Source organism: Megascapheus bottae, chromosome 37, assembly GCF_031878675.1.
Source record: "Megascapheus bottae isolate mThoBot1 chromosome 37, mThoBot2.hap1, whole genome shotgun sequence".
Taxonomy (NCBI): domain Eukaryota; kingdom Metazoa; phylum Chordata; class Mammalia; order Rodentia; family Geomyidae; genus Megascapheus; species Megascapheus bottae.
In genome coordinates this window covers 4,745,017-5,033,374 of record NC_143545.1, presented here as the reverse complement: position 1 = coordinate 5,033,374, position 288,358 = coordinate 4,745,017, and the positions used below count along the sequence as shown (strand labels likewise).

General features: G+C 43.8%; 9 protein-coding genes and 1 pseudogene across 9 annotated transcripts in view; 4 read left to right on the top strand and 6 right to left on the bottom strand.

The window, feature by feature from the left end:
• Nucleotides 1-2,730, top strand: part of LOC150042136 (PRAME family member 8-like) — an 11,814-nt gene extending 9,084 nt beyond the window's left edge. Inside the window, exon 2 of the mRNA XM_090325219.1 lies at nt 2,584-2,730. Within this exon, the coding sequence (XP_090181345.1) occupies nt 2,584-2,730 (147 nt within the window). The remainder of the gene's footprint in view (nt 1-2,583) is intronic.
• Nucleotides 2,731-3,082: 352 nt separating this feature from the next.
• On the top strand, nt 3,083-3,859 carry LOC150042135 (PRAME family member 20-like). Its single transcript, XM_090325218.1, has one exon. It carries the CDS (start codon nt 3,083-3,085, stop codon nt 3,857-3,859), a length of 777 nt encoding a protein of 258 aa, XP_090181344.1.
• Nucleotides 3,860-31,515: 27,656 nt separating this feature from the next.
• Nucleotides 31,516-32,991, bottom strand: LOC150042134 (PRAME family member 8-like). The gene has a single exon (XM_090325216.1). It carries the CDS (start codon nt 32,989-32,991, stop codon nt 31,516-31,518), a length of 1,476 nt encoding a protein of 491 aa, XP_090181342.1.
• A 3,167-nt stretch (nt 32,992-36,158) lies between these two features.
• LOC150042133 (PRAME family member 8-like) lies at nt 36,159-41,818 on the bottom strand. Its single transcript, XM_090325215.1, has 3 exons — nt 40,295-41,818; nt 36,421-36,520; nt 36,159-36,328 (listed from the first exon to the last, which is right to left on the bottom strand). Exons 1-3 carry the CDS (start codon nt 41,816-41,818, stop codon nt 36,159-36,161), a joined length of 1,794 nt encoding a protein of 597 aa, XP_090181341.1.
• A 6,412-nt stretch (nt 41,819-48,230) lies between these two features.
• On the bottom strand, nt 48,231-49,856 carry LOC150042132 (PRAME family member 8-like). The gene has a single exon (XM_090325214.1). It carries the CDS (start codon nt 49,854-49,856, stop codon nt 48,231-48,233), a length of 1,626 nt encoding a protein of 541 aa, XP_090181340.1.
• A 14,149-nt stretch (nt 49,857-64,005) lies between these two features.
• LOC150042131 (PRAME family member 8-like) lies at nt 64,006-65,625 on the bottom strand. The gene has a single exon (XM_090325213.1). It carries the CDS (start codon nt 65,623-65,625, stop codon nt 64,006-64,008), a length of 1,620 nt encoding a protein of 539 aa, XP_090181339.1.
• Nucleotides 65,626-70,725: 5,100 nt separating this feature from the next.
• On the bottom strand, nt 70,726-72,207 carry LOC150042130 (PRAME family member 8 pseudogene; annotated as a pseudogene).
• Nucleotides 72,208-76,932: 4,725 nt separating this feature from the next.
• LOC150042129 (PRAME family member 8-like) lies at nt 76,933-78,411 on the top strand. Its single transcript, XM_090325212.1, has one exon. The coding sequence runs from the start codon at nt 76,933-76,935 to the stop codon at nt 78,409-78,411; it is 1,479 nt and encodes a 492-aa protein (XP_090181338.1).
• Nucleotides 78,412-83,507: 5,096 nt separating this feature from the next.
• Nucleotides 83,508-84,385, top strand: LOC150042128 (PRAME family member 8-like). The gene is made up of 2 exons (XM_090325211.1): nt 83,508-83,838; nt 83,961-84,385. Exons 1-2 carry the CDS (start codon nt 83,508-83,510, stop codon nt 84,383-84,385), a joined length of 756 nt encoding a protein of 251 aa, XP_090181337.1.
• Nucleotides 84,386-92,504: 8,119 nt separating this feature from the next.
• Itpr2 (inositol 1,4,5-trisphosphate receptor type 2) lies at nt 92,505-277,646 on the bottom strand. The gene is made up of 57 exons (XM_090325301.1): nt 277,327-277,646; nt 259,990-260,060; nt 236,679-236,794; nt 235,459-235,545; nt 233,482-233,640; nt 229,136-229,234; nt 227,446-227,529; nt 227,005-227,151; nt 226,260-226,355; nt 220,612-220,656; nt 213,922-214,073; nt 212,223-212,322; nt 210,642-210,802; nt 208,991-209,132; nt 208,360-208,521; nt 206,311-206,483; nt 205,451-205,570; nt 204,887-205,072; nt 203,240-203,491; nt 202,438-202,582; nt 199,779-199,929; nt 195,395-195,588; nt 194,372-194,495; nt 191,612-191,669; nt 189,163-189,328; nt 187,053-187,226; nt 184,257-184,346; nt 183,518-183,643; nt 182,481-182,603; nt 180,797-180,997; nt 179,597-179,848; nt 176,839-176,964; nt 171,319-171,447; nt 170,157-170,277; nt 160,884-161,074; nt 158,378-158,520; nt 156,525-156,633; nt 146,259-146,367; nt 144,170-144,357; nt 142,150-142,333; nt 140,229-140,485; nt 139,340-139,540; nt 137,692-137,802; nt 137,068-137,163; nt 134,460-134,582; nt 128,628-128,735; nt 124,381-124,573; nt 122,730-122,855; nt 121,484-121,659; nt 118,636-118,800; nt 115,614-115,809; nt 114,166-114,258; nt 107,600-107,730; nt 106,375-106,540; nt 103,909-104,069; nt 94,341-94,502; nt 92,505-93,922 (listed from the first exon to the last, which is right to left on the bottom strand). Exons 1-57 carry the CDS (start codon nt 277,416-277,418, stop codon nt 93,836-93,838), a joined length of 8,100 nt encoding a protein of 2,699 aa, XP_090181427.1. The 5' UTR covers nt 277,419-277,646; the 3' UTR covers nt 92,505-93,835.
• Between the last annotated feature and the right edge of the window lie 10,712 nt (nt 277,647-288,358).

The window sequence follows — 288,358 nt, the reverse complement described above, 5'->3', positions numbered from 1 at the left end:
TCCAGAGGTAACAGTGGTGCATTAAAGTCAACAAGAAACATTATGTTTGGATCTATGTGTGTATTTAGGGTAAGTAGTTTTTGTTTGACGGCGTTGAGTACTTTAGCATTTGGTGTGCAGATACTCAGAATTGCTATATCCTCCTGTAGGAGAGATCCGTTTGTTAGTTTGTACTATGCTTTCTCGGGTCCACTTTTAATTAGACTGTGCACAAGATGCTTTCCAAGCTTATCTGCTACAGTGGGCCAGGAAATGGAAAAATTTAGTCCACCTATGCTCCAGAAAGATACAGACTCTATCAGGCTCTATCTACATAATCCAAAAGGCTCTGCTTGCAGTGCCGTTTGATTCCATCCAGGAGCTGAAGGTGAATACATTCTGACATCGAGAAACCATGAAAAAATTTGCTCCATACCAGACCCAGATGAAGAAGCCTCACGTCCTTCACTTCTCCAAGCCCAAGAATTTCTGGTATTCGTGCAAGTATGTTGAACACCTTAGTGCAACTGCAGAATCTGCAGGTGCTTTGTGTACCCTACATCTAATCCCCTTATGGAAAGTTACCTGCCATCTTCAGCAGTCAGACACTTCTTTTGAAGATCTCGTCTCTGAGTTCCTGTACATTGAAAGAAGTAGACTTGAAGTTTTGGTCCCAGTGTCTCTGCACTGAGCAGCTCAAGCACCTGCATCTGAGGGGTATTTTCATGGACTGCTTCAGTCCTGAGTCTGCATCTCTAGAGAGCTAATGGCATCCTGGCTTTTCTGCTCTGCCATATTAGTCATGCCCTATTTCCTGGGTTTGTTCTGAGCACTCAGATATAAAAGCCAGTGAAGATTTGCTTTCTACAGGGGGCATATCTCTAAAGTTTGGTGTGGGTGTACAAGGCAGTGTGTCTGGTTCTGATGTTTTCAGATGAATCATAGCCCTGAAACCTGAGGAGTTTCTGAGAGCATTTAGGGTACCTTTTGTCCTGTGTCCACGTCATCAGGAAACTGTACTGTATTCATCCTGGAATGAACTGGAGCACCATCTTGTTTTCTTAATGGTTGTAACCCAACCCCAAGTTGTATAAAAATTCCTTACTATCTGTATTTTATCAGTAAATCAAAACATTTTTAAATGGAAAAGAATGAGTAAAAAGATACCATTTTGGGGTACGAGTGTGGTCTGATGGTAGAGTGTCTGCCTCACGTTCACATTACCCCAAGTTTGATTCCTCGGTACCAAATACAGTAAAAGGCAGAAGTGGTACCGTGGCTCAAGTGGTAGAGCTTGAGAAAGCTCAAGCTCTGCACTCAGGCCCTTGTTCAAGTCCCAGGACTGGCAAAAAAAAAGAGAGAGAGAGAGAAAGGTATCTTTTCTTGGCACTAAAGAATGAGAGTATTGCTCGAATCCTACCCACTCAACAAGCCTAAGATCTGAGATGACAGTTCAAAGCCAGCCTAGACAGGAAAATCCTTGGCCTCTCACCTCTAGTGCACCTCTAAACAAGCCAGAAGTGGACCTGTTGCTCAAGTTGTCATTGCACACAATAGTTCAGGTACAGCACCTAGGTGCAAAACTGGCATAAGCAAACACATATACATATGTTTATAAACCCCTGAACCAAGGTCAAACAGACCTATATCAGCCAGAGAAAAGGTATAAGGGAAAATTACACATCAAATACCAAATGATAACCTATGAAAGCAATAGCTCTCTTTCTACTTCTCCAATACATCTGGGAATGAGAATTCTCCAGCAACAGCTATGGTGGTTGAGATTTGATCAAATGTGCCTTGACAAAGCACAGCCTAGATCCTTTCTTTTCCATCAGAAAGCAGGACATTGCCCATTCATAAGGAATGAAAAGACTTGGGGGAAGTAAGCCAGACCCAAAGAAACACAACCTCCATAGTTTTCCTCATTTGCAATAACGAGTACATATCCAGGATTCTCTTAGCAGTTGACCACTATAGCTCAATAGTTATGGGCATATGGCCATATAGGATGAAGATAAGTGAAATGAACACACAGATAAGGAAACAAGATTTGTTTATCTTTGTTTTTTCATCTCCTTTCGTTCTTCCTGGTCATTTTTTGTTGGCTTCCACTTGGTGTGTTCCATCTTGCATGGACTTCTCTCTCTAATTTGATGAGTAGCTGTACTTTTATTGATCTTTTATTGAAGTTCATTCTGCTTTCTGTTTGTGGGTTCTGTGAATTTGTCTGTTAGTCTTTGATTAGCTCCATCACATTCATGTATAGCTTCATTCATGCTTTTAAACTTTTCATTCATTGTGTTTACAAGAATCATCTGTAAAGCATTTTGAGGACTGTCTTCTAGGTTTTTCATTGTCTGTTCTGGTGCTTGTTTATTTTGAGTAGGATCTGAAAGTCAGTCTACTACTCCCACACAAGATTATTTTGAGTTTATTTTGGGAAAGTTTTTTTTTTTCTCCCTGATGGTCAGATTCCAGTCTCTTGATGGAAACTCTGATTTCCTTGTGGTAAACAGTTTTCCTTTGGCAGAGTTCGTTTTTCCAATCAGATTGTTTAAACAGGCTACCGTCAACTCTCGGGCCACCACTACTGGACTGTAGTCGCCACCCAGATCAGGGTGGAAGCCACCAGTTGGAGTTGCTCATGAAGCCCCAACTTCCACAGCCACCAAAGCAGGGGTTCTGATGCTGGAGCCAGAACCAGAACTGCTGGAATTCAAGCTGCTGCTAAAGTCAAAACCTCCATGACCACTAGAGCCTATGAGTCAATGCTGGAAACAAAGCCACCAGAAGCTGAAGCTGGAGTTGAGGACCTTGAACCTGGAGCTGTCACAAAAACTGGAACCACCATAGCCACCACCACAGCCAGAAGCATGGGAGGTCTTTTCATTTCCTTCAATCTGTTTGAATGTCCTTTTTCAGGCTTTTCAATTCTCTTCCTATAATTCTTTCACATCTTCAGTTCATTCCTAGGTCACGCCTTTAGTCCTGTTTCTTCTGGTCAAAACCACTGGCTGAATTGACCTCAAGCACAGCAGCTCATGAAGGGATAATGGGTGTGGCTCAGAAATCTCATCATAAGCTGCCCTTGGATTGGTAGATGTTAGGGATTGGATTGGGTTATAAAGATGCCAAGAGGCCAGAGAAGAACAGCAGATTCCTGGAGCCTGCAGTTAGAGCCTGCTCCTTCCTGCTGGGATTCAGAGAGGCCTGCACAGCTGTCCACATCTGGTCCATCGAGATGGACCTCAGCACCCCACCATCGCTCCAGCGTCTGGCCATGCAGAGTCTGCTGAGCAACCAGTCCCTGGCCATTTCTGCCCTAGAGGATCTACCAGCGCTGCTGTTTCCTTCCCTCTTCCTGGAGGCATATGCCACAGGACTCACAGAGGGGCTGAAAGCCATGGTTCAGGCCTGGCCCTTCTACTGCCTTCCCCTGGGGGCCCTAGAAGAGCCACCTGACCTGAACACCTTCAAGGCTGTCTTGGATGGACTTGATCTGCTACTGGCCAAGAAGGAGCGCTGCAGTGGCTGCAAACTACAAGTGCTCAATATGCAGAAGGAGCACCCAGATATCTGGACATTGGGGTACCCCTCCATGGACAGAATCTCTTATCCAACCATCCTGACTGACAGCCTAACAACTAGTTGCCATTCATGGATGATGGAAAAACATCCCTTGATCATTGCCTTTGACCTGACCATCAGAGAGAACTCCCAGGATGAACTTCAAACCTACCTGCTCCAGTGGGCCAGGGACAGGAAAGAACGAGTCCAGCTCTACTCAAGGAAGCTGCAGATTAGTTCTGACTGCCTCTCTAATATCCTGAACGCACTGCTTGCAGACCTTGGCCCTGGAAGACTGTGGCATCACTGATGGCCAGCTCTTGGCCCTCCTGCCCATTCTCAGCCAGTGTTCCCAGCTCAGTTACTTCCATTTCTATGGAAACTACATCACCATAGCTGCCCTGCAGAACCTTCTTAGGCACACAGCACAGATGAGTCATTTGAGACAAGCAATCTATCCTGTCCCTCTGGAGAGCTATCTCTATGAATGGTGGGGCCCAGTAAACATCAACCTTTAGAGATTTGCCCAGAAATGCCCTGGGTTAAAAGAGGCATGGAGAGACATGCGGATAGCCCAGAAGGTCCAAATGTGTACCAAATTCAGTTATGTCTCGAACAAGTGTCAATTGTATAGCCTGGGGCTTGATGGTTCCTGGGTGTTCTCAGAGGAGAATCTTCCTGACTTTTCTGCTCTGCCTCTGTAGTAGCGCCTCTCTCCTAGAAGCTCTTCTCAGCATCCGAAATGAAAGTTAAGAAATAAGTGCATTCTTCAGGGGACCAGCTCCAAAGTTCACCATGGAAGGAAGAGACAGGACATCTGATGCTGAGCTTTGCAGGTCAATTGTATCTCTGGGGCCCTAGGAGTTTGAGTGCTTTTGGGGGTACAGGTGTTTTCTCTACACCCCATCAGGAATATAGAGTGAAATCAGCCTGGAAAAAACTGGAGCAAACTTTTGTTTTTCTAAATGCTTGTGTGCAAACCCCTAGGCTGGGGGAAAACTTCTATCTATACTGTACTGTAGTCACCAATCAAAAATATAAACAAAATAAAAGCATGTGTAGAAAAGGTAACATTTCCTGGTGGTTAAGGATGAGAGTGTTGATGGTGGCTAGAATCTTAGCCAATCAAGAAGTTCAAGTTCTGAGTGTCTCTGATTAACTCTCAGCTTGACCAAAATTCCATCTGACTTCCTAGAAGTCAATGATTTGTGTGTGGAGTCTCTAATGGTACAGTACTATCCTTGAGAAAAAGCAGCTCAGCTATAGCTCCCTGGCCCTGAGTTCAAGTCTCAGTTCAACACAAAATAAAAAAGAAAGGGTGGAAGATAAGAAGGGAGGCAAGGCTTCCAGAAAAGAAAGGATAGGATGGAGGGTAGGATGAAGGGAAGAATGGGAGAGATTGATAAAAATTTCCTGGTGTCTTGGTGGATGCTGTAAGTTCGGCTGGCTGTTCTTCTTGGCTCCTTTTCAGGGCCACCTTGAGAAATTAAGGTATATGGGTGAGAAATCATCTGTGGTGCTTTCGGCTTTGGTGGCCCAGTTCCAGCTCCAGCAGCTTGGGGAGGGGGCTGGCTTAGACTCCCCGGGGCAGTGGCTCCAGTGCTTCTCTGGTTCCAGCAGTGGCAGCTCAGGCTCTGGAGCCTGTGGTGGCTCCCGGTCAGCTCCTCTGCATCATTCCTGGGTTTTTTGATGGCTTTATTGATGGCTCCTGGGACAGCAGTTCCAATGGCTCAGGTTCCAGGAGCAGCTGCTCTGGAGAACAGTACTTAGGAAGGGAGCCCCCCTCCTTAACAGCCAAGAACAGTGCCAACTTGGGTACTGGCAAAGAACCTGCCACACCAGCTATCAGAAACCTGGAGCTTGAGAAGCAGGCTCCACAGTTCTGCTTCTCAAAAGAGCAGAGGAACTTGAGCATGAATGCTTCAAGGTGACGTGAAACGTTGAGAGAATTGTGAAGGTGGAATTCCTTGCCTTTTTATAAACGTGGAATAAACATGGTTTGACTGTTGATCTCTGTGCTTAATTGACTGTTTTCATTTATAATCTTTTTTTTTCTTTTATTTTTTTATAATTTTTTATTGTAATTAGTAAAAGGGTTACATGATATTTGCCAGATAGAAGGTACATTAATTCACATACATTGATACCCTTTCACATGTCTTGGTACCCATTTCCCTCCCCCCCCACACCCCCTACCCATCTTGGTTTTCCCCCCTTCCCTATCAAATTTCAAATATCCAAATACAAATAAATTCAATATATCAGATAACAAAGTGAGATACTATACCAATATGAGATAACCAAGGGACAGCAAAGGAGATGAGAGACAACATAGTACATTAAGGACAACAATCATTCATTATATGGCTTTTGTTTCAATATCCTGGAGGTCCTTTCAATTAGCTTCACATTATATGTCCTTATGTATCAAGATTTTGCTCTATTGCAGATCTCTGCTATTAGAGCCCAACGTTTCTACTGATTATGACAAATGAGGGAAATCATTGAGCCTAAGTTCCTTTGAGTCTGGCTTACTTCACTTAATATGATTTTTTCTAAGTCTTTCCATTTCCTAACAAATGGAGCGATGTCATTCTTTCTGACAGCAGCATAGAATTCCATTGTGTACAAATACCACAACTTGTTGATCCACTCATCAACTGAGGGACATCTAGGTTGGTTCCATATCTTTGCTATGGTGAATAGTGCTGCAATGAACATTGTTGTGCTAGTGGGTTTAGTATTTCCTTGTTTCTGGGTGGTTGGGTAAATGCCAAGTAGTGGGATTGCTGGGTCATAGGGGAGTTCTATGTTTCACCTTTTGAGGCACTGCCACACTGCTTTCCATAGTGGTTGAACGAGTTTGCACTCCCACCAACAGTGTAGTAGTGATCCCTCCTGGCCACATCCCCTCCAGCATCTGTTGTCATTCGTTTTCCTAATCCTGGCCATTCTAACTGGAGTGAGGTGGAATCTTAGAGTTGTTTTGATTTGCATTTCTTTTATGACCAGAGATGTTGAGCATTTCTTCATGTGTCTATAGGCCATTTTTGTTTCTTCTTCAGAGAAGACTCTCTTTAAGTCTTTGGCCCATTTTTTAATGGGATGGTTGTTACTTTGGAGGTTAGTTTTGGAGTGATTCAATTTTTTGAGTTGTTGATATATTTTAGCTGTGAGGCCTTTGTCCTTTGTTTGGTTGGTGAAGATCTTCTCCAACTCTGTAGGCTTCCTGATTAGTTTACTAGCTATGTCCTTTGCCATACAAAAGCTTTGCAGTTTAATGCAGTCCCACTTATCCAGCCTTTCTCTGATTTGTTGTGATTCTTGGTCCTTATTAAGAAAGTTTCGACCTGTGCCAAGGAGGCCTAGTGTATCTCCTATTCCTTCCTGTAAAGTTTTCAGTGTGTCAGCTTTTACCTCCAGGTCTTTGATCCATTTGGAGTTAATTCTAGTGCAAGGTGACAACGAAGGATCCAGCTTTAGTTTTCTGCAGGTGCTTAACCAGTTCTGCCAGCACAACTTGTTGAAGAGGCTATCTTTCTTTCATTCTATTTTTTTGGCTCCCTTGTCAAAGATTAGGTGGCCATAGGTCTGTGGTTTAATATCTGGGTCCTCAGTTCTATTCCATTGGTCTTCAGGCCTGTTCCTGTGCCAGTACCAAGCTGTTTTGAGGATTATAGCTCTGTAATAGAGTCTAAAGTTTGGAATTGAAATTCCACCTGCGCTGTTCTTTCTGCTAAGAAGTGTTTTTGCTATACGGGGTCTTTCATTATTCCATATGAAATTTTGGATTGCCTCTTCTCTTTCTTTAAAGAATGACATTGGGATGTTGATGGGTATTGCATTGAATTTGTAGATAGCTCTTGGCAAGATTGTCATTTTCACAATGTTGATTCTTCCAATCCAGGAGCATGGGAGGTTTTTCCATTTCCTTAGTTCTGCTTTAATTTCCTTTTTCAGGGTTTTAAAGTTTTCATCAAGAAGGTCCTTTACATTCTTAGTTAAGCTAATTCCTAGGTACTTTATTTTCTTTGAGGCTATTGTGAAAGGAGTTTCTTTCCTGATTATTGCCTCGTTCCTCTCACTGTTGGCGTAAAGGAAGGCAGTTGATTTTTGAGGGTTGATTTTATAGCCTGCTACTCTTCCAAAGCTTTGAATCAGCTCAAGGAGCTTGGGAGTAGAATCTATAGGATTCTTTAAATACAGAATCATGTCATCTGCAAAGAGGGATAGTTTTATTTCCTCTTTCCCTACTTGGATCCCCTGTATGCTTGCTTCTTGCCTTATTGCACTGGCTAGGAATTCTAGTACTATGTTAAAGAGTAGTGGAGAGAGTGGGCATCCTTGTCTCGTTCCTGATTTTAGCGGGAATGGCTTTAGATTTTCACCATTAAGTGTAATACTAGCAGTGGGTTTCTCATACACAGCCTTTATTACATTGAGGAATGTTCCATGGATTCCTACTTTCTCCAGAGCTTTTAACATAAATGGGTGTTGGATCTTGTCAAATGCCTTTTCCGCGTCTACTGAGACAATCATGTGATTTTTGTCCTTGCTCCTGTTGATGTGTTGAATTATATTGATTGATTTGCGTATGTTGAACCAGCTTTGCCTCCCTGTGATGAATCCAGTTTGATCATAGTGTATAATTTTTTTGATGAGTTGTTGTAGACGGTTGGCCAGTATTTTGTTGAGAAGTTTTGCATCGATGTTCATCAAAGATATAAGTCTATAGTTCTCTTTCTTTGATGAATCTCTGTCTGGTTTGGGGATGAGGGTTATACTGGCTTCATAGAATGAGTTTGGTAAGGAACCTTCATTTTCAATTTCATTGAAGAGCTTGAGGAGTATTGGTGTGAGCTCTGCTTTGAAGACCTTGTAGAATTCAGCTGTGAATCCATCTGGCCCTGGGCTTTTTTAGGTGGAAGTTCTCTAATTGCCATTTCTATTTCAGAGCTTGAAATAGGCCTGTTTAGTTGGGTCAGTTCTTCTTGGTTCAGTGTGGGTATGTTAATATTGGCTAGGAATTCATCCATTTCACCTAGATTCTCAAATTTGTTGGCGTAAAGGTTTGAGAAGTATTCCCTCATGATATTCTGGATCTTGGTCATTTCTGTCGTGATATTACCATTTTCATCTGCGATTTTGTTTATTTCGATATGCTCTCTTCTTTTTTTGGTAAGATTTGCTAAGGGTTTGTCAATTTTGTTAATTCTTTCAAAGAACCAACTCCTTGTTTTGTTGATTCTTTCTACAGTTTTTTTGGATTCCAAATCATTTAATTCTGCTTTGATTTTAATTATTTGCTTTCTTCTACTGGGATTAGGGTTGGTTTGTTGCTCTTTTTCCAGGAGCTTAAGGTGAGACATTAACTTGTTGGTTTGCAATTTTTCCAACTTGTTGTTGTAGGCACTGAACGCTATAAATTTTCCTCTGAGTACTGCCTTTGCTGTGTCCCAAAGGAGTTGGTATTTTGTGTGCTCTTAGTGTTAAATTTCATAAACTGTTGGATTTCTGTTCTGATCTCTTCGATGACCCATTGGTGATTCAACAATGTGTTGTTCAGTCTCCATGAGTTACAGGGTTTTCGTTGGTGGAGATGTGTGTTCAGTTCCAGTTTGATGCCTTCGTGGTCTGAGAGTGTGCATGGAATAATTTCAGTGTTTCTGAATCTGTCCAGGTTTGTTTTATGGCCTAAGATGTGATCTATTTTGGAAAATGTTCCATGTGCTGCTGAGAAAAACGTATACTGTGTTGTTGCTGGGTGGAATATTCTGCAGATGTCTGTTAGATCTAGTTGGTCTATATAGTTGTTCAGTTCTAAGGTTTCTCTGTTGAGTTTTTGCCTTGTTGATCTGTCCATAGGTGAGAGTGCTGTGTTAAAGTCACCGACAATCACTGTATTTCGATCTATGTATGGATTCAGTGTAAGTAAAGTTTGCTTGATGAAGTTTGGAGCTCGGGGATTGGGTGTGTAAATATTTAGGATCGTTATGTCTTCCTGGAGGAAAGATCCCTTTAGTAGTATGTAGTAACCTTCTTTGTCTTTTCTTACTAATTTTAGTTTGAAGTCTATTTTATCTGATATGAGGATGGCAACTCCAGCCTGTTTATGGGGGCCGTTAGCTTGATAGAGTTTATTCTAACCTCTCACTTTCAAAAGATGATTGTTTTTTTGGGTAAGATGTGTCTCTTGAAGACAGCAGAACGATGGCTCTTGCTTTTTGATCCAACTAGACAGCCTATGTCGTTTAATTGGAGAGTTAAGTCCATTGATATTGAGAGTTAGGATTGAGAGATATTTATAAGTGCCTACCATTTTTAAAAGCTTTTATTAGGGCCTGTGTCTTGACAATTCTTGTGGTCCTTAGATGGTATGCTGTTTAGGTGCCATTTCTTTCCCTATATTGCATTTATTTTGGTTTTCTATGTATAGAACATCTTTGAGAATTCTCTGTAGTGTTGGTTTTGTTGCGACATATTGTTGCAGCTTTTCCCTGGAATGGAATGTTTTTATTGTTCCCTCAGTTATGAATGAGAGTTTAGCAGGGTACAGTATTCTTGGTTGGTAGTTATTTGACTTAAGGGCATGACATATATGCTTCCAGTCACTTCTTGCTTGCATGGTCTCTGCTGAGTAATCTGGGGTGATTCTGATTGGTTTTCCTTTATAGGTTACTGAACCCTTTTCCCTGGCTGCCTTTAGGATCCTTTTTTTGGTTTCTATTGATCCAGTTCGGATTACGATGTGGCGGTGAGATGTTCTTTTCTGGTCAGGTCTGTTTGGGGTTCTAAAAGCTTCTTGTATCTGGATGGGTCTGCCCTTCTGGATATTTGGGAAATTCTCTGAGATGATTCCCTGAAGTATATTTCCAATACCATTGACCTCTTTCTCCATGCCCTCCTCAATACCAATTAGCCTTAAATTAGGCTTCCTAATTGTATCTTGGACCTCCTGAAGCGCTCTCTCATTTTTCCTAGATTTGGATTGACTCATTTTCTGTTCTTTCTCTATAATAACTAAATTATCTTCAGCCCCGGAAATTCTCTCCTCTGCATTGTCTAACCTGCTATCAAAGCTATCTACTTTATTTTTCATCTCCCTTGCTACTAATTGCTCATTTTTGATGCCTTGCATCTCTTCTTTTAGATCATGTATGGATTTCTTTAGCTCCTTGATTTCCATTTGAGTGGTTAGCTCAGTAGCTTTATTTTCTTTGAACATTTGCTGGAGTTCGGTCACCTTTTTATTTGTGGATTCTATGAATTCATCCATCTTTCTTTGAAAAACCTTTATTATGGCCTCCTTTATGGCTTCTTCTTTTTCACTTATCACCTTGTTTATGGTTTCCTCTTGTTCAGCTATGGCTTCCTCCCTTATCTCTTTCTTTATATTTTCACATTTTTCATTAATGATGTTTATCAATTGCATTTGTACAGCACTTGGAAGACTCTCCTCTAGGTTTGCCAGTGACTGTTCCATTGTCTGTTTACATTGGGTGGGGGGTGGGGGATGTTGTTTCTTGATTTGACATTTTTCTTGAGTTTCTTGTTCTGCCCATTTGAAAATGGGAGCAAGATTAATACTAAACATGATTATAGTTTTTCAGATATAACCAACCTAGACCTCTGTAGTTGGCAGACTCTAGATGTTCACAAGTTTTGATTGGTGTTATCACTCTTTCTTTTTGTGCAGTTACCGACTAGTCTAATAATCCACTGATAAGCGATTTATATCCAAAACAATAAGCCTCTCAATCCAATCTCTATTGTCTTTAAGTCCCTCTGAGCCTAGAGAATAAACACCTAGATATACAGTGTTGCTCAACAGCCATCAAGTGTAGATCCACGCAGTATAAGGGTTGAAAGACGAGCAGAGGTCCAGAGATAGAAAAATAGAATGAGAGAGGTCAGGGGGTAAGTAGGTATCGTATTTGAGTACAAAGTTTGGAAAGTATTAGAATAAAACTTATGTGTTGCTGCACGACTAGCTCTTAGCCCAACCAGTGGCCTCACAGTGGACCATGGGATGGATCTGCGAGCTTCTGTCTGAGCGCGGTTGGCGGATGTTTTCCTGTGCTGCTTCCAGGGGGGCCCCAAGCCAAGGGTCTGGGGATTGAGAGTTTCAGGGGCTCTCAGCAGGACCAGCAGGAGACCCCTCTGTTCCCAGGGGCGGGGCCCAGCTGGGAGCGTGGGCTCCAAGGGCGGAGAACCTTTTTGGTTCTCAGAAGGGGAGCTTGGCTGCTGGTCGGCCCTTCAGATCCCTGCTGTGTTTCCCCGGCTTTGTCAGAGTCTGTGACTGGGGGGGGGGCCCTAGGTGGTGTCTTGCTCAGGATTCCCAGCTGGAGGATGCCCTGCTCAAGAATTGAGGGGGGCAGATGCTGGCTCCTATTTACCCGCACCCCCTACCCACTGTTGTAAGGCAGGGTTCCAGCGCCCTCCACTCTCCAGATCCAGTGGCCTGGGAGAGGAGCCTGGTGGGCGGGTGGGAGCTGGGACAGCTCCGCCTCCCCTGGTGGGGTGCTGGGTCTTAGGTAGCCCGCCTGTCAATCTCCAGTCGATGGCCTGAGGGAGGCGGCTGTTGAGGGGAGGGACAGGATTCTAAATTCCTTGCCCCCCTGCTCCCGCCAGTCTTTCTCGGGCGGGGTGTTGGGGTCTGAGTTAAGTTCTATTGCTTGGCACCCGCTCCGCTTTCCCGATGTGTTTGGGGATGCGCTGTATTACTCACGCCTCTGCGTCCGTCTGCGGGAGCTCCACGGTGGTGGGGAGTCTTTCACTCCCCTCGGGTCTCCGCCGCCGCCTGTGTTCTGCGTCTGGGCTCCGCTGCTTGCTGTTCTGGTTCCGCGTCTGGGTTCCGCTGCTTCCGCCATTCGCTGGCCGGGTTCTGTGCTGGTTTCTGCAGCAGTCGGGCTCCCAGCCTGGTGCCCTCCACTGCCGCCGCTTTTCGTGGATTAGAGCCCGTGCCAGCCCCCGCTTTCCCCGCGTGGAGCCGGTGCCCGCTCAAGCCGCTTTTCGCAGCTTGGTCTGGCGCGGCTTTCTGCGGCTTTGGGCGAGAGGTGGGGGAGGGGTCCTCGCGTTCCGAATTCTTTGAGAAAGTTGGATGTGAGCTTTATCTGGATTTCTTTTCCGGTTTGAGTCCTTCTCCGTTGCTTTTTGAGTTTGTTGTCATGGATTTCTTTAGAAAGTTGGCTCGTGGGACTCCCTGGTTCTCTCCTTTTGTCAGAGAAAGCTAGGCAGCGTCCCTATTGTCTCAGCACCATCTTCCTTCCTCCTCATTTATAATCTTTTGTGGTTTGGGAGACCAATAAATTCACACAATGCAGGCTGGGAGTTTGGCGTAGTGGTAGGATGCTTGCCTAGTATGCACCAAGATCCAGGTTCGATTCCTCGGTAGCACATACATAGAAAAAAGCCAGAATTGGTGCTGAGGCTCAATTGGTAGAGCTCTAGCCTTGAGAAAGTCCAAGGACAGGGCTCAGGCCCTGAGCTCAAGCCCAGGACTGGCAAAAAAAAAATCTCAAAGTGCACAACAAAAAAACAGCATTTCAATTGCATACCGAAAAACTTTCAAAATGGCTACTTATGGCTCATACTGGTAAAACTAGCTACTCAGAAGTCTTAGACCTGTGGTTCATCACAGCCCTAGGGGTGAAAAGTTTGTATCTGCAGCAAACCACCAAAAGCTATAAGATAGCATTAAGCTGTGGTGCAAAAAATGATGGGACAACATCTAAGCCCAGACCCTGAGTTCAATTTTCAGCATACACACACACACACACACACACACACACACACTATGCAGTTTGAGATTGAGTCAGGCAATGAGAGCTAGGTAAAGAAGTCATAATTGAATTATTTTTTAGAGACTAACGATTTGAATCAAGAGCACATACTCTAATAGTGAGAGGCTTTGTGAGCGAAAGGATTTGTGAGCAGAGGCCATGATTGTTGACCCTCAGACCCCAGAATCACCACATTCCTTGTTTTTGTCCCTGAGTGCCAAGAAGATTTTATTGTGAAAATCTTTCAAGCATTTGGATTGTTCAAATGTAGTCTCTAGCTACTCAGGAAGCTGAGATCTGAGGATGTTGGTATGAAGTCAATGCTGTTAGGAAAGTTTCCTTTTTCTATATTAAATTAGCTTTTATTGTCTTGTGTAAATTGTATTTTATGCATTGATATCCCTTACAATGTTTTTCTGCCAGTTTCCCTCCCCCCTCAACCCATTCCTGACCATCTTGCTTTCCCCCACCCCTTACTTTGTTCAAATAAACAAAGCAATATGTGTATAATATACCAGGTACCAATGTCAGATACCCTAGAGATAAGCCATAAAGAGAGAAACCAAAGAAAACAAAAACAACAGCAAAAACCAATAAAGAGAGAGCGAGAGAGAACTAACTTCACACAGTAGGTTGAGAGCCAACATACACAATAATCAAGCTATTGTTTCCATATCCTCCAGTTCATTTCACTTATGCTCATTTTATATAAACATATGTACAAAGCATTTGAGCTATTATGGTCTTCAGCCAGGAGAATTAGGGAAACCAGACGGGCATAGTGGCTCATGCCTGTAATCCTAGCTACTTAGGAGGCTGAGGTCTAAGGATCCAGGTTCAAAGACAGCCCAGGCATAAACAGACCTGAGACTCTTATCTCCAATTAACTTCTAAAACAGGAAGTGGGACTTGGCTCAAGGGTGGGGTGATAGCCTGGAGCTGAAGAGTTCAGGGACAACTCCCAGGCCCAGAGTTCAAGTCCTACAACCATGGGAAAAAAAAGAATTCCATTGTGTATAAATACTACATCTTCTAGATTCCTTCATCTATTGAGGGGCATCTGGGTTGGTTCCATATCTGAGTAATGGTAAATAATGCTACAATGGACATTGTTCTGCTAGTAGCTTTAGTATATCCTTATGTATGGACAGTTGGGTAAATGCCCAAGAACATTTCATTCCAAAGAGAAGCCCACTTAACTGGCATTACAAAAAATATTAAATAATCAAGAACAAACTGCAGAACAGCAAGAACTCCCATCAAGAAGCTATCAACTATAAATCAGTAAACACAAGGGTGGGGAGAGAGAAAGAAACTCAGAAGTAAAAATAAATAATGACAAAGGACACGAACCACTTCTCCATAATTTCCTTAAAGGTGAACGGACTGAGCAATCCAATCAAAAGACACAGACCAGGAGATTGAATTAAGAAACAAGACCCATCCATATGCTGTCTCCAAGAGACCCCCGCTCACTGCCAAAGACAGAAACAAACTCCCAGTGAAAGGATGGAAAAGAATTTTCCACTGCAATGCACCATGCAAAAAAGCAGGAGTAGCAATCTTAATCTCCGACAAAATTAATTTCTCAGTAAAATCAGTACATAAAGATAAAGATGGCCACTACATATTAGTAAAGGGAACATCTTGCTTCCTTCTGAATTTTTATTTTTAACCCATCTCAACTCCAAGCTGTGAGACCCCAAAATGACTGGGAATGTGAAAGGTTTTCTCTCATCATTCTCTCAGAAAACTGAGTTCCTGGAAAGGTCATTCTATCCTGGCTTAAGTGGAATACAGATTTCTATCTTAAGTAAAGGATAACTCCACCTTAAACTGCAAGGGAGTCTAAGGGAGAGGAAGGTTTAATGCAAATTTTAAATTGTTTACTGTTTAGCTCTCAGGCCCAAGGCAAGAAGATTATCTACCAAAATATTTGTGTATATAAATTTCTGTCTTGTGTTCAAGTTTATGCCTTACTTTCTTTTTTTACCTTACTTTCTTTTTTTTTTTTTTGCCAGTCCTGGGCTTGAGCTCAGGACCTGAGCACTGTCCTTGGGCTTTCCTCAAGGCTAGTATTCTACCCTGAGCCACCGCACCACTTCTGGCTTTTTTCTAGCTATGTGGAATTCTACAGAGCCAACAGACAAGATAAAATCATGGCATTCGCAGGGAAGTGGATGAATCTAGAGCGAATCATGTTGAGTGAGACAAGTCAAGACCTAAGGAACAAAAGGCACATGATATCCTTAATATGTGGCTATTAAATCCAAAGAGTACAAGAGCGAGGACTCAATATTTAGCTACCCAAAGCTATGGACATGGTCCTGGAGATATAAACATAACTACATAGACATAAAAATCGATAATAGGCTAGATGCTCTATACACGTTTTACTACAGAGATTGATATGTATCTATGACATACAAACCCTCAGCTTAAGTGCCAGTGATTTTATATAGAGATTCCCTTCTTTTTAATAGTTGTTTATTAAACAGGACATTTGAAATATGATGTAAAAATCAATGTTCATAAAATCTTTTTTTTAAAAAAACCATTGAGCCTTATTACAAAAACAGAAAAGTGTAGCAGAAGGCTGTAGATTTGATTACTAGCAAAAGATATGTGCTTATTGTATATTTTTTTAATATCTACTTTATAATACGGGCCGGAAGTTTAGCCTAGTGGTAAAGTGCTTGCCTAGCATGCACGAAGACCGGGGTACAATTCCTCGGTACTACATACATAGAAAACAGCCAGGAATGGTGCTGTGGGCTCAAGTGGTAGAGCTCTAGCCTTGAGAAAGCCCAAGGACAGTGCCCACGCCCTTAGTTCAAGGCCCAAGACTGGCTATATATATATATATATATATATATATATATATATATATATATATATATTTATTGTCCATAGAATCACAGAGCTCTCCTAAGAGCTTAGAGGAGCACAAGGTTGGCATAGGCAAGGGTGTAAAAAGGTGGAATGGGACAGTGAGTATTGTGCCCAGAAACTTGAAGCCCCTCCCTGATAGCCAGAGACCAAAGATCAATGCAAATTGCAATCAGTCGTTTATTGACGAGCTCGAGCACGGGGTCTCTGCGCACTGATAGTCGAGTGCAGACCAGAGGCCCCGAGCACAAGATTACAGCCCCTTTTATACATTTTTTGGTAGGGGGAAGGCCCCAGCAAGTAATAGCAACAAATCAATATGCCACGCGGGAAATTTATACTATAATTCCATTAAATGATGGGTGCAATACAAAGCAGGAAAGGGGTCGTGGCTAATCACTGGTCAGTCTAGCTGGCTGTCATTTTAGGAGGATGGTTTTATGCTAGATATGAGTCTAGGGGGATCTCCATGGTAACGGACTTGTGATTATTGGTTGACATCTGCCCTAGTTTGCTGGCCCTTACAAGTCCAGCCTTGTAGGTACCAGATGGCTACTATCTCTAGCTCCCAGCTTGGAATGTGTATACTCCTTACTACAGTGTAGCTCAGTCTGGGAACCAAGGACAAATGGGTGGTTGTAGATTAGCCACAAGGACAGCAGTTGCATTTCTCAGGCTTTTAGCAAGCAGATGTACAGAAGCAGAAAGGCAAGTTAAGGAAATACAAGTATAACCATCCAAATGAATACAAGTATGAAAATACAGATGGCTAACATAGGTTTATAGAAAATATATAGATATTTTCTATGCTCCTCATGAGGAGATATTAGGGACAGGAAAAGTGGCTATCATTTCTGCCATCCCCTTCTCAATCTCCTAGCCCTGACCTGTCTGCAAGCATGGCTCTACATACTGAAACAAAGCCACACTTACTTGTAAATGGGGATCCACATCCAAACTCAGTGAATTTGGCTCCATGAAGGCTACCAATTGCAGTTTGGCAAGTCAGGGGACTCTGAGGCTGAGCTGGCTTGCAAGGCACCATGGCCCAATGTCAGTTGAGGCAAAGAGATGACCTCTCCCTTCCCTCTTTGTCCCCCTCCCCCCTGCATCATTTTTAGCATCACCAAGGCCCCTGGGGCCTGCCCCTGTTTCTGCCACCACCTCCCAAGGGACTGTGGACAGTGATGTCACCAAGTAGCTCTTGGACACCTGTTCCTCTATGACTCTACCAGGGATGAGGTTTGAATGGATGTGGTCAGTTCTCACTGGGGTTCAGGCTCACAGCAGAGGAAGCATCTCACTTCCCCCTCATGCCAGCAGAGTCCACTGTGAGTATGGCAAGTACCCTTCTTCCGACTTCCCTTCTCCTCAGCTTCCCTGATGATTGGAAGACTTTGCTTTCTTGAGGCTTCAGCCACAGGTCCCTTTTTTGTGTCTTCACCATCAGATCTGGTCCAAGGCTGCACTTGCTGGTGGCATGGGCTTTGAGTGCCAGCCTGATGGCAGCTAAATTGCCAGCCCATATTAAGTATATTTTTAAAAAAATATTGATTAAGCCCATTTTAACCCCTTCCTGCAGTTTCTGAGAGGCTGAAGATTTGTCAAGACTCAAAAACCCTTGGGGTTGCATTATGCTGTGGCAAAAGCTGCTTCTCTGTGCTTCTTCTGGATTGGTCCTTGAGATCCATCTTGGCTACTAGAATCTGCCAGCCATTGGGGAAGCTCTCAACAATGGAGGAGTCGTGGGACAAGCAGAAAGAGAGACAGGGATGAGAGAGGAGTGCCATGAGGAGTTGTGAGAGTGGAGTTGTGTAGAGAGGCCTGCAGAGGGTGGGAAGCCTGCAGAGAAAGAAAGAGCATGAAGATTTCAGGGCACTGGGGCCAGAACCACAGTGGGGAGACCAGCCTGTGGAAAGGACACTTTAGAAACTCACCCCTTCAGAAGTTGTAGCTGCTTTTAGTTGTAAGGCAGCTGCACATTGAATAATCAATTTCTTTTGTCATTATATTAGTACCTGGAAGAATAAGAAATAAGAAGGCACAGCCTATAAGAAGGTAGATAACATGACAGGAATTACCAAACATTTCTCTTTAGGTTTATAACTGTAACCCCTCTAAATGTTACCCAGACAATAAAATACAATAAAAATATTTTTTAAATAGAAGAAAGGAAAATAATCCTATATACCATATACCAGATAACAAAGTCAAATACAGCAACAACATGGGATAAACTATAAAGGGGAGAAACAAGAGAAAAGAAATAATTTCACATAGTACACTAATAAAGCAATGACAAAGACCAGCCTCTTCTTTCCATATCCTAGAGTTCATTTCACTTAACCTCATTCTATATGACCATATGTACATAGATTTTGAGCTATTGTGATCCTCTGCTAGGAGAATCCTAGATGTGTACTAATTTTTACAAATGAGGGAAACCTTGGAGTCTAGGTTCTTTTGGGTCTGGCTTATTTCACTTTATATGATTTTTTTCCAAGCCTTTCCATTTTTCTACGAATGGGATGATGTCATTCTTTCTGATGGCAGCATAGAATTTATTGTGTACAAATGCCACAACTTCTTGAGCCACTCATCTACTGAGGGACATCTGGGTTGGTTCCATATCTGAACAATGGTAAATAGTGCTGCAATGAACATTGTTGTGCTAGTAGCTTTAATATGAACTTGTTTCTGGGCATTTTTGTAAATGCCCAAGAGTGGGATTGCTGGGTCATAGGGAAGCTCTATGTTTAGTCTTTTGAGGAATCTCCATACTGTTTTTCAGAGTGATTGAAACAGCTTATATTCCCACCGACAGTGTAGGAGTCTTCCCTTATGGCAAACATCTGTTATTAGATTTATTGATCATGGCATTCTAACTGGATTGAGGCGGAATCTCACAGTTATTTTTATTTGCATTTCTTTTATGGCCAGTGATTTCAAGAATTTTGTCGTGTTTCTATTGGCCATTCTTATTTTCTCTTTAGAGAAATCTCTCATTGAGTCTTTTGCCCACCTAAAGAATTCATCCCAAGCACAAATTAGGGAAAAAATTATATATATATATATATATATGTGTGTATATTCACATATATAAAGTCTTGGAAAGAAAAATGCATGAAACAAAAGTTGGTTTTCTATAAATGAGAAAAGGATTGGGGGCATAAGAATTGATTGACTAGGCCGGGAGTTTGGACTAGTGGTAAAAGTGCTTGTGTAGCATGCACAAAGAACTGGGTTCAATTCCTTGGTACCATATACATAGAAAAAAGCCAGAAGTGGTGCTGAGGCTCAAGTGGTAGAGCTCTAGCTTTGAGAAAATCCAAGGACATTGCTCAGGCCCTGAGCTCAAGCCCAGGACTGGCAAAAAAAAAAAGTTGATTTAAATGTTTGTTTGAAAAATAAAGAAGAGAGAGAGAGAGAGAGAGAGAGAGAGAGAGAGAGAGAGAGAGAGAGAGAGAGAGAAAGAGAGAAAGAGAGTCTACTGACTGAAGGTCCAGTACGTGGCTGATGTCTTAAATGTAAAGAAAAACCTTTTTAGTAAAAGTAGTAATGTTAGTGTGTAATAAGTTGGCTGTGATTGACATAAGATCAAGATCAATGTACTATAAAATCAACATCTCATCTTTTAGGACCATTTCTTTTTTCCCTCCTCATTGATTGACATGAACAGCCTCGCAATAATACGACACAGGTATTAATAGTCGACAAAACTGCCTTTTGTTGATATATTTAAAAATTAAAAATTTTTCAAAGGAGGAATTTGAAATAAAAAGGTTAATCTGTATGATATCATCGGGTTCCATTTTAATCTACTATTAGATACAGTTTGGGAGGAGTAAAATTCTTCTGAGATTCTAAGTCTATTAAGCCTGGATTCTTGGAATCGTGATTCTTACACATACACAAAATCAATGCCAGTTTAGGCGGCTTCACCTTTAATCCTAGTTACTCAGGAGGCTGAGATCTGAGGATCATTGTTCAAAGTCAGCCCAGTACAAAAGTCCAAGAGATTCTTATCTCCTGGCGGGAGTTTGGCCTACTGGTAGAGTACTTGCCTAGCATGCACAAAGACACAGCTTTGATTCCTTGGTACCACATACATAGAAAAAAAAGCCAGAAGTGGTGCCAAGGCTCAAGTGGTAGAGCTCTAGTCTTGAGAAAGCCCAAGGACAGTGCACAGGCCCTGAGTTCAAGCCCAGGACTGGCAAAACAAAACAAAAAAACATTCTTATCTCCAACTAACCACCAGAAAACAGGAAGTGACCATGTGGCTGAAGGATTAGGGTGGTAGCTTTGAGCTGAAGAGCTCAGGGACAGCACCCAAGGCCAGAGTTCAAGTCTCACCACAACAAAAGAAAAAAAGTATGCTATTTGACTTAAAAGGTGCTAACTCAGACTGTAAAATAAACTGGCAGCATAACATTCCAGGCCATCTACAAAGAAATGAATGGAGAATACAATTGTTCCTAAACAAAGAAAGCATACCGAAGTCAGGATAAAATTACTTGGCAAGATGATGTAATCTCAGAGAATGAAAGAACTTGGGCCTTGAATTCATATTCCAACATGAGTGCTTGCATTTCAGCTTCATAGAGGATCTTTGTATTTATTCGTCCTTAACCAAGACTGGATTTGTCTAAGCAAAATGATTTGGCATTGGCTGGTCTTTATGGAGGAAAGCCATATGAAGTTGTGGCGTACTGAGAGAATGGGACGTTTCTTACTTAGTAATTTGTCCCAACAGAATACAAAAAGGAGGAAATGTTATCTACACACACAGGACAGCCTTCTGCTGTAAACTACTACTGATATGGCTGTAGTAGCACCTTTTATTCGGCACTCATAGTAGGAGAGAACGTAGTAGCCTTGTTTGTATTTTCAACAAAATGAAAAATGACACAGCTGTGATTTGGATAGAAATAAATCAGGAAATGAAGCTGTTAAGAAAAGCTGCCATAGGCTGTTTGCTATTTAATCATTTGAGAATGTGAACAAATTAAAATGATTGTGCTGCTGCCTTAATAGAATTGACAGTTCTCAAAAAAAACCTTCAGAACCAGTTAGATCGGCTCAAAAGAAGAGTTGGATAAATTAAAATACAGTCCAAACTGGGTGATCCCCGAATGGCTTTGCTCAATTTTAGTCTCTTCTGGTCCCAACTTTCCATCTGGGGCATCATTCTGGTATTTGTTCCTATTTCAGTATATAGTTTTTAGTGTCCAGTGCATGCTGGCTCAAACAGAAATAAAAATTATGCTTTCTCCAATAACATGAAAGGGGGAAATCGTGAGAGCACAAAAAACGCAGTCTTTGAGACACCCAAAGAATTGGGAGTTCGAATAGCCCTCTTGCCAATAGCTCTCAGAACTCAGTTTCCCAGGAAGGTGAATCACTACTGGCTTAAGGGGAATTTAGATTTCTATCTTGAGTGTAAACTACATGATATACTGTATGGAAGCCTGAGGGTAGACTGAGGTTTATGCAAATTTTAAGCTGTTTACAGTTCAGCTCTAGTTTCAGAAAGGATGGTATCTATCGATTGTATACAAAATCTCAGCTCATTTTGAAGTCTATACCTTATTTTTGCTCATAGTTCCCTATGCGATTGAATGAATGAATGAATGAATGATTGAATGAATGAATGCATTCCTTGGTGAATGGAACCTTGAGCTCTGAAGATGGTGCAAAACTAGAAACAGGTACCCCGGTATCCAAAACCTCATTTCCACTGTCTAATCTTCATTAGTACATGGCTTGCAGGTGAAGCAGGTAAAGGGAAATGAGGAGGTTGCAATATGTACTTTCCTTCCTGCTTCTCTCCCTCTCTCCCTTACTCCCTCCCACATTTCCTCCCTGTATAACTTCCTTCCTTCTTTAATTCCATCCAAATTTTGATTTTATGCTAAATCGGCACTGGTATTCTGAGATGTGTACCTGCAATGTTTTTTTTCAAGGCCAGAATTCTACCACCCAAGCCACAAACTAAATTACCAAATCCTAGATAGTCACACAGATTTCTTTTTTTTGCTTGTTTGGTTTTCACTGAGACCCTCAGATTTCGAACTTCATGAATGGCTAGGTTTCAGGGAATCCTAGAAGTTTTTCTTGAAGGTAATTCTCTTACATATATTCTTGCCTGCATGGCTTTTAACAGAGATCCTCAGATCTAAGACTCCAGACAAAATTTACAGGCATGGGGCGCTGGAATCAGGTGTGAGTATTTCTCACTTGCTTTTTGTCTTGGATTTTTCTGGCGGACTTGGAAGGGGCCTGAAGTGAATAAATCTTTCAGAAGTATAAGGAGTCTGTTATCTTCATTTTGAAGGCACATTTGATCAAATGTGGGCTTTCTAATTCCATATGAATGTGACATGCCATTGTCATTGATGGAGGATAGAATTCCAGTTTGTGTAATCACTATAATTCTTTCATCCACTGAGGGGTATCAGGGTTGATTCCATATCCTTGTAATGGTAAACGATGCTGCAATAAGTACAGCTGTCCTGTGTCTTCAATGTGGCCTAGTGTTTGCCAGGACCTTTTGGTAAAAAAATTGTCTTTCTTCCATCTGTGTTTCTAGCTCCCTTATGAAATGTCAGCTCAAGTCCTGTGCATTGATTTCTGATTCTGTTATTTTATTCCAGTAGTCCTCTGGTCTATTTTTGTGCCAATACCAAGCTGATTTTATTACTGTAGCTTTGAAACAGAGTTTGAGACTTAGTATTGATATTGCACCATCACTGACTTTTCTCTAAGGAATATTTTTTGCTATGCTGACTCTCTGATTATTTCCTATGAGTTTTGGGATGGCTTCTATATTATTGAAGAATACTGATGAGATTTTGATGGAATTGAATGAATGTATACATTGCTTTTTTGCAATAAAGCCATTTTGATGATGTTAATCCTTCTAACTCTGAAGCATGAGAGCCCTTCCATTTCCTTCAATCTGCTTTAATTTCCTTTTTTAGGCTTTTAAATTGTCATCCTATAATTCCTCCATATCTTCGGTTAATTCCTAGGTCACTTCTGGTCAAAACCACTGTTTGAATTCATCTCAAGGTTAGCAGCTCATGAAGGGATAATGGGTGTGGCTCAGAAATCTCATCATAAGCTGCCCTTGGATTGGTAGATACGCCATGGTAGGGATAGGGTTGGGTTATAAAGATGCCAAGAGGCCAGAGAAGAACAGCAGATTCCTGGAGCCTGCAGTTAGAAGCTGTTCCTTCCTGCTGGGATTCAGAGAGGCCCGCACAGCTGTCCACATCTGGTCCATCGAGATGGACCTCAGCACCCCACCATCGCTCCAGCGTCTGGCCATGCAGAGTCTGCTGAGCAACCAGTCCCTGGCCATCTCTGCCCTAGAGGATCTACCAGTGCTGCTGTTTCCTCCCCTCTTCCTGGAGGCATATGCCACAGGACTTACAGAGGGGCTGAAAGCCATGGTTCAGGCCTGGCCCTTCTACTGCCTTCCCCTGGGGGACCTAGAAGAGCCACCTGACCTGAACACCTTCAAGGCTGTCTTGGATGGACTTGATCTGCTACTGGCCAAGAAGGAGCGCTGCAGTGGCTGCAAACTACAAGTGCTTGATCTGCGGAGTGAGCACCCAGATATCTGGACATTGGGGTACCCCTCCATGGACAGAATCTTCTGTGTAAACAACCTGGCTGACAGCCATTCATGGATGATGGAAAAACATCCCTTGACCATTGCCTTTGACCTGATCATCGAAGAGAACTCCCAGGATGAACTTCAAACCTACCTGCTCCAGTGGGCCAGGGACAGGAAAGAACGAGTCCAACTCTGCCCGGAGAAGCTGCAGATCGAATCTAACCGCAGCTGGGAAGTCATTAATACTCTGTGTTCCGTGAGGCTGGACTCTATCCAGGAACTGATCCTGAGTCAATTGTTGCATCAAGGAACCATAAATGAGTTTGCTCCTCTCCTGAGTGTCATGAAGAACCTTCACATTGTCCACGTCTCCGTTACAAAGGCCACCTTCTTGATTTCCAGTCGCAGGTATTTACAGTATTGGCACAAATTTGGGACATATCTAGGGCAGGTCCATCATCTCCAGGAACTACATGTACAAGAAGTGTTCTTTGTTCGTGGACAGCTTCCTGCCATACTCAGGAGTCTGAAACCATTAAAAACCTTGTCTCTGAGTTCATGTAGGCTGGAGGAAAGAGATCTGAGGTTTTTGTCCAGGTGTCTCTGTACCAAGCAGCTCAAACACCTGCGTCTGAGCCAAATACGCCTGAGACTCTTCAGTCAGGAATCCCTGAGCGACCTCCTGGAACATATGGCTGGCACCCTGCAGAGCCTGGTTCTGGAGGGCTGTCTTATCACGGATGCCCAGATCTTGGCCCTCCTGCCCACTCTGAGCCAGTGCTCCCAGCTCAGCTTCTTCAGTTTGTATGGAAACCCAGTCTGCATGGATACCCTGAAGAATCTTTTTAGCCACACAGGTCGGATGATGCATTTGAAGCGAGTGATCTATCCTCTTCCTGTAGGCATCTATCACAATGAAGAATGGGACCAAGAAAACATCGACCCTGAGAGATTGGCCCAGAATTGGCCTGGCTTAAAAGAGGTATTGACAGACATGGGGATAGCCCGGAAGGTCCAGATCTGTACCAAATTCTGTTTTGCCTGTCAAAGGTGTCTATTGTATAGCCTAGGGCCTGATGGTTGCTGGAAAGCTACAGAAGAGAATCTTCTTGCTCTTTCTGCTTTGCCTATGTAGTCAAAGCACCTTTCTTGGAAACTCTTCTCAGCATCAGAAATGAAAGTGGGGAAATAAGTGCATTTTGGGGGACAATCTCCAAAGTTCACTGTAGAAGGAAAGCATGGGACATCTGGTCCTGAACTTTACAGTTCAATTGTATCTATGGAGCCCCAGGACTTTGAATATTCTTCTAATATAGGTATTCTCTATATACACCATCAGAAATATGGAGAGGAATCAGCCTCGAAAGAATTGGAACATTATCTTGTTCTTGTTGTTGTTTTAAATGCTCGTGTGCAAACCCCTAATTTGTGAGAATACTCCTTACTATCTATACTGTACTGTCTCAACCAATAAAAATAAAAACAAAAGAAAATCATGTGTAGACACTTATCATTTCCCCACAATAAAGAATGATGAGCATTGGCGATGGCTAGACTCCTACCTACTCAAGAAGTACAAGTCTGAGCACCACTGACCAGACTTGAACTTGACCCTAAATCCATGGGCCTTCCTAGAATCCAATGATTTGTGTGTTGTGTCTCAAGTGGTAGAGTCCTATCCTTGAGAAAATGCAGCTCGCCTCCAGCCCCCCAGGCCAGGATTTCAAGGTTAAGTTCTTTAGGAAAGAAAAAGGAAAGGGTGGGGAAAAAAATGAAGGGAGGAAAGGCATCCAGGAAAGAAAGGATATAGGGTAGGATGGAGGGAGAAATGGGAAAGGGAGGGAAGAAAGAGAAGGAGGGAGGGAGAAAGGAGGGAGAGATAATTTCCTGATGTCTCAGTAGATTCTGTCAGTTGGGCTGGCTGTTCTTGGGCCATATCCAGGCTCAGTCAGGTGGGCTATCTGATGGAATATCTTAACCATGACACCTCTGACTTGTGCTCCAGAGCAGAGTTCTGGTGACTTGGATTCTACCAGCAGTGGCTCTGGTGGCTCCAGCTCCACTGAGTCTGGCTCCCGCAGTGGCAGCTCCAGCTGATGTGTCCACGATGTTCTGGACTTTGCTGGCAGCTCTGGTGACCACTGGGACAAAGATGACAGAGCCTGAACATCCAGCTCTCCTCTTACCTGATCACACTAGATGTGTGACTATGAGAAGAAATCTCCATCCTTTCTGAGAATTATCTGTTCAACTTTTGCTGTATCCAGAGGTGACTTTGATAAGTTAAAGTCACCAGCAGTCAAAGTGTTTGGCTCTATCTGTGTTCTAGGTTAAGTAGTGTCTGTTTGATAAAGATGGGTGCTCCAGCATTTGTTGTATATGTAGAATTGTTATATCCTTGTTGTAAAGATGCTTTTATTACTATGTCATGTCCTTCTTAGGCTCTGCTCACTAACTTTTATTATAAGTCTATTTTGTGTGCTAGTCTGGCCTTTTCATGGGAGCTGTTTGCTTGAGAGATTTTATTCCAGCCTTTCACATTCAAAATATGTTTCTGTGGGTAATGTGTGTCTCCTGAAGACAGAAGATAAATTCACCTATTATTTAAGTGGGAGTTAAGTCTCATTATTGACAGGTCTGAGAAGATTTTGATAATCTTTGCCACATTAGTCACCTAGTTATGGATAATGCCTTGTTTCTTCTTATACTTGGTTCGGTGGTAAACGGCCACTTCTCTGCAGGCTTCAAGACTCCTATCTGCTTAGAATACACTGCTTAGAATAAGTCAGAAGTAGTGTTGTGGCTCAAATGGCAGACCAGCATAACAATCAGAAGCTAAACAACAGTGCCCAGACTCAGATTTAAAGTTCAGGGACAAAAAAGAATGATGGAAGGAAGAAAGAAGGAAAGGAAGAAGGAAGGAAGGGAGGGAGAGAGGGCTGGGAGCTTGGCCTAGTGGTAGAGTGCTTGCCAAGCATGAATGAAGAATCAGATTTTATTTCTCTGTACCACAGGTAGCAAAAAGCTGGAGGTGGTGCTGTGGCTCAAGTGGTAAAGCAATAATACCCTTGAGGAAAGTCCAAAGACGGTGCTCAGGCCCTGAGTTCAAGTCTCAGGACTGGCACAAAAATGTAAAAGAAAGCGAGGGTGGGAAAGAATTATAAAGAATTTCCAGATGTCTTCTGGAGGGTGTAATGTTGCCACCTTAGAGCAGTGGAATAACGGAGGAGAGGTGGGAGGGATTAAATTAGTAGAGTGGAAGTCTTTAATCTAGTGTTTTACATTGTAAAGAGATGCAGCAGGGTTGTGTGGGGCTCTCTTCGACTCTTATCACCCTTCAAGTTAAAACTACAGATTAAATAAACCTCAAGGGCCCAACCTCTTGGAAGGTATAATTGGGGAGGCTTAGAAATCTGATCCTAAACTGTCCTGTGGTTGGTAGATATGCCACACTCAGGGTGTGAGCTGGGGTTATGTTATCTAGAAGCCAAGGGGCAAAAGAACTGCAGGAGATTCCTTGATTGCCTGGCCCTGTTGGGATTCGAGAGTTCTGCAGAGCTAGTCAACACCTGATCCTTCAAGATGAGCCCCAGAGCCCCACCCTACCTCCACCATCTTGCCATGGAAAGTCTGCTGAGCAACCAGTCCCAGGCCACACGTCTATACCAGAGGCACTGGAGCTCTTGGTACAGGCCTGGCCCTTCTCATTTCCTCCTGGGGATATCTGGCAAAATCACCAGACCTGGAAATCTTCAACCTTGTCCTAGATGGACTTGATCTGCTACTTGACAAGAAGAAACACCCCAGTCAGTGGAAACTACAATTTCTGGATCTTCAGAATGAGCACCTGGTATCTGGACTGGGTGGTACCACTCCATGGCCCAAATCTCTTATCCAGACATTATTGGCAGGCCTACAGCCAATCGCTGTTCAGCAATGACTGAGGTTCAGCCAATGGTGATCAGATATGGCATCCAGTGTCATCTACCAACCTCCCTGCTGCATTGGGCCAGCCAGAGGAAAGAAAGAGTCCAGCTGTGCTGGAGAAAGCTGCAGATTATGTCTGATTCCCTCTCTAAAATCCAGAAAGTGCTGCTTGTGAACAGCTGGACTTCATCCAGTGAGTGAAATCAGGCAACCTGAAATGTAAAACTATTTGCTCCTTGCCAGGGCCATCATGGATGGCTTCCAGAAATTCTCAGCAGTCCAGGTCCCATAAAGTCTTTGTCTCTGAGTTTTATGTATGTTCCAGGAACGTGACCTGTGGATTCTTTCCCAGTGTCCCTATATCAGGCACCTCAAGTACCTGAGTTGGAGGATTTTGTTCATGGAGGGATTCAGCATTGAGCCCTTGAGAGCCATTCTGGAGCCAAGAACTTAGAGGCACTGGCCCTGGAGAAATGTTCTAAAGACGATGACCGGTTCTCCGTCATCCTGCCTTCCCTGAACCAGATTCTTCAGTTTCTGTGGAAACTCTTATCTCCATGGCCACCCTGCAAAGCCTCCTGAGACATATGGCCAGGCTGGGCTACTTGAGAGGAGGGTTCTATTTGCCCCCTGTGGAGAGCTGTGTGCATGAAGAGTGGTGGCTAGACCTTATCCATCCTCAGAGATTTGTCCGGGTCTGTCCAGGCTTGGCACAGGATCTAGAAACAGGGGGACAACACAGAAGGTGCAGATCTCCACCCAAATATCTAATCACCAGAACAAGTGCCAGTTCTATGGCCTGGGCTAGGAGAGTTCCTGGGTGGTCACAGAGGTAGGACGTCCTGCCCTTTCTGCTCTGCCTCTGCAGAATCTCTCCTAGAATCTCTCCTCAGCATCAGAAATGAGACTCAAGCTATAAGTGCATTCTCCAGAGTTCAGAGACCCCACGTTTCAGTTTGGATTGGAGAGACCGGGTGCCTGGTAATGAGCATTTCAGTCAAACATAGCTCTAATACCCCCAGAAATTCCCGAGTGCTTTGAAGGTATATGAGCCCTGTGCACACACAATGAAGTATGTAGAGTCAATGAAGCCTGAAAAGAATCGGAACACATCTTATTTCTCTTAACGTTTGTAAACAAATGGTATGGTGGCATGCATTACCTTGCTATGTATAATTTCCTCTATCCAGCAATCCAAAATAAAAAAGAAAGAAACAGCACAAATAGGAAGAGTTTGTTTTGTTTTTGTGTGTGGCTGGATGATGAGCTGGAGTGGTGGGGATGGTGGGCCTAGGGGCAGGTGGTCTAGAAGAACCTAGAAGCATGGGTGAGCAGGTCTTTCTTGCCTAGTGCAGGAAGGAGGCCTTTATAGGCCTGTGGGCCCGACTAAAGTGCTGAAGACTTCCCGTAAGACATCGAAGACCTGGTCAGCGAGCTTACCCTAGAACTTACTGCCCCAGTGGTGGGCCTTGTGCCTGAAGGATGCAGAAAGGGTTTGCCTCTCCCCAGGAAACAAAGTCCCAATGACCCAGGGTAGGAGAGTTCTGGAGCAGAAAGAAAGTGGGTGGCTGGAGGGGCACACGGTAAGAAAGGTCTCGAAAATGTTCTAGATGAGCATGGACGAAGAAATCAGCAGCTCAGACTCGGGCCAGAACACAGCCTCCATTCCAGGGACTGAGCAGAGCCTTTCCTTGTCTGTGTAGATGAGCCAGGACTGGAAATCTACTAGCAATCTCATGGAAAAGATCTTTCACATTAATATCACCAACAACCTCCTGGTGAATGGGTCCCCCACAAATGTGGGCTTCTTCACCTTGAGGCGTTACTGTGAGCCAGGAATTCATTTGGACAGAAACACCAGCCCATCTCTGCTTTGGCCTGGACTATGCCATCTGAAAGTGTAGCCTCTGTCAAAGGGAAGTCCCAGGGAGACATCAGAGCCCTTTGGAACAGGAGGTAGCTCCTGTGCCAGCCATCTCACCCTGGGCACTAAACTAGAGGGCTTCTGCCTCTGGCATAGACCTGAGCCTCAGTGAATACTGAGCACGGTGGCCCAGACTTTTGGGCAAGTGTAGATGGTGGCTTGGTTGCCCACCCTGCCTGGCCAATGGGCTGTTCGAATCAGTGTCCTTCACAATCCTCCCACCCCCCACGTCTGAATGCTCCATGTTCTGCCCAGTTAATCAGTATCCTTGTGCCACTTGGAATGTGGAGCCAGGAACAGCCATAGCGAGCCTGAGGCCCAGACAGTCTCCATCTGCCGGCCTTCAACTTGGGGCCATCCATTCCTCCATCCTGTGGGATACTCAAGTGTCTGAAGGCCCTGCCAGCTTCCTTCTGGACCTGGCATCTCAGGTAGCTGACTGGAAGAGTGGCCATTGTCTTTGGGTAGGTGGTAGAAGAAACAGAAGCAGGCCCCAGGAGTCTTTGTCATGACCTTGATGCTGATATTAGGGTCAAAAGATCTACTCCTTGAGGGGGCTTGCTGCTTGATTTCCAATCCTGGCTGGTCTGCACACACAGGGACAGACTCTGCCCAGTCCCTGGAAGGGAGGCTAAGTCCCTGTCTGAGTCGGAGCTGCTAATCTCTTTGCCTCTGCTCTTCTAGGACAATGGAGGCCTTTCTGCCACTGTGGCCATCCATTTCCCTTCTGCTCCAAATCTCCAGTGTCCTTGGTCATTATGACTTTATTTCCTGGGGGCGTGGGGAGGATCAGTGCCAATCTCCTTATCACCATTCTCAATTTCAGGTCTAGAACTACACTGATTGGCTAATTATAAAGTAAATTATACATAGCGATGGATTGCCCACCATCCTATGGAGAAACAAGATCATGTCACAGCACTTGCAGATTCTGTACACTGCAGATGACTTACAGCATGGGCTCAGGTCACATGTACCTCTAAAATCTCACCTACACAGGCCAGTGTTTAACACACTGAACACAAGTGCTTTCCCAGCCACATCCCCTCATTCCTGAAGAAAATCCAACAGATGACCCACTGAGCTAGGTGTGACAAGGAGCCAAAAAGAACAGCCAGCCCAACTTACAGTAGACACCAAGACAGCAGGAAATTTGACCTTCCCTTTTGACCTTCCCTCCCCAGTCCTCTCTCCATCCCACCCTGTATGTTGTTCTCCTGGCTGCATTCCTCCTTTTTCTTCCAGCCATTCTTTTGTGCTGAAGTAAGACTTGAACTCAGGCCCTGGCGGCTGTACCCGAGCTGCATTTTCTCAAGGATTGAACTCTACCACTTGAGACACAACACACAAATCATGAAATTCGAGGATATCACATGGATTTTTCTTCAAGTGGAGATCTGAGCATGAAGTCAGATCTAGAACTTCTAGAGTAGCTAGGATTGTACCCACAGCCAACCCTCTCATTCTTGATTCTCAGGAAATGACACCATTCTGCACATGCTTTTCTTTGGTTTTTATTTTTGATTGGTTGATACAGTACACTTTAGATAGGTTTGCACACAAGCATATAGAAAACCAAGAGTTCCAGTTCTTTCCAGGCTGACTTAACTCCATATTTCTGATGATGTGTACAAAGAATACGTGTACCCCAAGAACACTCAAACTCCCGGGGCTCCAGAGATACAATTGACCTGCAAAGCTCAGGAACCCATGTCCTGTCTCTTTCTTCCACAGTGAACTTTGAAGTCTGTCCCCTGAAGAATGCCCTTAATTCCAACCGTTCATTTCTGAAGCTGAGAAGAGTTCAAGCAGAAAGCACTTGACTACAATGCCAGGGCAAAAAGCTCAGGAAGACGCTCCTCTGTGACCACCCAGGACCCATGGGGAAACAGTCTATACAAGTGGCATATTTCCCGTGCACTAGAGTGGTAGGCACAGATCTGGACCTTCTGGGTTATCCCCATGTCTTTCATTACCAGTGTCAACAGAGTACAAACCCGTGCAAACCTCTCAGGAATAACGTTCCAAAAAAAATAATCTTCATCGTCATAGCTCTCCAGAGGTGCAGGATAGATCCCTAGTCTCAAATGGCTCAACTTGGCTGTGTGGCAAAGAAGCATCTTCAGGGCAGCCATGGAAATGCGGTTTGCGTAGAAACTAAACCCTCTGAGCTTAGAGCACTGGATCAGGGCAGGCAGGATGACCAAGAGGTAGCAATCGCTGATGGCACAGTCCTCCAGGGCCAGAGTCTGCAGGCTGCCTGCCATTTGTTCCAGCAGGCTTCTCAGGGGCTCAGGACTAAATTTGCCCATTAAAATATTTCTCAGTCTCAGGTTCTTGAGCTTCTTGCTACAATTACACTGGATCAGAAGCTTCAGATCTTCTTCCGCCAGCGAACAGGAGCTCAAAGACAAGGTTTGCAATGTTGTCAGGCTCCTGACCATAGCAATGAATTTCCCACGCATAAAGAAGACAGAATGAACATGCAGTTCCTGCAGATGTTGCAGCTGCCCTAGAAAGGCCCCAAATTGGGAGAAATACCAGGTATTGTGAGTAGCGGTGGATAATCTGGGATCTAACTTGATGTGGAAGATCTGAAGTTTATTCATCTGACCAAGGAAAAAACCCAATTTTCGCATGGTTCCTTCATAAATTAATTCGCTCACGTTCAGTTCCTGGATGGAATCCAGCTTCACCACGTTCAGAGCCGTGATGATATCAAAGATGCAGTCAGAACGGATCTGCAGCTTCCTTGAGCAGAGCTGGACTCGTTCTTTCCTAGCCCCGGCCCACTGGAGCAGGTAGGTTTGGAGTTCATTCTGGGAGTGCACGTTGATGGTCAGGTCAAAGGCAATGGTCAAGGGATGTTCTTCCATCTTCCATGAATGGCAGCTAGCACTTAGGCTGTCAGTCAGGTCATTTAGATAGGAGATCTTGGCCATGGAGGGGTACCCCAATGTCCAGACACCTGGGTGCTCATTCCGCAGATCGAGCACTTGTAGTTTGCAGTGACTGGAGCGCTCCTTCCTGGCCAGAAGCAGATCAAGTCCACCCAAGACAGCCTTGAAGGTGTTCAGGTCAGGTGGCTCTTCTATGTCCCCCAGGGGAAGGCAGTAGAAGGGCCAGGCCTGAACTATGGCTTTCAGCCCCTCTGTGAGTCCTGTGGCATATGCCTCCAGGAAGAGGGAAGGAAACAGCAGCACTGGTAGATCCTCTAGGGCAGAGATGGCCAGGGACTGGTTGCTCAGCAGACTCTGCATGGCCAGACGCTGGAGCGATGGTGGGGTGCTGAGGTCCATCTCGATGGACCAGATGTGGACAGCTGTGCAGGCCTCTCTGAATCCCAGCAGGAAGGAACAGCCTCTCTAACTGCAGGCTCCAGGAATCTGTTGTTCTTCTCTGGCCTCTTGGCATCTTCATAACCCAACCCTATCCCTACCATGGCGTATCTACCAATCCAAGGGCAGCTTTTGATGGGACTTCTGAGCCACACCCATTATCCCTTCATGAGCTGCTGCACTTCAGATGAATTCAAACAGTGGTTTTGACCAGAAGTGATAGGATCAAGGCGTGACCTAGGAATTAAATGAAGATGATGACAATTTAAAAGCCTGAAAAAGGATATTGAAACAGATTGAAGGAAATGGAAAGGCCTGCATCCACCTCATGATAATGGCAATATGGAAAAAAAACTATGTGTACATTCATGCAATACTATCAAAATCTCAACAATATTCTACAATAATATAGAAGAAGCCATCCCAAAATTCATATGAAATGCCCAAAGATGCAGAATAGCAAGAATATTCCTTAGAGGAAGATCAGTGCTGGAGGATTATCAATACCAAGTTTCAAAACCTATTTCAAAGCTACAGTGATAAAATCAGTTTGGTATTGGCACAAAAATAGACCGGAGGACTACTGGAATAAAATAACAGAATCAGAAATCAATGCACAGGACTTGAGCTAACATTTGATAAGGGAGCCAGAAACACAGATGGAAGAAAGACAATTTTTTTACCAAAAGGTCCTGGCAAACACTAGGCCACATTGAAGACACAGGACAGCTGTACTTATTGCAGCATCATTTACCATTACAAGGATATGGAATCAACCCTGATACCCCTCAGTGGATGAAAGAATTATGGTGATTACACAAACTGGAATTCTATCCTCCATCAACGACAATGGCATGTCACATTCATATGGAATTAGAAAGCCTTTGAAAAAGGCATCCTGAACCAAGTAAGCCAAGCCCCAAAGAACTGACATGCACGGTTTCCCTCATTTCTAATAACTACGACATGCCTATAAATCTGCAGTAAATATAAAGGCAAATAATTGCACTTAGACAAGATTAACTAAACACAGTGAGAACAAAGAATGATTTTTTGGACAATTTCCCAGGGCCTCATGACAATATAAAATGACAAATATTGAACTGGTGGCTGGTGTCTCTTGCCTGGAACCCTAGCTACTCACATGGCTGGTGTCTGTTGTAAGCATGCTTGAGTAGAAAAATCCCCAGGAGATTCTTATTTCCATTTAACCTCTCAAACCCCAGCAGGGGTATAATGGCACCAAATAATAGCGAGGTAGCCAAGAGAAAAAGGAGCTCAGTGACAGCACCCAGGCTGTCATTCAAGCACAACAATAAACCAAATTAAAGACTCAATTCTTGAAATGAACGCCAAACATCGCAAAGAAAAGGGTTGTTTTCTTTTGTGCCATTTACATTTCCTCGCCCCCACCCCGCGGTTTATTCATTTTGCCACTGTTTTTTATTTCTCTACCCTTTGTCTGATAAATGTTTGTTTCAGGAAGGGAAGGGAAGCACAGAATCAATGAGAAAAAAGAGGAGATCCAGTTCATCAATGATTCTGTTTTGGAAATGAACCTCATACTTTGGTGGAGAGGGGAATCTGTAAGGGGAAAATGGGAAGAGAGTCCAGGAGGGGGTGATACCGTGCAAAAAGAAATGCTTTCATCACTTGAATCGTGAAACTCCAGTTACTCTGGACATCGCTTTCACAACAACAAAAAAAACACAAATAAAAAACATTTCCAAACTTTCAAAGACAGCAACTCACAGCTGTCCCTGCTAGACTAGCTTCAGACTTCCCTCCTCTGCACTCAGCCTGTTGTCTGGTATAATTAAAGGAAGGATCTACCAGATCTCTGTGAGACTCTTTCTTTCTTTTGGGGGGAAGACGGGGAAGCAGTACCTCAGTGCTCTGGAAGTCAGTATTTCTTCTAGAACAGGAAGGGAAATGTGGCCTCGAGTCGCAGTTGTTTGTGTTGTGCCCTGAGACGGGGTCCGCAAAGAAAACCACCAAGATAGAGATGTCCGAAATGCAAAAGCAAGGTTTATTGCGGGTTACATGCCAGGCAGGGAACTCTGTCCACGCGCACCCCAAGGCAGTTAGGCAGTGAGGTGGGGAGAGAAGTTGACAGTCAGGGTTTACAGTCTTTTAAAGGCAAAAATCACAGGTTTACACCCATCAGGTGGTCCAGTGAGATAAGATAGGGATTAGAGAGCTTCCCAGGCAGGTGGAAACTGAGGGCAAGTTCTCACTCCAGCTGGGTCCCATTCAACTCTCAGAGAGTAGTTTTATGGTTTGGGAAACAAATGCTATACAATGCTATATGTGCAGTATAATTTTGACACAAAATAGGTTAGTTCCTGGAGCTTATGGACACCTGTGTGGACAATGGCGGACTAAGGTCTAGAAGTTCCTGTTTATTCAGCCTTTGGGTCCTTGGAGATTTTTCGAATCGGAGGTTTTTTTTTTAAATTATTATTCTTTTATTCTGCTTTCTGAAGGGGAATAATTTTGGGTCTGGGGGTAGTTATTTTTCATCTCCACATTCCCCCCTGCCTTTGTTCCATAGGAGCCAACCTTGGCTCCTATTCTATGAAATCATTTTCCTGAGTTGTTTCACCTGCAGGGAAGTAGCATCTCTGGACCATTAACTGAATGGTTCCTAGTCTCTCTTTCATAAATTGCACAAGCTTATTAAGAATACAAGTTCCAAAAGTTAGTAAAAGTAAAAATATCACTAGGGGTCTAGACTAGACGTGAGAGTGGTGAATCAGGGAGATTTACTATACCAAGCTTTAAACCAGCTTTGGTGGGCTTCTAGTTCTTTTTTCCATTTCTGCAAACCTTCCCTAACCTTGGTCATTGTTTGTTTAACTACCCCTGAGTGATCTGCATAAAAACAGTGTTCTTTACCAAGGACTGCACAGAGGCCCTTCTGCTGTAGAAATAATCAATTTAGTCCTCTCCTGTTTTGCGTAACTACTTCAGCCAAGGAACTAAGGGAGTTTTGGAGGTGGGAAATAGAAGATTATGAACTAGGCTTTAAGTGGGCTAGAGACAAACACACAACAGGTAACAACCAACAGATTCAAAGAGACAAATTTCACAGAAAGTTCCCGGGACCAAACGGCACCCCCTTACTCTCACTCTGGAGCTGCCAAACAGACTCCACTCAGTGTGTCAAACCAGATGGACACCTCTTCGGTGCCCCCACAGGGCTTGGGGTCCAAAGACCCTTTGCCCAGAGTGGGGATCGGGATGTCTCCTGTTTCCTCCAGGATCACTGTCTGGACACGTCTATCCCAGTGAGAGCCTGCAAAGACAAATGCGACCCATCGACCGCTACAAGGTGGAAGTGAAAACAGCAACAACACACACACACAGACAAACAGCGAGCGCTCTTACCGGTTAATGAGCAACAAACCTTCCAGGCTTCAGAGGGTCCCGATGGGGTTCCTGGGGGATCCCGGACATGGCCCCACGTTGGGCGCCAAAATGTTGTGCCCTGAGACAGGGTCCGCAAAGAAAACCACCAAGATAGAGACATCCGAAATGCAAAAGCAAGGTTTATTGCGGGTTACATGCCAGGCAGGGAACCCATCCACGCGCACCCCAAGGCAGTGAGGCACTGAGGTGGGGGGAGAAGTTGACAGTCAGGGTTTACAGTCTTTTTAAAGGCAAAAATCACAGGTTCACACCCATCAGGTGGTCCAGTGAGATAAGATAGGGATTAGAGAGCTTCCCAGGCAGGTGGAAACTGAGGGCAAGTTCTCACTCCAGTTGGGTCCCATTCAACTGTCAAAGAGGAGTTTTATGGTTTGGGAAACAAATGCTATACAATGCTATACGTGCAGTCTAATTTTGACACAAAATAGGTTAGTTCCTGGAGCTTATGGACGCCTGTGTGGACAATGGCTGACTAAGGTCCAGAAGTTCCTGTTTATTCAGCCTTTGGGTCCTTGGAGATTTTTCAAAGCAGAGGGTTTTTTTATTCTTTTATTCTGCTTACTGAAGGGGAATAATTTTGGGTCTGGGGGTAGTACTTTTTCATCTCTACACTTTGATTGCATTTGAACAGGCTTTAGATATTGAGGTTGGTTATCCCGAAAACTTGGAGAAGCAAAAAGAATATTCTTGCTCTCAGGAAATGTCAAAAAGACCAGATCCACCCTCTGGGAGATGTGTGGGTCACATCTGCCCAGATTATACTCTGAACTTTTCAGATACCCGCAATAGCATTTGATTTTATGTCTCAATCGAGATTATTTCCTACATTGGAATCTACTTCCTCTTCTCTATCCCTTCCTGTCAACACTTTCTGATGGAAAGATATTTTTCTCTCTTTTTTTGTAGATTGTGGGACTGGAATTCTAGGGCTGCGCGCTGTCCCTGAGCTCTTTAGCGCACGGCTACCACCCTATCCCTGGAACCACAGCAATATTTCTAGTTTTCTGGTTTTTAATGGAGGAAAGGGTCTCACTGACTTTAGTGCCTGGGCTGGCTTGGAACCATGATCCACAGATCTCAGCCTCCTGATTACCTGGAATTACAGGTATTCCTTTGTTTTCTTCTGGTTGTGTTTGTTTGTTTGGTTTGCTCTTTCTCCTTATGATATATATCATATGGTCAGTGTAGCTGAATTTGTGCCTGGTATACTGCATATAAGCTAATTTATTTGAAATAGGGAAATTAAGGGGGAAAACTAGATGACTGGGAGGGGGTGTGAGGAGAAAAACTGGGAGGGAAAAAAAACCCATCAGAATGAGTATGTGTATAAGAAGTAATGTAGCCAGGAACCAGTGGCTCGTGACAGTAATTCTAGCTAATCAGGAGGCTGAGATGTGTGAATCATGGTTGAAAGCTAGCCCAAGACTTAATTCAGTGAGACTCTTATCTCCAACTAACCACCAGAAAACCACATGCGGCTTGGTGACTCAATGGTAGATCCCTAGCCTTGAGCTTGTGAGCTCAGGGATAGAGGCCAGGCCCAGAGTTCAAGCCTCACCACCGCGCTCAGGGATAGAGGCCAGGCTCAGAGTTCAAGCCCCACCACCGCCACCAACAATAGAAAACAAGTACCTACTACCTCACAATGACAACTGTCACACCTTTACATCACCTGGCAATTAAATACAAATGAAAAGAAAGAACACAATTAAAGCTAACTACAAATAAGGAAAGGAATGTTTCCTCACAGGGCAGGCTTCAAATCAAGATCCTTAGGTCTCAGCTTACTGAGTTGCTACGTGTTAACCAATGTGAGCCACTCAAAATGGATTTTTGCCAGGCAAATGAGGAGGGTGAGATCTGAGGATCCAGGTTCAAAACAGCCCAGGCAGGTATATCCATGAGATGCTTTATTATTATTATTATTATTATTTATTGTAATTAATAAAAGGGTTACGTGATATTTGCCACATAGAAGGTGCATTAATTCACATACATTGATACCCTTTCACATGTCTTGGTACCCATTACCCTCCCCCCACCCCACCCTCCACCCCCCGTCTTGGTTTTCCCACTTCCCTATCAAATTTCAAATAACCAAATACAAATAAATTCAATATATCATATAGCAAAGTGAGATACTGTATCAATATGAGATACCCAAGGGACAGCAAAGGAGATGAGAGATAACATAGTACATTAAGGACAACAATCATTCATTATATGGCTTTTGTTTCAATATCCTAGAGGAGGGTGAGATCTGAGGATCAAGGTTCAAAACAGCCCAGGCAGGTATATCCATGAGATTCTTATCACCAAGGTGCCACCAGAAACCCACAAGGTGTGCTGTGGCTCAAGTGGTACAGTGCTAGCCTTGAGCTGATGACCTCAGGGACAACGACCAGGTCTTCAATTCAAGCCTCATGTCCATAAATACATAAATATGTACACATATAAATAATAAAAAGATCTTATGTGATGATTAAGCAAGAACTGAGATTCCAAGATGAATGAATTTTTTATCTGATCCACGACTTCTAGTTTAATGCCTCGCGAGTCTGTAGTGTTCCTGGATCATAAAAACCAGATTTCCTTCAACAACTGTTGGGAACAATCATGTCACATGACCCAGAGCCTCTATTTTTTTTGCATTGAGTGTTTTTGGTGTGGGGTCTTGAGCGTTGTCCCTGTCCTATTTCACTCAAAGCTAGCACTCTACCACTTGAGCCACAGCTCCACTTGTTGAGAGAATCTCATGGACTTTATAGACCTTGCTGGCTTTGACCCTCAATCCTCACTTGTCAGCCTTTAGAGCAGGGAGAATTACAAGTGAGAGCGCCCAGCCCATGACCACATTAATCTAGTCTTAGTTTAGGATGGCCTTGTGTATGTTTGTTCAGGGCTTTCGGTCATAGTGGTTTCACTGTAGAAATTCATTCTTCTGCATTCCAAGTCTGTATTTGCAATCAGAGTGGGAGAAATAGTTCAGATTTTCCTATCGATTGCATATTCTGTAGATGGCCTTTAATACTGATTTCCAGACTACACTTGAGCAACCCCCAAATCTTGAATGATTTCCACAACACAATCTTCTTGGCACTCAGCGACCAAAACAAGAAGTGTGGAGATTCTGGGGTCTGAGGGTCAACACAAATGCTTTCCCAGCTACATCCCCTCATTCCTGAAGAAATTCCAATAGATGACCCATTGGGCTAGGCATGAAAAAGAGTCAAAAAGAACAGCCAGCCCAACTTACAGCAGACACCAAGACAGCAGGAAATTTTACCTTCCCTTTTGACCTTCCCTACCCAGTCCTCTCTCCATCCCACCCTGTATGTTGTTCTCCTGGCTGCATTCCTCCCTTTTCTTCCAGCCATTCTTTTGTGCTGAAGTGAGACTTGAACTCAGGCACTGGCGGCTGTACCCGAGCTGCATTTTCTCAAGGATAGTATTCTACCACTTGAGACACAACACAGAAATCATGGAGTTCTAGGATATCACATGGATTTTTCTTCAAGTGGAGACCTGAGCATTAACTCAGATCTTGACCTTCTTGAGTAGCTAGGATTGTACCCACAGCCAACACTCTCATTCTGGACTCTTGGGAAATGACACCATTCTGCACATGCTTTTCTTTGGTTTTTATTTTTGATTGGTTCATACAGTACAGTTTAGATAGCAAGGAGTTATCCCACAACTTACAGGTTTGCACACAAGCATGCAGAAAGGCACTTGACTACAATGCCAGGGCAGAAAGCTCAGGAAGACACTCCTCTGTGACCACCCAGGAATCATGGGGCAACAGCCTATAAAAGTGGCATATATCCCTCACATCACAGTAGTGGGCACAGATCTGGACCTTCTGGGTTATCCCCATGTCTTTCAGTACCGGTATCAACAGAGTACAAACCCGTGCAAACCTCTCAGGATTAATGTTCCAAAAAAAACAATCTTCATCGTTATAACTCTCCTGAGGCGCAGGATAGATCCCTAGTCTCAAATGGCTCATCTTGGCTGTGTGGCAAAGAAGCATCTTCAGGGCAGCCATGGAAATGTGGTTTCCATAGAAACTAAAACCTCTGAGCTTAGAGCACTGGATCAGGGCAGGCAGGATGACCAAGAGGTCACCATCATTGATGGCACAGTCCTCCAGGGCCAGAGTCTGCAGGCTGCCTGCCAAGTGCTCCAGCAGGCTTCTCAGGGGCTCAGGACTGAATTTGCCCATTAAAATATTTCTCAGTCTCAGGTTCTTGAGCTTCTTGCTACAATTACACCGGATCAGAAGACTCAGATCTCCTTCCTCCAGGAAACAGGAGCTCAAAGACAGGGTTTGCAATGTTGTCAGGCTCCTGACCATAGCAATGAATGTTCCACGTATAAAGAAGACAGAATGAACGTGCAGTTCCTGCAGATGTTGCAGCTGCCCTAGAAAGGCCCCAAATTGGGAGAAATACCAGGTATTGTGAGTAGCTTTGGCTAATCTGACAGCTACTTTGCAGATGTGGAAGATCTGAAGGTTCTTCATCTGACCCAGGAAAGGACCCAATTTTTGCATGGTTCCGTCATAAATTAATTCACTCACGATCAGTTCCTGGATGGAATCCAGCTTCACCACGTTCAGAGCCATGAGGATACTACAGGTGCAGTCAGAACGAATCTGCAGCTTCCTTGAGCAGAGCTGGACTCGTTCTTTCCTAGCCCAGGCCCACTGGAGCAGGTAGGTTTGGAGTTCATTCTGGGAGTGCACGTTGATGGTCAGGTCGAAGGCAATGGTCAAGGGATGTTCTTCCATCTTCCATGAATGGCAGCTAGCTCTTACGTTGTCAGTCAGGTCATTTAGATAGGAGATCTTGGCCATGGTGGGGTACCCCAATGTCCAGATACCTGGGTGCTCTTTCCGCAGATTGAGTACTTGTAGTTTGCAGTGACTGGAGCGCTCCTTCTTGGCCAGAAGCAGATCAAGTCCACCCAAGACAGCCTTGAAGGTGTTCAGGTCTGGTGACTTTTTTACGTCTCCCAGGGGAAGGCAGTAAAAGGGCCAGGCCTGAACTATGGCTTTCAGCCCCTCTGTGAGTCCTGTGGCATATGCCTCCAGGAAGAGGGAAGGAAACAGCAGCACTGGTAGATCCTCTAGGGCAGAGATGGCCAGGGACTGGTTGCTCAGCAGACTCTGCATGGCCAGATGCTGGAGCGATGGTGGGGTGCTGAGGTCCATCTCGATGGACCAGATGTGGACAGCTGTGCAGGCCTCTCTGAATCCCAGCAGGAAGGAACAGGCTCTAACTGCAGGCTCCAGGAATCTGTTGTTCTTCTCTGGCCTCTTGGCATCTTTATAACCCAACCCTATCCCTACCATGGCGTATCTACCAATCCAAGGGCAGCTTTTGATGGGATTTCTGAGCCACACCCATTATCTCTTCATGAGCTGCTGCGCTTGGGGTCAATTCAAACAGTGGTTTTGAGCAGAAGAGACAGGACTAAAGGTGTGACCTAGGAATTAAATGAAGATGATGACAATTTAAAAGCCTGAAAAAGGATATTGAAACAGATTGAAGGAAATGGAAAGGCCTGCATCCACCTCATGATAATGGCAATATGGAAAAAAAACTATGTGTACATTCATGCAATACTATCAAAATCTCAACAATATTCTACAATAATATAGAAGAAGCCATCCCAAAATTCATATGAAATACCCAAAGATGCAGAATAGCAAGAATATTCCTTAGAGGAAGATCAGTGCTGGAGGATTATCAATACCAAGTTTCAAAGCCTATTTCAAAGCTACAGTGATAAAATCAGTTTGGTATTGGCACAAAAATAGGCCAGAGGACTACTGGAATAAAATAACAGAATCAGAAATCAATGCACAGGACTTGAGCTAACATTTGATAAGGGAGCCAGAAACACAGATGGAAGAAAGACAATTTCTTTAACAAAAGGTCCTGGCAAACACCCTAGTGCTGCACCACAATGCAGACACAGGACAGCTGTGCTTATGACAGCATCCTTTACTGAGGATCGAAGAAAAATAGGTATCTATATTTTGATGAACCATTTGCATTTTTGAATTTGTATTGAATTTGTATTTTCTTTAACTTGCTTTTGTGCTTCTATATACTTGCTTGCTATAACCTTGAGGAAGGTAACAGCAGTTCTCATGACTAATCTACAACCATCCACTCGCCCTTGGGCCCTAGACACTCCCGGATCTGGAGCACGAGTTACCCTCTGGTAGGGAGATTACACATTCCAGACCCTCCACCTAGGCCTGGGGTTTCAAGGGCCATCTGGAACCTACAAGGTCGGACTTGCAGGGGTCAGCAAACTAGGGCAATCGCAAGCCCTTTACCATGGAGATAAAACCATCCTCCTAGAATCACCATAGGGGCTCTGTCCAATCAGTTCAAAGCATGACAGCCCACTAGCCTGACCAATGATTAGCCTCGGCCCCTTTCCCACTTTGTGTCGCACCAATCATTGCTAGAACTTTGGTATGAATTTTCCCGCCTGGTGTATCGATTTGTTACTAATGCTTGCTGGGGCCTTCCCTCTACCAATGAATGTACAAAAGGTGCTGTAATTTTGTGCTCGGGGCCTTTGGTCTGCATTCGATTATCAGTGCACAAGGACCCGTGCTCGAGCTCGTCAATAAACGACTCATTGCAGTTTGCATTGATCTCTGGCCTCCGGTGATCCTTCCCGGGGGCTTCAAGTTTCTGGGCAGTCTATTACCATTACAAGGATATGGAATCAACCCTGGTACCCATCAGTGGATGAAAGAATTATGGTGATTGCACAAACTGGAATTCTATCCTCCATCCATGACAATGGCATGTCACAGTCATATGGAATTAGAAAGCCTTTAAAAAAGGCACCCTGAACCATTTTGTGCCATTTACATATCATTTCCTCCCACCCATGGTTTCTTCATTTTGCCACTGTTTTTTATTTCTCTACCCTTTGTCTGATAAATGTTTGTTTCGGGAAGGGAAGGGAAGCACAGAAACAATGAGGAAAAAAGGTGACCCAGTTCATCAATGATTCTGTTTTGGAAATGAACCTCATACTTCGGTGGAGAGGGGAATCTGTAAGGGGAAAATGGGAAGAGAGTCCAGGAGGGGGTGATACCGTGCAAAAAGAAATGCTTTCATCACTTGAATCGTGAAACTCTAGTTACTCTGGACATCGCTTTCACAACAACAAAAAAAACACAAACAAAAAACATTTCCAAACTTTCAAAGACAGCAACTCACAGCTGTCCCTGCTAGACTAGCTTCAGACTTCCCTCCTCTGCACTCAGCCTGTTGTCTGGTATAATTAAAGGAAGGATCTACCAGATCTCTGTGAGACTCTTTCTTTATTTTCTTTTTTTTTTTTGGAGTGGGGTGGGGTGGGGAAGCAGTACCTCAGTGCTCTGGAAGTCAGTATTTCTTCTAGAAGAGGAAGGGAAATGTGGCCTTGAGTGGCAGTTGTTTGATTGCATTTGAACTGGCTTTAGATATTGAGGTTGGTTATCCCGAACACTTGGACAAGAAGAAAGAATTTTCTTGCTCTCAGGAAATATCAAAAAGACCAGATCCACCCTCTGGGAGATGAGTGGGTCACATCTGCCCAGATTATACTCTGAACTTTTCAGATACCAGCAATAGCATTTGATTTTATGTCTCAATCGAGATTAATTCCTACATTGGAATCTACTTCCTCTTCTGTATCCCTTCCCGTCAACACTTTCTGATGGAAAGATATTTTTCTCTCTTTTTTTGTAGAATGTGGGACTGGAATTCTAGGGCTGGGCGCTGTCCCTGAGCTCTTTAGCTCACAGCTACCACCCTATCCCTGGAACCACAGCAATATTTCTAGTTTTCTGGTTTTTAATGGAGGAAAGGGTCTCACCGACTTTAGTGCCCGGTGAGCCACTCAAAATGGATTTTTGCCAGGCAACTGGGAAGGGTGAGATCTGAGGATCAAGGTTCAAAACAGCCCAGGCAGGTATATCCATGAGATTCTTATCACCAAGGTGCCACCAGAAACCCACAAGGTGTGCTGTGGCTCAATTCAAGCCTCATGTCCATAAATACATAAATATGTACACATATAAATAATAAAAAGATCTTATGTGATGATTAAGCAAGGACTGAGATTCCAAGATGAATGAATTTTTTATCTGATCCACAACTTCTAGTTTAATGCCTCGCGAGTTTGTAGTGTTCCTGGATCATAAAAACCAGATTTCCTTCAACAACTGTTGGGAACAATCATGTCACATGACCCAGAGCCTCTATTTTTTTTGCATTGAGTGTTTTTGGTGTGGGGTCTTGAGCGTTGTCCCTGTCCTATTTCACTCAAAGCTAGCGCTCTACCACTTGAGCCACAGCTCCACTTGTTGAGAGAATCTCATGGACTTTATGGACCTGGCTGGCTTTGACCCTCAGTCCTCACTTGTCAGCCTTTAGAGCAGGGAGAATTACAGGTGAGGGCGCCCAGCCCCTGACCACATTAATCTAGTCTTAGTTTAGGATGGCCTTGTGTATGTTTGTTCAGGGCTTTGGGTCATAGTGGTTTCACTGTAGAAATTCATTCTTCTGCATTCCAAGTCTATATTGGAATACAGAGTGGGTGAAATAGTTTGGATTTTCCTAATGATTGCATTTTCTGTAGATGGCCTTTAATACTGATTTCCAGACTACACTTGAGCAAGTCTTGAATGATTTCCACAACACAATCTTCTTGGCACTCAGGGACCAAAACAAGAAGTGTGGAGATTCTGGGGTCTGAGGATTAACATCACAAAATCTTTTGTCTCACAGACCATTTCTTCTACTGTTGTCACAGAAGGGTGGCCTATGTAGACAGGGCCCCAGGCCGGATGTGCAACTCCAATTGACACAAGGATATTGTTTAACCAGGAAGAACATGGAGCCCTCAAAGATGGGGGTGGAGGTTGTGAGGGACACTGAGACCCAAAGAACAGCACTTCTAACTGGCAGAGTTGGCAACCCAACTACTATCTACATTAGCTTAGAAGCTGGGCCAGAGAAGGGGCAGCAGGCTCCACCAGGCTGTCTGAGCCACCAAATGCCTGTCCCTCCTTGATCTCCATTGGGAAGGGACATGGTCAGTATTTACTGAGACTCAGGACCATACTAAAGGCAGAGGCACTAACACACTTTAGTGGTCAAGCAGGGCTGGCTGGCCCAGGAGATACCACCAGCTCTGAAGGGCTCTGAAGGGTCTCTGCAGCTCTCCTTTGCCACAGGCAACACTTTTTTATCATTTTTTTAAATTGTACTTAGTGGAAGGGTTACATGATATTTGCCAGATAGACAGTGCATTAATTCACATACATTGATACCCTTTCACATGTCTTGGTCCCCATTTCCCTCCCCCCTCACCCCCACCCGTCATCTTGTTTTCCCCCCTTCCCTATCCAATTTCAAATAGTCAGATACAAATATATCCTATATATCAGATAAAAAGGTGAGATAGTGTAACAGTATGAGATAACCAAGGGACAGCAAAAGAGATGAGAGATAACAGAGTACATTAAGGACAACAATCACTCATTATATGGCTTCTGTTTCTATATCCTAGAGGTCCTTTCATTTAGCTTCATACTATATGGCTTTATGTATCTAGATTTTGTTCTATTGTGAATCTCTGCTAGGTGAGCTCAAGGTTTCTACTGATTATGACAAATGAGGGGAACCATTGAGCCTAAGTTCCTTTGAGTCTGGCTTACTTCACTTAATATGGTTTTTTCTAAGTCTTTCCATTTCCTAACAAATGGGGCGATGTCATTCTTTCTGACAGCAGCATCGAATTCCACTGTGTACAAATACCACAACTTGTTGATCCACTCATCAACTGAGGGACATCTGGGTTGGTTCCATATCTTTGCTATGGTAAATAGTGCTGCAGTGAACATTGTTGTGCTAGTGGATTTAGTATGCCCTAGTTTCTGGACGATTGGGTAAATGCCAACTGGTGGAATTGCTGCATCATAGGGGAGCTCTATGTTTAGTTTTTTGAGGCACTGACAGACTACTCTTTCACATGGCCTAGTCACAGCTAAGGCAGAGATGGGCTGGTGGGTGGGACTGAATAATGGCTGGCTCTCAGTTATGCCTCAGGTTGAAGAGGGCCGCATTGGAGGGGAAGTCCTTTACCACGACGATGATGAGATTGATGGTGATAGTTCTGTCAAACATCTGCTCCATTAGTCTGCTGGTTGATTTCCAGTCCTGGCTGGTCTGCACACACAGGGACAGACTCTGCCCTTTCCCTGGAAGGGAGGCTAAGTCCCTGTCTGAGTCAGAGCTGCTAATCTCTTTGCCTCTGCTCTTCTAGGACAATGGAGGCCTTTCTGCCATTGTGGCCATCCATTTCTCTTCTGCTCCAGATCTCCAGTGTCTTGGGTCATTATGACTTTATTTTCTGGGGGCGTGGGGAGGATCAGCGCCAATCTCCTTATCACCATTCTCAATTTCAGGTCTAGAACTACACTGACTGGCTAATTGTATAGTAAATTATACACAGGAATGGGCTGCCCCCGGAATTGAGGGCTTGCACACAATATGTGGAGAAACAAGATCATGTCACAGCACTTGCAGATTCAGTGCACTGCAGATGACTTACAGCGTGGCCTCAGGTCACATGTACCCCTCAAATCTCACCTACACAGCCCAGTGTTTACTGAACACAAATGCTTTCCCATCCATGTACCCTCATTCCTGAAGAAATTCCAACCGACGGCCCACTGGCTCCTACAAAGGAACCAAAAGAACAGCCAGCCCAACTTATAGCGTCCATCAAGACACCAGGAAAATTTATCTCTGTCTTTCCTTCCCTCTCCCTCCTTTACTCCCTATCCTCCTGACTTCCCCATTTCTCCCTTTGATTCACCCTATATGCTTTTTTCCTGGCTGCCTTCCTCTCTTTTCTTCCATTCATTCTTTTATGCCAAACGGAGACTTGATCTGTGGGCCTGCAGGCTGTACCTGGGCACTTTTTCTCAAGGATACTCAAATGTCACTTGAGACACAACACAAACCACTGAAGAGGAGTAAGTCATATGGACATTTGGTCAAGTGGCCATCTCATCAGTCACTCTCAGATCTCCAACTCTTTGAGTAGCTATCACCAAGATTATCATTGTTTTCTCTTTCTTTCCTTTCTTTTATTTTTCCTGTCCTAGATACTGACCTCAGGGACCAGGCACTGTCCTCGACAGGCCAGTTCTCTACCACTTGAGCCAAATCACCACTTTGGGCTTTTCCGTGTATATGGAACCAAGCAATTTAACCCAGAGCTTCATGCATATTAGACAAGCGTTCTACCACAAAACCACACTCTGGGCGCCCAATGGTCTCATTCTTTATTGTAGGGAAATGATACCATTCTACTCAGGCTTTTCTTTGGTTTTTATTTTTGATTGGTTCATACAGTACAGTTTCGATAGGGAAGAAGTATTTCCACCAACTTAGAGTTTTGCACACAAGCATTTAGAAAAATAAGATTTTGTTCCAGTTCTTTCCAGGCTGATTTCACACCATATTCCTGGTGATGTGTACAAAGGACACCTGTAACCAAGAACACTCAAACCCTTGGGGCTCCAGAGATACAACTGACCTGCGAAGCTCAGGACCCGATGCCCTGTCTTTCTTCCACAGTGAACTTTGGAGTTGGTCCCCTGAAAAAAGCACTTACTTCCCAACGTTCATTTCTGAAGCTGAGAAGAGCTTCTAGGAGAAAAAAGAGTTGCTCAACTACAAAGGCAGAGCAGAAAGGTCAGGAAGACTCTTTTCTGTGAACATCCAGGAACCATTGGACCGCAGTCTATATAACTGGCACGTGTTCCAGACATGAAAGAATTTGGTACAGATCAGGACTTTCTGGGCTATTCCCAGGTCTTTCAATACCTGTGTCAATACAGTCTGAACCTGAGCAAATCTCTCAGGGTTAATATTCCCTAGGAACCAATCTTCGTGGCGATAGCTCTCCAGAGGAGCAGGATAGATCCCACGTCTCAAATGGCTCATCTGGGCTGTGTGGCTAAGAAGAATCTGCAGGGTAGCCATGGAGATTTGATTTCCAAAGAAACTGAAGAAGCTGAGCTGGGAGCACTGGCTCAGAATGGGCAGGATGGCCAAGAGCTGGGCGTCAGTGACGCCACACTCTTCCAGGGCCAGAGTCTGCAGGCTGCCTGCCACTTGTTCCAGCAGGCTTCTCAGAGTCTCAATACTAAAGCACCCCATGAAAAAACTTCTCAGACTCAGGTGCTTGAGCTTCTTGGTACAGGTGGCCTGGAACAAAAACCTCAGATCTTCTTCCTTCAGCAAACAGGAACTCAAAGACAAGGTTTGCAATGTGGTCAGGCTTCTGAAGAGAGCGGTAAACTTTCCATATAGAAAGAAGACTCCATGCACATGCAGCTCCTGCAGATGTCGGAGCTGCCCTAGATATGTCCCAAATTTGGAGGAATACCAGGAATTCTTCCGATTGGAGGTGGATAATCTGATATTCACCTTGCAAATGTGAAGGACCTGAAGGTTTCTCATCTTACCCAGGAAAGGTGCAAATTTACGCATCGTTCCTCGCCGACTGAATTCACTTACGATCAGTTCCTGGATGGAATCCAGTCTCACAACCTGCAGAGCCATGAGGATATTAGAGATGCAGTCAGAACTAATCTTCAGCTTCCTTGAGCAGAGCTGGACTCGTTCTTTCCTAGCCCCTACCCACTGGACCAGGTAGGTTTGGAGCTCGTTCTGAGGGCTCTTTTTGAAGGTCAGGTCAAAGGCAATGGTCAAGGAATGTTCTTCCATCTTCCACGAATGGCGACGAGCTCTTAAGCGGTCAGTCAGGTTGTTTAGACAGGAGATTTTGTCCATGAAAGGGTTCCCCAATGTCCAGATATCTGGACAGTGCTCACTCCGCAGATCGAGCACTTGGAGTTTGCAGTGACTGCAGCGCTCCTTCTTGGCCAGAAGCAGATCAAGTCCATCCAAGACAGCCTTGAAGGTGTTCAGGTCAGGTGACTCTTCTAGGGCCCCCAGGGGAAGGCAGTAGAAGGGCCAGGCCTGAACCATGGCTTTCAGCACCTCTGTGAGTCCTGTGGCATATGCCTCCAGGAAGAGGGAAGGAAACAGCAGCACTGGTAGATCCTCTAGGGCAGAGATGGCCAGGGACGGGTTGCTCAGCAGACTCTGCATGGCCAGACGCTGGAGCGATGGTGGGGTGCTGAGGTCCATCTCGATGGACCAGATGTGGACAGCTGTGCGGGCCTCTCTGAATCCCAGCAGGAAGGAACAGCTTCTAACTGCAGGCTCCAGGAATCTGCTGTTCTTCTCTGGCCTCTTGGCATCTTTATAACCCAACCCAATCCCTACCATGGCGTATCTACCAATCCAAGGGCAGCTTTTGATGGGATTTCTGAGCCACACCCATTATCTCTTCATGAGCTGCTGCGCTTGGGGTCAATTCAGCCAGTGGTTTTGACCAGAGGAGACAGGACCCGAGGTGTGGCCTAGGAATTAACTGAAGATGTGAAGGAATCATATGAAGAGAATTGAAAAGCCTGAAAAAGGACATTAAATACATTGAAGGAAATGGAAAGACCTCCCACGCTTCAGGATTGGAAGGATTCATCTCATGAAAATGGCAATACGGAACAAGGTATGTGTACATTCATGCAATACCAAGAAAATCTCAATATTCTACAATAATATAGAAGGAGCGATCCCAAAATTCATATGAAATACTCAGAGATTCGGCATAGCCAAAATGTTTCTTAGGAAACATTACTGATGAAGGATTATCAATACCAAGTTTCAAAATGTATTTCAAGGCTAGAGTAATAAAATCTGTTGGGCATTGGCACAAAAATAGGCCTGAGGACTACTGGAATAAAATAGCAAAACCAGAAATCAATGCCCAGTATTTGACAGCACCAGGTTGTTGTTTAAATATAACAGTGAAAAAAGAAAGGTCATTTCCTGTCACGAACTCCAATAAATACAAAGAAGAGGTTTTTTTTTCTTGTGTACCATTTATATATCCTTTCTACCAACCGCCTCCCCCATTCATTAATTGTGTCACAATTTTAGTTATTTCTCTACCCGTTGTCTAACAAATGTTTGTCCATTTCAGGAAGGGAAGGGAAACCTAGAAAGAATGGGACAAAAGATGACCCAGTTCATTCGGGACAGTACTCACTATTTTGGAAATAATCTTCACATTGATGGGGAAGGAAATCCAGAAGGAACAAATTGCAACAGAAGGTTAGGAGGGGGTGGTACTGTGCAAAAGGAAATGTAATCATCTCTTGAATTGTGAAACTGTAATCATCCTTTACATCCCATTCACAATAAAATTTTAAAACTTTCGAAGAAAGTATCTCACAGATAATCTTGCTAGACTGGCTTCAAACTTCCCTCCTCTGTACTCAGCCTGTTGGTTAGTATAATTAAAGGAAGGACCCACCAGATCTCTGTGAGAATCTTCCTTTTTGATTTTTTTATTTCTTTTTTTTTTTTTGGCGGGGGGGGGGGTGTATTCCTCAGTGGTGTGGAATTGAATATTTCTTGTAGAAGAGGAAATGATGCATGGCCTCAGATCTCAAAGCGTGTTTGTTTACATCTGAACTGGCTTTAGATACTGAGATTTGTTATCTAAAAGTTGGAAAAGCAGAAAGACTTCTCCTGATCTCATGAAATGTCAGCAAAGACCAGATCTACCATCTGGGAGGTGGATGGATCACTTCTGTCTGGATTAGTTTATACACTGAGTTTTTCAGATATCTGCAATCACATTTGATTTTGTTTTTCAATAGAGATTATTTCCTACATTGGAATCTACTAACTCTCAATGTCACTCCCCACCATAACTTTCTGATAGATTTTTTTCTCACTTTTGTAGATTGTGGGACTTAAATTATAGGGCTGGGCGCTGTCCCTGAGCTCTTCAGCTCAAGGCTACCCTTGAGCCACAGCACCACTTCCAAATTTCTCATCATTAATTGGAGATAAGGGTCTCACAGACTTTAGTGCCAAGGATGGCTTTGAACTGCCATTCTCAGATCTCAGCTTCCTGACTAGCTAGAATCACAGGCTTGAGCCACCTAGGACAGCTGAAAAGGTTATTTTTTAATATTATTTTTTCATATATTTTTATTGTAATTAATGAAAGGGTTATATTATATTCACCAGATGGAAGGTACATTATTTTACCCTTTCTCATGTCATGGTTCCCACTTCGCTCCCTTTCTCCCCCCCACCAGCGCCCATCTTGATTTCCCCCCTTCCCTATCCTATTTCAAATATCCAATTAAGCATATATAAAATAGATAACAAGGTGAAATATTGTAACAATATCAGATAACCAAGGGATAGCAAAAGAGATGAGAGATAACAGAGTACATTAAGGACAACAATCACTCATTATATGGCTTTTGTTTCTATATCCTAGAGGTCCTTTCATTTAGCTTCGTACTGTATGGCCTTATGTATCTAAGTTTTGTTCTAGAGTAAATCTCTGCTAGGAGAGACCAAGGTTTCTACTGATTGTGACAAATGAAGGAAACCATTGAGCCTATGTTCCTTTGAGTCTGGCTTACTTCACTTAATATGATTTTTTCTAAGTCTTTCCATTTCCTTACAAATGGGGCGATGTCATTCTTTCTGACAGCAACACAGAATTCCATTGTGTATAAATACCACATCTTGTTGATCCACTCATCAACTGAGGGACATCTGGGTTGGTTCCATATCTTTGCTATGGTAAATAGTGCTGCAATGAACATCATTGTGTTAGTGGATTTAGTATGTCCTTGTTTCTGGACAATTGGGTAAATGCCAAGTAGTGGAATTGCTGGGTCATAAGGGAGCTCCATATTTAGTCTTTTGAGGAACTGCCATAGTGCTTTCCATAGTGGTTGAATGAGTTTGCACTCCCACCAACAGTGTAGGAGTGATCCCTCCTGGCCACATCCCCTCCAGCATCTGTTGTTATTAGTTTTCCTGATCCTGGCCATTCTGAGTGAGGTGGAATCTTAGACTTGTTTTGATTTGCATTTCTTTTATGACCAGAGATGTTGAGCATTTCTTCATGTGTCTATAGGCCATTTTTATTTCTTCTTCAGAGAAGACTCTCTAAGTCTTTGGCCCATCTTTTAATGGGATGGTTGTTACTTTGGAGGTTAGTTTTGGAGTGTTTCAATTTTTTGAGTTGTTGATATATTTTAGATATGAGGCCTTTGTCTGCTGTGTGGTTAGTGAAGATCTTCTCCCACTCTGTGGGCTTCCTAATTAATTTACTAGCTATGTCCTTTGCAGAAGCTCTGCAGTTTAAAAGAGTCCCACTTATCCAGCCTTTCTCTGATTTGTTGTGATTCTTGGTCCTTATTAAGAAAGTTTTGACCTGTGCCAAGGAGGCCTGGTGTATCTCCTATTCCTTCCTGTAAAGTTTTCAGTGTGTCAGCTTTTACCTCGAGGTCTTTGATCCATTTGGAGTTAATTCTAGTGCAGGGTGACAAGGATCCAACTGTAGTTTTCTGCAGGTGCTTAACTAGTTCTGCCAGCACAACTTGTTGAAGAGGCTGTCTTTCTTCCACTCTATTTTTTGGGGTCCCTTGTCAAAGATTAGGTGGCCATAGGTCTGCGGTTTAATATCTGGGTCCTCAGTTCTATTCCATTGATCTTCATGCCTGTTCTTGTGCCAGTACCAAGCTGTTTTGGTCACTATAGCTCTGTAATAGAGTCTAAATTTTGGTATTGAAATTCCTCCAGCGCTGTTCTTCCTGCTAAGAAGTGTTTTTGCTATACGGGGTCTTTTATTATTCCATATGAAATTTTGGATTGCCTCTTCTATTTCTTTAAAGAATGACATTGGGATGTTGATGGGTATTGCGTTGAATTTGTAGATAGCCCTTGGCAAGATTGCCATTTTCACGATGTTGATTCTTCCAGTCCAGGAACATGGGAGATGTTTCCATTTCCTCAGATCTGCTTTAATTTCCTTTTTCAGGGTTTTAAAGTTTTCATCAAAAAGGTCCTTTACATTCTTAGTTAAGCTAATTCCTAGGTACTTTATTTTCTTTGAGGCTATTGTGAAAGGAGTTTCTTTCCTGATTATTGCCTCGTTCCTCTCACTGTTGGCATAGAGGAAGGCAGTTGATTTTTGAGGGTTAATTTTATACCCTGCAAGCTTGCCAAAGTTTTGGATCGGCTCAAGGAACTTGGGAGTAGAGTCTATAGGATTCTTTAAATACAGAATCATGTCATCTGCAAAGAGGGATCGTTTTACCTCCTCTTTCCCTATTTGGATCCCCTTTATGCTTGCTTCTTGTCTTATTGCACTGGCTAGGAATTCTAGTACTATGTTAAAGAGGAGTGGAGAGAGTGGGCATCCTTGTCTCGTTCCTGATTTTAGAGGGAATGGCTTTAGCTTTTTGCCATTAAGTATAATACTAGCTGTGGGTTTGTCATACACAGCCTTTATTATATTGAGGAATGTTCCTTGGATTCCTAGTTTCTCCAGAGCTTTTAGCATAAAGTGGTGTTAGATCTTGTCAAATGCCTTTTCTGCATCTATTGAGACGATTATGTGATTTTTGTCCTTGCTCCTGTTGATGTGTTGAATTATATTAATTGATTTGTGTATGTTGAACCAGGTTTGCCTCCCTGTGATGAATCCTGTTTGATCATAGTGTATAATTTTTTTGATGAGTTGTAGACAGTTGGCCAGTATTTTGTTGAGAAGTTTTGCATCAATATTCATCAAAAAATGGGTCTATAGTTCTCTTTCTTTGATGAATCTCTGTCTGGTTGGGGGATGAGGGTTATACTGGCTTCGTAGAATGAGTTTGGCAAAGACACTTTGTTTTCAACTTTGTTGAAGAGCTTGAGGAGTATTGGTGTGAGCTCTGCTTTGAAGACCTTATAAAATTCAGCTGTGAATCCATCTGGCCCTGGGCTTTTCTTAGGTGGAAGGTCTCTTATTGCCATTTCTATTTCAGTGCTTGAAATAAGCCTGTTTAGTTGGGTTAGGTCTTCTTGGTTCAGTGTGGGTATGTTAATATTGGCTAGGAATTCATCCATTTCTTCTAGATTCTCAAATTTGTTGGCGTAAAGGTTTGAAAATATTCCCTTATGATGCTCTGGATCTTGGTAATTTCTGTTGTGATTATTTTTGACCTGGCCTGGGGTTTGAACTTTTGGATTGGACTCTGCCCCACGAGCTTCTTTGACTTGAGCTTAGCACTCTACCACTCAATTCTGACTTTTCTATCTAGTTTATTGGGTGTAAGAGACTTTTCTTTCATGATGTTAAATCCTGCCAATCCAGGATCATGGGAGATCTTTCCATTTCTTTAGTTCTGCTTTAATTTCCTTATTCAGGTTTTTAAATTTTTCATCAGAGAGGTCCTTTACTTCTTTGGTTAAATTAATTCTGAAGTACTTTTTGAGGCTATCACAAAAGCAGTTGCTTAACTGATTTTAGACCCAGTCTTCTAATTATTGGCATATAGGCAAGCAATGGATTTTGGGGGGTTAATTTTATACCTTGCTACTTTTCAAAAATTTCATGTCAACAAATTAACTTGGAAGTAGAGACAATTGGGTTCCTTAAATACAGAATCATGTCCTCTGCAAAGAGGTGAAGTTTTATTTCCTCTTTCCCAATTTGAATCCCCTTTATGTTTGTTTCTTGACTTATTGCTCTAGCTAGGAATTATAATGCTATATTGAAGAGGAGTGGAGAGAGTGGGCATCCTTATCTCATTCCTGATTTTATAGGGAGTGGCTTTAACTTTTCCCCATTAAATATAATGCTAGCTGTTGGTTTGTCATACCCAGTCTTTATTATACTGAGGAAGGTACCATGAATTCCTAGTTTCTCCAGAGCACTTATTATAAAGGGGTGTTGGGTTTTATCAAATGCTTTATCTGCATTGATTGTGATGACCTTGTATCCTTGACCTGTTGGTGTGATGAATTATACGTATTGATTACACATATTGAATCAGCTTTACATACTTGCGATGACAAATCTGGCCTGAAAAGAAATGCAAATCAAACATCTCCAAGATTTCATTTCACCCCACTTAGAAAGGCCATTATCAAGAACAAGAGGTGCTGGCAGGCTCGTGAGCAAAAGGAAATGGTAATACACTGTAGCTGAGAGTTCAAACTCATTTAGCCACACTGGATAGCAGTATGGTGATTCCCCAAAAGACTAAACACGGAAATTCATAATTACCCAGCATTCCTACTCCTTGCCATTTAACCAAATGTCCACAAGCCAAGGCACTAAAGCTACCAGCACAATGACTTTCATTGCAGCCTTATTTCCCATAACTAAGATTATGGATCCAACCCAGATTCACCTCAATGTATGAACGGATCAAGAAGATGAGGTATTTATACACAATAGAATTCTCTGTTGCCATCAGAAAGAATGACATCAAACCATTTGTAAGGAAATGGAAAGATTTGCAAAAAAATAATATTAAGTGAAGTAAGCCAGACCCAAAGAAGCAGAGTCTCTATAGTTTCTTTCATTTGAAATAAGTAGTACACATCCAAGATTTTCCTGGCAGAGGACCAAAATAGCTCACTAGCTATGTGCATACAGCCATACAGGATGTGGATAAGGGAAATGACATGGGGATATTGAAACAATAACTTGAATTTTGTGGTTGTTGCTCTGAACCTACTTGCTATGGTTTGTTTGGGTTTTTTCTGTCTCTCTCGCCTTTCTCTCACTCTCTCCTTGTTGTCCCTGAGCGATTCAGCTCAAGGCTACAGCTTTAGCTCTTGAATCACATAGCCACTTCTGGTTTTCTAGTGGTTAATTGAAGATAAAAGTCTCACCGACTTTAGTGCCCATGCTGGCTTTGAACCTTGATCCTCAGATTTCAGCCTTCTGATTAGCTAGGATTACAGGCGTGAGCCACCATGCTAATTCTCCTTTGTTTTCTTCTGGTTATTTTTTGTTTTCATTTGTTTGGTTGCTTTATATCCTCATTGTATATCTCATTTGGTCAGTGTATCTGAATTTGGTACCTCGTATATTGTCTATACATTAATTTGTTATATGAAATAGGGAAAGGGGAAAATAAGATGACTGGGCGTGGTGGGAGAAAAGAAAGTAGGAAAAGAAACATCAGAATGGGTCTCTGTATAAGAAGTAATATAACTGAGAGCTTGTGGCTCACAACTGTAATCCTAGCTACTCAGGAGGCGGAAATCTATGAATCATGGTTGAAAGCCAGCCCTGGCACTTAATTCAACGAGACTCTTATCTCCAATTAACCAACAGAAAACCACAAACAGCACTGTGGCTCAAGGGATAGATCACTAGCCTTGAGTTGGTGAGCCCGAGGACAGTGCCCAGGCCCAGAGTTCAAGTCCCACGACCACCCACAACAACAGAACACCAAGTACTCACTAACTCACGATGGTAAATGTAACCCTTTTTCACATAGCCCAGAAAGAAAATAAAATGAAAAGAAAGAACATAAGAAAATCTGACTACATATAAAACCAGAATCTTTCCTAATGAGCTTGGCTTCGAACCATGATCCTCAGATCTCAGCTTCCTCAGAAGCTAGGTTGACCAAGGTAAACAACTGAAAATGGATTTTTGCCAGGCAACTGAGGAAGGTGAGATCTAAGGATCCAGGTTCAAAACAGCCCAGGCAGGTATATCCATGAGATTCTTATCATCAACGTACCACCAGAAAACCACAAGTGGTGCTGTGGCTCAAGTGGTACAGTGCTAGCCTTGAGCTGATAACATCAGGGACAACGACCAGGTCTTCAAGCTTCATGTCCATACATAAATAAATAAGCACATATATAAATAATAAAAAGATCCTGTGACATGATTCATCAAGACCTGAGATTCGAAGATGGATGGATGTTTCATCTGTTCCATGACTCCTAATTTTATGCCATGTGAGTCTGTAGTATTCCTAGATCAGGAAGATGAGGTTTCCTTCAACAACCAGTAAAAGCAATGGTGTCAGAGGACCCAGAGCCTCTACTTTTGGCATTAAGTATTGATAAAAAGGCAAGGAAGTGTGCCTGCAAAATTTGCTCCCTATTTCCTATCACGTGGAAGCATGCTCACTCAACTTCCTTTGCTCTTTTGAGAAGTGGCACTACAGAGCCTATTTGTCAGGCTCCAGGTTTCTGCTAGCTGGTGTGGCAGGGGTTTTGTTTTGCCAGTACCTAAGGTGGTACTGTCCTTGGCTGCTGGGGGAGAGTGGTCCTTTCCTGGTACTATTCTGTGAGAAGAAGTGAGCATGCCTTTTGTAAGAAACTCACACTTTCCCTTGGCTTTTTGGATCGTCCACGATCTATGCCTTTCTATACCAGGCAGGATGAAGATTTCTGCTGGTGAGACTGGTGCCAGTGTTGTTGGTAAGAGGAGAGCTGTGCATTCAGGTTCTGGTGCTTTTGTCCCATTGGTATTGTGCTGGGGATACCTGCTGTCCCCTTTTGCCACTGATGCCCCCATCACAGAAACCATGAGCATCTCTGGTGCCACTGCCTCTGGATCTAAAGCTGCTGGAACCACAATCATCGCCAGTGTCAGGGCAGGGGCTTGCAGAGCTGCAAAGGCCCTGGTGCTACAGCCAGAGCCAGAGTCACTGGGGATGAAGCCAATGCCAGAGTGGAAACAGACACATCCACCTGGCTTGTAGCCACTGCTGCTGAAACCACTGGACCTAGAACCAGTAAAGCTGCTGTTTGAAAGCCTAAGCTAGAGCCGACCCCAAAGCAGGAACCACCACAGCCTGTACCCAGATGGTGGAAACAGAGGCACTGGTGTCGCCTCCCTGGGAGATGAAGCTGTCCCTGCTGGATGTGAGAAATAGTCACTTCATTCCCAATCAGGCGTGCTCAAAAAAAAAAATCACAAACAGAAGCAACAAGGAAATAGTCACTCCATTTCCATTGTCTAATACCTGTCTTTGTATTCAGGAGACCGACAGAGTGAGGATCTCAGTTAGAAGCCAGCCAGGCTGGAATTGATGTGGAAATATTATCTCTAAGAAGTTCCTCAGAAAATATTCCAGGAAGCCTAGACTCTTAGTTTCTCTACCTGTCTGAGATCTGAGGGTCAAAGTTCAAACCCACAAATGGGCCCCATTAGGTAATTACCCATTGGGTAATTAGTGTTGTAGATCCAATGTTAAAGCATTAACATGACAATAAAACAGCCTCGAGCCAGCTTCCACACCCTGAGTTCAAGACCCAGAGAGGAAAGAAGAAAGAAAGGGAGGAAAGAAGAAATGGAAGAAAGAAGGAAAGAAGAAAGGAAATGGAAGAAAGAAGGAAAAGAAGAAAGGAAAGAATGAAGGAAGGAGGCAAGAAAGGAAGGGAGGAAAAGTAAGACTAGGATATAACTTCCTGATATCTTGGTGGATGCTATAACATTTATCAGATGCTATAACATTTATTAGATGCTATTTACTAGATGCTATAACATTGATTAGACAGAGTGTAGAGAAACAGTGACAAAATGAAAAAAAAACACGGAGGTAGCGGGGTGGGAAGGATATATAAATGGTACATAAGAACAACAACCCTCTTCGAATTTCTTTGAGTTCATTATAAGAAATGAGCCTTTCATTTTGTTCACCATTGTACTTGAACCACAGCCTGGGTGCTGTCACTGAGCTCTTTTTACTCATGGCTCCCTCTCTATTATTTGGTGCCATGGCACAACTTCTGGGGTTTGAGAGGTTAAATGGAGATAAGAGTCTCCTGGGGACTTTTCTACTCAAGCATCCTTAGAACACATCAGCCGTGTGAGTAGCTAGGATTCTAGGCATCAGCCATCAGCAACCAGCTCAATATATGTCATTTTAGGCCATCATAAGCTCAGAGTTCTTGAGCCCCTGGGAAATTCTCCTTTAAAAAAAATCCTTCCTTGATCTCACTGTGTGCATATTTACAATGTGGTTTAGTGAATCTTGTCCAAGTGCAATTATTTGTCCTTTATTACCCATTAGGTTTACTTGCAGATGTATAGGCATGTTCTAGTTATTAGCCATGAGGGAAATGATACATCCCAGGTTTTTTGGGCCTGGCTTACTTTGTTCAAGATAACTTTGTATGTGGCCATGCCATTTTTTGATGGAAGCATAGAATTCCATTTTGTATGATCACCAGATTTCTTTCATTCAATCATCCACTGATGGGTATCAGGGTTGATTCCATCTCCTTGTAATCATAAACTGTGCTGCAATGAACATGGTTGTCCTGGTGGCTTTAGTGTAGCCTCGCTTGTGCCAGGACCATTTGTTAAAGAAGCAATCTTTCTTCCATCCTGTACTTTGGGCTCCCTTATCAATTATTAGTTCCAGATCTGTGCATTGATTTCTGATTCTGCTATTTTATTCCAGTAGCTCTCAGGCCTATGTTTGTGCCAATACCAAACTGATTTTATACTGTAGCATTGAAATCGATTTTGAAGCTTGGTATCAATGTTTTTCCATCACTGAAATTTTTTTTTGCAAGTCCTGGGCTTGAGCTCAGGGCCTGAGCACTGTCCTTAAACTTTCTCAAGGCTAGAGCTCTACCACTTGAACCTCAGCACCACTTCTGGCTTTTTTCTATATATGTGGTACCGAGGAATCGAACCCGGGTCTTCATGCATGCTAGGCAAGCACTTTAACCACTAGGCCAAACTCCCGGCCTCATTGAAATTTTTCTAGGGAATATTTTTGCTCTTCTGGGTCTCTGGGTATTTCATATGAATTTTGGGATTGCTTCTATATTATTGTAGAATATTGTTGAGATTTGATGGTATTGCATGAATGTGTACATACCTTTTTGCATTATTGCCATTTTCGTGAGGTTAATCATTCTAATGCACTTTTTTATATTTATTTTTTTATTGTAATTAGTAAAAGGGTTACATGATATTTGCCAGATAGAAGGTGCATTAATTCACATACATTGATACCCTTTCACATGTCTTGGTACCCGTTTCCCTCCCCCCCCCCACACCCCCCACCCGTCTTGGTTTTCCCCCCTTCCGTATCAAATTTCAAATATCCAAATACAAATAAATTCAATATATCAGATAACAAAGTGAGATACTATACCAATATGAAATAACCAAGGGACAGCAAAGGAGATGAGAGACAACATAGTACATTAAGGACAACAATCATTCATTATATGGCTTTTGTTTCACTATCCTGGAGGTCCTTTCAATTAGCTTCACATTATATGGCCTTATGTATCAAGATTTTGCTCTATTGCAAATCTCTGCTAGTAGAGCCCAAGGTTTCTACTGATTATGACGAATGAGGGAAACCATTGAGCCTAAGTTCTAATGCACTTTTTATAAGCATTTTGAATTTATGCTCAACTGGCATTAGTATTCAGGGCCTGAGATGGGTACCTGACATGTTTTTTTTTTCAAGGCTCATGCTCTGCCACTTCAGCCAAAAAATAAAATACCAAATCTGAGATAGTCACACAGATTTTTTGCTTGTTTGGTTTTCATTGTGACCCTCAGATTTTAGACTTCTTGAATGGCTAGGATTCTGGGAATCCTAAAAGATTTTTCAGAAGCTTATTGAAGATAATTCTCCCCTATTTCTACCTGGATGGCTTCTTTTTTTTTTTTTTTTTTGCCAGTCCTGGGCTTAAGCTCAGGGCCTGAGCACTGTCGTTGGATTTTTCTCAAGGCTAGAGCTCTACCACTTGAGCCTCAGCACCATTTCCGGCGTTTTTCTATGTATGTGGTACCGAGGAATCGAACCCGGGTCTTCATGTGTACTAGGCAAGCACTCCACCACTAGGCCAAATTCCCGGCTGGATGGTTTTTAACTGAGATCCTCAGATCTCAGACCCCAGACTAGAATTACAGGTATGTGACACTGGCACCAGGTGTGAACATTTCTTACTTGCTTTTTGTTTTGAGTTGTTCTGGTGAACTTGGATGGGCTCAAGGTGAATGCATTTTGTAAAAGTGCAAAGTGTTTGTGGTCTTCATTTTGAAGGTACATTTGATCAAATCTTGATGGAGAATTCTTATTGCCAAATATGCTGAAGAAGTAGAAAGAGCCCTTTTTGGCTTAAAGGGATGTAGTTTATATATTAGATGTTAAATTTCACTTATAGCATTTCCCCAGGTGATGAACTAGGACTGTTGCCCCTTGCTCATGGGTTTATGTGTTCCTTTGTGCCCATTCTGGCATCTAGCTGCTGTCCCTGAGCTTTTGTGCTCAATGCCAGCACTCTATGACTGGAACCATGGGTTGATCTTGGCCCTTTTGAAGTTTCACTGGAAGTGAGGTTCCTTCCCAAGCTTGAATTCAACTGTGATCCTCACATCTCAGACTTACTGTGTAGGTAGCATTTTATCTGCACCCATACTCTTACCATTGATGCGTCAAAATAACCATTTTTTTAAAAGCAAAAGGTCTATTTTATATATATATTGGTACATATAAAGACAACCTGAAACAACATACACTTCTCCAGCTGGGTCTGGGGCCAGCACACAGGTTTTTTTTGTAACACAATCTGCTGGGATCACCAAATCACCGGGAAAAGACACAACACAGCAAGAAAGGTCCAAGTGGCTGGGAGAGGAAAGTACTCACAGATTTCAACTTTGGGATTGATTTAGCTTGTCAAAAAGAAAGGCACTGACTCAGGGTTTGGAGACTTGAGAGTTTGGAGGAAAAGGGTTTTGAATTCACGTGCAGGGAATAGATGGCCCATGGCTGGTAGTCAAGGGGCAGGAGATGGTTGGAAACCTCTCCACAGGCAACAGGTAGAAACTTTAAAGGGCAGAAAGGGGACGGGGCTGTCATTCATCCTATCCCTTTCCAAGCCATTAGCCTCTGAGGTAAGCACTGACCAGATTCCTGGCAAAGATGATGCACAGTGAAGCAAGTTGTAGATGGGACTCCTTCAACAAAGGCACACTGTTGAAGTCAGTTGATTTGGCTACATGAATGCCCTCTCTTCCTATTTGATGTGGGGCTTCTGCTGGACCCTGAACTCAGGTAGACATCCAGACACCACTATCTGTGTGAACGGGAGCTAAGAGATGACCTTTCTACGCCCCCCCCCACCATCCACTATGGATATTGACACCAAAGAATGGGACTTCAACCTTTCCCTCATTTTTGTCATCACAAAGACTTCTGGGGCCTGCTTCTGTTTCTTCCACCATGGAAGGCACTGGCCAATGACTTGACCAGGCAGCTCCTGCACTCCGCTCCCTGGGATGTTAGGTCCAGAAGGAAGCAGAAGGGCACTCAAGAGCCTTGAGAATCTCGCAGCATGGAGGAGTGGATGGCCCCAAGGGAAAGGTGACAGATGGAGACTGTCTAGGCCCCAGGCTTGGTGTGGCTACTCTTGGTCTGACCATCCACTTGGCGCAAGGAAGAATGTGGACCCTCAAAGGGGGGGAGGGATGGGAATTGTGAGCGACACTGATCCCCAAAGAACAGACAGACAGGGTTGGCAAGTACCACCTATACCAGCCTAGCAATGTGGATCAGAGAGAGGGTAGCCTTGACCTCACCTTTGGGGGCATAGTAAGGTCATGGCTGCTTCCTCATGACAAGAACAATTCCAGCCTTACAAAGTTATCTCCACTCCCTACATGCCTGGCCCTCGTTGGACTCTGGTGAGCTCTGGCAGGGGGTGTGCTCAGTATTCACTGAGGCCCACACCAGAGGCAGAAGCCCTCGTGGAGTTTAGTGTTCCAGTGGGGTTGGCTGGCCCAGTAGCTAGCTCCAGCTGCGAATGGCACCAGTGGGTCTCTGCAGATGGCGTAGTCCAGGCCAAGGCAGAGATGGGCTGTAGTGTCTGGCGGAAGGATTGCCTGGCTCTCAGTAATGCCTCAGGTCACATTCACATCTAAAACATCACCTACACAGCCCAAGTTCTCTTACAAATGTATAAATACCTTCCCACCTGTACAGCCTCATCCCTGGGGAAATTCTAGCAGATGACCCACTAGGCTTAGCCTGAAAAGGAGCCAAGAAGAACAGCCAGCCCAACTTCTTTTTTTCCCTGCTTCCTTTCATCTCACCCTACCTCTGTTCTTCTCTTTTCTCCTTCCTTCCCAATTGCTCCCTTCACCCAACCCTCTATGCTTTCTTTCTGGCTACCTTGCACTCCATTCTTCTACCCATCCTTTAGTGTTGAACTGACACTTGAACTCAGAGGCTGGCCACTGTACCTGAGCTGCTTTTTCTCATAGTACTCTTACCACTAGAGACACAACACACAAGCATTTAGAAAACCAAGATTTTGTTCCAGTTCTTTCCAGGCTGATTTCACTCCATAGGACTGATGATGTGTATAAAGAACACCTGCACCCCAAGAACAAACTCCTGGGGATCCAGAGATACAACTGAACCGGAAACTCTGAACCAGATACCCTTTCTCTAGCTTGCACAGTGAACTTTGAACTTCGTTCCCTGAATTATGCACTTATTTCCCAACTTTCATTTCTGATGCTGAGAAGAGCTCCCAGTAGACAAGTGCTCAACTACAGTGCTGGAGCAGAAAGTTCAGGAACAGCTTCTTCTGTGACCACCCAGGAACCATCGGGCCCCAGGCTATACAATAGGCACGAGTCCCTGACATAAAAAGAGTGGGTACAGAGCTGGACGTTCTGAGCTATCCCCGTGTCTTTCAATACCTGTGTCAACACAGTCTGAACCTGTGCAAATCTCTCAGGGTCAAACTTCCCTGAGAACAAACCTTCAGACAAATAGCTCTCCAAAGGGGCAGGATAGATTCCTCGTTTCAAATGGCTCATCTGGGCTGTGTGGCTAAGAAGCATCTGCAGGGCAGCCATGGAGATGCAGTTTCCATAGAAACTGAAGAAGCTGAGCTGGGAGCACTGGTTCAGAATGGGCAGGAGGGCCAAGAGCTGGGCGTCAGTGACGCCACAGTCCTCCAGGGCCAGAGTCTGCAGGCTGCCTGCCACTTGCTCCAGCAGGCTTCTCAGAGTCTCAATACTAAAGCACCCCATGAAGAAACTTCTCAGACTCAGGTGTTTGAGCTGCTCGGTACAGGTAGACTGGATCAGAACCCTCAGATCTTCTTCCTCCAGCGAGCAGGAACTCAAAGACAAGGTTTGCAATGTGGTCAGACTTCTGAAGAGAGCGGTAAACTTTCCACTTAGAAAGAAGACTCCATGCACATGCAGCTCCTGCAGATGTCGGAGCTGTCCTAGACATGTCCCAAATTTGGAGGAATACGGGGAATTGTGAGTGGAGGTGAATAATCTGATACCCACACTGGAGAGGTGGAGGCTGTGAAGGTTCGTCATCTGACCCAGGTAAGGTGCAAGTTCACCCAGAGTTTTCTCGTGACCAAATTCACTTATACTTAACTCCTGGATGGAGTCCAGCCTCACCACGTGCAGAGCTTGCAAGATATAGGAGATGTAGTCAAAACTAATTGTCAGCTTCCTTGAGCAGAGCTGGACTCGTTCTTTCCTATTCCCGACCCACTGGAGCAGGTAGGTTTGGTGAACAGATTGGGAGTTTTCTTGGATGGTCAGGTCAAAGGCAATGGTCAACGAATGTTCTTCCATCTTCCATGAATAGCTACCAGCTCTTAGGCTGCAGGATAGAATTGTTAGAGAAGAGATTCTGCCCATGAAAGGGTACCCCAATGTGCAGATCTCTGGGTACTGATTCCCCAGATCGAGCACTTGGAGTTTGCAACCACTGGAGCGCTCCTTCTTGGCCAGTAGCAGATCAAGTCCATCCAAGACAGCCTTGAAGACGCTCAGGTCAGGTGACTCTTCTAGAGCCCCCAGGGGAAGGCAGTAGAAGGGCCAGGCCTGAACTATGGCTTTCAGCCCCTCTGTGAGTCCTGTGGCATATGCCTCCAGGAAGAGGGGAGGAAACAGCAGCGCTGGTAGATCCTCTAGGGCAGAGATGGCCAGGGACGGGTTGCTCAGCAGACTCTGCATGGCCAGACGCTGGAGCGATGGTGGGGTGCTGAGGTCCATCTCGATGGACCAGATGTGGACAGCTGTGCAGGCCTCTCTGAATCCCAGCAGGAAGGAACAGCTTCTAACTGCAGGCTCCAGGAATCTGCTGTTCTTCTCTGGCCTCTTGGCATCTTTATAACCCAACCCAATCCCTACCATGGCGTATCTACCAATCCAAGGGCAGCTTTTGATGGGATTTCTGAGCCACACCCATGATCTCTTCATGAGCTGCTGCGCTTGGGGTCAATTCAAACAGTGGTTTTTGAGCAGAAGAGACAGGACTAAAGGCGTGACCTAGGAATGAACTGAAGATGTGAAAGAATCATATGAAGAGAATTGAAAGCCTGAAAAAGGGCATTAAACAGATTGAAGGAAATGAAAAGACCTCCCATGCTTCAGGATTGGAAGGATTCACCTCATGAAAATGGCAATACGGAACAAGGTATGTGTACATTCATGCAATGCCATCAAAATCTCAATATTCTACTATAATATAGAAGAAGCAATCCCGAAATTCATATGAAATACTCAGGATAGCAAAAATATTCCTTAAAAGGCTAAACATACAGATTCATTATTATCCAGGAATCCCATGCCTCCGCATTTACCCAAAAGTCCATAAACCAAGGCATACTAAAGCTACCAGGACAATGAGTATCACTGAGTTTCATTGCAGCCTTATTTACCATAACTAAGGTATGGTATGAATGGATCAAAGAAGATGAGGTATTTCTACACAGTGAAATTCTGTTGCCATCAGAAAGAATGACATCAAACCATTAATAAAGAAAAGATTTGGGGAAAAAATCATATTAAGTGATCCAAAGAAACATAGGTTCCTTGGTTTTCTTCATTTGTAATAAATAGAACTCATCCAGGTTTTTCCCGGCAGAGGACCAAAATAGTTCAGTAGCTATGTGCAGACAGCCATATAAGATGTGGAGAAGGGAAAAGATTTGAAGAGATAGAAACAAAAGCTGGATTTTGGGGTTCATTGCTCTGAAGCTATTGGCTGTAGTTAGTTTCTCTCTCTCTCTCTCTTTCTTTCTCATTCTCTCCTTCTTTTCTTTTTCCTTTTCTTTTTTTGTGTGTTGTTGGAATTTCTAAATTGAAGCCAGCAATTCTCCAATCCCCCAACAAGTATGAGAAGGACCATCCAAAAATAAGAGTTTCTTAGGCCAGGTACTCGGGGTTTCCACCTGTAATTCTACCTCCTCTGGAGGCTGAGAACTCAGGATTGAGGGTCAAAGCCAGCCAGGTCAGTAAAGTCCATGAGATTCTCACAACACACATTAAAAAAAAAGCCACAAATGGAGCTCTGGCTCAAGTGGTAGAACGCTAGCTTTGAGTAAAATAGGTCAGGGACAATGCTCAAGACCCAATACCAACAATACTTAATGCAAAAGAAATAGAGGCTCTGGGTCATCTGACATAATGGTTCCCAACAGTTGTTAAGGAAAACCTGATCTTCATGAACCAGGAATACTACAGACTCCCGTGGAGACATGGAACAGATAAAAACAATTCATCCATCCTGGAATCTCAAGTCCTGATTAATCATTTCCCATGATCTTTTAATTATTTATGTATGTACTTATTTATTTATTGACATGAGGCTTGAATTGAAGTCCTGGTTGTTGTCTCTGAGCCCATCAGCTGAAGGCTAGCACTGTACCACTTGAACCACAGCACCACTTGTGGTTTTCTGCTGGTATCATGTTGATAAGAATCTCATGGATTCTCATGGTTGGGCTGTTTTGCACCAGGATCTTCAGCTCTCAGCCTCCTTAGTAGCTTAGCAAAAAATCTATTTTTCGGTTGCTCACATTGATCAACCTTTGCTACTCAGGAAGGTAAGACCTGAAGATCTTTGTGTGAAGCCAGCCGTGTCAGGAAAGATTCTTCTTTGTATATGTAGTTAGCTTTTAGTGTGCTCTTTTTTTAAAGTGAATTCTATTGCTAGGTGTTGTAAAAAGGGATACACTTTTGTTCATGAGGTAGCGGTACTTTACTTTGTTGGTTGGTGGTGTTGGTCTTGGGACTTGAACCCTGGACCTGGAGGCTATTCCTGAGCTTGTCAGCTCAAGGCTAGTGATCTACCCCTTGAGCCACAGCATTTCTTGCAGATTTTTGATGGTTAATGGCAGATAAAAGTCTAAGCAACTTAAGTAGCTTAAGTACCAGAGCTGGCATTCAACCACGATCCACACATCTCAGCCTCCTGATTAGCTGGGATTACACGTATGAGCCACTGACTCCCAGCTACATGTTTTTTTTATACAGATGTCCCTTCTGATATTTCTCTCCTCCCACCCCCTCTCAATCATCTTGTTTCCTCCCTTTCCCTATTTCAAATACACTACTTAAGGCACATATAACATGGTAGGTAGCCAATTCAGAGGCACTGATCACATGAGCTAAACCATTTGGAGAGAAAGGAAACAACACGAACAAAAACAACCAGAAGGGAAAAAAAGAAGAAATAGCCTGGTTTGGTGGCTCACACCTGTAATCCTAGCTAATCAGGAGGCTGAGATCTGAAGATCATGGTTCAAATCCAAAGTCTAGGACAGTCTTATCTTCAATTAACCTCCAGAAAACTGGAAGTAGCTCTGTGGCTCAAGATGTAAGTAAGTCAGTAGTCTTAAGCTGAAAAGCTCAGTGTCAACACCCTGGCAAGAGACCAAGTCCCACAACAGAAAAAAAGAAAGAAAGAAAGAAAGAAAAGAAAATGGAGAAAGTGAGAAAGAGAGGGAGGGAGGGAGGGAGGGAGAGAGAGAGAAAGAGAGGGAGAGAACTGACATCAGACAGTAGATTCAGAGCAACAAACACAAAAATCAACCTATTGTTTCCATATCTTCAAGTCATTTCATTATCCACATCCTCTACAGTCATATGCACATAGCTATTGAGCTATTTTGTCCTCTGCCAGGAGAAACCTGGATGAATTCTACTTACTACAAATAGGGAAACCATGGAGCCTGTGTTTCTTTGGGTCTGGCTTATTTCACTTCATATGATTTTTTTCCCAAATCTTTCTATTTCCTTACCAATGGTTTGATGTCATTCTTTCTGATGGCAATTTAGAATTCCATGAGTATAAATACCTCATTTTCTTCATCTATTCACACATGGAGATAAATCTGGGTTGGTACCATATCTTAGCTCTGGTAAACTAGGCTGCAATGAAAACCGTTGTGCTGGTAGCTTTAGTATGTCTTGGTTTATGGACATCTGGGTAAAAGCTGAGAAGTGGGATTGGTGGCTATTAAGGAATCGGTATGTTTAGGCTTCTAAGGAATCACTATACTACCTTCCAGGGTGTTTAATAAGTTTCCATCCCAACACCAGTGCATTGCCGTTTCCTTTTCCTCACATGCCCTCCAGCATCGGTTGCTCTTAGCTCTCTCTCTATTTTCTATTTTATTGTTGGGAGAATGAATAGTAGGGTTACACTTACATTCATAAGCAGCATTACTGCTCCCACAGAAATCCCCCTTCTCATGTTTTTGCCCCTCTTTCCTTCCCTTTACCCCCACCCCAAATCTTGGTTTCCCCCTTCACCTCCCTAGTTCAAATAAACAAATAAATGTCTATATACTATTCCAGGTAGCAAAGTCAGATACAGTAACAACATGAGATTAACCACAAGGGCAATAAAAGAGAGGAGAAATAACAAAGTACATTAAGCACAACAATCACACAAGGTACAGCTCTTGTTTCCATATCCCAGAGCTCCTTTCATTTAGTCTCATCCTATATGACCTTATGAATCTAGGTTTTGCATTATTGGAATCCTCTGCTAGGAGAATCCTAGGTGCTTTATTGTTACAAATGGAGGAAACCACAGAATGTATGTTCCTTTGGGTCTGGCTTACTTCACTTGTTGTTTCTCCAAGTCTTCTCATTTCCTATGAATGGGGCGATTCCATTATTTCTGAGGGCAGCATAGAATTCCATTGTGCATAATGACCACATCTTCATGATCCAATCTGGAGTCACCGTGAGGGGGAGGGGCAGAGCCACCGGAGCCACAGCAGCCACAGCTGTGGTGTCCACTGCTGCTTGATCAGGAGCTGCTGGAGCCGCTGTCCCAGCAGGAGCCACCACCAAAGCCCCAACTGCCTTGGCCAGCTAAGCCTGGATCCCCATGCTGGAGCTGCTGGGAATAAGTACCATGGCCACCTGAGCTGGAGCCACCTCTGCTGATGCCACCAGACTTGGAACCACTGGACCAGGTCGAATCCACCATGGTGATTGGAGCTCTTTCTGCTGGAACCAGGGGTCCTGGAGCTGCCACCAAGGAGTCTCAGTTCACAGCATCAACCAAGATACTGGGACATTTTTGCTTGCCAGTCATGAACAGGGCCTGAGCTCTGTCCTTGGGCTTTCTCAAGGCTAGTACTCTACCACTTGAGCCACAGCACCACTTCCGGCTTTTTTTGTGGTACCAAAGAACTGAACCCAGATCTTCGTGCATGCTAGGCAAGCACTCTACCACTAGGCCAAACTCCCAGCCCAGTACCAGGAAATTTTATCTCTGTTTTCTTTCTTTCCCTCCCTCCTTTCTCCCTTTCCTCCTGCCCTCCTTTCCTCCCTTCCTTCTCCATTCCTCCCCACATCCCACCCTATATCCTTTTTTCCTGGCTACCTTCCACCCTTTTCTTCCAATGTTTCTTTTTGTATTTTGTGAACTGAGACTTGAACTCAGGGCCTCGGGCCTGTACCTGAGCTGCTTTGGCTGAAGGATATAAAGTGCCATTGAGACCCCAACACAAATCACTGCATTCTTGGAAGTCACAGGGATTTTTGTTCAAGATGAAAGTTGTTCCGTGAGACTCAGACCTTGAACTTCAAGGATTCTAACAACCATCAATACTCTCTAATTTTTATTGCTAGGAAATGATACCTTTCTACGCATGCTTTTCTTTTCCTTTATTTTGCTTAGTTGACATAATAAAACACAGATAGCAAAGGGATGGCCCACAACACATAACCGTTTAGAAAAAGAAGATTCTGTTCCAGTTCTTTCCAGACTGATTTCACTCCATATTTCTGATGATGTGTCCAGATAACACCTGTACCCCACGAGCGCTCAAACTCCCGGGGCTCCAGAACTACAATTGAACTGCAAAATGGAGGACCAGATACCCCATCTCCTCCTTCCACAGTGAACTTTGGGGTGTGGCCCCTGACAATGCACTTATTTCCTGACTTTCATATCTGAAGCTGAGAAGAGCTTCCAGGGTAGAGACTCAACTACAAAGGCAGAGCAGAAAGGTCAGGAAGATTCTCCTCTGTGAACACCCAGCAACCATCAGGTGCCAGCCTATACAATTGGCACATGTTCCAGACATGACAGAATTTGGTACAGATCTGAACCTTCTGGGCCAACCCCATGTCTCTCCATAGCTGTGTCAATACAGTCTGTACCCGAGCAAATCTCTCAGGGTTAATATTCCCTAGGAACCAATCTTTATGGCGATAGCTCTCCAGAGGGGCAGGATAGATCCCTCGTTTCAAATGGCTCATCTGGGCTGTGTGGCTGAGAAGCATCTGCAGGGAAGCCATGGATATTTGGTTTCCATAGAAAGTGAAGAAGCTGAGCTGGGAGCACTGGCTGAGAATGGGCAAGAGGGCCAAGAGCTGGGGGTCAGTGATGCCACAGTCTTCCAGGGCCAGGGTCTGCAGGCTACCTGCCACTTGCTCCAGCACTGCTCTCAGGGGCCCAGGACTGAAGCTCCCTATTAACAAACTTCTCAGCCTCAGGTGTTTGAGCTGCTTGGTACAGGAACACTGGGACAAAAACCTCAGATCATCTTCCTCCAGCACACAGGAACTGAGAGACAAAGTTTTCAATGATGACAGGCTCCTGAAGACGGCGGGAAGCTTTCCATATAGAAAGAAGACTCCATGCACATGCAGCTCCTGCAGAAGTTGTAGCTGCCCTAGATATGTCCCAAATGTGGAAGAATAACAGGAATTCATGTCACTGGAGGTGGAGAAGTCGAGACCCATCTTGGAGATGTGGAGAACGTGAAGGTTCTTCATCTGACCCAGGAAAGGAGCAAATTGGCGCATGGTTCCATGCTGACCAAATTCACTTACGATCAGGTCCTGGATGGAGTCCAGCCTCACCACATCCAGAGCCTTCAGGATATTAGAGATGCAGTCAGATTGAATCTTCAGCTTCCTTGAGTAGAGCTGGACTCGTTCTTTCCTGTCCCTGGCCCACTGGAGCAGGGAAGATTGGATATCTTCCTGGCTGCCATGTTTGATGGTCAAGTCAACAGTGATTATCAAGGGCTGTTCCTTAGTTGACTCTGGATCAAGAATCACTCTGGTTCTGTCAGTCAGGATGTGTGGGGAAGCAATTTGGGCTACGGAGTGGGGTCTCTGTATCCACATCTCCTTGTCTTTATTCTGCAGATCAAGAACTTTCAGTTTCCCCTGACTGGGGGAGTCCTTCTTGGAAAGTACCAGATCGAGCCCATCCAGGACAGCCTTGAAGGTTTCTAGGTCTGGTGACTGTGTCAGATCCCCCAAAGGGAGGCATGGAAAAGGCCAGGACTGCACCAAGGCCTTCAGCATCTCGGTGTGGCCCCCAGCATAAACCTCCATGAAGAGTGAAATTACCACCACCGGCGGTAGCACCTCCAGGGCAGAGATGGCCTGGGACTGGTTGCTCAGCTGACACTGCAGGGCGAGATGCTGGAGCGATGGTGGGGCCCTGGTACTCATCTTGAGTTATCAGACGTGGTCCAGGGGAGCAGGGCTCACTGAATCCCCAAAGGGTCAGGCACTGGCTGCAGGTCTCAGGCATCTGCTGCTCTATCCTGGCTTCTTCCCATATTCATAAGCCCACTCCACCTTACCCTTACACCCCTACCATTCACAATGCAGCTTTTGATTGGATTTCTAAGCCGCCCATTATACCCTCAAGAGGTATGGCCCTTCAAAGAGAGAGGGTGGTTTGAGCCAAAGTGTGGTAAGAGTAAAAATGACATAATCCCACTTCATTTTGTCTTTGGAATGTAAAACAGAGTAGACTCCAAAGACTTCCCAGTCTTACATCTTAATTTCTCCAGACTTTTCCACAAATGTTCTCATGCCCTGAATCTGCAAAGGATCCAAGAAGAGGCCCCCAGCATAACATCATAGGGGCCATAGATTCTGGAAATTCTTTCTCTGTATTTCTTTACCTCCATATCCTTCCTTCCTTCTTTCCTTCCTTCCTTCCTTCCTTCCTTCCTTCCTTCCTTCCTTCCTTCCTTCCACAAACATACATCGATGGTGATATAAACACATAATTAGCCTTAGAATACATCATTCTAGCACAAGTTAAATAAAGTTATCTCAGAACTATAGAATGCATTGACCAAACCGACTTCACACATATCTAAAGAATATCTCACCTAGAAGTATCACAATACATATTCTTTATAGAACTTCCAAAATGGTGGTATTTTAGCTTGCAAAGGAAATATGTGCAAATTCAGATTTATTGAAATGATTCATTTCCTTTTCTTCAGAACTCTTTGGAATAAAATTGCTCCCCCACACCAACCATCATAGAAATGTGTCTACATCTGCAATCCTGGAGAATCCTGTTGAAGGACCAGGGTGTCCCTGAAGAGATCAGAATCTATATTTCAAATCCTTAGGCAATTTGACTAAAATTAGCATACAAAATACCAGGTCCTATGAGACAGAGCAAAGCCAGTGTTCAGAGGAAAAATCAACCTTACAATTCATTCAACCAAAGATATAAAGAAATCTACCTTTACTAGTATAAAAACCTGAAAATAACATTTCAAACAGATTGAAGAAATGGAAAATCTCACTTTGCTCCTGAATTTGATGAACTGATCATGGGAAAATGTAATCATTTGTTGCCTAGTGTTGCCCAAAAGCCATGGACAAATTCAGTGCAACACTAAGTTATTCCAAAAGCAATCCAAATATTCCTATATACAGTGCAGACTATGGGCAGAAATCATTCTGCTGCTGGCTACAGATGGATACAGATTGAGGATGGTCCTGAAATCCAAGGGAAAGCATAAGTAATTGGCCAAGAGACATTCTCACTCCTTGTCACTGAACAACGTTTGGAAGGAAGCCTGTGCTCTGCCAGTCAAGAAGAATGCCATCTTCAATAGTGGCAGAGAACCTGCCAGAGCAGCTAGCAGATAATCCCGACCCCCAAGAAGCAGTGACTAAAGTGTAATTTCCCCACTGGTAAAGTTATCAGACCAAGGTCCACTGGGCCTCAGGGAATGGTTCCCTGCCCTGGATGGCAAAACACCACTCAGGGTGAGGCAGCTTTCCTCACCAGGTGAACACAGCCAGAGGTGGTACCTCACCATGGTAGCTCTCAGTAAACCTGGCTCTAAGGGTCTATAAACAGTAATGGCTCCAGACTGGGCCTTAAGAGTGTTTCAGGAGCTAGCCACTCTGGGAAAAGCCACTGGCTCCTGTTAGAATACAACTCTACTCACACTTAAGCAACTCCCTGCAGGAACACATAAGGAACATCTCTTTTCCACAAAATTAGACTTGGAGGAGAGCCAAAATACCCCAAAGCCTGGGAAGCAGAATTTTTTTTCCTGATCAAATAAGTTGATTGGAGAAACCAAATAAACCAAAGGAAAATGTCATCAGAAGGAAATCAGAGAGGGTGTATCAAAAGACTTAATAAGGGACCAAGAGGAGAGACAAGGTCTCCAAAGCACTTTTTCTAAAACTTTTTCTAATCCAAAAAGTGTTGGTTTTTTTCTTGCCTTTTTTTGTTGTTGTTTCTTTGCTGCTGTTATTGTTTTTGTCAGTCATGGTGCTTGAACTCTGGGCCTGGGCACTGTCCTTGAGCTCTTCAGCTCAAGGTTACTGCCCTACTTCTGGGCCTGGGTGTTGTGCCTAAGCTCTTCAGCTCATGGGTTCCGCCCTCCCCCTAGATCCACAGGCCTACTTCCGGTTTTCTAGTGGTTAACTGGAGCTAAAAATCTCAAGGACTTTAGTGTCCAAGCTGGCTTTGAACCAAGATCCTCAGATCTCAACCTCCTGAGTTGCTGGGATTACAGGATTTAAGGCACTCTAGACCTGTAGTATAATTCAGCAAATATGTGTATAATATGGGTGAACATCAATTAATTGTAGATACACGAACTGTGGAAGTTGAAGAAGGAGCAAATCTAGCACCACCATGGAACACAATTTGATGACCCAAAACTCCACAATCCAATCTCTATGGTATTTAAATCGCTCTGGATTTACAGTATAGTTGAACAAACATATACAGTCTTGGTCAACAACAATCAACTGTAGACCATGCATTATGGAAATTGAAGAAAGAATAAAGGACCAGAGATAGAAAGATACTATGAAAGACAAGAGGGGAAATAAGGAAAGTGTAATGCTGGTGTATAAGAGTAATGTAGTCATGAAATAAAGGGATACAGTGAAGATAACTATAACCTAAAGTGATAGGAAGGAAAAATAAATGAATAAAAATTAAGAAATATCAAACTTTTAAAAATACAAAGGTAATAGAAAAATACATAAACAAAAAAGAGGCAAAGATATATAAAAAGAGCTCAATGATTAAAAAAAGATACCTCACAATTATGAGTCAACCAAGAATACTGTCCCCAGATAAGCTCTCATCCATAGCTGAAGGAACAATAAAAACCTTCCATAGCAAGGAAAGGTTCAAATATTGTATAATGACCAAACCAGCATTACAGAAAATTCTCAAAGATGATCCACACATTGGAAATCAACACAAACATGCTACTGATAGAGAAAAGGCCTCTAAAATTGTATCAGCTTATTATAGCAAGAATTGATAAGTCACAGTATAACAAGGCCTCAGTATAATAAAGGCTGTGTGGCAAACCTACAGCTAGAAAGATATTTAATCACGAAAAGGTGAAGCCATTTCCTCTAAAATCAGGAAGGAGACAAGGTTGCCCACTCTCTCCACTCCTCTTTAATATAATATTAGAATTCCTAGCCAGAGCAATGGGACAAAAGCAAGCATAAAGGGGAAATAAATAGGGAAAGAGGAAATGAACCTTTCCCTCTCTGCAGATGACATGAGTCTGTATTTAAAGAACCCTATAAACTCCACTACCGAGTTGCTTGAGCTGATTTGAAACTTTGGCAAAGTAGCATAGTATATAATTAATCCTCAAAAATCAGCTGCTTTCCTGTATGCCAATAAAGGGAGGAGCAAGGCAGCAATCAGGAAAACAACTCCTTTTGCAATAGCCTCAAAGAAAATAAAGTACTGAGGAATTAACTTAATTAGTAATGTAAAGGACCTTTATGATGAAAACTTTAAAACCCTGAAAAAGGAAATTAACACACAACTGAGGAAGTGGAAAATCCTCCCATGCTCCTGAATTGGAAGAATTAACATCATGAAAATGGCAATCCAACCACTGGCTATCTACAAATTCAGTGTAATACCCATCAATATCCCAATGTCATTAATTAGAGAAACAGAGGAAGCAATCCAAAAATTCATATAGAATAGCCGTAGACGACCGATAGCAAAAATATTCCTCAGTAGAAAGAAGAGCGTGGGAGGAAAATCAATATAAAACTTTACACCACATTCCAGTACTTGGTACTGGCACAAGAAGATACCTGAGGACTAGTGGAATGAAACAAGTGGACTAGTGGAAGACCCAGATATCAACCCACAGACATATGACATATGGCTAATCTTTGACAAGGGAGTCAAAAAAATAGGATGGAAGAAATCCAGCCTCTTCAACAAGTGGTGCTGTCAGAAATGGTTAGAAACCTGCAGAAAATTAACTTGGCTCTTTCTATGCCACCCTGCACCAGGATTAACTCCAAATGGATCAAAGACCTTGCTCCAAAAACAGATACCCTGAAAATTTTAAAAGAAGGAACAGGAAATACATAAGGTTTTGTTGACACAGGTCAAAACTTATTATTATTATTATTATTATTGTGGGTCATGGGGCTTGAATTCAGCCTGGGCACTGTCTCTGAGCTCTTCAGCTCAAGGCTACCATATTACCCTTGAGCCAAGCCCATTTCCCATTATCTATAGGTTAATTGGAGATAAGAGACTCCATTTCCCTCAATGTTTTAATGTCCTTTTTCAGGCTTTTAAATTGTCCTCATATAATTCCTTCACATTTTTAGTTAATGCCTAGGTCACGCCTTTAGTCCTTTCACTTCTGGTCAAAACCACTGACTGAATTGACCTCAAGTTCAGCAGCTCATGAAGGGATAATGGGTGTGGCTCAGAAATCCCATCAATAGCTGCCCTTGGATTGGTAGATACGCCATGGTAGGGATAGGGTTGGGTTATAAAGATGCCAAGAGGCCAGAGAAGAACAACAGATTCCTGGAGCCTGCAGTTAGAGAGGCTGTTCCTTCCTGCTGGGATTCAGAGAGGCCTGCACAGCTGTCCACATCTGGTCCATCGAGATGGACCTCAGCACCGCACCATCGCTCCAGCGTCTGGCCATGCAGAGTCTGCTGAGCAACCAGTCCCTGGCCATCTCTGCCCTAGAGGATCTACCAGCGCTGCTGTTTCCTTCCCTCTTCCTGGAGGCATATGCCACAGGACTCACAGAGGGGCTGAAAGCCATGGTTCAGGCCTGGCCCTTCTACTGCCTTCCCCTGGGGGACCTAGAAACGTCACCTGACCTGAACATCTTCAAGGCTGTCTTGGATGGACTTGATCTGCTTCTGGCCAAGAAGGAGCGCTGCAGTCACTGCAAACTACAAGTGCTCAATATGCGGAAGGAGCACCCAGATATCTGGACATTGGGGTACCCCTCCATGGCCAAAATCTCTTATCCAACCATCCTGATGGACGGCCTAACAACTAGTTGCCATTCATGGATGATGGAAAAACATCCCTTCACTATTGCCTTTGACCTGACCATCAGAGAGAACTCCCAGGATGAACTTCAAACCTACCTGCTCCAGTGGGCCAGGGCTAGGAAAGAACGAATCCAGCTCTGCTCAAGGAAGCTGCAGATTCGTTCTGACTGCCTCTCTAATATCCTGAAGGCTCTGCACGTGGTGAGGCTGGACTCCATCCAGGAACTGATCGTGAGTAATTTAAGTCAGGAGAGAACCATGCGTCAATTTGCACCTTACCTGGGTCAGATGAAAAACCTTCACTTCTTCTGCATCTCCAAGGTGGTTATCAGACTATCCACCTCCAGGCAGCTTGCCTGGTATTCCTCCAAATTTGGGGCATTTCTAGGGCAGCTCCGACATCTGCAGGAGCTGCATGTGCATGGAGTCTTCTTTGCATTTGCAAAGTTAAGCCCCATCTTCAGCAGCCTGACCACATTGCAAACTTTGTCTTGGAGTTCTTTTCCACTGCAAGAAGAAGATCTGAGGTTTCTGATCCAGTGTAGCTGTACCAAGCAGCTCAAACACCTGAGATTGAGAAGGTTGTTCATGGAGAATTTCAGTCCTGAGCCCCTGAGAAGCCTGCTGGAGCAAGTGGCAGGCACCCTGCAGACTCTGGCCCTGGAAGACTGCCATATCACTGACCCCCAGCTCTTGGCCATCCTGCCCATTCTCAGCCAGTGCTCCCAGCTCAGTTTCTTTAGTTTCTTTGGAAATCGAATCTCCATGGCTTCCCTGCAGGTGCTTCTCAGCCACACAGCCCAGATGAGCCATTTGAAACGAGGGATCTATCCTGCCCCTCTGGAGAGCTATCGCCCTGGAGATTGGTTCCTAAGGAATATTAACCCTGAGAGATTTGCTCAGGTTCGAACTGGGTTGGCATGGCTATTAAGAGACATGGGGTTGGCCCAGAAGATCCAGATCTGTACCCAATTCTGTCATGTCTGGAACAAGTGCCAATTATATAGACTGGCACCTGATGGTTTCTGGGTGTTCACAGTGGAGAATCTTCCTGACCTTTCTGCTCTGCCATCGTAATCGAGTCTCTACCCTGGAAGCTCTCCACAGCTTTACATATGAAAGTTGGGAAATAAGTGCATTCTCAGGGGACCAACCCCAAAGTTCACTGTGGAAGGAGGAGATGGGGTATCTGGTCCTCCATTTTGCAGTTCAGTTGTAGCTCTAGAGCCCCAGGAGTTTGAGCGCTCTTGGGGTACAGGTGTTATCTGGACACATCATCAGAAATATGGAGTGAAATCAGTCTGGAAAGAACTGGAACAGAATCTTGTTTTTCTAAACGTTTATGTGAAAACACCTAGGTTGTGGGCCATCCCTTTGGTATCTATATTTTACTATATCAACCAAGCAAAATAAAGGAAAAGAAAAGCATGCGTAGAAAGGTATACTTTCCCAGCAATAAAAAAGTAGAGTATTGGTGGTTGTTGGAATCCTTGAAGTTCAAGGTCTGAGTTTCACCGATCAACTCTCATCTTGACCAAAAATCCATGTGACTTCCAAGAATGCAGTGATTTGTGTTGGGTCTCAAGTGGTACTTTACTATTCCTGAGCCAAAGCAGCCCCAGGCCCTGAGTTCAAGTCTCAGTTCACAAAATAAAGATACATTGGGAGAAAAAGGTGGAAGGTAGCCAGGAAAAAAGGATATAGGGTGGGATGTAGGGAGGAGTGGAGAAGGAAGGGAGGGGAGGAGGGAGGGAGGAAAGGGAGAAAGAAGGGAGGGAAAGAAAGAAAACAGATAAAATTTCCTGGTACTGGGCTGGGAGTTTGGCCTAGTGGTAGAGTGCTTGCCTTCCATGCATGAAGAACTGGGTTCAGTTCTTTGGTACCACAAACATAGAAAAAAGCCGGAAGTGGTGCTGTGGTTCAAGTGGTAGAGCTCTGGCCTTGAGAAAGCCGAAGGACAGAGCTCAGGCCCTGTTCCATGACTGGCAAGCAAAAATGTCCTGGTATCTTGGTTGATGCTGTAAGTTGGACTGGCTGTTCTTGGATGTTTGGCTGGCTGTGTCCCGTGGGCCCTCTGTTGGCATATCTTGAGGAATTAGCGTATATGGATGGGAGACATTTGTGTTCAGTGCACCATATATTTGTAAGAGAATAAGGGCTGTGAAGGTCATGTGAGCCTAAGTAATCCAGGGGGAATTGAACCTGCAACTGCTGTGACATGATCCTGTTTCTCTCAATGATTGTATGCCAACCTTCTATGCCTGGGACAGCTCATCCCTGTCTACAATTTCTTGTACAATTAGTCAATTTATTTTCAAATGAAAGCAAAGAAAACCACTGGTAGAAAGACATCTTTTCTCAGTATCATAGAATGTGTGTGTGCTGTTTCTGCCTGGCTACTCAGGAAATTGGGTTCCAAGGTTCTTAGGTGAAATTCACTCTGTGCATTTAAAAAATGTCCTTTGTTCTCTCATTTCAGCTGAATCTCCAGAATAGTCAGAAGTGAAGTTGTGGCTCGAGTAGGGCTGACATTGAACAGGAAAGCTCCAGGACAGCAGCCAGGACATGAGCTCAAGCACCGTATTTGCAACGAAAGAAGAGAAAACCCCATTTCCAACATATATAGAGAAGTTTGGTAGAAAGGTAGGGGAAGATTTTGGAACTATAGGTAGAACCTAGCTGAGCGAGCTACTGACAAGAAAGCAGATTTAACACTCCAGGGAAAAGTTCGAGGCTAAAGAATCGTACCAAGTGAGCATTCACAGAACAGGGTTTTCGAGCAGAGAGGCAAAAGCTGGCAGAGAGCCTGAAGGAGGCAGTTTGGAGGACAGCTTGCTCTGGTGAGGGTGGGTGTGATGGTTGTGCCTTTGGACACAGCTCTGGGTCCAGCAGTCCTGGCCAGGGTTCCAGCAGTGGAGCAGAAGCTGAGACTCCTTGGTGGCAGCTCTGGTTCCAGCAGAAACAGCTACAACCACCATAGTGGATCTGACCTGGTCATCCACTGTGGCTCCTGAGACAGCAGCTCCCGTGGTTCCAAGTCTGGTGGCATCAGCAGAGGTGGCTCCAGCTCAGGTGGCCATGGTACTTATTCCCAGCAGCTCCAGCATGGGGACCCAGGCTTAGCTGGCCAAGGCAGTTGGGGCTTTGGTGGTGGCTCCTGCTGGGACAGCGGCTCCAGCAGCTCCTGATCAAGCAGCAGTGGACACCACAGCTGTGGCTGCTGTGGCTTGGGTGGCTCTGCCCCTCCCCCTCACGGTGACTCCAGATTGGATCATGAAGATGTGGTCATTATGCACAATGGAATTCTATGCTGCCCTCAGAAATAATGGAATCGCCCCATTCATAGGAAATGAGAAGACTTGGAGAAACAACAAGTGAAGTAAGCCAGACCCAAAGGAACATACATTCTGTGGTTTCCTCCATTTGTAACAATAAAGCACCTAGGATTCTCCTAGCAGAGGATTCCAATAATGCAAAACCTAGATTCATAAGGTCATATAGGATGAGACTAAATGAAAGGAGCTCTGGGATATGGAAACAAGAGCTGCACCTTGTGTGATTGTTGTGCTTAATGTACTTTGTTATTTCTCCTCTCTTTCATTGCCCTTGTGGTTAATCTCATGTTGTTACTGTATCTGACTTTGCTACCTGGAATAGTATATAGACATTTATTTGTCTATTTGAACTAGGGAAGTCGAGGGGGAAACCAAGATTTGGGGTGGGGGTAAAGGGAAGGAAAGAGGGGCAAAAACATGAGAAGGGGGATTTCTGTGGGAGCAGTAATGCTGCTTATGAATGCAAGTGTAACCCTACTATTCATTCTCCCAACAGTAAAATAAAAAATAGAGAGAAAGCTAAGAACAACCGATGCTGGAGGGCATGTGAGGAAAAGGAAAGGGCAATGCACTGGTGTTGGGATGGAAACTCATTAAACACCCTGGAAGGTAGTATAGTGATTCCTTAGAAGCCTAAACATACCGATCCCAATTCTCAGCTTTTACCCAGGTGTCCATAAACCAAGACATACTAAAGCTACCAGCACAACGGTTTTCATTGCAGCCTAGTTTACCAGAGCTAAGGTATGGAACCAACCCAGATTTATCTCCATGTGTGAATGGATGAAGAAAATGAGGTATTTATACTCACGGAATTCTAAATTGCCATCAGAAAGAATGACATCAAACCATTGGTAAGGAAATAGAAAGATTTGGGAAAAAAATCATATGAAGTGAAATAAGCCAGACCCAAAGAAACACGGGCTCCATGGTTTCCCTCATTTGTAGTAAGTAGAATTCATCCAGGTTTCTCCTGGCAGAGGACAAAATAGCTCAATAGCTACGTGCGTATGACTGTAGAGGATTTGGATAATGAAATGACTTGAAGATATGGAAACAATAGGTTGATTTTTGGGTTTGTTGCTCTGAATCTACTGTCTGAGGTCAGTTCTCTCCCTCTCTTTCTCTCTCTCTCCCTCCCTCCCTCCCTCTCTTTCTCACTTTCTCCATTTTCTTTTCTTTCTTTCTTTCTTTCTTTCTTTCTTTCTTTCTTTCTTTCTTTCTTTCTTTTTTTCTATTGTGCGACTTGGTCTCTTGCCAGGGTGTTGACACTGAGCTTTTCAGCTTAAGACTACTGACTTACTTACATCTTGAGCCACAGAGCTACTTCCAGTTTTCTGGAGGTTAACTGAAGATAAGACTGTCCTGGACTTTGGATTTGAACCATGATCTTCAGATCTCAGCCTCCTGATTAGCTAGGATTACAGGTGTGAGCCACCAAACCAGGCTATTTCTCCTTTTTTTCCCCTTCTGGTTGTTTTTGTTTGTGTTGTTTCCTTTCTCTCCAAATGGTTTAGCTCATGTGATCAGTGCCTCTGAATTGGCTACCTACCATGTTGTATGTGCCTTAATTTGTTTATTTGAAATAGGGAAAGGAAGGGGGGAACAAGATGATTGAGAGGGGGTGGGAGAAGAGAAATATCAGAAGGGACATCTGTATAAAAAAACCATGTAGCTGGGAGTCAGTGGCTCATACCTGTAATCCCAGCTAATCAGGAGGCTAACGTATGAGGATCCTGGTTGAAAGCCAGCCTCCAGCCTCTGTACTTAACTAGGTAAGACTTTTGTTTTTTTGCCAGTCCTGGGCTTGAGCTCAGGGCCTGAGCACTGTCCTTGAACTTTCTCAAGGCGAGAGCTCTACTACTTGAATCTCAGCACCACTTCCAGTTTTTTTTTGGGGGGGGGGGGGTTGTATGTGGTACCAAGGAATCAAACCCAGGTCTTTGTGTATGCTAGGCAAGCACTCTACCACTAAGCCAAACCAGTTGGTGAGACTTTTATCTCCAATTAATCATCAAAATGCTGGGGCTCAAGGGGTAGATCAGTATCGTTGAGCTGACAACCTCTGGAATACCCCCAGGCCCAGAGATCAAGCCCTATGACCAACACCACCAACCAACAAAGTAAAGTACCCGCTACCTCATGAACAAAAGTGTAACCCCTTTTTACAACACCCAGAAAAATAATAAAAAACATTTTTTTAAAAAGCAATAAAAGCTAACTACATATACAAAGAAGCATCTTTCCTAACAGGGCTCGTTTCGAAGATCCTCAGATCTCAGCTTCCTGAGTAGCAAGCTTGACCTATGTGAGCCACTGAAAATGGATTTTGCCAGGCTACTAAGGAGGCTGAGATCTGAAGAGCCTGGTGCAACGCAGCCAAGCAGGAAAATCCATGAGATTCTTATCACCAAGGAGCCCCCAGAAAACCAAAAGTTGTGCTATGGCTCAAGTGGTACAGTGCCTAATGAGCTCAAGGAGGGCTTTCCATTTCCTTCAATCTGTTTTAATGTCCTCTTTGAGGACACCATATAATTCCTTTACATCTTCAGTTCATTCCTACGTCATGCCTTTAATCCTTTCACTTCCAGTCAAAACCACAGTATGAATTCATCTCAAGGTCAGCAGCTCATGAAGAGATAATGGGTGTGGCTCAGAAATCCCATCAAAAGCTGCCCTTGGATTGGTAGATACGCCATGGTAGGGATAGGGTTGGGTTATGAAGATGCCAAGAGATCAGAGTAGAGCTTCAGATTCCTGGAGCCTGCAGTTAGAAGCTGTTCCTTCCTGCTGGGATTCAGAGAGGCCTGCACAGCTGTCCACATCTGGTCCATCGAGATGGACCTCAGCACCCCACCATCGCTCCAGTGTCTGGCCATGCAGAGTCTGCTGAGCAACCAGTCCCTGGCCATCTCTGCCCTAGAGGATCTACCAGCGCTGCTGTTTCCTTCCCTCTTCCTGGAGGCATATGCCACAGGACTCACAGAGGTGCTGAAAGCCATGGTTCAGGCCTGGCCCTTCTACTGCCTTCCCCTGGGGGACCTAGAAGAGCCACCTGACCTGAACACCTTCAAGGCTGTCTTGGATGGACTTGATCTGCTACTGGCCAAGAAGGAGCGCTGCAGTCACTGCAAACTACAAGTACTCAATCTGCGGAAAGAGCACCCAGGTATCTGCACACTGGGGTACCCCTCCATGGACAGAATCTCTTCTCTAACAATTTTTCCCTACAGCCTAAAGGCTGTACATGGAAAAGCATCCCTTCACTATTGCCTTTGACCTGACCATCAGAGAACCCCCAGGATGAACTTCAAACTTACCTGCTCCAGTGGGCCAGGGACAGGAAAGAACGAGTCCAGCTCTGCTCAGTGAAGTTGAGGATTCGTTCTGACTGCCTCTCCAGTATCCTGAAGGCTCTGCACATGGTGAGGCTGGACTCCATCCAGGAACTGATCGTAAGTAATTTAAGTCAGGAGAGAACCATGCGTCGATTTGCACCCTACCTGGGTCAGATGAAAAACCTTCACTTCTTCTGCATCTCCAAGGTGGATATCAGACTATCCACCTCCAGGCAGCTTGCCTGGTATTCCTCCAAATTTGGGGCATTTCTAGGGCAGCTCCGACTTCTGCAGGAACTGCCATCCCTGACGCCCAGCTCTTGGCCCTCTGCCCATGCTGAGCCAGTGCTCCCAAGTCAAAATGCAGAATGGAATTGAGGAAGGGAGGAAGGCATCCTGGGAGGAATTGCGAGAGGAAAAGAGGGAGAGAAAGGAAGATAGAAAGGTAGGTGTGTTGCATCCCACCCCTTTCCTTTAACCTGCTTCAATGAGAAGTGAGGTGCTAATGAAGACTGGGTAATCGCTGAGGCTTGGGGTAACAAGATACCTGTTTCTAACCTTCTGCCAGTCTCAGATCCCAAAGTTCCATTCAGCAAGGTATTTATTTATTTATTTATTTTATTTGCAAAGGGAAATATGATCCAAAATAAGGTCTAAAGTTCAATAGGAGACCAGATGTTGTATACAATTGATAGTCGATATCCCCATTTCTGAAACTGAAGCTAAACTGTAAACATTAAAATTTGCATAAACCTCAGTCTACCTCCAGGCTCTCACACAGTACAGGATGGAGTTAGCATGCACCGAAATCTAAGTTTTCCTTAAGCCAGGACTGATTCACCTTTCCAGGAAACTATGTTCTGAGAGCTTTTGGGAGAAGAGTATAGAAACTGAGGGTTATAGAAAATCCCAATCATATGGGGGTCTCACAGACTGGGGTTTTGTGCTGGGAAGGAGGTAAGGAAAAAAGGCTTTGTGTCTTAAGAGGGTGAGGTGAGAATGTGGAGAGGGCTGTAAAGGGAAATCTTTTGGACTTCTAGGGCTATGAATGAATGCATGGGCTTCCAGAATCTGGAAACAAGGGGACCAATTGTTTGGCTGGGTATACCAAGGAGGGAAAGCTTTCTCCTCCTTTTTGACAGAGAATAGCTAAGCCCTGCCCATTGTGTGTAAGAAAAAAACCAAAATGTTTGTTAAGGTCAGGGAGGGAGACGGTGGAGGCCTTGGTGATGGATAGTTGAGAGAGTTGGGGGAAAGAAGCTTTTAGGGATCCCTTACTTGGCAGAGTATAGAGGATGGGATGCGAGAGAGAAGTTGGGGATCCATACATGGAAATTGAAAAGGACAAGGAGGTCCAGGCGCTCTCTTTTGGATTGGAGTAATTCATTGAGGACCCTCTGTGGGAGTATTGCTAGACTGTTGGGAAATGGTTAATCCCAAATATGTAACTGATTTTGGGCATATCTGGGCTTTGTCCTTGAATGCCCTGTAACCCCAAGAGGTGGGGGAGTTAAGGAGAGTAGATTGTTTGACATTTATTTCAATGGAAGGGCTGCAGAGGAGAAGGTCATCTATACACTGAAGGAGGAAACTTGGGGTGCAGACCCCTAACCAGAGGGAAGCCATTTTGACTAGTCACCAGGTGATAAAGTCAGAACCCCGGATGGAAGAGAGCATTGAAACTGTTTAAACTTGTGCCTAGACCTGACTTTGTATAAAAACCATGCTGACAGGAAGGTCGGGGTGTTTTTCTCTCAACTCAGACCTGCTGTGTGGGTGTCAGTTCTGAGTCTAGTCCGGGGTATCCAGGTTTTCCCAGGTAAAGGCCAAAAGTGGCCTAAAAGAGGGGAGTTTCAGGATGGTGAAGAAAGCATCTCTTAGGCCAAAGACTGAAAAGAATGAGGAATCAGGGTCTGTGGGAGAGAAGGATGTAAGGATTGGATACTAAAGGGTGTGTTGGAACAGTTGCTTGATGAATTTTACAGAGGTCTTGAACTAAGGGACGATAGGAGCTATGTGGCTTTTTGATTTCTAGGTTTGGGGTGTTATGGGGAGATATAAATAAGAGATAAGAGAGGCAGAGAGATGATGGAGAATAATCGATTTTAGCCCTCGGTGGGTGGTGGGCAGAAGTGGGTTTTTGGCCATAAAAGTCTTGGGATCTTGGGGGCCGGGAGTTTGGCTTAGTGGTAGGGGCCATTTTTACTTACAGAAACATGGATAGGAATAATATTTGAAGGAATCTGGCAGACCAGAGTTTGTAATGCCTCCTTTAGTTGTGTCCTTCCTTCTGCCCTTCTAGAGAAGAAACCACTTCTGAAGTAAGACGATTCTCCTATTAAAGACAAACTTTACAAAGATGGGATCAAGAAAAAGGCTAACAAGATCCAGGACCGGTTAAGATCAATGTCATAAGGGAACGCGACATGACCACAAGCCAGAGAGTTCCTTTAGGAGCCTGGCTGGGTAGGATTGGTTAAGGCCTGGTAAAAGGCCTTGATTATTTCCTGGAAATAGCAGCTAACACAGGCAAGAATGTAAGTTCCTGCCCAGATAGAAGACAGACAGGAATGGATATTAGTTGGGACTTGGACATTAGCTATTGTCTTTTGATCTCCCTCCTCTGGTTAATTTTGAAAGGGCAAGTCCATTTAGGATGTAGCACTGTCTGTAACACCATCTCCTCTCTTTGGTTCCAGGGGTCTAGGTGCTTGTTGCTGGGATGGCTTTTCCCAGTTGGCAGACAGGATTTGAACTCAAGGCCTGAGCACTTGTCCCTGAGCACTTCTGCTCAAGTGTAGCACTCTACCATTTTGAGCCACAGTGCCATTTCCAGAATTCTGCTACAACACCACTTCCAGAATCCCGCTGGTTATTTAACCATACTTATACTCTGGCTGGTTAATGGAGAGATGGAATGTCAAGGATTTTTTTTTTTTGCCCGGGCTGGCTTTGAACTGCAATCTTTGTCATAAAAACCCTATTTATTTCAATTAAAGTAACAAGGAGATCATACAGAAATGTGATTATTCTTAATTGCACTTTAGGATACTGAGGTTATGACACTGTAAGTGTCAGAAGGTCTTAGTGGTTACAACAAAGAATGCAGGAGTAGGTCCACCTTAGCTCTGTATTCACGAGAGCTTACATATTAAGCAGAACGAGATGGCATTTGTGTTAAAAAGGTGTTCATTTAAAGGACCTTGGCATAAACATTTAAGTGAACTTTGGTTTACCCAAACGATTACTTTTTCAGGTGAATATAAAAAATGAGATGCTAGTTTTCAATATAAGCCAACTGAATTACCTACCAACTTTATTCATAACCTCTTTTAAGATACACTCATACCATTCTCTACATAGTCAAAGCTTCTGGGGTTTGTCCAAAGTGCAGCACATACCTGAGAAAGTCCCAGAGCACAGAGCAAAGGGACACTGGGCCTTTAGGCCTGTGGGGCTGGGATATCTCCAGAACTGCCTCAAAATGATTAGCTGTGACTCTTCGGTTATTCTTTCTACTTCCAGTGATAAAGATTTCCTTTTAACAATTGTAGTCAAATGCATACAGCAAAACTTCAGGCAACAACAAAGAGAGTTGGGCAGATTTTCTCTGCTTAAATGAACACTGATAACAAGAGCAGAAAACCTTTCAGAATAATTTTGGCAAAGCTTGGAGGGAGAGTGGAGGTCACATGAAATCATACCATGTGGCTTCTGTATCTCCCTAGGTAGGGATAAATCCTCAGGACCTGCAGAAAACTGGAAGATGGGTTGCTAAACAGGCTTCTAAGAGGAAGATGGCACTTTTAACCTGTAGATATTTTAAGGGGAGGATGCGGACCAAGGAAGGTAACTGAAACTGTCTGAGCAATTGGCTAGAGGTGAGAGGGCAGGATTTTTCCTACAGCTTCCTAGGAGTTTGCCTTCGGGGAAAATGAAGAATCCAGATTTTTGTAAGGAGAAGGCTCAGGAAAGAGTAAAGCAAAAGGTTTGAATTAGAGAAGCCAGATTGCCTGCAGACAAAAGGAACGTAATTATAAGAGTAGGGATGGAGAAAAGACTTGGGTTTATGGAACCACAGATCCAATACAGCGAGGTTCTCTCTGGAAGATGAAGGAACTTAGAGGGGTCCTGGAACCCTGCCTGTATCGTGCTCTCAGGGTGCAGTCAAAGGGCTGTCAGTGAGAACGGAGGTGAGATGATGGTAAATGATCTCTCTGATGGAGACCATCAGAGAGGGAAAGGAAAGTGGAGAAAAGAGATTCCTACAAGGCAAGGAAGGTTGCCTTCCTAGAGGAGATAGCTGGGAGGTTTAGGGCCAGGAGTTGGCAGGAGAACAGGAGGAGCTTCTGCAGTGCAGATAGTGAGAAGGACTTGATGGACAGACACACTGGGCTGAGCAGAGAAGGGTCTCTGGGGACCGTTATCCAGCTGTGACCAGATTCCAGTAGCCAAGTGAGTGAATCTTCTTGGCGGTAAATTAGTTAGCCCTGGGCACTTAAGGTTAGATGGCAAACAAGCCAAGGGAATGTCTCTGGAATGGAAAATTCAGAGCTTTTGGGGGAAAACTTTTTGGGAAGACTACAGAGCTCTCCTTCTGTTTTAGGCTTCCCCAAACCTTTTGGGAAAGCAGATGGACAGATCCTGATAATCAGGAGAGGGTGCGCCCCCCCCCCAAGTCCTATGTAAAGGTGTCAGGGGTCAGCAAATGTGAGAGACTCTTGAAGTCTCCAGGAACCCCACAGACCGGAAGGGAGGGAGGGAAAGGAAGGAACGAAGGAAGAAAGGAAGAAAGGACTCCTGGAGTCCTGGGGTATCAGGGCATCTCCACCACAGATCTTAAAGGTTTTTGGGTGGTGAATAGAGTCGATCAAATGGCAAAGAGCCTCCTGCCTGGAGAGCAAGAGTCTGGGGACAAGGAGAGTTAGACTAAAAAACGGATAAGACTTTCTGTGGGTTTCCACAGATGACCAATAATACAAGACACGTAAGGTGGCCTTCCACGAGGCATGGACCACTTATGGAGACAGAGGCCACGAGGTCGGTCCATGAAAGTAATCTTGGCAGGGTCAGCGCTCTGATGGAGGAAGGCCTGGGAAAGGGAAGGGAAATGGCTCAATGACAAGCAGCCAGGAGGTGGTTGGAGGGGACCCAGTTACTCCGGGATCATTTCCTCTCCCGGGTTTCAACATCAAATGGGTTTCGACACCAAATGTGAGGAAAACGGAGAATGGAAAAGGAAGAGGCTGGATTCGATCTTCACCGAGTTTATTGCTAGGGACTGGGTTTGGGGGTAGGTTTATATAGGGCTTAAAAAGGAGCAAGATTAAAAGGTAGATGGTAGGCTCTTGGAGGCCCCGGTCACATTCTTGGCCTGGCCCACAGTGGAATGCTTCATCTTTGGTGTGGGGGGGGCTCCTATCCCCTGGGGACCAAGGTCAGAATAAGCTACCTGCAGACAAGCACCTAGTGTTTGCTTGGCCTTGGGGAATAAGACCGAACTCAATCCTCCATGCCAAGTTTGGTTTCTTGGCACAGTGTAATTCATGGATTAAATCAGGCAAGAGGCATACTGAGTGCTTCATGTTTTTATCAGAAATGGGTTTCTGAAAAAAAAAAAATGAGCCTAGCTGGGTATGGTGGTTCACACCTGTAATGCTAGGTACTCTGAGATCTGAGGATCATGGTTCAAATCCAGCACAGGCATAAAGTCTGTGAGATTCTTATCTCCAGTTAACCACAAGAAAACCTGAAGTGGGGCTGTGACTCAAGGGATAGGGTGGTAGCCTTGAGCTGAAGAACTTAGGGACAATGCCTAGACCTAGAGTTCAAGACCCACGACCGACAAAAATGCAAAAGAGATTAAATATTGTTCACATCACCAGAAACCCCAGGTTTTCCATGCAGCCAGGATACCACATCACCAGAAATCCCAGGTTTTCCATGCAGCCAGGATACCACACCCTAAGAAATCCTATAGCTCTAATCAGTTGCTGTTTAAAGGCTCTCGTCACATCTAGTGAATTTTGTCATTGCAGAACTCTGGCAAGTATTTGTTGACAATTTGTAAGTATGCCCTATTACTATTCATCACGTTGCTTTATTTGGAATAAAAATAAGATTTTAATATACTTCATTATATATGGTTTTATGCACTATGCATTTGGGTTTATGGATTACTGGGATTCCCCTGTTAAGAATATCATGGACATATTCTGTTTCTTACAAATGAGGAAAACTATGCACCCAATTTTGTGGGGGGGGGGTCTGGCTTGCTTTGCTTAAAATACTTTTTTTCAAGTCTTCCCACTTCCTAACAAAATGAGTCAATATCATTCTTCCTGATAGAAGCATAAAACCACATCTTCATGATCCATCCATCTACTGAGGAGCAGGTATTAAGTCTAGTTGGTCTATGCCCTCAAGTTTTTCTCTTCAGCTTTTGTTGTGTTGATTTATCCAGAGGGGAAAGTGGTATGCCAAAATCACCAATAATCACTATGTCTTTATCTATGTGTGTTTTTAGTGTACGTAGTGTTTGCTTGATGCAAGTAGGTGCTCCAGAATTTGGTGTATAAATCTTTAGGATTGTCATATCCTCCATAGAGAGATATTTTCATTAGTAGGTAATAGGCTTCTGTGTCTTTTCTTAATACATTTAATTTGAAGTCTATTTTATCTGATATAAGCATTGCAATTGCAGACTGTTTGTGGAAGCCATTTGCTTCATAGTTTCTATTCCAACCTTTCATTTTCAGACCATAATTGTTTTTTGGGGGGAAGATATGTCTCTTGAAGACAGCACGAAGATGGACCTTATTTTTTATCCAATTAGTCATTCCATGTCATAGAATTGGAGAGTTAAGTTCATTATTTGGTGAGTTAGGCTTCAGAGGTGTTTGTTAGTCCCTCCCATTTTATCTGATGGGGTTTCTAAGCCACACCCAACACAACTGGACAGCATGCCCCCGCCAGATTAATTCACATTAATTCTGGATTAATGAATTCTCATCTCCAGTGAAACTGTGAAAGATCCAGAAGTGGAACTGTGGCTGAGGTAGTGGAGGATTGGCATGGAGGACAAAAGCTCAGGGACAGCACCTAGGTCAGACAATTGACACAAACAGCCCATAAGCAAGGGCAAACCCACATACACCAAAATTAGGGATAAAGGTAAGAAAACAATTCCTGCACGCCAAGGAACAGAAAGAGAGAGAGAGAGAGAGAGAGAGAGAGAGAGAGAGAGAGAGAGAGAGAGAGAGAGAGAGAGAGAGAGAGAGACACAGAGACAGAGACAGAGACAGAGAGAGACAGAGAGAGACAGAGAGAGACAGAGAGGGAGGGAGGGAGGGAGGGAGGGAGGGAGGGAGGGAGGGAGGGAGGGAGGGAGGGAAGGAAGTGCCTGGCTAGATGTCTGTTTAAAAAAAATGAGTTGTTGAAGACAGTTGGCCAGTATTTTGTTGAGAAGTTTTGCATCAATATTCAATAAAGAAATGGGTCTATGGTGGAGAATCTGGGGCCAGACATTCTGATTGTCAAGATTATGGGCTTGTGTTACAGATGGACTCTCTCTCTCTCCTCTCTCTCTCTCTCTCTCTCTCTCTCTCTCTCTCTCTCTCTCTCTCTCTCTCTCTCGCTCTCTCTCTCTCTCTCTCCTCTCTCTCTCTCTCCTCTCTCTCTCCCCTCTCTCTCTCTCTCTCTCCCTCTCTCTCTCTCTCCTCTCTCTCTCTCTCTCTCTCTCTCTCTCTCTCTCTCTCTCTCTCTCTCTCTCTCTCTCTCTCTCTCTCTCTCTCTCTCTCTCTCTCTCTCTCTCTCCAGTCCTAAGCTTGAACTCAGGGCCTGAGCACTGTCCTTGGGCTTTCTCAAGGCTAGAGCTCTACCACTTGAGCCTCAGCACCGCTTCCGGCTTTTTTCTATGTATGTGGTACCAAGGAATCAAACCCGGATCTTCGTGCATGCTAGGCATTTTCTAAAATTAACCCCACTATGCCAGGGTATTTTCTCCCTAACCAAACATTAATTACCTGACTCAATGTAAAAACAATTTGAGGCTAAGACTATGAGGTTTCTTGTGTGTGTGTGTGTATGTGTGTGTGTGTGTGTGTGTGTGTGTGTGTGTGTGTGTGGTCAGGGTTTTTGTGTGTGTGTGTGTGTGTGTTCTGGGACTTGAACTAAGGGCCTTTGGTGCAGCCCCTTGGCTTTTTGTGCTAAAGCCCGATGCTCTTAACACTTGAGCCACAACTCTACTTTTGGACTTTGGCAGTTAATTGGAGGTAAGGGTCTCATGGACTTTTCTGCTCAGGTTGGTTTTCAACCACAGTCCTCGGATCTCAGCCTTCTGAGCAGCTAGGATTAAAAATGTGAACTATTTTGATCCTTTTTGGGGATTCAAATTGAAATGCAGCTTTTTCTTGTGAATTTAATGAATTTATTGGTTCTCCGCCCCCCCCAAAGCACAGGAAGATGAGAAATAAAACCAGTTACAAAAGCACAATAATCATGAGTCAAATTGTGTTTATTCTACATTTATTAAAGGAAAGGAAGTCTATCTTCATAACTTTCTCAGTATAATATACAATTTTGTGTGTGGGCTAGTATTGAAGCCTGAACAACGGGCCTGGGTGTTGTCTTTGAGCTTTTTCACTCAAGACTGGCCCTCTACTACTTGAGCCACTGCTCTACTTCAAGTATTTTTCTGGTTCCCTGAACATAATCTCATGATATTCTCTTCTCATGCTGGCACATAGCAGTGATCTATAGAACTCACTCTCCTGAGAAGCTGGTGTTATAGACATGAGCCACCAGGCCCGATTTCAGTATATATGAACAGATAAATACCCTCTTAAAGAATTCATGCCTGGGAATTATTAGCAGGCTCTTGCCTGCAAGTCTTTTACAAACTTCACCTGTACCCACGTTAAAACCTATTCTTAACAACTTTTACGAAAATCACCTTTGACGAGGAGCAAACACAGAATTCGTTTCTGATGAGGCAAATGCAATCACATTCCAGTTAGGCCGGCTTGAGAATCTATGTGCCAAAGTGCTCAATTCTCACAGCTGTGTTTCAGTTTATAAATAAATACCAGTAAAAGCCATGGCTTCAAAACACTGACTCTGTGTATGTGTGTGTGAGGGGGAGAGGGGGTCTGTATATGCATGCGAAAGCCCACATGCACCAGTACTGAGTCTTGAACTCAGGGCCTGATTGGTGTCCCTTATTTAGAATTTACACTTAAGGTTGGTTTTCTACCACTTGAGCCACGACTCTAGTACCACCTTTGTGCTTGTTAGTTGGAGGTAAGAAAGTGTCTAATGGGTTTGCTATCCAGGTTGGCTTTGAACCTCAGTCCTCACATCTCAGTCTCCTGAGTGGCTGAGATTATAATCCAGAGCCACCAGAGCTTGCCTAACATGAACACGTCCTCTGCAAGTCTCACATGGAATCTATATAGTTATTTGCCTTAGCAAAATGTAGCCACCAGAGTTTCCTTTCCTGAAAAGAAAAGAAACTGCACCCATGCAGAGCAATCTGTATTGAAGACAAGACTTAGTCCCCCGGATTTAGCAGAGAGTATTTCTGCCAGTACTGAGCCAATGGCTCTATGAGTAGGTTGCAGCCATTTGCAATGAGAGCAGGAGCTGGGTTCAAGTCACCTGTCTTTTTTTTAGCTGCTTCTTCTCGCCCATGAAAAACCAGTTACCAAATTGTTCCAGGATCTCCGTCACTTTTTAAATAGGAAACGTTCACTTCCTCATCTCAAGTCTTCTTTGCAGGAAGCAGAGAGGACCCCAATGAGAACAGCTGGTCTCACTGCCCCCTTGCTTTCAGTGTGGGGGTACGTGATGGTTCACATGGGGGGTATTGGATCCCAGAAAGCCGAGCCTCTGCTTGTTCTTCCTTTGTTCTGTCATCTGGGGAGGAAAAGACACAGGGACTTCAGGTCCTGTGCAGTCACTGAGCTGTGGTGCTATACCACTCGAGCCACAGCTTCACTTGTCCCTTATTTTTTTTTTCTTTTTGTTTAATTGGAGATGAGAGTGTCACAGACTTTCCTGCCCGGTCTGGCTGAGAACTCTGATCTTAAGTCCTGAGTTTACAGGCTGAACCACTGGTACCCGGCAGCTCCTTTACTGGTACTCAGAATCCTCAGAGATGACACAGCCTCCTGGCTTCTCCATAGACGGAATACAAGGTGGCAGAGGCTCCTCCCTGAGCGCCCCACTGTAGAGCTCCGCCCTCTGCACAACCTTCTCCCCTGTTTAAGTGCCTCTATTTCTGCACAAGCACCACCACTCACCGGTGGTCTAAAGCCCCTCCCCCACTCCGCACCTGCTCCTTGAGCTCGGCCAGCTGGCTGGACAGCTGCTTTGCCAGGTTCATGGTGGCCTCCAGCTTGTCCTGCAAGTTCCGAATCTCATTTTGCTCACTGTCACCTTCATTGCTGACGAGAGACATGGCTCGCATCCGGGGAAACCAGTCTAAATTTTTCTCCTGAAAGGAACCAAACCAGAGCAAACCACATATGAGCAGAAATGTCAGAAGCAAACTTGAGATGCTGTGGCTGGGCCCTGTGAATGAATTCAACCACCTCTACATCTAGAAGGCAAGCTAGGCACCAGTGATTCCTATCTGTAATCCCAGCTACTCAGGAGGCTAAGCTTTGGGGATCGTGGTTCAAAGCCAGCCCACACAACCCACATTTAAAAGCATGGAGGTTCTATTCCATTCTCTTCAATTGTTTCTTGGCAAAAGTACTGGGTGGTATAAGCTTTTATTGTTCTAGCACTGACCATGTAGCCATATCATACAGTGGGGTAAAAATGTCTTTGTCACTGAAAGTCCAGAAAACTTATGGCCAACTTGAATTTTAAAAAGCTAACTGTACCTGAAAACTTTCATGCACAAGTGCAGATGTGTGTGGGTATACTGCTCAAAACAATCTCATTTTAAGGCATAAAACATTCGTCGTGGTGGAAGAAGTCTTTTCTACCAAACAAAAATGTTTCTGTCTTGTATTTGCTTTTTGGCTTTGACTGTAACTAGTTAACTGGCTCCACAGGACAAAGGAAAAATGGGCAGTTGTTTAGACTAGAACTACAAAAAAATCTCATCAGATTGTCTCCTTACCATTGTGCCTTCAGGTTCATTGCTCCTATAATACTAAGCTTGGAAAGTGTTACTTCTACTTTACAATTCACTCAAGTGTTTCTTTAGGTCAAGGTCCTTTAAAATGAACAACTTTTAACTCAAATGTTATTTTTCACTGTCCAATGTCTGTTTCCCAGGTATGAAAGCTGCCACAGATACATTGCTGACAATGTTTTCAATCTTAATTGAAAGTGCTATATTCAGCTAAAAATCCTAAAGTGCTATATTCAGCTAAAAACTACCTAGATTATTTAATCAGCTGAAGTATCAAAAGTCTCAATATGACCACTATAGAGTTTTGTTATCTCGGATTTGATCCTCTGTAGCATTTACAGTCAGACCCACACAGGGATCAATAAATCATACAAATATTTAGTGGTCCTATTTAACTTGCATGAGTAATAAATTCCAGATTAGCCCAGCTTAAAAATGGGAACTATTAATCTTCTTGTTACTCCTGTTGGAAATGAAAAGGCTCTTAGTACCAATTTCAGCTTCAACCCCCACCCAGCCAGCATGAGACATGTCACCAGTCAAGTGAGCCAAGCCATCCCAGGGAATCTGCCAGGGATGTAAAGAAAAATAATGCTTTTTTTTTTTGCCAGTCCTGGGCTTGAACTCAGGGCCTGGGTACTGTCCTTGGGCTTTTCTTCAAGGCCAGCGCTCTTGAGCCACAACACCACTTGCAGCTTTTTCTATATATGTGGTCCCGGGGAATCGAACCCAGGTCTTTGTGCATGCTAGGCAAGCACTCTTCCACTAGCCTAACCCTCCTGGCCACGAAATAATGCTTTTCAATACATAAACACAACCAGTGACAAGAACCACAAGGTCATCTCCATAGATGCAGAACCTTTTATGATAACAGCTCTGGACAAGCTAGGAATTCATAGACTATCTCTCAATATAATAAAGGCTGTATAAGAACAACCTATAGCCAGCAGTAGATTTAGTGGCAAAAGGCAAAAAGCATTACCCTTAAAATGAGGAATGAGACAAAGACCCTCTCTCTCTCCACTCCTTATCAATATAGGTACTGGAATTCATAGCAAGAGCAGTAACATGAAAAGAGAAACATAAAGGGAATACAAACAGGGAAATAAAACTCTTCCACTTTGGTTATAACATTACCCTATCTGTAAGAACCCCTAAGAAGTCGTCCACGTGATCTGAAAATTTGACAAATTGGCAAGGTGAAAAATTAATCAGCAACCATTAGCATTACTAAAACTACACCCCAGCCTGCTAACATGCTCAAACATTAACTCAAAGTAGATCAAAGACCTCAATATCAGACCTGAAACCCTGAAACTGCAAGGAGAGACACTGGAACTCATAGGCACAGGCAAAAACTTCTTGAGCAGAGTCTCAGGGTCACAACAGATTGGAGAGAGACTTGACAAATGGGACTACATAAAAATAAAAAAAGTTTCTGCACAGCAAAAACATAGCTACTAAAGTAGAAAGACAGCCAAACAACTAGGAAAAGATATTACCAATAATATATCAGACAAATGGTTAATATCCAATATCTACAGGGAACTCAAGAAACTAATCCCCCCCCCAAACCCAACAAACCAATCACTAAATGGGCAAGGAAACTAAAGAGAGATCTATCAAAAGAAGAGGTTAAAATGGCAAAGGAACATATGAGAAAATGTTCATCATTCATGGTCATAAAGGAAATGGAAATAAAAACAACCCTAAGAAACCACCTTACTCCAATCAGAATGGCCAACGTTCTGAACTCAGACAACAACAAACACTGGCGGAGATGTGAAGAAAGAGGAATCCTACTGCACTGCTGGTGGGAATGCAAACTAGTTCATCAATTCTGGAAGGCAGTTTGGAGGTTTCTCAAAAAACTAAAAATAGACCTTCCCTATGATCCCGCCCTACCACAGATGAATGCATTAGCCTGGGCACCAGTGAATCCCAGCTACTCAAGGTCTGAGATATGATGATTGTTTTTTTAAGGCAGCCTGAGACACTTTTATATCGAATTAACCAGTCAAAAACCAGAAGTGCTACTATGGTTAACACACAGACAGCTAGCCTTCAGCAAAAAGAACTCAGGGACAAGGCTTGGACCCTGAGTTCAGGTATAACAAGTGAAAGAAGTCCTTGAAGAAAATCCCAGAAATGGAAAGAAGAGGGTATTTTTTGGTTGTTTCTATCTTTTCAAACTGTCTTCAGTTATTACCACCCATTTGGTATATTTATTTATATAACCCTGATTTTTTTTTTGGGGGGGTGGGGAGTTGGCTGTGTGGCTTGGGCTCTGGGCCTGGGCGCTGTCCCTGAGCTCTTCAGCTCAAGGCTACCAGCCTACCCCTGAAGCCATAACTCCTCTTCTGATTTTCTAGTGGTTGACTGGAGATAAAGAGTCTCACAGACTTTAGTGCCCAGGCTGCTTTGAACCGTGATCCTCAGATCTCAGCCTCCTGAGTAGTTAAGATTACAAAGATTACAGGCAGAAGCCCCCCCCCAACCATTCTGATACTTGAATCCTTTTTCTTACATATAGTTTATCTGATTTTGGGAGGGGGAGGGAGAAAAGGAATCAATACAACGTTTCCTAGGGGGATAATAATAGGTTGTTTGTCATATTCTTCTGGGTGACAACATTGCCAGATCCAAGAATATCATTAAATAAGAAAAACTGCCCTGCTTTACGTTTCTTTCTGCACAACTTAGTCAATACTCCTTCTCCAGTGAGAACCCATCCAGGTGTAATTGACCAGCTGTTCCAAAATTTCCATTACACTTACACATCTAGTATTTGCTTCACTGCTTGCCAAACCATCCACCATCTTTTGCTGATAGCTTTGGATGTCTGAGTCAGCACACTTTTCTTTTTGGAGGCGACTGTTTGTTTTCCTAATGCCCACACCCAGTTAGCCAGCAAGCAGCCAACCAGAGCCGCCCACCCTTTCTTCCTCTGCAGTGTGCATTTGGAAGGCATATTTGCTCAAATCTCAGCCACTATGTTTTAACTACTGAGAATTTGCATCCCCAGCCAGGCTGGAGAAGTAGAAAGACTCCTCTTGGCTTTCATTGTTATGTGAGTTCCAATTTCCCTCAGACCATTTCCATAGAAGACTATATCTCTTTTGACTTTGCCCATGGGTTAATTAGTTTGTTCATACCATCTCTGGTAATTAAGGGCTGTCTCTGAACGTTGGGGCTCAATGCCAGCCATCTACATAAGAGATTTGTGCAATAGAGGGGTACCCCTATATCCAGATCTCTGGGTGCTCATTCCACAGACTGAGTACATGCAGTTTCTAGATTGGGGCGCTCCTTCTTGGCCACTAGCAGATCGAGCCCATCCAGGACAGCCTCGAAGGTTTCCAGGTCTGGGGATTCAGCAAGGTCACCCAGCGGAAGGCAGGGAAGGGTCAGGCCTGCACCACAGCTTTCAGCAACTCTGAGTGGCCCTGGGCACAGACCTTCACAACAGCGGAATAGGCAGGTCCTCCAGGACAGATGTGGACAGCAGACTCCACAGCGCTCTGCTCTTCTCTGGACACTCCCCATGTTTATTCCCCAAATGAATCCTCCCCTTCACAAATCTACCAATCAGAGAGCAGATTCGGATGGGATTTGTGAGTCACCAGTTATACTTTGATTTGGCTTTTGAACTGTAGATTCATTCAAATGTTAGTTTTAACCCAAAAATGATAGATTAGAGGTTTGACCCCCAAAGCCCATCTGGTCTTTGGAAGACAAAACACAGTGGCTTAGAAAAGGATTTCCCAGTATTGTTTTTAACTAGGCCTGGGGCTTTCCAAAATGGATTATATTTTAGGCTACAAAGCAATGGTGTAAATTCAGAATTATTGAAATTATTCTGTGACTTCTTTCAGATCAGTTTTCTACTGGTTAATTGGAGATAAAGAGTATTACGGAATTTAGTGCCCAGGATGGTTTTGAACAGTGATCCTCAGGTCTCAGCCTCCTGAGTAGCTAGGATTACAGGCGTGAGCCACAGCACCCAGCTAAATTAGAGGGGTTTTGTTGCATTGTTTGTCCATTTTTTTTTCATTTTGTTGTGCCCTTTATAATATATATATACATTGATTTGTAGAGGAGTTCAAAATGTACAGAAATGTTGTGACAAAAGGTGAATTGTTTCATCAGTGATATTCACTAGAAATTATTTTAGGAGTTGGAACAGGAAAAACTGGAAGGGAAGAATGAAGGAGGGGTGACACAGTGCGAAAGGAAATGTACTCACTACCTGAAACATGTAACTTTAATCCACGTGTATGGCACCTGTACAATAAAACTTGTAAAGTTTAACGAAGAGTCTCACAGACTTTTTTTTTTTGCAAGACTGGCTTTGAACTGCCATCCTTAATTTTCAGTCCCCTGACTTGTAAAATCACAAGCATGAGCCATCCTTTCTTTCTTCCTTCCTTCCTTTCTTCCTTTCTTTCTTCCTCTCTCTCTCTTTCTTTCCATCTGTCTCTCTTTATCCCTTTATTTTGTTTTCTTTTTCTGGTGTGCTTGGGTAGACAGGAAATGAATATTTCTTATAGAAGACCTAATGAAGGGGCCGGGAGTTTGGCCTAGTGGTAGAGTGCTTGCCTAGCATGCACAAAGGCCCGGGTTCAATTCCTCGGTACCACATACATAGAAAAAAGCCGGAGCAGTGCTGAGGCTCAAGTGGTAGAGCTCTAGCCTTGAGAAAGTCCAACAACAGTGCTCAGGCCCTGAGCTCAAGCCCAGGACTGGCAAAAAAAAAAAAAAAGAAGAAGACCTAATGAAGTGTTACCTGCATTCTCAAAGCATGTTTCATCAAATCTCAACCACTATGATTTCAATTACTGAGAATTCTCATCCCAAAACATGTGGGAGACAAAGAAATAGCTCTCGTGCTCTCCTGGGATTTCATTTGGTATTGAATGTTGCATTCCCCACCTACCTTAGCCTTTTCTCAAAAATCTGACCTATGTATGTCTGACTTTGGTCATGGATTGTTTTATTGTGTGTGCCAGTTCTGGGGCTTGAACTCAGGTACTGTGTGCCACCCAGGGCTTCTGTACTTCATGTCAGCATTCTACTACTTGAGCTATAGCCCCATTTTGGGTAGGAAATCAGAAGGGAGGGAGGGAGGAAGGGAGGAAGGGAGGGAGGGAGGGAGGGAAGGGAGGAGGAAGGGAGGGAGAGGAGCGAAGGATGGAGGAAGGAAGGGAGGAAGGAAGGAGAAAGAGAGAAGAAGGGAAGAGGAGTGGAGTGTGTAGAGACCCCCAGACCCACCCCCTTCAGGACAAACAGGAACTTCTGAAAACTCTGACAGCTGAATGGGACCCAGCTGGCATGAGAACTTTCTGTCAGTTTCCACCAGCCTGGGAAGCTCCCTATCTCACTCGACCACCTGATGGATGTAATTTTTGCCTTTAAAAAGGCTGTATAAACCCTGACTATCAACTCCTCCCAGGCTCGCTGCCGAGTGCCTGCGGAAGAGTTCCCTGCCTGGCTTGTATCCTGCAATAAACCCTTGCTGTTGCATTTCGGACACCTCGATCTCATCGGTGGTCTTCTTTGGGGGACCCCTCCTCTGGGCACAACAAGTGAGAGAAGGGAGAGAATGGAAGTAAGGAAATGAAAGGAGAAGAAATAAAAGGAAAGAAAGAAATGAAGGACAAGCAAAGAAGGAAGGAAGGAAACAAGCAAGATAGGAAGCAAGGAAAGGAGACAGAATATCCAAGTATTTTTCTGGATGTTATAAAGTTAGGCTGACTGATTTTTCTGGATCTTTGCAGGCTCAGGGAAGTAGAATATCAGTGGGAATGTCTGGAGGGATTATGTTATAAAGGAAGAAAATCTTTGTCTACAGTTTGTTTCAGATTTAAAAGAGAACCCAAGCTGCCTGGCTCACATCTACAGTCTTATCACTTTTGTTTTGGAACCACAATTTAAATTAATTCAGGGAGTGACATGCTATCCAGGAGTGCTGAGTGTGGTTCAAAATCCCGTCAGATAAAATAACTGGAACTGACAAACACCTCTCAATCCTAACTCTTAAAACGAATGGAGTTAACGCTCCAATTAAACAACACAGACTAGCTGGATCAAAAAAAAAAAAAAAAAAAGAGAGATGCATCTTGCCCACAAAAGACACATCTTTAGCTCCTGGTGAAAAAAAAGCAACAAACCAAACTCCAATCTAGTTGACAAAAACAAATTATTTAAATTAAATCGGAATTAAATGAATCTGAGTCCAAAAAAAAATCCATAGAAAGAATCAACAAAACAAAGAATTGGTTCTTTGAAAAAAATTAACAAAACTGACAGAATCTTAGTACATCTTACCCAAAAAAGTAAAGAACACACCCAAATAAATATAATGAACAATGAGGATGGACAGATCATGACAGAAACAACCAAGATTCAGAACATCATCGGGGAATCCTTTTCAAACCTTATGCTAAGAAATTTGAGAATCTGGAAGAAATGGAAGAATTAAATCTACCCAAAGTTGGATAAATTAATATGAGGTCACATTGCAAATGCAATGCTTATAAAGCTTTTTTTTTTCTCTGCAGATGGACAGAAATAAAATCTTTTTTCCCCCCGAAAGGAGACCAAGAATGTGTGACAAAGAAGATATTCACATCTATGATGCTAGGTAATCAGGAGGCTAGATCTGAGGATTCTGGTTCAAAGCCAGTCCAGGCCAAAAAAAGTCTGTGTAAAGCTGTGGATCAGTGGTAGAGTGCCAGCCTTGACTAAAATAAATAAATAAAAACATGTGAGTGTAAGGACCCCAATTCAAGTCCCGTTACTGCCCCTGCCCAACAAAAATGAGTGACTGATAATTATGTTAAAATGGTAACTTTTTTCTGGCTTAGAAAGTGGAAGAGAGAAACCATGTTAGTTCTGTCTATGGTCAAATGAAGAATATAGAGATAGAAACTTACAGTCAGATAAAAGTCAGTAACACAAATGCACGAGAAATGCTGAATTATGAGTACCCATTTTACCTGTAGCTCTCCTGTGACTTCACCAGTGCAATGTGTTCGGAATGTGAACTATTACTGGACTAGGCTATGCTTATTAATTATGCCCACCATCCAAAGATCTTCCTTTGCCATTTCCTATACTATCTATATTTCCCTAAGAAACATTTACTGCCAGGCACAGTGGCTCACACCTGTAATCCTAGCTATTCAGGAGGCTGAGATATGAGGATCAAGGTTCAAAGCCAGCCCGGGCACAAAAGGATCTGAGACTCTTATCTCCAATTAACCTTTAGAAAATGGGAAGTGGGGCTGGGCTCAAGGGTAGGGTGGTAGCCTTGAGCTGAAGAGCTCAGAGACAGTGCCCAGGCTGAATTCAAGCTCCATGACCCACAAAAAATAAATAAAGGAAGGAAGGAAGGAAGGAAGGAAGGAAGGAAGGAAGGAAGGAAGGAAGGAAGGAAGGAAGGAAGAAAACATTTACTTACACAGACAATATGTTGAAAATGAATTGTACAACTTGGAGGGGCTAGGGGGACAAGGCAATTGGGAGAAAAATGAGGAAGAGGATAACAAGTTCAACAAAAATGTACTCACTACCTTAAAAGGTAACTGTAACCCCTCTGTACATCACCTTAACAATAAAACTAAGGTGTTTTTTTTAAAATAATAATACATTTACTTAGACTAAGTAGAGCACAAGCTCCCAGAAGGAAAGATCTAGAATTTCTGTTACCTAGCTATCTCACCTTTCAGCACAGGTACTGAGTTTATGTTAGGCTGAGAAGCCAACCAGCAAAAAGGATCAGAAATCATTTAAGGCCTCATTCTCAAACAAGGAACATAGTTCTGTCAGATGAATTCTTAAGAAAAGCATGCAATAAATACGTGTATTATGAGAATGCAAACGTTCATAAAGAGGCAAGTCTACTGTGCTAGATATGCTAAAGTATACACTCTAACTTTTCCATAGACCCAGTTTTAATTTTCTACAAGACAGAAGACGCTCTGAGTGATCAACAACTATATTTTCTATTGTTTATCTTAATGAGCAACTAAACATGGCAAATGTCTTACCAATATTGGAAAATCAACAGAGTATGCAGTGCCAAGAAACCAGTGTTCTCCAATTAGTATTAAACATTATAGTCTTCTCCTTACACAACTGAGTCTTTATTTCTGTGCCAGTTATAGGACTAGAACTCAAGGCCTCTCACTTGCTTGCCTTTTTCTTTTTCTATTTGGCCAGTCTTGGGCTTGAACTCAGGGCCTGGGCATTGTCCTTGGGCTTTCTCAAGGTTCTTTCAAGGCTAGCACTCTACCACTTGAGTCACAGGTCCACATCTGCCCTTTTCTGTGTCTGTGGTACTGAGGAATCGAACCCAGGCCTTTGTGCATGCTAGGTGAGCACTCTACCACTAGGCCACACTCTCAAAGTTAGCATTCTACCACTTGAGCCACATGTCCACATTGTTTGTTTTTTTGTTTTTTTGAGGGTTAGTTAGAGATAAGCGTCTTTCAGATTTGTCTGCCAAGGCTGGCTTTGAACTGTGATCCTCGGATCTCAGCATAGAAGCCAGGGAATGGAAATCCACTGATTTTCTACAATGTAGGGCTTCTTCAGTGATTGGGAGGCCTATTTAAACGTTAGTAAGAACAACAATAACAATAATAATAATAACAACCATTGCTATTTTTTCATCTGGGAACAGGGTTGAGAAGAGAAAATGATGTCCTACAAAATGCAGTTTGCTTGCAGATTCGAACTTCTGATCACTCACCAAAATCATCTGAGCCACATAGCTCTCAGGGCCAGTGTATTCAGTGGGGTCCTTTACTTTCACAAGGACAACGAAGTATAGGTAATGCCACATGTTGTGCTCCGATTTAATGTGTTCCTCAAAGGATACGGTCTTATTATCAAACTTGTCCCTCTCCAGTCCTGCAAGACACAGGAAACATAGCCGATGGGATCTGTCAACTCTTAGCTTCCACGAGAATGTGGTAAACTGGGTGCCAGTAGCTCAACCTGTGTCCTCTCAGCTTCTCAGGAGGCTGAGATCTGTGGATCACAGTTCAAAGCCCGACCAGGCAGGAAAATGTGAGACTCTTTGTTCTGATTAATCACAAAGCTGAGAATGGAGCTGTGGGACTTGAGTTCGAGTGCCAGCCTGGAATGAAAAATCTAAAAGATCTTTTATTATAATAAAAGGTAATATAGTATGCAAAGTAAAAAAAAAGACTATTATTTAGAGTTCTTTTTTTGTCAGTCTTGGGGCTTGAACTCTGGGCCTGGGTGCTCTTTAGCTCAAAGCTAGCACTCTACCACTTTGGGACACAGCACTTACTTTTGGTTTCCTGGTGGTTCACTGGAGATAAGAGTCTCATGGACTTTGGTAAAACGACTGTGCAAGAATCAGAATACTACTCTGGAAAGAAAAAAACCATTCTTTAAAAAAAAAATTTGTCTAGGATTTGGATTCAGTGAGGGAAGGCAGGCGAGAGTCATCTCTTTAAAATTTCTTGCAGCCGGGGGCCGGTGGCTCATGCCTGTAATCCTAGCTACTTAGGAGGGTGAGATCTGAGGATCATGGTTCAAAGCCAGCCTAGGCAGGAAAATCCATGAGACTCTTATCTCCAATGAACCATCAGAAAACCTGAAGTGGTGCTGTAGCTCAACTTATAGAGCATTAGCCTTAATATGAAGAGCTCAGGGAAAGTAGCCAGGCCCAGAGTTCAAGCTCACGACCAACAAGAAATCAAAGGACAAGTACAGAGAGGAAGCATAGGTTACTCCATACTCAGAGCTGGGAAAGGCAGTGGAAAGGAGCCCCTGGAATTCCCAGAGCCACTTCCAACCCACGAAAGGACATGGGTAGGAAGGATCTAAGTAGGTACTAACATTCTTTTTTCTCATTTGTGTTCCATCTAATTGTATATCCCTTCTCTTCCCAGAAATCTAGGCTCACAGTTGCCTGATGAACGAGTTACCCTTTAAATACAATATTTCTGATCCTAAAGTTCAGGTTCTTTAGCAAAGGCAGCAAAGACTGCTGTAGTGAGGGGCAGTCTTTCTCTTCTAGCCAGCAGGGCATATGTCAAAATAAAGACAAAATCCTATGTTTGTCATGCCAAGAACAATCAACGCTGTGCCACCCACACTCAATCTGAAAACTTCTGAACACAGAAAGACATGTTCAGATTTTTATTACAGACCACCCAAAATTTAAGACTGTGGGAGAAAGAGTTGTGGGAGGGAACCAGGCAGCCAGGCCAGAGTATAGGGAGGTGGGTGACCTTCAGAGGTCAGTCCTTCATCCATGCTGGCTTGATATAACATCTAATCTTCACCTCTAATAACTAACTGGCCGGCCGGCCGGCCTGCCTGCCTGCCTTCCTTCCTTTCTTTCTTTCTCTCTCTCTTTCATCAGTCATGGGGCTTGAACTCTGGGCCTGGGTGCTGTCCCTGAGATTCTTTTGCTCAAAGTTAGCACGCTACCACTTGAGCCACAGCTCCAATTCCAAGTTTCTGGGATTAACTGGAGATAAGAGTCTCATGGACTTCCCTGCCCTGGCTGGCTTTGAACTGCAATCCTCAAGATCTCATCTTCCTGAGTAGCTGGGATGACAGGTGTGAGCTGCCAGCATCCAGCTGGATTTATTCTTCTTCTTTTTTTTTTTTTTTTGCCAGTCCTGGGCTTGAGCTCAGGGCCTGAGCACTGTCCTTGAGTTTTCTCAAGGCTAGAGCTCTACCACTTGAGCCTCAGCACCACTTCCGGCTTTTTTCTATGTATGTGGTACCCAGGAATCGAACCCGGGTCTTCATGCATGCTAGGCAAGCACTTTAACCACTAGGCCAAACTCCCAGCCCTGGATTTATTGTTCTTAAAGAAGGGAAAGTACCATAGTCATTCTAGAAACTGAGATTCTATAATCTGAACTTTATCCAACATTCATTTTGAAAAATGGTTCCCAAAAGCATGACAAATAAGAATCATCCAGGTCTAGGAATATGACTTAGTGGTAGAGTGCTTGCCTAGCATGCATGAAGCCCTGGGTTCAATTCCTCAGTACCACATACACAGAAAAAGTCGGACATGGTACTGTGGCTCCAGTGGTAGAGTGCTGGCCTTGAGCAAAAGAAGCTCGGGGACAGTTCCCAGGCTCTGAATTCAAGCCCCAGAACCAGCAAAAAGAAAAAAAAAATTGAGAAATATAGGACAGAACTGCTTACACCTGGCACTTACCACAGATAAAGCAAGTTGTCTTGAGGATCTCCTCCTTTTTCTGCTTTTCACTTCTGAGATCAGCGAATGTATCGATGATAACGCCAAAAATCAAGTTCAGCACAATAATGATCACGATGAAAAAGAAAAGAAGGTCATATACCACTCGAGCAGCAAACAGAGGCTCCTGAAATAAACATAAAAATATGTGCAAAGCATGTCAACTGAACACAGGACTCAGCATAAAACAGCCAATCTGTGTTGACTCCACAAAAAGAAACAATAGGATATTATTCAGATATTACAGAAAAACATACTATAGAGTTGACACTTATTTCTATTTGGGAAATCTTAGAATACATACATAATTCAGTCGTTTAACAGATGAGGAATCTGAACCTGTAAGAGTGAATGACTTATAAATGAATGACTTATAAGTCATTTTAAATTATACGCAGAATTAAGGGTTCTCTAAACTCCCACTGGTTGAGATTCTACCGTGACTGAAAACATTCCGAACTGCCATTTTAACATAAGAACTGCTGTCATCATTTTCTCAATGCTTATACCCATTGTGGATAAATCACCGAGGGTATTTGTGTGCAGAGGCAGAGAAAATGGACATGTTTGGAAAGTCTAGGAAAGAAGAGTAAACCGACCCATAAGTCAACTCCTACATAAACCTCACAGCCAGGATTTTGTTGCTTTAATAATAAATCCAGCTCAGATATGCAAACATTCCCCTGAACTACACACATTCGTAGATTTCTAGTGTATATGCAAGAAATCTTAGTGTACAATTAATTATATGAAAACCAATGTATTGATCTGTATACCACAGGGATCATTCAAAAAGCCAACAATACAATATATTATCCTGGAAAACAAACTCATTATATACATTAAGATAGGTAGCAAATCCAGACACTAAGTGGCTCAGGTGTGTGAAACCCTAGCTGCTCAGGAAGCTGAGATCTGGAGGATCATGGTTCCAAGTCAGCCTGGGCAGAAAAGTCTTTGCAATTCTATCTCTGATTACCCAGCAAAATGCTGGACTGCAGCCATGGCTCAAGTGGTAGAGCACCCAACTATGAGCATGAAAGCTGAGTGAGAGCCAAGAGGCCTTGAGTTTCAGCCCTGGAAAACACACACACACACACACACACACACACACACACACACACACACACACGCACACACACACACGTGGGGAAGCAATCTTTTTAATCTTTTTCCTCTGACTTACATCCTTTGATGGCCTTCTCAGCACGTCTCCCACGCCGCCACCATTCCGGAGACCCTGGTTCAGCACTGTGACAATGCACATGAGTAGAGTGTCACACGCCCTTTCAATGCCGTCTTCATACTCCTCTCCCACTGCAGAACACGAATCACACACAACAGCAAACTTGGGTTTAGAAAATACACGATTACCTGGACCAACCATCTCTAATTAACCACATGTTTTCTTTTCCCTTTCCTTCTTCCCCTCTTCTTTCATATTTTTCTTTCCCCTTTTGTCCTCTCCCCTGCCTTCTCTCCTCTTCGTCATCTCTTTTCCTCTTCTCTTGCCTGTACCATGGTTTTTGGTGGTGGTGGCGGTAGTCCTGGGACTTGAACTCTGAGCCTGGGTGCTGTCCCTCCAGCTCAAGGCTGGTGCTCTACCACTTGAACCACAGCACCACTTCCAGTTTTTGGTAGTTAAGTGGTAGTAAAAAACCTCACAGACTTTCATGTTCGAGCTGGCTTTGAACGTGATCTTCCTATCCCAGCCTCCTGAGTAGTTAGGGTTACAGATGTGAGCCACCAGTGCCAGCCTTACCACAGTTATAATTCAGGGCTTTGCTCTTATGTAGCTTGCGCAGCTGGTACCATACCACTGGTCCTGCTTTTTGCTGGTGATTTTGGAAGTGGAGTCTTAGGGACTTTTCTACCCAGGCTGATTTCTGTGCTCCTCACATCTCAACCCCCATAATTGGCCAGATGTGAGTCGCTGGTACCCAGAGCCAACCACCTGTATTAAGTGTACCTTGATACAATGTTGTACGCTCTATCAGACTTGATTAATTTCTCTCATGTGGACAGCATGGCCTGATACTAGGAAAGGCACATATTTAATGTCCTGAAATATCTTTTCTTTTTCCACAGGAGGAAATGGTAAAATGCAAAGGACAAAACCTAAGAAGCTTAGTGTCCACTATGCCTTCTTGTAGAGAAGGGAGATGGGGCTAAACTTCTAGAAACACAGCCCCGTCCCACAGGAGGCAGTAGTAGCCTTGCAGGCGGAAGACTACATCAAAGAATTTCAAATTCTGTTCTGTTCTGGAATGGGCACCAGTGTGCATTACTGAACCCAACACTCTCATCTACAGAATGGAGACAATCAGGACAGCCGCTTCTGCTTCTTTATCTTGGCTCAGATGTAGGAAGCTCTTTGAAAGCTGCTGTGGACTTATGTGAAAATTCTACGTATAGAGAAATGAGGGCTGGGTACCAGTGGCTAACATCTGTAATCCTAGCTACTCAGGACACAGAGATCTGAGGATCATGGTTCAAAGCCAACCTGGGCAGGAAAGTTCCTAAGACTCGGATCTCCAATAAACTGCTCAGAAAAAGTCTGACATGGTTCTGTGGCTCAAGTGGTAGAAGGCTAGCCTGGAGCTCAGGGATATTACCCAGGCCCCGGTTCAAGTCCCAGGGCTGGCACCAAAAATAAAGCCAGAGAAATGAAGAGAAAATGATATATGACAGGGAACACTGGACTTGATTTTGTTTTCATGTAGAATTAACACATATTTGCCAGTGTGTGTGTACTTGGTGACTCACGCCTGTAATCCCAGCTACTCAGGAAGCTAAAATTTGAGGATCACAGTTCAAGGCCGGCGAGCCACACTTTCATTACTGAGACAGTGAAAATTATATATAAAAAGTATGAGAAGTCAGGTATGGTGGCTCACACCTGTCATCCTAGCAACTCAGGAGGCTGAGATCTGAGGATCAAGGTTCAAAGCCAGCCTGGGCACAAAAGGACCTGAGACTCTTATCTCCAATTAACCTCTAGAAAATAGGAAGTGGGGCTTGATTCAGGGGTAGGGTGGTAACCTTGAGCTGAAGAGCTCAGGGACAGCTCCCAGAGTGAGTTCAAGCCCCATGACCCACAAAGAAAAAAAAAATGAGAATTAGAATCACAACTTTGTATTAGTAGAAAATTACAACGATAAAGAACTTCTCGTGTGCTGAATTTGGGGATCATGCAGTCCTGAGGTATGAGGCAAGATGAAAATTTAAAAACAATAATGAGAAAAAGAAAAGGGAACGTGAAATCTCATTTCAATGACCTGTGCAGCATTTTTGTGAAATATGATTTTTTTCAGTTGTGGGGCTTGAACTCTGGGTCTGGGCGCTGTCCCTGAACTCTTCAGCTCAAGGCTACCACCCTACCCAGGTGCCACAGCACCACTTCTGTTTTCTAGTGGTTAATTGGAGATAATGCCCAGGCTGGCTTTGAACTGCGGTCCTCAGATCTCAGCCTCCTGAGTAGCTAGGATGACAGGCGTGAGCCACCCCGCCTGGTGAAATATGACATTTCTACTTTCTCATCACATGACAGAGGTAGCCTGGCATTTTTACGTTAGTTGACTGGGTAAATTGTAGAGGTACTGGAGGGCTACAGGCAGAGACAGGCAAACACCAGATATGGCAGCAAAGCCTCTAGCAATGTGCGCATGCTCATTCACTTACCATGAAGTCCAAGGCACATGGAGGGTTAGATAAGCAGGAGAGCTCAGATGCCTTTTGGAAGAAGGGAGACAGGCAGGCGGAGTCAGAACGCCAGGACAGACAGGACAGGCAGATAAAGCAGCGGATAGCTCGGTCCAGAATGTGCTAGTTAGGTACACAGGGCAGACGTGGATACGGTGGCTAAGAATGAAAAGAAAGACTTAGGAACATGGGAGAGGCTGAAAGGGACTGTCACAGAGAAATGTGGTTTATCAAATATGGATGCCATATGCAATCTGTCTGCATGCTACTTTGTCAGAATTCAGCATGCTGTCAACATAAGTTTGTATTTAATGGCGGGCTCTGCTCCCTTTTGTTCCTTCAGGAACTGTCTGATCAGGCCACCTTAAGTTCACTGAAGTCTTAAGAAGTGTCAGCTGGATGCTGGTGGCTCACGCCTGTCATCCCAGCTATTCAAGAGGCTGAGATCAGAGGATCACAGTTTAAAGCCAGCACGGGTAGGAAAGTCCATGAGACTTATCTCAAATTAGCAGCCAAAAGTGAGAAGTAGAGCTGTAGCTAAAGTGGTAGAGTGCTGGCTTTGAACACAAAAAGTTCAGGGACACTGTCCAAGCCTTGAGTTCAAGCCCCAGAATCACACAAAAAGAAAAAAAAAAAACAGAAATAAGAGACTGAATATAATTAAAGTATATTATAAGCCTGTACAGAAATGTAATATATTACTTTGTACAAGTAAAATGCACTAATAAAAAAGAGCTAAGCTACATGATAGAGCTGCTTTCTTCTTTTGAAATTAATATGTGGGAGAATCGTGGTTCCAATCAAAAGCTTTAGGGAGACTTTTATCTCAGGAAACCGAATCAGATGTGGTGGAATATGTCTGAATCCACATGGGGCAGGAGGCAGAGGTGGGAGGATTGTGGTTTGAGACTGGCCAAGAGTGAACATGTGAAACACTATTCATGAAGCTAATGGAGGCAAAAAGAACTGGGGGGGCTGGCTTATATGGTAGAGTGCCTTGCCTAGCAAGCACAAGGCTGAGTTTCAGACCCCAGAGCCAATCACTAAACCAAACCAAACTCAAAAGTTATGTGGACAGTCAGGTCTATTCAATGAGAGAAATGACTTGGTGCGTGGTGGGCAATCTGGGAGAGGACGCCTGGACTGAATCCAATCCACACGGACCTGAGCCATGCATTCAGCCATATTACAACAGCAGTACAAAAACAGTCAATAATAGTTCATGCACTGACTGACTGACCAAAAGCAAAAATTAAGTTAAAATACCAAAACACACTAAATATGAAGTGGTAATACATTTTAAATTTCTATGAATTTTCTCTTTTATTTTCCTTCCTATTTATCAAATGACTTTCACATACAAAATGATTGTGTGATTTAGTTTGTTTGTGTGTTTGGTATTAGAACTAGGGCTTGTGCAGGGCCTGGCAGCTCTCCTAAATTTAGCTTTTCCAATTAAAGTTCATGCTCTATCATTTGAAACCAGAGTACCACTTCTGACTTTATATATAGATAGACTGATTTTTTTTTTTTTGCTGGTTAATTCAAGGTGTCTCTCAAGTTTTTTGCTTGGGCTAGCTTTGAACTACAATCCCCATATCTCAGCCTCCTGAGTAGCTGGGATTACAGATGCAGTCAGCTAATTTTTTATTTTGTTTTATACAAGATCTTAAAAATACTTTGCTTTTTCTAGAAAAGTGAGTTTTACATGGATATATTTAAAGCGACTATTTTTGTCGAGGGATCAGAATGAAACCATAGAGGTTTTTTATTTTTATTTTTCTCCCAACCACAGGTGACTGCCAGTTACCATGAGGATTTCCTGTTACGTGGCAGGAACCTCTGTGGGTTGGTTACTCTGCCTCCCTATCATCAGGACATTTGTGATTAGATCTCTGGATGTACCTGGGTCTTCTGTAATGCCCTCACAAGTGCTCCCTAGGTGGTGTGCAAATTAAAATCTCACCCGGGTCTTTCACACAGATGTGTTATTTTTTTAATTCAGAGTGGTAAACGCTGCCCAACATACACCATGCTTTACCATTCCATCTGCTTTCATAGTTAATGTAGACAGCCAACATGTTAATGGGAAATGGTCCTGGAAGATCAAATTTAATGTGAAAGTTTGCTGTATCAAGGGCAGAATAGGAATGGCAGTTTCATAAGGGAATTTCTATATTTTCAATACCAATTTGGGAATAATCCATAGTTGAGATGGCTGTTAGCTCCATTTCCAGGTTTTCATAGCATCTCTGTTTTGTGTGTGTGTGTGTGGTGCTGGTACTGGAGCTTGAACTTAGGACTCAAACATTCTTCCTTAGCTTTTTTTTTTTTTTTTGCCAGTCCTGGGGCTTGAACTCAGGGCCTAAGCACTGTCCTTAGGTTTTCTCAAAGCTAGAGCTCTACCTCTTAAGCCACAGCACCATTTCTGTTTTGTTTTGTTTTGTTTGTATGAATGTGACACTGAGGAATCAAACCCAGGTCTTTGTGCATGCTAGGCAAGCACTCCACCACTATGCCACACTCCTGGCCCTGTCCCTTTGCTTTTTCACTAAGGCTTGGTGAGTTCCACCACTTGAGCCACATCTGCACTGCTAGCTTTCCCCTGGTGAGCTGGAGATAAGAGTCTCACGGAATTTCCTGGCTCCAGCCTCAATCTTCAGACCTCAGCCTCCTGAGTAGCTGATAATCAAGAGCCACCATTCTGGGCTGGTTGACACTTTGGTATAGGTAGCATTCCACATGGTAGGATGCTTCACAGTGTCTCTGGTCTTTACTCACGAGATGCCACCCACCCCAGTCTCCTAGTGCCGGCCAAAAGTGTCTCTCCATACTGATAAATGCCCGTGGGGATAAAGGAAGCAAAACCAAGCCCAGCTGATGACTATATAATACAGAATATTTACATTCAAGAAGCTGCCTTCAGGGGACAACAGGCTGAAGGAAAATCTACCCAAACATCAGTGAAAAGCAACAACAGAAAGATTTCTTGTTCCATTTCTTCCCTTCTTTCCTTTTTTTTTTGGGGGGGGGTGTTGTTTGCTAGTTTGGGGGCTTGAACTCGGGGCCTGACACTGTCCCTGAGTTCTTTTCTCAAGGCTAACACCACTTCCAGCTTTTTCTGTTGATGTGATACTGAGGGATCGAACCCTGGGCTTCATATGTGCTAGGCATTCTACCACTAAGCCACACTCCCCGCCCTATTGAGAGATATCTCACAATTTGTAATTTTTTAGGGAAGAAATGCTTCCTAGGTACTAATCCTTTCCCTAGGAGGCACAGAACTTATAAAGCTGGAGCCTGTCTCTTATCCAGTTGCTTGCTGATTTTTGCGGCTGTACTCAGGTCTTCTCCTCTCACTTGGCTTTTTCAGTCAAGTCTGACTCTCTCCTACTTGAGCCACAGTGCCACTTGTGTGTTCTGGGTGGTTCACTGGAGATAAGAGTCCTATGGACCTTCCTGCCTAGGTTGACTTTCCACTGTGATCCTCAGATCTCAGCCTCCTGAGTAGCTCGAATGGCAGATGTGAGCCCCTAGCATCTTGGCTCCTAAAGAGAACCATTTTAGAGTTCAAAAAGTTATTTTTGACATGCGTGTTTCCATTTGCTCATGGAGAAAGGAGGAACATCCTATTTTTCATTCACTTTTTCCCTTTGCAAATCACCTGGACAAAAAAATCCAGAAAGTTTTGCTGTAAATCATCTATGATATCTAGCCCTGAATTCCACCCATGCCTTCGGGCTCCTGAGCGTCTGGTTTTCCAGATCCTTGGGGATAGGCCACGTAGAAGAAAGGGCTTCTAGGATGTCTTTGCCATATGGGAATAGATTTTTTAAGGACAAATCACAGGATACATTTCCTCAATCACCATATATAGGATATCATGGCAGTTCCACGCAGTCTCCTTCACTCGTCCACACTTGATTCTTCTATTCTAACCCCTCCCCTGACATGAATTCCTTACAGTAACTTTCCTAGATGTCCCAACTTTGGCCCAATAAGGCTTCAGGGGGATCAAGTTTTCACTGGCCCTGACTTCTCCATGCAGACCTGCACTGGATGCTGGGACTGAAGGTGAACAGTTCTCCTTGTCACAAGTCTCCAAAGTGAAAGGCAAGGTCATGGTGGGAATTTCCTGACTTCCTGGGAACAGAGAAGCAGACAGAAGACAGGTCAGAGGCGATGACGACATGACAGGAGGCACAATGCCATCAAAAGCCACGCAAGACCTAGGCCCTGAGTTCAATCCCCAACACCAGCCCACCCACTCACCCTCCCACACACACACCCCCCTACACACACACACATACACTAGCATGGAAAGGGACATATTTTTTTCTTTCATTGTCTACAGGAATCCATTTCCCAGCTGGCTCAACATCTGTTTTCCTGCCCCATACAGAACAGAAAATTTGAAGTGAGGAGGGGATTTTCAGAGGAAAAGGAGGACTGGGAAGGAGGGCAGGGCCACGCCACATAGGAATTGTGGGAGCTGGGTCCATGGTGAGAAGGTGGCCTCAGCCCCTCCCTGCTCTCCATAGCAGGCACAGCACTGTAAAAGCATCATTGTGGGGGTAGTGGTTCAAGACTGGGGGTCACACCGGAAAAGATGTGAGTTCTAGTGGCCATACTTTTATGAATGATCCTTTAAGCCCCACATCCACTCCTTTTTTTTGCTTTAGGTTTTTATTATTATTTTTTGATTGTGTCTCATATTTTTGCTTGGGGCTGGTCTCTCACCTATAGCCTCTCACTTTGCTGGAATGACTTGTACATACACTACCACTCGTGATTTATAAGTTGAGATAGGGTGTGTCTCTAACTTTTTGCCCAGCCAAACATCAAACCAAGGTGTTTCCAATCCCTTCCTCCTGAGTAGCTAGGATTATAAGTGTGAGTCACCGTACCCAGCCAAATGAGAATATTTTAAGCATGTCTTTTATGCTAAATTTCTAATTAGCTGATGGTTTCCTCATCAAAGCAGTTATCGTTTTCTTATTTGTGTATACTGATGATATACAGTGATCAGACACATATGGATATAGCTGTTAATTATGTTAGATGTTGTTCTCTAGGGAGAAGGAGGGAATAAAAAAAGAAGAGAATTCCAAAGATGTTTTTTTTTTTACATGGAAATAGCTGACTGACAGAGAAATTGAATCTTTCTTTTTGAGACTTAGCTGATATTTCATTTGTTGTCATTCTACCTATATTGGGGCTTGAACTGGGGCCTTGTATTCCCAACTCAGCTTTCTTGCTTAAAGTGGCATTCTAAAACTTCAGCCCAGCTTTTTTTTTTTTTTTTTTTGCTGATTAGTTGGAAATAAGAGACTCTTGGATTTGTTTGCCTGGGCTGGCCCCAAACTGTAATCTTCAGATCTCAGCCTCCTTAGCAGCCAGGATAAGCCACAGGTTCGTAGCTGAATGATGATTCTTGTCTAAACATTTCCCTAGTCACGTGTACTCAGCCGAAAGCTCCTCAGGGGCAGCGGAAGTACCTGCAGTAGGGGTTTTGTTTCTCAGTCTATCCACCCCCATGGTGAAATCATCCTTCAGGAAGAGGAAGCCGACAATGGAGAAGAGGTAGACCAGGATGAGGGCCAGGACAGCCGTCAGGATGATAGAACGACCATTTCGGGTGACACTTTTGATGACATTGAGCAGCGTCTCTTCTCTGTACACCAAGTCAAAGAGCTATGACAGAAGGCAAGCAACAGGGTTATCATGATAATGACAAACATCATTGTTTTTTGTTGAGAAAAAAAGCTAAATGAAACCACTGTCTCTAGACCGAAATGTCCACTTCTTGTCCAGCTGCAATGTAGTAAGCTAAACAAGTTTTTCCTAAAGATGAATCATTCATCATAGGAGTGTGTGTGTGTGTGTGTGTGTGTGTGCGTGTGCGTGTGCCAGTCCTGAGGCTTGAACCAGGAGCTGTGCACTGTTTCTGAGCTTTTTAGTTCAAGGTTGGTGTTTTACCACTTGAGCCACCACTCTGCTTCCAGCTTTCTTGGAGGTTCACTGGAGATAAAAGTCTCATGGCCTTTCCTGTCTGGACTGGCTTCATCAGATCTCAGTCTTCTGAGCAGCTAAGATTACAGGTGTGAGCCACCAATGTCCACCTGCATATGTTGGTTTTATAAGTAATAAGATATGAATCTTCTACAGATACTTGGGTTTGAACCAGGCAGCTTACACCTGTAAACTATTCAGGAGGCTGAAATCGGAGGATCATGGCTAGAAGCCAGCCCAGATAAGAACAAACAAACAAACAAACAAATCTGGAAGTGGAGGTGTTGTTCCAATGGTCAATGGCCAGATTTTGAGTAAAATAGCTAAGGGGCAGTCCCTAAGGCCCTGAGTTCAAGTCCTGATACAAACAAATACACAAAAGAATACTTGCATTTGAATTTAGGAAAATTCACACACGTGTATGCCAGAATTCTGGGCCTCATGATCTCACTTAGCTAATTTGATTAAGGCGAGTGCTCTACCACTTGAACCACAGCTCCTCTTTGCTGGTGAAGATAAGAATCTCTCAGATTAGTTTGTCTGGGCTGGCTCTGAAATGTGATCCTCAGATCTCAGCCTCTTGAGAACCTAAGGTTGTTATAGGCACAAGACTCCAGGGTCCAGCAAAATACCCACTTTTGTGGTCACTTTCGAAAACCTGTAGGAGTGTATTCATTTTGCTATCTGCCTTCTGGAAGACGTGATTACTGTTAGAAATAAAGTCAATATTCTTCAAAAAATTTAACTAGTGCCTCACTCCATTTCAGCATTATATCGACATAAAGGAAATTTCTTTGATTTTTAAGGAAAGGGTCTCACAATACACTCTACATTAGTTCTAGAGAAAGTTTTAAAAACTTTTAGAAACTTTTAAAACCTTTAAAAAATTGTTAGAGACCTCCGGGTACTTGCTAATAATGCAGATCCATAGGTCTTTTTCCGTGATGATAGAGCCAAAGTCCTACAAATTCAAAGGGCATTGACATTGACTAGACTTAATGTTATTTCCTTTTACATCCAGTAATGGGGCTTGAACTCAGCCCCTCTCACTCTCACTTGGCTTTTTCTTTTTTACTTGAGGCTGGCCTCTACCATTTGAGCTACAACCCTACTTATCTGCCCCGGTGAGTTTTGAACCTTCATTGTCACATTTCAACTTCTTGACTAGCTGGGATTATAGGCATGAAGCCACTAAGCTCTGCCAGTTTTTCTTTTTTCTTTCTTTTGTATTAAAGAATTTATTAACATTGATTCTTACATCATATTTCAAATGACGTGTTTAACAAACAAGTATTCAAGAAGGGAGTCTATATACAATCACTGACACTTAGATCAGGTTTTGATTTATTTTCTTTCTGCTCCTGGACTTGAACTTAGGGAATAGGTGCTGTCACTAAACTTTTTCAGCTTAAAGCTAGTGCTCTACCACTTGAGCCACACCTCCCCTATCTGCATTTTTGGTCATCAATTGGAGTTAAGAGTCTCAAATGGATTTTCCTTTCTGGGCTGTCTTTGAACAGTGATCTTCAGTTCTCAGTCTCCTGAGTAGCTGGGATTACAGGCATGAGTCACTGGTGTCTGGTTCTGTAGCTTTTTATATATCCATGACGCCTCAATAAAGAACTTGGGGAAAAATAGAGTATCACATGTCATACTCAAGTAAAACAGCTGGAAATAATAGGATTTATGGGCCAGGAGTGTGGCATAGTGATAGAGTGCTTGCCTAAGCATGCATGAAGCCCTGGATTAGATTCCTCAGTACCACATACACCTTCCAAAAAGCCAGAAGTAGTGCTGTGGCTCAAGTGGTAGAGTGCTAGCCTTGAGCAAAAGGAGCTCAGGGACGGCGCCCAGACCCTGAGTTCCAGCCCTAAGACTGGCCAAAAGAAAAAAAAATGATGCATCACAGGCATAAAAAACTATCGAGTGTGTGTGTGTGGGGGGGTAGGTGTGTGTGTGTAAGAGAGGGGGAGGAGGAGAAAGAGAGAGAATGAAAGAGATGGGGTTCGAGGAAAGGAGAAACAGAAAAGAAAGATTTCATTTGGATTACTGGGACATTAAAAAAAAAAAAACCTACTGGGTGATCTAACTTACCTACCAGAAAGGTAAGTTTATATTAAATAAACCACTTTGGCTGTCATTCTTCTGGGGTCACGGGAAAGTATGGCTACATTTTTTTAGCTCAGCTCTTTCACTCAAGGCTAGTCCTCTACCATTTGAGCCACAGAGCTACTTCCAGTTTTCTGGTGGTTCATTGGGGATAAGAGTTTCGTGGACTTTCCTAGCCGTGCTGCTTTTGAACTGTGATCCTCATATCTCAGCCTATGGAGTAGCTGGTATTACAGGTATGAGCCACAATGCCTGGCTTTAAAAAAATTTTTTTAATAAAATAAAATAAAAATAAAAGCCCAGGGGTGAGGCACCAGCAGGGGCCAGGATGAGCTTGAGACAGCAACTCACCCCCCCTCCATCCCTCTCCCCCTCCTCCCACCCCCCTGCCTTACTCACCAGGAAGCTGTAGAAGAACTCATGCACAAAAAGGCCCAGCATACAGACCAGCACGTATGCCACGTGGTAGAGGAAGGCCATATCCAGAACCACTGCCCGGTACCCACGAGTGAACGTGCCACGATTTCCCACGAAGCTCACCAGGAAGACAATCTTGTTACAAAGCTGAAGGAAGGACAAGGCATGGTGGATGTAAATGCACACACAGGGCAGGTCTTGGGAAAACACCCTCTGCAAAAATCTCGGATGTTTTCTTTCCTGATTTCTCCTGGATAGATGTCTACACAACAGTGTCACTGGCAGAGCTCACGTCAATGTCACACTGGCAGCCAGGTGGCTCATGCCAGCCACTCAGGAGGCGGAGATCTCAGATCAAAGGTTTGTTGGTGTGGTTGCTTTGTGTGTTTGTTTTGCTGGTTCTGGAGCTTGAACTCAGGACCTGAGCTTTTGTTCCTGAGCTTGACTAGTGCTCTACCACTTGAGCCACAGCTCCACTTCGGAATTTTATTTTTAAATTTGGGAGCTAAGATAGATTTAAAAAAAAAAAACAAAAACCTGGGCTATCTTAGAACTGTGATCCTCAGATCTCAACCTCCTGAGTAGCTAGGATTACAGGCATAAGCCACCAATGTCCAGTTTAAGGATTGATATATATATATATATATACATATATATATACATATATACATATATATATACATATATACATATATATATGTATATATATATTAGTGGAAAGCATGAGTCACCTCCATTTAATTTTACCTTACAACCTCATCTTTTTTCCATAGTATAAACATGTAGGTATAATTTAAATGAACACATAATAATGAATATACAATAGCCCTGATTTCTGTTTTCATTTATCTCTACCTTCTGAGGAGCAACAAACTAGGATAATTATACAATAAGCATATCTTACAATTAAACAATTATTGAATAAACTATTTTTATTAACCCACATAATATTAACATTATGCACACAACTGCTAAGTATTCTATCAAATTTGTTCCAAATTGACAATGATTATTTGGTCAAAGTAACCTAGACCATTGAATCTTATAAAGTACTACTAAGCTAAACAAATACATTTTTTTCAATGTCCAAGCTATTAAAACTACTGACAGAATGGCACTTGTGGCTCAGGCCTATAATCCCAGCTACTCAGGAGGCTGAGATCTGAGGATCGCAGTTCAAAGCCAGCCAGGGCAGGAAAATCCCTGACACTCTTATCTCCAATGAACCACCAGGAAACCAGAAGTGGTACTGTGGCTCAAAGTGGTAGAGCAAAAACAACTCAGGAACAGTGCCTAGGCTCTGAGTTCAAGGCCAGGCTTGGAATTTAAAAAAGTTAAAAACTCCATGAAAGATATAGAAAATGCTATAGGAATGTTTAGTAGATGAAGAATATTTAAGAACTGCCCATTTATTTTTTTTTATCAATTTACGTTTTCTTCATCTCAGAATGTCCCAGTTTTAAATAAAGGATCTCTTTACACTTTAATTTCTTAGGTGAGGTTATTTCTGGAAATATCCTTCTTTGTTTTGTCATTTTTGTGACAGTCCTGGACTTGAAATCAGGGCCTGGACACTATCCCTAAGCTTCTTTCGCTTCAGGCTAGCACCCTACCACTTGAGCCACAACACCACTTCCAGCTTTTTCTGAGTACCTTATTGGAGATAAGCATCTCACAGACATTCCTGCCTGTGCTGGCAGCAAGCCACAATCCTCAGATCTCAGCTTCCTGAGTAGCTAGGATGACGCATGAGCCTGAACACCAGGCCCTACTTGTATTTTGAAATAATACTCTAGCTCAAGTTATTATAAACTTACCTACAGAAAGTTTCAAAACATTCATCCTTATTCTCATATTACAACACTTGGTTAAAATAAAACTTCCCTCTGTCTTTTATATATTTATAGAATTTGCTCATGCAAAAAGGAGCCCAGGGCCAGAGTCTGGCCTAGTGGTAGACTGCTTGCCTAGCATGCATGAAGACCCAGGTTCAATTCCTCAGTACCACATACATAGAAAAAACTGGAAGTGGTGCTGTGGCTCAAGTGGTAGAGCTCTAGCCTTGAGAAAGCTCAAGGACAGGGCCTCCAGGCTCTGAGTTCAAGCCCCAAGATTGGAAAAAAGGGAGTGGGGCAATTTCAGAGTTTCTTTTTGTAATATAGCAGCTTTTTCTCTTAGGTTACTTGATGAGAGGCACTCAATTCTATAATCCTACTAAGTATAATGTAATCTTTCTTAGATAATTTTGAAGCCACTTTAGGATGTGAGTGGTAGCTCGCTGTAATTTTGTTTATCAATAGCTGTGAGCATGAGATGCAGAAGCCATGAAAATTGAGTTAGATTAACTTAATGACTGAACTAGGTCATGGTGTAAATGCCAATTTGGTGGGTGAATCAACCTTTTTCTTTTTCTTTTTTTTTTTTTTTTTGCCAGTCCTGGGGCTTGTGAACACTGTCCTTGGGCTTTCTCAGGGCTAGAGCTCTACCACTTTAGCCCCAGCACCATTTCTGGCTTTTTTTCTATGTATGTGGTACCAAGGAATTGAACCCAGGTCTTCATGCATGCTAGGCAAACACTCTACCACTAGGCTAAACTCCCGGCCCTCAACTTTATTTAAAAAAACAAACAAACAAACAAAAAAAACCCTTTCCTTCCTTCTCTTCCCTCTAAATGAAATAAAGAAATGTACAGATGCTATGTGCTGGTGAAGTAAAATTCCCCTAAATGAGAATTCACTTTGAAGCCATGAAGGAAAGCTGTAGCACGCTGCATACTGAATACACCTGTCATTAAATGCCGTACCAATACAAAGCCATGCAAAGTACGTACGTTTGCAGCACCCAGAAGGATTAAGGTAGGGCCCAGACCTATTGTGTAGATGGATCTGAGCATGACGGACACAAGAAATGGCCGGATCCCCACAGGCTTCGAGAGGAAGAAGAGCATCAAGGTACAGATGGCAACTGCCACCCAGAGAAGGGCCGAGAACAACGGAGAAAGTGTGCCTGTGGCGAGGAGGAGAAGGGAGTGTTTACTGAGAACAAAACTGCAAAGTGAGCCAGCTACAGGTGACTCACACCTGTCATCCCAGCTACTCAGGAGGCTGAGGTTTGAGGATCACAGTTCAAAGCCAGCCTGGGCAGGAAAGTCCATGAGACTCTTATCTCCAATGAACCACTGGAAACTGGAAGTGAAGCTGTGGCTCAAAGTGGTAGAGCAATATAGCCTTGAGCAAAATTGCTCAGAGATGGCACCCATGCCGAGTTCAAACCCCAGGACCAACCAAAAACAAAAAGGTGCAAAATGATCTATACTTCCCAGGATATTGCAAGTCAAGCTGTAAAGCAAAACAACCCATTCCCTTTTATGCATTTTTGTGGGTGTGAGAGCCTTATGCTCTCACTTGGCTTTGCTGTTCAAGATCGGTGCTTTACCACTTGAGCCAAAGCTCCACTTCCGGCTCTTTGCTGATTCATTGGAGATAAGAGCCCTATGGATTTTTCTGCCTAAGCTGGCTTTGAACTCTGATCCTCAGATTTCAGCCTCATGAGTAGCTAGAATTACAAGAATGAACCACCAACAAGCATCTAACAAAACCACACCTTCTATACTGTGCAGTTTCTAAGGAAATGTCTTTGAACACAATACTTGCAGTTATATTTCTAGAAAAGTTCATGACTAATTTCAAGGCAAATTAAATACTAGATGGTAAGCCAAGCATTGGTGTTTCACATGTGCAATCCTGATTCTCAAGATGCTGAAATAGAAGGACAGAGGTTCAAAGCCAGCCTGGATAGTGGAGATCCTCATCTCTAATTAATCAGTAGAAGGCCAGAGTGAGGACTGGCTCAAGTGGTAGAATCAGTTTGAGGCATAAAAGCCAAGGGCATATTGAAGCCCTTTTCTTTAATCCCAATTACTGGCGCGCGCACGCGCACACACCCACACACACACATACACACACACACACACACAGAAGGAAGTTCCTCAGTTTCTCTAGTTTAGAAGCGCTATGTCACTTCAGGATTTCTTTGGAACCTGGATTCGCATCCTATGAGGAAAGATGAGCTCTTACCTTCGTCTCCATCATCTCCGAATGGGTAGAACAGGGCGACCGCGAGATTGATGAACACAGCCAGGTTAAAAGAAATGCTTCCCCACAGAGAGATGTGCCTCGAGAACCAGAACAGCACGGGGTTACCTGGGGAACAGCCAGGGCACGTGGCCAGGATGGAAAAGAACCATCAATTTCAACTCATCCTGTACTGAGGGCAGGTTGGTGCACTAGCAGAATCCACCAGCACCTGGCTGTGGATTTATCTGAAAAAGTTTCTTTAAAAAAATAATCCTTCTAGCCAGGTGCTGGTGGTTCACATCTGTTATCCTAGCTACTCAGGAGGCTGAGATCTGAGGATCATCATTTGAAGCCAGCGCAGGCAGGAAAGTCTGTGAGACTCTTATCTCCAATGCATCACCAGAAAGGCCCACACCTGACAATAATAATAATAATAATAATAATAATAATAATAATAGTAATAATAATCATCACTAACAGCTTTTCTATTTGACTCCTTCTTAATCTTTCTTTTTTTGGTTTTTTGCCAGTTCTGGTACTTGAACTCAGGGCTTGAGCACTGTTCTTGGGCTTTTTCCTCAAGGCTAGAACTCTACCACTTGAGCCATAGCACCACTTCTGTCTTTTTTCTATGTATGTGGTACCAAGGAATCGAACCCAGGTCTTCATGCATGCTAGGCAAGCACTCTACCACTAGTCTAACCTCCTGGCCCTCCTTCTTAATCTTATAGCCTGCTTTTCCGGTAGCTATTATTTAGTTCTATTTATTTTTGGGAGTGGGGGGGATTGGATAGTAAGACGTGAACTCAGGGCTTGCTTGGGCTTTGCTTTATTGCTCAACCACTCTACCACTTGAGCTATAACTCCACTTCCAACTTTTTGTTAATGAATTGGAGATAGGAGTCTCCTGAAGTTTTCTACCAAGGCTGGTTTTGAACCATGACCCTTAGGTCTCAGACTCCTGAGTATCTGGGATTACAAATGTGATCCACCATTCACCAATACTAGACTCAGAGAAGATACATGAGTAGTAATTTCCTCCTATGTGATCCCCCACTTATCCCTGTATCCATGGTAACATGAACTCTAGACTGGTGACGCTCCCACACTCTAAAGACAGAAATCCCTAGTGGAGGTGAGCCGCTCATAAAAATTCCTACAACACCAAGTTTCGTGGAAATCGCAGTCTCAGCACTGCAGCACAGTTACTGCTCTCTGGAAACTACCGATTTATGACATTTTAAATGGTAATGTATCCTGATAAGCTGGTGGGTTTGGAAGAATTTACATCCGGCCACGCCTGTAATCCCAGCCACTCAGGAGGCTGAGATCTGAGGGTCACAGGTTGAAACCAGTCTGGTAAAAAAAAAAAAATAATAATAACAAACACAAAAAAAAAACGTCTAAAAGACTCTTGGCTCCAATGAGCCAGCTAAAAGCTGGAAGTGGAGCTGTGGCTCAAGTGGCAGAGCACTAGCCTTGAACACAAAAAGCTCAGGGACAGTGCCCAGATCCAGGGTTCAAGCTCCATGACTGGCGCCCGCGCGCGAGCGCGCGCGTGCACACACACACACACACACACACACACACACACACACACTGCACCATTTATGCACAAATTTAGTGGCTTCAGTTAAATGAGTACACTCACTCCTGATTTTCTTCTGCCACTTCATTTCATTGTAGAGATCTTCTGTTTGCTGGAAAAAGTCGTTCACCTTGCTTCCTTGCTCGTCTCTCTCGGTGGTGTTGAACACACGGTATTTGGATTCTCGGGTGAGGAATTCACAGATGCTGGGGACAGGAAAAACGATCTGTTCCATGGTTCTGTCATGACGAACAATCTGAAAGCATGAAGAAACGAATGGGCATTTGTTCCCGCCTGTGCACAGACTGGTGTTAAATGGGTTTGGTTTGGTTTTGCCAGGTGTGAAACTTGATTGAGCTCTTGAACTCGGGGCCTGGGTGTTGTCCCTGAGCTCTTCAGCTCAAGGCCACCGCCCTACCCCTTGAACCACAACAACACTTCTGGTTTTCTGGTGGTTAACTGGAGATGAGTCTCATGGACTTTAGTGCCAGGCTGGCTTTGAACCATGATCCTCAGATCTCAGCTTCCTGAGTAGCTAGGATTACAGGTGTGAGCCACCGTGCCTGGCTTAAACAGTGTTTTGTTTTGTGTTGGTGGTGGTAAGTGTGTGTGCTGGTACTAGGACTTGAACTCTGAGCCTTTTACTCTTAGCTTTTTCCACTTGAGGCTGGTGTTCCACAACTTGAGAGCCACAGTGCTACTTCTGGCTTTTTGTTCTTTAATTGGAGATGAGAATCTCCACAGTTTGGCTGCAGGCAGGCTTCAAACTGCAATCCTCAGATCTCAGCCTCCTGAGTAGCTGGGATTATAGATGTGAGGCACCAGTGCCTGGCAGATAGATTTATTTTTATAAATGCAATGTCATTTAAGCATTTTCCTGTATGTAAATATTTACTATTTCGAAACTCTCTTGCTTGGCATTTGTGACCATTTAACTTTAGGCAGAACCCAAGTTGACAATTATGGATAGTAATGGTTTGTAAATCACAAATGGCTCTCTGTCTGTCTGTCTGTCTGTCTGTCTGTCCCCCCCTCCCCATCCCCGCTTTTCTTTCATTCTTTCTTTTTCTTGGTGCTAGTACAGGGTCTTGCTAAGCAGTGTGGTTTATTCTTATAATCCTTAGCTACTCAAGAGGCTGAGATTGGAGAATCCTGATTCAATGGCAAACAAATCCAAGAGACTCTTACCTCCATTTGATAAGCAAAAGGCCAGAAACGAGCCATGTGGCTCAAATGGCAAAGCATTAGCCTTTAACAAAAAAGCCAAGGAACAGCTGAGCACTGGTGGCTCACGCCTGTGATCCTAGCTACTCAGGACGCTCCGAGCTGAGGATCGAGGTTCAAAGCCAGCCTGGTTGGAAAAAATACCTGAGACTCTTATCTCCAATTAAGTACCAGAAAACCAGAAGTAAGAGTTACTGCTCAAAGTGGTAGCCTTAAACAAAAGAGCGTAGGGACAATGCCTAGGCCCTGAGTTCAAGCCCTACAACTGGCAAAAAAAGGGGAGGGGGGAAAGGGGAGAGGGAAGTGGGGACAAAAACATGAGAAGGGGTATCAATGGGTGAGAAGTAATGCACCTCCTACCTCACGAATGTAACTGTAACCCCTTTATACATTACCCCAACAATAAAATATAAAAATAAATAAATAAGCAAGCCAAGGGACAGTATGAGGCCCTGAGTGCCTCATACAAAATATACAAAATACAAGAAAATAAAGTAATAAAAAAATCCTGTACATAAGTTAAACAATTATGTAAAACAACTGATATGGTAGGGGACTATAAGAAAAACAGCTGGGCACTTGTGGTTCATGCCTATAATCCTAGCTACTCAGGAGGCTGAGAAGAGAGGATCACAGTTCAAAACCAGCCTGGGCCTAAAGGCCTGTGAGATTCTTATCTCCAATTAACTATCAGAAAACCAGAAGTGGTGCTGTAGCTTAAGTGATAAGAGTGTTAACCTTGAGCTGAAGAGCTCAGGGACAGTGCCCAGGTCCAGAGTTCTAGCCCCATGACAGACCCAAAAAAAGTTTATATCATCAACAGTGTCATTTAATTTACAAAAGATAAAAAATGTAATGAAGAAATTGAATCAGCTCTGTAGGTCAAGCTATTCTATCCAGTCAGGAAATGTTGTGTTTAATTCTGGCAGTCATGTTTTCACAACCATACTCCAAGATGAGAGGTGATTGGACAGAATTGGACATGGGTTCATGCGAGTTCAAATATGTCTATTTTTTCCCACATATGACTCAACAAAGGTTTATTTGATTTCTTTGGTGAATTGACGTGGGAGAAAATCGAAGTGAAAAGGAAGCCTTGAACCCCCAAAGTCTAAGTGCCCAGATGTTAGTAATGACAAAGGCTCTTTAGGTGGCAGGAATAATTATATCTGCTCTCTCCCCAAGTGGAACCTGTATCTTAGACTTAAAATCAAGCTGTAAGGTGGCTCATATCTGTCATCCTAGCTACTCAGGTGGCTAAGATCTGAGGATCAACGTTCAAAGCCAGCCCGGGCACAAAAGGACCTGAGACTCTTACCTCCAATGAACCTCTAGAAAACAGGGAAGTGGGGCTTGGCTCAAGGGTAGGGTGGTAGCCTTGAGCTGAAGAGCTCAGGGACAACGCCCAGGCCGAGTTCAAGCCCCATGACCCACCAAAAAAAGAAAAAAAGAAAGAAAGAAAGAATTAAAATCAGAAACAGGATGTTTACAGGGTGATAGTAGGTCTGAGACTCTTCCTACATAACAAGTCATACGTTTATGGCAGATAAACTGACCTTCAATAGTATCAATTGGCATAATTATGTTCTACTCACCTTGTGTAGTAGGGTTTTATTTTTGGGTGGAGGAGGCTGGCCCTGAGGCTTGAACTCAGAGCCTGGGCACTGTCCCTTATTTACAATCAACTAACACTCTGCCATTTGAAATACAGCTCCGTTTGTGGCTTTTTTTTTGGTCAGTTGTGGGGCGTGAACTAAGGGCTTGGGGGAAATCCCTGAGTCTCGTTCTGCTCAAGGCTTCCACTCTTATCACTTGAGCCACAGCACCACTTAGGGTTTTTGAGTGGTTCATTGGAGATAAGAGAATCTCAGGGACTTTGTTCCCCAGGCTGGCTTTGAACCATAATCCTCAGATCTCAGCCTCCTAAGTAGCTAGGATTATAGGCGTGAGCCACTGGTGCCAGTTCACTCCCAGCTTTTTGATGATTACTTAGAGATGGGAGTCTCCAAAGTCTTTCCTGCCTGGGCTGGATTCGAACCATGATCCTCAGATCTCTGCCTCTTGAGTAGCTAGGATTACAGGTGTGAATCACCAGTACGTGGCTTCACCCTGTTTAGTTTTATAAACACAAACATATAAAGGATATAAATACAAATACCTGATCCTGTGTCAAGTTGGAGAGAGTTGAGATATACGTGCAGCTAAAAATATTCCTTTATGATCAATACTGGTTAAATCAATGAAGACTGGAAGTAAGAAGGGGAGATTCATTGAAAAGGGCCTGGGTGCTACGTTGTGTGTGAACATGAGAACTAGTGTGTCTGTGGAGAACTGAGTGTCAAAACTCTAATGTTCAATAACGTCTGTTTAGAAGATAATTATGGCAGGTAATCTGTTATAATACTGTAAGAGCTGACTAATAAAACTGTAGAATTTAGTGGGGCATAAGTGACTCACACCTGTAATCCTAACTGCACAGGAGGCTGAGATCTGAGGATCACAGTCTGAAGCCAGCCAGGGCAGGAAAGTCTGTGAGACTCCTATTTCCAATGAACCACCAGAAAACTGGATGTGGAACTGGGACTCAGAGTGGTAGAGCACTGGCCTTGAGCAGAAAAGTAAATGCTTCTGTGTGTGTGTGTGTGTGTGTGTGTGTGTGAGAGAGAGAGAGAGAGAGAGAGAGAGAGAGAGAGAGAGAGAGAGAGAGAGAGAGAGGCAGAGAGAGACAGAGAGAGAGAGAGACAGAGAGAGAGACAGAGAGAGAGAGAGACAGAGAGAGAACACTGAGGCGAGAGCTCAGGGCTTCGCCCTCTCTTCATTTTTACACTCAAGGCTGGCACTCTACCACTAGAACCACAGCTCCACATCCAGCTTTTTGGTAATCAACTGGAGATTAGTCTCAAGGCCTTTCCCACCCAGGCTGGCTTCGAACCTTGATCCTCACATATCTCAGCCTCCTGAGTAGCTGGAATTATAGGTGTGAGCACAGCACCTGGCTTAGACACCATCTATTCATATATATTTTTCAGTTCAGCTCACTCAACGTGGCTCCATCTCTCCAGAAATAAAACTACAAGAGTGGCTACCTCGATCTGGGCGGTGTGATTGGCGTAATGCTTCAAGGCTTCGTCTCCTTCATCCGGTTCAGATCCTGGTTTCAGCATGTGTTGTAGCAGTTTATTGTGGCGAGCCAACTGTGGAGGGGGGAGTGGGAAGAATTTCTAAAAATTAGGTTTTGTTTGTAAAGGTTCTAAGGAGGTCCAAAAGAGAATGATTAATGCGTAGGACTTATATAGGGCTTGATTATTAAGGAAGTATCAGAAAGTGGCATTTCGAATTGAAAATGCTAACAGATATAATAAGCCAAGTTCTGATGGTTAAGATCTGTAATCCCAGCTATTCAAGAGGCTGAGATCTGAGGATTATGGATCAAAGCCAGCAGGAAAGTCCTCTGCTATCCAATGAACCATCAGGAGGCCAGAAGTGGAGCTGTGGCTTAACTGGTAGAGCTCCAGCTCTGAGCACAAAAGCTCTGGGACTATGGTCCTGAGTTCAAGCCCCTGGGCACCAACCTTGTGCAATCTAGGGACAAAACCCAGGCCCTGAGTTCAAGCCCCAGAACCAATGCATGTGTGCGTGCATGCATGTCTGAATACACTCACACATACACACACACACACACACACACACACACACACACACACACACACACACACACAGAGAATTTTAAACAGAATTAAGAAATGTCCCAATGATTCTGAAGTATGTGAAAATGGTACAACACAGGGATTTTTTTTGTTTTTGTTTTTTTTGTCCAAATTTGCAAAATGTTCAACCCAACTTCATAGAAATCAATAAATATATAAAGCCAATATCTTTCAAAATATTTAAATCCATGTCTATGCAAGCCTATTAAAAAGATCCTGAACAATAACCACTGTGAACCAGACTTTCAGTTCTTAGCGAGGGGTTCTCTCCAAAGTATGTTTTGTTTAGACAAATTAGTGTATTGCACACTTGGCCATGTACACACTCTTTCATATGACATTTTTTTAAAAGAAGGAAACAAGAAAAAAAGAAGCAAGAGAAACAGCTCCCAAAATAGGGATAGTGATTTTACTGCTGCATTTAAAAAAAAAAAACTTGTATGTGTGGTGTGTGTGTGTGCATGCACGCATGCACACGTAAACATACGTATGCTAGTACTGCGGCTTGAACTCAAGGCCTCATGCTTTTTGCTTGGCTTTTTCTCTAAAGGTTGGCGTTCTATCATTTGAGCCCCAGCTCCACTTTGAACTTTTTCTGGTTAACTGGAGATAAGAATCTCATGGACTTTTCTGTCTAGCCTGGCTTCAAACCTTTGTTCTTGGATCTTAGCTTTCTGGGTAGCTAAGATTGCAGGTATGAGCCACCAGCACCTAAACTACTGTTTAGGGGAAAAAAAAATTATATGAAAATACAAAAGAGCCAATGAATGAGGCAGCTGTAATAATATGACGGACAAAGGCTTCTTAATTAAAATCCATGAGAAAAAAAAAGATTCATTCAAGTACTTCATTTTCAAGTAATTCCCATAAGAAATATCAGTGACAGAAGGACACATGAAAAGACAGTCATTCGTCTGGGATACAATAATTTATTCAGCAAACATTCATTGCATGATTACAAAGTCCCCAAACACGATCAGTTTGGCAAAGAATTTTCTGAATGGCAGTCATTTTTATGTCCAGTAGGACATGTTGGAAATTATCTTATAATAGGCATTAAGAACTATAAATGATTACCATCCTGTAACCCAGTAATTATACTTGCTGAAATTTATCCCAAGAATATAATCAGAGTAGCCAATAAAAGATGAATGCAACAGGATGTTAATTAGAGACTAATTTATACTATCAAGTACATCAGAAATCTAAATGTATAACAATGAGGAGTGATTAAATCAATTATGGCAGATTCAAAAGATGCACAATTAGGCAGACATAAAAATTCTGTTTTGGAAAGTCCATTTGTTGGGCTGGGGAAATGCTCAGGAAAGGAAAGAAAAGGCTTAAATTTTCATATAATCATCTGGGAGCCCATGGCTCATGCCTGTATACTAGCCAGTCAGGAGGCTGAGAACAGAAGATCAAGATTGAAAGCCAGCCTGGTAGCAAAGTCTGTGAATCTCTTATATCCCATTAAAAAGCACAAAGTGGAGATGTGGCTCAAACGGTAGAATGCAACCTTGAGTTAAAAAGCTAAAGGACAGCACTCAGGCTCTGAGTTCAAACCCCAATACTGGCACACATACAGAGAGAAACAGAGAGGGGGGTGGAATTTCATGTAAGTAATATAATCTCTCTTACAGTATGCATTCCATACTGTAATACTTTTCCATATACTTCCAAGTTCAAGTTGGCACTCATTAGAGACATAGCAACAAAATCAACAGGGAAAAGAAAAAACAGAAAGTGCTAGCTATGTGGAATCAAATAAACAATGAGGTTTAATAGATGTCACACATATACAAAGTACAGAAGTTGGCTTTGGATGATGAGAAATGACTTTCAGTAGAAAGCAACAATAAAAAAAAAATAGGAAAGCCCCGGAGCTTGTGATGCACATCTGTCATCTCAGCTACTCAGGAGTCTGAGATGTGAGGATCACAGTTCAAAGCCAGCCCAGAAGGAAAGTCCATAAGACTTTTATCTCCAGTGAAACACCAGAAAACCAGAAGTGCCACTGTGGCTCAAAGTGGTAGAGCATAAAAGCTCAAGGAAAGCACTCAGGCCATGAATTCAAGTCCTATGACTGATCAAAGGCAAGGGGGTGGAGAGGAAGGAAACAGGCTAGAAAAGATAGAGTAGACACATATAAGGAAAGCAGAAACCAGAAGTCCAAAAGACTGACAGTGCTAAGGAAGCATTTTACATGCCACCTTATTATATGAAAGTCCCTTTTTTGATGTATTTATAGTTTTATGTAAATCTAGACAAGTTGCTTCCAAAAGACATTGCTTTTTCATCATGTCAGGTGCAGGAAAGACCAAAAGCAGAACCATCTCACTTCTTTGAAAAGCATAACAACAAACACTGAAAGTGGAACAAGCATCAAAATAAACTTTATGAAAGACAATTTGAGTAACACAAGGAGGAGGAGGAGGAGGAGGAGGAGGAGGAGGAGGAGGAGGAGGAGGAGGAGGAGGAGGAGGAGGTGAGGAAAGGGAGAAGGGAGGAGGAGGAGGAGGGGGAACTGAGGGGGAGAAGGAAGGGGGGGAGGAAGAAGGGGAGGGAAGGAGAAGGGGAGGAGGAGGGGGAAGAGAGGGGAAGGAGGAGGAGAGAAGAGGAGAAACAGCAGAGGAGGAAAAGGAGGGGGAAAGGAGGAAGAGGAGGGGGAGGGGAGGGGGAAGGAGGCGAAGAAGGGGGAAGAGGAGGAAGAGGAGGAAGAGGAGGAAAAAGAGGAGGAGGAGAAGGAAGAGGAAGTGGAGCTGTGGCTCAAGTGAGCAAAAGAGTTCAGGGACAGCACCAGGCCCTGAGTTCAAGCTCCAGGACCACCACCACCAACAACAACAAAAAGAATATCTTTATAAGACAGTCTCCTTTATCACTACCACCCGCCCTGCCTCCCTGAACAATTTCAACAGCTTTCATTCTTTTCTTTTCAATTGTGCCAGCCTCAGGAGAACTGAAACTTAGAACGTTGCCTTATGGCTTATTTACTGGTGACTGGTGCTCTACCACTTGAGCCTTGCCCCCTTGCTTGGCCTTTTGCTGGTTGAGTGAATGGAGCCCTCTCCCCCCAGCCCTCCTACCGTCATCTACCCTCCACAACAGAGCCTGCCCTAATTTCCTGGTTTGCCCTTCAAAGCTTCTTAAAGTCTGTAGGGAGAGCCTGGCTCTGATGTCCCCCAGCCCACTGGATGCAAGGCTAGCCAGTTTGAACAGCTGCACAGACAAGCCTGGTTTATGAAGCCACTGATTCGTGCAATATGCAGGCATGGCGTGATGAGCTCTCAAGACAGCACCCATTAAATATCATTTGAATAAGAATAAAATAAACCTCAACAAAAGCCGAGCGCAGTGGCTCACGTCTGTCATCCTAGCTACTCAGGAGGCTGAGGTCTGAGGATCATGTGCCAGCCCAGGTACTAAAATTCATGAGACTCTTATCTCCAAATAACCACCAGAAAACCAGAAGTGGTGCTGTAGCTCAAGTGGTAGGGCGGCGGCCTTAACCTGAAGAGCTCAGGAACAACACACCCAGGCCCAGAGTTCAAGTCCCACAACTGACAAAAAAACAACAACAACAACAAAAAAAAAAACCCTCAACAAAATATACAACATCATATGGCTATATACCCATTTACTTCCCAATAAGTCTGTCTTAGAAACTTGAAAGTGCTGGTGAAATTAAAATTTATCAAGTAATATTTACCACTAATGGTAAATAGTTGGTCCGGGGGCTTGAACTCAGAGCCTTGGTGCTGCCCCTGAGCCTCTTTGTGCTCAAGGCTAGCGCTCTACCACTTGAGCCACAGTACCACTTCGGCCTTTTTCTGAGTAGTTTATTGGAGATCAGAGTCTCATGGGCTTTCCTGCCTGGGCTGGCCTCAAACCTCAATCCTCGGATCTCAGCCTCCCGACTACTTCGGATGACAGGCATGAGCCATCAGTGCTCGGCTACAAATGGGATTTTATGAGCCACAAAATGGAAATAATTCCTCCCCAAGAACTGAGAATTGAGCCTCCAAACATCTAAGGAAAAGCAATCAACTGCTTCTGTTCCATGGCGCTGTGAAGTGGAAAGTTCCAGTTCAAAGAGAAGACAGCTCCCACGCGGGGAATCCTAACCAGGTCAAAGCGTACCCCTACATCACTGGACTGCGCTCTCTGATCTTTTCTTTGTCCTCTAGCACTTCAGGGTCCTTATTTTTATTTTTTATTATTATGATAAAGATAATATACATAGGGTTTGCAGTTACATAAATCAGGTACAGGATACATTTGGGGGGGCGGGACATCGTCACCCCTTTTCTCACTCTTTCCCAGTTTTTTTTCCTCCCATCACCACCCACAAGTTGTAGAGGTCCTTTTCCACACAGTGTGCAGTGAGGACACTGCATTTGTCCACCTTTGTCCCTCCATTTCTGTGTCCCCCTCATCCTTGCAAAGGCAGATCAATGAACAAATAAGACAAAAAAAAAAAGAAAAAAGAAAATAACAATGCCAACAAAGAAAAAGCCTGTGTTTCTATTTCCTGAAGTTCACTTGGATAAATATTAATGTTTTTGCCAGGTTTGGGGCTTGAACTCAGGGCCTAGGCACTGTCCTTGGGCTTTCTCAAGGCTAGCGCTCTACCACTTGAGCCACAGTGAGCTTAAATTCAAGAGTTTTCCATGTATGTGTTACTAAGGAATCAAATCCAGGGTTCAGGCAAGCAGTCTACCACTCGGCCAAACTTCTGGCCCATAAATATGATTGTATATAATCAGATACACACAGGCATTGTGCCTTTGGTCTCGTTGTATGGGAATACCTAGGTAGCCCTGTATCATTCAACATTTCCCAGGGTATTTTAGATCTAGCTTCTGCATATGAGAAAAAACAAAACAAAAAACATGTTGTTTGTGGCTCTGAGCTTCCCTTACCTCACTTAAAACAATTTGTTCTAGGTCTATCCATTTCCCTGCATATCTGGGGGGTTTGGTTAGTTTGGTTTCTATGTTTTGCCTATTCCATAGGTTTTGACTGCGGACTGTCCCTTCCCTCTTAGTCCAACAAGTTTTTTTGGGGGGGAAAAAAAAGTAGTTTTCTGTGGCACATGCCTTGGCAGCCCCTGAAGCAGATAATCAGGTATCAGGGTTTACAACCCAAACTTCACAGGCATATGCCGAACCAGTGAAGAGACCAGATAATATAAAGATATAAAATGCATACCTGGTGGGCCAGAATGTATATGTTGTGACCAACATCTTTCGGGGAAACGCCTTCCTCTCGGCCCTCTTCCTCTCCTCGGTCACTCTCCAAGCCCTGGTAATAGGCATTCTTCATCACGTCCACCTAGAGAGAAAATGAAAACAAACACAGGAGCAGTGAGTGGGCTTACAAACACAACAGCACACACGTGATTGTGTTTACAAGTTAAAAAGCAGCGTGTCATCCCAGCTACTCAGGAGGCTGAGATCTGACGACTGCCAGTTCAAAGCCAACTCAGGCAGGAAAGTCTGTGAGCCTCTCATCTCCAATAAACCAGCAAAAAGCTAGAAGTGGAGCTGTGGCTTGAGCCAGCCTTGAGCAAAAAGTTCAGGAAGAACACTTGTACCTTGAGATCAAACCCTGGGAGGACTTCAAAAAAAAAAAAAAAAGCAGAAAGCTTCTTGATACTTAAATGCTTAGATGTTCTTGAAATATAAATATTCTCAGAAATTATATCTATTTGTCTATATATCAATCAACCTATCTATCTATCTATCTATCTATCTATCTATCTATCTATCTATCTACTGGGCTTTGAACTCAGGGCCTGTGAGTCCTCTTAGGTTTTCACACAAGGCTGGCACTCTACATTTAAGTCACAGCTCTAGTTCTGGATTTTTTTCTTATTTAACTGGAGATGAGGCTCATGGACTTTTCTACTCAGGCTAGCTTTGAACTTCCATCCTCAGATCTCTACCTTCTGTTATTTTTTTCCCAGAGCCTCTAAATCCTGCATGTAAATTGGTCAGCAAAATAGCCACGTGGATTCTCCCAGGAACTTCAGCCTTCAGATGACTTATAATTCTTGAGATTGTGTAAGAGAAATACTGCTAGACGACATCATTTTGTGAATTATGAGCCCCCCCAAGAAAGTCTCTAGATGTTCAGCACTTAAATTTAATGTTTCCTTTAGCAAACGCTTTTGCACTAAAATTTGTTGAATCTATGATGTGGAACCTATAAATATCGACGGAATGCTGTACTCACTATTACCCAAAAGCCATCTATTAATTTTTCTGGAAAATGCATTTGAATACAGTTCAGGAGAATGAGATGATTTTCTTGAGGAAAGTGCTTAGGGTGAATGAAAGTCAGTGTTTCCATAGGAGGTTTTGCAAACGGCTATAAAATACATGAAGACATGTTCAGCACCCTTAACCATAACAGAAATGCACATCAAAAACATCATTAAGCTGGGTGCCAGGTACCTGTAATCCTGGCTACTCAGGAGGCTGAGATCTGAGGATCCCGGTTCAAAGCCAGCCTGGGCATGAAAATCCGTTCTTAAAGACTCTTATCTCCAATTAACTACCAGAAAATGTGAAGTGGTGCTGTGGCTCAAATGGTAGAGCATTAGCCGTGAGCTAAAGAGCTCAGGGACAGCACCCAGGCCCAGAGTTCAAGCCCCACAACCAACACACACACACACACACACACACAAAAAACAACCATTGAGCTTCCTCTACCTCACCAGTCAGAATGGTGTCATCATCAAGAAAGCAAATAAATGACACAAGCTGGAGAGGATTGTAGGGGAAAAGGACAAAAAAAAACAACTAACAAAAGTGTGATCTGGTAGGTCACACTTGTAATCCCAGCTACTCAGTAGGCTAAGATCTGAGAATCGTGGTGCAGAGGCAGCCTGGGAAACAAAGGAAAGTTAATGAGATTGCAATGAACCACCAGAAAACCAGAAGTAGAGCTGTGGGTCAAAGTGGTAGAGTGCTAGCCTTGAGCTCACAGACAAGTGCTCAGACCCTGAGTTGAAGCCCCACAAACAGCAGAAATAAATCAATCAATCCTGAAGACGGACAGATTTACTAACAGGATACATCCCTCTTGGGACATATAGCTGAAGGGATGGAAGTGAACACACAGGTGAGATACCTGCACACCCACATTTGGAATCACAATTGTTTAAACACAGCCCATCAGTCAGCAAATGATAAAGGAAATGTGGTGCTTGGACCCAATCGAGTCTTATTTCACCATAGAAAGGAATGAAACGGTGTCATCTGTAAGAAAATGGGTAGAATGAGAGAGACTGGGCTAAGTGAAAGAAACCAGACTGAGAAAAGCCAATACCATATGTCCTCTCTCAAATGGGGAATCGGATCCCTAAATATGAAGACAGGAATGTAAAGCAGCTCTGTACCAGCTGGAGGAGTGGGAAAAGAAGAGGTTATGGAAGGAGGTAAATCCAGTAGATGAACATTTTACACATGTACAGACAGGAGGCAATGAAATCTGTTGTCCTGAGACATGGGAAGGGGGAGAGGGATTAGAGAGGGGATGGGTTTGATCAGTGCACGTGCTATATGGGACAAGAAAATAAGGACATGCAAATGATATGCTAATGAGTGGCATCTGCAAATGTCATGCAAATACACACGTGGAAACAAAGATAAAAAATCCCATTGAAAACATAAGCCCCATTGTCTGGCTGGTTCTGCTACACATCTGTAAAGGTGGATCATGATGCTAGACTTTTTTTTTTTTCCTGACACCGGCACTGTAAACTCATTTCTCTAAAGGCTACACATCTTCAACACTGTTTTAGAAATCTTACCAGTTCCCTGGGTCTCATGTTGAAAAGAATTCTCTCTGCATTCTCACTGTCATGCCTGCTTTCCATAATGGCCAGCAAAAGCTTGGAGGCGTTGTTCTGGAAATAAGAATTAAGGCACAGGTGAAAAACTGTTTGTGAAGGCACAAACTCCTACAGGGGTTTTCTTTTGTTTGTTTTGTTGGTTTTTTGTGCCAGTCCTGGGACTTGAACTCAGGGTGCTGTCCCTGATCTCCTCAGCTCCAGGCTACCACCCTATCTCTGGAACCACAGCCCACTTTCCCTTTTCTACTGATTAATTGAACATAAGAGTCTCAAGATCTTTAGTGCCCGGGCTGGCTTTGAACCCCAATCCTCAGATCTCAGCCTCCTGAGTAGCTAGGATTACAGGCATGAACCACTGTGCTCAGCCAATTTCACTTCTGATTGGGAATTTAGTAAGCCTGTTAACTTTACTATCCCATTCTGTCAATTCATTACTTGAAAACACACACACACACACACACACACACATCTGATTCACTGCTATTTACAACAGCTACTTGAAGCCGTGGAATCAATCACCTCTGAAAGCGAGGTTGATGAAGAGAACACAGCTTTTCCCCCTTGTGGGCGTGGTCATCTTACCTTGAGCTGAAGAACCAAATCCATCCGGTATTTCCCCAGAGGGTTGATGTCATTCAAGATCAAAGCAATGATAATGTCGATGCCATTCGACTCGTGAGTAGCAATACAGGTCTAGAAATAACCAAACAGGTGTAAAATCACATCTTATGGCTGACATTGCACTAGATATTAAAGGACATAAAATAATAAAGTGGCTTTAGTCTTTGGACTTTGGAAAGATGAGATTTAAGAAATGGAATTAGGCCAAGGGCTGGTGGTTCATGCCTTGCAATGCTGGCTGGTCAGGAGGCTGAGATCTGAGGATCAAGGTTCAAAACCAGCCTAGGCAGAAGAGTGGAGGAAATTCTCTTTTCTTCTTTCGTTTCTTTTTTTTTTTTTTTTTTTTTTTGGTGGTCTTGGGCCTTGAACTTAAGAGCCTGGGAACTGTCCCCTGAGCTTCTTTTCCTCAAGGCTAGTACTCTACCACTTAAGCCACAGCACCCCTCCAGGCTTTTTCCGTATATGTCGTACTGAGGAATCGAACCCAGGACTTAATGCATGCAAGGCAAGCTCTCTACCACTAGGCCACACTCCTAGCCCCCAGTCTTATCCTTAATTAATCAGCAAAAAGTCAGAAGTGCACCTAGCTGAAGTTCATGTGGTAGAGACTCATGAGAAAAAGCCAAAGGAGAGTAAGAGGCCCTGAGTTCAAGGTCCAGTGCTGGTACAAAAATAAGGGGGAGTGTCATTTGTTCAAAATGCATTGTACTCTGATGTGTGGAATTGAAACCACTTACTTGAGGAAGAGGAGGAGGAGGAGGAGGAAGAGGAAGAGGAGGAGGAGGAAGAGGGGGAGGAGGAGGAGATGGAATCAGAGTCTCACATTCTAAAAGAACAGAATTAAACTTTGTGCCTTTCTTCAGCCTAAAATCCTCAGTTTGAAGGCGAGATCTGCAATTTACTGAATCTTGGGCAGGTTGAGATACTTAATTCCTGTGTCTGATCTGTTCCGTGGCAAAATAAAAGCAATAAATCTGTAGCCCCTACATTTCCTGTGCTAGTGACAGAACTCACATGTATTTCCCACCCCAGTGCAAGCAAAGGAAATTTATTCCAGAAGACCTGGAGAGATTCACTTATAGATAAAAACTGAGCATCGGCTAAGAAACGTAATTTACCCTTCCTTAAAAAAATAAAATTCTTTTTCAGAAACTGACTTTAAACATTTTCCTGGGAATTTTCTTTTATGATGAAATTGAAAAAAAAAAAAAAAGGACAACGGCAGATTTTTGTTTTATTTTGGGGAGTACAGACTTGAACTCAAGGCCTCATGGTCTTCCCTGAGCTTCTGCACCTGAGCCTGGCGACCTACCACCTGGAGTGACACAGCTCCACTCCTGACTTTTTGCTGGTTCATTGGAGGGTCTCACAGACTCTCCTTCCTGGGCTGGCCTCAAACCTGGATCCTCAGACCTCAGCCTCCTGAGTAGAACAATCCAGTCTTTGTATGTCTAGGGGAGCCGGTGGGGGTAAGCCAAAAATGTCTGGCAAAGGAAAAAGAGGCGTGAGTATACAAGAAGTTGGGCACCCTCCTTCTGCCGCCCTCCCCTCCCCTCCCTCCTCTCTGCACTACTTGGAAAGCATGCCCTGCCGGCATTGTGCTGGTTACCTGGTTTTCATGGCACGGGCCCTGGCAATACTCGGTTAGAGTCTCCAGGGTCTGGTTGACCAGTGCTACGTTCTTCTCATTGATATACAGCCCCAAAAGGCCCAGGCCACCCGTAGTGCTCCCACAGATGCAGTCCAGAAACTGCAGCGTCTGGCAGACCAGGTTATAATTCGTCTTGTTTTTCTGATTCCTCAAGAAGTTCTGCGGAGTGCAAAGACAACATATCCAAGGAGTTGAAAATAAAACAAAACCACCAACAACCACTGGGGGGGTTATGATTTGGAATTCTGTGTGTGTGTGTGCGTGTGTGTGTGTGTGTGTGTGTTGTAACTCAAAAAGATTCCCATAATAGAGTACCACCTGGACATCATATATGAAGAATATATATTTATTAGGAATAAATATTCATATGCTGGCATTGTGGAGAAAGGGGAAAGCTGTCTCAACTAAGGCTTTTCCTGGTTTTACAATCCGGTCCATGTATTATTATTATTATTATTATTACTATTATTTGATGCCTCCTATCCTTTTTCATTCTAGTTGCTTTTGGGACATAGGATCTTGCTGTTTTTTTCTAAGTCTACCTTGGACTGCGATCCCCCTCTTTGCAACACAGTCAGGCACTGGACCACTTGAGCTGTGCCTCCCACCCTTTTTCCTATATTTTATATTTTTTAAAAAAATAAAAAGTTATTATAAAGGTGATATACAAAGGGGCCTAGGTACTTTTCAGATATTTGGTCTTCCTTTTTCCCCTGCCTCCAGAATCAGCTTATTCTTCATCTATGATATCCTTGGAGCTCTTGGGACTCGTGTGCATGAGCGGGGCTCACTGTGACTACAACAGACTGTCCTCAGGTGCTCACACCCAGTGCAGCCATTCTCGTACCTGTAGCTCCCGGTTGTGATTTTCGCATAGCAGCTGCAGGAACCTCAGGATGGGCTGCACCATGGCCACTGTGGGGCTCATGCTGATTTCCTCCGTGGACTTTTCCTCTGCGTTGCCTGGCTCCAGTCCAGCTCCTATGAGATCCATTTCGGGATCCATCTCTCTTCGGTACACGCAGTAGGCTTTGGAGGTGGCAGAGGATGCCTCACTTAACTGTCCTTTCATCCCCTCTTTTAAATGGAGCCCTGGATCTCTGACTGAAAATAAAGTCAGAAAAACAGTCATATTTCTTTTTCTTTTTGGCCAAATCTCTGACTTGAACTCAGGGCCTGGGCGCTGTCCCTGAGCTGCTTTTGTTCAAGGCTGGCGTTCTACCACTTGAGCCACAGCACCACTTGTTGCTGGTTGGTTGGAAAGGCTGGCCTCAAATTGGGATCCTCAGATCTCAGCCTCCTGAGTAGCAAGGATAATGGGCATGAGCTACCAGCACCCCATCCAAGTGAACCAGGGACCCACATTCTCAAACAACATCCTCACACTTGTAATCCTAGCTACTCAGGAGGCTGATATGTGAGGATCAAGGTTCAAAGCCAGCCCCAGCATGAGAGTCTGTGAAATTCTTATCTCTAATGAACCAACAGAAAACCAGAAGTGGTGCTGTGGCTCGAGAGGTAGAGTACTAGCCTTGAGCTGAATTGCACAGGGACAGTGCCCAGGCCCAGAGTTCAAGCCCCAAGATCTACCTCCCCCCCCATCATCTGACAAGAATTACAACATGGTAGCTGAGGGCTGGTGACTCATGCGTGTAATTCTAGCTACTCAGGAGGCTGAGATATGAAAATCATGGTTCAAAGCCAACCCAGGCAAATCTCAAGAGATTCTTATCTCCAATGAACCAGCAAAAAGCCAGAAGAAGAGCTGTAGTTCAAATGGTAGACTGCCAGCCTTGAGTGGAAAGGCTAATCAAGAGTAATAGGCTCTGAGTTCAAACCCCAGTACTGGCACAAAAACATGGTTTCAAGGACTTGTACCTCCCAGTTCACGCCACCAAGAAATCAAGTGTGTTTCATGTTACTGTATGATTTATGTGAGTCTTGAACTCAGGGCCTGGGCACTCTTCCTTGGCTTTTTTTTTTCTTTTCTTTTTCTTTTTTTTATTTTTCCTAAAGCTGATGCTTTACCACTTGAACCATAGCTCTATTTTTTTTTGGCTTTTTGGCGGTTCACTGGAAATAAAAGTCTCGCAGACATTTCTGCCCAGGCTGGCTTTGATCCATGATCCACATATCTCAGCCTCCTGATTTGCTGGGGTGACAGGCATGACACCAGTGCCTGCCTAATTTGTCTTTCATTTTGGCATCTCTTTCAGATTTCATTCTCCAACTACACATGGATTATTTACTCTCTCTCTGTCTCTCTGTCTGGGGCTTTCAGGGATAATTTCTCCCAGGCACACTTCTAGATGGATAAAGCCACTGTGCAGATCTCAGCTTTGACATCAATGACCAAGTCTGGGAAGTGACTTTAGGCTCACCACTCCACTCCCCAGTGTCCCAACCACGAATCTTCAAGCTCCAGTCTCCAAATCCCTCCTCCTCTGTCTGTGAGTTTTGGATGGCAGATTCGAGCCAGCCCTATTCCTCGCTACCCTTATTTCAAAGATGGTTCCCCTACACAAGATGAATTTAACACATGAATTCACCGATGATCAAAGCATGACTTCCACAGAGACCCTGTGTACTTCCCACCATAGAAGATTCACCAAACAGTGATTAGTGAAGATTTAGCCACTGACAGCTCTCTACCTAAGAACAAAAAGATCCATGGATGTTTCCTGTTTCGAATTAGCTTGGTGCCTTTTCTCCCTCCCTCAATCGTTTTTCACCTCCCTCTCTGCCCCTGAACTTCAATCGTTCTTTACCTCTCATCCGGGCTCCAGTCGTCAGCAGCTCATGCTCATTCTCCCTTTTTTTGCTCCCCAAATCTATGGTATTGACTGTCACTGTGGATCGGATCTCTTTCTGGGCAGCCTTCATTCGATCGTAGAGCACTTTGAAGAACTTTTCCGACTTTTTCTGCTCGTGCAACTGCTGATAGAAAGAATACTGCAAAAAAAAAAAATATATATATATATATATATAAGAAAATGCTCATCATCCATGCTCATAAAGGAAATGCAAATAAAAACAATCTATGATGGGATAGATACTCTATACACATAATGTGGTATAGATACGTATCTGTGACATGCAAACCCTCAGCTTCATTTTAATTATGTCCTAAAATTTATGTGCCAGTGATTGTATATAGAGATTCCCTTCCTGAATACTTGTTTGTTAGATATGACATTTGAAATATGATGTAAAAATCAATGTTAATAAAATCTTTCAATAAAAAAGAGAGAACACTGCAAGAACACCTATGAGAAGATGTCACTATCTGATGGGGGTAGTATTTTATGTTTAAAGTAAACCTATGAATTTGAGATCAAAAGTTGCTTCCCATTATGACTTTATAATGTGGTAATTGCTCAGTCTTGGATGCTATATAAAGTGTACCTGCCCAACACTGGTTCCTGTAATCCCAGCTACTCAGGAGACTGAGATAAGATCACAGTTCATAGCCAGCCACGGTCAGGAAAGTCTGTGAGACTCTTGTATCGGAGGGACCAGCACAAAGCTAGAAGTAGAGCTGTGATTCAAACGGTAAAACACCAGCCTTGAGCAAAAGAGCCAAGGAAGAACGGGAGGCTGTGAGTTCAGTACACACACACACACACACACACACGCAAGCACGCGCATGCACTATGAGCTGATGGTAAGTAACAGAGTGATTTTGTTTCCTCTTTACAGTACATCTAATTTAGCTTGGGTTGCTGTGGCAACCTCACTCCTGAGTGCCCAGGAATAAATGGGTCCTGACTTTCTTTGCACACTTCATCAGCTACGCTGCTTCACATAGGGCCTGCAACAAATCCGACTTAAAATCATTCCCGCCTCATAGTGAATACCGAAGGCCCAGTGACATATATCTTAGCATGATGCGGGATACTGGATCCCAGGACTGTCAGGTCCAGGCATTGTCTCCACGGATCAGAATGAGAGCCAGAGAGAGACAGAGGTGGGGAGGTGACACAGGCCAGAGATGATAGAATTTGAAGTCGGTGGGAGAGACGATCGACGCTGATAATGAAGTAATGACTCAGGCACACTTCACAGAAGAGGACAGATGGATAGAAAAACTTCATGAAGCATCCAGGTACTGGTGGCTCACTTCTCTAATCCTAGTCACTCAGGAGGCTGAGATCTTGAGGATCAAGGTTCAAAGCCAGCCCAAGCAAGAAAGTCAGGAGAGTCTTATCTCCAAGTAAGCAGCAAGCGAAATGCTAAAAGCAGAGCTGTGGCTCAAGTGGTAGAGCACCAACTTTGAGCACAAAAGCTCAGGGACAGCGACCAGGCTCTGAGTTTGGGCCTCAAGATTGGCACACACACACACGCACACACACACACACACGATACTCACTAAACACTATGTTGAAAATGAACTCTATAACTTGTAGATGGGGATGGGAGGGAAAAACTGGGAGGAAAAGTTGGGGAAGTGGAGACATTGTTCAAAAAGAAATGTTACTCATTACCTGACTTATGCAATTGTCACCCCTCTGTACATAACACCTTTATAATAACAATAAGGATGATTAAACAATTTTGAAAGAGAGAGAGAAAGGAGGAAGGGAGGAAGGGAGGGAGGGAGGAAGGAAGGAAGAAAGGAAGGAGAAAAAGGAGAGAATGGGAGGGAGAAAAGGAAGGAGGAAGAAGAGGAGGGAGGGGGGAAGAGGAAAAAGGGAGGAAGGGAGGGAGGAAGGGACGGATGGGTGAGGAGAGGGAGGGAGAGAAGAAGAGAAGGAAGGAAATACAATGTTATGATGGATAAACCAGTACCTGTGTTTGTGTATTTCCTCCTTCAAGCAAGGCAATGCCCAGTAAAACGCCTTCGGAGAAAATGCGGTCGTTTTTGGTGTTCACAATCACGTCCGTGACCAGTTCCGAGGCGCCTTCTTTATCTAGCAGACACTGGATATCACACATTAAGATGCCCGTCTTCTCTGCCTCGGGTCCAGAAAAGCTTCCTGCGGTTATGAAAAAAAGACACCAATGGCCATCAGCTGGGTATAGTGGTTCACCCCTGTAATTCCAACTCCAACTAGGTGAGGAGAATCGCAGTTCAAGGCCAGCCCAATCAAACAAAATGTGAGGCCCTCATCTCAACAGACAAGGCTAGGTATCGTGGATCCCACCTGCCATCTGAGTGTCCACAGGAAGATGAGGTGAGCTCATAGAGAAAATCAGACATGCTCTCAAAACTAGACAAATTAAAAAGGATGGAGGTGTGCTTCAAGTGGTACAGTGTGAGTCTGGAAGGTGTGAGGCCCCGAGTTCAAATCTCAGTACTGCCAAATATACATACAAGTAGTAAATAAATAAACCTTAATTGCAGTCATTATACAATGTATCTTCAAAGTCTTAAGCCATAAGAGTATCTATCATTGAGACTTTTCCCCTAAAGTATAATAGAAACTTAAGTTATATATATATATATATATGTGTGTGTGTGTATATATATACACATATACCAAGCACATTGGCTCACACCTGCCATCCTAGCTACTCAGGAGGCTGAGATCTGAGGATCACAGTTCAAAATCAGCCCAGGCACTAAAGATCATGAGACTCTTATCTCTAATTAACCATTAGAAAATAGAAAGTGGTGCTGTGGCTCAAGGGGTAGGGTAGTAGCCTTGAGCTCAAGAGCTCAGAGTCAATGCCCAGGCCCAGAGTTCAAGCCCCATAGTGACCAAACAATAAAAAGTAAAAAATAAAAAATAAAAAGAATATATATATATATATATACAAAAACCAAAATGATCAAAACTTTATAAGATGGGACTTTTTATTATTAAATGTCTGAAACCTGTAATTAAAAATAATTATGTAATTTTTCTTCTTAAGAAACAACTTTAAAAACAGAAAACTAGTTTTTATTTTTGTCCATTATGCAGATAGTAAGGAACTCTTGAGCTAATGTCATGTTAATGTTAAACCATCATTTAGTTTAATAGTTTTCCAAAGCCACAAAGCAAACTGAATTAAAACTCTCAAAGCTGTTATCTCATGAAATTACTCAAAATCTCATGAATAACCTCGTGTGTGTGTGTGTGTGTGTGTGTGTGTGTGTGTATGTGTGTGCGCGCAAATTGGGCATGTGGGGCTTGAACTCAGGATCTGGATGCTGTCACCGCACTCTTTTGCTCAAGGCTGGTGCTCTACCACTCAAACCACAGCTCCACTTCTGGCTTTTTAGTGTTCAATGGGAGATAAGAGTTTCACTGACTTTTCCTGGCCGGGCTGGTATCAAACTGAAGTCCTTCAGATCTCAATCTCCTGAGTAGCTGGGATTACAGGCATGAGTTACAGGCATCAGACTTTCATCACATTACAACTATTGTTGTAATGGGGTTTGAACTTTGGGCCTCACCCTCAGCCAAACTGCACATTATCAACAGTGGTTTTCAGTAGATCTTTTACATTTGTGCCAGTGACATGATAAAATATCATGAGGACCCGGAGCATGGTGGCTCACACCTGCAACCCTAGCTACTCAGGAGACTGAGATCTGAGGATTGAAGTTCAAAGCCAGCCTGGGTACTAAAGTCTGTGAGACTCTTATCTCCAATTAACCACCAGAAAACCGGAAGTGGCGCTAGCCTTAAGCTGAAGAGCTCAGGGATGGTGCCCAGAACCAGAGTTCAAGTCCCATGAGTGACCAAAAAGAAATATATATTATTGTATGTAATATATGTATATAACATATTAAATATATAAAATATATGATATGTGTATGTAACATATTAAATATATTACATATAATATTATATATTATATAATATATATTGTATATATATTATATATAAACATATATAATATATATAGTATATATCTCTCTCTCATGAGAACTTGTGAGCAGCCTCACCTCCAGCTTGTGGGGTCTTGGCATAGCCCCCCGACAGGGGCCCATTCCCACTGACTCCGTAATCTCCTTTAAAGTAGCGATTCAGGAGTATTTTTCTTAGTGTACTGCCCTGAGAAGAAAAAGGAATTCATTTTAACATATCTTTTCAATGGTCAAATGAAATGAAAAACAATTCACACACACTCACTTTCACCGGCCACCCAAAACTGACATCATAAAAGAAAACCAGTTCTAAAGCCTCCCCTTTAATCTTCATCTAAGCCACTACTGACGTTTGGTTACAAGCCAGGTGTAGAAAAGGAATGGTATATAATGGACAGGAGACGTAAAATGATTTCTGATTTGAATTTGTCAGTGATAATTGTGGTTAACGCCTGAGGCAGAATACAATTATCTTCTGCTGTCTGGATTTATTTTTTTCTCATTTTTTAAATATTTTTATTGTAATTAATAGAAGGATTACATTATATTTGCCAGATAGAAGGTACATTAATTCACGTACATTGATACCCTTTCACATGTCTTGGTCCCCATTTCCCTTCCCCCATCCCCACCCCTCATCTTGTTTTCCCCCCTTCCTTACCCAATTTCAAATAACCAAATACAAATATATCCAATATATCAGATATCAAAGTAAGATACTGTAACAATATGAGATAATCAAGGGATAGCAAAAGAGATGAGAGATAACAGAGTACATTAAGGACAACAATCACTCATTATATGGTTTTTGTTTCTATATCCTAGAGGTCCTTTCATTTAGCGTCATACTATATGGCCTTAGGTATCTAGGTTTTGCTCTATTGCAAATCTCTGCTAGGAGAGCCCAGGGTTTCTACTGATTATGACAAATGAGGGAAACCATTGAGCCTATGTTCCTTTGAGTCTGGCTTACTTCACTTAATATGATTTTTTCTAAGTCTTTCCATTTCCTAACAAATGGGGCGATGTCGTTCTTTCTGACAGCAGCATAGAATTCCATTGTGTACAAATACCACATCTTGTTGATCCACTCATCAACTGAGGGACATCTGGGTTGGTTCCATATTTTGCTATGGTAAATAGTGCTGCAATGAACATTGTTGTGCTAGTGGATTTAGTATGCCCTTGTTTCTGGATGATTTGGTAAATGCCTAGTAGTGGAATTGCTGGGTCATAGGGGAGCTCTATGTTTAGTCTTTTGAGGAACTGCCACACTGCTTTCCATAGTGGTTGAACAAGTTTGCACTCCCACCAGCACTGTAGTAGTGATCCCTCCTGGACACATCCCCTCCAGCATCTGTTGTTACTAGTTTTCTTGATCCTGGCCATTCTAACTGGAGTGAGGTGGAATCTTTAGAGTTGTTTTGATTTGCACTTCTTTTATGACCAGAGATACTGAGCATTTCTTCATGTGTCTATAGGCCATTTTTGTTTCTTCTTCAGAGAAGACTTATAACCATAGGTCAAGAAACGAGCCTTTGACTAGAACACAATGATGTACTAATTCTCATTGATTACAATGGTGAGAAATGATGGTTTTTATAAATATAATAAATGTTTTGCTTATAATAAGAATCATGACTATAGCAAAACTAACAAGAATAGGCCGGGACTGGTGAGTCACCCGTGCAATCCCAGCTACTCAGGAGGCAGAAATCTAGGAAGATTGTGGTTCAAACCTAGTTCAGGCAGAAAAATCTGCAGAGTCTCATCTCTAATTAACTATCAAAAAGGCCAATCTAGTGTGGCTCAAGTGATGGAAAAGCCAAGCAAGTGTACAGAGAACCTAAGTTCAAACTCCAGTATTGGTGCGCACACACACACACACACACACACACACACACACACACACACATACACTACTTGGAAACAAGTAACAAGTTGTATGTATTTGTTCATTTATTGGTGCCAAGCCTGGGTTTTGAACTCAGGACCTAGGTGCTATCCCTGAGCTTTTATGCTTAAGACTAGATTTCTACCACTTGAGCCACAGCTCCACTTCCAGCTTGTGTGTGTGTATGTGTGTATGTGTGTGTGTGTGCAAGTGTGAGATTAATTAGAGATCAGAGTTTCTGGAACTTTCTTGCTTGGGCTGGCTTGGAACCATGATCCTCAGATCTCAGCCCCCTGAGTAGCTGGGATGACAGGCGTGAGCCACCCACAACTTAAATGTGAGCTTCAGTCTCTTCCCTGCTTTTTATACTGGGTCTTTAAGTGACCTTGTATGTTCATTTTTTAACCTTGCATTGCTTCAAAAGCCAGTTCCTACTTTTATTTACACTAAAATTTCTGTTAAAATAATTTTTTATTTTTATTTTTTATTGTGATCAATAGAAGGGTTACATTATATTCACCAGATAAAAAAATAATTTATATCTTTAAGTTCAAATGAGATTGACAGATGAAGAAAGTTTGCGTTTGTGTATATGCTGGGATTTGAACTTGGGAACTTGCGCTCTTGCTTGGCTTTTTGTTTGTTTTGCTGAAGGCTGGTGCTCTACCACTTGAGCCACACTTCTACTTCCAGCTTTTAGGTGGGTATTTGGAGATAAGAATCTCATAGCCTTTCCTATCTAGGCTGCGTTGGCTTGAATCTTAATGGTCAGATATCAGCCTCGAAGTAGCTAGGATTATAGGCATGAGTCACAGTGCTCTAGAAACCATTAAAACACTTTCCCAGGTTAATGTATTCATATTCCAAATCCTTCATAGCAACATCTCTGATGCTCTGGTCATAAAATGCAGACGTAGACAGAATTTATCTGAACTTTTCAGATATTCATAAATAAATATGCACAACAGAAATCATGCTCCAGAGATATGTGGAGGGAGAAGAGAGGAGGGGAAGCTGCAAGAGTCCCAGCTCCTGCACAGAGTGGGGTGGTCACCCCTCATCTTTAAAACAATGTACACTGGGCCAGGAGCATAGCCTAGTGGTAGAGTGCTTGCCTAGCATGCACAAAACCCTGGGTTCTATTCCTTGGTACCACAAACACAGAAAAGGCTGGAAGTGGCACTGTGGTTCAAGTGGCAGAGCACTAGCCTTGAGGAAAAAGTGTCCAAGGACAGTGCCCAGGGCCCTGAGTTCAGGACTCAGGACTGGAAAAAAAAAATGTAGACCGACAAGGAAATACACACAAAACCAGAATCATGGGCCAGGAGTTTGGCCTAGTGGTAGAGTGCTTGCCTAGCATGCACGAAAACCCAGGTTCAATTCTTCAGTACCACATACACAGAAAAAGCCAGAAGTAGTGCTGTGGCTCAAGTGATAGAGCTCTAGTCTTGAGAAAGCCCAAGGACAGTGCTCGGGCCCTGAGTTCAAGCCCCACAACTGAAGAAAAAAAAAAGCAGAGTGAGCTTGTTCCTTCGTGTTATGGCTATTATTTTGAGCAGACGCAGGAGCAATTACATTCACACATTATAATGAGTTGGCCTGCTTTCACCAACTCAGTCAACCAACTCTGAGAGCATTCATTAACAACGCTCCACCAGCAATGGACAAAGGCCCAGGGGCTACGCTCCTCAAAGCCAAGGCCCCTTCCAACCCTGCACTTCTCCCCACATCCGCTTCACCCTTATAATCTGGCATGACGACTTTGTCAGCCATGGCACACGAGATACCATTCGCACTGCAGCTGATACAGGGAAATGAGACGAATGAGCTGTGTTGATCTAATGTGGCTCAACTATACAGGATGAACATTATCGATGTATGTGTGTCTCTACATGTGTACATGTATGTGCATGCATGGACAAATACACCCGTACACATGCACATGTGTGTATATGAGCACACTTGTGCAGTATGTGTATGCATGTAGGCACAAATACTGTGTACATATATGCAAGTGTATTTTGTACATATCCAAATATGTGTGTGCGTGTATGCATGGGTATATAAATATGTATGTGTATGTGTATATTACATTTATGTATGTGCACTGAGTATATGCAACATATACTACAATACAAATACTAACTACAGATATGTATATGTGTATACATATACATGCATTTAGTGTGTATGCTGGTATACTGAATCTACACATATACATGTGAGCATGCTGTATATGTTCATATATATGCATATATGTATTTAGTGCATGCCACATATATACATGTGGGCTTACTGTATAGATACACACACAGATATACGAACGCATAACCTCATACGCAAAATGGCACAGTATTTTCATCAAGCCTGTACATCTGCTCCCATACAATTTAAGTCATACTTCAATCCTTATTTTCTTGCTTTGGGACTATGGACAAGAAAGTCCACACAAGTTGAATACAGATGAGTAAGGAGAAGAAAGACTATACTAGCTGAGTACAGATGAATGACAGGAAAGTCTATACTAGTTGAGGACAGATGAATAAGACAGGAAAAGTCTATAGAAGTTGAATACAGATGAAAACTTTATTTCACCTGTGATTCAGTGTGGAAAGGCCACCATGTGGAGGGCCGATGGATATGGACAGCGATCAGAAGCACAAGCTGATCGGAAATGTCCTCATGCTACATTGAAAGCTCAGAACTCAGTCGTGAAATCACTCCCAATCCTGGTCTCCCGTCAGCTGAGAAGCTCTGGAACCAACACTCTCAGAGCATCATTCTGGGCCTGAGTGAACAGAATTTCCTAGAAATGTAGGCCAAGTTGGCTCTAGACTATGCGAGCACATTTGTAGATGACTCATGTACTGAGATAGAATTCTACTGTTCTGGAACCTTCTACCAAATCACCCCTGGTAAATGTGACCCAGTGTACCTCTAGGCATGAGTCTCTCTCCCTCTCTCTCTGTTAGATTTTTTTATTTAAGGCTAGCACTTTACTACATGAGCAACAGCTCTATTTCCAACTTGTTGCTGGCTAGCTGGAGATAAGAGTTTCACAGTCTTATCTGTCCAGGCTGAGATCTGAGATTCAAAGCCAGCCAGGCCAGGAAAGTCCTTGAGACTCTTATCTCCTATGAACCACCAGAAAACTGGAAGTGGTGCTGTGGCTCAAGGGGTAGAGTGCCAGCCTTGAGCAAAAGAAGCTCAGGGACAGCACCCAGGCCCTAAGTTCAAGCCCGACTAACAACAACAAAAAATAATAATGATCTCCTGCTAAGTGGGATTTTGTTGTTGTTGTATTTGTTGCTTTGGTTGTTTGCGATCATGGGGCTTGAACCCAGACCCTGGATACTGTCCCTGAATGCTTTCACTCCAGGCTGGGGCTCTACCACTTGAACCACAGCTCCACTGCCCGTTTTCTGGTAGTTCATTAGAGATCAGAGGCTCATGAGCTTTCCTGCTTGGGCTGGCTTCCACTGTGATCCTCAGATCTCAGCCTCCTCAGTAGCCAGGTGACAGGGCATGAGCCACCAGTTCCTGGCAAGAATATATATATATATACTTTTTTCCCTACAGTGAAAAGAGTTGGATGTTTTCCTTCTGTTGTATTATTTATCATTGCATTTTTGGTCCAGGCTACATAATACATATAGATGCATATATAATATACAATACCTACTACTATACTATGATTATAATATATTATATATTACATATTCTATTAGCCTATCTATTATATACTATATAATTATATGACAATATATAATTGTAAACAATTATATTATTATGTAACTCTAATATTATATATCTACTAGCTAGAATCACAGTGTCAAATCTCAGTTTCTCTGCAGCTAGCCCAGCTCGCTTAGTTTCAAGTTGCAGCCAGGTCAGCTTATCTCACCCAGATTCACAGATCATAGGAAGCAGCCTAACTGAATGTCAAGGCCAAGAGCAAGGCAGGTCGCCTGACAGGCCTCCCTGGGGGCGGCAGCCTGACACTGCGGGCATTATACAATCACAGGCTCTCATGGCCAGCTGGGCCTTGCAGCCTGGCCATCCTGTGTCCTCTCTTCCCATCCTGGAGTGAACCCATGAGGGGTTCACAGCCTCCAGTTACATGTCATGAGAGACTCAAGCAGTAACTAAAACAGGGGCCCCTTCCTGACGATAGAAAGTGTGGATGAAAATCAGGACTACAGCACAGGAGATTGTGTCAGGACAAGGAGACAGGCAACAAAGACTTCTAAGCAATCAACAGAGACCACACCTATCAAATGGCAGGGTTTTTTTTTTGTATTATTTTGGTTTTGTTTTTGATTTTCAAATAAGTTGAGGATCTCTAATGCCATCTCTGCCATTTTCAAGCAAGTTTTCAAATGAGGAAGATCAAGTTAGAGGATCGGTGCCATTAAATACAAACTAAATGTCTTCAACTTCAAAATAATGAACATTTTTACTTCCAAGGATCAATTAGAAAAGGCATAATTCAGACAGGTTTGGTCTAGGTTCCAAATTAATGGCCACAAGGCTAGCAAAGACAGGCCTGTTACACACCCACATAAACATTTACCAATGCCTTTCTTGTTTTTTTACTATTCATGTTAGGCTCTGATGCAAAGTGATCTCTTAAAACTGACCATGAGCTGAACACTTGTCATCCGAGCTAATGAGAGGCTGACAGCTGAGGGCTGCAGTTCAATGCCAGTCTAGGCAAGAAAGCCAGTGAGACTCTTATCTCCAATTAACCACCAAAAAGACAGAAGTGGAGCTGTGGCACAAAGGGTAAAGTGCCAGCCTTGAGCTGAAAAGCTAAGGGACAACACCCTGGCCCTGAGTTCAAGTCCCAGTACCATTGAGAAACAAATATAAATGATTAAATAAAGTTTCATAGGGAGAAAAATGAGAATAAAGGGAATGAGATAATGAAAGTAATATGCATAAGCCAAGATTCTTTTGATTCTGGAATGTATTTATATTTCCACCCCAATACCAAAATGTAACTGCATAATTCAATATTATAGTAGCTGAAATTAAGTATGTTATTAATTGTAACACTGAGGAATGAACAGAATTCTGAGTCTAATTCTCAACAAAATTCGAAACAAACAATTCTGCTTAATTCAGTACTTAAGCAGGTTATTAATTATGAACAGAAACACTACACTTTTGTAAGCAGATACAAGGAATTTTTTTTGCTTAGATTTCATCTGGCTTTCATAATTAGAGAGTGAGGATTGCGATTGTAGACGAGATGAAATACAATGCTGTTTTTGCCTAATTTAAAGAATTAAAACTTGAGAAACTCTTGAGGCAAAAAAATTGTGAGACACTGACACCTACTGGTGATCTGTGATATTGCAGGCCAGCTCTATACACGTGAGCCTGACCACCAAGGGGGAAAATAATAAATCCAAAAGGCTGGGAGTTTGGCCTAGTGGTAGAGTGCTTGCCTAGCATGCACGAAGACTCAGGTTCCTTGGTACCTTATACATAGAAAAAAGCTGGAACTGTTGCTGAGGTTCAAGCGGTAGACTCTAGCTTTGAGAAAGTCCAAGGACAGTGCTCAGGCCCTCAGTTCAAGCCCAGGACTGGCAAAAAAAAAAAAAAAAAAAGATTTCAAAATTGAAAGACTGAGGGAGGATTGGGGATATGAATAAAACTGCAGTAGGTTGTGTGAACATATTAAAGTACTGCAATAAAAAGCATTACTCAACACAATAAATTAATTAATAAACACAAATATGATTTTTAGTGAGCAGGGCAGTGGTGGCTAACATCCATAATCCCAGCTACTCAGGAGCCTTGAGCACAAAAGCTAAGCAAGAGTACATGGCCTTGGGTTCAAGCCCTTAGTACAGTACCCACACAAAGTTGTTTTGTTTTGTTTTTTAAAAATAGAGGGTAAGAGACAGAGATAAAGGAAGGGACAGAGGGAGGAGCGGGCAAGACTGTTAATTCCAAATTAACCACTGTACAGCCCTGATTTTTAAAAATAGAGATTTTGAGTTGTACTGTGGTACAAGAATTTAAAGATCATGCATAGAAACCGAAAAGAACAACTTGTTTGCCAGTCAAGATCTGAGATGAATATTTATGAAAACAATTGGCAAACAACAGTTTACAATCTGGGAACCAAAAACCTGCTGAAGCAGATGTCTAGTTTGAGGACTCCAGGCAAGGGGAAAGGAACATATTTCTTCCATATGCTTCGTCAACTCTTAAGAAAAATAATCTGTCATTTTAATTTTGGAAACCACAGAGCCTGTGCATAACTGAAGTAGAGGGTGGTTTGGGTTTTTTGGTTGTTTTTTTGATAAAGAAACTTTGAGCCAAGATTTCTGCCTTTGTTTGGAAAGAAGAAGCCATAAACATTTTAAATGGAACATAAGTTAAAAAAAAAATTAGAAGCCAGGTGCAGTGGCTCACGCCTGTAATCTTAGCTACTCAGGAGGCTGAGATCTGAGGTTCAAGGTTCAAAGCCAGCCCAGGCACTAAAGAGCGTGGGACTCTTAACTCCAATTAATCACTAGAAAAGGGGAAGTGGGGCTGTGGCTCCAGGGGGAGGGTGGTATCCTTGAGCTGAAGAGCTCAGGGACAGAGCCCAGTCCCAGAGTTGAAGCCCCATGACCCACAAGACAATAATAATAATAATAATAATAATAATAATAATAAGGGCCAGCATGGCCTAGTGGTAGAGTGCTTTCCTAGCCCTGGATTTGATTGCTCGGTGCCACATACACAGAAAAAAGCCATAAGTGGTGCTGTGACTCAAGTAGTAGAGCTCTAATCTTGAGAAAGCCCAAGGACAGTGCTCAGGCCCTGAATTCAAGCCCCAGGTCTGGCCAAAGAGAGACAGAGAGACAGAGACAGAGAGACAGAGACAGAGAATGAAAAAAAAATAGCCAATCAAGGTAATTCAAAAAACCCAATTTCAGCCAAAGTACTTTAGGGTATCAAGCATGCTGCTACCTATGATATAATGAGCACCAAGCTGTGGTTTTTAATAAGAGTCTGACGTTTCTCTACAGGCTGCTATTTCGCTGAAAATCGTTAGTACGATCATTCACATGGATTCGAATAGAATGTGAGCTGGGAGCTGGTACTTCATGCCTATAATCCCAGCTAGTCAGGACACTGAGGTCTGAGGATAGCCAACCTGGGCTATAAAGTCCATGAGCCTCTTACCTCTAACAAAAAGAGCGGTAAATGGCACTCTGGTTCAAGTGGCAAAAGCATCAATCTTGATCAAAAACATTCAAGGAGAATGCCCAAGTCCTGAGTTCAAGCCCCAAGACTGGCACAAAACAAAACAAAAGAATAGAATCTGACTCTCCTAGCAATCATTTTTAAAAGTATGAAAATTAGGCATCATATTATCAAAAATAATATAAATATATAATTATATATTTTTTAAAATCAGGAAAGAGAGCAAAAATGTCAAATGAGAGTTAGAGGCTCTGAGTTCATAGCTCATTACTGCCACAAAAATATAAATACAATAACAAAATGTTTTTAATCAAAGATGATAGGTACTGGTGGCTCACACCTGTAATCCCAGCTACTTAGGAGGCTGAGATCTGAGGCTCACAATTGGAAGATGACTTAGACAGAAAAGCCAGTGAGAGTCTGATCTCCAACGAGCAACCAAAAAGCCAGAGCAAGTGGTCTAGCACCAGCCTCGAACATGAAAGTGCAAGGGACAGCAGCCAGGACCGGCACAATAGAAAACTAACAAATTAAAAAAAAAACAAGAACAAAAAAACAGCAGATACCAACATTCATTCTCAGTAAGCAGATGTACATTACACAAAAATGTAGCTACTGCATCACAGTTAGGCGCTGTTTAAAAGGTAATTTTAGGAGACTGGGAATGTAGACTCTGGCCCACTATGAATGAGATCCTGGGCTCAGCCCCCAAAGAAGAAAATACATATATATTCAAGACTAACTAAAATAAAAGTCAACCCTTTCTTAGCTATTTTTCCGTTCAACACAAGACATGAGAAACCAATACCATAAAAAATAAAATTAGCTGGGTACCATGGCTCATGCCTGTAATCCTAGCTACTCAGGAAACAGATCTGAATACCAAAGTTGAAGCCAGCCGGGGCAGTGAAATCCAACTAACCATCAAAAAGACAGAAGTGGAGTTGTAGTTCAAATAGTAAACCACCAGCCTTCAGTGAAAAACCAGAAGAACAGGGCCCAGGTTCTGTTTCAAGCCTAGGACATATACACACATATGCAAGCACGCGCACACATGCATAAACACACAGGCACATACACATACTCAAGTTATCTAATTTATCTAATAGTATACACCATTAATATATTATATAAGCAATCCTTGGATAGCTGGCTAGTTTCAGTATTCTGAAATCTGAATTCATTTTCAAATAATTACTGTTGTTTTCAATTACTAAAAATATAGTAAAATAACAAGATACCTCTTCCATAAAGCTGTCCTTCTTCTCTAGCATTTCCCGTAAGGTCTGTAGAATCTTAATGCACAGTTTCTCTTCTTTCTCCATTAGTTTCTTTGTATGATTAATCAATCTTTAAAAAGCAAAACATTATACCTTAATCCTTTGATTTCTCAACAAGATATACAAATATATGCTATAGAAATAAGAAAAAAAAACAGGCATGGCTGAAGAAGAAGAAATACACCAGATAACAAGTTTTCAAAAGTTTCCAAGTTATACTTCTGGGTTACAAAATTTTTAGGATAAACTCTCCTTAGTGTTTTCAAGGTAATAAAGCTCAGTGTTTCTTAAAATACTCAGCTCATTATTTTAGGGGATATATTCTTTAAGAAATAAAGAAACTAGCTAGGCACAGTGGCTCACACTTGTAATCCTAGCTACTCAGGAGGCTGAGATCTGAGGATCACAGTTCAAAGCCAGCCCAGGCACTAAAGACCAAGAGATTCTTATCGCCAATTACCCACTAGAAAACAGGAAGTGGCGCTGTGGCTCAAGGGATAAGGTGATAGCTCAGGGACAGCAACCAGGCCCAAAGTTCAAACCCCATGACCAGAAAAAAAAAATTAAGAAATTAATATTATCAATCTCACTTATTTTGTTAGTTGAAAAAGATTAATATACTCAAGCCCTGATGGCTCATACCTCTAATCTCAACTACTAAGGAACAATTCAGATAACAATTCAGATTCAGAGCCTACCCAGGCAGGAAAATCCAGAGACTCTTATCTCCACTGAGCCAGTAACAGGCAGGACGTGATGCTGTGGCACAAGTGGTAGAGTGCTAAGTAGCCTTGAGCAAAAGGACAGTGCTCAGGCCCTGAGTTCAAGCCCCAGGACGAAGGAAGGAAGGAAGGAAGGAAGGAAGGAAGGAAGGAAGGAAGGAAGGAAGGGAGGAAGGGAGGGAGGGAGGGAGGGAGGGAGGGAGGGAGGGAGGAAGGGAGGGAGGGAGGGAAAGGAAAGTTCAGGGTCAGCACCCAGGCCCTGAGTTCAAGCCTGGGGACTAGAAAAAATAAATAATTGAAAAGATGTGTTCAAAGCACCCAGTGCAACATACCTTGGGAAGGGAACAAAATGATGTAGAAATTTAAAAAAATGATCCTGAGTATCTGTGGATCTCAAGCCGGAGAATAAAGTAGCTTTGATTTAATGGTTAGCAAGAGTTTATCAAGATCAAGTTTAAATTTTTGTTTTTGTTTTTGTGCTGGTCCTGGGGCTTGAATTCTGGGCCTGAGCACTATTCCTAAGCTTTTGTGTTCTAGACTAGTGCTCTACTTGAGCATTACTTGAGCCACAGCTCCACTTCCAGCTTTTTTGATGGTTAACTGGAGCTAAGAGTCTCAGAGGTTTTAACTACCTGGGCTGGCCTTGAACCATGATCCTCAGATCTCAGGCTATGGAGTAGCTACAAGTATAAGCATAAGCCACCAGTGACAGCAGCAAGTACAATTTTTATACTGGTACTGAGACTTGAACTCGGGCCCTCATGTTCTCCTTGGGCTTTTTCCTTTGAGGCTGGCGCTCTACCACTTGAACCACATGCCTCACTTCTGGCCTTTTGCTGGTTCACTGGAAACAAGAGTCTCACAGACTTTTCTGCCCAGGATGGCTTCCAACTGGGAGCCTTATATCTCAGCCTCTGGAATAGCTGAGATTACAGGTATCAGCCACCAGGGCCCAGGTGGAACAACTTTTTCCTAGGTCACAAGGTATAGCTATGGGAATAAATCACAGTCTAGCATTTTAGTGAAGTAGGATCAGTACCCCTACAGTGGCCCTCAGATGGCTCTGGAGCCCCAGGCCAGCACCCCACTCACTTGGACATGAAGGCACCGCAGCGAATCCGGGCATCACTCCCCTCAGGGAAGAGGAGCTCGGGACTGTACAGCACGTCCACCAGCACTGAGAACTCGGCCTGCATCATGGGGCTGAACTGCTGCTCCAGAGAGGACACCACATCCTGCGCACGAAAAGAGTCACACCCTGAGCACAAAAAAGGTCTCAAACCTGAGCACAAAAAAAAGTCACGCCTGGAGCATGAAAAAAGTCACACCCTGAGCAAAAAAAAAAAAAAAAAAAAAAAAAAAAAAGTTGTAGGGAGAAGCCAGTAGATCTCAGCAGCCATGGCAGAGGGAAGAGTATTAACTAACCAGCAAGGGGAAGTGTGGGCATGGGAATGGGAAAGGAGGCAGATCTTTATCTTTCCCACCAGGGCCTTCACATGGTCTGATCTCATATATACTACTATGGGTTTTTTTTGTTTTGGTTTGGTTTGGTTTGTTTTTTGGAGGTTTGTGTTTTGTTAGTATTGGGGCTTGAACTCTGGGCCTGGGCACTGTCCCTGAGCTCTTAGGTTCAAGGCTAGGGCTCAACCTCTTGGAGCCACATCCTCACTTCCAGTTTTCTGCTGGTTCATTGGAGAAAAAGAGTATCACAGACTTTCCGGCCCAAGCTGGCTTTGAGCCACAATCCTCAATCACAACCTCCTGGGTAGCTAGAATAATCCTTGGTGCCTGGTTATAATACTGTTTAACATAGCCTGATTGCATGTTAACTCTTTGAGTCTCATGGATCATACTGTTTAATATAGTTTGATTTCAAGTAAAATATATCACATATATAATGTATTATACATAGCATATGTCACATCATATCTGTCATATATCACAGATATGATAGGTGGGTAACCATATGATTTATTTTGAAATTTTTTTTAACTTTCAGCTGGGTGGCTCATGCCTATCATCCTACTTTTTCAGGAGGCTGAGATCTGAGGACAACAGTTCCCTAACGTCACTGCAGAATTTAAGAATTATAAGGGACACACTACACATGGGAATCAATTGGCGAAACACGCAGGAAACCACTAAAATCCCATTTCACACGGCAATGTGCTCATTTCTCATTACTCGGCCAGAACGAACCACTCTTGTCCAATGGGAAACCATCACTGATAAAGCATATCTGTACTCTATAGTGGATCTGTGATGGTCTTTTCAATCACATCTACTTGTAGGCTCTATCGGCCCAACTACTCAGTAGCCTCTTTTCAACCTCTCCCTTGTGCAGAGCCACCCAATAATGTTTCTGAGTCATTCACGGGATGGAAGTTAGCGACTAGCAGGCCAGCAGCAGTTATTCCATCACCTTCTGCAGTGATTGGCCAATGTATGATTACAGGCTGTAGTCCTGACCAATGAGATAGCAGATGGAATCTGCTGAGTAGGTATGCCTATCGGCATAGGGAGGTTTATTCAGAGCTGTCCACAATTCTCAGGGCCACAATTCTCAGGGCCACAATTCTCATGGCATGTTGATTATATGACTCAGATGCAGCCTCTCCCATGACTTAAAAGACCAGCTTGACACGGAAAGCCAAGAGACTTCAGGGTTCTTGCTATCAAGATGAACTGACCAACTAAGAGACAATTCGGGCATTAGGTTTTGATTTTATTTTTTCTTGTGCCAATGCAGGCAACACAGTGTCTGGGTGCTGTCCCTCAACTTGTTTGCTCAAGGCTGGCACTCTACCACTTGAACCACACTTCCACTGCTGGGTTTTTTGCTGGTTAATTAGATCGAAGAGTCTCATGCTCAGGCTGGTTTTGAACCATAAACCTCAGATCTCAGTCTCCTGAGTAGCTGGGATTATAGGCCATTGAACAGAGGGAAGGTTTTGTATATGTGAAATGATACGTCTTATTGTTTAATCCACTTTTAGTGAGATGTAGTGATAAGCTAGATTCATGGAGTTTCTAAAATAATCCATATAAAGGATACTTTCCTGAACATTTTTTCAATGGTAAAATCATTCCCTTTGCATTTTTAAACTATATGAAGGGACAATAATAATCTACCATGTTCAGCAACAATTTATCCACTCAGCTATAAAATATTTTGTTCACTGGGAATCTTCTGAACGTGAGATACAGAAGTTCAGCGGGGATCCAACTTTCTGAGTTAACTGGTAGGGCTACTGTCTCTCCTCTTCAGCAGAAATAATCACTTATTCAACTTTTTGTTTGCATTGATTGATTTTTGCACCACTACTAAGGACTCTGTCTCCTAGCTTTTTTTCCACTCAAGGCTGGTGTTTTACCACCTAAGACACACCTCCACTTCCAGTTTTTGAGCTGGTTAATTACATTTAAGCATCTCAAGGACTTTCCTGCCTAAGGTGGGTTCAAATCTTGATCCTCAGATCCCAGCCTCCTGATCAGCTGGGATTACAGGCATGAGTCTCCAGTGCCCAGGTTTGGATCTTTCATTTGCATAACATATATTTTAAACATTGTACCTGAGAGAATAGCTACAAAACCGTACCTGTAGTTTTTCAATAATATTTCTGTAATCCCACGCGGGCCCGCCAAGCGCTTCCTTAAAACGGGGCCCAGAGCGGGCTGAGAGTCTCCAGCCAATGGCCGCTCGCTGCACCATATTGGAGTGACTCTTCAGAAAGAGTGTGTTCACTTGGCTATCCAAATCCACTGGAATGGCAATTCCACGATTCTTGGCTAGAAAAAGAAAAGATGTAATCCATTTCTCTTCCAACTTTACTAAAAACCTTCTTAGATATAATCCAAACAGTGGTCGAAACAGAATAAATAAAATCGAGGGGGGGAAAATCAGTTAAGCCATACAACTGTTTCATATAATCCCAACAGAGTTTTTCTTTTGGTTGGGTTGACTTTGTTTGGGTGTTTGGCTTTGTACCAGTACTGGGGCTTGGATCCTGGCCCTTAGCTTTTTCACTTAAGGCTGACACTCTACTGCTTGAGCCATGGCTCCAGTTCTGGGGTTTTTATTGGTTAGCAGGAGATAAAGAGTCTCATGGATTTTCCTGTCCAAGTTGGCTTCTAACCATGATCCTCAAATCTCAGCCTCTTGAGTAGCTAGGACTACAAGAGTAAACCACTGGTGTCTGGCTTCCAACTTTTTTTTTTTTGCCAATCTTGGGGGTTGAACTCAGGGCCTGAGCACTGTCCTTGGGCTTTCTCAAGGCTAGCACTCTATCACCTGAGCCACAGCACCACTTCCAGCTTTTTCTATGTATGTGGTACCGAGGAACTGAACCTGGGTCTTCATGCATGCTAGGCAAGCACTCTACCACTAGGCCAAACTCCCGGCCCTCCAACATCTTTTAACCTGAAAGTTGTTCTGTTCTTTAGATAAATTCATAAAAAGTTAACTAAATATCCAAGAACTTATTTGATTTCTCCATGACTAATGTTTGAAATACATGTCATATAGCATTGATGCCAAAAAGCATGGGTAACAAACATGCAAATTTTTTTTTCAATGTCAAAGAAAGTAGGGAAACAGATATACAACACACGGTAAAATCTGCCAATCTCTTCATTAATTTAGTCAGAGTGTATGTTCATATAGATGCACATACAAATAATTTGCATACGATAAGCGATCTGAGAATAAAAATTAAAAAGTTAAAGTGTGAGCTGGACAAATGCTGGCTCACACCTGTAATCACAGCTACTCAGGAAGCTGAGATCTGAGAATCACAATTAGAAACCAGACTAGGTAGGAAATCCATGAGATTTTTAACCAAAAAGCAAGAAGTGCAGCTGTGGCTCAAAATGGTAGAACATTAGCCTTAAGCCTAAAAGCTCAGGGACAGCACCTAGGTTCAAGACCCTGGACTGGCATTTTACAAAAAAATTAACATGTATAAGAAAAGAATATATATCACTTTTTAAAATAAGATCCACTGAAATTCACACTGGAAGAGACTTGCGTCACAATATTACTGAAAAATCTAAATACTTGCCAGAATGAAAGCAGAAAAGGCCAGGTGCTAATGGCTCACACCTGTAATCCTAGCTACACCTGTTATCCCCCAATCTCAGGGGACTGAGATCTAAAGATGAGGTTCAAAGCTAGGCAGCACAGGAAAGTCCATGAGACTCTTATATCCAATGAATCACCAGAAAACCAGAAGTAGAGCCATGACTCAACGTGGCAGAGTGCTAGCCTTGAGTGAAAACACTCAGGGACAGTGCCCAGGCTCAGAGTTTAAGCCTCATGAGAAAGAAAGAAAGGAAGGAAGGAAGGAAGGAAGGAAGGGAGGGAGGGAGGGAGGGAGGGAGGGAGGGAGGGAGGGAGAGAGAGAGAGAGAGAGAGAGAGAGAGAGAGAGAGAGAGAGAGAGAGAGAGAGAGAGAGAGAGAGATGGAGAGAAGGGGGAGGGATGAGGGAAGGAGAGAGAAAGAGAAGGAAGGAAAGAAAGACAAAGAGAAGGTGGGAGGGGGAGGGAAAGGGAGGGAGGAAGAAAGGAGAGAAAAAGAGAGGGAAGGAAAGAAAGACAAAGAGAAGGTGGGAGGGGGAGGGAAAGAGGGAGGGAGGGAGGAAGAAAGGAGAGAAAAAGAGAGGGAGGGAAAGAGAGGGAAGAAGAGAGAAAGAAAGAGGAAGGAAGGGAGGGAGGGAAAAGAGAGAGGAAGGAAGAAGAGAAAAAGGAAGGGAGGGAGAAAGAAAGAGAGAGAGGGAGAGGGAAGGAGGGAGGGAAGGAGGATGCAGGTATGTCTGGTCCAGCAAAGGAAAGAGATAAGAAAAGAGAGAAAATGCCTCAGGAGAGGTTAGTTAGATTGGATCCTCCTTGGCTCCAAGCCCCACCATTCCATGTAGCCTGAGATATGGTGGATCCATGTGGGCAACTCGTGAAGGAATCACAGAATCTCACCTGAATAGCAAGAAGGTAAGGCCCTCCTCCTTCTGACTCGCATAAAAAGAGCAGATGGCAGAATCTACCCCACAACATCATTTAAATGAAATACAGAAATGGTCGCTCAGAAAAGTAGAATAGGTGACAGTAGAATATGCCAAATAAACATGTGTAAACTTGACCAAAAAGCAGAAGAGAGCTTAAAGTATTCCAAAATGTCCACAGAGAGAGCAACAAGACAGCTCCAGCAGAGAGAAAAATAATGAAGGCTCCATCCTCTGAACAAAGCTCACCAAATTTTAATAATAAATTGCTAGTGTTCACACACACACACACACACACACACACACACACACACACGATGTCTGCAGGTCATTAGTTAAGCCCATTCCATGGAACTCTAGATCATTTCCAAATTGCAACAGAAATTCACACCAGCCCCTCTCACAATCTTGTCTTTCCAAAAGTCCATACAGGACCCAGGACCACAAGGAAATCAGTGGAATTTACAATATCCAGACAGCGAGGGGTGGGAGGGAATTTGTCCAAAAAAGAAATGTACTCTTCACCTGACTTATGTAACTGTAACCCCTCTGGACATCACCTTTAGCGTAACAATCAGAAAATTTACAAAAAAACAGAATATCCAACTCCAGTGAAAGCGTACTTCATTCACAAAAGGAAAAAAAAAAGGAAGCCTGAAATAATTTGGATTATTTGTGTCAATCACAGTACACAGTGCACACAGAGTTCGGAAGACAGCCAAGGCAGGAAAGTCTGTGAGCACAAAGAAGGCAATGGCTAAGATGCTTTCCTCAGTTTCCCCTGGCTTTTCTTCCTTTCAAAGAAACTTGGTCTCTCCTCCCTCTCCAATCGTCCATCCAGTGGAATTCCCCTACAAAGTCATTTGGGGTGACTTTGGCTCCTGTGACAAATCTCCTCACTTCTCCCGTCCTTTCCTGGAACCCCAAGACTCCCTGGATGGTGTCATATACACAAAGCGCAGTGGCTCAGAGGGCACACCCCCACTGTAAAGGAGAGGGATGGGAGCCGAGCAAAGCTGGGCCAGACCAAAGCAGGACTGAAGCTCAGAGGGGAAAACACCCAACCCTGTAGCTCCATGTTCAGCATCCAGGACACATACGGATGAGAGGGTTAGCAAGGGATAGAAAATGGAGGACTCAACACATTACAGATAACATGTGACCAACGTGGCGCTTCTTCTTCCCACAATGCCCTGGCTTCCTGCTCAAATGCTTCTTCTTCCCAAAGTCCCATAGTCCCCTGGGTTTCTGGTCAGATGTTCAACCCACCATGCCCCGGCTTCCTGCCCAGATGCTGCTTCTTCTTCCCACAATTCCCTGGGTTTCTGCACGAATGCTCGTTTTCCCACAATGCCCCGGCTTCCTGCCCAGATGCCGCTGCTTCTTCCCACAATTCCCTGGGTTTCTACGAATGCTCGTTTTCCCACAATACCCCGGCTTCCTGCCCAGATGCTGCTGCTTCTTCCCACAATCCCCTGGGTTTCTGCACGAATTCCCACAATGCCCCGGCTTCCTGCCCAGATGCTCCTTCTTCTTCCCACAATTCCCTGGGTTTCTGCACGAATGCTCGTTTTCCCACCATGCCCCGGCTTCCTGCCCAGATGCTGCTTCTTCTTCCCACAATTCCCTGGGTTTCTGCACGAATGCTCGTTTTCCCACAATGCCCCGGCTTCCTGCCCAGATGCTGCTGCTTCTTCCCACAATTCCCTGGGTTTCTGCACGAATGCTCGTTTTCCCACAATGCCCCGGCTTCCTGCCCAGATGCTGCTGCTTCTTCCCACAATTCCCTGGGTTTCTGCACGAATGCTCGTTTTCCCACCATGCCCCGGCTTCCTGCCCAATCACTTCTTCCCATAATGCTCCGGTTTCCCACTCGGGCAGTTAAAAGGAAACCTGCGAGGGAGCGCGCGCGCAAGCCGTGGGGTCAGCACTCGGCTGCACTAGGACGCCACTGACCTCCCAGCTCTGGGATCCGGCTTTCCCGACTCCATATTTATTTTTGTCTTCAAATCCACTTGCTCTGTCTGTTTTCCCTGCCTTCTAATTCTTTCTTCGGCACAGAAGCAAACCTATTCCCTTGGACAGCATCGCTGAAGATGGGGAGCTGCGGGGTGTGCGCATGCGTAGTGGACCTCCACCAACTGTGCATGCGCACACCCACATGGGCGTCCCCACCGCACATGCGCATCCCCCACCACTGTACATGGGCAGCCTCCACTGCGCATGAGCGGCCCCAATGCACATGCGCAGTGGCCCCGCTCTAATGGCCAGCGTGTTTGCAGCTCTCTGGGCCTTTCTCCTCTAGGAGGAAATGTGGCAAGAGAAGGCTGAGGAGCTTGGAAAATTATATTATTTCTAAATAAATGTAAAAAGGACCAGGCCCCGAAGTTGGCACCAAGAAGCATCTCACAGTTAAAGCTTCCCTCATTCAAAGGCAGCTACAAGGTGAGGGAGCTCTCAGTGGGGCCAGGGAAACCATGGCAGCGCTGTGTGCAAGGGAGAGGCCGTAGGATGAGGGGTTTATCCAGGAAAGGAAGCCGTAAGGCTCATCTGCCATCCCTAGGTTTTGAGTAGGCCCTGAGACATGTGTACCTGCCAGCTCAGAGGGAAGGAAGGCTGCTGTTGCAAGTCTCTAACTCCTCTTTCTTTTTTGCTTTTTATTTTCTCTCTCTCTCTCTCATGGGTGGGTTGTGGGTCTTGAACTCAGGGTCTGGGCGCTGTCCCTGAGCTCTTCAGCTCAAGGCTGGCATTCTACCACTTGAGCCACTTCCAGTTTTTTGGTGGTTCATTGTAGATAAGAGTCTCAAGGACTTTCCCGCCCAGACTGGCTTTGAACCATGATCCTCAGATCTCAGCCTCCCAAGGAGCTGGGATTATAGGCATGAATCATCAGTGCCCAGCTTAATTCCCATTTCTTGACTGGAGACCAGGAAACATTTTTCTCTGTCCCTCTATATCCCTGTCTCTCTGTCTCTTCCTACCTCTGCCTTCCATTCTGTCTCTTGTCTCTCTTCATGTAGTTATGTCTGTCTCTGTCTCTCTTTGTCTCTGTGTCTGTATGTCTATCTGCCTCTCCCCCCCCCCCCTTCTTCCTCCCTCCCGTCCTTCCTGAGGCTTGAATTCAAGGCCTGGGCACAGTCCCTGAGTGTCTTTGTGCTCAAGGCCAGTGTTCTTCCACTTGAGCCACAGCACCACTTTTGGCTTTTTCCGAGTAGTTTATTAGAGATAACAGTCTCACAGACTCCTGCCTGGGCTGGCTTTGAACTGCCATCCTCAGATCTCAGTTTCCTGAGTAGCTAGGTTTGCAGGTGTGAGTCACCAGCATCTGGCTCTCCCTCCCTCCTCCCCCTCTTTCTTCTTCCTCTCTGTATCTCCCCCCAATACCACCTATCTATCTTTCAGTGTGGCTCTGTCTCTGTCTCTTTAAATTCCTTGTTTTGCCACTTTACATTTTGTAGGTGGTCTTCATGCAATTCCTAATTGAAGAGGTCAAAAATCTGGGGTCTCTACCTCGCTCTCCCCCCATCAATCGCAGATGGAGGCTGTGCATCAGTGGCAGACAGGAAGTTGACCCTGGGAAGGGCCAGTGCCAGGAACACCCTTCACAGGCAATCTCCAGGTGACCTGCCTCCTCCAGCTAGGCTCATGCTCTGTAAAAGTCTCCACTACCGCCCAAAACAGCGCCTCCAGCTGGGCGCCAAGTGTACAGCACAGGCCACCTTACTTTACAACCCAGAAAAAAAGATCGAAGGATCATATTTCACATTATGATAGTAACCTGAGGAACGACTTTATATGAATCGAAACAGGAGGGAAGTATAAAATAAACTGGGAAGAGACAATTAGGAAGGCTGATAACTAGACAGACAGATGGCCACCAAGACAGACCAATTAATGGCTGACAAATGATGATTGCTTCTTAAAATAAAAGTGCAGCAACTGCTAGAGAAAATTTTTCTTTGAACTTGGAAAGTTTTATTACCAATAGTCCCCACCAATAGAAAAATAAGGGTAGAATGCTTCCCTAGCCTGCACAAAGACCCAGGTTCGATTCCTTGATACCACATAAATAGAAAAAAGCCGGAAGTGGTGCTGAGACTTGTAGATCTCTAGCCTTGAGAAAACCCAAGGACAGTGCTCAGGCCCTGAGCTCAAGCCCAGGACTGGCAAAAAAAAATCACAAAGCAAAACAAAAATGCTCTATAAAAATCTCGTTTTATTTGGTGTCAGTTCTGGTGTCTGAACACCAGTCCTTGTGCTATGACTGGGCTTTTTTTCTTCAAAGTTGAGGCTGTTTGACTTAAGCTCCGGCTCCACTTCTGGCTGTATTTGGTTCATTAAAGATAAGAATATCACTGTCTTTCCTGCCTGGGCTGGATTGGATCCTCAAATCTCAACCCCCTGAGTAACTAGAATTATAGGCACAAGGCACTGGCATCCAGATTCCTTTGTTTTCTCTTCAGTACTTCATTTTTGCATTGATATTGTGAGTTACATGTTATTTCTTTGTTCCAGTACCAAAAAAAAAAAGAAAACAATAAAAATAAAAGTAATGACCAAAGTGGATGATAGGCCTAGACTCTTAGTATTGTTCAATTCATAAGCACATATTATTATTGCTTTATAACTATTTAAATAGAAATAAGGCTACTATTAAGTAGTGCAAATGCAAAATCTCTTATGTCAGATTGTAGTCGGGTGAGGGAAAAAAAAACCAGACCAGTAATTGCTTAAATCATGTTTTCCTTGATCAAATGTTTACTGAGCACATATTATAACCCTGGCCAGGTTATATGACTGAGATAACTCTATTTTCACAATCATAAAATGTAAATAAGGAATTTCTCTCTAGATTGAACATGATACATGCTCAATAATATTAACTGTGCTATAGCCCAGTTATACCCATGAACGACTTGAAACAATACCCAAAGAACCACCAGATGACAGAACCACAGACAGACAGACAGACAGACAGATAGATTTAGTCTATTTCTCCTCCCTCTGCAGCCAACTAACCATCAACTGACCCCCATACATACACACACAAAAAAGTAGTTACGGAAATTCCTCTTCTGTGCTGGGCACTGGGGCTCATGCCTACAGTTCTGGCTACTCTACAGCCTAAGATCTAAGGGACCATGGCTGGAAACTAACCCAGGCAGAAAAGTCTGAGAGACTCATATCTCAAATTAACTAGCAAAAAGCCAGAAGTGGAGGTGTGGCTCAAGTGGTAGAGTGCCAATCTTGAGCAGAAAAGCCAAACAAGAACGTGAGGTCCTAGATTCAGGTGCAAGTACCAGCATAGAAGAGAAATAAAGAGATGTGGAGGAGGGAAGGGGAGGGAGAAGGAAGGGAGGAAGGGGAGGAGGGAGGGAGATGGAAGATAAAAAGGAGGGAGGGAGGAAGAAGGAGAGGAAGAGAGAAAAAAGAGTGAAGAGAGAAGGGAAGGAGGAAGGGAAGGAAGGAGGGAAAACTCAAAACTCTCTACCTTGTAATCCCTACTAATCTCTCCTTTCTTTTGTAATTTCTGAGTGCTACTATAAGTGATCAATAAATCCTGATGACTTTCAAAGAAAATAAGAAAACACACACACACACACACACACACACACACACACACACACACACACACCTCTTCCATTTGTAAGAATCAGACTATCCAGACAAGGCAACTCCAAAATCAAATGTGAGATATCCATGTACTAAATCCTTCCTGAAAAAAATCTCATTGAGGGGCTGGGAGCATGATCTAGTGGTAGTGTGCTCACCTAGTCCTGGGTTCGATTCCCCGGAACCACATACACAGAAAAAGCCAGAAGTGGTGCTGTAGCTCAGGTGGCAGAGTGCTAGCCTTGAGCAGAAAGTGTCCAAGGACAGTGCTCAGGCCCTGAGTTCAAGCCCCAGGATTTTGGCAAAAAAAAATCTCATTGAGCCATAACTCTGTGTTATATAAGCAATCATTATTGTCAAATTTATTTAAAAAAGGAATGTATGGGCCACAATGAACAAATATGCCATGTTCATAACCTATTGCTTGTCTCCTGTTGGCTTTATAAAACCTGTGATATATTCTCTTCTTAAGTTATTAAATAGATTTGTTTGTTTACACATGCTGGCACTGGGGCTTGAACTCAGGGACTTTTGCTGGTCCTTAGTAGCAAGGAGCATATATCCATAACTATGAGAAGTTGTGTTGGACTGATACCACACACGCAGCCAGTACATTGAAAAATGTTCACCTGTTCTGGAATATTCCAGAACGTTCTATCATGCATTCCTGGGTGTGTGCCTCTTTGTGTGTGTGTATGTGTGTGTATGTGTCCTTTCCCACCCCTACTTTCTCAGCATCTGGTGATGTACACATTTTGTGTGTGTGTGCTGATACCGGGGCTTGAACTCAGGGCCTCAAGGTTCTCAGCTTGTTCACTAAAGGCTAGTGCCCAACTACTTGCACCACTGCGCTACTTCCAGCTTTTTTGCTGTTTCATGAGAAATAAGAGTCTCACTGACTTTCCTGCCCAGGCTGGCTTCAAACTGTGATCCTCAATCTCAGCACCCTGAATAGCTGGGATGACAACAGTAAGCCACCAATATATGTATGTATTTTATGCTATATATTTTACCTATGCCACCTTCTTTGATCCTCATCACTTTTGAGTTTCCTTTTCTTTTACCTTCTGCTCTCACACTGAACTTCCTGTCTGCATCTTATCCCCCTTTAAGACTCAAGTTCCAATCCATCATCATCATCATCATCATCACCATCATCATCATCACCATCATCACCACCACACTCCCCATGACAGTGAAACAGGAGGTGTTGGGTTTTTCTGCTTGAAAGCCCAGCTTCCGTCCCTGCTGTGTAACTGACTTACCCACTTCGGCCAGGGTTCGAATGCAGGACTCCACTGAGGCCTTCTGGGCAGGGTTTGGCCAGGTGCAGTTATAAATTCTGAAGGCAGATTGTAGCAACTGAATAAAAACCGGCTGGTGTGTCTGAGCAAAGAAAGAAAGCAGACGAAGAGTGACTCTAAACCCCAAATATGACCAGGAAGAATCACAGAAATATGTATAATACAGCCGGCATGTGGTGGATCACGCCTGTAATCTCAACTACTTAGGAGCCTGAGATCTAAGGATCACAGTTTGAAGCCATCCTGGGCAGAAAACTCCATGAGATTCTTCTTTCCAATGAACCAGCAAAAAGCATGAAGTACAAACATGATTCCAGGGATAGTGTCTTAGCCTCAAGCAAAAGAACAGCACCCAGGTCCTGAGTTCAAGCCCCAACACAAATAGCAAAACAAATGAATGAATGAATGGACATCTGTAAGTAACTATTTTGAAATATCTATTCAGGAAAGAGTCATTATGTACCCACTTCATGCTTAGAATCGCCATGCCAAGCACTACCGAGAAATCACCTACGGTATTGAACTATTCCCTGTGTGTGTATGTATACAGAGGCCTCAGGGCCTGGGCGTTATTCGTGAGCTTTTACACTCAAGTCACACTTCTACTTCCACGTTTTTGTTGTGTTATTAGAGATTAAGAGTCTCATTGACTTTCCTTCCCAGGGCTGGCTTTGAACTAAGATCCTCAGATCTCAGTGGCCTCTTCTTTATTTAAAGGGTAGAACAGCCAGAAAAGGCCATACTAAGCTGGGTTCTGGTGGCTCACACCTATCATTCCAAGTACTCAGGATGCTGAGATAGGAGGATCGAGGTTTGAAGCCAGGCCAGGCAGGAAAGTCCAGGACACTCTTATCTGCAACAAACCATCAGGAAACCGGAAGCTGGGCTGTGGCTCAAGTGGTAGAGCACCAGCCTTGAGTGAAAGAAGCTCATAGACAGTGCCCAGGCCCTGAGTTCAAGCCCCACAACTGACAAAACAAGAAGAAAAGGAAAGGCCAGACTGTGGAAGCACAGTTGCTCATCTAAACGGAGAAAGTGACTCTGGTTTAAATCATTTTCATTTTCCACTGCACTTGAACACTTCTAGGCAGGCTGAGTCGGGTTGGGGGGTGGGGCACGCTACCTGGAGGCTTGTGCTGTTGTCAGAAAACGGGGAGCTGAAGAAGCCACTCACGATGCTCATGACTGACTCTGTGACGCATTTCTCCAGGAAGATGTCTGCGTGCTTCCTGTCTGTGGTGGTGTTGCAAACCTGTTGTAGAAGACAAATGCGTCCACTGAATTCCTTCCACCATAACTCAATATCCAGCTGCTGAACAACTGTCCCCCAAAGAGTTCCCCACAGCAATGGAAAACCTTACCCTCCCTTCCTTCTTCCTTTTCTTCTGTTTGTTTCTTTCTTTACTCCTTCCTTTGTCTTATGCATTGCTTCCTTCTTTTCTTTTTTTTATCCTAACTCAGGTTCCCTTCTTTCCTCTGTCCTTTCTTTTCTTTGTCCTAATCCTGCCTTCCTTCTTTCCTCGTAATTCTTTCTCCCTTTCTTCCTGTTTCATTTTCTTTCTTTGTCCTAATTCAATTTTCCTTCTTTCCTCTGTCCTTTTCCTTCCTTCCTTCCTTCCCTCCCTCCCTCCCTTCCCACCACTCTTTCTTCCTTGGGGCCAGCACTAGGATTTGAACTCAGGGGCTTGCTCCTTTGTTTTTTTCTACTGATTCATTGAAGGTAGGAGTCCCTTGGATTCAAATGGCTTTAAACCACAAGCCTCAAACCTGGAGGTTCTTGTTCAGAGAAGAAAAGTAGCAGAAGCCATGGCTGGCTCAGGGACAGTCGTCTGTCCTGTGCTCCACTGACACCTCCTTCAATGTGGCATGAAGTGGCTGCTGGGGTGAACTGTCCACTTCAAAGAGTGACAGGATACACTGGTGCCAGGAGCTCACACCTGTCATCCCAGCTACTCAGGAGGCTGAGATCTGAGGATCCAGATTCAAAGCCAGCCAGAGGGCAGAGAAAATTCATGTGACTCTTACTTCCAATTAAGCCAGAAAAAAGTGGAGGTGTGGCCCAAGTGGTAAGAGTGACAACCTTGAATGAAAAATTTAAGGGACAGAGCCCAGGCACTGAGTCAAGCCTCAGAGAGGAAGAGGAGGAGGAGGAGGAGGAGGAGGAGGAGGAGGAGGAGGAGGAGGAGGAGGAGGAGGAAGAGGAGGAGGAGGAGGGGGAGGGAGAAGAAGAAGAGGAGAAGGAGGAGGGGGAGGAGGGGGAGGAGGAAGAGGGGGAAGGGGGAGGGGGAGGAAAGTGTGTCATTGCAAAGACTCAAGTTTCATAATTTAAAATAAATAAATAAATAAATAAACCCACCTAGGAAACGTGGAGCTAAAAGAAAAGGAAGCAGAAGGGAAGCACAGAAGGTGTGACGAAAGTCTGGAAAATGGAAGCAATTTAAATGGGTAAAAATGGCAGCTAGACATTCTTGAGTTATCCAGAATTTTATATTTAAGTTCTGTCCTTTCACCAAATCAAAAAAAAAATTAGCAAATGTCATTTAATGAGATACTGCTTTAAAATTTTTCACATAAATCCAAAAGAAAGAAAGGAAGAAATTAAAAACAAAATCTCTTTTCAGATTGTGTGTTCTAGAATTTTCCATTTGTTTTAGAATTTTTGGCTTGAAAACTAGAAGTGCTATTGTCAATTTCTTTTTTTGTGTGGCACCCAGAGATGCTGTTAGACATAGTTAATTTGAGTATTGCTGATGTTATAAGGTTATTGTAGAAAACAGCTGAAGGAAATGAGTTCTGTTTAAATATATAATCTAACCATAGTTTAGCAGGGACTGGAACATGTAAGATATTTAAATCACAAGTCTTCTTTTTGTCTCCCAGATTCCAAGGTTCCAGGACCCACAGTGCAGGCTGACATTAACAGCCCCTTGTCCTGTCTATTATATTTTCTTACACATCCCTGCCTGTGATTGAGTTTCATTCACAAACTAGCCACAGGAAGTGATCTGTAACATACAGGAAGGAGCTGAAACAAATATAAAAGTTGAGTGGAAGTTCCTCTCATTCTTTTTCGCTGTCTCTGCCTCTCTCTCTTGTCCTTTCTGTTCCTCTGTCTCTCTGCTTCTTTGTGTCTCTATATGTCCGTCCATCTCTCTTTGTGTGTCATTCATTCTGTCCATTTCTCTGTCTCTCCTTATCTCTTTTTTTCTCTCTGTCTCTCTGTCTCTGTATCCCTCTCTCCTTGTCTCTGGCTTTTCCTCTCTCCTTCTAATTATATCATTGCATTTTATCTTTTTTTTTCTTTGTCAGAATTGGGACTTGAACCCAGACCATATGGGCTACTGAATGAGTGACAGGCTAGTGACAGAGACAGCATGAATGCCAGAGAAGACTAATGTCCCAGGCTGTGCAAAATACGGGGAGGAATTCATCCTGCTTCTCAGATTGGTGTGCAATACTGAACTTCAGAATTGCTTTTTTCTGGAATTTTCCAGAAGGAAGCCTCAAAGAACAAAACAATGGGAAAGGGGCTCACTGCAAATGTTGGTAAACTGAACGAATCAACTAATTTAAAACATGAAATTAGAAGCTGGTGACTCTACCTGTATCCTTCACTACACAGGAGGCTGAGATCTGAGGATCACAGTTCGAAGCCAAGCTGGAGCAGGAAAGCCTGTGAGACTCTTTATCTCCAATAAACTACACAAAAAGCCAGAAGTGACACTGTGGCTCAAGTGGTAGAGTGCCAGCTTGAGCAAACTAAGTTCAAGGACAGTGCCTAGGCCCTGAGTTCAAGACTCAGGTCTTGCACCAAAAACCATGACCCCCCCCCAAAAAAAACCACTAACAAAAACTCATGAAAGAGAAACTAAAGACTGCTTTTGTTTCAGGTTGACTTTGTAAACCAGTCTGCCAAGCAGGAAAATGGAATGGACCTTCAGGGATAATTTATAAAATCAATTTTCTCAAGACAGATATGAATTGACACTGGCATTGCATGTCTGTGTGCTTGCACTAGGATGCACGCACGCACACACACACACACACACACACACACACACACACACAAATTTGTGTTCCTAAAACTATGTGAAACTTGATCTTTCCAATATATTTTTGTTCACCTTATAACTATCATATCACAGAACACCCCCCAAAAAAGCAGGAAGCCACCTTTCTAATTAAAACCTTTAAAACAAATGTATGGGGTGGGGGAGGAAAGAACCTAATCAACTGTGTAATATTTCTTCATCCTATTGTTTGTTTATTTTTATTACCTCTTTATAACAAAGATTGGAGGTGGCTCAAATCAAATCTCATCACATTAAAATATCTTTTTATGGGTAATATATATTTTTTAAAGTTTCAATCTGGTTACCCATATTAATGACAGAATATCACTTCCTATGAAACAGTTTTGTGCACTGTTGTTGTCTAAATATGTCATATTAATTCTATCATTTGGATGTACCATCATGATTCTATCTGTTTTGGGAATGAGTTCAGGGAGATTCACATTCACAAAACTACAAATCATTTTCTTCAGGATTTCCTACTTATGTTTTATATGGCTCTCCACTTATTGCTTTCTTCATTGCTTTATTTATTCCATTCATTTATTTAGAAAGGCAGTGGATGGTCCCTGGGACCTACTTGAAAAAATATTCCCATTTGCCTTGTAAGATAATATATGAAAATGGATCAAGGACCTTGAGGTAAAAGCAGATACCCTGAAAACTTTACAAGAAGGAATAGGAGATACGCTGGGTCTCCTTGGCACAGGTCGAAACTTTCTTAATAAGGACCAAGAATCACAACAAATCAGAGAAAGTTTGGACAAATGGCACTGCATTAAACTGCAGACCTTCTATATACCAAAGGACATAGCTAGCAAACTAACTAGAAAGCCCACAGAGTGGGAGAAGATCTTCACTGGCCTGCAACATACAAGGGCTTCATATCTAAAATTTGATTTTATACCTACAGCTCAAAAAACTGAATCTCTCAAGAGTAAATCCTCAAAGAAACAACCATCCCATTAAAAGGTGGACTAAAGACTTAGAGACTTCTCTGAAGAGGAAATAAGAATGGCTTGCAGAAATTCTCGACATCTCTGGCCATAAAAGAAATGCAAATCAAAACAACTTTGAGATGTCACTTCACTCCAGTTAGAATGGCCAGGATCAAGAAATCTAATAACAACAGATGCTGGAGGGGATGTGGCCAGGAAGGATCACTACTACACTGTTGGTGGGAGTGCAAACTCCTTCAACCACTATGGAAAGCAGTATGGAAATTCCTCAAAAGACTAAACATAGAGTTCCCCTATGACCCAATAATTCCACTCCTTGGCATTTACCCAAATGTCCAGAAACAAGGACATACTAAAAAACCACTAACATAACGATGTTCACTGCAGTATTATTTACCATACCTAAGATATGGAACCAACCCAGATGCCCCTCAGTAGATGAATGGATCAACAAGATGTAGTATTTATACACAATGGAATTCTATGGTGCCATCAGAAAGAATGATATCGCCCCATTCATAAGGACATAGAAAGACTTGGAAAAAAATTATATTAAGTGAAGTAAGCCAGACCCAAAAGAACATAGGCTCAATGGTTTCCCTCATTTGTAATAATTAGTACACATCTAGGACTCTCCTAGCAGAGGATTACAATAGGGTAAAACCTAGATACATAAGGCCATATAAGATGAGACTAAATGAAAGGATCTCCAGGATATGAAAACAAGAGCTTTATATTGTGTGATTATTGTTCTTAATGTACTATGTGATTTTTCTTCTCTTTTGTTGCCCTTTGGTTAACCTCATATTGTTACAGTATCTGACTTGGTTAACTGGCATATTGTATATACGTTTATTTGTTTATTTGAAACAGGAAAGGGAAGGGGAAAACAAGATAATTAGGAGGGGGTGGGAAGAAGGAAATGGGGACAAAAACATGAGAATGGGTATCTTGAGTATCTGGGATTATAGATGTGAGCCACCAGGTCACACAAGGATGTGAAATTTTCTCATGGATATCATAAGCCTGTCAGAATCCACCATACTTGTAGTCTGCAGGTATAGTCTCTCTTAGAAAATCAGAGTGTGCTAATGATCAAAAGTCAGCTAGTACCATCTAAGTAAAAAATTATCTTTCAGGAAAGGTCTTCTCACATTAGTTGTAAGAAGGTAGACAGATGCTATGGCTCATATCTATCATCCTAGCTACTCAGAAGGCTTGAAATCTGAGGATGATAGTTCAAAGCCAGCCTGAAGCACTTATTTCCAATGAACCACCAAAAAGCTACAAGGGGAAGTACGGTTCAAGTGGTAAAGTACCAGCCTTGAGCAAAAAAGCCCAGGGAGAGTTTGAGACACTGAGTTCAAACCCCAGTCCTAGCATATCATAATCGTAATCATAATTATTATTATTTGCTGTGATATATACTATATTAGGTAGTTTGTTTTTATCAACTCATTAACTCTCACAATCTTATAAAACTCACAAACAAGTTGATGAATGAAACGGATTGGGTCAAAAGGTTACCTTGCAAATTTTTACCCAGATGTTTGATGTTGAATCAAAAGACATGTACAGTAACACCATTAAAGCAAGAGGCCTACTCCTTACCCTGGCCATATCCACCAGAAAGTTCTCAAAGAGTTTCCAGATGTGGTTGCTGGTATAGATTTCCTTCATTTCCACCTCTGTGTCCACATAGCAGTGATTCACGAAGTTCACATACGCAATCTTCACCTGCGCAAAGGCAAATGCAGAAGACATGTCATTTTCTCCATCAGTTATTGTCAAGCGGCAGTTATGAAAGGGTCCATAAGACACATTCATTTCTACTTTTTGCTTGCTGGGATGGTGCTATACCACCTGAACCACGCCTCCAGCCCCTCTGAGTGTATTTGGTATCTACTCAAAAAGCATTTTTACTTCCCCTAGACGAAGTGAACTGTAATCCAGCAATAGATTGGCTCAGGCCCAAACGTTGGTGTAAGAAGGAGCAGTTAGTTCAAAGCAAATCTATTATCTTTGAGACACTAGGCATAAAAAAACAGGAAAGATCTAAGATCAATGAATAGCAAAAAAATCATTGTAATCATGTCAGGGGTTCATGGAGTCCAGGTTAGAATCCTAAGGGACAGAGAACCAGATTTCACACCTCAGGGAGACCCAGGGTCTGAGTGCTCTAAAACAATAATCAACAGTGGAGGTGGAACAGTGGCTCAGGTGGGAGAGCACCTTGAGTGAAAAAGTTACGGACAACACTCAGACCCTAAGTCCAAGCTCCAGGACTGACACAAAAAAGAAAAAACTAAACAAAATAATATCAAGAGCAGGGCATATATCCACCCATATATACCCATAGGGTAAGGAGATAGTTGAGCCAGTCAGAGTCACATCAAGGGTTATACATCACTCTCTATACAGATCTATCTGTCTGTCTGTCTATCTATCTATCATGTATCTACTTATCCATTCATACCAATCCATTTATCATTATGCGTCATCCATCCATCCATCATCCATCTCTCTGTCCATCTATCCATCTATCTATCATCCATCTATCTCTCCAATTGTCTAACATCCGCCATCTGAGTCCATCTGTCCATCATCCATCTATCTGTGCATCTACCTGTATATGTTTACCATCCAACTGTCTGTCCATCTGTGCATTTCTTTATCTTCCATCCGTCTATCACCCATCTACCTATCCATCTATCATTCATCTATCCATTTATCATCATCTATTTGTCCATGATCTATCATCTGTCTATCTGCATATCACCCATCTACCTATCCATCCATCATCCATCTATCCACCTACCTGCTCATCTAATTCTCTATCACATATCTGACTGGATCTGTCTATCTTTATCCATCTATCTGCCTATCATCTATTTATCATCCATCTATGTGTCTAACTGCTCATCTGTCTATCACACATCTGCCCATGAGTCCATCTATCAGTTTTATCATCAATCTGATGATCGACCTGTCAACCTATGCTCCTATGTACCAAAGACTCTCTGTAATTTATATATGCCATATGATTATAATTTTTTTTTGCCAGTCCTGGGCTTGAGCTCAGGGCCTGAGCACTGTCCTTGGACTTTCTCAAGGCTAGAGCTCTACCACTTGAGCCTCAGCACCACTTCCGGCTTTTTTCTATGTATGTGGTACCGAGGAATCGAACCCGGGTCTTCATGCATGCTAGGCAAACACTTTAACCACTAGGCCAAACTCCCGGCCCCTGATTATAATTTTGAACCCCGCAAAAGTCCTACCAGGTACATATTACATTTGACTATAAAATTATGGAAACTGAAGACTGGAGAAGTATCCACTTGAGCAAGTCACAAGATTAGGACAACAAGAATCTGAGATTCTGACTCATTCTTGTTCTCCATCAGAAACCTACTCATTAAGTGTCAGCTTTTGTTTGGGCAATATAAAAAGAAAAATAACAGAAAAGTCATCCATGACTCTCCCAGTCTACAATCTTGAGAGAAAATGTGAGACCAAAGACATCTGTTAACTAAGAAAATTCACTGTCAGGCACCCATGGCTCATGCTTATAATCCTAGCTGCTCAGGAGACTGATGTCTGAAAAATCAATTTGAAGCCAGCCCAGATGGGAAAGTTCATGACACACTGATCTTCAGTGAAGCAGTAAAAAGCCAGAAGAGAAGCTATGGCTCAAGTACTAGAATGTGAGTATTGAACAAAAAAAGGTAAAGGGACAGTGCCCAGGTCCTGAGCGCCTGGACCCTGAGTTAAAGCTTCAATATCACCACATAAACAGATCAACGAATGTGTATATATACACATATATTATACCTATGCATGCATATATATATACATAAATGTCTGCATACACTTGTACATGCGAAAACACGCATGTGTGTGCACATATACATGTGTGCACATATGCATACATACATGTGTGTGGTGTGTCCACGTATCCCAAACTATATGTGTGTATATAGGTGCGTACATATATATATGAATATGTGGATACACATGTGTTTATTTATATATACACATATTAGTAGATTACATGTGTTTATATATACATGCTTACAATTATAAATGTATATATTTATATTTATGACTGTTTTTATGATATGTGTGTATGTATGTATATATACATAACTAAGTCTATATGCAAATATGCACGTGTGCATATTTATACACGCATAGATAGGTATATGCATGTATGCGCACCATTTATACATATATATGTATATTGCGTGGGTTGCATGTGTAATTTACATGTGTAAGTGCACGGATGCGCGCGCAGCCAAGCCCCAGCGGAGCGCGCATGCGCGAGCGCCCCCTCCTCCCCCCTCCCGGCGGCGCGCATGCGCAGGCTCACCTCCGGGATGCAGTCCTCGTGCGTGACCACCCTCACGATGTCGTCCAGCGGCAGCAGCGAGTTGCACTTGATCTCCGTGTAGACGTTCTTGCCCTCGGTGCAGGCAGCCAGCAGCTCCACTAGGGTGACGTGGTAAGCCAGGGGACCGTTCTCGTCCCCCCGGGCCCTCTCAGAGCACATCATGTGGAGAAGGATCGGGAAGGACGCTCGGTCGTTGTAGAAGATTAGCACGTCCTCGCCGCCATTGATGAGCTGAAAGGACGAAGCCAGTGCGCATGCCCGCCGCGCATGCCCGCTGCCCGTCCCCAGACCCGCCCACCCGCACAGGCAGGAGCGCTGTGCTATGTCTGTATGGACATCTCCTTCTTGACGAGGTGTCCAGGGCGGGGGCCGCATTCGATCACGGGCTTTCCACCCCGCCAATCCACCTCTCCAGATCCGCCCTGACGGGAGGGCCCCTCTCACCCACCCTCCCTCTACTCAAGCATGTCTATGTAGGAACCAAAGCAAGATGGTGGAGCGACCAGACTCGTGTGCCAAGTGATCAGGTTTTCCAACGCTATGTGTTTTCTCTCTCTCTCTGTCCTCCCTTTCCCCCCCACTGAAGGAAGATCTGGGAGGGAAAACCTTTCCCAACTTATTCCCTCCCTCCCTTCCTTCTTCCCTTTCTTCCCTTCTTTCTTTCTTTCTTTTCTTTCTTTCTTTCTTTTTGCCAGTCCTGGGTCTTGAACTCAGGACCTGAGCACTGTCCTTGGGTTTTCTCAAGGCTAGAGCTCTACTCCTTGAGCCACAGCACCACTTGCAGCTTTCTCTATGCATATGGTACCAAGGAATCGAACCCAGGGCTTCATGCATGCTAGGCAAGCACTCTACCACTAGGCCAAACTCCCTGCTTCCTTTTTATCTCTAAATATCTCTAAATTAAAGTAAAATCCATAACTAAGTATACCATTTACAAAACACGGAGACTCATATTTTTTTTTTTGCCAGTCCTGGGTCTTGAACTCAGGGCCTGAGCACTGTCCTTTCTTTTGCTCAAGGCTAGCACTCTACCACTTTGAACCACAGCCATCACTTCCAGCTTTTTCTATGTATGTGGTACTGAGGAATCGAGCCCAGGGCTTCATGCATGCAAGGCCAGCATTCTACCACTAGGCCCCTGCTCCCAGCCGAAGACAGGGTTTCCTCGTGGGGGCGTACCTCGGTCATGACCATGTCCTGGCACTTCTTCACATACTTCCCGTCGGCTTTGACGATGGTTTGCAGGAAACGCAGGTACTGCACGTGGCGGCCGTGGGTCTCGATGGAGCGTACAAAGTGCTGCACCACGCGCTCGCTGATGTCGCTGCACAGGTGGTAGTTGTTCATGAAGATATGCCTCATGGTTTCCGCTTCTAGAAGCTACACAGACGAGAGAGCAGAGCCTCGGTGTTCATGGCCAGCTTTCTGGCTTCCAGAGCTCACACTCCCACCCGCCCTGGCTTAGGATGGAAGCAGATGGGGGATTGTTCTGTACAGATTCTAGCAAAGGCAACGAGATCGTGGACTTTTCAGTGACATTTAACTCGCAAAGGAATCTCACATTGGAACCGAGAGTTGTTTTCTGTTTCCTGCCAGTCCATGGGGCTTGAACTCGAGGCCTAGACACCATCCCTGAGCCCCTTTGGCTCAAGATTAGTGCTCTACTCCGTGAGCCACAGCACCACTTTTGGCTTTTTCTGTGATTTAATTGAAGATAGCAGTCTCATGGACCTTCATGCCCCTAGCTGGCTTCGAACTGTGATCCTCACGTCTGCCTCCTGAGTTCAGTTGTTAGGATGACAGGTGTAAGCCACCGGCACTCAGCTAAGTTTTGTTTTGTTTTTTTTTTTTACTCAAGAGTGGTACTCTACCACTTGAGCCATGGCTCCATTTCCAGCTGGGTTTTTTTGCTGGCTAATTTGAAATAAGAGTCCCCCAGACTTTTCTGCCCTGGATGGCTTCAAACCATGATCCTCAGATCTCAGCCTCCTGAGATTACAGGGGTGAGCCACCAGCGCACAAATCAAGTGAATTCTTTTATATGAAGCCAGCATGAATTTATCTGTGCAGGTCTTCTACCAAATGCCCTAAGATCATTAACTATTCAAAGAAATCGAGCTCATAAAGGAGTTTCGTTGGAGAAAAGAAATGTTGAGAACAGAGTTCCTCAGATTAATTTAATCCTCTATTATTCAGAGTTAGTTCTTCCTGAAGAATTAAACACGCTGAACAAAACCTTCTTAACCCAAAACTTGACTTTCTCATATTTATCCTTGGTATTTTCACCTAACTTTTGCTTCTACCAAAACTTTTTCCTAATATTATCTAGGAAAAAAAAATATGAAACTTTTTTTTTTTGCCAGGCCTGAGATTTGAACTCAGGGCTTTATCCCTGAGCTTCTTTTGCTCAAGACAAGCCCTCTACCATTTGAGCCGTGAGCCACCAGCATCTGGCTAAAAATGAAAGTTTTACATACAGAGTTTTTTCAAGTTATTGTGAAAGTTTAAAAAGTCATCTATTTCAGGGACAGAATCTCTGTATGGCAAAAATAAACACTCAAATAAACCAGCCATCTGCTGCTACTAAACCCAGCTACTCAGAAGGCTGAGATCTGAGGATCACAGTTCAAAGCCAGGTACAGGCAGAAAAGTCTGTGAGGCTCTCATCTTCCTTAAACCATCAGAAAACCAGAAGTGGTACTTTGGCTCAAAGTGGTAGAGCACCAGCCTTGAGCTGAAGAGCTCAGGGACAGCGCCCAGGCCCAGACTTCAAACCCCATGACTGACCAAAACAAAACTATTCAGTAATCCTAAAATGAATGTACCATTTATTAGCACAAAGATCAGTCACTCCTATACTTACGCCTGGTGTTAAAAACAAATTCAGATGTTTGTGAAGGAGAGCTTGATTTTGTGGGTTCCCTCGACAGAAATTCTGCAGGAACGTGTGGGCCAGAGTCATTACTTCTGTCATTTTCTCATCGTTCTGAAAATCAGAAAGTAGTGTACAATACAGTCACAAAGCCAGGTCCAAGTAGTATAAATAAAAGCAGGTCCCCACAAGTGCTGTTTCTCTTCATTATTCTTCATCTCCTGCTTAGCCTCTGTGTCTCTCCTCTCTGTGTTCTAGATCTTTCTCAGATTGTCATTTTTTTCTCATATATTTGTTCTGCTCCCCCACCCCTTTCTCGCAGTTCTTACTGACAATTTCCTCCAACATTTATTCCTCCCCATCTCTCTCCCTCCTGACACTTTCTGTTGGTTCCTTCTCCTGCCCTGCCCCTCTCCTCTATGTCCGTCCTTCCTTCCTTTCTTTCTCCCTTCCTTCCTTCCCTCCTTCTTTCTTTCTTTCTTTTTTGTTTTTTATTTTGGGCCAGTCCTGGGCTTGAACTCAGGGCCTGAGCACTGTCCTTGGCCTTGTCTCAAAACTAGAGCTCTACCACTTGAGCCACAGCAACATTTCCAGTTTTTGAGTAGTTAACTGGAGATAAGAGTCTCACAGGGACTTTACTACCATAATCCTCAGATCTCAACCTCCTGAGTAGCTAGGACGACAGGCATGAATCATCAGTGCCTGGCTAGAAATCTCTTATTTTTAATCCCATCTTTTTTACTGGTCCTAGGGCTTCAACTCAGGGCATAATACTCCCGCTGGACTTAGCTTTCTCAAGGTAGGTGCTCTACCACTTGAGCCAAAGTTCCACTTCCAGCTCTTTGGTGGTTCATTAGATAAAGAATCTCACAAGCCAGCCCAGGCTGGCTTTGAACTGCAATCCTCACATCTTAGCACTTAGTAGTGCAGGCACAAGCCACCAGTGCCCAGCAGAAAAAAAAAAAAAAAACAAACCTTGTTTTACACCTAAAACTCACATAGTAAAGCCAGAAGTAACAAGAACAAACCTTTTCATAAGGTATCTGTAAAAGATCCAGCACCACAGAATGAGCACCCATATTTTTCAGGAGTCGTTGATTCTGGTTGCGACATTTTTTATTCTGTACACAGAGCTTGCTCAGCCGGATCAAAATCTTTAAAAAGAAATAAAGTATTACTTATAATCAACAGAAATACCTTATAAAAGTTATTGTTATCATATATATATCATATATATCATATATATTGTTTTGTTTAGTTTTATTTATTTATTGTGGGTCATGGAGTTCTTTCTGGGCATTGTCCCTGAGCTCTTCAGCTCAAGGCTACCTCCCTACCCTTGAGCCAAGCCCCACTTCCGATTTTCTAGAGGTTAACTGGAGATAAAAGTCTCAGGTCCTTTTGTGCCCAGGCTGGTTTTGAACCTGGATCCTCAGATTTCAGCCTCCTGAGTAGCTGGGATTACAGGAGTGAGCCATCGAGCCGGGTTGCTGTCATTTTGTTTATTGGTGCCCATAATGAAGCTTTGAACTCAACGATTCACTCTCTTGCTTGGCTTTTTATCCAGGGTAGTGCTTACCACATGAACCACACCTCCAATTCTGGCTTTTTGCTCATTCACTGGAGATAAGAAGCTCAGGAATTTCCTACTGAAATGGAATCCTCGTATCTCACTCTGGTAAGCAGCAGCTTAGGAGTGAGTGTGAGCTCACTATACAAACTGGGTTTCAGGTTAATATGACCTATGTCTAAAAACACTTGGCTGACCTCTTTCACAATCCGGTAGTTATTGCTTTTATTGCTGTCAATCTGAGGCGCCTTCAATCCATCCTGCACAGGGCTTAGAATGTTTGATTCCTAAAACAAACACAAACAAGCAAGATGAAGCCATCTGCATCTTCATAACCAATTTATTTTGTCCCAAACTGAACATCCACTCTGCAGCCATCTGACCATACATTATTTCTCAGCTTTTTTGTTCAATTTGTTTTATATTTTTCTTTTTGGGTCAGTTGTGAGGCTTGAACTCGGGGCCTAAATGTACTGTCTGAACTCTTGTGCTCAAGGCTAGTACTCAACCACTTGATCCACAGTACCACTTCCACCGTTTTCTGAGTAGTATATTACAGATAAGAGTCTCACGGACATTTCTGCCCAGGCTGGCTTTGAACCGTGATCCTCAGATCTCAGCCTCCTGATCCAGCTTCAATTTGTGTTTGATCAACTCGCTGGTTCCTTGACTTGAGTAAACCTTATCAATGACTGTGATCTAATAAAAGTTAAACTGCAACATTAATGACTCTCCCAATCACTGATAAGTTACATTCAAAAGTTCTACATAGGGCTATTATTAAATATATGTAACGTTCAGAAAAATAGGCTGATTTTATACAGTATAGAAGAAAAACTCCAGAGCAACGAAAGACATAATTTCATTTTCAAGAATAAACTATAAAGAAAGAAAGAAAAAGAAAATTTAAAAAAAGAGCCTAATGTAACCAATGAGCACAGAGAGAAAATAAAGAATAATTTAATCCAAAGATTCCTGGCAGATCACCAGGACTCTTGACATTTGCCAAGAGTCATGACTTGAGGTCAAGCAAGTATACTTAGAGCTATGGAAATGAAGAGGAAAATGAAAACTTAAATAAACAACCATATTTCAAGTGACTAGATCCATAAAGCTTATTTGCTATGCCAGAAAGATCCAAATATTTCATTATAATCATCTTTCTTGACGCATCAAAATGAAACTCAAGTCAGAGGCTAGTGGCTCACACCTGTCCACCCAGCTACTCAGGAGGCTGAAATCTGAGGATCATGGTTCAAAGCTAGCCTGGACAAGAAAGTCAGTAAGACTCTTCTTTTCAATGCATCAGTAAAAAGCTGGAAGTGGAGCTGTGGCTCGAGTGGTAGAGCCCCAGCCTTGGGTGGAAGAGGGATAGCCCCAAGGCTGTGAGTTCAAGTCGTGGCATTGGTCCACACATGCGTGCGTACACACACACACACACACACACACACACACACACAGAGGAAAAATTGTACTTAATATGATTACAAAATGAAATATCCTAAAATGCCTCACCAAAGCAAGTGAAGTCTCTTCTAGGTTAAATACAGTCTCTTCTAGGTTACAGATAGTTACAAAGAATGTAAATTCAGGGTTGGGAACGTGGCTTAGTGGTAGAGTGCTTGCCTAGCATGCATGAAGCCCTGGGTTCAATTCCTCAGTGCCACATACACAGAAAAAGCCAGAAGTAGTGCTGTGGCTCAAGTTGGTAGAGTGCTAGTCTTGAGCAAAAGGGCTCAAGGACAGTGCCTGGGCCCCTAGTTCAAGCCCCAGGGCTGGCAAAAAGAAAAAAAAAAGTAAATTCATAAAAACAACGTAGTAACCCCTCCTCCCAAAATGCCCCCAATAAAGATTGCCTAAGAAACTCTGCAAGAATAACATCAAACTTCAAATTACCTTTCTACTACAAAATGAAACAGAAACCTATTCTCAGTACATTTCTGCGCTCATAGAAAATGTAAGATATATCTTCTGATCTCCTCACAGTAAAAGAAAAATGTAGCCAGGAACCAGAATTGAGTCAGCTATTCCCCACAAGAACCCAGGTTAAAACATCTCTGAAAGCCAATGCCAGTACTTGTTCTGCAACTCTGGATGCTTAAGTCAGAGCAAGTGTCAGGTTTGGGGAGCCTGCGTTAAGACAGTGGGAGGGGAAGGGAGCCTTGTGAGCCCAGACTAGTAGCGCCCCCTGGTGACAGACTGAGGGTACTACAATCACTCTACGAAAATAGTCCTTAATGCCAACTAATCCATGACTGAGGTCACAGGCTCATACCAGTAACCCCAGCTACTCAGGAAGCCCGAAACTGAGGATTGAGGTTCAAAGCCAGCCTCGGCAAATAAGTCCTTGGCAACTCTTATCTCCAGTTAATAAGCCAAAAGCCAGAAACAGAGCTGTGGCTCCATTAGTAGAGCGCCAGCCTTGAGAGAAAATGCCAAGCAAGAACTCAAGGTTCTAGCAGAGCGTCGGTGGCTCACGCCTGCCATCTTAGCTACTGAGGAAGCTGAGATCTGAAGATCAACGTTCAAAGTCAACTCAGGCAGGAAAGTCCATGACACTCTCATCTCCATGGAGCTGTGGCTCAAGTGGTAGAGCGCCAGCTTGAAGGGAGAAAAAGCAAAGCGAGATTATGAGACCCTGAATTTAAGCCCCAGGACTAGTGCACACACATACGTGCACACACACACACGTTCAGTAGGTGAAGGAAATCACAAATAAGACATGCGCAACGGGAGATGTGCATGAAGTCTAAATAAATTACATATTGAACACAAAACCACAGTTATGCAAAGCAAGAAACGGAAAAGTAGCATCCTCTAGGAATCCACTCATCTTAGCAAACTTTTCTACAATGAGGTAGAGTGCTAGCCTTGAGTGAAAGAGTTCAGGGACAGTGCCCCGGCTCTGGGTTCAAGACCCACAAGTGATCAAAAACTGTTTTAAAAAGCTCCCATGGCCATTTTATGGTGTGACATTATTCAGAGGAACCAACCTCGCTCGGCTCTTCACCGCCCTTGCGTGGGTTTTCGTTTCCTTCTCCGTTCTCATAGCTGCTACATTTCTCCACCCACAGCTCCGACTTCTCCACGGTCAGTCGAAGTTGATCCAAATCCACCTTGATCTGTTTGTAGTTATCCACGTCTTGATTGGATACCAGTAGCTGCACCTGGGTGCGAAAGAATGCCATTTTGAGGTGTGCAGGGATGGGGGATTGAACTCAGGACAGCACATGCTCAGTTCCTGCACCTCTGCTTCCAAGCTCTATATTGGTCAATGAAAGAGAAGAGGCTTGTGGATGTCGATTCCTGCCATAGGCTAACTTGGAATTTCAGTTCTTACATCTTATAACCTTGCATCCTGATCCTCGGCTCTCAGCCTCCTGAGTAGCTGGGATGACAGACATAAGCCACCGGCACCCAACTTCTGAACACAAGATTTAGATTCTGAATATATCCTACAAATCCCTCTTTTCCTTCTAAAATCTTTAGCCTTTCAGTGTTTTGTAGTTGCTTAAAGAGTAATTCTACAATGTTTATAAATATCCTATATAGAAATGCTGGCGGGGATGTGGAGAAAGAGGAATCCTACTGCACTGCTGGGGGGATTGTAAACTAGTTCAGCCACTCTGGAAAGCAGTGTGGAGGTTTCTTAAAGAACTGAAAATAGACCTTCCCTATGATCCCGCCATACCACTTCTGGGCATCTACCCTGAACAGCATAACCCAAGATATGATAAGGACACCTGCTCAGCCATGTTCATCTCTGCACTATTCACAATAGCCAGGCGATGGAAACAACCCAGATGCCCTACTGCAGATGAATGGATTCAGAAAATGTGGTATATATACACAATATAATTCTACATAGCCAATAGACAAGATAAAATAATGGCATTCGCAGGGAAGTGGATGAATCTAGAGCGAATCATGCTGAGAGAGATAAGTCAAGACCAAAGAAACAAAAGGCTCATGGTATCCGGAATATGTGGCTATTAGATCCAAACAGCACAAGCGTGATGACTCTATATTTGGGTACTCAATTCTATGGACATGGTATTGGAAATATAAACACAACTACATAGACATAAAAATCTATGATGGGATATACACTCTATATACATAATGTTACATAGATCAATGTGTATCTATGTCATACAAACTCTCAGCTTAATTTGAATTATGTTCTTAAATTTATGTGCCACTGATAGCATATAGAGATCTCCGTCTTGAATACTTATATGTTAAACTTGACATTTGAAATATGTAAAAAATCAATGTTAATAAAATATTTTAATAAAAAAATATATGTCTGTGTGTACATATATATATATGACATGAAAACTCACCTGGACAAATCTGTGAACTCTAATTACTATTTTATTGTTTACTATATTTATTACCTATTATTTATTTAAACCACATTTATTGTTATTATTATTATTACTATTACTATTATATTCTTCCTATTAGTGTATGCCCTCTAGAGCTGGGGGCTTGAACTCCTGGGTTTCCCAATCTTCCTTAGCCTTTACTCTTTCTTTTTCTCTTTCTTTCTTTTTTGCCAGTCCTGGGGCTTGAACTCAGGGCCTGGGCGGTGTCCCTAAGCTCCTTTTGCTCAAGGCTAGCACTCTACCACTGGAGCCACAGCTCCACTTCTGGCTTTTTCTGTGTATGTGGTACCAAGGAATCGAACCCAGAGCTTCACGCATGCTAAGCAAACACTCTACCACTAAGCCCCACTCCCAGCTCTTGCTTAGCTTTTTCATTGAAGGCTGGCACTTTACCACTTGAGCCACGGTTTCATATCTGGCTTTTTGCTGGTTCACTAGAGTCTCACAGACTTTTCTCCCCTGGGCTGGCTTTGAACTGCGATCCTCAAATCTTAGCTTCCTGAGTAGCTGGGATTACAGGCATAGGTCCACACACACACATACACACACACACACACACACACACACAATATGTGTCCCTAGCCTGATTAAGCCTGCAGTTGTGCCTATGGGCCCATTGGGGGGAATCTTCTACATATTATCCATTTTTTTTTGGCAGTATTGGCTAGACAAGCTTTCTACTATTGATCCGCCCTTCCTGGCCTGCGCTTACCTGTTTAAATGCCTGCAAAACTTCCGCTCTCTGACTGAAGTGTTTGAACAGGAGCTGCAGCGCCCCCGACAGCAAGGGAGGATAATCATGCATGATAAGGTGAATCAGAACCCGCAAAAATGTCCTCCCTCCTTCATCATCCAGCTGGACCGGGTTCTTTTCCTTCCTAGAAAGAAATGGAGCCCGAGTCACAAAGGGACTGACAAGCGATGACATTTTTCAATCCTATAATTGATAACCCCAAGCTGGGTGCCCAGTGCTTCCCGCCTGTCAACCCTGCTACTCAAGAGGCTGAGATCTGAAGATCGTGATTCAAATCCAGCCTGGGCAGAAAAGTCTGTGAAACTCTGATCTCCAATGAACCAGCTAAAAGCTATACATGGTGCTGTGGCTGAAAGTGGTAGAGCACCAGTCTTGTGAAAAAGAGCTCAGGGGTAGCACTCAGGCCTTGAGTTCAAGTCCTAGGAATGGCATTAAAAAAAAAAACCAACCACATACACAACAACTAAACAAAAACCTAAATCTTCACTGAGATGAAAACCCTTTTGTTGCCGTTGTCTCTTTAACTCTTTTTTCCTTCTAGCTGAAACAGGTTCTTCTCTAGCTAATACAGACTGGCTCTGAACTCTAAATCCTTGTGCCTCTGCTTCCTAAATTTTAGAATGACAGGAATGTACCACAATGCCCAACCCAGTTCTCTTCATATGTTTCTCTTTCCATTCTTTCTCTTTATTTTCTTTTTTCTCCCTTTGCTTTTTTTTTTGTTTTGGAGGGGAAGGGGGAATTTCTGGATTTGAATCTCAGACCTTACACTCAATACACTTGTTTCCCTGGCTGACACCACTCTACCACCTGAGCCATGCATCCAGTCCAGGTTTTTGCTGATTCTTTTTGGAGGACATTTCTGCCCTGATTGACTTCAAAACTTCTATCCTCAGGTCTCCTGAGCTACCAGTATTTGTCTAGTTCCCTGAATTCGTAGAAGAAGAAGAAGAAGAAGAAGAAGAAGAAGAAGAAGAAGAAGAAGAAGAAGAAGAAGAAGAAGAAGAAGAAGAAGAAGAAGAAGCAGAAGAAGAAGCAGCAGCAGCAGCAGCAGCAGCAGCAGAAGAAGAAGAAGAAGAAGAAGAAGAGGAGGAGGAAGAGGAAGGAGAAGAAGAAGGGGGGGTAGGAGGAGGAGGAGGAGGAAAAGGAAGAGATAGACTTGGGTTGTTTTGTTTCATTTTAGCTTCTTATGTCATTTGCAGTGTTTTGGGGTTTTTTTAAGAGTCGTATAATATCAATACTATCAATATTTTTTTTGCCAGTCCTGGGGCTTGAACTCAAGGCCTGGATGTTATCCTTGAGCTTTCTCAAGGCTAGAGCTCTACCAGTTGAGCCACAGCACCACTTCTGGCTTTTTCTGTGTATGTGGCACTGAGGAATCAAACCCAGGGTTTCATGCATGCTAGGCAAGCACTCTACCACTAGGCAACACTCCCAGATTCTCAATACCTTTAGCTTAGAGATTTTCCTTTGGAATTTTGATCTTATTTGCTTTAACCATGGATGTTTTCAATCAGCAGGGAAAGAGCTGTATTTTCCCACAAGCAAAGTTAACAATAACACTAAAAAAAATGTTCATTTCTTATCTCCAATACCTAAGATTGAGGATGTAATATTTTATAAGACACAATAAAAATTTCTATCTGAGGGGTAAAGGATATTATATCAGAGAGTTAAAAGATATTATTTAGGCCAGGAGTTTGGCCTAGTGGTAGAGTGCCTGCCTAGCATGCATGAAGACTGGGGTTCAATTCCTCGGTACCCCATACATAGAAAAAACTGGAAGTGGTGCTGTGGCTCAAGTGGTAGAACTCTAGCCTTAAGAAAGCCAAGGACAGTGCCCAAGCCATGAGTTCAAGCCCCAGGATTGGCAAAAAAAAGAGAGAGAGAGAGAGAGAGAGATTATTTAATGGTTCTCAATATCCTGGATAAAGTTCAAAACACATCTCTTCTTTATATCTCTTCTTTATTTTTTGGGGGGAGGCGTGGGGGAAGGAAAGCTGGGGCTTGAACTCAGGATCTGACCACTGTCATTTATATTATTCTTAGATTATTCAAAGCTGGTGCTTTATCACTTTAGTCACAACTCCATTTCTTGGTTTTTGGGTGGTTTATTGGGAGGTAAGATTCTCAGGGACTTTTCTGCCTGGCTTGACTTTGAACCTTGATCCTCGGATCCCAGCTTCCTGAGTAGCTGGAATTACAGGCGTGAGCCACACCTTTATGACCTGACTTAAAGAAAAGTAATGCTTTCTCTTCTGGAATATATTAAAAGCATTACTGCAGCAGAAATTACATGAACCACGATAGCGGAGCTAAAAATAAATAAATGCAGAAAGGTGGGGGTAGTTAGTTATCTGGAAGATTGTAGAAAGAATCTCATTCACCAGTGAGAGAGAGACTGTACCTGCCAGCAAACATTGTTTCAGCTTGGGCTGCAATTTCATCAATGTCAGGAACAATAGCTGCAAAGATCAAGGGTGAAATCAAGGTTTTATCATCATCAGAAACCCCAGTGTTCACCTGAATATTACCTTACCCAAAAACACTTCTGACCAGACATCTAAAATCCTAACTACTCAGGGGGCTGAGATATGAAGACTCATGGTTTAAAGCCAGGCTGGATTATTAAAAAAAAAAAAAAGCCTATGAAACTCTTATTTCCGGTTAACCAGCAAAATGCTGGATGGGAGAATGATTCAAATGGTAGAGCACCTGCCATACTCAAACATATAAATTAGAAGGCATCACTAAAAAAGTGTCACTTATAAAGATTGCACAACTATATATATATTTAATACAGAAAATAAATGTTTATATAAGCATACATTTGTAGACATATATACACACATATAACTTAAAGTAGTGATCCCTTGGAAAGGAACGGTTTTGTGTTGATGGTATCGGGATTTGAACTCGGGGCCTTGCATTTCCTAGGCAGGTGCTCTGCTGCTTGAGCCATGTCTCCAGTCCTTTTGTTATGGCTGACATTTCATATAAGGTCTTGTGCTTTTTCTCCTGGGCTGGCCATATACCACAATCCTCCTATGTCCATTTCCCATGGAGCTGGGAGTACAGGAGTGCATGCCTATCCAGAGAATAAATCCTTTTTTTTTTTTAATTGTGACAGTCCTGGGGTTTGAACTCAGGGCCTAGGCACTGTCCCTGAGCTTTTGTGCTAGAGTTCTACCACTTGAGCCACAACTCACTTAACAACTCCAATTAACAGTTAGTTAATTAGAGATAAGAGTCTTACAAACTTCCCTGCCTGGAACTGGCTTAAAACTGTGATCCTCACAATCCAGATGCCCTACTGCAGACGAATGGATACAGAAAATGTGGTATATATACACAATGGAATTCTACATAGCCAACAGACAAGATAAAATAATGGCATTCGCAGGGAAGTGGATGAATCTAGAGCGAATCATGTTGAGTGAGACAAGTCAAAACCTAAGGAACAAAAAGCGCATGGTATCCTTAATATGTGGCTATTAAATCCAAAGAGTACAAGAGCGAGGACTCAATAACTGCATACCCAAAGCTATGGACATGGTAATGGAAATATAAATATAACTATATAGACATAAAAACCTATGACTCTATAGACATAATGTTTTACTTCATAAATTAATATGTTTCTATGACATATAAACCCTCAGCCTAATTGTGATTAAGTTCTAAATACTAAGTCCCAGTGATTGTAAATAGAGATTCCTTCCTTGAACACTTGTTTGTTAAACTTGTCATTTAAAATATGATGTAAAAATCAATGTTAATAAATTCCTTAATTAAAAAAAAACTGTGATCCTCAGATCTCTGCCTCCTGAGTAGCCAAGATTATAGTCAAGAGCCACCAGTGCCTGGCTTCAGAAGAATAAATTCTTAAAGAATCCAAATATACACACATACATAATGAGCCCTGTTGATGTACAATTTCCAAACAATATGCTCTTTTAACCTCAGCTTATGACTTCTAACATGCTATCTTTTCTCTAGAGTAGGGTGGATTTTCTAGGTGAACTGATTACAATTCATTTTTTTAATTACTATTATTAAGTACTAGTACAAAGAGGTTTCAATTGCACAAGTCAGATTATGAGAACAATGCATCTTAATCAATATGGCTTACTTCCAACATTATAATTCTATCGTTTAAAAATATACAATAGTCATATCTCATCTCCAAAAGCATAAAATGAAGAAAAGGGAAAAAAGCAAAATATATAACAACAACAAAAAAAAAAAAAGCTGGGTGCTGATGGCTTATGCCTGTCATCCTAGCTACTCAAGAGGCTGAAATCTGAGGAATGTGGTTCAAATCCAGCCTAAGGCAGGAAAGCCTGTGAGACTCTTATCTCCAATATAACACCAGAATACCAGAAGTGGTGCTGTGGCTCAAAGGGTAGAGAACTAGCCTTGAGTGCAAAAATTCTGGGACAGCACCCAGGCCCTGAGTTCAAATTCCATGATCATCAACAACAGAAGTAGGTCTCCCCCAGAAACAGATTCTACAAGGAAAGCAGTGTGGTCCATTAGAGAGCAAGGGTTTTGTGAAGTGCTCCGAGCCCATCCTTTCCTGATGCTTGGAGCTCATGTTTCCAGGAATTTGGCATCCGAAAGTCAGTAATTTACAAAATTTCTGTCCATGTCACCACTCACAATAGATTTCTGGGTCTGCCCTGTCCTTCCTGGAAAGAGAGCTTCCAGGTTCCCGGCTTCTGGGAAGCTGAATGATAGCCCTGCTGGAAAATGCCAGAAAACACTTCTCGTTCCAGCAAGCTGATCTCAGTTCGTGGGGAAGGCAGGGAGAAGGCTAATGATGACAGCATGGTGACAAAACACCATATCTTTAACTACCCATGTATAGTCACTGAATCACTGCCGCTCAGCTGACCAAAGGACAAAAGCAGTGTCTCAGCTCCTGCCTTTAATCCTAGCTAAAATCAGGAGGCTGAGATTGGGGATTGAGGCTCAAAGCCATACTTGGGCAAGAAAATCCATAAGAGTCTTTTCTCCCACAAACTACCAAAAAGCCAGAAGTGACACTGTGGTTCAATTGGTAGGGCACCAACCCTGAGTTAAAAAAAAAAAACCTCAGGGACAGTGCCCAGGCCTTGAGTTCAAGCCCCATGAACCAACCCAAAATAAACAAAGAAAAAGATACCTGATGACAATGAATTGTGTGGCGAGCCATTGGCTGACGTGTCTGCATTGTTCTCACCAAACTCCTTCTTATAAATGGACAGCATGTAGGAGATTCTATAATCCAGCCTCACGCTCAAGATGAACTGTAAGAAATGTCCCAAAGAACAATGTTTATAACTCCCAGACCTAGAATTCGAGATAAGATTGCTCTTAGCCAAGCTCTGGTAACACACACCTATAACTCCAGTAGAGGCTGAGATCTGAGGATCTCAATCTGGGCAGAAAAGCCTAGAAGACACTTTTACCTGCAATGATCCAGCAAACAGGCACAAGTGGATGTGTGGCTCAAGTGATAGAGCAACAGCCTTGAGTGAAAAAGCTCAAGGACAGCACTCAGGCCATGAGTTCAAGCCCCAGTGGTCCCCACACACCACCACCACCAAAAATGGGAGGGAAACTTATTAAATGATTATTTTAGGGTCTGGGACACAGGGTTGAGAGACTTGCCAGCATTTCTCCAGATTCAGCTTTTGAAGTCCTACAGGGAACCTGGGAAACCTTCTATGATAGTAAATCTAATTAATTGTATGATAAATATATGGAACCTTCCAGCATAGCTGATGTACTTTATCATAGCTCAGTCTAAATTTAATTAGGAGGAAAGACTTAGGAAAAAGAAAAAAAGCTGGGTGGAGTGTCTGATGTCTGTAATCCTAGCTACTCAGGAGGCTGAGATCTGAGGACTGTGGTTCAAAGCCAGTCCAGGCACTCAAGTCCATGAGATTCTTATCTCCAATTAATCACAAGAAAACCAAAAGTGGCACTGTGGCTCAAGGGTAGGGGGGTAGCCTTGAGCTGAAGAGCTCAGGGACAGCGCCCAGGCCTAGAGTCCAAACCCCACAACCACAAACTAGGCCGGAGGCATAGCCTAGCGGTAGAGTGCTTGCCTAGCATGCACGAAGCCCCGGGTTCGATTCCTTAGTTCGACAGTGTCCACGGACAGTGGCCAGGCCTGTCCCACAGGTGTCCCGCGGTGACAAACCTGCAGAATCTCGATGATCTTCAGCTTGGTGTCCATGACGGTCACGTCCTCGGGCTCCGCGGGGCTCACCTGCTTGGTGGGCAGCAGGCCGGGCTGGATGTCGGGGACACTGGCCGGGAAGATGGAGCCCCTGCTCAGCACCATCTGGGTCATCATCTCCCCCACGCCGTGGATGGTTCTCATGACGTTGTTTCCTGAGCGAGGGACACACTGGAGGTCAGCTGTGTGCGTGGAGGGGGGGGAGACCCTCACACTGAGGGCCTGCCCGGAAATGGAGCCACGCTCAGCTGCTTCTTCCCATAATTCCCTGGGCTTCCGGGCAAATGACCTTCCCATAATGCCCTGGGCTCACACTCAGATGCTTCTTCCCATAATGCCCTGGGCTCACGCTCAGTTGTTTCTTCCCATAATTCCCTGGGCTTCTGGGCAAATGACCTTCCCATAATGCTCTGGGCTCACGCTCAGATGCTTCTTCCCACAATGCCCTGAGTTTCCACTCAAATAACCTTCCCATCATGCCGGAGCTCTCACTCAAATGTTTATTCCCATAATTCCCTGGGCTTCCAGGCAAATGACCTTCCCATAATGCCCTGGGCTCACACTCAAATGCTTCTTCCCATAATTCCCTGGGTTGTCCCTCAAATGATTCTTCTTCCCATAATGCTCCAGGTTCCACTCAAGTGCTTCTACTTCCCATAGTGCCTTGGGCTCCTGCTCAATTGCTTCTTCCCATCATGCCCTGTGTTCTCTTTAAGTTGCTTCTTCCCATAATGCTCTGTGTTCTCTCTGAATTGATCCTTCCCACAATGCCCCAGGGTCCTACATCATGCCTGTCCAATCAGATCCACCTCCATACTCCTGAGTGGCCAATCAGATCCAACTCCCTCTCATGAATGGCCAATCAGATTCGACTCCAAACTCATGAATGGCCAATCAGGCCACTTCCACGCTGGTGCTGTGAGACAGGGCAACCAGTGAAAGAAGCCATCAAGGCACATCCACAGTGCAACCAGTGCGGCCTGCTTTACCCTACCCCACCATTCTTTATCTAGTAGACAAATGGATCTGGATCCTAGATCTGAGGCTGGGAGTTTGAAGCCACACCAGGAAGGAAAGTGTGGGAGACTCTTAACTCCAATTAACTAGCAAAAAGCCAGAAGTGGGGGTGTGGCTTAAGTGGTAGAACACCAGCCTTGAGTGAAAAAGCTAAGGGCGTCTCAGAGCCTCAGTACCAGCATAAGAAGGAAAGGGAAAGGGAAACAGAAGAGAAAGGGAGAAATGAAGAGGAGAGGGAAAGAAAGGGGAGAGGGAAAGACAGAAAGAAGAAGGAAGGAAGGAAGCAAGGAAGGAAGGAAGGAAGGGAGGAAGGAAGGAAAAGAGAAAAGAAGGGAAGGAGGGAAGGACAGAAGGAGGGAGGGAGGGAGGGAGGGAGGGAGAAAAGAACCAGGTGGGTCAAGATTGCAGTTTCCATTAGTAATAAACACGATTGTATTTGTGCATTACGAAAAAGTGACAGACATTTAACTCATGACCCTTTCTAGAGGTGAAAACAGTAAAAAAAAAAAAAAAAAAAGGCTTGAGTCCTACTAAGATAGTCTATTTAAGAATAGATTTTCTCACCAAGTGCCAATGGTTCACGCCTGTAATCCTCGCTACTCAGGAAGCTGAAATCTGAGGACTGCAGTTCGAAACCAGTCCAGGCAGAAAAGTATACGAGAACCTTTATCTCCAATAAACTACTCAGAAAAAGCTGGAAGGGGTCCTGTGGCTCAAGTGGTAGAGCGTTAGCCTTGACACTAAGAGGCTCAGCAACAGTTCAAGGCCCAGGACTGGCAAAAATAATAATAATTTTCTCATAACTATAACCCCTCTGTATATCACCTTTATAAAAACACAAAAAATTCAATTAAAACGAAATAAAATAACAAAATAGACCTAGATTTTCTCTAATCCAGACAAATTAACTGGGGGCATTTATCCTGAGGCCCTAAAAAACTTTTATTACATTACAACTTGCAATCCATTTTTTCAATGGGCTAAGAAAAAGCAAAACACATTTAAAAAATAATAATAATAATGTCCTTGTTTGGACAGAGTTGTTGTAAGCAAGGACTTGAGACAGTCTCTCTGTTGGCTCTGGGTCCTGCCGTGGATGGTTCTGGAAGAATCCCAGGAGTGGTCTCTTTCCCGCCCCTCCCCACCACTGGCTTTTCTAGCTTACCAGCACATCTGGCTGTTGATGGTGATTTTAAGCCCCTGACGTTCAACCAGGACATGGATCTAATTCTTATGGGACTCTTTCGCACTGCTGGAGTACAACATCCTCTTTTGTTATTATGACTCCCCCAAAATCCAACAGAAAGAAATCCATAACACCCACACTGTCTGCCTCTTCATTTATATTTACACACACACATACATTCGCACCACACAAAAGAATCATTGCCTCCAAATGATTTTTACAAAGAAAGCCCACACCATTCTGTGCCCCCCAAATAGAATAGATCCTGTCACCGAGACAGTAAAACCTGAGGGATCAGGAGTGTGGCTTAGTGGAAGAGTGCTTGCATGGCATGCATGAAGATCCAGGTTCGATTCCATGGTACCACAAACAGAGAAAAGCAAGAAATGGTGCTGTGGCTCATGTGGGGAATGCATTCCAGCTGTACCACAGTGCCATGCATGGAAACTAAAAGATGCTCTATTTTCTGGAGTTGCTTGATAATAGGAACTATTCCATCTGGAGAAACACAAATGACACACTATATAAATCATAGGCGTGCCTGGCTTCTTTACTGTGTGTGTGTGTGTGTGTGTTGGTTCTGGAACTTGAACTCAGGACATGGGAGATTTCTCGGTGCTGGTGCTTTACCACTTTATGTTGACTCATTGGAGATAAAGAGTCTCATGGTCTTTCCAGCCCAGGCTGGCTTTGAACCTTGATCCTCAGATCTCAGCCTCCTGATTGGCTAGAATTACAGGTGTGAGCCACCAACATGTGGTTTTTACAAAGTTTCTGTTACTATTGAAATATCTCAAAAAGAAATCTTAATAAGTCTTTTCTCAACCCTAACTACTTAGGGTTCAAACCAATTAGACTTCAAGTGTCTTAGAAAAAAAAATTAAATGTTATATGGGACACAAGTGGCTCAGTTTAGGAGGCTGAGCTCTGAGAACTGAGGTTCAAAGTCAGCCTGATCAAGACAGTCCATGAGACGCTTATCTCCAATTAACTAGCAAAAAGCCAGAGGTTGAGCTCTGTGCCTCAAGTGGCAGAGCACCAAACAGGAGCAAAAGAAAAAAGCCAAACAAAAGCTAGACCCTGAGTTCAAGGTCCAAGTAATGACATACACACACACACACAGAAAGATATGGATAAGTAATTTTTTCTTTTTTGTTTTCTTTTTTGTCAGTTCTGGGGCTTGAACTCAGGACCTGGGCACTGTCCTTGGGCTTTTTTAAGGCTAGAGCTCTGAAACTTGAGTCACAGCACCACTTTGGGCTTTTTCTATGCATATGGTAGCGAGGAACTGAACCTGGGTCTTCATGCATGCTAGGCAAGCACTCTACCACTAGGCCACACTCCCAGCCCAAGGACAATTTTTAAAATATATAATATTTGCAAAGCATATCTCACACATCCAATTTATCAGCCAGTGAGTGCATTTGCTTTGAAGACCACACATAACAACAAAGAACATTGCTTGACAGGACTTTTTCTTTCCAACTCAAAAGACGAATTATACTAATGAATGGTCCCTAGGGATGGAAGCCATGGAGAGAAAATGATAACCGTGAGTAGTAAGAGCAAATCAACATCACAACACAGTCTGCTGAGACATGAACAAAGTTGCTTAAAACATTTCTGGGCCAGGAGTTTGGTCTAGAGTACTTTCCTAGCATACATGAAGCCCGGGGTTTGATTTCTTGATAACCACATACAAAGAAAAAGCCAGAAGTGGTACTGTGGCTCAAGTGGTAGAGTGCTAGCTTTGAGAAAGCTCAAGAACAGTTCCCAGAGCCCACGTTCCACAAGTTCAAGCCCTGGGACTGGGAAAAAAAAAAAAAATATATATATATATATATATATATTCTTAATGGATCACCTCTAGGGCAGACATGAAAAACATTCTTTGCCAGGGGCTGGTGGCTCACACCTGTAATCCCTAACGACTCCAGAGGCTGTAATCTGTAGGATCACAGTTCAAAGCCAACCTGGATAGGAAAGTCCATGTGAAGCAAACTTGTAAATCCACTCAGTCCTGGCTGGGTCACAATGCACAGATCTGAGGAATTATACCATAACAGCCATTTTTCTCTGTAGATTTGACTGGTAGACCCCCTGCTATTTACTAACAAAACTACATTTCTTAAGAGCCCTTACCTCCATCTTGGAATTTGCTTAATCTTTCAAAATACGACGATATTGGGACTTGGACAATGTCTAGAATGGCCAAGAGTGTTCTCGTGAGCCTTAACAACTCGCTAAAGCTGTAAAATCCGAAGTATATCAGGTTCCGAGCCAAATGAACCACCTGCATATGAGAAATGAAATAGAAAATAGCATTAAAAGAAATTCATATTAGTTCAGATATTTCTCAACTTTGTCTGTCGGTGTGTGTGTGTGTGTGTGTGTGTGTGTGTGTGTGTGTGTGTATACTGGAAGATCTTGATTTTTTTTTGGGGGGGGAGCAGTCCTGGGGCTTGAACTCAAGGCTTGGGCACTGTCCTTGAGCTTTCTCAAGGCTAGCACTCTACTACTTGGGCCACAGCACCACTTTTGGCTTTTTCTGTATATGTGGTACTGAGGAATTGAAGCCAGAGTTTTGTGCATGTTAGGCAAGCATTCTACCACTAGGCCACACTCCCAGCCCTTCACTTACCATTTTGTTGTTGTTATTGTTGTTGTTGGCCTGTAATAATGCCTGAACTCAGCCTGGGGACTGTCCTTAAGCTTGTTTTTCACACAACTGGTGTTCTACCACTTGAGCGGCAGCTCATTTCTGGCAGTTCTGGTAGTTAACTGGAGATAAGAGTCTCCTGATACCAGGCACTGGTGGCTCACACCTGCAATCCGAGCTACTGAGATCTGAACGTTACAGTTCAAAGCCAGCCTTGGCTGGAAAGTCCAGGGGACTCTTATCTCCAGTGAACTACCAGAAAGGGGAAAAGAAAAAAAAAAAAAAAACAGTAGTGACACTGTGGCTCAAAATGGTAGAGCACTAGTTTTGTGCCCTGGCCCTGAGTTCAAGCCCCAAGACCAACAAAAGAGTCTTATGGATTTTCCTGCTCCAGCTGGCTTTGAACCACAATCCTCAGATCTCAGCCTTCTGAATAGCTAGAATGACAGGCATGAGCCACCAGCACTTGGCTTATCAGCCTTTTTTTTTTTTATTATTGGCAGAGGAAATACCTTTTATCAGGCAAGAAAATTCTTTAAAAAAAAAAAAAAAAAAAAAAAAACTCATGGCCGGGAGTTTGGCCTAGTGGTTAAAGTGCTTACCTAGCATGCACGAAGACCCGGGTTCGATTCCTTGGTACCACATATATAGAAAAAAAGCTGGAAGTGGTGCTGAGGCTCAAGTGGTAGAGCTCTAGCCTTGAGAAAGTCCAAGGACAGTGCTCAGGCCCTGAGCCCAAGCCCAGGACTGGCAAAAAAAAAAAAAAAAAAAAAAAAAAAAAAAAAAAAACCTCATTGGATTTAGGCAAGACTAACTCAGGAGATGTTGAGTACTGGAAGGTAGATAAGTTGACATTAGAATTATGTGCCTTTGGATTATGTATTAACTCATTTAAATCAGTAGGACACTGCTTCATAATTCATTCATATAGGTAGCTTTACTTTGGCTCTCAAGTACAAGTTTCACTTTTTTGGTTTTCTACCCCAAAAGACAACTGAAGGTATTTCCAGTGAGTTAAATGAAGTTACCATCTGTGAATATGGGGGAAAAAAATATCCCAAAGTATAAAAACTTTGCTCATGCCTTGTAATGCCAGCTACTCAGGAGGCTGAGATCTGAGGATTGCAGTTCAAAGCCAGTCCAGGCACCAAAGTCTAGGAGACTCTTATCTCTAATGAAAACCAAAAGTGGCACTGTGGCTTACAGTAGTAGAGCCCTAGCCCTCAGCTGAAGAGCTCAGAGACACAGCCTAGGCCAGAATTCAAACCCCATGACCAACCAAAAAGTAAATAAATGAAAAAATAAACTTTGGCCACCTACTCAGCTATGTTTATGTCTGCACTATGCACAATATCCAGGTGATGGAAACAATCCAGATGCCCTGCTGCAGATAAATGGATATAGAAAATGTGGTATATATACACAATGGAATGCTACATAGCCAACAGACAAGATAAAATAATGGCATTCGCAGGGAAGTGGATGACTCTAGAGCGAATCGTGTTGAGTGAGACAAGACCAAAGAAACAAAAGGCACATGGTATCCTTAATATGTGGCTATTAGATCCAAACAGTACAAGAGAGAGGACTCAATATTTGCATGCCCAATGCTATGGGCATGGTATTGGAAATATAAACACAACTACATAGGCAAAAAACTTAGGACTCTATAGGCATAATGTTTTATTACATAGATTAATATGTATCTATGACATACAAACCCTCAGCCTAATTTTAATTACATTTTAAAATCTAAATTCCCTTCTTGAATGCTTGCTTCTTAAACACATCATTTGAAATATGATGTAAAAATCAAGGTTAATAAAAAAAATAAACTTTATCAACTGTAACAAAGCTTACATAAACAAAACAAAAATAAATGCTCAGGCAGGGAGTTTGGCCTAGTGGTAGAGTGCTTGCCTAGCATACAAAAGCCCTGGGTTCGATGCCTCAGTACCACATACACAAAAAAAGCTGGAAGTGGTGCTGTGGCTCAAGTGGTAGAGCTCTCGTCTTGAGAAAGCCCAAGGACAGAGTTTAGGCCCTGAGAAAAAGCCCTCGGACTGGCCAAAAATAAATAAATAGATAGATAGATAGATAGATAGATAGATAGATAGATAGATAGATAAATAAATAAAATACCTCAAAGGTGAGTTTGTTTTTCTCCTTATCCCCAAAAGGAAAAGGTTGACTGACAACTTCTTTCAAATATTCCTCAACAAATTCCATCGTTAAAGCAAATTTCCTCTTCATGTCGTTTCTGGAAGAGTCTGTTATGGAATCATACCTGGGGAGAGAAACAATAAATTATTATTACACACTTGGCCTTTACAGGAAATGTAATTTGGTGTGGTTACTTATACCTGTCATCAAAGCATCCAATGATCACAAATTATTTCACTCTCGCTTTGCCAGGCACTTGTAACTCACACCTGTTAACCCAGCTACTCAGGAGGCTGAGATCTGAGGATAGTAGTTCAAAGCCAGCCCAGGGAAGGAAAGTCCGTGAGACTCTTTATCTCCAGCAAAAAGCCAGAAGTGGAGCCGTGGTTTAAATGGTAGAGCCCCAAGCTTGAGTGAAAAGCCAAACAAGAGCACAAAGTCTTGAGTTCAAGCCCCGGTACAAGAAGAACTTATTTGCAGGTACCAGATAAATGGTCTTTTCTTTTTCCTTTTTCTTGTAGTTGTGGATCTTGAACTCAGGGCACCGTCCCTGAGCATTTTGTGTTCAAGCCTGGCGCTCTACCACTTGAGCCACAGCTACACTTTGGGTTTTTTGTGGTTCATTGAAGATGATGGCCTCACAGACTTTCCTGCCTGAGCTGGCCTCCAAATGCCATCCTCAATTCAGAGCCTCCTGAGGAGCTGGGACTTTGGTCTCCATGTGGATAGGCATGTGTCCCCTCTCCCCAGGGAAGGCCCGGCGTGGCGTGGGCACACATACTCGTGAATGGAAATCTTGCAGGGTATCTCTGTCCAGAGGCGGGCATAGCGCACAGGAACCACAGATTCCTGTGGGTCTCGGTCCACGTGCATGTGAAGCATGAGGCGGCAGAAGGACGCACGAAGGTCAAAGGGCAGGCCCTCGTCAGACATGCAGCGCAGAATCAGGTCCACAGAGAGCTGCGTGGAAATCTGATTGATGGCCAGATACTGGCGATCCAGGCACATTCTGGCAAACAGGTTGAGCTGATACCTGAGGAACATTCAACATGTCACGAGGTTTTCTCACTCCCCACCCGTACGTGTCTGCCAAACACAGCCCAGCTCAAAACTCCCCTGACAACACAGACAGAAAACTCTGTGGCCTTCATTACATTTTTCTCTTTCTGTGGGGTTTTTTTTTGGTTTTTGTTTTTGATCAGTCCTCAGGTTTGAACTCAGGGCCTGGGCACTGCTATCGCTGAGCTCTTTGTGCTCAAGGCTGGTGCTTGACCACTTGAGTCACAGCTCCACTTCTGGTTTTTCTGGTGGTTCACTGGAGATCAGAGTCTCATGGGATTCCCTACTGAGGCTGACCTTGAACCGCGATCCTCAGCTCTCGGCCTCCTGAGTAGCCAGGATGACAGGCGTGAGCTGCCATGCCCGTCTAGCTATCTCTCACATTATTTTCTTATTTATTTCATTCTATTATTTTATTTTATTATCAAGTAGTTGTACAAAACAATCACAATTCCTGGTGTGCATGACGTATCTAGATCAATGTCCCTTCGCCCATCAATCACTCCCAAGTTTTCTTTTTTAAGTCTTTTATGATTTGTGCCAGCTGGGGATGGAACTCAGGCCTGGGCGCTGCCCCTCAACTTTCTCATGCAAGGCCTAGTGTTCTACCTCTTGAGCCAGCTCTCTTTTCCAGCCTTTTGCTACTTAGAAAAGGTTTTGTCACCTCAAGCTGGCTTTGAACTGCAACATCTAGATCTCAGCTAGCTGAGTAGCTGGTTCAGGTGTAAGCCACCAGGCTAAATTCTGCCTTACACTTTACCCTTTCGACTCAACAACCCAGCCACAGGCTTCCTCTTGTCCTCTCTTCCTCAGGAAGAAGATTGCTTTCGCCACCTGCTGGTCAAAACTGGTAACGACAGTCACATTCTCTTTAGAGACTCCAAAATCTTACCTCCACCCAACAGGCAAAACCAGCCTTTTTCCCAGCCACTAGACCAACCACCAGCAATTGTGCCCCTTAGCTATCCAGGAGGCTGAGATCTGAGGATGGAAGGTTGAGGTTAGCCTGGGCAGAAAAGGCCGTGAAACATTTGTATCTCCAATTATGCAGAAAATAGTGGAGTTTGTAGCTCAAGTGGAAGAGCACAAGCTTTGAGAAAGCTAAGGCAGTGTGCACAGGTTCGGAGTTCAAGCCCTAGTACTAACACAGAAAGGAAGAAAGAGAGAACTGGGGGGGCAGGGAGAGAGGGAGGGAGAAAGGGAAGAAGGAAGGAAAAGAGAAGGAAGGAGGGAGGGAAGGAGGGAAAAAGGGAAGGAAGGAGGGAGGGAAGGAGGGAAAAAAGGAAGGAGGGAGGGAGGGAAGGAGGGAAAGAGGGAAGGAAGGAGGGAGGGAGGGGTGAGGGAGGCAGGCCGGGCCTGCAGTGCCCACCTGTAGTAAGTGAGCACCTCCAGGTCGGCTTTGGTGCCCTCCTTGGCCTCCTGGGCCAGGTGGCGAATGGCTTTGCCATGTGGCTCCCTGTTGCTGTCAATCCAGTAGAGCCATACTTCTTCATCGTCCATGTCGTCTGGAAGAATGGCACTCTCCAGGGCGCTGTCTCCTTGCATGGAGACCAGCCTGAAACCAATGACACAGGAAACATGACCACAGAAACCATTCTGATTGAGGTTGTGGGCATGTGCGCGCATGCGCACACGTGTGTGTGTGTGTGTGTGTGTGTGTGTGTGTGTGTGTGTGTGTTGGTACTGGGGCTTGAACTTAGGGCCTTGTGCTCTCACTTGGCTTTTGTGCTCAAGGCTGGCTCTCTTCTACTTGAGTCAATGTCTCACTGTGTATGTGGTACCAAGGAAATGAACCCAGGGCTTCATGCATGCTAGGCCAGCACTCTACCACTAGGCCATGCTCCTGCCCTAATTTTTTGTTGTTGTTGTTGTTAAATGTTTCCACTACTTAGAAAAATAACAGTCAGTAAAGGTGTCTCCATTTCTGGCTTACTTGGTTTGAATGAGAATGTCAGCGTTTCCAGGACTCAACATGAATTTACAGATGAGTTCTTGCGTGACTGGAATGGCGGTGGAATTAGATACACACAGATCAGACAAATAATCCAGAAACCTGCCAGCAGAAAAACAAAACAGAAAGTAAGCATTGAGACACTCTAGTTTCAAGTCATCAAAACAAAAATACAATTTAGCCTGGAGCCAGTGGCTCACGCCTGTAATCCTAGCTGCATATGAGGCTGAGATCTGAGGATCGTGGTTCAAGGCCAACCCAGGCACTAACATCTATCTCCAATGAACCAGCAGAAGACTGGAAGTGGTGCTGTGGCTCAAGTGGTAGAGCGGTAGCCTTGAGTTGAAGAGTCCTACAACCAACCAAAAACAAACAAACAACAACAACAAAAAAAAAAAACCCACACAATTAATTAACGATAAAAGCAACTTATTTTTAGATAAATACATAGAATTTTTTGATAGACAGATACATGGATACATAGCTGGGGTTTTTTTGTAGGTGTTTTGTCAGTTGTGGGGCCCAAACTTAGGGCCTGGACATTGTCTCTGAGCTCTTTGTGCTCAAGGCAGGTGCTTTACCACTTGAGCCACAGCTCCACTTCTGGTTTTCTGGTGGTTCACTGCAGATAAGAGTCTCACAGATTTTCCTGCCCAGGCTGGTTTTGAACTATGATCCTCAGATCTCAGCCTCCTGAGTCGTTAGAATGATAGGCGTGAGCCACTGACAATAAATATCCCATTATTTGTCCATGGAAGTTTGAAAGAATTCAAATTTCCAAGGGTGTGCAAATAAAAACAAAGAGCTGAATCTCATCAAACACAACCTCCGTCACTTCGAACCTTGGCTCTCGATTTCGTCTGAGCAAGTTGACAAACGTTTCTATTTCTTTCGCCGTAATGTGTTTCTCTAGGAGTTTTCTGTTGTTGTGCAACAAAGCTGTGATCGTATCTTCTGCTAAAATATCATAGCCAATCTGGGACTGCATGACACAGAAATTCTTAGCGATATATTCCTAAGGGGGGGGAGAAGAAACAAGTTGGCACGTGAGCGGTTGCCAGCTGGTAGTGTTAATAACAGCCTTAAGCTGTTCACCATAGAAAATACACAAAAGTGATGTAGGAGGAAAAGCAAGATAGAGATTTGTCCCTGAGGAAAGCTTTATAAGGAAGGAAATATAAGCCTATTAGAATACATTAGAGTATGTAGTGTGTGTGTGGGTGTGTATGTGTGGGTGTGTGTGTGTGTCTATAACTCTCTTAACTTTTTTACTCAAGACTGGTGCTCTACCACTTGAGCCACAGCCCCACTTCTGGCTTTCTGGTGATTCACTAGAGATAGGGGTCTCACGGATTTTTCTGCCTGGGTTGACTTTGAACCCGGCTTCTCAAATCTCAGCCTCCTGAGTAGCTGGGATGACAGTCATAAGCCACTTAATGCCCAGCCAACACTAATGACGACATGGGCAATGCATTGTGGGAAATCCCAAAAGAAAACAAATTAAAATAGTAATGATGTGGTAAGTAGTTGAGATTGTCACCACCCTAATAAAAGCCCTTGGCATGGACAAATGACAGAAAAGAAACTGATCCCGCGATATTTCATCCACAAAACGTGAAATCCCAGTGGGTAGCTAACAACCCAAGTAGTTGGGTTGCATACAATCTTCTCCTTAAATTCATGGTATGATCTTAATATCTGCAACGAGCCTGCACACACATGACCCTGGCTACGCAGTCTAAGGCTGTCCCCCAGGCAAACACTTGATACCTCCACTTGAAAAACTCAAGGTGTCAGCAAACATCAGTGGGTGATGCCTGCAATCTCAACGATTCAGGAGGCTGAGATCTGAGGAACTGGGTTCAAAACTAAGCCCTGCCAACAAAGAACAGGAGACTCTTACTTAACTCCAACTAACCAGCACAGAGCCAGGAGTGGAGCTGTGATTCAAATGGTAGAGCACCAGCCTTGAGTAAAATTTAAGGGACAGCACCCAGGCCCTGAGTGCAAGCTCCAGTACGGTGCTAAATAAATAAATAGCAGTCTTGCGTCCCATAGAAATTACTGGAATGGACATCTGCCATGCAAACGGCCTTGCAAAAATCATCTCGAATTATATTCAAGGCAGCACTTTTTGCAGCCTTTCAAAATAATGGTTTCCCCCCCCCCAGGTCCATCGATCCATTTCCCTGCTCATGACAGCCTACCATTATCATTCTTCCTGACGAGTGAGAAAGATCCCACGGTACCTAGAAGCATCCGCCACGTGTTCTGGACCACTCATGGTGGATGGACACACGGGCCCAGGGGGGAGGGGGTGGGGAACAAGGGTGTGCGAGTGTCTTCGCCCGATCCTGACTAGATTGATTAGATGCATACCCGGGAAGAACAAGTCTGCCCCACAGCGCCGCTCTGTGGTTTTCCCGCGAGTCTCCGTGCTGACCCCACAGGGGTCCCACCACCCACTAGGAGGGTCCCGGCTCCCTTGGGCGTCGGGCCCATTCCTAATTCCTAGGCAAGACAACAGCCACCAGAGGGCCACGCCCATCCGTCAAAGAACCACGCCCACCCCCACAGGACCACGCCCGTCCACCACAGAACCACGCCCATTCATCAAAGACCACGCCCGCCCACCAGAGGACCACGCCCACTCGTCAAAGACCACGCCCTCCACCGCAGAACCACGCCCACTCGTCAAAGGCCACGCCCGCAAAGACCACGCCCGCCCATCAGAGGACCACGCCCACTCGTCAAAGACCACGCCCACGCACCACAGAACCACGCCCACTCATCGAAGACCACGCCCGCCCGTCAGAGGACCACAACCACTCATCCAAGACCCCGCCCACCCTCCAGAGGGCCCCCCCTCCGCCCCGCCCCCTACTCCGGACCTGGTTCTTCCTGTAGTCTTGCTGCGAGTGCCGCAGCACGCGGTAGCAGAGCCGCAGCATGTACTTGTAGGGAGCGTAGCGCTGGTCCCCCAAGTCCTCGAGCCTCAGCATGGAGCCCTCCCCGGCCTTCTCCTTGAAGGGCGCCTTAAGAATCCCGAAGACCTGCCGGGAAGGAAGGGACCCCGCCTGGGTGAGTGTGCCACAGGTTCACATTGGCTTTGTGCCGGCACGAGGACTCGAACTCGGGAACTCTCCCTCTCCTTGAGCCACCGCACCCCTTCTGGTTCTCCGGTAGTTCACTGGAGATCAGAGTCTCACACACTTTCCTACCCGGGTTGGCTTTGAACCCTGATCGCTCCTAGCTCAGTCTGCTGAGGAGCTGGGGTGACAGGCTGAGCCCCCAGAGAACACAGACCTCACTGAGGCACATCGCCCAGTCCAGCCTGGTGATGGCTGGATCCCAAACCTGACACTGCAGCTCCAAAGCCAGCCTGATCAAGAACCAGCCTCCCAAACCTCTCCCACACTTCAAATGTAATCAGGGTCTGGCTGGGGTGCCATTTGTTTCCCTGCAAGAGGTAACTGATACCAAAACTCTCCTGACGTACAGTACAAAGAGTTCAAAACCCACCTGAGCCAATATGTTCTGCTCCCTCATGAGTTTCTGGCGCTCCCGGTTTGGCTTGGTGACCACGACATCCAAGACGTCCTGGCCGTTATTTGGCACATCGGCCACAAAGAAGATAAGGTCCTCCAACAATTTAGTTACAAACCTATCCACACAAGGAAAAGAAAATGGGCATTCTCGCTTGCTTAATGGGGCTTTGGTGTTGTTGTTATTTGTAAAACCTGAAGTCACCAAAGAAGGACATGAGTGGTAGAGTGCCCGTCCAGCGTGCACAAAGCCCTGGGTTCGATTCCTCTGTATCACATACACAGAAAAAGCTAGAAGTGGTGCTGTGGCTCAAGGGGTAGAGCTCTAACCTTGAGAAAGTCCAAGGACAGTGCTCAGGCTCTGAGTTCAAACCCCAGGACTGGCAAAAAATAAATAAATAAATCTAGGTGGGCACTGGTGACTGACACCTGTAATCCCAGCTATTCAGGAGACTGAGATTCAAAGCCAGCCTTGGCAGGAAAGTCCATGAGACTCTTTTCTCCTATTAATTACAAAAAGCCAGAAGTGGAACTGTAGATCAAATGGTAGAACACCAGCCTTGAGCTAAACATAGCTCAGGGATAGGGCCCAGGCCTTGAGTTCAAGTCCAAGACCACACTCACACGTAGAGGAAGAAAGGTGTGGTTCAAGTGGTAGAATGCCATCCTTGAACAAAAGAGCCAAGCAACAGGCCCTGAGTTCAAGTCTCAGTACTGGCACCAAAAAAGTATGGGGGGAAGGGAAGAAGAGGAGAATGACGAGGAAGACTAGCAGGAGGAAGAGGAGAAAGAAGATGAGGTGGAGGAGGAAGAGGAGAGGAGGTGGAGGAGGAGGGACAGGAAGAGAAAGAGAAGGAGGAGGAAAAAGAGAAGGGGGGAGGAAGAGAGGGAAGGGGGAAAAAGGGGGAAGGATGGGGAGGAGGAGAAGGGAAAAGAGGAGGAGGAGGAAGAGGGGAGGAAGAAGGGGGCAAATCACTTCCCTCCCTTTTTCCGCAGATTCCCAACATTCTTTGCTTTCTTAGTGATACTAGGTAAAACTTAGACCAGAAAATTCTACAACACATCGAGGAAGGCTGAACGTGTTGGCTTATCCCATAGCCAGAGTCTTCCAAAATCGTTCCCTTTGGCTCCTCTGCCCAGCTTCGAGTAAAAACAAAAATACATAAATAATCTAAAAAGCCAAGGGTGTTAGTTCTTTTCAGAAGGAATTTGGTATTGAGTCTTCCAATTGAATTAGCCAATAAACTCAAGGGTTCTTGGCAGCTCTGACTGCATTTACTGGAAAATGGATTTTCTTATCTTCTTTCTTTTTTTTTTTTTTTTGTCAGTACTGGGGTTTGAACTCAGGGCCTGAGCACTGTCCTTAGGTTTTCTCAAGGCTAGAGCTCTACCACTTGAGTCACAACACCGTTTCCGGCTTTTTCTAGGTATGTGGTACCAAGGAATCAAACCCAAGTCTTCATGCATGCTAGGGAAACACTCTTACCACTAGGCCAAACTCCCAGCCCTCCATTTTTAATCAGGTGGATTTATGGAGAATGCTCTCCCCTCAGAGTCATCAGGGGTTCAAATCACCCCAAGAACTGACAGCTGCCCCTTGGACAGTCCATTTTGAACGGGTTGCTAACCTCCTCTCGTTCTGAGTTATTGTGCCATTTTCCAGTTTCTTCACCGTGGTCGCCAAAACCTTATTGGCATCATTGGCAAAGTCTAAGTCTCGAACCTCTGACAGCGGGACGGACACAATGGCAAAGGCTTCTTTATCTTCTTTGGTTTGACACGTTCCGATCTGGAAGAGTTGGGGGGGGGGGTTTGTATTTATTTGTTTGTTTGTTTTAGCCAGTCTTGGTCTTGAACCCCGGACCTGGGTGCTATCCCTGAGCTCTTCAGCTCAAGGCTAGCTCCCTATCACTTGAGTCACAATGACACTTCCAGTTTTCATTGGAGCCTCAAGGTTGGAAGTGGTTTTGTGGCTCAAGGGGTAGAGCACTAGCCTTGGGCTGAAAGAGCCTCAGAGACAGCACCCAGGCCCTGAGTTCAAGCCCAAGACCAACCAAAAAAGTCTCCAATGGACTTTGCTACCCCAGCTTTGAACTGCAATCCTCAGATCTCAGCCTCCCGAGTAGCTAGGGTGACGGGCGTGAGTCATGGGCACTCAGCTTGTTTTTGTATATTATTTTTTATCTTAAAGTGAACTCTATAAAGTAACTGCATAAATAAAGGGAATTCTATGAAAAGAAACTCTTGTCTGGGAATTATCACATCCCAGTCCTGTTACAGAAATACAAAAACAGATAATCCAACCCAATCATTGACAAGACTGAAATCGAAAATCGAAAATCCTGGAGAGATATAGTGATTTGTGTGTGTGTATGTGTGTGTGTGTGTGTGTGTGTGTGTGTGTGTGTGTGTGTACTAGGACTTGATCTCAGGTCCTGGGTGCTGTTCCTTAGCTTTTTCATTCAAGGCTGGCATTCTAGCACTTAAGCCATAGATCCACTTTCTTTTCTTTTCTTTTTCTGCCAGTCTTGGGGCTTGAACTCAGGGCCTGGGCACTGTCCTTTGGCTTTTTCAAAGCTAGAGCTCTACCACTTGAACCACAGCACCACTTCTGGCTTTTTCTGTGTATGTAGTACCGAGGAATCAAATGCAGGGTTTCATGCATGGTGGAAAAGCACTTTACCACCACTTGGCCAAACTCCTGGCCCTCCACTTCTATTTTGATTCGGGTTAACAGAAGATGAGAATCCCATGGACAGTTCCTGCCCAGGCTGGCTTTGAACTCCGATCCTCAAATCTCAGCTTACCAACTAGCTAGGACCACAGGCCTAAAGCCTATATCTTGAAGACAGTGATTTTTGTTTTGCATGCTCACTTCCTGCCCTGTCCCCAGAGTGCCACTGGAAATGTGTCCTTTTCACGCTTGTCCTCTGATTGACTTTCAGCAGAGGGGAAAAAGATGTATCTCTTTCTAGAACCTTCTCCTCCCATCTGTTCCTCATTTTTGCTGTCTGTGCCTGGTATCCTGCTAATTCAGCCCATTCGCATAACAGTTATGCTAGGAACAAGGAGAAAGGCATGCTGGGAAAAATGTATGACAACCCTCTGTAGATAGTATCTAAAGGAACTTGTTCTCCAATCCCTGATCTGAGAAGGCAGCATCAGTAAAGAAAAAAAAAATGAAAATATTGTTGATAAAAATGCTGTACCTTCAACATAACAGGCCGTTCTTCATCTGCATCAATGGGAATTCCAGTGCTCGTCACCCAAGTATTGGTACACAAATGTCTTAACCGAACATACGAGTTCCTAAGATCAAAATATAAAACGCAGGTTGAACACACGTCGCACACATTAAACATCTTTGTGTATACTTAGCCCCATTCCGCAATTCACTCAAGCTCCATCGACGGTAAGAAAAACCACGTGGGCCAGGTGGTGGTACCTGGAATCTCAGCTGTTCAATAGGCAGAGATAGGAGGATCACAGTTCAAAGCCAGCTGAGGCAAGAAAGTCTACGAGACACTTGATCTCCAATTAACCAGCAAAATACAGCCAAAATAGAGCTGTGGGTCAAGTGGTAGAGCACCAGGCTTGAGTGAATATTTTAAAGGACAGTGCTCAGGCTCTATGTGTAAAATCAGAACCAACACGCATTTTTAAAAAACTTCTGGACTGAATAATGAAAGGAGTAGATAAATGAATTAATAAAGTGAGGGTTCTAATGCAATAAAAGTAAATGAGAAAACTTCTGCTATAAGTGTTTGGTTGCTTTTCATTTTAGTAGCCAAAGCTAATACATTAGTCGAAGTAAATGGCTATACATTTTTCATAACTTCCTTTTCCCCTTTTTCACATGGTTTTACTTCTGAAAATCTGAGTTTTCAGAAGTTCGAAAAACATGTCAAAACTTTTCGAAATTTTATAGTTTACATATGCAAATCTTACCTATTAAATAAAATTGAGTAGGCATTAATGGCTCACACCTGCAAATCCCAGCTACTGAGGAGGCTGAGATCTGAGGGTCATAGTTCAAAGCCAGCCTAGATAGGAAAGCCAGTGAGACTCTCATCTCTCAACTAAAATCAAAAAGCCAGAAGTGGAGCTGTGGCTCAAATAGGATAGCACCTGCCTTGAACAAAACAGCTAAGGGACAGTTCACAAGCCCTGAGTTCAAGCCTCAAGACCAGCACCGTGTGTGTGTGTGTGTGTGTGTGTGTGTGCATATATACACATGTGTGCATGTAATATTTAATATCATTTGTGATTTTATTATAATATATTATATGTTATAGTATACATTATAAAATATATGTATTTTATATATAATTAATAATATATAGTATATTATACTTATTATAATACAATTATATTATAATATTATATAATATACAATTCTATTTTATTATGATTATAACATTTATATATTCTAATAATTCTAATATTGTAATATTAGATTATTATATTAATTGCATTATAAATTATAAAATATAAGTATGTTAATATTATAATATATTGGCATTATATTAATATTATATTATAATATCTATATTGTATATTATATTAATATTATATTATGTACTATAACATGCATAATATATGATACATAATATAAATATAATAAATATGATATAACTATAAATGTAAATAATGTGTTTATTATGTTATATATTTACAGATAATATACAATACATGACAGACGTAATATACATACTAGTTATGTAATGTAAAAATAATACAAATGCAAGTGTCTAATATAAAATATATATGAATCCATACATAGGAAAGATGTAAATATAATATAAAATCTATGTCTTGTGAAAGTATGTGAATTATATCATATAAATTCCTGCTATATATTTTTCTTTTCCCAAGAAGCCTCCTCCTGCAGGCCCAGTTCCCTCTCACCTGGGGACCAGGCAGTCAGCCCTCTGCAGTGTGGTGGCGTCCAGCTCAAAGAGGGACGCGATGTCATTGCCATGAGGCACGGAGACCAGCGTGTAGGTGGTCTTCTCCCCACCCTGGCGCCTCTTCCTCGAGGCTGGAAGGTCTCCGTCTCTCTGTGGAAGAGAACACAGGCATTCACTCTTCCCCTGCCTCCTCTCCTTCCCAGAAAGACTCATCCCCAGTGCTGCCAAGTCCCAGGGGTGTCATAAACACACTTGGACTTACAACAGTTCCTGGTAGAAAACTAAAAGCACTCATCTTTCCCCCTTGACCACCCTAGCTGCGACCTCACTGAATCCCCACCCTTCCCCTAGCCCCCTCCCCAAACTCATCCTGCCACTGTGAAAGAGCTAGCCTGTGACCTCGAGCCACAGACACTGTGAAAAACCCCTTTCCTACCATTCAAGGTAAGACTGCCTTTGGCCACAGACCGTGGCTCACTCCTGTAATCCCAGCTACTCCAGAAGCTGAGATAGGAGGATCACAGTTCAAAGCCAGCCCACCTGAAAAGTCATGGACTGTCAGAAAACTCAACGTGGCTCACTGTGGCTCAACGTGGGAGAGTGCTGGCCTTAAGGAAAAGAGCTCAGGTACAGAGTGCAAGCCCTGAGTTCAAGCCCCAGGGCTGACAAAACAAAAACATTGCTTTCCCATTCTGCACAAATAGCCCCTTCCCCTATGTCCATTCTACTCCCAGAGCTCAAAGTATTTCCTTATAGTTTCAAGCCCTTTTCTGCATCTAGACATCTATTTACAAAGTAATGTTAACCTTTCACCGTTGAGGCAAACACAGAAGATTCACCATGAGACTCTTATCTCCAATAAACTACTCAGAAAGGCTGGAAATGGCACAAGGGGTAGAATGCTTGCCTTGAGCAAAAAGAAGCTCAGAGACAGTACCCAGGCCCTGAGTTCAAGCCCCAGGCCTAGGGCCCCCTCCCAAAAAAAAAAAAGGAAGAAAGAAAGAAAGCAAACATAAAACTGTCGGAAAAATATATGATGCTTTCCATCATTAAATATCTGGAAAACACCAATCAAAAAAGTACAATGTGGTATCACCCACTGTCCGAACAGCTACTAGAACAGCAAGTATCAAAAAGACAAGAAATTCCATACTATTTCATACTCGCTACTCAGGAAGTTGCTATCTGAGGATCACAGTTCAAAGCCAGCCCACAAAGGAAAGTCATAGAGGCTCTTAACTCCAACAAACCAGCAAAAAGCTGAAGTGGAGAGCTGTTGCTCAAGAGGTAGAGTATTCACTTTGAGTGAGAGTGCAAAATGAGAGTGCAAAGCCCTGAGATCAAGACCTAGCGCTGGTACAAAACCAAAAGCAAAAGATAATATTCACTGGAAGTATCTGCACACAAAACAGCTCCAGTGGTACAGTGCAAACTTAGCCCACATCATACTAAGATGCAGAACTGGGAATGTGGCCTAGTGGTAGAGTGCTTGCCAAGCATGCAGGAAGCCCTGGGTTCAATTCCTCAGTGCCACATACACAGAAAAAGCTGGAGAAGTGGAGCTGTGGCTCAAGTGGCCTTGAGCAAAAGAAGTTCAGGGACAGTACCCAGGCCCTGAGTTCAAGCCTCACTACCAACAAAAAGAAGAAAATATTGCTGTTCTACTACATGGAGTCTAAAAAGTAAAGAACAAACAACACAAAGGCTCTCACCACATAGAAACAGACAACCAACAATACAGTAAGGGGCCATGCTGGGGAGAGGGTGTAGAAAGTTCCAGTTAAATAGAACAAGTAAGTCCTGAAAGCCAAGACACTGAGTGAGGACTATAGCCACATATCTTGTATTTTGTACTCAGGTTTATGTATTTATATATGATAGAGCTATCGTGTATGTACATTCATTATATAATATATATTATATTTGTTACATATGCAATACATGCATACATACATGCATACATGCTTGCATGCGTTATATAGTCAATATAATAATATAATTTATAATAATGTATATGTTATATAACATTTATAAAATATTATATACATATATTCTTTTCAGTCCTAGGGCTACCACTAGGCTACACACCCAGCCCCAAATATTTTATGTTTTATATAAAATATATATTAAATATATAATATATAATATATTACATATATAATAACATATAATGTATATTAAAATATATATCAAATATATGTTTTATAATGTTTCATAATAGTGCATTTATAATATATCATATATCATAATAAATAATATGAATAAAATATACATTTATAATATATTATATATAACATAATACATAATGATTGTATGTTGTATATTATACAATATATTATATGTTGTATTCCTATACAATATAATATTTGTTATATATTATACATTATATAATATATTATAATATGTGTTATATATTATACATTATATAAGCCATATTACACATTCTAGATTATTTACTTTTTATATTATATTGTATAGGTTATACACAGTCTTAGCTGCCGCCACCCAGAAGGAGCTCTGAGACATGGTAATTTCAGGGACTCATCTTATAATGAGAGGACTCTTCACTCCCTCCCACAAATACATCAATACTGCACAACTTGTGAAATCTCACTATACACAAAAGATCCTTCCTCCAAAGTCTAATCACACTGCCCAGAACTGGAGTGATAAAAAGTTTTGGAGTGTGTGTGTGTGTGTGCCAGTAGTGGGTCTTGAACTCACAGCCCTGGGTTCTTGCTTAGCTTTTTCACTGAAGGCAGATTCGCTTATCATTGAAGCCAGCAGTACCAGAGAAAATTGGAGAAAAGAATCTCATGCATTTGTTTGCCTGGACCGGCGTGGCACGTCGATCCTCTAACCTCAGCCTTCTGGGTAACTACAATTCTAGGCATGAGCCGCTGGCTCCAGCCACAGTGATATAAATCTGGGCAGTGCCACAAAATATTCTAAACACTTCCGGTTCGTAGGGGACATTGAAAAAGAAGAAAGGATGATCAGATTCTTAGCTGGCCATGAGAGCTTTCCTGCATATCCTACCTGTTTGTAAAATTAGAAAATAATAGATTCCTTTCAAACATGTAATAAATACAGCAATTTGGATCTTAATGGGGGCTCTGAACACATTCGCCTCGTTTCTTTGGTACCCTGCATTAACCTCTAAAACATCACAAATGGAAGGCAGTATTGGATAAAGGGTTTTAAATCACATTGAGGAAAAAAAATCACGGGGCAATAATAAGATAAGGGAAAAGAGGAGAGGAAGAATTAGCGTAAGATCCCAGGGGAGAAGGGAACTCTGCTGTGAGAAACTGATTTCTTCTTTTTACAAGCTGGAGATAAATTCCTATGGCTCCTTGTATGCTCTTTCAGACAAAAAGTGATTGTTGCTAGGTGGTAAATGGTTTAGAATGTAAGAAAGCTGGGCTCCTTGGCTAACACTTGTAATCCTATCTACTGAGATATGAGGATGGAGGTTCAAAGCTAGCTGGGCAGGAAAAGTCAATGAGACACTTATCTCCAAGGAGCCAGCAAAAAGCTGGAAGTGGGAATGTTGTTCAAGTGGTAGAGTGCTAACCTTAAGTGGAAAAAAAAAATGAAGGGAAAGCTCAAGGCCCCGAGTTCAAGTCTTACTACTTACAAACACAAACACACACACACACACACACACACACACACACACACACACACACACGATAAACTAATAATCCTATGAAAACTGTCTTTCAAATAAGATGGTTACTTTCCAGCAATAGCTATTTCAGAATGTCAGAACATTCAGTCAGCTAGTTGTTTTAAGTTTTAGGGTTCTCTCTAAAAAATAAAACTCAAATTACTTGAACTCCAAAAGGAATTTTCCTTTTCACTCCTGGAAAGTCAACTGATAATAGCCATATCTCTCCAATACTATATTGCTCCAATACTCAACCATAATCATCTTCCAGATTCAAGCCAACTCCCTAAGCCTTGAACTGGACATTGTATAATCTTAACTATATCATCTTTTGAGTTTTTTGTTGGTGGTGGTGGTTGTGGGTCTTGAACTCAGGGCCTGGGCGCTGTCCCTGAGCTCTTCAGCTCTAAGCTAGTGCTCTACCACTTTTAGCCACAGTACCACTGCCTGTTTTCTGGTGGTTCATTGGCGATTAGAGTCTCATAGGCTTTTGTGCCCAGGCTAGCTTTGAACCACGATCCTCTGATCTCAGCTTCCTGAATAGCTAGGATTATAGGTATTAACCACTGGGATTAACATCTTTTAATTTTTTCCCTTTCTGACTCATGGCTTCTACTATTGAAAGCATTTCACTCAGTCAGATGTAGCCTTCAAACTTGCTACAAAATTTTCCATTCATTGGTGAAAGATTGGAACCATTTACCTTAAAATCAGAAACTAGACAGGGATGCCCACTCTCTCCACTTCTCTTCAATATAGTGCAGGAACCCTTAGCCAGAGCAATAAGGCAAGAAAAGGACATCAAAGGGATCCACATAGGGAAAGAAGAAATTAAACTATCCTTATTCACAGACGACATGATCCTCTACTTGAGTGACCCAACAAACTCCACTCCCAAACTACTAGAATTAATAAACTACTTTAGCAAAGTGGCAGGATACAAAATTAACCTTCAGAAGTCAGTAGCCTTCTTGTACACCAACAATACACAAACAGAAGGCCAAATCAAGAAAATCATCCCATTTGCAATAGCCCCCAAAAGAATAAAATACTTAGGAATATAGTTAACCAAAGATGTAAAGGAATTATTCAGTGAAAACTATAAAAGCCTAATGAAAGAAATTAAAGAGGACACTAGGAAATGGAAAGACATCCCATGCTCATGGCTGGGGAGAACCAACATAGTGGAAATGGCTATACTGCCAAAATTGATATACAAATTCAATGCAATCCCCATCAAAACCCCAAAGACATTCTTTACGGAAATTGAAGATATAATCCAAAGATTCATATGGAACAAGAAAAGACCTAGAATAGCCAAAACAATTCTAGGCAAAAAGAGCAATGCTGGTGGTATTACAATACCAGACTTCAAACTCTACTATAGAGTCATAGTAACAAAAACTGCTTGGTATTGCAACAAAAACAGACCAGACCATCAGTGGAACAGAATAGAAGATCCAGAAATAGAACCACATACCTATAGGCAACCTGTACTTGACAAAGGAGCCAAAGATACTCAGTGGAACAAACACAGTCTATTCAATTATTGGTGCTGGCAAAACTGGGCAGCCACATGCAGAAAACTAAAAATTGACCCTAGCCTTTCGCCATGCACAAGCATTAACTCAAAGTGGATCAAAGACCTCAACGTCAGACCAGAAACCATGAAACTGCTGCATGATAGAGTAGGAGAGACACTGGAACTCATAGGCACAGGCAAAAGATTCCTGAACAGAATCCCAGGGTCACAAGAGATTGGAGAGAGACTCAATAAATGAGACTACCTAAAAATAAAGTTTCTGTACAGATAAAAAGATAGTTGCAAAAGTAGAGAGATGGCCAACCAACTGGGAAAAGATATTCACCAATAATACATCTGACAAATGCTTAATATCCAGTATCTACAGGGAACTCAAGAAACTAATCCCCCCCCAAACCCAATAAACCATTCACTAAATGGGCCAGGGAACTAAAGAGAGACTTATCAGGAGAAGAGATTAAAATGGCAGAAAAGCATATGAGAAAATGTTCATCATCCATGGTCATAAAGGAAATGCAAATAAAAACAACCCTAAGATACCACCTTACCCCAACAACAATGGCCAAGATTTTGAACTCAGACAATGACAGATGCTGGCGGGGTTGTGGAGTAAAAGGAACCCTACTGCACTGCTGGTGGGATTGTAAACTAGTTCAGCCACTCTGGAAAGCAGTGTGGAGGTTTCTTAAAGAACTGAAAATAGACCTTCCCTACGATCCCGCCATACCACTCCTGGGCATCTATCCTGAACAGCATGACCCAAGATATGATAAGGACACCTGCCCAGCTATGTTTATCTCTGCACTATTCACAATAGCCAGGCGATGGAAACAATCCAGATGCCCTACTGCAGATGAATGGATAGAGAAAATGTGGTATATATACACAATGGAATTCTACATAGCCAACAGACAAGATAAAATAATGGCATTCGCAGGGAAGTGGATGAATCTAGAGCGAATCATGTTGAGTGAGACAAGTCAAGACCAAAGGAACAAAAGGCGCATGGTATCCTTAATATGTGGCTATTAAATCCAAAGAGTACAAGAGCGAGGACTCAATAACTGCATACCCAAAGCAATGGACATGGTAATGGAAATATACAGATAACTAACTATATAGACATAAAAACCTATGACTCTATAGACATAATGTTTTATTTCATAAATTAATATGTTTCTATGACATACAAACCCTCAGCCTAATTGTGATTAAGTTCTAAATACTAAGTTCCAGTGATTGTAAATAGAGATTCCATCCTTGAACACTTGTTTGTTAAACTTGTCATTTAAAATATGATGTAAAAATCAATGTTAATAAATTCTTAAAAAATGATGTAAAAATCAATGTTAATAAATTCTTAAAAAATGATGTAAAAATCAACATTAATAAATTCTTAAAAAAAATTTTCCATTCATTCATATAAAACCTAATGAGCAAGATTTGAGAGTTGAGGCAAGAAATCTACTCACCACATTTTTTCCCTCACTTTGGGCATCTTGATAATCAGGATTCAGCTAGAAGAGTAAAAGGAAAATTAGTTATGAAATATTAACAGTCTTAGCAACACCAAGGATCCTTATTTCAGTTTCTTGACTACATTTAATATCTAATAAGCTAAATCAGTGACTTAATAAATGTTAAATTTTAAACTCACTCCCTAGTTGTGTGAGGACTGAGGACAAGCAAGGAATGATGACAATTTCAATCTCTCTAGGAAAAGGTTGAGCTGCCACAAAAACCACCATTAACCAATAACTTAAAAACAGATTTAAAGGGCCAGGGGAGTTTGGCCTAGTGGTAGAGTGCTTGCCTAGCATTCACAAAGACCTAGGTTCAATTCCTGGGAATCACATTCATAGGAAAAAGTCAGAAGTGGTGCTGTGGCTCAACTGGTAGAGCTCTGGCCTCAAGAAAAGCCCAAGGACAATGCTCAGGCCCTGAGTTCAAGCCCCAGGACTGGTAAAGCAAAATAGATTAAAAAAAAATAATAATACAACACTAGTGGCTCATGTCTGGAATCCAAGCTACAAGCTCCTTAGGAGACTGAGATCTGAGAATCATGGTTCAAAGCCAACCTGGGCAGTAAAAATTGCGAGACTTTTTTTTTCTTTTTGGTCGTAGGACTTGAACTCTGGGCCTACGCATTGTCCCTGAGCTCTTCCACTCAAGGCCACAGCCCTACCACTTATGCCACAGTGCCACTTCCGATTTTCCGGTGATTAATTGGAGATAAGAGTCTCATGGACTTTGGTGCCTGGGCTGGCTTCAAATTATGATCCTCAGATCTCAGCCTCCTGGGTTGCTAGGATTATAGGCGTGAGCCACCAACCCCCCCAGTTCCTAAGACTCATATCTAATTAACCACCAAAACCCAGAAGTGGAGCTGTGACTCAGGTGGTACCACACCAGCCTTGAGCAAAAAAAACTAAGCAAGAATTTAAGACCCTGAGTTCAGGTCCCAGTACTGGCATACACATCAAAATAAAATTTTTTTCCAGAGTATTTTGCTGCTTTTTTTTTTCTCTCTCTCTCTAAAAATACTAACAGCAGTAATCACTAAAATGATTAGGATGAGAATGAGTGGGAAAAAGTTTTTAAATAAGGAAGGTAAAGTCACATGATGGTTCCTCAATCTATTAGGACTTTGAAGAAAACATTTACTTATGTTAAAATATAAATCATCATCTAGCCATGGAGAGAAAACAAATATGCTCTTTAATCATTTATTCAATAAATATTAATAGAGCATATATGTATAATGGCCAAGACCTTGACACACAGCCCATTAACCAAGACAACCTTACGATCCAGGAAGGAAAATTCCACCAAACCCGAATCAGCTAGAATACGAAGGAGGATATGAGCAGAGATATTAGACAGAATTGAATCACTTATAAATAATATAGGTAAGAGGGAGGAGGAATCTGAAATGGACAAATTAATTCAAGAATTATTTATGGACAGCTAGCTTGCAATAAAGCTTGAAAGAGGTGTAGAATTCAAACTGAAAAAAAGGATCAACTCAAATAATGGGATCTTTCAACCATAGATACACTGATAGACATATAAATCAATGGATAGATGGATGATAGATAGATGGATAAATGGATGAACGGATGGACGGTGTGTAGATAGATGAATGGATGATGGATGGATGGATGAATGGATGGACAGATGGATGAATCGATGGATGAATGGATAGAGAAACAGATAGATGAACAGATGGACAACGGATGGGTGGATGGATGGATGGATGGATGGATGGGTGGACAGATGAATGATGGATGGGTAGATGAATGATGGATGGACAGACAGGTAGATGGACAGATAGATGGACAGACACATGAATAGATAGATAGTAGATGAATGGGTAGATGAATGGATAGACAGATGAACAGATAATGGATATCTAGATGGATGGATGGATGAATGGACAGATAGATGGAGAGAAAGATAATAGATAGATGGCTGGATGGATAGACAAATGAATAGATGGACAAATGGATAGAAAGCAGATGAATGGATAGGTGAATGGATAGACAGCTAAGACATATAAGACGATAGGTGGATGGACAAAAGGATGAATAGATGTTCGGTTAGATGAATGGATGGATAGAAGGACAGACAGATATATTCAATCTATGCCTCCAGAAGGCATAGAAACTTATTCCTTTTGATCTCAGACCTCCTAAGAGCTGAGATTATAAATGTGAACCCTAAATACACAATATACATTTTCATACAGAATAAATTATGTATGAGGGTCTGTGGCCTATTATCATATCATAGATTATAAATCTATATACACACACATACTTACAAACCTTTTCCTAGGTGTTTCAATATGCTGAGGTCTTTTCATATACTAAGGCTGAGCGATTTGATAAAGAATTTCAGGACAAGGCAGGGAGTTTGGCCTAATCGTAGAGTGCTTGTCTAGCATGCACGAAGACCCGGGTTCGATTCCTCAGTACCACATACATAGGAAAAAGCCAGAAATAGTGCTGTGGCTCAAGTGGCAGAGCTCTAGCCTTGAGAAAACCCAAGGACAGTGGTCAGGCCCTGAGTTCAAGCTCTGGGACTGGCAAAAAAAAAAAAATCTCAGGACAAGGCTGGGAATGTGGCTTAGTGGTAGAGTGCTTACCTAACATTCATGAAGCCCTAGGTTCAATTCCTCAGTACCACAGACACAGAAAAAGCTGGAATGACACTGTGGCTCAAGTGGTAGAATGCTAGCCTTGAGCGAAAGAAGCTCAGGGACAGTGCCCAGACCCTGAGTTCAAGCCCCAGGACTGGCAACAACAACAAAAAAAAAATCTCAGGATGACATTTAGGAAAAAAGAATGTTTTTTTAAAGAATTAACTGTAGGGATATTTAAAACTACAGCCTAGCCAGGCACCAGTGGTTCACACCTGTCATACCAGCTACTGAAGAGGCTAAGATCTCAGGATTGCGGTTCAAAGCCAGCCCAGGCAGGAAAGTTTATGAGACTGTCATCTTCAGTGAACCACCAGAAAACCAGAAGTGGTGTGGTGGCTCAACTGGCAGAACAATTAACCCTGAGCAAAAATTCTTTCCAGGCCCTAAGTTCAAGTCCCAGGACTGGCAAAAAAAAAAAAAAAAAAAAAAAAAAAAGAGAAAAAGGGGCCCAGAGTTTGGCCTAGTGTTAGAAAAGAAAAGAAGCCCTACCACACAGCTTTACTATTCATAGACTACACTACTATTCTGGTACTTCAGCATTCTGGTTTTTTTGTTTTCGTTTTTTTGCCAGTCCTGGGCTTGAACTCAGGGCCTGAGCACTGTCCTTGGGGCTTTCTCAAGGCTAGAGCTCTACTTGAGCCACAGCACCACTTCCCGCTTTTTCTATATATGTGGTACCGAGGAATCGAACCTGGGTCTCCATGCATGCTAGGTAAGCACTGTATCAGTAGGCCAAACTCCCAGCCAAGTATTCTGTTTTTAATCAAATCCTAAAGTTTGAAAGTTAGGAAATAAGCTTCTAGCGCCATCTGGTGGAGGTTTTGCCTACCTGCAAACAAATCTATCAAAACAGGGCACTACTAAATGTTTAATAAAATTATTTTACAATACAGGGAATACCTTGTTTGGGAAAGGATTATCCAAAGTTATCCATTTAAGATGGATGCCTGATTATAATCTCAGCTACCCAGGACCCTGGTGAGATCTGAGAACTCAGGTTCAAAGACAACCCAGACAAACAAGTCCCTGAGCTTTTTCACTCAAGGCTGTCACTCTACCACTTAAACCACAGCACCATTTCCAGTTTTCTGGTGGTTCCTGGGACATAAGAGTCTCGCAGACTCTCCTGCCCAGGCTAGCTTTGAACCACTATCCTCGATCTCAGGATAACAGGTGTGAGCCAGCAAAGCTTGGCTAGTTAGGTTTTTTTATTCTTAGTTGAGACAATATTCTCTGCCTTGATGTATAGTTTCCCTTCAGTGGTAACTTTCGTGGAAGTGGAGCTGTATGGCTCAAGTGACAGAATGCCAGCTTGAGCAAAACAGTTAAGGGACAACATCCAGGCCCTGAGTTCAATCCCCAGTGCACACAGTAGGTTTTAGGATTATTTCAAGGCATATGTGGTACACAAACACTCATTTCATGTAGTGGCATAATAAAGGACACATCGGGGATTTAGAAAAGTAAGAATCTTGGGCTGGGAGCATGGCCTAGTGGTAGCATACTCGCTTAGCATGCATGAAGCTCTGGGTTTGATTCCCTGGAACCACATACATAGAAAAAACCAAAAGTGTCGCTGTGGCTCAAGTGGTAGAGCTCTAGCCTTGAGAAAACCCAAGGACAGTGCCCAGGCCCTGAGTTCAAGCCCCAGGACTGGTGAGAAAGAAAGAAAGAAAGAAAGAAAGAAAGAAAGAAAGAAAGAAAGAAAGAAAGAAAGAAAGAAAGAAAGAAAGAAAGAAAGAAAGAAAGAAAGAAAGAAAGAGAGAGAGAGAGACAGAGAGAGAGAGAGACAGAGAGACAGAGAGGGAGGGAGGGAGGGAGAGAGGGAGGGAGAGAGGGAGGAAGGAAGGAAGGAAGGAAGGAAGGAAGGAAGGAAGGAAGGAAGGAAGGAAGGAAGGAAGAAAGGAGGGAGGGAGGGAGGGAGGGAGGAAGAGAGGAAGGGATGGCCCTTGTTAAGGCTAACTTGTCAGATTTTCCTTAGATTAACGTAGACAGCCTGGCACCAGGGACTCCCGCCTGTAATCCAAGCTACTCAGGAGGCTGAGATCTAAAGATCACAGTCCCAACCCACCCAGATGAGCAAGTCCACGAGACACTTATCTCCAACGAACCACCAAAAAGCCAGGAGTGGAGCTGTGACTGAAGTGGTGGAGAGGTGGCCGTCAGTAGAAAAGCTAATAGGAAAGGTCTAGGCCCTGTGTTTAAGCACCAGTAATAGGACAAATAAAAACAATAGCAATAATATAGGTAATATGGGTTATTACACATAATATGTGTACATTATGCTATATATTACATATTATAAATTGATTATTTTATTGTAATATATTATAATATAGAATATACATTATTAAGTATATCATCTATTATATAATAATATATAATACATAATATACATATATAATTATATGAAATATATTATATAACCTATTTAATAATATAGATTTTATATAATAATAATATTGTCATACAGCAACCCATATATAATACATATCATACTACATACAAGATTCATTGCATATAATATATTTTTACACTATTGGCTTATAATAATATCCTATATCATATGATATAATATAGTATACATATTATACTATTGCAGTTATTATATTATATGTTATATAATATCAAATGTATCCAGTAATATAGATTATATACTATATTATATAGTGTATAATAATAATTTCATACAACCCATGTATTATGTACATTATATGCATTATATATTATATATAACGTATATGGTATATATTATGGTATAATATAGGACATATATAATATGGTATAATAATAAAATTATACAACAATCAGAACAATAGGCAAGAATTAAATTTCCCTAACAATTACTATTGCAAATACATGGTCTTTTGGAGCTTTTGACGGCTATGAAATGAGATATATATGCAATCATCTTACCTCTGCGGCTAGGTAGCTCCCTGTGGCTAGGTGTTTGAATCTGAACAGGCTGTTCCATTGCCCTGCCCCCCCTCGACATGGGTCATGATGAACAACCTGCAGACAGAGAGGGTAAGAGCCCTGCAGCAAAACACTGCGCATGTCTTAGCAAGCTATGTCAAAAACGTACACAGCATCAGCTGGGAAGGTGGCTTAGTGGTAGAATGCTTGCCTAGCATGCACGAAGCCCTGGGTTCTATTCTTCAGTGCCACAGACACAGAAAGGACCAGAAGTATCAGTGGGTCACCCTTGTCATCCTAGCTACTCAGGAGGTCAAGATCTGAGGATCATGGCTCGAAGCCAGCCTGGGCAGAAAAGTCCATAAGACTATTACCTCCAATGAACCACCTTCAAAAGCTCAGGGACAGCACCCAGTCCCTGAGTTCAAGTCCCAGGACTAACACCCAAAAAGAAAAAAATTCTTAAATATTAGTAAAGCGAAGCTGAGAGTTTGGCCTAGTGGTAGAGTGCTTGCCTAGCATGCATGACGACCCGGGTTCGATTCCTAGGTACCACATACATAGAAAAAGCCAGAAGTGGTGCTGTGGTTCAAGTGGTAGAACTCTAGCTGTGAGAAAGCCCACGGACCATGCTCAGGCCCTGAGTTCAAGTCCCAGGACTGGCAAAAATAAAACAAGTACTAGTAAAAAAAAAGGGGAAAAAAAAAGAGCCAAAACTTACACATACATACACACACACACACACCTCTACTTCCCAGAGTGCTTTGGAACTTGTGGCAGAAGTGGCAGACTGACGCAGGGTGGTCCGAAGGAAAATATGCTGCTTTTTCTCATATTCATCACAAGTAAGAAACTTCTCCTGCTCAGCATGGAACAGTCTGACCACATCACCCTAGAAAAAAACAAACAAAACAGGTCAACAACACCAACTCCACAACCGGTCTGAACAAACAGAAAGGAGAGGCCATTGTGTCCTTTGTGGTTTGGGGCCTTGTGACTTCTTGGCATGGATGCTGGCTCTTTGTGTCCACATGGCACAATACCAAGCAGAGAAGCTCCGTGACAAAGTCATAGGGGACCTTGAGAGATGGGGTCACACAGGAAACGAACCCCAGAAATGCGTGGACTTGGCTTCTAGAGCTTTAGAAAGACCACCCAGAAAAGGTTCAATGAAGCAAATACTTACTCCTTTCAAGATATCATCCCGATAGGAGCTAAATTTCATGAATAAAGTGATTTTCCAGCTGGTATTGCAGTTAACTGCGTTCACCTGTCACAGAACAAATGCAAACCTATGAGAGTGTGTTATTGGGCTGGGAGTGTGGCCTAGTGGTAGAGTGCTTGTCTCGCATGCACAAATCCCTGGGTTCGATTCCTCAGTACCACATACACAGAAAAAAAGCCAGAAGTGGTGCTGTGACTCAAGTGGTAGAGCACCAGCCTTGAGCAAAAGAAGTTCAGGGACAGTGCCCAGACCCTGAGTTCAAGTCACAGGGCTAGGGGGGAGAAAAGTATGTTCTGTTCTTAAAGGGGAAACTGTTGGGGGAAAGCAAAGGAAAGGGTGATATTGTCTCTTTTTATTTTGGGGGGGGGGGGGTGGGACTTGAACTCTGGGCCTGGTACTGTCCCTGAGCTCTTCAGCTCAAGAGTACCACCCTAACCCTTGAGCCACAGCCCCACTTCCGATTTTCTGGTGGTTCATTGGAGATGAGTTTCATGGACTTTAGTATCCAGGCTGGCTTTGAACCACGATCCTCAGATCCTGAGTAGCTGGGATTACAGGCGTGAGCCACCATGCCCAACGATATTGTCCATTTTTTAAACAATGTATTCATTACCTGATTTAGGAAATGGTATAGCCTCTGTACAACAGCTTAATAATAACAATAAAATAATTCTTTTTAAAGATTATGTTAAGTCAAGCATCTGTGGCTCACGTCAACAATCCCAGCTACTCAGGAGGCTGAGATCTGAGGTTTGAAGTTCAAAGCCAACCCAGGCAGGAAAGTTCATGAGCCATTAAGCCTCTATTAAACACCAAAAAAGCTAGAAGCGGTGCTGTGGCTCAAGTGCAAAGCACTAACCTCGAGCTAAAAAGCTCAGGAACAGCACCCAGGTCCTGAGTTCAAGCCATAGGACTAGCACAACAAAATAAATAAATAAAAAATAAAAACGTTTAAAGCCTGGCACCAGTACTTCATACTTAGATACCTATAATATTGGCTACTCAGGAGGCTGAGATAGGAAGATCAAAGATCAAAACTAATCTAGGAAGAAAAGTCCAAGATAGGGCCGGGAGTTTGGCCTAGTGGTAGAGTGCTTGCCTAGCATGCACGAAGACCCAGGTTCGATTCCTCGGTACCACATACATAGAAAAAAAGCCGGAAGTGGTGCTGAGGCTCAAGTGGTAGAGCTCTAGCCTTGAGAAAGTCCAAGGACAGTGCTCAGGCCCTGAGCTCAAGCCCATGACTGGCAAAAAAAAAAAAAAAAAGTCCAAGATATTTTTTCTCATCAAAATAACCAGCAAAATACCAGGCTGGAGGTGTGACTCAAATAGGAGAACACCAGCTATCAGTTTAGGAAGTGAACACAAAGCCCTGAGTTCAAAACCAGTATTGGAAAAAAAAGAAAAAAAAACAGAATTGGCACTATATACACATACACACACACACACATTTATATATAAATATGCATATATGTATATATACACACTGCCTCTAAGGACTACCCACAAAGAATTACTAGGTGTCTACCCATACTTTGAGACTATTAATACATAAACTTTGGCTCACACTCACGAGAACAATGAAAGGAAATAATTTTCTCTCTGGGAGGAAATCAGTGAGTCCAACCCTCTCCTTGGCCCCGGAACTCACTTCCTTACACCCTGGATTGTCCAACAGTTCAATGACACTGGCGTGGAGTGGCTGTCCAGCATTCACAGGCATCAGAACAACTTTATCCCCTACGACAATCTACGACCAGAAAGAAATTGCAATCAACACACAGCACAACACGGGACGCCTGTCATCCCAGCTACTCGGGAGGCTGAGATGTGAGGATCACAGTTCCAAGCCAGCTGAAGCAAGATCGTGTGTGAGAATCTCATCTCCAATGTGCCAGCAAAAATCCAGATGTGGTGCTGTGGCTCAAGTGGTAGAGCACTAGCCTTGAGCATAAGAGCTCAGAGAAAAGCCATGAGGTTCAAGCCCTAGAACCAGCATACAAAACAAGAAAGAAGATAAGATAAATTGAATTATTTATGATATCAGCTCATAGCTCTCTCCAATAATTATTTGCTAGCTGTTCAAGAGCAAGCAATGGCTTTCTGTGCAGCTCAAGTTTCAAATCCATGAATACATTCTACACTAAAATCATATACCTTATGAATCTGATATATATTATATGTGTTCACCTGAAGAAAAAAATAAAACTTTTTTTTTGCCAGCCATGGGGCCTGGGCGCTGTCCCTGAGCTGCTTTTTGCTCAAGGCTAGAGCTCTACCACTTGAGCCACAGCACCACTTCTGGCATTTTCTGTGTATGTGGTACTGAGGAATCGAACTCAGGGCTTCATGCATGCTAGGCAAGCACTCTACCACTAAACCATCTTCCCAGCCAGCTTTGCACTCTTGCAAAGCAAGACTGGTACTCTACCACTTGAGCCCCATCTCCACTTCTGGATTTTTATTGGTTAATTGCAAACAACAGTCTCATGGACTTTCCTGCCTGGGTTGGCTTTGAACCATGATCCTTCTATCCCAGCCACTTGAGTAGCTAGGATTACAAGCATGAGCTACTACTGACATAGGAAGAGTAAACAATTCTTTTTTTAAATAAACCATTAGGATCTTATTTTATTTTGTCTTCTAACTATTACAACTCTTCTTCTTGCTTGAAAATGATGTTCAAGAAAATCAGTAGTGATTTATCCCAATCACTTTCAACAAAACACAGTTAAGGGTATAGTTTAGAAAAGGGCAAGAAAAGAAGGGTTAAATTCAAGAACTGATAAGAACACAAGACGGTGGGCATGCTTCTCTCTCCCGCAAACACAATCACACCCCAAAGCGACATACAGTGAACAAATCCAGCGTCAATAAAGCCAAGTAGAACATTGTCTAAGCCATGCTCTTGAGAGCGCAGGAATGAAATTAAGAGCCATTTTTGTGATGAATTAAATAAGTACACATCCACATTCACACTATAGAGACTATTTGGAATATGGGCTTTGTTTGCTGTTGCTTTTCATGTGTGTGTGTGTGTGTGTGTGTGTGTGTGTGTGTGTGTGTGTAAAAGTACTGGGGCTAGAACTCAGAGCTGTATGTACTTATTTGGCTTTTTAGCCCAAGGCTGGGAATTCTACCTCTTGAGCCACGTCTCTACCTCCAGCTTTCTTTTGACACTTTTTTTTTTTTGCCAGTCCTGGGGCTTGAACTCAGGGCCTGGGCACTGTCCTTGAACACTTTCTGCTCAAGGCTACCACTTGCAGCTTTTTCTGCATATATGGTACTGAGGAATCGAACCCAGGGCTTCATGCATGCTAGGCAAGCACTCTACCACTAGGCCAAACTCCCAGCCCCCACTTCCAGCTTTTTGCTGGTTCACATTTGTCTGGTCTTGACACCATTCTCAGATCTCAGCCTCCTGAGTAACCCTTAAGCATGCGCCCTTAAGACCAGGCAAAAGATTTACTTTGATTTGGTTTGGCTTTTTCCAGGATGATGAATAGTTTGAAATAGCTATCCTCATTAAACTCTCATTGAACCCTAAAGTAATTTGAAAACAAGAGAAGAAATCAAAGAAAATTGACTCAACTAAGTGACTTAACATCCCTTTCTAATTTAAAAGCCTCCATTTTTACAATCATTCTTCATGCATTCTTACAGTGTCTTGAGATCAGCGCTTTTGTGTTATTATTATTGGATTTGTGTGTGTGTGTGTGTGTGTGTGTGTGTGTGTGTGTGTGTGGTGGTGGTGGTGGTGGTTTATTTTGTGTGCCAATCCTGGGGCTTGAACTCAGGACCTGGTGTTCTCATTTGCCACTGGCACTCTCTGGCTTTTTATTTGCTGGTGAATTGGAGATAAAGAGTCTCAAGGACTTCTCTGCTTGGGCTGGCTTTGAACTGAGATTACAGATTTCAGCCTTCTGATTGTCTGGGTTTACAGGTATAGCACACAGTATCAAGCCAGATTGTGTGTGTGTGTGTGTGTGTGTGTGTGTGTGTGTGTGTGTGTGTGTGTGTGTGTGTGTGTGATGGCTGAAGACTCCAAAGACTTTTAGGCTTGATGGGCCATTGACAAAATGGATCAACAGGTGCTAAATAATTGAGAGGTGTCTGTGATTAATTCCCTGCCAAAAATAAAATAGAAATCATGCCCACAAAACATACCATTAGATGCCAAAAGGAAAAAAAAATCAGTACAAAGAGGATATATTGTTTTGGTTTGCTTTTTTTTTTTTTTTCCCCTTAAGGAAACCAACAGAATGCAACACACCCTTTCGTGACATGCCCCACCCAAACCTTACCTAAGGAAGAGAGGAATACATAATTTATTACCCACATCAATCCCCGAAGCTTGCGTCCTGTGGGAGGGGATTTGTGCTTTAAAATTCACTCGGAAAAACAGATCTATTATGAAAAGAAGACATTTCTTTTTTTTTTCTTTTTTTGGCCAGTCCTGGGACTTGAACTCAGGCCTGAACACTGTCCTTCTCAAGGCTAGAGCTCTACCACTTGAGCCACAGTACCACTTCCAGCTTTTTCTATGTCTGTGGTACTGAGGAATTGAACCCAGGGCTTCATGCATGCCAGGCAAGCACTCTACCACTAGGCCAAACTCCCAGCCCATGTTTTGTTCTTTTTTTATGTGCCAGTATTGGGACTTAAACTCAGGGCCACAGCTTTTATTTATTTTTTAACTTTTTTTCTCAAAGCTGGCACTTTAGGGGCCAGGAGTTTGGCCTAGTGGTAGAGTGCTTGCCTAGCATGCATTAAGATCTGGGTTCGATTCCTTGGTACCACATACACAGAAAAATCCCCAGAAGTGGTTCAAGTGGTAGAGTGCTAGTCTTGAGAAAGCCCAAGGACAATAATCAGGCCCTGAGTTCAAGCCCCAGGACTGGCCAAAAAGAAAAGAAATTACTTAAGTTTATATAACAGCTTGTAGGCATTTCACAATTTATTTAAATATGGCTATCATTGCTCACCAATTACCTAGTTGTTACAACACATAAAAAAGCTAAAACGTGATATCCCATTATGGTTCTGAGTGATTTACTGAGCTGTGATTCACTGTTCTATAAATTCAAAGAGGCGGACCCCATTTCCTACACACGATTCCTTTTCAATCAAACATGTTCCTTCTTGATTAGACAAGATCTTAAATAAATTCCGCATCTCAAATAAAAGCAGCTTAGCAAACCTGAAAGCAACTTGCATTCTTTGGTACAACCTGTAGCTGGAAGATGATTCTGAATTAATTTTCTTTTTGTCTTTCTTTCTTTCCTTCTTTCTTTTTGTTTCTTTGTGCCAGTACTGGGACCTGATCTAAGAATCTTACAGGCTTCTTTGACATTTTGGTCAAGGTTGGAGCTCTACCACTTGAGCCACAACATCATTTTAATCTCTATTTTGGCTGGTTATGGGGACTTAAGAGTTTCATAGGCTTTCCTGCCTAAGCTGGCTTTGAACTGCGATAAGACCTGCAATCTCCTGAGTAGCTACAATTATAGACTTGAGCCTAGCTTTAAATGAATCTTTTTTGTTGTTGTTATCCAGTCCTGGGACTTGAACTCAGGGCCTGGCCACTGTCCTTGAGTTTCTTTTACTCAAGGCTAGCACTCTACCACTTGAGCCTCAGCACCATTTCCACCACTGTGTATGTGGTACTGAGGAATCAAACCCAGGGCTTCATGCACACTAGGCAAGCACTCTACCAGGAGGTCCCTGTAAATGAATCTTCATGACTGTCTGGGCTCATTTTCTTTTATGATTTCTGGGTCCAATCTGAACTTTATGAATAAAAGTACATTAAGCCTAGTAAAGATACATTCTGGTAACCAATAATGGATGAAATGGGAATGGCTGATTTCCTTTCCTGTGTATTTGGTGAATTCTCTCATGTGTTAACTTATTTCCTGCCAGACCTCAGTTTCCCCTTTTGAGATATATATATATATATATATATATATATATATATATATATATATATTCACATACATTGTCGCCCTCGCTCCTCAGCTTCCAAAAGGGGTGGATGTAGAACCAAGAGCCCTCATTGCCAGCCACATCCAAGGATACCCGCATGGCATTCTTCTCCAACAACGCAGGCAAACGCTTGTTGACCGTCAGGTATTTGTTGCTTTTGATATGGAGGAGCTGCAAGGAACAGATCATCGTGTGGTTGAATTTTCTAGCTTTCACTTACAACTTTAGAAATTGATCAGGCACTCGGATGGCATAGCTCCTGTCATCCCAGCTACTCAGGAGAATGAGATCTGAGGACTGCAGTTCAAAGCCAGCCCAAGCAGAAAAGTCTGTGAGACTCTTATCTCCAACGAACCACCAAAAACAAAAGCTGGAAGTGGAGGCATGACCCAGATGGTAGAGTGCCAGCCTTGAGGAAGAAAGGTAAAGGACAGTGCCCAGGCTCTGAGTTCAAGCCCCAAGGCTGACAGCAAAAGAAGGAGGGACGGAAAGAAAAAGAGAGGAAGAAAGGAAGGGAGGAAGGAATTGGTGCTAAATGAACCCCACAGCTTTCAAGAAAGGGTCCTCCCTGAGTCCCAGACACAGAATCGAGGGTCCTGAGGTGTCTGTTTCAGTTTGGGGTTTTTTGTTTTGGTTTGGTTGGTTGTGGGGTTTGAACTCAGGGCCTGGGCACTGTCCCTGAGCCTCTTTGTGCTCAAGGCTAAAACTCTACCACTTGATCCACCCTTCCACTTATGGGCTGTGTTTTTGTTTTGTCATGGTTGTTCTTGTTGTTTGGGGCTGGTTCCTGGGAGATGAAAGCCTCATGGACTTTTCTGCCCGGGCTGGCTTTTCACCATGATCCTGCCAACTCAGCCTCGTGCTGGGATCACAGGTGGGGGCCACCTGTGTCAGGCAGTTGTTTCTTTCGGACCACTTTAGCAAGGGTCTCCTTGTGGGGTTCCTTCTGAGGAAGCCGTACAACTTTCCTTTATTAAATCGTATTCTCTGGGCAGCAGTTTGGTCTAGTGGTAGCGTGCTTGCCTAGCAAGCATGAAGACCTGGGTTCGATTCCTCGGTACCACATACATAGAAAAAAGTCAAAAGTGGTACTGAGACTCAAGTGGTAGAGCTCTAGCCTTGAGAAAGTCCAAGGACAGAGTTCAGGCCCTGAGTTCAAGACCATGAGTGGCAAAAAAAAAAAAATATTCTCTGAATAAATGCATGCATACCCAAGTACAAACACACTGGTAACCAGGCCTTGAACACAGGGCCTAAGCACTGTCCCTGAGCTTTTTTGCTCCAGGTTGGTGCTCTACCATTTGAATCAGAGCTCTACTTCTAGCTTGTGGATGGTTAATGGAAGATAAGACTCTCATGGACTTCAAACCACGATTCTTATTTGTTTGTTTATTTATTGTGCCGATCCTGGAGCTTGAACTCAGGGCCTGAGCACTGGCCTTAGGCTTTCTCAAGGCTAGAGCTCTACCACTTGAACCACGGCACCACAGCACCACTTTTTTCTATGTATGTAATACTGAAGAATTGAACCTGGGTCTTCGTGCATGCTAGGCAAGCACCCTACCAATAGGCCAAACTCCCGGCCCTCACTTATTTTTAAGTGTACGAAATAGTGCAGTGAATATAAAATGAAATCCTCAGGATATCTGCATTTTCCACTGAAGAACAAAATATTCTATCTCCAATTTCTGCACACAGTTTGGTACTCTCACCCATATGGATAATTTAGCAAGTCAATCACACAACATTTACCTTTTTTTGTTTTTTTGCCAGTCCTGGGCTTGAGCTCAGGGCCTGAGCACTGTCCTTGGACTTTCTCAAGGCTAGAGCTCTACCACTTGAGCCTCAGCACCACTTCCAGCTTTTTTCTATGTATGTGGTATCAAGGAATCAAACCCAGGTCTTCATGCATGCTAGGCAAGCACTTTAACCACTAGGCCAAACTCCTGGCCCAACATTTACCTTTTTGAAGCAAAAACAGAGACTTACCTGGATCACATTACTGTATTTTACAATTTCTCCCAATAGCTTCTTGTTCTCAGATTCATTTTGTTTCTGCTCTAATTCAGCAGCATGCTATAAAATAATTAGCAAATATTCAGTGTGCAAATACAGCAAAGGGTACAAAAACTAACCAGGAAATAATTTTGTAATGATGATCAAACTATCAATATAATAAATAGACTATACGTTGGTGAGAGAGAGAAAAGGATGATAATTAATAGTTATAATACATTGTGTTCACTCTTCCATTTATGCTAAATTCAGTGAAACCTCTTCAGTCACTTTCATTTCAGAAATTTCACAAATGTCTTATCTCTCCTTTAAGAAGGAATAACCAGGATAGTAAGTGAATTATAAATGTCTCAAAGTATCTTTTCTAATCCTGAAATTAAGAGAATTGTTGATGATGGGAAATTAAGTCCCACAAAATTCACATTTGGTAAAACCAGAAATAGTGGCAGTTCTGTTTTGATCTGTTTTGGGTTTTTATGTTGGTGTGTGTGTGTGTGTGTGTGTGTGTGTGTGTGTGTGTGTGTGTGCATACTGGGACTTGAACCTAGGACCTCAGAATCTCTTTCACTCAAGGGTACTCTTCCACTCCAGACACAGTTCCACTTTTAATTTTTTTGGCTGGAAAATTAGAAATAAAGAGTCTCACAAACTGTCTGGGCTGGCTTCGAACCACAATCCTCATTTCTCAAGCCTACTGAGTTGCTGGAATTACAGACATGAGCCACCAGTGCCTGACCACAAACAGAAATTTTAATGATGCAAAAATGAAGTTTGTATCCGATTTACACTTAAGCTGAGAAAGACACCTAGGTATTGAAATCGGATTTTTTTTTTCTTCCATCTCTTTCAGGGGTGAAAAATAAAATAGATCTCAAGTCAAACAAACTATCACTGGCTTCAATTCTTCCTACAGAGATTTCTGTTGGATGAGAAAGGCCTTCAATTCATCTGGCACACCTTTAAAAAAAAAAAAAAAAGAATCAAGATTCTGTTTTAACATGCCAGAAAAGAACTGGCCCCACCCAATCATCATTAAAAAAAAAAAAACACCTAACTGTGCAAGATGATTGTTAAAACTGAACTACCTATGTCCTGGGTAAAAAATGAAAAGAAAAAAAAATGGGGAAGGGCTGAATGAGTATGTGATTTGTAAAGGCTTCATTTCCCTGAGAGCCAGGCTCATGGCCGCTTACCTGAAGTTTTTTCAACAGGGCAGCTTCAGTGTTGTTCCCTTGCTTTGCTTGTTTGGCTTTCCAATATTGCTTCTGGGCTGAGTAGCGATTCATTGGACACACCTTGAAAAGGCAGTCTGCCATAAACAAAACAAAACAAAAAATATTGTCACTAAGAGCAGCCACAGTTATGCCTGGGGCTTTGTTTTGGGATTTCTAAAATCTCTAAGCATAAAGGACAGGACAAAAATCTATTGTGAGCCAACAATTCTTTCTTTGGACTTTTTTTTCTTATTGCCAGTCCTGGGACTTGAACTCAGAACCTGGGCATTATCTCTGAGCTTCGTTGGCTAAAGGCTGGGCACTCTACCGTTTGAGCCACGGCACCACTTCTGGTTTTTTTCTGTGTATGTGGGACTGAAGAATCGAGCCCAGGACTTCATGCATGCTAGGCAAGCACTCTACCACTAGGCCACATTCCTAGCTTGAATGTTTTGTTTATTTAGTTAGTTTTGCTGGAACTGAAACTTGAAATCAGAACCAAGGTACTATTCCTTAGTGATATGTATATACACACACACACACACACACACACTTGTATAGATATGTCTATCTAGAGAGATATGTATTTATGTATCTGTATATACACACATATATGTGTATACATATATAAACATATATACATATATATGTGTATTATTGATATCATAAAGGTGATATACAGAGGAGTTACAGTTACCCAAAACAGGTAATAAGTATTACCTTAGTTTCCCCCCCCCCTTATGTTTTTGTTTACTTTTTGTCTTTGTTTATTGCCAATCCTGGGATTTGAACTCAGGACCTGGGCACTGAGCTTTTTCAACTCAAAGCTGTTGCTCTACCACTTGAGTCACAACTCCACTTCTGGCTTTTTGTTGGTTACTTGGAGATAAGAGTATGACGAATTTTCCTGCTGGGGTTGGCTTTGAACCATGATCCTTAGAGCGCAATCTTCTGAGCACCAGCCCCTGACTCTGTTTATCCCTTCTGTCAAAATGATGGAGGAAGTGAAAACAATTCCCACTCACTCTCACCATGCCCACGTCTTAAAGATTGAAGGTAAAATGCACTATGGAAATCTGAGAGAAAAAGAAAATAAGGATCAAAACAAGAAGACGCGAATGACTGGTTCTCCATCTAGGAGATCATACCTGGATCGCATAATTAGTGGTATCTCTAAATCTAAAAACAAAAACAAAACACAGTCTGAGTAACTGACTAGTCTGAAAGGCTGAGATCCCAGAATCAAGCCAGACCAGGCAGGAGCAGCTCTGAGACCCTCAGCTCCAGGTAATCACCCCAAAAGCCAGAAGTGAACGTGTAATTCTAGTGGGACTAGTCTTGCGTGAAAATTTCCCAAGGACAACACCGAGGCTCTGAGTTTGAGCCTCAGATTGGCACCAAAACAGAGAGGGGAGTGGGAGAGCAAGGAAGGAAGGAAGGAAGGAAGGAAGGAAGGAAGGAAGGAAGGAAGGAAGGAAGGAAGGAAGGAAGGAAGGAAGGACAGGAGTCAGGCACCACTAGCTCACAGCTATAATCCTAACTATTCAGGAGGCTGAGATGTAAGGATCTTATTTCAAGGCCAGCCCAGGAAAGTCCATGAGACTCTTATCTCCAGTAAACTATTCAGAAAAAGCCAAAAATGGGGCCAAGACTCAAGTGGTTGAGCACCAGCCTTGAGTAGAAAGAGGCTCAGGGACAATGTCCAGGCCTGAATTCAAGCCCTGGGACTGGAAAATGGGGGGGGGAAAGGAGGAGGAGGAGGAGGAGGAGGAGGAGGAGGAGGAGGAGGAGGAGGAGGAGGAGGAAGGGTCTTGAGACACAGAACATGAGTTCTGTAAATTGCAGACTACCCCCAATAACACTGGTAATTAGTGGTGTCTCCAACTCACCAGCAAAGCCATACACAGAACACATGATTCTGGGTCATGTGATCATGATTATGGGGAAGGAGGTGAGAAATTCCCCCCGAACAGGTTTACTCTAATCCCCTAGTAGACCCCACCCTGTAGGTGTGGATGTCACGCCATGCCTCAGAAAGCCACCATTGTCCACTGAGCTCAGGAGAAGGTGCTGTAACCCAGTACTCCAGGGAAGGGAACTCAAAAAAAAAAAAAAAAATATATATATATATGGCTACCCAAAGAAGCAGACAGTAAGGTTGTAAAGAAGCAGTGTGAGCTCAGCAGATGGGATATACCCTGAAGGGAAGGTATTCCAAACACACCTGACTGCAGCACCCAGACATAACCACAGTAAAGGAAGAGAGTTCAGCCAATCAGGAGGCTGAGATGTAAGGATCGCAGATGGAGACCAGGCCCCCGCAGGGAAAGTCTATGAGAAGCATAGGTTCCCATAACCACCAAAAAGCAAGGCGTGGGGGTGTGGCTCAAATAGCAGAGCACCAACCTTGAGTGAAACAGCTCAAGGAGAACCCCCAGGCTGAGTTCAAGCTCTCGTACTGGCGCCTAGCACTGGGGGAAAGATGGCCTTGAATCTCAATCCTCAGCTCTCAGCCTCTCCAGCAGCAGGGATTACAGGCGTGAGTACCAGGCACCCAGCACTACTTTACCATATATTGGTTTTTGTTCTTTTTTTGTTTTATTTTATTTTTAAACTCTACCAGTCTTGTGCTGGTCCTATAGTTTGTCGACTGGTAAATTTACTGCCTTATAAACGTGTTGCTCATCCAGGCCACACCTCAATCACGCAGAGAAGCTTGGAGAAGCAGGGCACAGAAAGACAGAATGGCAGGAAATGTCAGAAATCCAAGGTGCTATGGAACAATGACTTCGAATCAGCACCCGTTTCCTCACACTCAAGGAAAGAAACTAAGTCCCCAAAGGATTCAGGTCAACCTCATGTGCAAAGAGCAAAGCCAAACGCTACTGCTCACGCCTGGAATCCCAGCTACTCAGGAGGCTGAGATCTGAAGATCACAGTTCAAAACCTCCCCAGTGATCCAACAAAAAGTCCAAAGTGGTGCTGTGGCTCAAGTGGTAGAGTGCCAACCAGCCCTGAGTGAAAAAGCTCAAGGACAGTACCGTAGGCCCTGAATTCAAACCCCACGACCAACACACACACACACACACACACACACACACACACACACACACACACACACACACACACACACAATGAGGACATTTCTTTCACTCTTTCCTTCCTTTTACCCCATTTTCCCCTCCCATCTCTGCCTATGAATTACGTAGTTCATTTTCTACATAGCATCTGGTAAGTGCCATATTTTTTTTTTTTGCCAGTCCTGGAGTTGAACTCAGGGCCTGAGCAATGTCCTTGGGCTTTCTCAAGGCTAGAGCTCTACCACTTGAGCCACAGCACCACTTCTGGCTTTTTTCTATGTAATGTGGTACTGAGGAATCAAATCCAGGGCTTCGTGCATGCTAGGCAAGCACTCTACCACTAGGCCACACTCCCAGCCCCATAAGTGCCATATTTTTAAATGACGTCCTAACACATGTTGTGTGGATCCAGTCTGACATGAATGGGAAAACACACAAAATATTCAAGTCACCTTTGACAAGACTCGAGCTGTCAGTTCATATAACAGAAAGGTGCGTGCCAAAAAAGGGGAGGAAAAAAAAAAAAGAGGGAGAAAAGAAATTTTCCACCCCATTGGTCCAGGATCAAAACAAAATTTTTGTTCCACTGAAAAGAAAATTTGCCAACCACTGGCAAAATGCCAACAAATAGAAATGACTCACGGGCCTTTTAAGATTCACTGAACTCAGAACCTGGCATTGTTGATTGATTTTTTTTTTCTTTTTTGGCTCAAGACTGGTTCTCTACCACTTGAACCACACCTCCACTTATGGCTTCTTGCTAGGTCTTTGGAATTCAGAGTCTCTTGGATGTGTCTGCCAGGGGGGGGCTGGCTTCAAACTGAGATTCTCAAGACCTCAGTCTTCTAAGAACAGCAACGCCTGGCAGGAGGTCTCTTGAAATTCTCCCTTTGGTTTCTGAGGGGAATTGTAGCCAAGAGGAAATTGGCAGTGGGTTGAGATCAAGTCTTTTGTTGACAGAAAAAAAAATAAACAAACAACCCGCCCCCCCCCCAAAAAAACCCACTCAGGGCTCTCTCACCTGGTTCAGCTGTGTTTATTAAATGTGGTCTGAAGTTATAATACAACAGTATGGAAAGTCCAGTGTGGGGATCCTGTAGGTTTTCTGCTATTTATAATCCATCAATAATTAAGTTAAAGTGTTCACCGTTCAGGCTCTGTGTAAATATTCCTTATTATGACTTCTAACTTTATCTTCCAGATGAGCAAACATGGTTATATTAACATATCCTAACGTAGTACTAGACGCTTGTGATTTTGTCATTGGTGGCCACGGGTCTTGAACTCAGAGCCTGAGTGCTATCCCTATGCTGTCTAAGGCTGGTGGCTCTACCTCTTTGAGCCACAGTGTCACTTCCTATTTGCTGATGGTTCACTGGAGAGTCTCATGGACTGTCTTGCCCAAGCTGGCTTTGAACCTCAGATCTCAGCCTCCTACGTAGCTGGGATTACAGGCATGAGCTATCCAGCACCAAGGTTAACCACACACATGTTCACAACACATAACACACATGCATACAACATACAACACATATACAACATATAACATATAATATGTAATGTTTAATGAGCAAGTACTATATGCCGAGCATGATAAACGATACAAACTGGGGGGGGGTTGATGGTTTTTTTTTAAGTGGTTTGTTTGGGGGCCTGGAATTTAGCCTCGTGGTAGAGTGCTTGCCTAGCATGCACAGAGACCAGGGTTCAATTCCTCAGTACCACACACATTAAAAAAAAAAGCCAGAAATGCTGCTGTGGCTCAAGTGGTAGAGCTCTAGCCTTGAGAAAACCCAAGGACAGTGCTCAGGCCCTGAGTTCAAGCCCAGGACTGGCAAAAAGAAAGTCTGTGGAACTCTTCTCTACAATGAACCACCCAAAAGCAGAAAGTAGAGCTGTGGTCAAAGTAGTAAAGTGCCAAACTTGGGGGTGGGGGGAAAAAAAGCTCAAGGACAGCACCCAGACTCTGAGTTCAAGTTCCAGGACACACACACACACACCAGCAAAAATTCCTTGGGTACAGATGCTCATCAATGCTAATTCACAACAACCAAGAGTATAAAAGAAAACCAATCCCAGATGTTCCAACTTTAAATGTCGTAGTACATCCACACAGTGGAATACTACTCAGCCCCCCAAAGATGAACAACTCACTGACACATCCCACCGTGTGGAAAAAAAATCTCACCAGAAGGGAAAGAAACCAGATGCCAAAGACTTCCTATATCCGAGCTCCTCGGGGTGAATTTTATGACAGGTAAATTACTGTCCAATAAAACGGTAAAAGGCAATTACCATATCTGCATTTGGCTTTTCCATGCTTACTTTCCTAAGGACTACTCAGCTTCACATAAAACCGTGAAGATCCAAGATGAGTTTGAAGACTGGGCAAGATGGCTGACGCCTGGAATCCCTGCTACCTCAGAGGCTGAGAGCTGAGGGCTCACAGGTGGAGGCCAAACCAAGCAGGAGTCCACGAGATGCGCATCTCCAATATTAACCAGAAAAAAAAGAAAAGAAAAGAAAGAATACTAGGTAGATCTGTGTCTCAAAAGACACCAGAAGGTTCTGACAGCCTTGTTTGGGTGGTGCCTGCTTAGTATGTGGCCAAAAGGAAAAATAGCTCATTTGTAACCCTACATTAGAGAAGCCATCAGACTTCCTTTCACAGAGTGGCTCTCAAAAGTATTTCATGCGGGCCTGGAGTTTGGCCTAGTGGTTAAAGTGCTTGCCTAGCATGCATGAAGACCCAGGTTCGATTCCTTGGTACCACATATAGAAAAAAGCCGAAAGTGGTGCTGAGGCTCAAGTGGTAGAGCTCTAACCTTGAGAAAGTCCAAGGACAGTGCTCAGGCCCTGAGCTCAAGCACAGGACTGGCAAAAAAAAAAAAAAAAAAAAAAAAAGTATTTCATGCTATGCTCAGAAGACCCGCCCAGGGGTGCAGCAGATAAATCAAATTAAACCCCTACGCATCAACACGAAATAAAATTGCCTTGGCGCCCCAGTGACTCTCGCCTGTAATCCCGACTACTCCTGGAGGCTGAGATCTGGAGGCTGGAGATTCCGGAGGCTGGAGTTCTGAGGCAGGAAAGTAACAGAAGAATCTTATCTATAGGGAGACTGCAAAAACCTAGACGTGGAGGCGTGGTTCAAGTGGTAGAGCTTGTCTAGTAAGCAGAAGCTAGATCACTATCAACCTCCCCCCCCCACACCAAAAAAAAAAAAGAGAAAATATGAGACAGGAAACAGCTCTGCCTCCACAGGCCCAGCTCAGTTTACTTTAATTTCTATTAGGAAGTTTCCACAGGGATTAAGGACTATACTTTTTTTTTTTTTGCCAGTCCTGGGGCTTGAACTCAAGGCCTGAGCACTGTCTTTTGGGCTTTCTCAAGGCTAGAGCTCTACCACTTGAGCCTCAGCACCACTTCTGGCTTTTTTTTTTCTATGTATGTGGTACCGAGGAATCGAACCCAGGTCTTCATGCATGCTAGGCGAGCACTTTAACCACTAGGCCAAACTCCAGCCCCCTGAGGGCTATACTTTTAACAGTACACCATTTGCCCTCAGAACTGAAAAGAACAAACATTTCACAAATGTTAACAACCCTAATTCCCATCATTTCCAGGCAAGGACCAGCCAACTTGTATGAGACAGGTTTGTTTTGGTGCTAATTGACTCATAAATAGCATATGTATAGTATACAACTCATCATGGGGTGTGTGTGTGTGTGTGTGTGTGTGTGTGTGTGTGTGTGTGTGTTGGTAGAATAGCCTGAACAAAGGGCCTCACATTCATGCTTAGTTTTTTTGATCAAGGCTGGTGCTCTACCACTTAAACCATGCCTCCAGCCTGGCTTTTTGCTGGCAGAATCATGTGGATTTTCTGCCCCAACTGGTTTTGAACCTCAATCCTCAGCTCTCAGTTTCCTGAGGAGTTATAGGATGACAGGCTGTCACTATGATCTTTTGAAAGAAGTAATGATTAATAATAATAATAATAATAATGGGCAGAGTGCCCGTAGCTCACACATGTTATCCCAGCTACTCAGGAGGCTGAGATCTGAGGATCATGGTTTAAAACCAACTCAGGCAGGAAAGTCCATGCAACTCTTATCTCCAATGAACCACCAGAAAACTGGAAAGTGGAGCTGTGGCTCAAGTGGTAGAGTGTTGCCTTGAGCAAAACCAGGGCCCTGAATTCAAGTCCCACAACTTACATAAAAGAAGAATGAAATGGAACCAGGTACCCGTGGTTCACACCTATAACCCCAGATATTTAAGAGGCTGATATCTGAGGGTCGTGGTTCAGTCCAGCTCAGCAAAAATCAAAAAGTGACACTCTTTAAAAAAAACAATCAGAACACATAGACTGGAGGCGTGACTCAAGTGGTAAAGCGCCAGCCTTGAGCTGAAGAGCTCAGGGACAGTGCGTAGGCCCTGAGTTCAAGCCCCAGGACTAACCAAAAAAATGAAAATCAAATAAATAAATAGGAAGGGCAAATTATTTTACAGGCAAATCATTACTCATTTATAGATTGTCAGAAATCTTTATTCCAAGTCAAGCCAATGATGATAGATTCAGCTTTTTTTTGGCAGACACGTTTTATGAACAGAGAAAAAAACATGTTTTATGAACAGAGGAAAAAATAATAATATTCAGCACATAGCCAGAGGCTCGACATCCTTGCGGGTCCTGGAAGCCAGCCTGCCCTGAGATCTGCAGCCAGCGTTCCAGAACAGGCTTTAATGAGGAACAGCAGGCCAAAAGCAAGACAGACATCATAAAGGATCCCTGCAGCTGCTTTCCCAGCCCTGCCAAACACACAGACACAAAGCAGAGGAACGGGAGCTGCCTGGACTACCCAAGGTTTAGATTACACTTGTCGTGATGACACACTGTCAAGGTCACACTCAGGGTGACCGAATCCAGATGCCAGGAAAAGGCGATCTTCTCCTTTCCATGTACAAAAGTGGATTTGAAGAAAGGCTGGAGATTCCCTCACAATTTGGTGGATGGGACAGGGTGTGTGTGTGTGAGTGTGTGTGTGTGTGTGTGTGTGTGTGTTGACAGCTCAAATAGGTGGCTTGGGTAGTCATTGTTCCCACAGAGCTGGCCAGCAATAAGTAAAGGAAGGCTCTAAACGAGGTATGCTGGCTCACGCCTGTAATCCCAGCTACTCAAGAGGCTGAGATCTGAGGATCGCGATTCAAAGCCAGGCCAGGCAGGAAAGTCCAGGAGACTCTTATCTCCAAAAAACCACCAGAAAACAGGGAGTGGCGCTGTGGATCAAAAAAAGGGTCCAAATTCTTCCCAGAGCCCCAAGCCACCAGAAAGAAAGAGAAATCCCTAAATAAAACCCTCAATTATAGAATCATAGTCTATAAAGGAATAAAACTTTAACCAGATTTCAATTGAGAGAGATATAGACAGACAGAGTCTGAGAGATACAAAGACGGAGACAGAGAGATAAAGAGAGAGACCAGAACAAAGAGAGATGAAGGAAAATGGCTAGACAGAGACAGAGGAAGGAGGAAGGAAAAGAGGTAGAAAACCAATCATCATATGTTTCTTGTGGAAAAGTTGTCACAAAGCAATCATAGAACATATACTGGTGGCTTACGCCTGTAATCCCAGCTACTCAGGAGGTTGAGGCTAAGATCTGAGGGTGGAGGTTCAAATCCATCCCAAAGAGGAGAGTCCATTAGACTCTTGTTTCTAATTAACCACCAAAAAGCCAGAAATAGAGCTGTGACTCAACTGGTAGAGTGCTAGGCTTGAGTGAAAAAGCTCAAGGACAGGCCCCAAGCCCTGAGTTCAAGACCCAGTGCACGTGCGCGCGCATGCGCGCGCACACACACACACACACACACACACACACACACACACACGCAATCATATGGCTCTATCTAATATATACAAAGGGAATTAATTATAACAGCATTTTCTTGTCCATCACCCCAATTTAAATCCAATCTATGGTCACAGAGACTGTGGGCATTCAATAAATACTTGAAATTTATGCATAATTGAAAGTTAATTGCAAAACTTAAACTCCCATTGGGCTTTCCTGATTATGTTAGCTCACAAATAAAAAAATCAGTAAAATCACAACCATACATACTATTCTTCAATAAGCAGACAATGTTTTTATCGTTCCCTATAATTTCATACAAAGTAAAGCTATGTCTGAGCAGGAAAATCCATGAGATTCTCATCTCCAGTTACCCACTAAAGGAAAAAAATAAATTGGAATTACAGGTGTCACTCAAGTTGGTAGAATGCTAGCCTTGAGCAAAATGAAGCTCAGAGACAGCACCCAGGCCCTGAGTTCAAGTCCCAGTACCAGCATGCATACACACACACACACACACACACACACACACACACACACGATGAAAAATTGGAAGTTTCCCTTAAATTCACATTACATTATTTCTGAGATGCTGAGTGGAATAAACATGAAACATTTCACCTCATACAAGAGAAAGCTGAAAATATAACACACACATACACACACACACACACACACACACACACACAGAGCTTGCTTCTCCACTGAGCCTTCTCTTTGAAGACCTAATAAAAAATCTGTGTGCAGACAGACAGAACCTGCAGAATGGATTCATTCTCTCCGGTCACTGTGCTCAGGAAGACAAAGCCTGACTTGTCTGACATCCGCCAGCTCAGGGCCTGCATCTGAACAAGAAAAGAACAAGAACAAGCCCCTGAGCCCGAGAAACTTGTCCCTTCAGCTCTTAATGTGGGTATCACGTAATCTGTGCTTTTCCCAGGATTTCTCTCTTTCCTTCTTTTATATCTATTATGGATCTTGAACTCAGGGCCTGGGCACTGTCCCTGAGCTTCTTTCACCAGCGCCTGGCAAGGATAGAGTTTAAAATCAGAACACTAGATAGAATACTGGATCCTTTATTCTCAATCAAGGATTGCTTGAAAAAGTATATATTGCCCTTGGACATTGGTGGGGGAAAAAAAAAATCCAGATTCTTCCCAATCAAAGGGACACATAGGTTTCATCAATAAGCTCACAAAACTCCCCTGTTCCCACACTTTGCAAGAAAAATCAACCAAAGAGAGTAGTAGGCAGAGCTGTGAGGAATTATGAAGAAAGAGAAGAAACTGGATACAGAAAACAAAAAGAGTAGTCAGGCGGAGTGACTCACGTCTGCCATCCCAGCGACTAAGGAGGCTGAGATCTGAGGATGGTAGTTCAAAGCCAGCCCAGGTACCAAAGTCCGTGAGACTCTTATCTCCAGTTAACCAGCAGAAAACTGGAAGTGGTGCTATGGCTCAAATGGTAAAGTGCTAGCTTGGAGCTGAAGAGTTCAGAAACAGCGCCCAGGTCCAGAGTTCAAGTCCCCCACTGACCAAAAAAAAAAAAAAGAAAAACTCATATATGGGGGGGCGGCGTTGACACTACAAACTGCAACTTTGGGAGACAGGTACAAATAGCTCCCACCTTTTTCCAGTGAAATAAATGAGGTGCCTCTCCCAAATCAGTCAGACAAATGATCTCCACCCAGGTAGCAAAAGGCTGATGGATTTTCCCCAAGGCAAAACATGAGGACAGCACATTCCAAGAGTGCCCTAACCCACAACTGGGGTGTGGACAGAACATTCTAGAAACGATCTCTGCATGTAGTTTGATATTTCCTCATTTTCCATTCTTCTTGTGAGTCAGTTTTTTAAACCCCTCAGGATTCTAATCACTCTGGATATTTGTATAATCTCTCAACACGGTATACGCACTGTGCCTATTTTTTTCTTTTTTTTTTTTTCCTTGTCTGTCCTGGGGCTTGAACTCATGGCCTGGGCACTGTCTGTGAACTCTTCACTTCTGGTTTTCTGGTGGTTGATTGGACTTTCTTACCCAGGCTGACTTTGAACCATGATTTTCAGATCTCAGCCTCCTGAGTAGCTAGGATAACAGGTGTGAGCCACTGAGTCCTGGCTATTTTTTTCTGGTGTGTGTGTGTGTGTGTGTGTGTGTGTGTGTGTGTGTCTGTGTGTGGTATATTAGGGCCTGAATTCAATGTCTGGGCTTTTTCAAGGCTGGTGATCTCTCTCTCTCTCTCTCTCTCTCTCTCTCTCTCTCTCTCTCTCTCTCTCTCTCTCTCTCTCTCTCTCTCTCTCTCTTCTGAGCCACAGTATCACTTCCAACTTTTTCTACGTATGTGGTACCGAGGAATTGAACCCAGGTCTTTGTACATGCTAGGCAAGCACTGTACCACTAGGCCAAACTCCCAGCCCCAAGAACACCAACTTTTACTGAAGTTCCAAAAGACCCTAAATCAAGCCCAGCACCAGTGGCTCACACCTATAATCCCAGCTATTTTGGAGGCTAAGATCTTAGGATCGCAGTTCAAAGCCAGCCCAGGCAGTAAAATCCATGTGACTCTTTTCTCCAGTGAGCCACCAAAAAGCCAGAAGTAGAGCTGTGACTCAAGCAGTAGAGTGCCAGCCTTTAGCAAAGCAGCAAAAGCAAGCCAAGAGTTTAAGCCTCAATACTGGGATCAAAATAATAATAATAATAATAATAATAATAATAATAATAATAATTCTAAGTCAACAGTTAAGAACAACATAACTTAACCCCAAATATAAAATTATCCTGGCTTCATGCAGAAGCCCCAGAATTACAAAGCCATGTGTCTAGACAGCTGATAAGGGATACACAGAACTAATAATTAACTTTCATGGTTAAACAATGTGTGTGTGTGTGTGTGTGTGTAGTTGTGAGCTCAAGGCCTTGAGCTCTCACGTAGCATTCTGTGCTGCGGGTTAGGATTTTTCCACTTAAGCCACACCTCCATTTGCAACTTGTAGGTAAGAGTCTCTCAGATTTATCTGTCCAGGCTGGCTTCCAACCTTGATCCTCAGATCTCAGTCTCTTGAGTAGCTGGAATTACAGGTGTTGTTTTAAGATTTCACAGTAGTCATCCAAAACCTTAATTTTAACAGCCTTCTTTACCAGCAATAAAGCTCTTCCTGCCTCTATTAAATCCCTTAGAATGTTTGAGCTATTTCTTCAAATGCATCCTTAGGTTAGATGGTTTGCATAACTTTTTTTTTTTTTTTATGATGGTCAGTCCTGAGGCTTGAACTCAGGGCCCGGGTGCTGTCTCTGAGTTTCTTTTGCATCAACCACTTGAACCACAGCTCCACTTGTGATTTTTGGTGGCTCGTTGGAGATAGTCTCACAGACTTTCCTGCTCAGGCTGGCTTTGAACCTCGATCCTCAGCATTCTGAGTAGCTTGGATGACAGGCGTGAGTCACCAGTTCCTGGCATTTCAAACACATGACCATGTTTTGTTGTTGTTGTTGTTGTTGTTTTGTCAGTCCTGGGCCTTGAACTCAGGGCCACAACACTGGCAAGCGTTGACTGCTGCTAAACTACCACCTTATTGGTTGATCATTGCTGAGTAAATGAAGGAGGATGCATGGGCTCGTCCCATCCCAATAGCAGTGGAGAAGCCTGTATCACCACTAGAACAGAGGATGCTCCAGCCACCAAAGACTGGAAGGAGACGCTAGGGGTGAGACAGGGAAGTATCTGTTATTTCATGGGGGTTTAACCAGGATTAGCTGCCTATCTCAAACCAGGAAGACCAATGGGCACAAAGATTATTTCTATATTCTCCCTAGTTCAAAGATAAGTGAGCCAGCTTAGAAAAGGAAGTATTGAAGTTCTTCCTGGCGCACGCACACAACTCCCTAGAACTACGGAAATCAACTACAAAAGGTCCACCCTGGACTACCTGAAATGTCACCCCCCCCCAAAAAAAAGCAGATATTTCTTTCGCCTGCAGGTTTTATCTCCAGTGTCTCCACAAACATGACGTGGGAAATATTCCATAAATACTATGAGAATACACGAATTAGCTACCAGATGTTTATATCTAGCTAACCGGTTTAAAAAAAGAAAGAAAGAAAGAAAAGAAAAGGTGAAACTGGAGGAATGCATGGAAGTGCCATGGAAGAGTTCAAATGTCATGAATTCAAACCCCAGGAAATAATATGAATGGTACATGCACAGTAATTCTCCGGTTTTTCAGAAGAAACACTCCTCTTCAGATGCAACTCATGCAGTTATATAAATGTTAAAAAGAGGGCTGGGAGTTTGGCCTAGTGGTTAAAGTGCTTGCCTAGCATGCACAAAGACCCGGGTTCGATTCCTTGGTACCACATACATAGAAAAAAATAAAAATAAAAAAATAAATGTTAAAAAGAAATTCTCCTCTAGCTGGGTGCTGGTAGCTCATGCTTGTAATCCTAGCTGCTAAGGAGGCTGAGATCTGAGGATCAAAGTTCGAGGCCAGCTTGGGCAGGACAGTCCATGACACTCTTATCTTCAATAAACTACTCCCCCCCCCCACCGCAAAAAAAAAAAAAAAGCCAGAAGTGGAGCTGTGACCTTGAACACAAAAGAGGCTCAGGGACAGCACCCAGGCCCTGAGTTCAAGCCCCAGGATAAGGAAAAAAACAAAAACAAAACAGTAAATTTCTCTCTAGTGGTAATGAAACAGTTTTTGGTTTTAGTTTTTTTTCTTTTTTCCTCCCTTCTCAGTGCTCCTTACAAGAATCCAACGAGTGTTACTCTGAAATCAAATTCAAATGAGTTGACCTTTCTTTTGTGCATGGAAATAAATCCACAGGGCTGAGTCCCAGGCATGTTTTCAAATCCATCATTCACTCTGTGAGAGCCTGGCTCCTCTCCAGAGCAAGAGAAAGAGCTATCTGTAACTGTCTGCCTGCCTTGAACAGCTGCTCATTATTCTCGTGGAAATTCGACCTCACCTAAGGAAATTCCACTCTGATTTGCAAACAAGCAAGCAAATCCTAGACAAATTCAACACACAGAAGCACACAGTGGCGAAAACGATGCATGCGTTTCTAAACAAGTTACTGACAGACAGCAAGGGAAGGGGGGGGGGATGTTTTCCAAAAAGAAATGGACTCTTTGCTTGGCCTAAGTAACTGTAGCCCCTTTGTATATCACCTTTATAATAGCAATAACAATATTAAAAAATAATAATAAGGGGGCTAGGAATGTGGCTTGTGGTAGAGTGCTTGCCTAGCATCCATGAAGCCCTGGGTTCGATTCCTCAGTACCACATACACAGAAAAAGCCAGAAGTGGTGCTGTGGCTCAACTGGTAGAATGCTAGCCTTGAGCACAAAAAGGTTCAGTGACAGAGCCCAGGCCCTGAGTTCAAGACCCAAGACTGGCAAAATATAATAATAATAATAATAATAATAATAATAATAATAATAATAATAATGTTACTAAGGCTGGGTGGTTGTGGCTCATGCCTCCTAACTACTCAGGAGGCTGAAATCTGAGGATCACAGCCCAGACAGGAAAACCCACAAGACTCTAACCTCCAATGAACCACCAGGAAATCAGAAGTGGTAGAGCGCTAGCTTTGAATGAAAGAGCTCAGGGACAAGGCCCAGGCCCTGAGTTCAAGCCCCACAACCAACAACAAAGAAAGAGACCAGGCACAATGGCTTATGCCTGTCATCCTAGCTACTCAGGAAGCAGAGATCTGAGGATCCAGGTTCAAAGCCAGCCCAGGCACAAAAGGACCTGAGACTCTTATCTCCAATGAACCTCTAGAAAATAGGAAGTGGGGCTTGGCTCAAGGGAAGGGTGATAGCCTTGAGCTGAAGAGTTCAGGGATAATGCCCAGGCCACAAAATGACCCACAAAAAAAGACAGACAGACGGAAGGAAGGAAGGAAGGGTTACTAGTAAGGCCTTGCACTTCTACCCAGAGCATTACAGCCCATCCATGTTCATGGCTGCACTAGTCCCAATAGCCACATTCTGGAAACAGCTCCACAACAGATAAGTGGATGAAGAAAATGTGGACTTCTGCTCATCCATGACAAAGAATCATAGTACATCATTTGCAGGGAAACAAACCAAGGGAGGCAAATGACACCCTGTTTTCTTCTCTCCTGTGCAGAAGCTAGATCAAAAACCCAACTAGGCCTTTTAACACGTCCCGGGCTGTCAGCATTTGCACACACACACACACACCAAGTGGCTAAAGGACACGCCTAGCGAGGACTCTCAAAAACCAAAGGGCCCTTTACCAAGATGGTGCGTCTTCTTCTTCCCATCATGCTCTGGACGCCACTCCAAAGCTCCTTCCCACAATGCCCTGGTTCCCGCCCAAACGCTGCTGCTTCCCATAATGCACTAGGGCTCTTCTTGTAATACTGCCCTCCCACAATTCTTTGGGTGCCTGCTAAGAAAATATTCCGGCCCATAATACCCTGGTTCCCGCAGATATTTCTTCCCATAATGCTCTTGGTTGCCTGCTTGAATGCTTCTTCCCATGATGCCCTTGGTTCCTATTCACCCACTTCTTCCCATGATGCCCCGGGCTCCCATCCATACTTCTTCCCATGATGCCCTCGGTTCCTATTCACCCACTTCTTCCCATGATGCCCCGGGCTCCCATCCATACTTCTTCCCATGATGCCCTAGGTTCCCACTCACTTCTTCTCATGAGACCCCGGCCCCGCCCTCACACACACACATACACATACTTCTTCCCAAGATGCCCCGGGCTCCCACCCAAACCCTCCTTCCCATGATTCCCTGGGCTCCTATCCACACTTCTTCCCATGATGCCCCAGGTCTGCCCCGAGGCGATGGCGGTGAGGCCCAGTGGTGCAGGGATGGTGTCGTGGGCAGGAGGAGGTCCTGAAGCCCCAGGCCACCCTTCTGGGGCCTCGATGGGACTGTCGGCCTCCGCACCCTTCACCTGCTGGAGGACAGCATCAGGACCCAAGGGGGAGATTGGCAGAGCAGGCAGCCCGCCGGGGGAGCCACAATGGAATCCAAACAACTCAGCATCTCCAGGAGGAAAGTGCTGGGGTGCAGAATCAGGGCGTCTCCCCCAGATTGCTGGGTGCAGAGTCCAGGATGTCTCCCCAGAGTGCTGGGGTGCAGAATCCATGGTGTCGCCCCAGAGTGCTGGGGTGCAAAATCCATGGTGTCTCCCCCAGAGTACTGGGGTGCAGAATCAGGGCGTCTTCCCCAGATTGCTGGGTGCAGAATCCAGGATGTCTCCCCCAGAGTGCTGGGGTGCAGAATCAGGGTGTCTCCCCAGAGTACTGGGGTGCAGAATCAGGGTGTCTCCCCCAGAGTACTGGGGTGCAGAATCAGGGCGTCTCCCCCAGGGTGCTGGGGTGCAGAATCCACGGTGTCTCCCCCAGAGTGCTGGGGTGCAGAATCAGGGCATCTCCCCCAGGGTGCTGGGGTGCAGAATCCAGGATGTCTCCCCCAGAGTGCTAGGGTGCAGAATCAGGTCATCTCTCCAGAGTGCTGGGGTGCAGAATCAGGGCGTCTCCCCAGAGTGCTGGGGTGCAGAATCCAGGCTGTCTTCCCCAGAGTGCTGGGGTGCAGAATCCAGGGTGTCTCCCCCAGAGTGCTGGGGTGCAGAATCCAGGGTGTCTCCCCCAGAGTGCTGGGGTACAGAATCAGGGCATCTCCCCTAGAGTGCTGGGGTGCAGAATCAGGGCATCTCCCCCAGAGTGCTGGGGTGCAGAATCAGGGTGCCTCCTCAGAGTGCTGGGTGCAGAATCAGGGCGTCTCCCCAGAGTGCTGGGGTGCAGAATCCAGGCTGTCTTCCCCAGAGTGCTGGGGTGCAGAATCCAGGCTGTCTTCCCCAGAGTGCTGGGGTGCAGAATCAGGGCGTCTCCCCAGAGTGCTGGGTGCAGAATCAGGGTGTCTCCCCAGAGTGCTGGGGTGCAGAATCCAAGGTGTCTTCCCCAGAGTGCTGGGGTGCAGAATCCAGGGTGTCTCCCCCAGAATGCTGGGGTGTAGAATCCAGGGTATCTCTCCTAGGGAGCTGGGGTGCAGAATCAGGGCGTCTCCCCCAGGGTGCTGGGGTGCAGAATCAGGGTGTCTTCCCAGAGTGCTGGGGTGCAGAATTCAGGCTGTCTCCCCAGAGTGCTGGGTGCAGAATCAGGGTATCTCCCCAGAGTGCTGGGGTGCAGAATCAGGGCGTCTCCCCAGAGTGCTGGGGTGCAGAATCAGGGTGCCTCTCCCAGTGCTAGGCACAGAATCCAGGGTGTCTCCCAGGAGTGCTGGGGTGCAGAATCCAGGCTGTCTCCCCCAGAGTGCTGGGGTACAGAATCAGGGTGTCTCTCCAGAGTGCTGGGGTGCAGAATCACAGGGCGACTCCCCAGAGTGCTGGGGTGCAGAATCAGGGTGTCTCCCCCAGAGTGCTGGGCGCAGAATCCAGGCTGTCTCCCCCAGATTGCTGGGTGCAGAATCAGGGTGTCTCCCCCAGAGTGCTGGGGTGCAGAATCCAGGCTGTCTCCCCAGAGTGCTGGGGTGCAGAATCAGGGTGTCTCCCCCAGAGTGCTGGGCGCAGAATCCAGGCTGTCTCCCCCAGATTGCTGGGTGCAGAATCAGGGTGTCTCCCCCAGAGTGCTGGGGTGCAGAATCCAGGCTGTCTCCCCAGAGTGCTGGGGTGCAGAATCCAGGGTGTCTCCCCCAGAGTGCTGGGGCACAGAATCAGGGTGTCTCCCCCAGAATGCTGGGGTGCAGAATCCAGGGTGTCTCCCCCAGAGTGCTGGAGTGCAGAATCAAGGTATCTCCCCCAGAGTGCTGGGGTGCAGAATCCAGGGCGTCTCCCCCAGGGTGCTGGAGTGCAGAATCAGGGCATCTCCCCCAGAGTGCTGGGGTGCAGAATCCAGGCTGTCTTCCCCAGAGTGCTAGGGTGCAGAATCAGGATGTCTCCCCCAGAGTGCTGGGGTGCAGAATCCAGAGAGTCTCCCCCAGAGTGCTGGGGTGCAGAATCCAGAGAGTCTCCCCCAGAGTGCTGGGGTGCAGAATCAGGGCATCTCCCCCAGGGTGCTGGGGTGCAGAATCCAGGATGTCTCCCCCAGAGTGCTAGGGTGCAGAATCAGGTCATCTCTCCAGAGTGCTGGGGTGCAGAATCAGGGCGTCTCCCCAGAGTGCTGGGGTGCAGAATCCAGGCTGTCTTCCCCAGAGTGCTGGGGTGCAGAATCCAGGGTGTCTCCCCCAGAGTGCTGGGGTGCAGAATCCAGGGTGTCTCCCCCAGAGTGCTGGGGTACAGAATCAGGGCATCTCCCCTAGAGTGCTAGGGTGCAGAATCAGGTCATCTCTCCAGAGTGCTGGGGTGCAGAATCAGGGCGTCTCCCCAGAGTGCTGGGGTGCAGAATCCAGGCTGTCTTCCCCAGAGTGCTGGGGTGCAGAATCCAGGGTGTCTCCCCCAGAGTGCTGGGGTGCAGAATCCAGGGTGTCTCCCCCAGGGTGCTGGGGTACAGAATCAGGGCATCTCCCCTAGAGTGCTGGGGTGCAGAATCAGGGCATCTCCCCCAGAGTGCTGGGGTGCAGAATCAGGGTGCCTCCTCAGAGTGCTGGGTGCAGAATCAGGGCGTCTCCCCAGAGTGCTGGGGTGCAGAATCCAGGCTGTCTTCCCCAGAGTGCTGGGGTGCAGAATCAGGGCATCTCCCCCAGAGTGCTGGGGTGCAGAATCAGGGCGTCTCCCCAGAGTGCTGGGGCGAAGAAACCAGGATGTCTTCCCCAAAGAGCTGGGGTGCAGAATCCAGGATGTCTCCCCCAACGTGCTCTGATGTTGGAGAAGGCGGCCCAGAACCGAGGGCTCGTGTCCCCTTCGCCTGTTTGTCTTTGTTTTGCTTTTGTGCGGGTCCTGGGGTGCCATCTCTGAGCTTCTTCTTGCTCATGGCTGATGCTCTGCTACTTGACTCACACCTCTACTTCCTGCTTTTTCGGTGGCTCATTGGAGACAAGAGACTCACAGACTTTCCTCCATTGGGCTGGCCTCAAACTGCCATCCTCACATGTCAACCTCCTGAGGAGCTGGCATGACAGGGGCATAAGCCACTGGCGCCCACTGCTCCATTGTTTTGTTTTCTGTTTGTTGTTTTCTTTTCTCCATTTGTCCACTAGACTAGACATACTCTTTTTTTTAAATATTGTTTTATTGTTATTATTAAGAGGGTTTACCATTTTATAAATCACATAATGAAGCCATTTCTTTTTCTTGGACAATGTCACCTTTCCTTCCCTTTCTTCCAGTTGTTTTTTTTTTTTTATTATTTGTTTTAATGGTGACCCTTTGGGGTTTTTTTTAGGTTTTATTTTTTGTCTATTCTATAAACACATCCCAGAACCTAACTCCCCTCCTCACCACACAACTGGTTTTTCTTTCAGGACTTCCCATACATGGGTATTGAATGATGCAGATAGAATCAGAGGGCAAGCGGTGTGACCTTGACCGTTCAACAAGAGCTCTGCGTACCCAGTGTTCCATGCTGGGTACAGAAGGAGAAAGAGGACAAACGTCCCCGGGCCTGGTTCCAAACAGTGCCAAAAGTCCTGTCCTTCAGAAGAGACTGCTCTAAGCTGAGCGCTCAGTGGCTTCCACCTGGAATTCCAGCTCCTGGGAGGCTAAGATCTCCCAGACCAGACAAACCCAAGGATCTCATATCCAATAAACCAAAAGAACAGAAGCAGAGCCATTGCCCAAGTGGTAGAGCACCAGCCTTAGACTGGAAAAGCGAAGTGAAAATCCTGAAGCCTGAACTCAAGTCCCTGTACAGAGAAAGAAGGAAGGAAGGAAGAAAGGCAGGAAGGAAGGAAGGAAGGAAGGAAGGAAGGAAGGAAGGAAGGAAGGAAGGAAGGAAGGAAGGAAGGAAAGAAGGCAGGCAGGCAGGCAGGAAGGCAGGCAGGCAGGCAGGCAGGCAGGCAGGCAGGCAGGCAGGCTGAAAAGGCTGGCTGCATTTGGTCATCCTTGAGCAGGTTCTGTGACTGAGTTTTCCTGCGGCTTGGACGGGTGTGAAGACACACTCAGCCTGCATCTGCTGGGTAGTGGAATTGCTGTGCCAACCCAGAAACCCACAAGTGCCACCCAAGGGCACAAGGCGGGACCGTGTCAACTCCACTAAGTCAACAGCTCTTCTGGCCAGCCTCACTAAAGTGAAATCATCTCTAAGCTGCAAGGAGAGCCATGGAGCCTTCCAGAAACAAAAATCACACCTGCTTCCTCTCCCATTCACGCGAGGACACACCCGTGTGTCTCCCCAACCCTGGCCAAGAGCTGCCCCACTCCTCCAGGGCTCAGAGGTTGAGATGGGGTCTCTCTAACTTTGTTTGCCCAGGATAGCTTGGAATGGAGGAATTACCACGGGAATTACACACCAACACCCAACACCCAGCCTCTTGGGCCGTTCCAAGGACGTGCAATTTGCCTCTGCAGAACAAGGGTCACCAGAGGATTTACGTTCATCTCCCAGGCCACACAGCTCTCAGAAGGGGAAGGTAAAATGTCTGCCCTCCTGCCATTGCCACACAATCACTTTTTAATCAGTCCTTATCTCGGCCTACCAAGAGTGAGCATTATTTATAACACACCTTATCTCCCTCGTTAGATCATAAATTCTTAAGGGGGAGCAGCATTGATCTGATTTATCTGGAAATATAAGGACACACACACACACACAATTGCATATTCAAGACATCCCTAGAGAATGTAATTATTTTCTTCCCCTGAAGTGTGAGGTCTCCATTTTGTTTTTCTTTAGAAGAACTGGAACCCAGAGCTGCACATTCATTCAGCTTGTTCTGTTCCCCGTGGGTGCTCTATCCACTTGAGCCATGCCTCCAGTCCTGCTTTTGGCCACATGCTAGGAAATGGGAGTCTCATGGACTTGTCTGGCTCTGAGTTGACTTGGAACTTCAGGCCTCCAGATCTCAGCCTCCTGAATAGCTAGGATTACAGGCGTGAACACTGAGAATGGTCTGGCACCATGGGGTTTCTAATACATAAAATAAGGTGACAGAATAACTGTTGACCACTCATAAAAATTTGTGTAATCCTAGCTACTCAACAGGCTGAGATCTGAGGATCAGGGTTCAAAGCCAACCAGGGCACTAAAATCCATGAGACTGTTCTCTCCAATTAGCCACCAGAAAACCAGAAGTGGCGTTGTGGCTCAAGTGGTAGAGGGCTAGCCTTGAGCTGAAGAGCTCAGGAACAGTGCTCAGGCCCAGAGTTCAAGCCCCACAGCCAACTAAACAAAACACACACCCACACACACATTGCTTTTGCTAATTTTATATCCTTCCAGGTCATGTTCTTAAGAGAGAGACAGGGGCCAGAGTTTGGCCTAGTGGTAGAGTGCTTGCCTAGTATGCACGAAGACCTGGGTTTGATTCCTCAGTACTGAATACATAGAAAAGCCAGAAGTGGTGCTGTGGCTCAAGGGCAGAGCACTAACCTTGAGAAAGCCCAAGGACAGTGCTCATGCCCTGAGTTCAAGCCCCAGGACCAGAGAGAGAGAGGACATTACATCATTCTTCCCTCCCCACCCCCGCCCCATCAGTACCAGGGTTTGAACACAGGGACCACATGATAGCTTAGCTTGCTTGTGGCGCTCTACCCCTTGAACCATGCCTCCAGTCGAGCTTTTTGCTGATTAGATAGGAATTCTTGAGTTTCCTCACCCTGTTGGCGCCAAACAGTGATCTCTAGATCTCAGCATTCCAGGTGGCTACGATGGCAGATATGATTTACCGGTGTACCTGGCATCATTGCTGTTTTCAACACACAATTAATTAATTGTGCGTGGTGCTTTTCAAACTCAATTTAGCACGCTTCCAATGTGACTCTATTTTATCACTCAAAGACACAAAACACCCCCGCTGTCAGGGACCACAATATCTTATTTATTTTACTTTTCTTTTTTAATTATTGGTAACTGGGGCTTGAACTCAGGGCCTGAGTGTTGGCTCTGAGCTTCTTTGTGCTCAAGGCTGGTTCTCTACCACTTGAGCCACAGTGCCAATTCTGGTTTTGGAAGTAAAGAGTCTCGGGGATTTTCTTACCCAGGCTGGCTTTGAACCACAATCCTCAGGTCTTAGCCTCCTGAATAGCTGGGATTACAGGCATGAGCAATCGGTGCCAGCTTTGCTTTTGCTTTAGTTAGTAGTTAGTTTAGTGGGTTCTGGGAGTGAATTCTCATTTAGCTTTTGCCTCAGGTCAGAGCGTCCCCTTCAATTTCAAGTTCCTTCTAAACTTACACTTCAGGACCAGTGGTAAATCAATTTGCAGTGATTCCGTGTAATCTTTCAAAAGCCAAGCTAATGGAAATGGCGCTGTGGCTCAAGTGGTAGAGTGCTGGCCTTGATCTGAAGAGCTCAGAGACAGTGCCCAGAGTTGAAGGCCTATGACCGACCAAAAACAATTTAAAAAAAAAAAGTCAAACTAAGCTCACATCTGGAATCCCAGATCCTCGAATGGCTGAGAAATGAGGACCAGAGTTCAAAGCCAGTCTGGGCAGAAAAGTCCATGGGATTCTTCTCTCTGATGAATTACCAAAAAACCGGAAGTGAAGCTATGACTCAAGTGGTAGAGCACCAGCCTTGAATGGTAAAAGCTAAGGAGCAATGCCCAGGCCGTGAGTTCAAGTCCCAGTACCAGTCACCCCCTACTACCCCTTCCCCCCAAAAAAGCCAAGGTACTACAATCTTGCCACACTCATGGAAGGCTTTACACAGGCAGATGAAAGAGCCAACAGCGAACAATGTAACATTTATCATGAACACTGCCATCTAAATACATCAATAAATATTATCTGTCTGAATTCACACTGGCTTAAAAAGTCATCTTTCACTAGGATTACCCAGATTTCCTTCCCACAGACACACTATTGTGCAACATAACAAAAATGCAAACTGTTCTCGCCTTCTGAATCCCTCCAATAAATACCAGAAACCGCAGAGAAAGTTCTGGAAGAGTTTTCAGTGACAAGTGGTATACCACAATTATTTTACTTATTTTCTATTTTGAAGCCCAAACTCAATGTATACAGACATATATATATATATATATACATTATTTACACATTATCTTTATATATTATAAATGTTATATTGGTGCATATTTTTTTTGCCAGTCCTGGGGCTTGAACTCAGGGCCTGAGCACTGTCCTTGGGCTTTTTCCTCAAAGCTAGCACTCTGCCACTTGAGCCACAACACCACTTCTGGCTTTTTTCTATGTATGTGGTACCAAGGAATCGAACCCGGGTCTTTGTGCTTGCTAGGCAAGCACTCTACCACTAGGCCAAACTCCCAGCCCCATATTGGTGCCTACTGTATTTAAATAGGTATGTTGCTTACCTCTGAACTTTTTGGGCGGGTTGGCTAGGTCTCCAGCCTCTGGATTGACCACACATCTGTCATCCACTAATCTACAAAGAAAAACACATTTACATTAGGAACAGTGACAGATTCATAAATGATACGTGGAAAATAAGACACGGTATAAATATTTACAAAGAGTCCCAAAATCATTCCCCACACAGGCACTGTGTGTGTGTGTGTGTGTGTATACTGGTCCTGGGTCTTGAACTCAAGACTTCATGCTCTTTCTTAGTTTTTTTTTTCTTTTTGTTCAAACTGGTGCTCTACCACTTGAGCCACACCACCACTTCTGGGTTTTTGGTTCCTGGAAGATCACAGGCTCACAGACTTTCCTGCCCAGCTTTGAACCACAGTCCTCACAGGTCAGCTTCCTGAGTAACTAGGATTCTAGGTGAGCTACCAGCAACAGCCTAAGTTCATAGTTTTAGGTTTTTGGAGGTTTTTGGGGGGTTTTTTTGGCCAGTCCGGGCCTTGAACTCAAGAGCCTGAGCACTGTCCTTGGCCTTTCTCAAGGCTCTACCACTTGAGCCACAAGACCATTTTCAGCTTTTATCTATGTATGTGGTAACAAAGGAATTGAACCCGGGTCTTCATGCATGCTAGACGAGCACTCTACCACTAGGCCAAACTCCAGGCCCTAAGTTCATAGTTTTTTAAATATCTCATTATCATTCCTGGCATGTCATAACCCTTTAGAAATGTTTAGCCGATTGTTTTTTGGGGTTTTTTTGCCAATCCTGGAGCTTGAACTCAGGGCCTGAGCACTGTCCTTGGGCTTTCTCAAGACTGGAGCTCTACCACTTGAGCCACAGCACCACTTCTGGCTTTTTCTGTGTATGTGGTACTGAGGACTTGAACCCAGGGCTTCATGCATGCTAGGCAAGCACTCTACCACTAGGTTATGCTCCTGGCCCCCTGATTATTATTATTATTATTATTATTATTATTATTTTAATCAAGACATCGTCTGTCTTATTCTGGGCCGTGTTCATTACTTCTAGAAAAAGATTCAACAACCAGTTAAAAATACTGGTTAGTAAGACACACCTGTAATCCTAGCAACTTGAGGCTCAGATCTGAGGATCAAGGTTCAAAGCCAGCTGGGGCAGGAAAGTTTGTGAGACTCTTATCTCCAATGAGCCACCAGAAAACTGAAAGTGGCGCTGTGGCTCAAACTAGTAGAGCACTAACCTTGAGCAAAAAACTTCAGGGACAGCACCCAGGCCCTGAGTTCAAGTCCCAGTACCACCACCTACGAAAACCTTCCACTGGAAATGATTAGCTATCTCACAAGGGAACTTTTGGTACCAAGTATATTTATCTCATCACTCAAGCTCAGACACTTCCTTTAACATTACCGGATCCAATCGCCAAACATAAAATGGGAATCTGGTCAGGTACTACTGCTCTTTCTTTGATGTATTTGTTTATTTATTGTAGTATGCACTTCATTGATACTTAGCTGACTGAAAAGTGCTTTTTACAAGGGTTATCATGCTGGCCCTTTAAGAGACTTCAAAAACTTCTTCAAAACAGGAAGTCATGCTGGGTCAAGACAAAGCAAACTCCAGTCCTGCACATATATGTCATTTCACTTAAAAAACATTGCGCTGCAGTTAGGGCTGACATGCTAAGAATTTCAAATATAATGATTTAAAAAACAAAAGACCTTAGTCTTTATTTAGAGCACAAGCAAAGTACATAGTAAGTAATTTTCTTCATTCTTTCTCTCTTTCCATTTCAACAGAGATCCAGATGCTCATGGGATTCCAAATTCCAAACAGCCCAATTTATCCAGAGAAACTTGAACGAATGCTGTGATCAACAGACAGGGTCCTTCAAAGAAAGATTCAGGTCTTCTCTCCATCAAGAAAAAGCTACCCCCAGTTCTGAGAAACTGCCTCTCACACAAGCTTCTCTGAAAACCCACAAGGCAAATACTTCATTCGGACCCTTTCTGTTCTGGGAAAAAGGTTTGGAGAGAAGAGAAGCTTCTAGCTCAGTGTCAGAAGCTCACGCCTGTAATTCCAGCTTCTTAGGAGTCTGACAGCTGAAGACTGAGGTTCAAAGTCAGCCTGAGTAGACAAAGTCCATAAAACTCCATTAATTGCCAAAAAGCTGAAAGTTGAGGTGTGGCTTCAGTGGTACAATATCCACGTTGAAGGAAAAAGCTAAGAGATAAGTGCCCTGGTTCTGAGTTCAAACTCCAATTCTGGAACAAAAATGAAAATGAAACAAAACCTCCCACATGCCCTTAGTCTTCAGCCCCAAAATGTTTGATTCAGTATGTCTGCACACACAACAATTCAATGATTATTCGTAGTACATCCTCAAATGATTTAGGCAGCTAGACTCATTTGATAAATACTGATTATGGATAAGTGCTTAAACAAATAAAAATAATCATGGCAAGGTGTCTAAGAAAACTAGTATTTCCCAGCTAGAATATGTGTTTTTGCTTGTTTTTAGGCCAATACTGGGGCTTGAACTCAAAGCCTGCGCCCGGTTCCTGAGAAAAATAGCACTCTACCACTTGAGCCACAAATCAACTTCTGGTTTTTGGTAAAATGCTAACCCTCGAGCACAAAAGTTCAGGGACAGGGCCAAGAGTTTGGCCTAGTGGGAGAGTGCTTGCCTAGCATGCACGAAAACCCAGGTTCGATTCTTCAGTACCCCATATATAGAAAAAGCTAAAAGTGGTGCTGTGGCTTAAGTAGTAGAGCTCTAGCTTTGAGAAAGCCCAAGAACAGTACTCAGGCTCTGAGTTCAAGCCGCAGAACTACAAAAAAAAAAAAAAAAAAAAGTTCAGGGAGTTCAAGCTTAATGACTGTCACAGAGAGGGAAAAAAAGATCTAAACTTATCTCTAAAAACATCAGAGTACATTTTGAAGAAATTAACAAGCATTCTATCAATGTGGACAATTTCAACACCCCTCAGTTACTGATAGGGCAAACAGAAGGTAGTAAGATATTCACTATTGCATTTGACAAGTCAGCTCTAAGGAACAGAAATACACACAACCTGGAGAAAATATATCCCTTATAAGTATTCACCAGACATTAGCAAACCAGTTTCCCTATGTGTTTTGAGAACAAATGGTTTTCATATGCCTACTTTGTCTCTAACCATTAGCCTAAACTTACAGACTTTGTTTTTTAATTAGCACATATTATGTGTGTGCAAGGGGAAGAAGGGTTTTTTGTAACATTTCCACACATACAAAGCAATCGGATCAAACTCGTTCTTTGATTACTTTGAGGCAATAAAGTAAATAATTTAAAAATTAAAAAATAATCATTTCAACAGGTTTTATTGTTGTGGGCATATTTTGTTTTGTTTTTGCCAGTCCTGGGACTTGAACTCAGGGCCTGGGCACTGTCCTTGGACTTTCTCAAGGCTAGTGCTCTACCACTTGAACCAGCACCATTTTCAACTTTTTCTGTGTTTGTGGTACGAAGAAATTGAACCCAGGGCTTCATGCATGGTAGACAAGGACTCTACCACTAGGCCACACTCCCGGCTGACTGGCTTAATTTTTAAGAAAAAAAAAATAGATGTTTTCTTTAATTTTAAAGAAAGTAATATCCTGCCTCTGAAGTTTCAAAGGACACTGAAAATGTGAACCAAGAGGAATTTCATAAAGGCAGATTTGCAGAAAACATAAGCATGGGTTGCTTTAGGATAAGGGAATGTTGAAATATAAAGTTTGGTCTTAAACTGCTTTCTCTTCCATATGGAAATAAGACATGCCTCAGATTGCTCAAGAAATAGCAGAGAGTATGGGTATATTTTCAGATCACTTATGCACTGTTAACCTTAATTTCAAAGTCACTCTAGGTAAATACATTTTACCCTATTCAAGATAGCCAATCAGGAGCAGAGTGTAGGGATAAACCATGGCAGTACATTTTTACCTTATTCAAACTAGCCAATCAGGAGCAGAGTGTGAACCTGAGCTCAGCCAATCACGAGAAGAGGGGTGGAGCCTGCTGGGTTAGGTATAAAAGGCAAGGCCTGTGAGCTTTCTAGCCAGATTTTTGGCTGATATCCACACTCTTCTGCAGACTATGCTTCTCTATGATAATTATAATACAGAGGTTCCATTCAGTGCAGCCTACACAATAATGTAATTTAGTCTAAAACAGTTGACCCTATTTTTGACACTTCCATTGATTGAAAATACACATGGAAAAAAGAACATATATGCTTACAGTGCACCTAGAGCTTTTTATAATAACCTTTTGTTTGTTTGTTTGTTTTAGATTCTTTACATTTATGTTATTCTCATTTAGTACCCTCTTTAGCCAGAATCTCATTACTGCTTCATTTTTGTAATAACGTTTAATTTAGATGTTTTCCATATATTGGCCCTGCTAAAATGAAAATAGCATCTTTCATATGGCAGAAACCAACAAGGAAATTTTCTTTCACTCCCTTTTTACACTTTATGGTAGGTAGCAGGGAGGAAACGTGTTTATAGGTCATTTCTAGGCAAATTGTGGAAATAACAACAAGCCTGTTTCTACCTATATGCAGTTTCTTATTTTACTAGAAATGGGAATCGTGGCCTCTTAAAGAGAGAAAAAAGTCACCATTCTGCATTTAGCTGTATCCATATACTGCATTTCTGTATTTTTTGTTTGTATTGTAAAAAAAATTCACATAATAAACAATGTTGTAATAAAAAAAAAAAAGTAAATCTTACCCAGCTAGGGGGTGAAACAAGGCTTTACAGTAAATAGAATATTTTTTGAGCCAGTACCAGAATTTAAGAATTTAAACTCAGGACTTCACACTGTCATTAGATCCAGACTGGGCAGTAAAAAGTATTGCGAAAACCACATCTCAACAGCCAGACTGAACCCACAAGGTGCTGTCTGCCTGTCATTCTTGCTACAGGGGAAACCCTAAAATAGATGCAAACACCTGGTCAGGAAGCAAAAGCCTATCTCAAAATTAATCAGTGCAAGAAAAAAAGAAAGCAGGCTGGAGGAATGGTTGGCTCAGGCGAGAAGAGCCTGCCAAACAAGTATGAAGCCCCAAGGTCAAACTGCAGTATTCCAAAAGTGAACAAAAATTAAACATTAAAAAAAAGAATTGTAAAAAGCACCTCTTCTCTTGACTTACACTGAGACTCAGGAAAATCACAAGCCATTCTCCCAGCTTTTAGTCTGCTCCTAAACTTAGTATGCCACCCCATCAAGCCTTTTATTTTTACTGTACTGTACCTCTATTTTCAGGTCTCCAATTCACCGAGGAGTAGCCAGTACTTAATTGTTTTAACTTTTTATTTTGTGCCTCTGCTCGTCCTTGGACTTCAACTCAGAATCTCATTCTCTCAGTAGACTTTTCTTCTCCCTCAAGGCTGGCGCTTTACCACTTGAGCCATACCTCCACTTCTAGCTTTTTGGTAGTTCTTGGGAAATTAGAGTCGCACTGACTCTTTAAACCTGGTCTGGCTTTAAACCAGGCTCTTCAGATCTCAGCCTCCTGAGAAGCTGGGATTATAGGCGTGAACAATGGTATCTGGCTGTCAAAGTATATTTTTAATCTTTTCCATCCTGGGGCCCATCATCATGAAAGAAAGCAAACTGAAAGGATAAAAGGAGCAGGAAAACCCCGAGGGGTGGGGGAAAGGAACATGAGACCCACTGAGGTACAATAAAAGAAAGTACACCCTTCGCTCATCTCCCTGCAAAACATCAAGTAATAACTTAATTCTCTTTTCTAGAAGTGACTGATAAAGGGGCTCTCCACAAAAACACCAGGACAGAACAGAATGGAACGTATCACCCCCACATCACATCAGTCACCCCAGGTAAGCCTTTCCTTAGAGATCTTCAGACTGTGATGAAGCAAGCGATTAGATCAGTAACTGAGGCCTGAACAGTAATCTAATCCTTTAACTGTAAAATTCTTTTAAAAGCAGTGACTTTAAAGAGTTAACTATGACTTCCTGGTTATTCAGATAAACCAGGAGATCAAAGGCAAAAGATTTCTAGGAAGGATTAATCACTTGCCAAAAGTTCCCTAGCCAGACAAATCCCTAGAAATTACAGTAATTGCTATAATCTATAATCTATAGATTGTCACAACCATCCCGTCATGAGACACAAAACCCAGGATTCCAAGTAATTTAAGGGTTTAAATTACCTGCTCACACTATTAACAGACAGCCAGATGGGTATCAGTGGCTCCCGCCTGTATTCCCAGCTATGCAAGAAGCTGAGGATTGCAGTTTAAAGCCAGCCAGGAAAGTCTGTGAGACTCTTATCTCCATTGAACCAGCAAAAAAAAAAAAAAAAAAAAAAAAAAAAAAGCCACAAGTTGGGCAACAGTTAATCAGAAAAGGGAAAGAGCTATAAACAGAACAATTTTTCATTCTTCTCTAATTCTTTCTGAGACAAAGCTTGATAGCATTTCATTAACAGGAATGAAATATGAGTAAATACGTTTTTTTTTAAGTTGTCTTCCCAAATAGGTATGGGAAAAAATCAAGGGTATACACATCATATTTTTTGTTATTGTTGGTGGTGGTGGTGGGGCTTGAACTCTTGGCCCGGCCACTGCCCCTGAGCTCTTCAGCTCAAGACTAGCATGCTACCATTTTGAGCCACAGCATTACTTCTGGTTTTCTGGTGATTCATTTGGAGATAAGAGTCTGACAGACTTTCCTGCCCCAGCTGGCTTTGTGCCATAATCCTCAGACCTCAGCCTCTTGAGCAGCTATGATCACAGATGTGAGTCACTGGCACCCAGCTATAAGGATCAGTTTTTTTTTTGCCAGTCCTGGGACTTGAACTCAGGGCCTGAGCGCTGTCCTTGCGCTTTCTCAAGGCTAGAGCTCTACCACTTGAGCCACAGCACCATTTCCAGCTTTTCTAGATAAGTGGTACTGAGGAATCAAACCCAGGTCTTCATGCATGCTAAACAAGCACTCTACCACTAGGCCAAACTCTTAGTCACTTTAAAGCCCTTTCTACATAAAGAAAATATTCCTAGCATAATTTCCATTGCCCCCAAAAATTCATTTAGAGTTGAATCTACCCTTTTGTGTTCATGCTAGTACCTTAATAAAAAAAAAAAGAATAGTTAAATAATTCCAAGAATAACATAATGAAGAATAAGTACATTGACTTTTATCCAGACAGACATAGCTAGCAAACTAAATAGAAAGCCTACAGAGTGGGAGAAGATCTTCACCAACCATACAACAGACAAAGGCCTCATATCTAAAATATATCAACAGCTCAAAAAATTGAATCACTCCAAAACTACTCTCTAAAGAAACAACCATCCCATTAAAAGATGGGCCAAAGACTTAAAGAGAGTCTTCTCTGAAGAAGAAACAAAAATGGCCTATAGACACATGAAGAAATGCTCAACATCTCTGGCCATAAAAGAAATGCAAATCAAAACAACTCTAAGATTCCACCTCACTCCAGTTAGAATGGCCAGGATCAAGAAATCTAATAACGACAGATGCTGGAGGGGATGTGACCAGGAGGGATCACTACTACACTGTTGGTGGGAGTGCAAACTCATTCAACCACTATGGAAAGCAGTATGGCAGTTCCTCAAAAGACTAAACATAGAGCTCCCCTATGACCCAGCAATTCCACTACTTGAAATTTGCCCAATCGTCCAGAAACAAGGACATACTAAATCTACTAGCACAATGATATTCATTGTAGCACTATTTACCGTAGCAAAGATATGGAACCAACCCAGATGTCCCTCAGTTGATGAGTGGATCAACAAGATGTGGTATTTATACACAATGGAATTCTATGCTGCTGTCAGAAAGAACAACATCTCCCCCATTTGTAAGGAAATGGAAAGACTAAGGAAAAATCATATTAAGTGAAGTAAGCCAGACTCAAAGGAACATAGGCTCAATGGTTTCCCTCATTTGTCATAATCAGTAGAAACCTTGGACTCTCCTAGCAGAGATTTACAATAGAACAAAACCTAGATACGTAAGGCCATATAGGATGACGCTAAATGAAAGGACCTCCAAGATATAGAAACAAAGGCCACATAATAAGTGATTATTGTCCTTAATGTACTATGTTATTTCTCATCTTACCTGTTATCTGATATATTGTATATATGTTTATTAGTTTCTTTGAAATAGGATAAGGAAGGGGGAAGAGAAGATGAGGGGACGGGGTGGGGGAGGGAAATGGGAACAAAACCACGAGAAAGGGTATCAATGTATGTGAAGTAATGCACCTTCTATCTGGCGAATATAATGTAACCCTTTAATTAATTACAATAAAAAAAAGAAAAAAGTCTCTAGGCATTCACACACAGAGACCAGAGGAAGATATTCTTAGGAGAGGACCACAAAGACACAATAGCTCTGTTCATCTGATCATACAAAATAATGTTTATCGAAATGAACTCCAGAAAGTGGAAATGATGTTGGGTTTTTTTTTCTTTTTGCTGTTTTTGTTCTTTGTCTATATGACTTTGGGAGGGTGAGGGGGGCACAGAAATGGAGGGGACAAAGGATGAATAAATATAGCCCTGGTCCTCACCAGAAATGATGTGGGAATAAACTCTACAACTTGTGGGTGGCGATGAGAAGGGCAAACTGGGAGAGAGCAAAAGAAGCAGGAACAGGGGGCAGGGAGTTTGGCCTAGTGGTTAAAGTGCTTGCCTAGCATGCACAAAGACCCGGGTTCGATTCCTTGGTACCACATACATAGAAAAAAGCCGGAAGTGGTGCTGTGGCTCAAGTGGTAGAGCTCTAGCCTTGAGAAAGCCCAAGGACAGTGCTCAAGCCCTGAGCCCAAGCCCAGGACTGGCAAAAAAAAAAGAAGCGGGAACACACTGTCCAAGAAGAAATGTCCTCTTTACAAATAAAAACCCAAAATTGGAGCTATGTCTCAAGTGATAGAGAATCAGCCTTGCACAAGAAAAATATAAGAAGCTAGAGGATAAGAAATGGCACTGTGGCTCAACATGGTAGAACACCAGCCTTGAGCTGAAGAGCTCAAGGACAGCGCCCAAGCCCAGAGTTCAAGCCCCACCACCAACAGAGAAAAAAATAATAATACTGTGCAGAGTATATTGGATCAGGAGTGTGGCTTAGTGGTAGAATGCTTGCCTGGCATACATGAAGCCCTGAGTTCAATTCCTCAGTACCACATATGCAGGAAAAGCCAGAAGTGGTGCTGTGACTCAAGTGGTAGAGCTCTAGCCTTGAAAAAGCCCAAGGACAGGGCTCAGGCCCTGAGTACAAGCCCCAGGACTAGCAAAAAAAGAAAAAGTTATCCAGCCAGACACCAATGGCTCAAACTTGTAATCCTGGCTACTCAGGTGGCTGAGATCTGAGAATTGCAGTTCAAAGCCAACCCAGGCACTAACGTCCATGAGACTCTTATCTCCCATTAACCACTAGAAAACCAGAAACGGAGCTGTGGCTGAAAGGGTGGGGCGGTAGCCTTGAGCTGAAGAGCTCAGGGTCAACGTCCTGGCCCAGAGTTCAAGCCCTGCAACCGACAAGGAAAAAAAAAATCAATGCAATATAGATATTCATTGCTTTCTAAACATTAGGGACTCTTTGAGATTGGATGCTAGGGACCAGAATACAAAATGTACACCTAAACTGTCTCTGAGAACGTCCAGATCATTCACCCCAGAGCTTGTACAGCTTTTTATCTCCTGTGATTTGAACATGAATGGACAGTATTACACTTACTGCAGTTTGGAGGCGGGCGGGGATGGTGGTTCTGGGCTTCTGTTTGTTTTGTTTTACAGGTAACACACTTTCACCTGCTCCGAGAAAGGTTACTGCATAACTGTGAAGCCGATCTTATGTTGGATTTTATGTATTTGTCTGTGAATGTGGGCTCCGTAGAAGGAGCAGGAATAACTCCCATCATGCCCTGGGTGCCTGCTCCCAACACTCCTTCCCATCATGCCCTGGGTGCCCACTCCAACACTCCTTCCCATCATGCCCTGGGTGCTCACTCCAACACTCCTTCCCATCATGCCCTGGGTGCTCACTCCAACACTCCCTCCCATCATGCCTTGGATGCTCACTCCAACACTCCTTCCCATCATGCCCTGGGTGCTCACTCCAACACTCCTTCCCATCATGCCCTGGGTGCCAGCTCCAACATTCCTTCCCATCATGCCCTGGGTGCCTGCTCCCAACACTTCTTCCCGTCATGCTTCAGTGCCACTCAACCAATGAAAAGAGCCAGGGCGGGGCATGGACAACTGTCAGCCAATCAGCGCAAAGCCCAGGGAGGGGCTCTGGGAAGAGCCCCTGGCATGTAAGCAGTCCTGAGGAGGGAGGCCCCAGGGACTCCTCTTTTGGGGACCTGCCTTGGACTGCAGTCATGCATCTTCAGGCTTGATTCCATTGCTAAGGGCTTCATTGAGTTGGCAAATGTTTACGACACACCTACTGTGCAGCAGGAGTTGAACCAGCCCGCGAGAATTAAAATACCATGCCTGATACTGGTGGCTCACGCCTGCCATCCCAGACACACAGCAAGGATGAGATCTGAGGATCGTGGTTCAAAGCCAGCCCGGGCAGGAAAAGTCCAAGTGACTCTTATCTCCAATGGACCAGCAAAAAGCCAGAAATGGAGCTGTGGCTCAAGTGGTACAGTACCAGGCTTGGGGGCGGGGGGGGGGGGGGGGGGGGGGGAGGGGGGAGCTAAAGGACAGTATCCAGGCTGTGAGTTCAAACCCTAGTGCTGGCATAGGAAAAAGAAAAATAAAGCTGCGTGCTGGTGGCTCACGCCAGTAATCCTAACTACTCAGGAGGCTGAGATCTGAGGATCCCGGTTCAAATCCAGGCCAGGCACAAAAGTCTGTGAGACTCTTGTTTCCAATTAACCACCAGAACACCAGAAGTGGTGCTGTGGCTCAAGCTAGCCTTGAGCTGAAGAGCTCAGGGACAGTGCCCAGACCCAGAGTTCAAGCCTCAGGACCGAAAAAGAAAAAGCAAAAGAAAACGTGTGTGTGCGTGTGTGTGTGTGTGTGTGTGTGTGTGTGTGCGTGTGCGTGTGCGTGTGCGTGTGCGCGCCCGCCCTTGAGCCCTTGATCCACAACACAACTGCCAAAGTGTACAAATATCTCCATATCTCCCATATGGTAAACCACAAATTCTCAAAGGCAGTTTAGCCTTCAGGATAAGAAATTTACATCCAACATCTCTTTACATAAATATCCCTAGCACATCAGAAGGGCTCAATAAAACACTGAATCAATCAATCAATCAACCAACCGATCACTCGACAGCAGTTTCACCAGGAAAAGAGACAATGGGCTTGCATCGTGATGTAGACACATTTTCAATCTGATGACTGACTTTGGGTTTGGTTGTTTGTTTCTCCTGAACAAACTGATATTTTAAGTCATTCTTTCTTGCTCTCTCTTTCTTTCTTTCCCTTCTTCCTTCTCTCTCCCTCCTTTTCCTGTGCTAGCTCTGGGACTTGAACTAAGGCCCTGAGCTTTTTTTTTGCTCCAGCTAGCACTCTACCACATAAGCCACAACTCTACTTCTGGGGTTTTTGTTTGTTTTGGTGGGTTTTTTTAGGGTTTTTTTTTTTGTTTGGGGTTTGTTGTTGTTTTGTTTTGTTTTGTTTTTTGGTGGATCATTAAAGTCTCATGGACTTTCTGTCTCAGAATAACTTCAAACTCCACTCCTCAGATCTCACCCTCCTAAGTAGCTTGAATTACAGGAGTGAGCCATATGGCATTCAACTTAACTCATTTTTATTTGAAGGTTTCAGGTAGATGGGTGTGTGTCTTGATTTGAATTTTCTTGTGTGTCAGTAATGGGACTTGAATGCAGGCATTTGCATTCTCACTTGGCCTTTTCACCACTTGAGCCACAGCTCCACTTCTGGTTTCCCTGGTTGACTTATTAGAGATCAGAGTCTCAAGGACTTTCCTGCCCAGGCTGGCTTTGAACCATGATCCTCAGATCTCAGCCTACAGAGTAGCTGGCATTCCAGGTGTGAACCATCCACACCCACTTAGACTTAAATTTAGAGAGGGCTAATCTATTTCAAAGACAGTCAATAAAAACACTCTATGGATTTATGCCAGCCACACACACACACACACACACACACACACACTCCTCACCCACTCGTACAACGGGAACTCACAGAGGTAATAAAAGTTATATTCTGAGTACAAAAGAATAGTGAAATAAACTGATCTGATTTATGTGTAAATAGGCTTCTAAAATAAAACAGACTGGATATTTACTGGGTGAGCCAATTAGCTGTCATATTGAGTGAGTATGAATGGCCAGACTGCCATTATCCCATGTTACATCTTAAAATATCAAGGACATTAGGAACAATGATAAATATACAACTATTTCAAGAACTTGCCAGTTCCTTGTTGGTGGTTTTGCTCCACTGACCTCAGCAGGCAATGACTTCATTTATACTTTTTAAAATGAACAGTGTTGACTCACTTTTCTTTTCAATAGGGGATAGATAGGAGTTCCCATTTTCTTTGGAATACAAAAAAAAAAATTCAGTACAATGTGGTCCTAATTATTAACACATACCCATTTAAGAAAAGACAAATCCCATGCTACGTACCAAAAAAATCACAAAAACACCATAAACATGTACTAAGTGGTAATCAGTTAGATCTCTCAGGATAAAAAGATTATAGCTGGGCCAGGTGCTAGTGACTCCCAACAACTCACAGGGCTGGGATCTGAGGATGGCAGTTCAAAGCCAGCCTGGGCAGGTAAATCGGTAAGATTCTCACCTCCAGTGAACTGCCAGAAAACCAGAAATGGAGCTGTGTCTCAAAGTGGTAGAGTACTGGCCCTGAGCACAAAAAGCTCAGGGACAAAGCCTAAGCCCCAAGTTCAAGCCCCAAGACTGCCAAAATAAAAAGACTATAGTTGGGATCATATATGTCCCCCAAAGCCCAGATGCTAAAAGTGTGGCTATGAGCAGGTGCAAGATGAGGAAGTTCTGTTATTGGGGGTGTGGCCTTGAATGGATGGGCTGGGACCCCAGCTCTTTCCTCCTCCTCTCTTGGTTCCTGACAAACTGAGTGAAGCCACCAGAATCTCAAAACCATAATTCATGAACTAAAACTTCCTTTTCTTTGCTGGGAATTACCTCAAGTGTTCTGTCCTAATAGTGGGAATGACAGAGGCAAAATGCATCAGATATGCTAATGCCTTAATTAAGACATTACAGGCCGGGAGTTTGGCCTAGTGGTTAAAGTGCTTGCCTAGCATGCATGAAGACCCGGGTTCAATTCCTCGGTACCACATACGTAGAAAAAAGCCGGAAGTGGTGCTGAGGCTCAAGTGGTAGAGCTCTAGCCTTGAGAAAGTCTAAGGACAGTGCTCAGGCCCTGAGCTCAAGCCCAGGACTGGCAAAAAAAAAAAGACATTACAAAACCCATGGGGTTATTTCTCCACATTGAAACTTTTCATCCTGAATCTTAGCAAAATAAATAAATACATAGTAATAGAAGATAGTGTCCCCTGACTTTGGAAACTGCCCACATGGCAATAAGAACCAATAAGATGCAGACTAGAATGTAGCCTGGTATGGTCCTTTTAGAAAGCAGAAGGAGCTTTGCCCAAATGGCTCCCATACTTTCTGAAAACATCTTGCAAGGTTTTTTTTGTTGTTGTTGTTTTGTTTTGTTTTTTTGCAACATCATCGCACATACAGCCAATGTTCACCAACGAGATAATTAGACTTAATTTTATAGTTAGGAAATGTTCATTAAGTCGATAATTACGCTAAGCCTGGTGACACACGCCTGTAATTGTCACTACTCAAGAAGCTGAGGTCTGAGGATCGAGGTTCGAAGCCAGCCTGGGCAAGAAGGTATGGATGATTCTTATCTCCAATGAAGCAGCAAAATACCAGCATGACAGCTATGGCTCAGGTGGTAGAGTGCCAAACCTGCAGTTGAAAAGCTAAGGGTCAAAGTACAGTGGCCTTTGGTTCACACATAAAGAATATTTTTATACAGCGGTCAGGGAGTTTGGCCTAGTGGTAGAGTGCTTGCCTCCCATACACGAAGACTTGAGTTCGATTCCTCGGTACCACGGTACCACATACATAGAAAAAGAGTGGGACTGTGTTTCAAGTGGTAGAGCTCTAGCCTTGAGAAAGCCCAAGGACAGTACTCAGGCCCTGAGTTCAAGCCCCAGGAATGGCATTTTAAAAAAAAGAAGAAAAAGAGTATTTATACAAGCATATATGTTCTCTGCTCTAGGCATTCAGGCTTGTTTTTCTGGAGGCTTAGAAATCTTTATGAGTAGCCAAAGAAAAGCACACTTGGCTGGCAATCTTGAGATAAGGTCAGAGATCAATGTCCTTCGTCCTGACCTCTAAACCAAGGCACTCTACGAGTCTGAAGAAGTTGTACTCTTAATTTACCATCCTATTTGTTGTTGTTTGTTGTTGTTGTAGTTCCTCGAGCCTAGGGATTGAACCCAGGGACTGGACACTGTCCCTGAGCCTCTTTGTGCTCAAGGCTGGCACTCTACCACTTGAGCCACAGCACCTCTTCCAGCTTTGTCTGAGTAGTTTTAATGGAGGCAACAGTTTCACAGACGTTTCCTGCCCAGGCTGGCTTCGAACTGCGATTCTCACATCTCAGCCTCCTGAGCAGCTGGGATTACAGGCGTGAACCACAGGCACCCAGCCTAATTTACCATCGTTTGCCCTTGCACTCTGTTCCATCCATATGCACAAGTTACTACTCTTATGCAAAAGCAATCGTCTGTATGCATATGTCTCGTGCATATGCATGAGTGGTCATGCATATGCATAAATGGTCATGCAACTACATTGAGTCATGCATATGCATTGTTGTCTGCCTACACACACACACCTTGTTTTACTTAGGCACGAAGTGTCCTCTCCCAAGGCATATCTTTGCTGAGTATAACTCTATGAAGACAGGATGTAGTCTTTTATTATTATATTATTTTTTTTCTTTATTCTTTTTTTTTTTTTTTGCTATGTTATCCACAAACTTAACTATTGCTCAGTCACCCAGGGAGTGAAACTGTAACAGCTTATTATCTTACAAAAGTACTCACTGTCAACCTGTCAGCCTGTGGTGAGCCAAGCCCTTTGTGTATGGGAAAACTGTCTTCTTCTTGAACCTCCCCCCCCCCCCACACACACAGCAGCCCTGGTGACTGCCCCCCAAAACAGAGGCTCAGCTTGGTCTTGGAATCTGCCCAAGGTCATGGGATTTTGCAAATTGAAAGAAAAAAAAAAAAAAGGCTGGGATTTGAACTCCAAACCTCCTGAGTTCATTCGCTAATCGTGTTCAGGGGACCCCCAAAATCAAGCCAATGCTATAAAACTTTTTTCAGGAACTAATAACTCATGGCATGCCAACCAAGAAAGAGCACTTGTGTAAGTAAATAACATGGCTAGGAGAGAGATTAAATGCAACTACCTACTTTCTCTCTGTCATAGGGATATATAAGCACAAGTATTAAATTATCCCTAGATCTCTGAGCTCAGTGGGCCATTCTCCCTTTGAACAAGGGCATAGGCCATCAGTCCATCACGAACCCCAAAAACCAACAGCCAGGGATAGTGACTGCTAATCAAATATGAGAAGTGCAGCTCATACTTCATATCCCCAAGACTGATTAGAATGAGCTAAATAACAATATAATATAATAGTAATAGGGGCCGGGAGTTTGGCCTAGTGGTTAAAGTGCTTGCCTAGCATGCATGAAGACCCGAGTTCAATTCCTCAGTACCACATACATAGAAAAAAGCTGGAAGTGGTGCTGAGGCTCAAGGGGTAGAGCTCTAGCCTTGAGAAAGTCCAAGGACAGTGCTCAGGCTCTGAGTTCAAGCCCCAGGACTGGCACAAAAACAAACACACACAAAACGAAACACCTCAAATCAGAGAGCAGTGTGCAATGACGTTTCTACACATGGGAGGACAAAACGCAGGAAGACACAGTAAAGCCCGGCTTGAGCTCTGTGGAACCATGTTGACATGTGAATCACACATAGAAGGTGATCCCCCCCCCCTCACAAACTCAAAGCTTGGCTGCTTTCCAAGGAAGGCAAAAGGGAGGATGGGGGGGGGGGGGGAGGCAACCTTCAAGAAGCCCAAACTTGAGAGAAAGGGAGAGAAAAACCCCCTCTGGGTCGTAGAATCCAGGCTGAGTCCTCTTGTATTTGTATTTATTTATTTATTTACTTTGGCCAGGCCATAAGGAAACGACTGCAGCCAAGGTGAGCGAAGCCACCCAAGGAGGGTTTCAAGTCCAAGGCCAGAGAAGTGTGTGTGTGTGCGCGGATGGCTCAACCCAGGGCTGACAGATCCATGGCAGTGAGGGCGTGGGACTGTGGGGAAAGATGGGGTGAGGGGTGTGGAGGCAGGGAAGGAGAGGAGAGAGGCTCCCCCTCCCCACCCAAAAAAAGGGAAAAGCAGCCCCCCAGAGTTTCATCAAGACAAACAAGGCAGGCAGAAGAAACCAGCCAGGCCTGACTTCCTCCTTTCTCTGCTGTCTCTCTCTCAACTTGGGAGAGTCTGAAGTTGAGTTGCTGACAAAAGTCTGGGTGATCCGGTGGGAGGGGAGGGGGAGGAGGAGGGAGAAGAGGAAGAGGAGGAGGGGGAAGAAGGGGAGGGGGAGGAGAGAAGGGGAAGGGGAGGGGGAAGAAGGGGAGGGGGAGGAGGAGGAAGGGGAGGGGGAGGAGGGGGAGGGGGAAGAAGGGGAGGGGAGGAGGGGGAGGAGGAGAGGGAGGGGAGGTGGGGGAGGAGGAGGGGGAGGAGGGGAGGGGGAAGTAGGGGAGGGGGAAAAGGGGAGGAGGAGGAGGAAGGGAGGGAGGAGGAGGAGGAAGGGAAGGAGGAGGGGGAGGACGAGGAGGAGGGGGAGGAGGAAGGGGAAAAGGGGGAGGAAGGGGAGGAGGAGGGGAAGAAGGGGAGAGGGAGGAGGGTGAGGATGAGGAGGGGAGGACGATGAGGTGGGGGAGGAGAGGGAGGACGAGGAGGTGGGGGAGGAGGAGGGGGGGAAGAGGAGGAGGAGGAGGGGGAGAGGGAGGAGGAGGAGGGGGTAGAAGGGGGAGGAGGAGGGAGAGGAGGAGGGGGAGGAGGGGAGGACGAGGAGGTGGGGGAGGAGGAGGGGGAGGAGGGGGAGGACGAGGAGGGGGAGGAGGAGAAGGGTGAAGAGGAGGAGGGAGGAGGAGAAGGGGGAGGAGGGGGAAGACGAGGAGGAGGGGGAGGAGGAGGGGGAGGAGGAGCGGCCAGGCCCGGCCGGCAGGACGGCGCGGCCAGCCGGATCGTCCCCGCCGTTCACTCACCCCAGGGTGCTGATGAAGCCGTGGACCGAGCCCTCGGCGTAGAGGGACACGATGTCCCCGATGTAGAGGAAGCTGGACATTTTGTCAGACATGCCGCCGCCGCCGCCGCCGCATGCTTCCCCGCCCCGGGGCCGCCGCCGCGCTGGTCCGCGAAGGCTCCGCGGCACCTTCCTCTTCCTGCCGAAGCTGCCCTCCGCCGCCCTCCTCCTCCTCCTCCTCCTCCCCGCCGCCGCCCGCCGACTTTTCCTTTCTTTCTTTTTCTCCGTTTTCTTTTTTGCACCAGGTGGTGGAGCGCCGCGGGCGAGGGGCGGAGAGGCGGGCGCGGCGGGGCGGGGCGCGGGGGCGGCCAGCCAATCAGAGAGCGGCGATCGAGGGGGCGGGTCCCTCGAGGGCGGAGTCGGGGGTGGGGCGAAGCCGGGAAAGGGCGTGGCTTTGGCCGACGCGGCGTGTGGGAAGGGGCGGGGCTTGTGAGGGGCGGGGCTTGTGCTGCAGCGGTGGAGTCTGCCAAGGGAGCAGGCGGAGCTTTTACAGGGGGTGGGGCTTTGGGAAGGGGTGGGGCTCCAGCGGAGGGCGTGGCCGTCGGTGGGTGTGGTTGTGGATGGGCGTGGTCTGGGGCGTGGCCTCGGCCATGGATGCTTCAAACTGTCTTTGGGGGGAGGCTGCCTGCAGAACCAGGCCCCAGGCCACTGCAAAGGAGAAAGTGGGGAGTCAGGAGTGGGGGTGCATAGCTTTCTGACCCAAGGAGAGCAAGGGCTTGAAGGTCAGAAAAATAAAAACTCATGATAAAGGAAAGGAGAGGAGGAGGGAGGGGGGAAGAAGGGAGAGGCAGGGAGGAAGGAGGGAGGAGTCACCTATGGGTTTACGGCTTGCTTTGGTTCTAGAAACATGACCCATCATCACTTAAATGCCCTGATGGAGGAGAGACGCCTGGAAAGGTAAAAAGTCGCCTGGCTCAGCCATTCATTCTTTTAGTACCTGTTCAAGGTCTTGAACTCATAACCTGGCATGATCCTTCAACTTTTTTTTTTCCTCCATGCTGGCCTTTTACCACCTGAGCCAATGCTCAACTTTCCTGCTTCCGGTTGATCCATTGGAAATAAGAGTCTCACCCTGAAGAGACTTTCCTCCCCAGGCTAGCTTCGAACTGAGATCCTCAAATCTCAGCCTGGTGGGTAGCTAGGATTCCCTGTGTGAGACCCCAGTGCCCTGCCATCTTTTTATTTTATTTTTTTTCAAGCTCTTTCCCTTAGCTTTTTCACTCAAGGCTGGCACTCTACCACTTGAGCCACACCCCCCTTCAGTCTTTTCAGTGGTTCATTAGAGCTAAGAGTGTCACAGACTTTCCTGCTTGGACTGGCTTAGAACCGAGACCCTCAGATCTCAACCTCCTGAAGTGGCTAGGATTCTAGGTATAAATTTACCACTTTCTTGGCCCTGCCTCTCTTTTTTTCTTCTTCTTTTATGTTATACTGGAGATGAAATTCAGCGCTTTGTGCATAATGAGCTCCACTCATCCAATAGCACCGGAGTGATTCATTTCTGTTGGGCCAGAAACTATAGCTGATCAAGAGATAGCAGAAAAAAATAAATAATATTATGTTGAATCAGAATCCTCCCTTCTTGGCAGAAACTAAGTTCAGATTACAGTCTTCAGTGAAGCCCATAGATCTCCCTGGCAACGTTATCAGTGTTTGGGGTCTGCTTATTTCTGGGTACCAAGTTCCAGGAAAGTGTTGCAATGCCCCACGTTTTTTGCCTTAATTACGGGTGACAGGCTCAGCAAGGCTTTGGCCTCGCCTCCAATACAAATCTCTACGTATCTAATGGCAGCCGGTATTGTATTGAATAAGCTTAGCAATAAATGACAAGCAAAGATGGGTGGAGAGATAAAATACTGAATTATTTTCAACAAAGAGCCAAATAGAAGGGCTCAGATTTGGCCCACTAGATTCTCCACATCTTTCCATCTAAGTTTCCTCCTCAAAGCTGAGGCTTGAACTCTGGGCCTGGGTGCTGTTGTCCCTGAACTTATTTTTATTCAAGGCTAGCACTCTACCACTTGAGCCACAGCACCATTTTTGGCTTCTTCTGTGTATGTGGTACTGAAGAATCGAACCCAGGGCCTCGTGCATGCTAGGCAAGCACTCTACCACTAGGCCAAACTCCTGACCTCCTTGTGGACTTTTCCAGGGCTTGTCTTGGTGCTGTGGAGTTTCTGGGGGGGGGATATGCTGTGGAAAGAGAGGTGTGGAAAGAAAGGACAGGCAATGGATGAGAGAGGAAGAGAACATTCTAGAAGTATCCTTGTTTGCTCTTCTCCTCCCCTCCCCAAAAGTCATTGTTGCTCCATTTCCTGGGTTACTTCCAACATTATAATTTTAATTACATTTAATTTTATAATTACTTTGTACGATACAGAGAATTTTCTTGGGTGTGTGTCAGTACTAGGACTTGAACTCAGGGCCTAGACACTGCCCCATAGCTCTTTCACTCAAGGCTGGTGCTCTACCACTTGAACCACAGCTCTGTGTTCAGCTTTTTTCTTGGTTGAAGAGAAGAATCTCAGACTTTCCTACCAGGCCTGGCTTCACACTGCAGTGCTTAGATTGGATTACAGGCCTAAGCTATGAGCACCGGACTTATATAAAGAATTCTAAATTCCCAAATACACCTTCACATACAGTTCCACCATCTTTCCAATCTGCCCTGAATCTTGGCATTCTTAGAGCTCAAAATCTCATGTGCTGTTTGCTTTCAGTATTTCCTTCTAACAATATTTACCTACCTTTTTCCCTTCCACTAAAATTCTCATTGATTTCTTTTTACAAAAGTGGCTCACACTTTCAATCCTAGCTAATCAGGAGGAGGAAATAGGAGGATCGTGGTTCAGAAAAGCTGAAGCAGACACCTCTACTGAGATTCTTATCTCCAATGAACCTCCAAAAAGCCAGATTTGGTGCTGTGGTTCAAGTCATAGAGCACTAGCCAAGTGAGAACACAAGGTCCTGAGTTCATGCCCCAGTACACACACACACACACACACACACACACACACACACACACACACACACACACACACGGGGTTATTACAGCTATCTGAAATTCTTAGCTCATCTTTGTCTTTGATTGTTCAGTTGCTGGCTTTTTATTGTTCCATCACAGGGTCCTAGCCATTTTGATTGAATCCAAATTCCCCAGCAGATATCAGACCCTGGGCAGAGAATCTTAGGAAGCCATAACAACTATGGGTTAATATTTGCTTTCTTTCCACCAAACTCTCGGGTCATAACTTTGACTTCATACTATAAGGACAACATAGCATGTAGAGACTTGTCTCCATAGCCTGAAATCCACCAGCACTACAGTTTAGGAGGTTTGTAGCACTGGTAATTCTGGTCATGAGAGACCAGTAATAATAATAATTCTCCCATTCTTCTTTCTCATCTCCTCCTCCTCCTTGTCCTCCTCCTCCTCTTCCTCCTCCTACCTCTCCTTCTCCCACTCATCCCCTCCCTCCTCTCCTCCTTTCCTTCCTTTTCCTTCTTCCCTCCTCCTCCCCCTCCTGCTCTCCCTCCTCTCCCGCTCCTCCTCTCCCTCTCCCCTTCCTCCTCCTCCTCCTCCTTTCTTCTTCATACTGGTCCTGGAATTCCGGTCCTGAGTTCTGTTCTATAAATTTCTCACTCAAGACTGCTGCTCTACCACTTGAGCCACACACCCGCCTTCCAGCTTTTTGGTGGTTCATTGGAGCTAAGAGTCTCCTGGACTTTCCTGCCCTGGCTGGCTTTGAACCACGATCCTGAGATCTCAGCCTCCTGAGTAGCTGGGATGACAGGCGGGAGCCATGGCTCCGGGCTAGCGTCCTGCTGGTGGCACGCAATGGCTTGCTCCTGGGTCCCTTGCTCAGTGATCCTTGTCTCTGTGGCCTTCATGCCTGGCCAGTCTCTTCCCCAGTGTGTGAATCACCCTTGTGGCTCTTTCTCTGGCTACTTTGTAATTTTCCACAAAGATTTCCTAATTGACACATTGAGGTTCATAGGAAGGACGGAAGGGGGCCATAGAAGGAGGCCCCAGGGGCCAGCCTGGTGGCTCTCCAGGCCTTTCCCAGCCACCAAGGCCAGTTGTCGTTCCCACTGACCCTGGCTGGCCTCACAGGCCAGGCCTGGTCCTGGCTGGACAGGAGGGAAGCCAGCCTGCGGGCTCCCCCTGGAGGACACTCCAGGAAACTACACCCTGTTCCCCACTGCGCACACACACACCCACACACACACACACACACCCCCCCCACACACACACATTTTATTTTTATACATATGATATACATTTATATGTATATATATATACACACACACACAGGCCCTGAGTTCAAGCTCTAGGACTTACACAGACACACACACATTTTTCTGTTTATGTATTTTTAAACATATTATATACATTTATATATATATATATATATACACACATACCCAGGACCTGAGTACAAGCTCTAGGACTTACACAGACACACACACACATACACACACATTTTTGTTTACATATTTTTATACATAATATATATATATATATATATATACACCCAGGCCCTGAGTTCAAGCTCTAGGATTTACACAGGCACACACACACATTTTTCTGTTTATATATTTTATACATATTACATACATTTATATATATTTATACACATATACCCAGGCCCTGAGTACAAGCTCTAGCACTCACACACACACACACATTTTTCTGCTTATATATTTTATACATATTATATCCATATATATATACACACACCTGAGTTCAAGCTCTAGGACTTGCATACACACACACACACTATTTATCTTTATATATTATTTATTATATTCATTGTTATTTATTATATATTATTTACATAGTATATGTAGTATATGCATATGTATACATAAAGTGGAATCAGGGGAGTGTTAATTTAAAAAATAAAAGGAATAAGTAATTTTTTTTAAAATCTAATAACAACAGATGCTGGAGGGGATGTGGTCAGGAGGGATCACTACTACCCTGTTGGTGGGAGTGCAAACTCGTTCAACCACTAAGGAAAGCATTATGGCAGTTCCAGACTAAACATAGAGCTCCCCTATGACCCAGCAATTCCACTACTTGGCATTTACCCAACCATCCAGAAACAAGGACATACTAAACCCACTAGCACAACAATGTTCATTGCAGCACTATTCACCATAGCAAAGATATGGAACCAACCTAGATGTCCCTCAGTTGATGAGTGGATCAACAAGTTGTGGTATTTGTACACAATGGAATTCTATGCTGCTGTCAGAAAGAACGACATCGCCCCATTTGTTAGGAAATGGAAAGACTTAGAAAAAATCATATTAAGTGAAGTAAGCCAGACTCAAAGGAATATAGGTTCAAAGGTGTCCCTCATTTGTCATAATCAGTAGAAACCTTGGATTCTTCTAGCAGAGATTTGCAATAGAGCAAAACCTAGATACATAAGGCCATACAATATGACACTAAATGAAAGGACCTCTAGGATATAGAAACAAACACCATATAATGAGTGATTGTTGTCCTTAATGTACTATGTTATTTCTCATCTCTTCTGCTGTACCTTGGTTATCTCATACTGTTACAGTATCTCACTTTGTTATCTGATATATTGGATATATTTGTATTTGGTTATTTGAAGTAGGATAGAGAAGGGGGGAAAACATGATGAGGGTGGGGGTGGGGGGGAGGGAAATGGGGACCAAGACATGAGAAAGGGTATCAATGTATGTGAAGTAATGCACCTTCTATCTGGTGAATGTAATGTGACCCTTCTTTTTTTTGCCAGTCCTGGGCTGGAGCTCAGGGCCTGAGCACTGTCCTTGGACTTTCTCAAGGCTAGAGCTCTACCACTTGAGCCTCAGCACCATTTCCAGCTTTTTTTCTATTTATTTGGTACTGAGGAATCGAACCTGGGTCTTTGTGCATGCTAGGGAAGCACTCTACCACTAGGCCAAATTCTCGGGGTAATGTAACCCTTCTATTAATTACAATAAAAATTATATGAAAAAAAAGCATTTTAATAAAAAGAAAAAATACAAATGACAAAAGAAAAAAATCCGAAAGTCTCCCTGCATCACTGGCTGCGTTTCCGCCGCCCGCCGGCAGAGGGCGCGCGCACAGCGCTGCAGCGCGGCTGGCATTCCTGGGTGCTGGGCCTAGAAGGATGCTAAGTACCCTTCCCCATAGGCTTTGGGGACAAAGTGGGGGGATCTGACCACCGTGCAATAAGCACCTTTGCCTGCAGAGCAGAAATCACAGCTTGCGTGGGGAAGCCCGGCTCCTGTTGGCAGCCCTGCTCCCCCTTACCCTTACCATGCTGTTGCCATAGCAACACAGCTAGGCCCAGCTAAAGGAGGATAGCAGGCCTCCAACAGAAGAACTGAGTTCAGCACCCACCAGGAGAGCCAGAGGGAGGCTTACTGACAGGCAGGGATGGCAAGGCAAAGCCACCTGCTACGCTCCACTCTGTACAGGACAGGAGAACCAAAGGGATGTTGAGATTTCATCTCTAAAGATGAAAGCCTGACCCAGCCGTATCCTTGCTGTAAGCCCAGCTCAGCAAGCTGAGACTTGAGGATCCTGGTTCAAAGCCAGCCCAGGACTCAATCTCTCGATCCTCCACATGAAATCACACTTTTACTAATGTCATCCTGGCAAATGCCACTTTCTATCTGCTGTGATTTGGACACTTAAAATCAAGTCACCTCTGGGGTGGGAGTTTGGCCTCGTGGTAGAGTACTTGCCTAGCATGCATGAAGACCTGGGTTCAATTCCTTGGTACCATATACATAGAAAAAACTGGAATAAGGACTACCCAACAGTTGGCCTAGTGGTAGAGTGCTTGCCTAGCATGCATGAAGACCGGGATTCAATGCCTCAGTTACACATACACAGAAAAAGCCAGAAGTGGTGCTGTGGCTCAAGTGGTAGAGCTCTAGTCTCAAGAAAACCCAAGGACAGTGCTCAGGCCCGGAGTTCAAGCTGCAGGACTGGCAAAAAATAAAACCAAATCATCTGCCCAAGAGACTCATGCACAGCACAAGATCTTCAACAGAAACTGTCCTTTTCTATAGCTCCTTAAAGATTTATTCTTTTCTTTTTGCCAGTCCTGGAACTTGAACTCAGGACCTGGCTGCTGTCCCTGAGCTTTCTTAGTTCAAGGCTGGCTCCCTACCCCTTGAGCCACACAGCTCCACTTCTGGCTGGTTCATGGAGATAAGCTTCCCACCGGGTCCTGGGTTCTCAGCCTCAGCCTCAGGAGCCGCCCAGGTGCAGGAGTGGTGGCTGCTGCGGCCTCGCAGGGGGACAGCGGGTGGCGCTGGGGAGCCGCCAAGCCAGACCGGCTGGGGGCGGGGCTTCTCGGGGGCGTGGTCACTAGGGGCGTGGCCAAGTGATGGTAGGGCCTCCTGGGGGTGGGCGGGGCCGGCTGAGGACGAAGCTGGACGGGGATTGGTGGGGCGTGGCCTTCCGGGGGCGTGGTCATCTGGGGGCGTGGCCGCACGAGGGCAGGGCCTCCTGGGGGCGGGGCCGGCTGAGGACCTGGCCCGACAAGAAATTGCTGGGGCGTGGCCTGCTGGGGGAGGGGCCTCCTGGGGGCAGGGCCTGCCGGGGGCGGGGCCGGCTGAGGACCTGGCCGGACAAGGGATTGCTGGGGGCGGGGCCTCCTGGGGGCGGGACCAGCGCTGAGGATGGGGATTGGTGGGGGCGTGGCCGTTTGGGGGCGGGGCAAGCCGGGGGCGTGGCCTCTGCAACCTGGCCCCAGAGGCCGGTGAGGGCTGGAAAATCCCCGGCTGGTGCCGGGTCCTCCCCGGCAGCTCCGCCCCGCGGGGAGGGCGTCCACGGGCGCTTCCTGGTGCCCGGCACACCTGGTGCCTGGCTCCTCCTGCCCTGCGGTGGTCAACCTCCCGCTCCCTGATGAGGTCAGGAGCACCGGTGGGCAGGGAGACCCCGAGGGGGGGAGGCAGGGAGGGAGGAGGGGGGGAGGAGGGGCGGGAGGGGGCCGCTTCGGGAGCACCGGCTGATGTTATTTCCTTTCTGGGGGTGGGGGAGTGGGTACTGGGGTTTGAACTCAGGACCTGGGCGCTGCTGTCCCTGAGCTTTCTCTCTCAAGGCTGGTGCTCGACCACCTGAGCCACAGCTCCACGTCTGGCTTCTTTGGTTTTTTGCTGATTTCCTGGAGTTAAAGGATCTCACAGGCTTTGCTGCCCAGGCTGGCTTTGCACCGGGATCCTCCCATCTCAGCCTCCTGAGCAGCTGGGATTACAGGCGTGTGCAACAGCACCCAGCTAGAAAGTCCTATTTTTTAATATGAAAAGGAGGAGGAAGAGGGGGAGGAGGAGGAGGAGGAGGAGGAGGAGGAGGAGGAGGAGGAGGAGGAGGAGGAGGAGGAGGAGAGGCTGGGAGTGTGGCCTAGTGGTAGAGTGCTTGCCTAGCATGCATAAAGCCCTAGGTTCAATTCCTTGGTACCACATACACAGAAAAAGCCAGAAGCGGTGCTGTGGCTCAAGGGGTAGAGCACTTGCCTTGAGAAAGCCCAATAACAGTATCCAGGCCCCGAGGTCAAGTCCCAGCACTTGGCCAAAATAAAAGAAAAAAAAAGAGAGAGAATGAGGGAGAGGATCACAGTGTTTAAAAAGAAATGTCCCCAATACCTTATTTATACAAGTGTAACCCCCAGCCTGTTCATCACCTTTCAATTTTTGTTTTCTTGAAGATACATTTGTAGAACACTTCACTGTAAGATGCAGAGACCGAAGCCGATGAGTGAAAAATATAATCTATAAGGATCTGTACACTCCTTTGGCTGCCCTTGAACTCACTTCCCTATGTCCCCTTGGCCGGTTATTACAGACGGGTCATTTTCACTTTGTTGGGTGGACAAACCAATAAGAGATGGGCGCGGGCACACTAGAAAGATCTAAGTCAGATTTAGCTGGTCCAGGATTGGTGATGGTTTGGTCATGGGAGTGTAAGATATTCCTTAGTGCATGAGATAAAGTGCTTCCCAGGATGAACTTTGACCCTTAAGCTAGAACTTCCTGTGCTGTCACAGCACCTGACAGTCAAGAGTCTCCCAAGAATGTTAGCGCTGCATTTTGTGGGCTTTTCTTGGTACCTCAATCAAAGACATTTTGACTCCCGGTACAGTGCTCAGGAGGCTGAGATAGGAGGATCAGGATTCCCTGGCAGCCAGGAGCTTCTTATCTTCCATTAGTCACCAGCAAGCTTGAAGAGAAGGTGTAACTGAAGTGGTAGAGTGCACCAGGCAAAAATGAGGAGAGAAAGAAGGAGGGAGAGAAGAGAAGAGGGAGGGAGGAAGGGATTGAGGGGAAAACAGAATGAAGGAGGGAGAGAAAGGAGGGGAGGCCAATTGAACAGGGCAGAGTCCACCAAGGTCCCATCTAAGCACTCTGGGGCCATGGTGGCCTGAGTGGCTTGGTGACACACCCCCACAAACAACATGGGGCGAGTGATTCACGCCTGTCTTCCCAGCTGAGATCTGAGGAGGCTGAGATCTGAGGATCACACTTTGAGGCCCAGACAGGTTCATCTCTAATGAACCACCAGAAAACCAGAAGTGGTGCTGTGGCTCAAGTGGTAGAGCGCCAGCCTTGAACAAAAGAAGTTCAAGGACAGCGCCCAGGCCCTAAGTTCAAGCCCTAGGACACACAAATCACACACACAATCACACAATTCTGGACTCCTTTATTGTAACCCTCTTGCTTCTAGGTAAGCTGAAATGATTGCAAAGGGTGTGTGTGTGTGTGTGTGTGTGTGTGTGTGTGCAAGTTCCCAGAATGGATTCTGTCACCCGGGGCCATTCTCAGTTCACCCCAGCTTTAATTTCATTGGGCCTCCAGGTGTTAGCCCCGCCTCTGCACACTACCAATGACAAAGAAAAACAATGCAGAGATTCTGACTGGGGACTTGGGGACCTGAGCCAGGCTTGAGTCACCAAGAGGAGGGAGTGCTTGGTTGTGTCACCAGGAACAGTTCACGGGGTGGGTACTTGTGTACCCAGGTCCTCAGATGATTCTCACATTAGTGGGGGGTGTGGTGTGGCTTGTGGGCAAAGTTCACAGGTCTGAACTGCCCTCCCTCCCTCCTTCCCTCCCTCTCAACCTCCTTCCCTCCCTCTCAACCTCCTTCCCTCTCTTGTTTCTCTCTCCCTCTCTTTTTCTATCTCTTGGTTTCTTTATTTCTCTCTCTTTTTTCTCTCTCTCCTCTCTTTTTTCCCCTCTTTTTCTCTGTTTCTCTTCTACTTTTCTATTTCTCCCTGGATATTTTTTTTACTTCTTTTTCTTACATTTTACTTCTTTTTGAAAACTGTTTTATCGTCGTGATAAAGGTGACGTACAGAGAGAGCTGATGGTGACATCCAGTGTCTCTTCTCTCGCTCTCTCCCCATTTTTCCCTCCCTTCCCCACCCACAAGTTGTAGAGTTCATTTTCCACATTGTGTTGACCATCACTGCATCTTCCCCCCCCCCTCTTTCTCTCTCTCTTCCTTTCTCTCTATATTTCCATTTTGTCACTCCCTATGTCCCTATACATTTTTTCTTTCTTTTCTTTTTTTTTTTTTTTTGCCAGTCCTGGCCTTGAACTCAGGGCCTGAGCACTGTCCTTGGGTTTTCTCAAGGCTAGAGCTCTACCACTTGAGCCTCAGCACCACTTGCAGCTTTTTTCTATGTATGTGGTACCAAAGAATCGAACCTGGGTCTTCCTGCATGCTAGGCAAACAGTCTCTACTAGGCCAAACTGCCAGCCCCTCTACTTCCTATTTCTATCTCCATATGACTTTTTCTCTATTTTTCTTTCTCATTTCTATTTCTTGAATTTCTATTTCTATTTTTCTTTCTCAATTTTCTATTTTCTGTTTCTGTGTCTTTCTCTATCTTTATGTCTCCCTCCTTCTTTCTCTGTCTGCCTACCTGACTCTATCTCTGTCTCTATGTTTGTCTGTCTGTCTGCCTGCCTGCCTGATTCTGTCCATCTGTCCT

Bases quoted from the DNA above. Each gene is read 5' to 3' on its own strand.
- LOC150042135 (XM_090325218.1), top strand. From the start codon at position 3,083: ATGTTAGGGATTGGATTGGGTTATAAAGATGCCAAGAGGCCAGAGAAG.
- LOC150042134 (XM_090325216.1), bottom strand. From the start codon at position 32,991: ATGGACCTCAGCACCCCACCATCGCTCCAGCGTCTGGCCATGCAGAGT.
- LOC150042133 (XM_090325215.1), bottom strand. From the start codon at position 41,818: ATGGTAGGGATAGGGTTGGGTTATAAAGATGCCAAGAGGCCAGAGAAG. The intron at 36,521-40,294 runs GTGAGGGATATA...ACCCTGTCTCAG, and splicing joins TCTGTGCCCACTACTGTGAT to GGCACAACATTTTGGCGCCC. The intron at 36,329-36,420 runs GTAAGAGCGCTC...TTGTCTTTGCAG, and splicing joins GGTTTGTTGCTCATTAACCG to GCTCTCACTGGGATAGACGT.
- LOC150042132 (XM_090325214.1), bottom strand. From the start codon at position 49,856: ATGGTAGGGATTGGGTTGGGTTATAAAGATGCCAAGAGGCCAGAGAAG.
- LOC150042131 (XM_090325213.1), bottom strand. From the start codon at position 65,625: ATGGTAGGGATTGGGTTGGGTTATAAAGATGCCAAGAGGCCAGAGAAG.
- LOC150042129 (XM_090325212.1), top strand. From the start codon at position 76,933: ATGGACCTCAGCACCGCACCATCGCTCCAGCGTCTGGCCATGCAGAGT.
- LOC150042128 (XM_090325211.1), top strand. From the start codon at position 83,508: ATGGACCTCAGCACCCCACCATCGCTCCAGTGTCTGGCCATGCAGAGT. The intron at 83,839-83,960 runs GTATCTGCACAC...CCTGACCATCAG, and splicing joins TCTGCGGAAAGAGCACCCAG to AGAACCCCCAGGATGAACTT.
- Itpr2 (XM_090325301.1), bottom strand. From the start codon at position 277,418: ATGTCTGACAAAATGTCCAGCTTCCTCTACATCGGGGACATCGTGTCC. The intron at 236,795-259,989 runs GTAAGCAACATA...TGTTTATGGCAG, and splicing joins CCCGCCCAAAAAGTTCAGAG to ACTGCCTTTTCAAGGTGTGT. The intron at 233,641-235,458 runs GTAAGTCTCTGT...TGTTCCTTGCAG, and splicing joins AATACAGTAATGTGATCCAG to CTCCTCCATATCAAAAGCAA.